The sequence below is a fragment of the Lactuca sativa genome, chromosome 4 (genome assembly GCF_002870075.4).
Source record: "Lactuca sativa cultivar Salinas chromosome 4, Lsat_Salinas_v11, whole genome shotgun sequence".
Classification (NCBI taxonomy): Eukaryota; Viridiplantae; Streptophyta; class Magnoliopsida; order Asterales; family Asteraceae; genus Lactuca; species Lactuca sativa.
Window position 1 is genome coordinate 31,894,485 of NC_056626.2, and position 288,358 is coordinate 32,182,842.

The 288,358-nt window shown below is 37.4% G+C and overlaps 1 protein-coding gene and 1 non-coding gene across 2 annotated transcripts; one reads left to right on the top strand and one right to left on the bottom strand.

Annotated features, from left to right (window-relative positions):
* Positions 1 to 61,894: 61,894 nt before the first annotated feature.
* On the top strand, positions 61,895 to 62,001 carry LOC111896531 (small nucleolar RNA R71). Its single transcript, XR_002851945.1, has one exon. It is a non-coding gene; the product is annotated as a small nucleolar RNA R71 (small nucleolar RNA).
* A 78,930-nt stretch (positions 62,002 to 140,931) lies between these two features.
* Positions 140,932 to 141,882, bottom strand: LOC111896512 (nudix hydrolase 1). The gene is made up of 2 exons (XM_023892496.3): positions 141,681 to 141,882; positions 140,932 to 141,400 (listed from the first exon to the last, which is right to left on the bottom strand). Exons 1-2 carry the CDS (start codon positions 141,808 to 141,810, stop codon positions 141,105 to 141,107), a joined length of 426 nt encoding a protein of 141 aa, XP_023748264.1. The 5' UTR covers positions 141,811 to 141,882; the 3' UTR covers positions 140,932 to 141,104.
* Between the last annotated feature and the right edge of the window lie 146,476 nt (positions 141,883 to 288,358).

A 288,358-nucleotide genomic window follows, 5' to 3' on the forward strand; every position in this document is an offset into this window, starting at 1 on the left:
AGGCTCACTACATAAGATGGGCTAATATGAAAACTTTTGTTCGGGACAGGTCTCACGACGTGAGACATAGAGGCTCATAACGTGAGCATTGATGCAGCCAAAGCCCATGATCTTTTAGGGTTTCCTTCATATTAAAAAACATATAAACTCATTCTAGGGTTTCATATCAACCTCCAAACCCTCATTCACCTCAGAAAACTCTAGCCCTCATCCCATGCTTGATTCTTGGACATTTTGAAGAAATTCTTGGTTTGAAGAAGAAGAGAAGAAGAAGATGAAAGTGATATTTTGAAGAGGCTTGCAAAGAATAATTATGATAATCACCTTACATTGTTTATAGACCCTTGTAAGGGTCAAAGCTTCCTCCTTTATTGTTATTTGTGGATAGATGTAAGTTTTGTCCCACTTTGCTCCTTGGTTGAGCAAGTTTGAATGAATGGAAATCATAAAGTTGGCAACTTTATGGATTATAAGGGCCTTAAGAGTGTTATTGAGTTCAAATCTAGTGAATGGTTGGGTTTCAGAACCTTACATTAAAGTTGGATGTTCTTTTCTTCAATTTTGATCCAAATGAGATCTAGACATATACTGGACATATATTTATTAAAAGCATCGACTTTCACATGTATTATGGAGTTATAGGACCTTTTGGAAAGTTAGAGTTCGAAGCAAAATGGATTAAGGACTTAAATGTTGAGTTTTTGGCTTCAGACTGTGCTCACAACGTGAGACATAGGGTCTCACGATGTGAGGATTGGATGATCTCGTTTCTGATGAGCTTCTTGGGGCTCACGACATGAGAAAAGGCTACTCACATCATGAGGTCAGTTCCGGTGACTTTCCTTGACTAAGTTGGCAAGATTCAGTCGGTATGAGTTGGAATTGGACTGAGTGAGCTCTCACGACATAACCAAGGGATGGTCACGAAGTGAAGTTGGATAGTTGACATTATGGGCTATTGACTTTGACTTTGACCTTTTACTTTTATCTTGGGTTAACTCTCGGTGAAATTCTATGTTCAAAAGGTAGACTTAGGATTTACCTTGTGTGGATTGGCAAGAGGTGTTAAGAACCCACCTTTTGGTAGGAGAGCTTTGGTTGGCATGGTTTTTAAGTGAGTGTTAGTCTGCTTTTTGATTCAGGTGAGTCTCCTCATTATACTCAGGGTTCAAAGGCACTAATTTTGAACCATTAGCTTATTTTATATAGGAAGACTAGGGGGTGGCCCTTGGTATTTGTATGAAAGACCTATAGGTGGCTCCCCACAAATTGTATCAAAGACCTGGGATTGGACCTTGGCAGATATATGTAGTATTCTAGTTGTCTTTTTTATATTTGCATGGAAGACTAGGAGGTGGCTCTTAGCACTTGTTGTAAGACCCATGGTTTTGGCCCCCGACCCGGCAAGGAAAGACCATGATACGACTCATGGCATAATGGAAAGACTATGGTTGACACATAACAATCTCTATTGTATGTATGGTATGTGGTATTTTGGGGAACTCACTAAGTTTTGTGCATACAATTTTATTTTTATGGTTTTAGGTACTTTCGGTATGAAAGGGAAGGGCCCAACGTGACTACATAACATCCCCCAAAGTTTTCCACATTGGCAGATTATGATCTTTACTATGATGTTTAAAAAATAAACTCACTTTAATCGATTTTAGAAAAACTTTTTGTATGGTTTATAGTTTTTAAAATGAAAATCATTACTATGAATTTTTAGGACGTTACATCCTTCTCCTCTTATCTCTTGTTCCATGTACTACATGCACTTGTATATTGTTCTCAGAAGGTGAAAGATAGGTATAACATGGTTTAAAAGAGAAAGTAAAATATTAAGAAGGAAATGACATGTCACATAATAGTATAAAGGTAAAAGTGATCTATAACACCAACCAATAGTACTAAAGATGAGAGACAATCATCAAACAATAACGACTCACCTCGATTCCTCTTCCACATCCACTCAGTCCACCCTAACAACGTATTTTAACTAGTAAATGTATACTTTTCTCGTAACAAAATAGTTAAACAGTGTACAACATACAAAAATTTGGTTATAATAATTAAAATAAAAATATTGTAACACTCATTTTCCTAATTGGATCAGACGAGGGCTCGTGGATTTAAAGATAAGGTTTTGGGGGAAAAACCATTCGCTACGACGTGGTGAAGAGTTAATGGTGACGTGGTCACATCACTAAATGAAGATCACGCCTTTTTGGTTGCCACGACGTGGCAAGAAGATAACCACGAGGTGGTAGCTTTTACAGCCCATGCCCAACATTTCTAGGGTTTCCCATATTTAAAGGATCTAACCGATCTTCTAGACCATTCTCTTCAGCCTCCACCCACATAAATCAAAAACCCTATCCCCATTTAAGTGTTGTTGATGTGTATGTGGTGTTCTTGAAGTTTTAACGCTTGAAATACATCTTGCAAGAAGAAAGTGGTATGCGTGTGGGTGGAAAGGGTGTATATACTTATGATCCTGCTTCTCCTACATCTTGTGGAGCTTTGGAAGGTATAAATGTGACATCCCCAAATTTAAGGTCATTTACAATTTTCATTTATGGTTATTTTAAAACAGAGTATTTCTTTTGATCCGGAATGGGTCCAAAACATATTATTTCAATGTGAGATAATATTAACATTAAACAATTGAGAAGAAACATTAGGCATTGATATCTTTTCAAAACTTGGGATGTCATAACTGATACAAACATAAGCATAAATAGATCTTACATTTATTTACACTAATGATCTATATCTTATTTAATCTCTTATTGCAATCTATTTTCGCATTATTACATGTGATACAACAAACTGAGTGTGTCTGGTTTGGAAACCTGGTGAGTAGTTAGAGTTTTCAACCCACAATATTATAATTAATATGTTTAATTATCAAATAATTAACCCAATTACCCATTCCCGTTTTATTATTTATTCTTCCTTAAGGATCTATCCTAAGGGTTATCATAGTCATTGTTGCTGACAATACTGTTATAGGGATTTCTCCGCAATACATTTCAGTATGTTTTGTTTCTATATTCATTCCTAAGGGTTTGTCCTAAGGAATAGGCATGGAGTCTATCGCTGTCAGTTTTAATCTAACAAGAACTAAGTCTATAGTTGTCAGGGTTTATCTGGTAGGCACTAAATCCATAGCTTCCGATATTTATCAAATAGACACTAAGTCCATAGCTTCTAATATTTATCTAATAAGCATGAAGTCCATAGTTGCCAATATTTATCTAATAGGAACTAAGTCCATAGTTGTCAGTGTTTAGGTACAAAATCCATCTCTACTAATGTTTCACGGGACGGTCATGAATAGTTTAGTGGTTGTCACCTTTACTTTGTTAGGTGATTATATCATTTGTACACTAGTACCAATCCTACATCATTGGCACACTAGTAACTTATCTACGGTCGTGGCATTCTATCATTGCACATATATTTCATTTTACTATGGCATCTATTACTACCCATCTTTACCCAATGTATTATATCTATAAAAATACATATATGGTATAAATTATATAACTTGTATTTATAACATTCCGTCTAGCACATATAGTCTTTGCACATAAGCACATATAACAATTTATCAATTAGATACTTCATATCTATATGTAAGATGAATGTAACTATATACTCACCTGACTTAGGTGGATGACTAGAGAATTCGGTAGCGCTCCTCCAAACTCCTCCACTTTTCTTCCAACGTGACCAAGTTACAAATGTCACTAAGTCTTACCTTAATATTCCTGGCTACTAAAGATAGTCTAGAATCCTCACTAATACTAATGTCTACATCAAGATCTATCAAGTAAGGAAAAACCAGTTAGGATCATATCTGAGGCATGATCTGTTTGGTATACAGAGTATATATTTGGAAACCCCACTATAAACACCTCACTAAATCTAGCCTAGACATCATCCCTAAAAGTAGATCAATCAGTATAATGACTTGGAATTACTGATAAATATTAATTACAGGTTCATAATAACGACTATGACAATAGTTAAAACATACATTTAAATAAAATAACTTTAGCTTAACTTATAGAGCACACTGATGAAAATTGGATATTAAACGGACATACCTTTGACTCAAGAGCTCGTAATCGCCGACTATCAAACACCATAGGGCTTCGTCGATTAAAACTTATGGAAACTTTTGACCAAAATCTAGAGAAATCGAGAGAGAAACAAAGGAATGGTGTGGGATTGAACTGCTATTTATAGGGGTATTTCGCATGCGTGCCATGCATATATAAGGTGCACGCCATGTATCTGGTCAGAAGATGGTGGCGTCTCACTTTCTGCATGGTGCAAGGTGTCACATTCTGGGCGGAGTGTCAGTGCGCGCGACACATCTTTCCGTTATGCGCGGGTGCACGCAAAGTATTTATGTTCCCTAGAAAGCTCATATCTTCTTCATACAAGCTCCGCTTTCGACGGGTTTTATATTCACATATAGCTATCGACCATATTTACAACTTTCATGTAGAGCCCATCATCTAATTGAGAAGCTTATACTTGCGTGGTGACCATTTCTAGACTCAATTTGGTGGAAAAAGTGTTAGCTCATGATTCCCTTGTTCCATGCACAAGTTTTGGTCATATTAAGGACTTAATGGACTTAGGGTTGTAGATCTTTCTAAGGGTGAGGTTCTAATGGGTAAAGTTGGAAATTTTATCCATTAATTCATTGAAAAGGACTAGATTTGAAGTTATGGGGTTAGATCTATAAGATCTCTTAATGAAGAAAATATCAAACTGCCAGTAACCACGGTGTGGCCAAGGAAGGAACAAGATGTGGTGGCATCCTACACCTTGATTGTTATGTCTTAACGTGCCCACAACATAGCCAAGAGGTCTTCACCTCGTGGTGACCGTTGACTGTGCTGACCACTGATGTTTATTGATCGTTAACCGTGGAATTTTGAGGAGTTTAAACTTCGGTCAAAATTTAAGGATTTGGGTTGTTTTCTGATATTCAGTCTTTGTTTAGCGTTGTTTGGTTTGCGGTGCTGATTAGTTCAAGGACTTGAGTGTGTTGCTGTGCTTCTCCAGTTCTTCGATTCATGTGAGTTTCTCACTATGTCACGTACGCCATTGTATATCCTTTGCATTGTAGGATAAATGTAATATTATAGTACAAGTATGGTAGTTGACTGGGATAACTCCTTGTTATGCATATGCACTTTAGGAAACTTGGTGTCATGCTATGTTAGACCAATAGGGTCTTGCCTGTTGATTGTATATTACTATTGGTTTGAGAAGTATAGGACATTTAGTGTGATGATATGCTAGACTGGTAAGGACTTTCCTGTGGACTTTATGATACTATTAGGTTTCATGGTTGGTTAGGGTAATGCTTGTAATGGTTGTAGGTGGTTAAGTTTGATAGCCTAAGAACTCTTGGTCTAAAGCGTTATTGCATTTTGGGTAGTTTGATTTATAGTTTGAGATTTAGGTTATTGTTAATTGTATACGTGATTGGTAGATATAGCTTTTAGAGCAGTGATGGGTGCAGTATTCTTTCAGACTGTAAGGTGAGTTTTCTCAATATATCCATCGGTCAAAGGAACCAATATCGGCCCATTACATATTACGTGAAATGTTAGTTGTCTCTGTGATGCTTGCATGAAAGACCATGATCTGGCCCTTGGCAATTATATGAAAGACCAGGATCTAGCTCCTGACAATTATATGAAAGACCATGATCTGGCCCTTGACAGTTGTATGAAAGACTAGGATCTGGCTCCTGACACCTGTATGTAAGATCTGGATTTGGCCATCGACACTGCAAAGAAAGACCATAGGGGTAGCCCATGACATTGGTATGTTTTGGTATGTAGTATTTAGGGGAAATCACTAAGCTTTGTGCTTACGGTTTCAGGTACTTCCGGTTCAAAAGGGAAACGCCTGCCGTGACTGCACAACGTCCCCCAAAGTTTTCAACATTGGCAATTAATGATATTACTCTAATGTTTAAATTATATATTCACTTTGATTGGTTTTGGAACAACTCGTTGTATGATTATTGTTTTACAAACGAAAATTTTACCTTAGATTTTCAGGACGCTATAGCTGACAAATCCATTTACCTAGCTTGGGCAGAGTATGATAATGTATAATTTTGTTTGGATTACATTACCTGAGTATTTATATATTAATTCATTGTTTCTAACATTTTTTATAGCGTTACATTCCAATCAATATACTACATGCTCATTGGTTTTTGGGTGCTATGGATTTGAAGACATCCCAAAAGATTATATATGATAGTCGTTAGAAGGGCGACTACTGTTTAGAAAATAAGGATTGGTTTATACTTTATAGATATGAGATTCCACATCCACAAACTACTAGTGGGAGTCAACTACTAGGGTACCGAACCAACTATTTCAATCTCACTCAAGAGCTTCAAAATGACCCTCAAAAAGGCCCCAGACCTACCATAACAGATTGGCAGCAACGGAAATTGTGGTGTATTTTTGTGTTGGTTCATAGAGGCGCTGATCACCGGGAAATCGATTTGTATAACCGGTCCATAGGCTACGGGTTATAGAAAACGACTATCGGAAATATTTTAGGGTACAAGGACCAAGATAATTTAGACATCATATTTGTAATATGACCTACACACATCCTTTATTTAGTTTATATATGTATTAGGTGTTTGTTCATTTTAGCTGCATTTTATATTTTATAAAACCAAAACGTATACATTTTATTAAATAAAAAATTATACATTATACTCATGAAGCATGTATTACAAATGTATTCCGGAACGATGTATTACATTATGAAAGCAACACTTACACGAAAAAAGAAAAAAAATCAAAATTATTCCGGAACCATGGTCCTGAATCGTACTCCGGAATTCCGGAGACCTTTCTGGAACAATGTCTTCTGGAGAATGTGATTATTTTACAAAAAAAAATGGTTATTTTTGCGAAAATGTATTTTATAAGGATTAGATTACTCAATTTCTCTTATATATATATATATATATATATATATATATATATATATATATATATATATATATATATATATATATATATATATATATATATATATATATATATATATTTGCCTATTATATAGTTTAAAACATAAACAACATTTTGGATGTATAAATATGTATTTTTATGTATTTAGAAGTATAAATGTGTATTCCTAATTTTTTTTAGAAGTATTAATATATTTTTTAGAAATATTACTATGTTTCTTTTTATATTATAAATGTGTATTTTTACGTATTTAGAATTATATCAATAAAAAAAAATATGTTTTTATGATAAACAAATATATTTATATTTCTAAAAATGTAAAAATATGCATTAATATTAATGTGTAAAACTACATATAAATTTAGAAATATGCATTTATAAATTTATGGGTTTTCTTTTACTATTTTTATTTCTCGGTAACTCCTAAAATAGGAGATAACAAGAATATAAAAAATATATATATAGTTTGCTTTTAACATATATAAAAATATATTATAGTAAAATCATTATTTAAAAAAATATATATTAAAGATTTTTATTTAAATATCCAATCGAACCAAAATATGTACGGAAGTTGTCTTTGACCCTTATAATCATCGGCTATTGTATCTCTTATGTAAATAGAAAAATCATAAGATATTCATAGATTTCTGTAATGATAGATTTATATACTTAAGTTTCTAACTACTTCATCAACTTTAAATTAATTGGAACTTTTCAAATATATAATTGGAAATCAATGAATTTTATAATTTGGATTACAGTCAAACATTCAACATTGTTGCAAGACCAAATAACCTTCTCTCTCTTAAAATTCTGCCGGTTGTCTCTCTTTCTCTCTCTAGATTTCTTTCTCAAGCAGTTGACATTGAAGAGCCGATCAAAAATAGTCATTGGCGTGCCTCTCACTTCTCCATTTCTGTTTCCTATCCTTTTTACACATCCAAACCTTCCCACCGCTTTCTCTATCTCCTCCATGCAAAACACACACATATGTGTATATATATACCCTCTTTGTTCTATAGAACTTATTTTCACCATCTTCGCCAAAACCCTAAGCAAGAAACTTTCAAAAAGACTCTCTCATGGCAACCCTTTCTTCTTTCAAAGCTACACGCCTATCATGGAAGCTCTTCTTCCTTGTTCTTTTCTTCACAATCCTCCTCGTTGGCCCAAGCTCTGCAACCAGCCGCGGGAAAACAATAATGCAACCGGAGCATCACCGGAAAAAGTATGATGTAGGTTCAAAGAATCCCAGCTTGCTTTTAAGTATGCTACCAAAAGGGAAACCTGTCCCTCCTTCTGGTCCTTCAAAACGGCACAACTCAGTGGTCAATTCTACACCAAATAATTGATCTTGTTCACATAATACTCATCTTTTGGTATTTTCTTCAAGTGTTTCATCTTCCTTTTTGTTTTTTGCTTGGAAAAGTTCCTGGAGTTTTGCTGATGAAGGGATCATAGGGTTAAGATTAAGAATCATGCTCATCCAGAGATCATCTAAGGATTCATTGGATGCATATACACACATATATATATTGATACTGTATAGGAAAAGATTTTTTTTGTTGAATTAGAAATAAAATTCGTTATCGAAACATGATTTGAAGGTTAGCTTGAGTATTTTGCAATGGATGTACATGTCAATTTATTGGTTTTCTGTATGTGTAATTTCCACATTAACATACATTGCAGATTGTATTAATTGCGCTACCCGACTCTCTAGTCTCTGATGCATCAATCTTTGTATTTAAAGTTTATAAGAAAGAGAATATATTGTTCTTGAGAAAAAGATATTTGACTCTCTATTACTGTATAATTGTTTTTGACTTTGTAGCTTTCATAAAAAGTTAGGCAACTTTGTTGTATTTTCCAGGAAATGGATGAATGCAAAGTGGAATTACGAACTGCTCCTATCCAATTAAAATACTAGTATTTTCGTTTTGGATCTTTAAAATAAAGGTTAATCACTAAAATAATAAAAATGATCGAGCTTCTATCACAAAATAATAATTTTTATATTTTGTTATGAAATAATCCTTTATTTAGCAAAATTACTTCACAAAGTGATTTCTTGTCGTCATATGATGTTGTCATATTGCAAAAAAAAAAATGTATATCAAGATTTATAAAGAAAACAAAAAAACAAAAGTAGAAATATTTATAAAAGTAATTTCGCTTATCTTGTGATAAAAATCTATCCATGATTAACCCTTCAATTAAAATGTCACTTTCTTTATAAAAACCTAATCCAAATTCAGTATTAGTGGTGATCGATCTATTGTACTATTATAGATAATGGTTTTCTAACAAAAAATTTATTTGCTTTAGGCCAGTTCAACAAAATATTTTAGTGTGAGACAAAAAATTAAAAACAAATTCTTAAAGACGTAAACAAACTTTCTTTATAAAGATAATTTAGAAAATTGCAAAAAAGATCTTGTGTCTTATTGATTTTCTATATACAGTTCGATGAGTTTTAAAGTTGTGGGTAAAATAATTACTCTGGCCTAGTTTTAATAAGTTTTAACTTTGTCAAATTTAAAATGACTATATTAGTATTAATATAATTATTTTAGTAATATTATTTTTTTAATGTTTTATTGTTAATAAAATAGAATAGATCTAGCCCAATCCCACCACTTTTTTTCTCTAGTGCCACAATCGGTACACTGTTATTTTAATTTTTTGTTTGGACATATCGTTGTCTTAATGGTTTTGTCACACTACATATTTATCGTGTCATTTATGAGAGTGGGTTAAGTTGCATGAAAAAGAATCGAAAGTGTTGAAAAGTGAGAAAAACAATTTACGAATCATATTGATGTCACATTGAATTTCATTCGTGACATTATAAAGAGACAGGGTCTCAATAGTGAAGAATGATACCAAGGTGAAACAGCAAACATGTTAACAAAGTTGTTGCCCACAATGAAGTTCAAGCTTTGCTTGGACTTGGTTAATGTTCGCAGAAGGTAGCCTCTTCAGGCTTAATGGCAGGAAATGAGAGGAAGTTCTTGTTTGAGGTGGAGTTCATAGTATGCTCAAATCAATGTAGATATTGTTAAATGTGACTTGAGCAGTTGGAGCATTCTCATGGAGCAATTGAGTTCAATGGAACACTAAGAACTAAATGAAGCACTTAGGGTTCATGGTGCATGTTACAAAGGAACAAATCATTTGAGAAGGAAATGGATCATCCGACAAAGGAATGAATCATCTAAAATGGGGTTTGGAGCAACTTGAAGCAACTTGGAGCAACATGGTCCAACTTGTTGCGCCGTGAGGATAGAATTTGCGCCATCATAAAGGATGTTGCACCATGATGATTGATCTTGCACAATTCTGAAGATGTTGGGCCAAGTGAAGGTGTTGTTTCACGTGAAGATGTTGTGAAAAGTGAAGTTGTTGGGTCAACATGGAGAAGTTGCACAATCAAGGAGAAGTTAGGCCACCTCTTGGGAGATGTTGCACCACCCTTGTTTTTTGGATGAGCCAATATCATTCATGTTGCGCCATCTTGGCTTCATGCTAAGCCATGATATCCCCGATGAGCTACGTATGCTATGAAGTCCTTTATGATGCTCATAAGTTGGTGGTGCTCATGGATTACACCATCTTGTGCCACCATGATGGATGTTGGACCATTAGTGTTAATGATGCGCCACTTGTACATCATGATGCTCCACTATGGTAAAAGGTGCTCCATCATGTGCATTGTTGATACACTTTTGTTGTATATCATGGAAGAATGTTCTAGAATATGATGCATGGCAGAATATGATTGGTTGTCATCTTTCATGGGCCTATGGGACAATGGTTTGGCCCATTAGGGTTTTAGGTCCGATCCCTCAAGATTAAGTAGGGATGTATGCTAATTCATTTGGTGTCTTGAACTCTAGAGTGTTAGGCGAATCTATGTGAAAATTGTACTTGTAACCATTGTTTGAGAACTCAGAAATAAAGAATACTCCCCTCCTGCCCGTGGACGTAGGTCACTTTAACCGAACTACGTAAATACCTTGTATTGTGTGCTTTTAGTTTTACTAATTATCATATGTACTTCCTAACATGTGTCTTAATGGTAAGATTGATTTTCTGCATAATTCCATTGATATGATTGAATCGAATAGGTGTATGACCCACAATTTTCGTCATCATTGGTCTAAAGCCTGTGGTCTCGGAAGGGAGTTTCTGAAACCGATTGCTAGTCCTTTGAAGGAACTTTAACATCTTACTTTTATGGGGGACATTCCAAATCATACTTATTTAGATACTCCTATCCCACCACTATTGTCCCTTCAAGAACCGGCAGTTGGATATCGATCACTGACATCCCGAAATAGCGAGAGTAGAGTTGAAGGGCCAAAAGTGTTAATTGGGAAAGAGTGACTCGGCGAGTCCATGGATGGACTCGGCGAGTAGAGTCGCGGCTTGACCGCGTGTTAAGTAGCCGACTCGGCGAGTCGATGAGTTGGACTCGGCGAGTAGGCGCTGGGTGGAGAAAACCCTAATTCTCGGGGTTGAGCCCTATATAAGGAACATTATGTTCCTTCCCCAGCCTCTTTATTTCCCTCTTGAGTTTCAGAAACCCTAAATCGCGAAGGAGCTCCATTGTTGAGTGGATTGGAGCATTTGGAGAAGTTTATTGAAGGAATTTGGTGGGAATTGAAGGCTTGGGGCAAGGGGCTTTGCTTGGAATCAACTTCATTGCAGTTGGGGGCGTCCATTGGAGGTAATATCCCGTTCTTGGTCTGATTGTATGTTGTTTCTTCAATTTGGGGGTTGTGGGATCTTGTCTAAGGGTGTGAATGGAAGTCTAAAGGGTAGATCTGAGGTTGCTACCTCAGATCTGGAAGGGAGGAGAATCAGAGAGCATGAAAGTCCCTATGTTGGAGTGTTTAGTGAAGCTTGCAAGTCCCAAACCCTAGTTATAAGTGATTAAGGCCTAGATCTCTTGGGATTCACGTAAAGTTTGCCACTTTACGTGATGGATGAGTTGTATAAGGCTAGATCTATGTTTTGGATCATTTGCATGGCCTATAATGCTTCTGAAAGGATTCAGATCGGTGGTACTCGGCGAGTCACATGGGTGAACTCGGCGAGTTGCTTGAAGATGAGCTGGGACTCGACGAGTTGGAAGAACAACTCGGCGAGTAGGTTGATGTTAGCCTTGGACTCGGCGAGTCTGTTCTTGGACTCGGCGAGTCTTGTCGAAGAGTTCCGATAATCTCAGGTCGAGTCGAGAATCGGTGAGTCAAGGGATGACTCGGGGAGTCGTGTGCGAGTGGACCCTGAGTTGGTGGGCTCGGCGAGTCTCGGGGTGACTCGGCGAGTTAGGTCGCGGATGGAGTGAAGTCTGAGTATGGGAACTCGACGAGTCATAGGGTTGACTCGGCGAGTAGGGTCAGTCAGGAGTTGACTTTGACCTTGTCTTTGTCCAAGGATTGACCAATGGTGTCCGGGGGCATTTTGGTAATTATTGTTTGTTGTTTTGAGTTCAGCGCATTGGTGGTTGATCAGTGGTGGAGATCGTATCAGTGATCAGAGTAGCTTGGATTATCTGTTCAGTCGGCAGCTTCGAGGTGAGTTATCCTCACTACATCAAAGGGGTCCAAGGCCGGCCCTTACCGGATTGAGATCCGGGTAGTTGTTTTTATGTTGCTGCTTTATTATGTTGCATCCTGTGAGTTAGGATGGTATATGCTAGAGACCTGATTGAGATCGTTATCCAGAGAGATAGGGAGATGCTATGTTAGTGACCTGTTAGGTCGGTATCCTGGTTAGGATAGTGGCATGTTATGTGATCTGTCGATCTGCTTGTTATCTGTGAATTGTTAGATGATTGTATGTATATGTGCACATGGAGGCTTGGACTGGAGTTGGGTTGAGGCGGGTCCTGCTGTGTGCAGTAGGCCAAGACACCCAGGGCGGACCGGTTGTCCCGTAGGCCCAGCGAGCGGTCCAGACAGACTGAAGGCCCGGTGCGGGCGGACCAGTCATACTGTAGGCTCAGAGAGTGGACCAGGTGGATTGAAGGCCCGGGAACGGGCGGACCAATCACACTGCAGACTCGATGTATGCGGATTGACTCAGAGGGTGGACCAGGTGGACTGTTGGCCGGTGCGGCGGACCAGCCACACAGTAGACCCGGAGAGCACGGCTGTTCTATGATCGGATATGTTATGGCATGTTATGCGTGTATGGTATTTGTGGTTGGTATTCTGGGGGTATCTCACTAAGCTTTCGGGCTTACAGTTGTGGTTTCATGTTTTTCAGGTTCTTCAGGAGATCGTGGCAAGGCGAAGGCGTGATCGTACCGCTCCTCGTAATTTTATGGTGTTATGATTCTGGGAATACGATAAATATTTTGAATTGAAAACCTTTTTGTAAAGAATTGTTGGAATTGAGATGTTTTTGAAAAATTTAAAATTTGTTGTGTTTTCGGTTGTTACAAGTTGGTATCAGAGCCTTGGTTTGAGTGAATTGGAGAAACACTCGCGTGACTCCAGTCTCAAATCGAGGAGAGTTTTCGAAAGAGTATTTAAAAATGGTTTTCAAAAAAATGAGTAAAGGAGGACGCGGAGGTACGATCAGCCGGAGCCAGTAAGTAACCCCAAAATACCATGCATGTTATTTGTTTTTGAGCTTTGATAGAACAGCATGCTAGTGTTAGGCTAGGGACCTTCAGGATTTCATGATATGTTGCCTGATTTGTGATGCCTGTAGCCTAGGGTCCCTTATGGGAGATTCTCAGTGTTTCTCTAGTGGTGAGGGATGATTATTGTTATGCTTGTTCTCTGGGGTGTTGTGGTAGTACTTCATACAAATGTGGGTAGGTGTGGAAGGTAGTATGGGCCCGTACTACTGAAAGCACAGGACCCATATGCGTATCAGGGAAACCATGATCTCTAGGGTGGGTTGAGAGAGAGTTGGATCCCGGGGGGGGGGGGGGGGGGTAGGAAGAGTCTGAGATTTTGTGTGGTGTTTCTTTTCAGTATGGAGATTCCGAGGCATGATGAGAGTGGATCCGGGTCAGGATCGGGAGCTGGAGAGAGGGTTCCAGGCGAATCGGTGCCGCCCGAGGTTGTCGGTCAGATGAGCACGAGCGAGTTGGACGCGAGGATTCGTGAGATCCTGCGTGAGGAGATTGCGGAGTTGTTCCGGGCTGAGTTGCCAGAGCTGTTTGGGTCGATCAAGACCGCCATGGTTGAGTATTTTGATGAGCGTTATGCGGCTCTCACCGAGAAGGCTACCGCGGCGGCTACAGCAGCCGTAGCAGCGGTAGGGGGAGGAGCTAGTCGGGGTTTTCAGTATCGGGACTTCGATAGGACGAAGCCTCCCACATTCGACGGAGTTCAGGACCCGATTGTTGCCATGAGGTGGTTGTCTGACGTGGAGGGATGTTTCTTCACGTGTTCATGCCCTGCTGATCATAGGGTGAGGTGTGCTCTGAATCTGTTGAGGCTCGGGGCGAAGGATTGGTGGAGATTGACCACGGGGTCATTTTCAGAGGCGCAGAGGGTTGCGGTTTCATGGGATCAGTTCAGAGAAATGTTCAGTACTCGTTATGTTCCGCAGGTTGAGAGGGAGAGATTGGCTCAGGAGTTCCTTGAGCTGAAGCAGGACTCGGAGTCGGTGACTGAGATCACCAGGATGTTCACTGAGAGGGCGATGTTTTGCCCAGAGTTCGCTTCAGAGCAGGCTCAGATGTCTCGGTATCTGAGCATGCTCAAGAGGGACATCAGGCAGTTTGTGTCTGCGCAGAGATGTGAGACCTTGTTGGAGTTGCAGGAGGCCGCTAGGCGGCGTGAGTTAGAGATTGAGTTGCAGATGCGTGAGTTGAGGCAGGCTCCGGTGCAGTCGCAGCCGGCGCCGAAACGGTCCAAGACCGTTGATGTTAGAGTGGGGGATTTGAGCAGCCCCACTTGTGGGAAGTGTGGGAAGGGTCACACCGGGGTTTGTAGGACCGGTGGTGCATGCCGCAAGTGCGGAAGGGATGGGCACTATGCGAGGGATTGTCGGCAGTCAGCGCCAGTTCGGGATTTGAGGATCTGCTATCATTGTCATCAGGTTGGACATTTGAGGGCCAATTGTCCACAGTTTGCTGCTGGATCGGTGCAGGCTCCAGCACTGGCCACTTTGAGGATCGCAGGTGGAGGTCAGGGTGGAGCGGAGCCCCCAAGGGCTCAGGGTCGTGCTTTTCAGCTTGTTGCAGAGGAGGTCAGGGCAGTGCCAGAGACAGCTGCGGGTATGTTTCCTTCTTGATGTCTTGTTATCTTGTGATTATTGTGGTGTATGTTCATGAGCCGATAATTGTTTGGATTTTCGTTGTGATATTCTTCATTTTGCGGGTTGTGGTTTGGGTTATGGATTTGTGTTTCGGGTTTTCGTCTTGGTATTCGTTGTTCTTGAGGTTTTGATATGATTATGGTTAGTGTTTTGGTGCTTTCATTGGCTATCGTTCGTATGGGTAGTTAGTGGAGATGCGGTATTGGGTTTATGTCAGGCAGCATCATCGTTCATGGAAGGGATAATTGGAGATCGGATTCTTCTTGAGCGGATTGATCAGTGAGGAGATGTGTTTTGCTAAGGGTTGTTTATGCTTGTGAAAGCGGCCCGTGTGTAAGTGGTCTCTTGGTGCAGGGTTGTTTGGGAAGGTCGTTGATGGCGGCTGGCGGTTGTTAGTCAGTGCTATAGTGGGGGAGAATTGGAGAATTCTCCGGGAGATCGATGAGTATTTGAGGGTGTTTAGCTGTTGGGTTTCAGCAGTGTTCTGTCAGCCTAGAGTATAGGCTGATAGGAGCGAGTGTCGGGCATGCGGGGCGGGATACAGACCTAGGGCATTGGTTGTGGAGGCCTGGAAGCAGGCCGGGATCGAGTATGTCGACAGAGTTAGAGTTCGGAACCCCTAGAGGGCTAGAACGGTATGCATGGGAGGAATTCTGGGGGGGATAGCATGGGTTGTTGATTGATAGTGAGCGGTCCGGATAGACTGGAGGCCGGAAGGCGTACCCGTCATACCGAAGGCTCGAAGAATGGTCCAGCCAAACTGAAGGCTCTGAGAACGGTCCAAATTGGCTGAAGGTTCTGAGAGAGTGGTCTAGATGGACTGAAGGCCTGATGAGGCGGTCCAGTCATGCTGAAGACTCTGCGGGTATTGTTGGATCAGTTTGAGATTGCTGATTGTGTATGTTGCAGTGTGATTGCATTGGAAGGTCTGGCCCCGGGTAGTGATTTTGATGAGTTGAGAGAATGCATGGGATTGAGAGCCCCTGCAATGAGAGCCAGAGTATGTGAATCGCGGTTACGCAAAAAGGGGTGGTGTCGCAGTGGGCAAGCACCGTGGCACGTGTTGAAGTAGCAATGTGGCCAAGTGGATTCCTTGGAAGGGGAAGAGAGAAAGTTGTGTAACTCCGAAGGGGAGTGCAAGTTCGCGAAAGTGAAAGCTGCATAGCAGAGTTATGATTAGAGTAATTCGAGTATGATTTTGGGCATCGTGCTCGCGGCAGTGAAGTAGGAGCTCATCCGGTTTGGGATGTCTGCTGAGGTTGCGGAAGGAATTCCACAAGTGTAGAGCCCAGAGGCTTGGTAAGGATGCGGGGGGAGAGTCCTGGACTCTCAATATGATTCTGTTCAGGGTATTGGTTATGTATTAGTGGTTCATCCTGGGGGATGTTTGAGGGTGTCATCAGTGTGTCGGGTTTTCCAAACCTGAGGATACTGGAGCTCGTTCAGCATGTGTAAGTGTTTGTAAGAGGAGGACTCGTGGGAGTGCTCTGAGATAGAGAATGGGTTTCCGTCGTCACGGAATGGACAGAGTGGGATTCGGATCAGGGATCCGATGGTTCATGGTTTTCTAGCCTTTATGAGTCGAGTGATGGTTGTGATTTGGAGTAGTGTTTCAGTATGGGTAATTCTCAGGGGTTAAGCGAAGATATTAGAGAGTGAATCCGGTGCCCTATTGGAGACGGTGGTCAGGACACCGTGAGGGAAGGAAAGTGTATTCGAGTTCGTTTGGGTATGCCTTGTGGGACCTGGTCTGGTTGAGGCCGGGTGGAGCATTGTGGGAGTATCCTTGGAGTTGAGCTGCTATAGGCTTCGAGGGCGAAGCCTAATATAAGTGGGGGAGAATTGTAACATCCCGAAATAGCGAGAGTAGAGTTGAAGGGCCAAAAGTGTTAATTGGGAAAGAGTGACTCGGCGAGTCCATGGATGGACTCGGCGAGTAGAGTCGCGGCTTGACCGCGTGTTAAGTAGCCGACTCGGCGAGTCGATGAGTTGGACTCGGCGAGTAGGCGCTGGGTGGAGAAAACCCTAATTCTCGGGGTTGAGCCCTATATAAGGAACATTATGTTCCTTCCCCAGCCTCTTTATTTCCCTCTTGAGTTTCAGAAACCCTAAATCGCGAAGGAGCTCCATTGTTGAGTGGATTGGAGCATTTGGAGAAGTTTATTGAAGGAATTTGGTGGGAATTGAAGGCTTGGGGCAAGGGGATTTGCTTGGAATCAACTTCATTGCAGTTGGGGGCGTCCATTGGAGGTAATATCCCGTTCTTGGTCTGATTGTATGTTGTTTCTTCAATTTGGGGGTTGTGGGATCTTGTCTAAGGGTGTGAATGGAAGTCTAAAGGGTAGATCTGAGGTTGCTACCTCAGATCTGGAAGGGAGGAGAATCAGAGAGCATGAAAGTCCCTGTGTTGGAGTGTTTAGTGAAGCTTGCAAGTCCCAAACCCTAGTTATAAGTGATTAAGGCCTAGATCTCTTGGGATTCACGTAAAGTTTGCCACTTTACGTGATGGATGAGTTGTATAAGGCTAGATCTATGTTTTGGATCATTTGCATGGCCTATAATGCTTCTGAAAGGATTCAGATCGGTGGTACTCGGCGAGTCACATGGGTGAACTCGGCGAGTTGCTTGAAGATGAGCTGGGACTCGACGAGTTGGAAGAACAACTCGGCGAGTAGGTTGATGTTAGCCTTGGACTCGGCGAGTCTGTTCTTGGACTCGGCGAGTCTTGTCGAAGAGTTTCGATAATCTCAGGTCGAGTCGAGAATCGGTGAGTCAAGGGATGACTCGGGGAGTCGTGTGCGAGTGGACCCTGAGTTGGTGGGCTCGGCGAGTCTCGGGGTGACTCGATGAGTTAGGTCGTGGATGGAGTGAAGTCTGAGTATGGGAACTCGACGAGTCATAGGGTTGACTCGTCGAGTAGGGTCAGTCAGGAGTTGACTTTGACCTTGTCTTTGTCCAAGGATTGACCAATGGTGTCCGGGGGCATTTTGGTAATTATTGTTTGTTGTTTTGAGTTCAGCGCATTGGTGGTTGATCAGTGGTGGAGATCGTATCAGTGATCAGAGTAGCTTGGATTATCTGTTCAGTCGGCAGCTTCGAGGTGAGTTATCCTCACTACATCAAAGGGGTCCAAGGCCGGCCCTTACCGGATTGAGATCCGGGTAGTTGTTTTTATGTTGCTGCTTTATCATGTTGCATCCTGTGAGTTAGGATGGTATATGCTAGAGACCTGATTGAGATCGTTATCCAGAGAGATAGGGAGATGCTATGTTAGTGACCTGTTAGGTCGGTATCCTGGTTAGGATAGTGGCATGTTATGTGATCTGTCGATCTGCTTGTTATCTGTGAATTGTTAGATGATTGTATGTATATGTGCACATGGAGGCTTGGACTGGAGTTGGGTTGAGGCGGGTCCTGCTGTGTGCAGTAGGCCAAGACACCCAGGGCGGACCGGTTGTCCCGTAGGCCCAGCGAGCGGTCAAGACAGACTGAAGGCCCGGTGCGGGCGGACTAGTCATACTGTAGGCTCAGAGAGTGGACCAGGTGGATTGAAGGCCCGGGAACGGGCGGACCAATCACACTGCAGACTCGATGTATGCGGATTGACTCAGAGGGTGGACCAGGTGGACTGTTGGCCGGTGCGGCGGACCAGCCACACAGTAGACCCGGAGAGCACGGCTGTTCTATGATCGGATATGTTATGGCATGTTATGCGTGTATGGTATTTGTGGTTGGTATTCTGGGGGTATCTCACTAAGCTTTCGGGCTTACAGTTGTGGTTTCATGTTTTTCAGGTTCTTCAGGAGATCGTGGCAAGGCGAAGGCGTGATCGTACCGCTCCTCGTAATTTTATGGTGTTATGATTCTGGGAATACGATAAATATTTTGAATTGAAAACCTTTTTGTAAAGAATTGTTGGAATTGAGATGTTTTTGAAAAATTTAAAATTTGTTGTGTTTTCGGTTGTTACAACTATGAATCACAATACGTTTGTGCATGTTAGAATTCTTAATAGACCATTTAATCCTTTTAGCTCGGATACTCATGACACTTTAGTGAAAAATTATACAAAATCTGTTAGTGTTGAAACATCACCAAAGAAAAGTAACTCTCCTCGGAAAGTATCTTCTCTAGTACTCACCGCTACCTCGGATGGAAAATTTCTTAAACAAACACATTTTCCGAAATCAAATGTGCCTAAGAGAGTAGTAAATAAGGGAAAGGATACTTAGAAAATTTTTGTAAGGAATCTTTCAAAAGGTTTAATTCTGAAGTTTGAATGGAAAGCTAAAGATAATGTCATTCAAAATGAATCACGGAAAACAGATCATCCAACACCTTTTTGGAAAACTATCGTTCTGAACAAAAATTTGTCCAAACCACCAAAAAGTGGAATATTATTGTTGGATGAATGAAAGGACTCGTACATTATACATCATTCCAAAAGAATCTCGGAAAGAGCAATATGAGATCCAAGATGTTCATAAATCCAAAGCAAAGTCTAAAGCCCATGCTAAAGTCCATCGTTCTAACTCGGAGCTTAAAAACTCCAAACCTTACTGATTTTATAGGCTTCTGGCGTTTCCGAACAAGATACAATATGATATATTGATAGTGCTTGTTCCATGCACATAAATGGGTAGAATAACTTTCTTCAAGATCTCTCTCCAAAATCTGGTTACGTTACGTATGACAACAACATAAAATCTCATATTCGAGGTTATGGCATCCTGACCAATGGCAATTTCTCTATCTCCATGTGGATTTTTTGGCTGATCTTAAGAACAATTTGATAGGTGTAGCCCAACTTAGTGACGCAAATCGGAGGGTTGAGTTTAGTAAGAATAATTGCTACATCATCACAAAAGATCGAAAAAATGTCTCATCCAATCAGATCAAAACAGAAATATGTATCTTATAGATATCAATATGATTGTCGGAAAACCTTATATGTGCTTTTTAACAAAGGATGTCCCTGATGTAAGTTGGTTATGGCATCATAGATTTGCTCATCTAAATTTATGATATATGAATGATCTGGTTTATGGAGAAATGATATGTGGTTTGCTACACCTCAAGTTTGATATTGACCACCTTTGTGCTGCATGTGAATGTGGGAAGCAATCCAAGAAAGGTCATCATGTTCTGATCGAAAAATCAATTTTCGAGCTTGAACTTCTTCATATCGATATGTGTGGTTGTGTCTGTTGTTGAAAGTTTACATCACAAGAAGTACATACTTGTGATTGTTGATGATTACACCAGATTTACACATGTTTTCTTCTTGAGGTTGAAATCGGAAACAACTTTCGAGCTCATCAATTTTATCAAAACAATCGAAGTTCTAACAATGCTACTTTTCTACATAGTTCACAATGATAATGGAACCAAGTTCACTAATGCCAAAACTGAAAAGTTCCTAATTGATAAAGGCATTGAAAAAAAACTTTTCTGCACCCTATACTCTACAAAAAGAAATGGTTTCGTTGGATGAAGAAACCAAACTCGCGTTGAAGTTGCGCTTTCGATGTTAAACTTTGCAAATCTACCTCTTTATCTTTGGGCTGAAGCAGTCTCCACGACCTACTTTACTCAAAATTGGAGCATCATCAACCGACAATTCAACAAGACACTGTATGAAGCAATGAATGGTTAGAAGCCTAGTATCCAATTCCTACTCATCTTTGGATGCAAATGCTTCATCTAGAACAACCGTGATCAACTCACCAAGTTTCAACCGAAGTGTGATGAAGCTATTTTTTTGGGATACTCAACCAAATCAAAAGCTTACATGGTTCTTAATCGTCAGACCCGTATAATTGAATACTGCTTTGATATAACCTTTGATGATAATTTTGTTTGGAACTCAGAACTAACTCATGTTACAATGCATATCTTGGAGTCCGATGCTCCACCTCCTGGGTCTCCGAATCTTCAGGTCATCTAAGAAGTTTATTTTGAAAGTTTGTGTGGACCTATAGAAAAAACTATTGAGTTGGAATCTCGATCAAGACCATATTCAATGCCAAGTCTGCCTGTTTCTCAAAGTATTTCAGGTCTAACACCAAATTTTCTTCCATTTTATTCTGAAGTATTCTCCTCTCGGGTTGAGGGGGAGAATGCCTCTACTTCCATGCTATAAGGGTAGGGAAGGAATCTAACCCTTGAATCAAATGTTGATGATTTTCAAGATGTAGCATATCAATTTGAAAAAATTGATCCTATTCCGATCATCAAGGACAATGATTGTAATTTCTTTGACTTTCCGAACGAAGATGATGCAAATATATCTAGTCCAGAAGTTCACGGGGGGATTATCCTCAAATTTAAACTATTCGGTGGGAGCAAAACAACACCATCATTGACATAAGATCATCTACAACACAAGAACTTCTGAGACTACATATCTGGATAAAGGATCATCCTCCCAATCAAGTTATTGAAAATCTAAACGCCATTTTTTAAACTCGCTCTGCCGCTAATATTCAAAATGAATGTCACTTCTCGGCATTCATATCAATGATCGAACAAAAATCTATCAAGGAAGTTTTATAACATTTCAATTAGATTACATCAATGCAACAATAGTTAGTTGAGTTCGACTGAAATCAAGTATTGAATCTTGTTGCTCCTCCTCAAGATCACCCAATTTTTGGAACTCGATGGGTTTTCCAAAACAAGATCAATCATGCAAGGGTGATTATCCGTAACAAAGCAAGATTAGTGGCCAAAAGTGTCTTCCTCAATAGTGAACATAACAATGAATTTTATCTTCAACAACCTTCTGGTTTTGTCAATCTTGCATATCCGAACTATTGCTACAAACTCCAGAAAGTTGTATATGGCCTGAAGCAAGATCCTCGCACCTGGTCTAAGACTCTTACTTGTTTTCTAAAGTGATCTGGTTTTCAGAGAGGAGTTGTTGATCCTACCCTGTTGTGATGATCAAATGGAAAACATCTCATGTTAGTTAAAATATACATCGATGAGATCATATTTGGATAAACTTATTTGACGATTCCAGATGAGCATGAATCATGAGTTAAGTTTGTTTCTCGGATTGCAAGTCAAACAAACAAATTGAGAAATATTTATGCACCAAGAGAAATACATTTTCGAACTTCTTAACAAATATTCAATGGATACTTGCTCCATAACAAAGGTTCCAATAGGTTTCGTACACAAGATCTTTTCCGACCCATTTGGTGAAGACATTGACCAGAAGAAGTATAGAGGAATGATCGGATCATCGCTATACCTCACTGCAAGCCACCCTAACATCTTGATCTCAACATGCCTATGTGCTAGATTCCAGGTTAATCCATAAATACGCCACATGTTGGAAGTTAGACAAATGTTCCTATATTTTAAAGGAACGAAGAGCCTTGGAATTTGGTACCCGACAAATGAAAGCTTTTTGTTGAAAGCTTACTCATATTTAAATTATGGTGGACTTCAACTTGATAAGAAGAGCACATTGTTGGATTAGGTGTCTAAGCCAATAACTAAATTGGTATGTACTTGAGTTAAAAGTAGAGTTCTTTTAGGTTTCCCTTAAACATAGTAATTGACATAACGACTTTTTGGAGAGAGAGGTTGATTTATTGGTTTACTATAAGATTATTATTAGCAATAAATAATTTATTAATGCATTATGAGGTTATTATATTAATTAGAAATAATATTATTTAATTAACAATTCATTAGAAACTGATTGGAAGTAATTTTGTGATTAATTGGATTAATTAAAAGTATAGGGACTAAAGGTCAAAATGTTAAAAATTTGAGCATTGAAGAATTCTAGAACCTTCCCATAAGGGGGGCCGATTTGAGGAGGTTCCTAGGGCTTCTTGGAAGCCTTAGGGATCAAGGAAAGGGATTAGGGTTATCCAAGGAAACCTGCCTTATCCTAGACTCATTACTCACCTATATAAACCCCTCATGGAATTCATATTTTCGGCACTCCTTCTCTAAGAGCGTTAGATTCAAAATTCCTTCCCTTCTTCTCTCCCCTCGAAAATCTTCAAGTGTTAGGGTTTAGGTACAAACCATTAGAGGCACGAGATTTATGGTGCTTTCTTTCTTAAGATTGTTGAAGAAGGAATTGTTGATTATTTACTACACTAATCAAAAGGTATGTAAACCCTAAAATCCTTTATGAATTTCGTAAATAGTAGAGTACTCCTAGGGTTTTTAATGTTCAATAGTTCGTTGCAAATCAACAGTGAAAATATAGATCCATTAGGTTGCATGTGAACTTAGGGTTATGATTTTTAGCCACATATTTTTTTGTAACTTATAAAAAACCTAACAGTGTTATCAGAGCCATTTTTTCAATTGATCTTGTTCAATGTTGAATAGATCTAAATTAGAGTTTACAAAAATTAAACCCTAAGAAGACATTTTTCAAAAATTACTAGGGTTCTTGAAACCGAAGCCTCCACCCTTAGGTTTTCGAAATTTTCTAGAGTTCTTGAAACCCTAGCCTCCTTAGTCATTTTTGAAAATTAGGGTAATCCTTTTAGGGTTTATCTAGTTTCTATAATTGTTATTTTAAAAGCCTTAAAATCTGAATAATTAAAACCTGATAAACTCACACCCTATTTTCGAAAATTAAAGGGATTTAGATTATAATTAAATTTGATGATTAATTGATTAATAGTAAATAATTATTTAACACACAAATGATTTAATTAGTTTAATTAATTATTTAATTAAAAGATAAAGATAAATCAGAACTTGTTAATATTAATTAATTGAAAAGAATAATTTAAATAATTAATATTTTAAGAAGTTTTAAAATAGACCATATATATATATATATATATATATATATATATAAAATATTAAAAGCTAACTACTATATGTATAAAAAAAGTCAGTCAAATAAATAGTAGCCCTCGTTCACTAAATCATGCTATAAAGAGGGTATACGGAAGCGGCCTATAAAATGGTCGTTAAATAGGTGTCCACTCTCACCCACCTCTCTCCTGTGTGGTGGAGGGTTGTTGGCCGAACGGTTTTGATAAGACATAACCTCATTACAAGTATAACGATATAAAGTAAGAAAACTATTTTAAAATCCTAATCTAATTACTTTAAGAAAAATGTGAAATAGCATGCTAATCTATAAAAACGCACATCGTTTTTTGATATGTCGTTAGTTGAGCGTGTGTGGTTAACTGACACACTAATAGGGCATTAAAGAGAAATGATATGCATCTACAAATTTATCATTGTTAATGGTGTGCGTGTGGTTAACCGGCATATTAATTGCAGATGATAAATGACATCAAGGGCGCCAAGCGTGTTACATGGTTATTCACAACTTATTTGTTGTCCTCGACATCCTAGTCACAAGTAGAAGAGCATAATCTGATATTAAACATGTGATTGATAAGATTCAATGAATCTCAAAAGATCTAGGAGTTACATAGTTCGAAATTGGTGAATAGCTTTTACCTACCTTCATAAATTCGCAAAAAGATTATGATATCCATCTTCTTAGTTGTGAATTTTTATCTTGGATTGTAGTCTTTAATATTAATTATGGGTTAAAATATTAAGGATTTATACCAACTAGCTAAAGTACTTCCTTCATCTTGATATCTACTCCAAGAGATGTTATGTCACTCAATCATCAACCAACAACAACTTCACTATATTGTTAATCCTCTCTAAAGAGAAGTTATCTTGTCCAAACTACATGGATTGGATAGGGAATCTAAAGATGAACCTTCGATAAGAGGGCAAAGAACATGTCCTTGAAAAAGCTCTTGTTGAGATTGATGAGTCAACTGCTACTCAAGAAGAGATTGTTGTCAATACGAAACACTATGACAACAAAACAACTATCACTTGCATCATGGTTGCAACCATGGTACTTGAGTTGGAAAACTTCTATGAGGACTGTTGGTTGTAGGAGATGGGCTTGGATCTTGACAAAAAGTTCCACAAGAGAGTACGTCAAGAAAATTACGAGGTCGTCAATGCGTTAATGGCCTACAACTTGAAGGATGGAGAATCTGTATGTAATCATGTGCAAAGAATGCAGATATATGTGGAGCTTCTTGAAAGGCTCAATGTGAACTTTGAAATGGAGTTGGTTATTGAAATAGTACTTAACTCTTTTCCATCTTGTTATGATCAGTTCATCTTGAATTATCATTTGAATGATACAGAGACCACATTGGTCCCACTCCACATCTTGTTGCAGATAACTGAATCAGGGAGAAAAAAAAGAATCAAGTCCCTTCTGCTATAATTTCTCCCGTCCATGCCATTGGGTAAAGCAAAGGAATGAAGAGGAAGGCTAAACCTCAATCGAACTGGAAGGGAAAGGCCCAAACTGGATCGTCTAGCAATGGGTCAAAGACAAAGCCCAGTTAAGATATTCATGTTGTTAGTGACCCCAAAGAGGATATTAGCTACTAATTTAATGATAAGGGAAATTGGAAAAGAAGTTTCCCTAAATACTTCCAAGACATCAAGAATGGAAAGATCAAGCCCTCATCGGTAGGTACATACATTATTCAAGTCAATAACTCACAACTTACTCATTCCTGGGTCCTTGATACAGGATGTGGATTTCACATTTGTTCTGATTTGTAGGGGCTAAAAGAAAGTGAGGAAGTAGATCATGGAAGAATAAACCTGATCATGGGAAATAGGCGATCTTCTTACGAAGATTGGAACTTATAGTCTTATGCTTAGTAGTGGTGTTTGGTTAGATTTAATTAGTTGTTGCAACTCGTCAGAAATGACACGGAACATTATTTCCTTTCCTGCATTGTTTACACAAGGATTTTGATATTATTTTAATGATATGAATGGTTTGATTTTAGATTATAAAAGTGGTGTATATATATTTGAAGCTTTACCTTGTAATGGTGTGTATTAAACTGTGCTTTCTGTTGATAACTTAGGGAATGGTGTATTAAATATTTATTCGTTTAATGGTATAGAAAAAGAATGCTTGTAGCATTATCGTCTTAGACACATTAACAATAAACGCATCACCCAAATCCAAAACGATAAAGTGTTGGAATCATTTGACTTAAGGTCAGATGATGAGTGCGACTCTTTTATTTTGGGTAAGATGACAAAATCACCTCTCACTGGGTGTTGTGAAAGAGGTAAAGGTTTGTTGGACCTCGTACACACAGATTTGTGTTGGCCACTTAGATCAACCACAAGGGATGACAATCGATTCTACATGACATTTACTAATGATTATAGCAGATATGAATATATCTCCTTAATCAAACATAAATTAGAAAATTTTGAAAAGTTCAAAGACTTTAAACACGAGGTTGAGAGTCAACTGGGCAGGAAGATAAAGAAACTTTGATAATATAGATGTGGAGAGTATCTTAGTATCGAGTTCCTCGACTATCTTAAATAAAGTGGAATATTTTGACAATTGAATCCTCCTAGTAAACCAGAACTGAATGGTGTGGCTGAGAGGCGTAATCGGACCTTGTTAGACATGGTTCGTTCCATGATGAGTCGAGCTTTAATTCCTATTTCTTTCTGGGGGTATGCCTTACAGACAACCACTCATATTCTTAATCTTATCCCTACTAAGAAGGTTACCAAAACACCTCACAAGATGTGGAAAGGGAAAGTTCCCTCGCTAGACCACATCAAGGTTTATGGTTGTGAATGTTTCACTAGATGAGAGACTCATGATACGCTAGAACCTGGTGAGAACATGGTGTTCGTAACTCGAAGAGGAGTCTTTCGTGAGCGAGATATCATATTCAAAGAGCACAGTGGGAGTGTTATTGATCAGGAAGAGATTATAAAATCAACCAATGAAGGAACTTTAGAAGACATTAGCTCTCAACCAAAGGATGAGACCCCTGTTGAGCCTATTTATAGTTGTCTACCTCTTTGCCGATTAGGTGGAGTTAGCATGTCACAACGTTTTATGCTTTCCATATAACGTATGATGGTGAAACGTTTATCAGTGATGGTATAATGGTAAATTTGGATAAGCTAGATAAACAGAAAGGGATGACGAGCTTGAGGCTGCCAGATGGAAAGAGTCAATGGACAACGAGATTCAGTCCATGTATAACAACCAATTTTGGAATTTGGTTGATCAAGAACCTGGTCTAAAGACAGTAGGTTGCAAATGGATCTTCAAGAAGAAGACCAACATGGATGGGAAAGTACATACGTTCAAAGCATGACTGGTTGCAAAGGTCTTTAATCAAACCTTTGGGGTTGACTATGATGATACCTTTCTGTCAGTGACTAAGATCAAGTCTATTTGGATAATGCTTGTGATATCTGCTTTTCATGATTCTGAAATATGGTAGATGGATGTCAAAACTGCTTTCCTTAATGGGAAGCTGGCTGAGGATGTTTACATGAGTCAGCCAAATGGTTTTCTACATGGAAAGTTTCCTAATAGAGTGTGTAACCTTGAGAAATCCATTTATGGTTTGAAACAAGGTTCTAGCAGCTGGAATCTTTGTTTTAATGAGAAAGTGAAAGAGTTTGGTTTCTCTAGGAGTGAGGATGATCCCTATGTGTATGTCAATGCTAGTGGGAGTATAGTAACTTTCCTAGTATTGTATGTTGATGACATATTCTTTATGGAAAACGAGATTCTGATATTGCAAGAAGTCAAATCTTGCCTTGTAAATTGTTTTGCCATGAAGGATCTAAGGGAAGCTACATATATGCTTGGGATAAGGATTCTGAGGGATAGAAAGAAAAGACTTATTGGTCTTAGTCATAGTACTTACTTTGATAAAGTACTAAAGTGATTTTGTAAGGAAAATTCCAAGAAATAGGAAGTGCCCATTAAGAGTAATGCCAAGTTATGTAAGATTCAAAGCCCTAGTACATATGAAGAGTTAGCTAACATCAGTCGAGTCCCATACACTTCGGTTGCAGGGCGGATCATGTATGTTATGACATGTACTTGCACTGATGTGTCTTACCCTTTAAGCATTGTTAGCCAATTTCCAAGCAATTTTGGTAGAGCTCATTGGACTATAGTAAAAACATACTTAAGTATTTGCGAAGTGTTGATACATGAAAAGTGACCATTTAGCAATCCGAGATAGAGCATGTCCAAAGTGAGGTTCTTCCGAAAGGAAGATATTTGCTAAGTGAAGTTTTGTCTCAGATGAATCTATTGTTACTTGTTATTATAAGTCTGTAATGTGCATTTAATGTTCCTAGTACTATTTTCTTCTTTAGTTATTGTTTGATAGTATAGTATATGGGACAAGATCAAGAGAAGCAATTGTGTCAGCCTGTTGATCTTCAGATGTCTCTTAGTCTATGAAATTTATCAAATTTGTCTTGTTGTCACTCCTTGTCTATTTAAGGAGTTGTAACCTTAGTATGTATGTGCGAGAAACATTCTCTTTCACATTAATACTAATAATCATTCAGTCAAATCATTCTCTCTATCATTCTTATTGTTCTTGAATCTCTTTACACTGTTCATATTACTTTTATTATATTTGAGCATTTTGTTGAACTTCTTAATTCTGTGACAAGACTGGTTTACCAAACTTGACTGGACCTCTAATATTAGCAACAAACATTGATCTTAAGTTAATTCAAGGTTTGAGTTTTCAAACCTTGTCCGAGCAGATCTTTTTTCTTTCACACGAAGGATGATGGATACAATTTTAGTCCTTGGAGGAAGTGATATGTTAAGAGTAACTGGGTATAGTGACGTCGGCTTCTAGATAGATCAAGAATGTTTTGTTCTCAGCTGGGCTAGATGTTTGCGTTAAATGGTGGATCAGTGAAATTGAAAAGTTCCAAGTAGGATACGGTGGCTGATTCTACTTTGTGAATCAAAGTACATCGCAAAAAGTGAAACATCAAAGTTGGAGGCTTGGTTGAAGAACTTCATTAAAGATCTCGGAGTAGTCCCAACCATGTAGGAGCCATTGGAACTTTACTGTAATAATGAAAGCACAGTTGCTTTGACCAAAGAATTGAAGGATCATTGTAGATCCAATGATATCGACATAAATTACTATTACATGATACACAAAGTTGAAGAAGGTCATCTTATAGTGAAGTGAGTATCCTCTAAAGATAATCTTACAGATCCTTTCACGAAGGCTCTGAGTAGTGTCAAACATAACCAACATGCTAGGAGCATAAGCTTGAGAGATGATATTAGTTTTACTAGTTAGTTGACATTTTTGAAACTTTTTGCAAAATAAATGCAATTGACTTTGGTGATTGAATAATACAGATTATTTATGATTATGGTTACTGCTTTTTTCAGTTAATTAATCTTGTGTTTCATATTGCATGTTTTACTTCAAAAATGATTTGATTATTTGAAACTCCACAGTCATTCATACTGTTGGAAGTAAGTAGTGATTCAAGACTTTCATGAATAGACTGTAGATTGTCTATGGAGATTAGACATTGAAATGGTTGCTACAATATTCATGATTACTTAGAAATATGAAGATTTTGAGTATTGGATAAACCTATGCTCATAGAATTACTTCAAGGATTTTATAACAAGTAATTTTGAGTCTATAACATCTTATTTTCTTTATATATATATATATATATATATATATATATATATATATATATATGTGTGTGTGTGTGTGTGTGTGTGGGTTGTAATTTACAAGTCCAATCTATATTAGTGTTACATAAACACATTGGTAACATGATGCTATAAAACTTAATGTCATGCATGATGTAGTGAGTAAAAGATACAAGCATATGAGTCAAAATTTATTCGTTCCTTTTTCCTTCATGGAAAAAGTGATATCTTTGGGCCCCTTGGTGATTTGGTGTTGACATTTTAGTGTTGGGCACAACCAAGACTAAATTGATGTGTTCAATTAGTAAGTTTTATGAGGTTGTCACAAATTGGGAAATCAAGAAACAAAATTTTAAACAAGAGATTGATTATAATCCATATCTCATGTCCATACGATATCTTGTAGAATGAAGGAATATTTGATCACTTATCTTAGGACCGACGTCTGATTAGATGAAAGACTATAGTTGCATTGGAAAAAACCACTTTGTTGTTAATTTAGAAGTTATACTTGAAATTGTAGTCGTAGACTTCCATGTGGGTGACTATTGGATTAGGTGTCTAAGCAAATAACTAAATTGGTTTGTGCTTGAATTAAAAGCAAAGTTCTTTTAGGTTTCCCTCAAACCTAGTAACTGTCATAACGACTTTTTGGAGAGAGAGGTTGATTTATTGGTTTACTATAAAATTAATAAATTTATAATAAATAATTTATTAATGTATCATAAGGTTAATATATTAATTAGAAATAACATTATTTAATTAATAATTAATCATAACTTAAAAGGAATTAATTTTGATAGTTATTGGATTAATTAAAATTATAGAGACACAAGGTGACAATGTTCAAAAGTTGAGCATTGAAGAATTTCAAAACCTTCCCATAAGGGGGACGCTTTTGGATGAGGTTCCTAGGGATACTTGGGAGCCTTGGGAAGCCTTAGGAGAGCAAGGAAAGGGATAAGGGTTATCCAAGAAAACCTACCTTATCCTAGACTCCTTACTCACCTATAAACCTTTCATGAGATTTATATTTTCGGCACTCTTTCTCTAATATCCTTAGAGCCAAAATTCCTTCCCTCTCCTTTCTCCTCTAAAGTCTTATGTTGCTAGGGTTTGGGAGAGCAACGAGATTTCTGGTGCTTGCTTTCTGAAGCTTGTTAAAGAAGGAATTGTTGATTATATACTACAATAATCAAAAGGTATATAAACCCTAAAACCCTTATGACTTTTGAAAATAGTAGAGCACTCATAGGGTTTTTGATGTTCATTTGTTTGTTGAAAATCAATAGTGAAAACATAGATCCATTAGGTTGCATGTGAACTTAGGGTTAAGTTTTTCCGCCACATATTTTTTTGTAACCTATAAAAAACCTAACACACATCCGATGGATGCCAATTTCTGGGTGGAAGAATGGTTAGCTAGACGTCCAAGAAGCAAGATTGTATAGCACTTTAATTAGCTAAAGCATAATACATTGATGCTGCAAGTTGCACCTTTCAAGTTTTGTGGATGAAATCTCAATTGTTGGACTATGGTTTCCAATTCCAGCAGATTCCGGTCTACTATGATTCTCAAAGTTCTATCACGATTTCTCATAATCCGATCCAACACTCCATGACCAAACACATCGATATTCGAAACCATTTCATTAAAGACCATGTTTTAAACGGTAACAGTGAGCTCATTTTTTCCATCTGATGATGAGATCGTTGATGTCTTTACCAAGGCATTGGATGAGACCAAATTCAATAGATTTCTGAACAAAATGGGAATGATGTTGCTTGATACTTAGTTTTTCCAAGAAGTTTTCACTCTTTGATGGCAACATCGGAAAGTCAAATAAGTTCGAGATAAATCTATTTTTGTCGGAAATATTTCATCCAAAGAATAAAGATCTTTATATGTCTTTTGTGTCTACCCTTTCATGTAGTTTTAAACTTTATTCTGGGTTTTACAAAATCAAATTCATTCGATATCACCATTGTAAGTGATGATTGAGAAACTCTTTATTGAGATCTGATATTTCACATTCAGATTCTACATGATAAATTCATCTCAGAATTCAAATCCAAAATGGTAATGTGATTTCATTTCATCTCTCTTTTCCAAGCGATAATCCTTTAGCTCTCGGAACTTCTCAAATCTTAATACCTCTAAGATTTTTCGTGTAACTTATGTTTCTGATATCTATTCAAGAAGTTGTGCCACTTCTTGGATGAAAATCAAACATTAGTGACAAATTTTTTGTTTCTCGGAAGCATCTTATGTCTGCTATATTTGGGAATTTTATTATGCCAACTTCATAAATGAATAAATTCCTTTTAAGGTTTTCATTAATTTCTGTTTAATGAAACGTCAAGAATTTTCCTCCAACAGATAGATGATTATCTCTTAGTTCTACTAAACATGCTTTGGCGTAATTTTCAATAAATGACTAAGTGTTTTATGAGTTTAATCAATACTTATATCTTTTTGAACAAAAAAATCCCATCTTTTTGGTCCAACTATCAGTTTAGGGGGTATTTTAGTACCAAAGATTTAATGCAACCCGTTTCAAATTCGGGTGTCGTTGGTTTTACGAGCTGACCCGAAACAAACCTAACTATATAAGGATTTTGAATTCAAACAGTTCCCTCTTCACAATTTTATATCTCTCTTAGCTTAGAACTTTTATATGTACTCTATGATCTTTATGTTCTTCATACATCCTCAACCATTCAACAATGGCATCCAAGACTACTAAGTCTCCTTCAAAGATAAGATCTTCAAAAGGATCGACATCAACTTCTTCCACTGAACCCATTCTGAAGGACAAAACACAAATTTTCACTCAAGATCCCAACGATTATGATAAGTATGTTTTTTTCATGGTTGATTTCATCTACCGTTATCCGATAACAGTTCCTTTAACCAATGTTCCAAACCCTAACTTATCACTCCGTTGTCTTTTCAAAGCCTTTTAATGAATCAAGATCGAAAACAATACCCTTGAATGTGTGCTCATTGAAGATAGGATCGTTCACGTGACTAAAGATGCCTTTCATAGAGCCACTAGAGTTTCCTCAAATACTTAGGGTTTTCGTGTTGTTGAACCTACTACAGAGGAGTTTTAGGAATTCTTAAACAAAATTGTGCTCAAAGGGGTTTAAAAATTGAAAATTTTCAAGAAACCAACTGTTCTGGGGATTTGGATGATATTGATGCACATCGTCATGAAGGGCTTGTGAGGAAAACATGGAGGATCAGAATCCATGAGCAAGTATTGGTTGTGTCTTGTGTATAACATCTATACTGGCTGGTTAAACGCAGTTGATCTACCAAAGATTATATGGCAGGATTTTTAGAAGTTTTTCATCTATCAAAAAGCTAACGAGATCTCAAGTTCGAGATTTTGGGCTCTCACATTGCAACAAATCTACTTTGACATAGGCGAGCCTATCCCACTGATGTCCAATCGAACTAAGGTATATTGTACTTTTCAAGTTATTAAATCTTATCGCTTACCAAACCTGTCTGAATTTAGTCTCACACGACATCCAGCTTAACACATGTTGGACACTCTCATTTCCAACTCTTCTCACAAATAAAAACATCTTGAGATTTCAGAGCTAGTTGACCCACTGGCTTCTACCCAAATCTCTGATGCTCAACCATCAGAATGAGAGAATCAAACCAAGAAAGGAAGTTGCATGAAGATGTTACTAAGAAACACATAGCCTCCCCTCCTGCTAAAGTGAAGACCGAAAAGAGAACCAAAGTTGGTGTATCCTCTCAGCAGGATTCATAGATCGGTTTCGGACCTGACTCTGGGTCTCAGCCAAACCCACTCGTCCACTCTTCCAACGTACACATCAGATTTTCAAAAAACAGTCACACGCTCACGGGGAGTCAACTCATAATCTACCCCATCATCTTAAAAGGATTTTGCAGGCATTGAACAAAGTTCCTCCCCTTAGAACGTACTCATGAGTAATATTTAAAATTATTTCTTCTTCACAATCACAGCCTATGGCCATTTGCCACAGATCCCATACTTTCCAAGCAATGGCCTATCCCCCCAAGCTCTGAAGCTACAACTGAATCGATACCCACCACAGGTAAAGGACGTTCGGGTGTTACTAATGAGTATTAGAATGAGATTATTGACAGGGATAAACTCAGGCGTCCTGATCTAATAAGAGACAAAATTGAGTATGTTAATCTCGGAATGCGACATCGAGCTCTCCGCAGCAAGATTAGAATGAAGTGTCCCATAGATTCCGACGTTGACGCTTTTCTACCTGCATCGGACATGCAAAAAATTGATGATATTCATGGTAACATGGATGATCCATAGGCCAATGATGCTTAGAAGAATCTGATTCGAGAAGTGCCCGAGCCAACATTAATTTTGAATAAGCCTCCTCGGGCATATAAAAAAGATACAATAGATGTTCCTATCACTAATCCGGTCTTGGATGCTCCTCCTCATCATGAGAATTATGATGTTGATGTTCAGATTGATTTTACAAACACTCAAGTCGATCCTTCAATTCTGCTTCCTTAAAGGTCAAAATTTTAATTTCTTCAAGCTTCTTCCTCCAAACCGTAGATTGCTCTCGATTTTCTGTCATCTTCAGAAGATATGGATGCATTGATTATCTGATGATTATGAGGAAAAATCATAAAGTACTAAATCCAGTTCATACACTTGTTCTTCCGATGAGAACATAGCAAACTCTTTTTCTCTGTTTGACATGCAAGAGAAAATTGACAAAGTTGATGCAAAACTAGAAAATGTCAATGCATAGGTCAGATCACTTGATTCAAAATTAGATTTGGTTCTCAAATCTCTTTCCAAAATCATGTCGGATGCTCCCTCACAACAAGATCGAGAGCAACAACTTGATCAACTTATCTCCCTTTGGTTGAAGCATACATTGGAAAAAGCCGAGAAAATATATAATGAAAATTCTAACCATCACATCTCCACCACCACCACCATGCTCAAAGTTCATGACAACATACTCGTGGTTGAAAACGAACTCATTAAAAAGACGCATGTCCGACATGAAAAACAAAATTCAGAGATTATAGAAAGACTCTCCAAATCACTCCTATCGATGAAGGCTCTCCAAATCAATAATGATAATGACTTACATGCTCCTTAGCCTACAATGCCAATTTGTGAGGTATTTATCACTCTAGCAGCCCAACATATCAATCAATCTAGAGATGGAGCTCCTGTCAAAGAAAAAGAAAAAGGAGTCTCATTTGTTCTGATTAGCCGAATGAAGTTGTCAAAAAATTATGAGGTCTGGCCATAGGATCAAATTAATCAAGCCATCACATAAATTCTTAGAATTGAAGGTCAAAAGGGTTGTCCAATCCCTTTGCCCAAAATCTCACTTCTCTATCCAGAAGGAATCTTACACGAATATCACATGGTTTTGTGTATGAGTTACAACCTTCATGCTTTAGACGGTGATCAACTTGACTTGCTCAGATCTCCCTATGCAACATTGTATGTCAAGTTCTCTCTTTTGCATCCAAATGATGACCAAGAGATTCTAATCCAAAATGAAAGAGAAAGACTACAAACCTTCTAAGCCACCAATGCTCGTCCTGAAAAAGAAGTTTGGTTCAAGAAAAGAATTAGACACATTAGTGGATGTGGACGAAAATCAATGAGAAAATTCGGACAAGACTGCCTTTTGTACAGATACTTTCACTTGGAATTCTCAAAAATAGATTACAATCGTGGATGCGGATTTTCCAAAAATCAACCCAAACAATATACTCATGATTGTCGTTCATCACAAAGACAATCAAGACAGTGACACGAGAATTGTAGCCTACTGTACCACATTGAACTTTTTGAAAGATTACATTGCTAAATTTGGTCGCTTAGATGTTGAATTTGTTTCCCTGTTCAAGACTGAGAAGCTCCTTGTTCCTATTGACACTAAATTCAGAGAAGGAAGAATTCTTTAGAGTTGGAAAAAAGCACTTGGTTCACACCAATGTGCTTCAAAAAATCATTTCCAAAACCGCCAATTGTGATGCTTTCGAAAAAATCAAGGAACCGTTGATAGAACAACTCAAGTGGTGGATCATAGTTAGAAAAAGGTTGCAAACTCCTTATATGTTTTCTTTTGGAGTTCAAGTGTAAAAGCTTAATTATTTCCAGATCATTATGGGAGATTTTTGGTTCAAAACAAAGGATACCTTGTCTATATGAAAGTCCAATCTGAGGTAATTTCAATTTCCGATGAGATAATAAAGTGAAGTTTTCCAAGATTGATATTTTTTATGAAGTTGTCTTGTTTCTAATGTAACAGAATGAAAAGTGTGAATGGACAAGTACTTTTTTTATATGTTAGTTATTTGATAGTATAATACAACCGACAAGATCAACTACAATGGTTGTGTCAGGCTGTTGATCTTCATTCCATAAGCTTTTTTTGAATTTTTCTTAAGTACCTCCTTTTGCTATATAAAGAGTGTCAACTTTAAACAAATGTAATAGTTGGAACTTCACTCTTATCAATCAATAAATATTCAGTAAATCATTTTGTTTAACATTCTTATTGTTCTTGTTCAATGTTCCTGATATGTGCATATTTAATTATATATATTTGCAATATCCTAATATTTTTAGCTACAATTATGCTCATTTTAGTACAAAAGGTACATAATTTGTTTAATTTCTATTTTGTAACAGTGAAGACATGCTCAGAATGAAAAGGAAGCAAATGCGGAGCTGGAAGCTAGAGTTTCGGACCAAATCAATTCAGGACAAAGGAATCAAGAATTCTGAAGCCTACGACATGGAGAACCCTAGCCATCTTAAGTAATCTCCACGCCGTGGAGCTTATTAGCCATGACATGGGAGGTGATTTTTGGCAATTATATAATGATCGATTAGTTCTCAGCCCCAACTTAGGCTGGAAGCTATTTACGCTTTTTGAAGACCAAAGGCAACCCTTGGAGACTTTGGAGGTCTGAATTTATTTTGGCTTGATTATTGAAGAGATCTAGAAGAAAACATCATTAAATATGTTAGTTTGCTAGTTCTAATCATGTCTAGTCTTATTTGTTTTGATTCTATGTGTTTTTTCTAGTATGATTATGGTCTAAACCCCTTCTTCTTTCATTAGTGATGAAGAACCCTTTGAACTATGAGTTGCTTTCAATCTTATGACTAATTATTATTGGTTTTACTAGTGTTGATAAATCAAAACCTTACATGTTTTATTTCTAGTCTTTAATTGTCTTGATATAAGTTTTGTGTAGTAGATGATCATTCTATTTTCATGGACTTTATTACCTAGTGATTTATGATCATTAAATTGCTAGAGCTAGGATTAGACAAATCTTGGATTACTTAATTAAAGTTAGTAACTTTAACTGTGTTAGAGAGCTTAATTGATCCATATTTATGCTTGGTTTCTTGACTTGATCATAGAGAAATAACTCTTAGATTGATTGTGCATAGCTAATTTTATCTTAAATGGAATGTTACAGGTGGAGCCCGGGATGCTACTGGAATGGAGAGACAAATTGGCTTGGTTACAGGAGAAAGACATTCATGTGTCATCGGTAATTGATTGGGAATGGATTAGGAAAGTAAAGATTGAAGAAAGAGTGACACCCTATCTTACCAAAGTGTTTGAACAAGGTGGAGTTAGACTAACATGCACAAGTTGGAGGAGATTGTTTCATATTCAAGAGTCGGTTTATAAGGAACTATGCATTGATTACTTGACTACAGCCAGGTTCAGAAAAAGAAATGAAGATGATGACACTAGGAATTTTACATTTTTACTTGGTGGTGCATGCGAGAGTGTAGTTTAGTGGAGCTTTCCTAGTGGTTCGACCTCTACAACCAATCTGATGCCATGAGTGAGGGATTTCCTATTTTCCTTGATCATTGCCACACACATTTTTCTCAAGGCATTGTAGATTCAAAGTGGTGAACCACCATAGAAAATGGAAGATATACCCCATGTTCTGCCTCTGAAGGGCGCATCCGTTCACCAATTCATCGATTCATCCACCGGTTGATCACATTCTCTATTAATCAAAAGAAGGAGGGGGGCGTATTCCTAGGCTCGATGTATTATTTTTATGGTGTATCATCACACCAAATACATTTTACAACTTACCTTATTGCATGGAAAATTTTCTTACAGGCTGAGCTGGGAAAAACGAGAAATGGATCCTATTTATGGCGTAATTTGGTGACCAAGTTGGTCTGTTATTATGTAATCTTTGATGCACCCGAGGAAAATTGTCTCACAGTTATACATAGCTGCCTATTGCAACCGCAATTATTCAAGACTGCATGCATTCTGATGGATTTGGGGGTGGAAACTACATGGTGCCCGATGATGATCCGGTTGAAGCACCACATGCATTCCGGAATGTAAGGCAAAGGTCAGAGGGTTAGAATACCATAAGAGAATAGCTACCTATGGATCCATATCATGTTATGACTAGGCAATATGATAATGATGTGGGCAGGGGACTAAATTATATGGGGTATATCTTCGAGGTAATTATGCATCATCTCGCGATCACACCTTCGGCTAAAGCACCTCCCCATTACATTTACATACCCTCTTTGGAGGAGCAATGGGTTGAGCATAGAGGTGGTATAGGAACTAGTGGAGTGGGAGGTGAAGATGATGATTAGGAGGAATGATTATCCTTGTTCTATTTTTATTTGGTTGGTGTTTTAAAACTATATATCGTTTTTTGTGTTTGATTTGTAGGATTTAAATAGTTTAGGATTTGCGTAATTTAATTTTTGTAATTGTTTTTCCTTTTTATTACTCGTTTTTTTTAGATCATGCAGAAGTTTTGTTGATGATAGAAAATGTTAGAAATTCCCAAGAACATGACTAGAAGAATAAGTACGGGGTGAGATTTGCGACATGAAGAGAGATTTTGAGCAAAAGATGTGCTTATTAAGTCATATTAACTGGAGGACATGATTTTACATCATAATAGAGGGGTATACCAACTTGGTATCACCTTTTCTAAGCATTTTTATAAATGAACAGAAGGCACTTTGTTTCTGAAGACATAGTAGCCACGACGTGGCCACTCCAGACCACGACGTGGCGAAGGCAGACTTCATCATCATCCTCTAGTACCAAATTAGGAGTCCGTTTTCATGGCGTGAATTATATTCATTTCGATTTTGAGTTGTTGTTTCATCACCAAATTAGGAGTCTGTTTTCATGTTGTGTCAAAGATCATTCTTGTAGCGGTCCAGAGTGTTTTCCAGCTATTTCATGAGATATCAGCCACACGACTTTTGATTTCAATCTTTCCACTTCTATCCCAGGGGAGTCTGTTCCATTTTTTCCCTCTTTACTTTTATGCGCATTAATTGTTTAAGCATGCAATAGGGATATTGCATGAATTAAGTGTGGGGTAGGGGGTCGAATATAGGAATGCAAGCATGCTGAAAAATAAAAGATAAAAAATAACTAGGATTAATTTTTTATAGAGACTTGAAACGATGGTCTAAAATTGAATCTACTTAAAAAATTGTTATATTGTTATGTTGGGACCTAGGTTTCTAGTTTTATGTGGGACGATCTGATGCGAGCTTCGATGTTTATTTGAGCCATCATATGTTCTAGTGTATTTGTGGCTTCCATGTTCTAGTGAAATCATGAGACAAAAACACAACCTTGCCCAGTTTGAGGGATGTAATTAGTTTTGCTTTGGGAAAACCTAGACCTTATAAAAAAATTTACAAGTGACTGATTTATCTCGTGGATCCTTTCTATCAACACAAAGTGAGTCAATTTTCCAAGTTTATATGTTAAATTTTCTCTATTGTTAAGTCTAGTTCTTATATAAAATTAAGTAAAAGTTCAAGAGTGGAGTCAAGCTGTGACCTTTGGAACTTGGCCAGTAAACCCTATAGGATATTTTATATAAGTCCACCTGCAGTACATTAATGCAGATTACACTGAGAAGAATGTCACTACACAGGTTTCATCTAAAGTCATGGGTTCCATTAGTGGTCTAAGGGATTCCGTGAACTGCAATGAATCTCTTAGAAAGCCACGAACTACAATATTAGTAATGTTGCAACTAAGTTAATGTTTAATTTATTTATTTGCTTATGTGTGGTAATTGGAGGTTGAAATATTGAGAAAAGATAAAAAAAAAAATGAAAATTTGAAAAAAAAAAGTAAAAAAAAGAGAAAAAGAGCTCCCAAAAATATAAAGTTGTAATAATAAAAAGTGTAGTTATATTTTTAGGATAATTATTTTATATAGTATTTTCTTTTAAAATTGAGTCACTTGGAATTTGACAATAATTTTTTATACGAAAGGGGGTAAATAAAAGGAATAGGAGGTAAGAATGCCAAAAATGAACGTTGTTCAAATTGAGTGGGAAGTGTTTATGAGGATTGTGAGTATATAGGATTGGGGAAGTTTTTAGAAATATTAGACACAAATATAGGCATTTTGGTCTTGTGTAATGGATGAGCTCAAAATGGATTGTATTATGCGATGTTGGAGGCTAGGGTTTTCATGTGATGGTATGATAATAATAAAATCACTTTTGCTTGGGGGCAAGCAAAAGTCAAGTGTGGGGTATTTTGATATGTGCAAATTGAATTATATATTTTGTGCAATATCTTAATACTTTTAGCTACAATTGTGCATACTTTAGGAGAAATTGTACTTAATTTGTTTAATTTCTTTTTTGTAGCAACTAAGATATGCTCGGGATGAAAAGAAAGCAAATACGGAGTCGTAAGCTAGAGTTTGGGACAAAGCTGATCGAAGCCGAAGGAATCAAGAATTTTGAAGCCCATCGCATGGAGAACCCTAGCCACGCCATGGAAAGTTGGTTTTTCGTGAACTAATTATGCCTTGGTGAACACGCTTATTAAGTCATCGCCATGCCTTGGAGCCTATTAGCCACGACATGGGAGGAGATATTTGGCAACTATATAATGATCTTTTTGGCTCTCAGCAGTAACTTATGTTGGAATCTATTGACGGTTTTTGATGACTAGATACAACCCTTGGAGACTTTCGAGCTCTGAATTTGTAACGCCTCGATTCCCAGGTATTGATTTCTGTTGTTATAAGATCTTTGTTGTTTCAAGTTCTACTCGACGAGTTAGTTACTCGACTCGTCGAGTAGCAATGGGTTGGTCCACATGTTTAAGTGTCTTACTCGCCGAGTCCATAGAGGGGATCGACGAGTAGGAGTTGGAGGATGAAACCCTAATTTTCGTGGTTTTGCACCCTATATAAGGGGTCATTGGCCTCCTTAGCCTCCCCTCTGCAGCCTCTTGTCATTCCAAACCCTAAATTCGTGTGTGTGTGTGCTTTCTTGGTGTGTTAAGCTTTGAAGAGGGATTTTGGTGGGAAAAGCTTAGGGAAAACAAGTGATTAGAAGCAAGGAATTCGTGGGGAAATCAGAGATCTACTTCCTTGGGCACCCTTTTTGAAGGTATTAAGCTGTTACCTTGGTTCATCTCTTTCTACATCTCTTTTGGAGGTTTTTAGAAAGCTACTCTTGTGTTTAAGCTAAGATCTGAAGTTGCAACTTCAGATCTGAATTCTATTTGGTCTCTAGGGCCATAAAGTTGGCAGCTTTGTCAAGTATAAACCTCCCCTCAAGTGTTAGACTTCATTGCAAGCTTAGTTTTGTCATTTTAAGGCTTTAAAGATTTTCATGCACGTAAAGTTTGCAACTTTACGTGATAAGCATGCCTTGGGAAGTTGGATCTACAATATGGACCCTTTGCATGGCTTAAAAAGCATCTGTATGGATGAAGGTATGAAGGGACTCGGCGAGTGGCATGGTCAACTCGGCGAGTCCGATGAGGATGGTCGTGGGATCGGCGAGTCGGATGAGTTACTCAGTGAGTCCAATGAAGATTGCCTTGGGTTCGGCGATTCAGCTTGGGTCTTCCCGATCCTTGGACATGTATGAACTCGGGGAGTTGCAAGGAAACTCGACAGGTTAGCTAGAGAGTTATCGACCGAAAACACTAGGAACGCGACGAGTCAATCAGGTGAATCAGTGAGTTGCAAGTTGTGCAGGGACTCGGCGAGTGGCTCTATGCATTCGACGAGTTAGGTCAACATGGACTATTGACCACGACCTTTGGCCCTAGCTATGACCTATGATTGACTATGTGAATTCTGGGGGTGTCTTGGGAATTTATGAGCTTTATGATGTGTTGTGTATAGGTGGTGGAGTTTGTGACGGTGATCCGAGAGTTGAGCTTTCTATTTTCAGTCGGCAGTTGCGAGGTGAGTTATCCTCACTATATCATTAGGGTCTAAGGTAACAAGGTCGGACCTTATGGATTGTATCTGGTTATGACTTGATATGTTTATTGATTACATCCTGGTAGTTGGGATGGTGATATGCTTATGCATAGTAAACCTGGTTAGGTTAGTGTCCTGATTATAGGATGATGTTATGCTAGTACCAGTAGGGTCTGTATCCCGATTTTTGGGATGCTGCTATGATTAGTGATCTGTTAGATTGATTTGATTGTTATACGATATGAGCTGGCGTGTGATATTATGTGCACATGTTTGTTTGATTAAGGGTTGGGTTGAGGCAGTCCTGCTTTGTGTTGTAGGCCAACATACCTGGCGAGCGGTCCGGATAGGTTGTAGGCCCTATGAGGCGGTCCAGTCATGTTGAAGGCTCGGGAGCAGTCCAGATAGGTTGTAGGCCCTGCGAGGCGGTCCAATCAGGCTGAAGGCTCAATATGCATGTTGTTCTGTATTTGTTATATGTTCTGGTTATTGGTATGGCGCTGGTATTTTGGGGTAGCTCACTAAGCTTTCTAGCTTACAGTTTCAGTTTGTTGTTTCAGGTACTTTTGGTGATCGAGGGAAGGCAAAGGCCTGATCGTACCACTCCTCCTGCTGCTATGTTTTATGATTGGAAACTGGGATACTCTGATGATTATTACTTGAAAACAAATTATGTAATGATTAAATGGTTTTTAAGTGTGTTGAAAAAGTTTTAATTTGGCATGAGTTTATGGGTGTTACAATTTGGTATCAGAGCCTTGGTTTGAGTGAATTGGAGGAACATTCGTGGGAATCCAGTCTCAAATCGAGGAAAGATTTTCAAAATGATTTTTTTAAATGGTTTTCAAAATAAGTAAAGGAGGATGCAGGGTGTATGATCAGCCAAATCCAGTAAGTAAACCCCAAAATACCATACAGTTATTTGATTATGCGATATGTTAGAACAACATGCAAGTACTAGGCTAGGGATTCTCAGGAATTGCATGATAAGAATTGTCTGATTATATGATGCCTGCTAGCCTAGGGTTTTCCTTATATAGGATTGACATCATTACTGTAGTTGCTTGTGTATGAATCAAGGCTACACATAATTAAGATCTTATAGCTCAAGAATATTCGATTTGGCCTTATGTTATGTTCTTAATGATTAGGGCTTAGGGTAGGATCCGATATTTGAATGTCTATAGGGCCCGACATTATGTATGGTTAGCATACACTAGTGTTGCAGGGTTTGGTGGAAGTCTCATGGATGAGTGAGGTCGAGCGACCACCATATACATGTATAGTGTCGGGATGTTGTGACGATAATTGAGACAAATATGGGTAGGTGTGGAAGTTAGTATGGACTCATACTACTGAAAGCACAAGACGCATACGCGTAGCAAGCAAGTCACAACCCTTAGGGTTTGGTTGGGAATTGGTTCCCAGTTATTTATGCTGATTGTCTGACATCTTCCTTTTATATTTTCAGTATCGTGGTTTCGAGGCGTTTTGTGTCGGGATCCGGATCGGGATCAGGAGGCCTTAGCAGCGTCTGAGGTTATTGGTCAGGAAAGACCAGTGTTGGCAGAGGATCGAGTCAGGGAGATCATCCGCGTGGAGGTGGTCGAGATTATCCGGGGTCAGGTTCCGGAGTTGTTTGGGTCTATCAAGACCGCTATGATGGAGTACTTCGATGAGAGATACGCAACCCTTGCAGAGACGGCTGCCGCTGCAGCCACATCGGCTGTATCAATGGCAGGGGGAGGAGTAGGAGCCACTTAAGGCTTCCACTACATGGACTTCGATAACACGAAGCCCCCTACTTTTGATGGGACTCAGGACCCCATCAAGGCTATGAGGTGGATTTCGGATGTGGAGGGGTGTTTCTTTACTTGCTCGTGTCCTACTGACCAGAAGGTCAGGTGCGCTGTGAACCTGCTTAGGTCCGGGGCCAAGGACTGGTGGAGATTGATGACCGGGTCGTACACTGATGATCAGAGAGCTACTGTTACTTGGGAGCAGTTCAGGGATATGTTCCACACCCGATACATTCCACGGGTTGAGTGGGAACGATTGTTACAGGAGTTTTTGAGTTTGAGACACGATGGGGAGTCGCTGTCGGAGATCACTTTCATGTTCACCAAAAGGGCAATGTTTTGCCCAGAGTTTTCTTCTGAGAAGGCTCAAATGACTCGTTATATGAGCATGCTCAAGACGGACATCCATCAGTTTGTTGCCACGCCGCGATGTGATACTCTTCTGGATCTACAGGAGGCCACTAGGCGGCGTTAGTTGGAGATTGAGATGCAATTGAAGGAGAAGCGTCAGGCCCCGACACAGTCTCAGCCGGCGTCGAAGTGGTCTAAGACCGCTGATTCTAGGACCGGGGGTCAGTAGAGTCGCACTTGTGGAAAGTGCGGCAAGAGTCATTCTGGAGTTTTCGAGCGGGTAGTGGGTGCCACAAGTGTGGCAAGGAGGGGCACTATGCTAGGGACTGTCGCCAGTCCGCCCCTGCATCAGATATGTGGATATGTTATCATTGTCATCAGGTTGGTCACGTGAAGACCAACTGTCCTCGGCTCGCGGCCAGACCGACGCAGGTTCCAGCGCCAACTACATTGAGGATTGGGGATGGGAGGCTAACTAAGGCGAAGGCTCCAAAAGCTCACGGATGTGCCTTCCATCTTACAGCCAAGGAGGCCAGGGCAGCACCGGATGTGGTTGCTGGTATGTTTTTATTCGTTATCTCATTTATTATAGATATGTGTTATGCTTATCTATTGTACCCATGTTTAGGTACCTTTTTAGTGAACTCTTTGCATGCATTTGTTTTTTTTGACTCGGGGGCGAGTCGATCTTTCGTATCTCATACATTTAGTAGGGAGTTCAGTGTGCCAGTAGGCGAGCTAGAGTGTCTGTTGCGAGTCTCTATCACCAACGAACACGGGGTTTCTGCTTCTTCGGTCTACCGAGGATGCGATTTGGAAGTCTTCAGAGTGTCCTTTCCGACAGATTTGATTTCGATTCCCATGGGGGAAGTATGTGTGGTTTCGGGGATGGAATGGCTTAGTTGATTTGATGCCATGATAGATTACGAGGGCCAGCGGATGGTAGTTTAAATCCCAAGTGGGGGAGAACTGATTGTATATGGCGAGGGCACTAGAGTGGGATCAGGGTTCTATTCAGCTGCCAGGGCTCGGCAGTATATTCAGCACGGGTGTGCGGGTTTTCTAGCGTATGCGGTGGATATGCGAGTCAGGGATCAGATTTCAGTTTCAGAGGCTCTAGTAGTCAAGGATTTTGTAGATGTGTTTCTGAAGGAGTTGCCAGGGATACCTCCAGAGAGGCAGGTCGAGTTTCGAATCAACCTGGTGCCTGGTGCGGCCCCTATCGCCAAGGCGTCGTACTGGTTGGCGCCACCCGAGATGCAGGAGTTGTCTTTACAGCTGCAGGAACTGCTGGGCAAGCAGTTCATTCGATCTAACAATTCTCCATGGGGAGCATTGATCCTCTTCTTCAGGAAGAAGGACGGTTCGCACCGGATGTGCATTGATTATAGGGAGCTGAACAAGTTGACGGTGAAGAACCGTTATCCACTCCCGAGGATAGATGACCTCTTTGATCAGTTACAGGGTGCATCTTGGTTCTCTAAGATAGATTTAAGGTCAGGGTATCATCAGGTCCGGTTCAGAAAGGAGGACGTGGAGAAGACCCCGTTTCAGACTCGTTATGGTCATTACGAGTTCGTGGTGATGCCATTTGGGTTCACCAACATGCCAACAGTATTTATGGACCTGATAAATTGGGTCTGCAGACCGATGCTTGATCACTCGGTCATAATATTTATTGATGATATCTTAGTATATTCCAAGACTCGAGATGAACACGAGGAGCACCTTAGGGAGTTGGTGGGAGTTATGAGACGAGAACGGTTGTATGCTAAGTTCTCGAAGTGTGAGTTTTGGTTGCGAGAGGTCCAATTCCTAGGGCATCTCGTTAACCAGGAGGGGATTTTGGTCGACTCGGCCAAGATTGAGGCAGTCATGCAATGGGAGGTGCTGAGATCTCCCTCGGATATCAAGAGTTTTCTGGGATTAACAGGGTAGTACCGGAGATTTATTCAGGATTTCTCCAAGATTGCAGTAACCCCCACTCGTCTAACGAGGACGGGGGTGGATTTCTGGTGTGGCCCTGAGCAGCAGAGGGCGTTTGAGACCCTCCGTCAGCGTTTGCACGAGGCTCCAGTTTTGACTCTCCCGGAGGGAGTTGAGGATTTTGTGGTGTTTTGTGATGCATCCATCACAGGCTTGGGGCGGTCCTCATTCAGACAGGACGGGTGATAGCCTACGCGTCATGACAGCTGAAGTCGCATAAGATGAGATATCCTACTCATGATTTAGAGCTGGGAGCGGTGGTTTGGCTCTCAAGATATGGAGACATTACCAATATGGGGTCCGTTGTACCATATATGCGGACCACAAGAGCTTAAGACATATCATGGATTAGCCGAACCTGAATATGAGGCCGCGCAAGTGGCTGGATGTAGTCAAAGACTACGATTGTGAGATCCTTTACCAACCCGTAAAGTGAATGTGGTGGTGGATGCTTTGAGCCGCAAGTCAGCTGGGTCTTCCACCCCAGAAATATGTATGAGGATGCCAATGGATTCTCTGCTTGTGAGTTTGATCAAGGATGCTCAGGTTGAGGGCATGCAACCTGAGAATTGGAAGTTGGAGAGGATCAGGGGTGAGAACACCCGTTTTGTGCAGGATAGTCAAGGGTTATTGACCCGATGCGGTCGGGTATGGGTTCCTATGTCTGGTGGGGTCAGGCAGTGATGTGCACGAAAGTACCCACTAATTTTAATATTTATAACCTAACAAACTTAAACTAACTATGCACTTATAGGCAGTGTACCTAGTCAGATTACAGTATAACTTGGGTATGTCGGGTGTCAATCACAGGGAACGGTGTTACTAATTAATGTACTTACTATTAAATTAACCTAATTATTAACAAGTTTAAAAGGGGGTTTTATCTGATTTTACAAGATCAGATGAACTTTACTCAAATCCAATCAATAAGTAAAAACACACTCTTGTTTAGTTCGAATCCACTTCATCCTTATGGCTAGCTAATTATTATGGATTATCAAGTTGGTTTTAATTGTATTAGTAATTTAGTTCTAACTTTACCAATAATTAATTAATTCATGTCAAACTATGTATGGTCACACACAATTGAACACAGAATCAATTATCAATATAAATATGCTATGTAAGATTTATTATCAAACGCAATTATAGTCACAATCCACATTCTCTAACATAGCTAAGTTTATTTACTCTAATTAATAACTAAGATAGGTCAATCCTAGCTCTAACAATTTAATGTTCACTAAATCATTAGGTAGACAAGTTCATGCAGTTAATGGTCAATAAGCTACACAGAACATGTAATCAAGCAAATAGAGAAACAACCACAAGCATGCTACGTAACTACAAATCAAACACAAGCAATTTACCAACTAAATAAATCCATAAAAATTAAGTTATTCATAAGTTAGAAGCTTCATCTAGCTAAACAAGAGTAGCTAGATTCAGCTGCTCATAATAGCAACTAACACACTAACACAAATCAAAGTGTAATAAAACATGTTCCTAGGTAACGAATAATTAAACTAAATTATGGACCTTCACTCTTTTGGTGTTGAAAACCTTTTTCCAGAACCTTTCTTCTGCTCAAAATCGCCTTCTGGAACTCCTTTCTTCAGCCAAAAAGTCCCTTCCTCATAATGATCAAGAATGCTTAAATATCCTCCAAAATCTCGCGCCACGTCGTGGCTATCCAGGCCACATCGTGGCCTCCAAGTTATCCTTATCGGGCAAGGATTCCTCCATAACGCGATCTTTATCTTCTAGAATTCTCATGCCACGTCGTGGGTTTAGTAATTTTCGTGGATTTATTCATCTCTTGTGTTCCAAGTCTCCCATGTTCTACATATTGTCACTTTTAGTCCCTCTCTTCGAAAATACTTTTAATTGACTGAAAATAACAATTTAAAGTCATAAGTACCATTATTCTAAACATATTATCAACTTATTAATAAAAATGTACTTAAATATTGCCTAGAAATAGGTATAAATTTGGCAATATCAAAATACCCCACACTTAGGCTTTGCTTGCCCTCAAGCAAATTTAAACTTAACCCTTGATTACTAACATCACATAGAACAATCCGACTCCAGCTCAGCCATTATGCCAAGACCTCAACGCATGCATTTGTGTCTAAAATTTTCCTAAAGTACCCCCATACTTTAAATACTCACAATCTTCATAAACAATCGCACACTTTTTCCGAACAATTCTCATTTTATGCAACCCTCCGAACCCATCCGCAAAAAAACCTCCTATCCTCAAGGTATTTTTAGTTGAGCAACCTAAGCATACATAATCTAGAATTACAATCTATGATACCACTATGGAGCTCTGTTGGAATTCTTCACTTCCTTGATAATTTGATCTTTGATTTCTTTGAATTCACCACCTTGTTGTTTGATTTTTGGTATCTTCAACTTTTTGAATTTCTTGGAATTTTGATCTTTTGATCTTCACTTTAATTGCTCCAAAATTCTTCAAACTTTTCTCGCAATTCTCTTTTTTTTTAATTATTACATGTACCTCACTTTTTTCACTCAAAACCTACATGCTTAAGCAAAGGCGCTCAACCTCAACCTTTATTGGTTATGGATAATAACTTTCCTGGATACATTTCAGGTTTAGGCTGCTAAACATATTGCATCCCTCAAACCAAGCGGGGTTATGTGTTTGTTCCATGATTTCACTAAAATAAGGGAGGCCACAAATGCACTATAACGTGTATTGGCTCAACTAAACATTTGAACTTTTATCGGATCATCCCACATAACACTAGCAACTACAGTTCAAATTATTATTACTAGATTCAATTATTAAAAATTTCAATTTTCAAATTTTAAATTTTTACTATCAAATTCTATCATTATCTAGCAATTTACTTTTTCTACCCCTACCCCACACTTATTTCATACAATGCCCTCATTGTATGCATAAAATAAATCAAAATTAAAGAAAAGGGAGAAAAAGGAACAGACTCCCCTGGGATAGCGGTGTAAGCATCTCTAAAAGTGTGGAAAATGTGCATCTTGAATATGGACCTCTCAAAAATAGAAAGTTGGTGTAGAACTGGATGAATATGTAAATAAACCACGAACATGACTCGAAACTTCAATTCTTCAAAGTGGGTGCTAGTAAGTAGAAAAATGTGGGAAAGGATAAACTGATACACGTCGTGCAAAGAGTACCACGTCGTGATATTAGATGAAAACACGAACAGAAGGCTGCTTTAATTCTTCAAATTGTATGAGAGCCACGACGTGGTGTAAGGAGCCCACGTCGTGGAAACTGAACATCAACAAGAATGCCTCATTGCTTTATTCATCCTAGCAGCTTGACCAGTGTCTAAATGGTTTAAGACTCTTCTATGTAAATATACTTCCCAACTGTAACCTCTCTCCTACTAACGTACCCCACACTTATCTTGAATTGTGGGTTCCAACTCACGACTTTAAGCTTCCTTGACTTGACTAGACAAACACGACTCTTGACTTAACCTTATATGCTCCTGAGAATTCCAATGTTAATCTGAAAAACGGAAAAACCCAAAAGAAATAAAAGAGTAACATCATAGTTCAACAAAGTCTTACATTACAAACCAAATTCAAACATAAAAGAACACTACTTAAAACAAAACAAAAGAAAATAAATAGAAAAGAAAATCAATCATCATCTCCTTGTCCCTGTGCTCCACTTGGTCCTGCCCCATCATTCTGCGGATGCCAAAGCTCCTCCCACGTAAGGATAATGTGGTGGCATAGAAGGTGGCCGGGTCACACCCAAATGTGAATAAATACCCTCAGTAAGCTGAGTATGATAAATAGCATGCCCCCGGAGATTATCCAAATAAGTTCCCACCCGACTCTGAAAAGGGTCGGTGGGCACTCCTTGTACATGCTGTGAAGCAACACGCTCTCTCTCCATCTCTCCTTTAGCTGGCACATTTCGACGCCGCGGTTTAGCTTGTGGTTGCTGCCCTGGATGCGCCTCCTCCTGCTCCTCATCTATCGGCGGTATAACAAAACTGTTGGGTTTTGAGCATTCTAACACTCCTAAGTGTACATGCAACCCTAAATACCTTGGATCTATGTTTTCTCTATTATACATGCAAATAAGAACATCCAAGGTATTATCCTAATCTAGCATACAAAACAATGACTATAGCGAGATAGAATACATACCTCTTTGGTGTAGAAAGTCTTCATGAAGCTTGAGTGCCTAGTGCCCCAAGTGTGACACCTCAAATGGTTCACACAACACCAAATACACATGGAATGACTTGAGAGAAAACCCACACTTCATGAAATCGGCTAGCCCTTCTAGTACCCTCACTAGTGCAGATTTTGCCAAGAATAATATCTTTATATAGTGTTACAATTAGGGAAAACCCTAATTGTCATGACTTTCCATTTCCTTGGATCCATGGGTTCAAATACACCATGGAGCATCCATGGAGCACCATATGGGTTTTGGCCCAACTAGATAATCCATGGAGCATTAGCCCACTATACAAGTATGGATGATTTACACAATCAACCCATATATTTAATTAGTCTTCTTTTGATCACTTAATTAATCCTAGATTAATTCTTGACCAATACTAATTAAATAATCTCATTATTCTTATTATTAATATACTAGAACTTATAATATATTAATAACCATAAGTGTCTTATTTCTCTCATTATAGTCTATCCAAGTGCATGATGCCATGCAACCCAAATGGACCATGCCGGGTCGGGTCAAGTCTTACCAATTATAGTTATGGACTTAGACATTAATCCAACAGTCTCCCACTTGGATAAGTCTAAAACTATTATTGCGTATGACTTCAGGAACCAACTGGCAATCGTAGCTCTCAAAAGCTTCTGTCGAACTCTGACCTTTGTAGATGAACTCTGACCTTTGTCAGTGACATGTCCATTAGATAAGGGATCATATATTCCTCCATTCTAGATATCATATGGACTGAGACATGGATTATAATCATTCTCTCTGTCCATTTGTTGTTTCCCGATTTCCGATTTATGACGACTGACTAATTGAACAAATCAAATCAGTCCTGGCCCGGCCGAGCACTTCCATTTGTCATCATCAAATCATCGAGGGGCCCACAGATATCGCTTTTATCCCGAAGGTAAAAGGAACGGATAAACTTCGACTCATATGGCTTGTTCTACTACTTGTTGAATCATACACAAAAGCACGTTTTATAGCACAGAGTTACCAAATGCGGTTTCGTGCAATCAATGTACTATCAACTCATAGTAACAACTCATATCTCTAGGTTTGAAGAATATAAGATATTATCGTCTCATGATCACTCGTGATAAAACCCATGAAGTGATTCCAATGAGCGCGGGTTGAATCCAATACTCAGAACTTATGAGCACTCATGATTGCTGTAGCCTTGTCCAACACCTTAGACCTCTACAACCCATCATGACAGTCTTAATTCATATCTACTTCCAACATATGACCGACTGTGGATGGTTTGAATAACTTAGTCATTCCGGAAGAATAACCCAGTTTATTCGGGAAGTCAAAACATGCAAAGTGAAACACAATAATAATAGAATCCAATATGGTATCAACCCTTTGAACATAAATAAAACACCTTTTATTTATCACCATATGATTACACATTATTCATTGTATACTGTTTCAGCTATCAACTTTATTCTTGAATTTAAAACAATAGTTGTCCCATGCTCCAAGCATGTACACTATGTTTTCTTAAACACTAGTCATGCCATACACCAAGTATGCATACTATGTTTGTCTATGATCTTTACTTTGTGAACTAGATCCATTGAACATAACTTCAATGATTCTCTTTTCACACTCCCAAATCCTTACCGCAAATGCAAGAATTCCAAATTCATGCCATTTACTGAAATCTGTTAGATTCTAAACTTATATGCATTGATCCTCTTGTAATGAGTATGCACAAAGTCATAAAGACTTGACAACAAACATTACAGAGCATTCCAAAAGAGATCAACTTCTTGGAAACATCCTTCTTGCATTAAGTTTCCTAATCTTAAACAGATTGAAAATTCTAACTTTGAAACATTTCCAGATTCCATTTTGACTATCACTTCTGAACAAGAGTTGCCTCCTTACAGACTATGTCAATATGGTCCTTCCAGAATTATCACTATACTTCCAATTGTCCTTGAGCAACCAATCTTTGGTAAACCTTAGATTGTCCTCGACAATTGTTTAATCCTTTTAGTCATATCCAGTTCTAAACCTTTTCCCTTCTTAATGCCCCAGGCATTTGGAAAATTTTAGGACGGATGAATATAGCACATGTAATCGATCCTATATCCGAAGCATATGGGACACGATTCATGATGTCTTACATAAAGACTAAACCAGTCTTTTGCTATAATATTTCCATTTCAATTTGCCAAGTTCTCATAATTCAGATTATGAAAAGGGATGCCGTAATCATAATCGAATTTTAGAACGCAAATAATGGACCCATATACAAAATTTCCTTATGTTGAGCCATTCCAACATGAAATTCATATATATCCTTGACTAAATGATAAAAACCTCACGATCTAAGCTTATAGATTTGAGATGAAGCATAATTTCCTCTCCCTTAATTATAGCAAAACAACTTTTTCCCAATTGAAACTTTTGTTTTCTATAATTAACATTGCTAACTTGCAATACTTATCATAATTATCATGCTCCCACTAACATGATGATTATTAGCATAACACTTATGCTCCCACTAGCTTTGACATGTACTCAGAAATCAGCTGGACTTCTAGAAATCAATACTTCATTGACTATCTTACCAATGTTCAGATTTCTGATACTAGATTGTTTTGATAAAACTATATCAAAATCATACACCTTCCCTTAGATAGCACACTTGTGTGTCTAAACAATTATGAAGAGGGATGCCGTAATCATAATGTTTAGACCTTTTTGCCACTTCTCACAAGTCCATGTTAGTGTGCCGGTTAACCACACGCGCTCCACTAACGACTTTGAGAATGCAAATATCACAATTGCTATCTAGCTAAAATCTACTTAGTGAAAGTGTTTCCTCACCATCATTTTCATGAATCGGAGAGAAACCTTATGACACTTAGATTTACTGGTGTATGTGTTCTTATCCATGTGAATTGTCAAAAACCATAGTCACAAGACAAGGATAATGACAAATCCAAACTCATATGGATTGAACTCAATCTTAACTTCTTGCCACCTGGCAGCTCAAGGGCCTGCCATTGCTTCCAAGTTGTTGTGCAACAAATTGAGAACTCTAAGAACTCATATGCAAAACCAACTTTAACTGGAATGGGCACAGGCTATGTCAACACGATAGGTTATAAACCTCAAGTCGTGTGCTAGTGAAGAACTTCAGGTTTTACTCTTGATTAGTTCTTGAGACTTTCAAGACCTTTAAGACTCCCACTGTCCTCTTGACCTATAAGACTCCCTTGTCAAATATCCAAGAGATAGTGCGGATTCTAATCAAGACAAACACTTCACACAATTGGCCTAAGTTGGTCTTTGTTTTATCCAAAACATCACAACTTACCAATTTCAAATGTACAAGAGCAGAAAACTTTTACTCTTACATTTGACAAGTGTTTTAAACCTTCTTTAAGACATGTCACTCAAGTTACAATCTTGGAGTATGACTCTAAGACTTGTATTGGAACGAAGTATGACTCATCTTCTTGATTTAACCACTTCAACAATTCAAGATCCCTCTTCTTAGTCATAAGAATGCACTAAGATTTCCTTAGATAACTAATTGTGCTATGGTTTCTTAATCATTAAGATGATCACAAAAGCTGATACTAAAGTACTCTCCCATCTTTTCAGATTTGAGAAACTTTTATCCTTCTGCCGAATTTGATTCTTTTTATTCGCTCTGCCATACATTGGAACCTTTTCCAATGTCTCAGAGTTACACTTAAGCTTGTAAGTATAATCATATTTACTGAGCTTTAGTAAACTATGACGAATAGTCTTATCAAACTTTTGTGGTGGACTTAATCAATTCACAAGAATGTGTACTCGATCCCTTAGTCCTTTACTTGACTCACACATCCATGTGAACAAGTAATTAGTCTTAATTTTCCAAAACTTGAAAGTTCTCATTCATCATGCTATACAACTTGCATGATTCCAAGTTCCGGTCCAATTGAAACTTGGGTGATGAGAATCTTTCCTTATTTGGTAAATTTTGACATTACCACAAATGAAAGAATCAATTTCATATTTCCACTCTTGCTCTTAACGGAATTATATAAGCAACAATTTTTCCTGAAATGGCATTGTAAGGATATTTTAAAATAAATAAAATCAAAAAATTCTCTTTTATTTTAAAACTTTGCGGAAAAAAACTTATCCTTACAATCCATATGAGAACTTGTTGTTATCTATTCCTAGGCAATATCTCATAACTCCTAAGAAGTAGCTCAAGAATCCGATTTTTCAAACTATGCGATAGAAATCCATCTACGCGATCAGATTTAGCATATTCTTTCTTTAAGTTTCTTCACTTTTTTTCCTTTGATTCTTAAAACATCGCCATGTGACCCAGTCACATCATGTATCAAGAATCTCAGAATAGAAACTTAACAGAGTTAGATAGTGGAATTTACCTGAAGTAGAGTCAAACTTATTGACTTTAACATCCTTAGGTAAATTTGGCAGCTTCGCAACCAATGCCCTTTCTTTGGCAATACAAACATATGGACCCTTTGATAATGGTACACAGGACTATCACAGACTTAGCTTTTCTCTTTACCATTTGGTCAACCGAGTTGACTATAGCCGATCCCTTTCCATTGGGAAGAGAATGCTTTACTGGATATCCAATGTCATCATTGTCAATGTCCATAAAGTTTTAGGAAGTTGATCTTAACAAATAGATAAGATCATTAAGGGTCTTGTCATAGTCTTTTTCATAGGTGTTCCAAAAGAACTCACTATGTGACTTAGAAAGTAGTTGAACCACCAACTTTCTCAAGACTTTGACACCCAACTCTCCCGGCTTGTCAATATGTGACTACATCTCCAAGATGTGACCACACCTAGACCTTGCCTTGCCTAATAGGGCCTGAGTGACCTTAAACTTTTCAAGAATTTGTGGGTTAGGGAGAATAATTTGAAGAGGTGAAGAAGTATGATATCCATGGGACACCATCTTCATTAGGAAACCTTGTTTCGAGAGATTTGGGAAGATCATAGGTGTGTAAACCAAACATCTTTTGGGAGATATTCAAGATAGTTGATTTAAAGTCCTTAATATGACACCCAATATGAAATATTAAGGCTAGGACCCAACAAACTATTTTATAACTTAGAAGAGGTATGCCGTAATCCAAGCTATAAAATATTTGAAGGTAGGTGAATGACGATTCACCAATTTCCACCAAGATAAACGAAATGTATAATTAGGTTTTAATTGGTTTTGAAACTCCTAGATCTTTGAGATTCATTGAACTTTTCAAAGGCATGTTTCAATCTCGAGTGTGCCCTTCAGGTTTTGTGACTGGGATGCCGAGGATCACAAAACAAGGTGTGAAGTAACCATGCAAATCACTTGGTACCCTTAATAAATTACCCCTCAATCGATGTGCCGGTTAACCACACACGCTCCATCGATACTATGATAAATATTAAGTCACCCTTTACCTACCTTGTTAAGTCCAAGTTAGTGTGCCGGTTAACCACACACGCTCCACTAACGACTTAGACAAAGTGTAAAGTGCAATTTCATGGATTAGCACCTTATTCACATTTTTCCTAAGTAACTAAGATTGGGTATTATTAAGAGTTTAGTTACTTAGTATTATCATTAATACTTTTAATGAAGGGAGAATTCTAGTCCTGTCAAACCCGTTCGGCTAACGACCCTCCACCAGTCAAGCAAGCGGTGGGTGAGAGTGGACACCCATTAAGTTGCCATTTTATAGGCAACAACCTTATACCCACCTTATAGACCGGCTTCGTGAATGAGGCGTACTAGCGGTAAGACTGACTTTACTCTTATACATATATATATTATTAACTTATAATATTATAAAGTATAAGGGTTGAATTTTAACTTTTAAAATTCTAAGGGCTAACTTGGAATTAAAGTATTCATAAGTGAAAACTTTACAAATTCCAAAACTTGAGGGCAAGTTTTGAAACTATTCAAAACTAATTAATTCCATAACTTATGTGTTTAAAGTAGTTTTAATCCAAAAACTCTTCAAGTTCCATAACTTGAGGACAAGTTATGGAAGACTTTAAACTAATAAAAGAATTAACTTTTCTTTATTTTATAACTTATGGATTTAATTATGGTTACATATTTTTCTTTAATGAAGTGACTCTTGAACTTCCATAACTTGAGGACAAGTTATGGAGTCATAAAAAGTTATTCAATGACACAAGACTCTTCATTTTGTAACCATTGCCAACTATTATGAGTTTTATGAGTCTTTAATGTGACTCTTCATGTAACTTGAGGACAAGTTACACAAACACATTTTATACTCAACTCTTAGATTAAAATGGATTGAAAACAACTATTTCACTCAACATTTCTATTAATCTAAGCAACTCATAAGCACAAGATAATTCAAATCAAACTTTTTCATGTAATTAGTCTAAACCTTAAACTAATACAAAACATGAATCTATTGACAATTATCTTTGAAAATGGATTAGCATGAACATTACCACATCAAAAACAAGTTTATAAGTTCAAAAACAACTTAGGGTAATGTTCCTAGTCCATTTCTAGCCAAAAAACTCGAAAATATGCTGTCTGGGGGTCCAACTCGTCGAGTGCATGAACAAACTCGGCGAGTTGGATCGAATTCATCATTTTTAAGGCATGGACTCGTCGAGTCTCCTGATGGACTCGCCGAGTCTGATGGCCAGACAGCACCAGATTCGTTTTTTCAGCTTCTATTGCAGGTATAACAAGAAAACAAGCCTAGGCTCTGATACCACTGTTGGGTTTTGAGCATTCTAACACTCCTAAGTGTACATGCAACCCTAAATACCTTGGATCTATGTTTTCTCTATTATACATGCAAATAAGAACATCCAAGGTATTATCCTAATCTAGCATACAAAACAATGACTATAGCGAGATAGAATACATACCTCTTTGGTGTAGAAAGTCTTCATGAAGCTTGAGTGCCTAGTGCCCCAAGTGTGACACCTCAAATGGTTCACACAACACCAAATACACATGGAATGACTTGAGAGAAAACCCACACTTCATGAAATCGGCTAGCCCTTCTAGTACCCTCACTAGTGCAGATTTTGCCAAGAATAATATCTTTATATAGTGTTACAATTAGGGAAAACCCTAATTGTCATGACTTTCCATTTCCTTGGATCCATGGGTTCAAATACACCATGGAGCATCCATGGAGCACCATATGGGTTTTGGCCCAACTAGATAATCCATGGAGCATTAGCCCACTATACAAGTATGGATGATTTACACAATCAACCCATATATTTAATTAGTCTTCTTTTGATCACTTAATTAATCCTAGATTAATTCTTGACCAATACTAATTAAATAATCTCATTATTCTTATTATTAATATACTAGAACTTATAATATATTAATAACCATAAGTGTCTTATTTCTCTCATTATAGTCTATCCAAGTGCATGATGCCATGCAACCCAAATGGACCATGCCGGGTCGGGTCAAGTCTTACCAATTATAGTTATGGACTTAGACATTAATCCAACAAAAACCACCCCCGACATTCACCACTGCCCGCATAACTCCCAAGACTTGAATGGTTAAATCAGTGTCTGGGAATCGAGTAAGATTCCTCACAAAGTCATGGGTCAAAATATGATATGACCTAGCAAGGCGAGTAACCAAATGTCCCCTCGTAATCGGACTCCCGGGCCTAGAATTAGCCGCTTTCTTCCCCATGAACCTCGCCAACATATACGGTAAATCACAGCAAACCCCAGGGGTAACAAGAGTCCACAGATAAAACAAATTTTGAATAGGGACTTTATCGCCATGATGCTTATGATTTATAGAAAAAGTGATAAGGCGATGTAGAAATCGGAAAACAGGATTCCGAATTTGTGACTCACTCGAGTCACGAGTATTCTACTCATGGTTGGAAATACTCCGCCAGAACTGGACATCCATAATATCGGGATTAAAATCCCGAACACATCCAAGTAGGAATGGTATGAAAAACGGAGATTGAGTCTCCACTTCGGTATAAAGTCCCATCCGCCAAGTGAATTCCCGAAGACTACATTCCCTATAAACACCACCCAAGCGGAACACAAGGGCCCAGTTGTAAGTAAAGTCAATGGTGCATTCCTCGAAGCATACGGTAGAGAAAAACTCCACTGATAACTCCCGGTACACGGGTTCTTGAATTGCAAACAAATTCCTCCACCCGTGACAAGTGAAAGAAAAATGATCCCCTTTGTATGTTTTCGTCCAATAGCGTTCTAATTCAGCAACCATTCCCACACCACCGAGCCATCCCCAATCGATAATCGGAGCTATCGCAAATTCCCTGTTGTACAACCATCCCAACCGATTTTCATGTGTAGTCAACAATGGTCGGGGAATGTTTTGTGGAAACTGATATAAAGGATGTATAGTCGCCACATCAATCGGATTTTCCTCCTGTGGAATAGCCCTTCGAGGTCCCATTTCTGCATATAAAATTAAACCAAAGCAGCAAACACCCAAAACATTAAAAAAAAATTAAAACTGTTTGCCAGAAATCACGACGTGGCCAAGCTCGCCACGTCGTGGACCGTAGTCGGGACATGAGTATAGATCGGTTACTTTATATGCGATTTCAACCAAAAACAATGCTTGGGGTTTGTTCCTATGGATATTCAAAGGACATGCAACCTAGAATCAACAACTAATTTCAACCAATTTCGTGAATCTCATTATTCACATAAACCCTAACCATGAAAATGTAAAATTGTAAGAAATAACTACAATTAATGGGTAGAATACATACCAAATGGAGTTAGACAACAAGAAATTCGAAGGATTTGGAATACAAATTAAGAAATCGGTTGTGGGGACCCTCTTGTTTCCGTTCATGAGGCAGCATGCAAATGGAGAATGGGGAATGTGCGGTCAAAGGGTTTTAAGAAATGGTCCCCCCCCCCCCCCCCCCCGTGACTTTTTAAAGGCCACGTCGTGGACTTTGAAAGATTATGAGTTGTTTTAAAAAAAAACAAAATTCATCTGATCCCGTAATTACTCTTTAACCACTACGTGGCTCTATCAGACCACGACGTGGCATATGTCTGATCGCAAAAATTGTGTAAAATCACACATTTTAACTAACTACTTTGCATTTTATTTATTAATTAAATCTCCCCATAGCTAATTCTTTACTAAGTATCAATTATTAGACGATGAGTTGATATCTTTCCTAATTAAAAACTTAAAAATTAAAAGAAAAGAAAATGCAAACCAAGCTCAGGTTGCCTCCCGAGAAGCACTTCTTTTTCTTGGAGTCTTGAGCTGGACTTCGTGCCTCTTACGTTGAATCCTCTGAAGAGTCCATCACCAACTGGACCTTTTGTTCCTTAAAACGCCTCTTGTAAGCTTGAACTCGTCTTTTGTACGCTTTCTTTGAATTCTCTTTTTTAGCTTTGACCTCTTCTTCAAGCTTGCGTTTAATCCCTTGAGTCTTGAATTTTTCTTCACTCTTCATCTCCATACCACTTGTCTCTTCCTTCACCATTTGCCTTGTCACCTTTGAATTAACCTCTTCTTCATCACTTGTTATCCCCTCATCTTCTTTGCTCACCCAAGAAGGTGGACTCTTGTAAGCTATGACTTCAACCAAATACAGAACAGATGCCCTCGGTTTTGTTCTTTTGACTTGATGAACTGTCTTGATCTCTTCTTCCATAAGCCTTTCTAGTTCTTCTAGTTCATTGTCTTCATTAATTGTGAACACCTCTTCTTGATCATGATCCTCTTGGAAGTCATCTTGCATTCCAAAAACCTCTTTTTCATCTCCAACCCTCAAAGTGAGCTTAGACTCATGAATATCAACAAGAGCTCCAGCAGTGTTAAGCAATGGACGACCTAGGATAATTGGGACATCGGGGTCTTCCTTCATATCCAACACTACAAAATCTATTGGAAAAACAAATTTTCCAATTTTCACCAAAATATCCTCCACGATGCCCCGGGGTTGTGTCACTGAACGGTTCGCCATGTGAATCGTCATTTTTGTAGCCTTCATCTTCTGAATTTCCAATTTTTGATAAAATGAAAAAGGCATCAAATTAATGCTAGCCCTAGAATCGGCTAAAGCATTAACCTTCATTTTATAACCAAACTCACACGGAAGAGTGAGGCGTCCAAGATCCCCCGTCTTCTCTGGTATCTATCCCAACACAGATTTTGAGCTTTGCTCACTTAGAATCACCTTAGAATTCTTCTTTAATTGGTTACGGTTGTCTATCAAGGCTTTCAGTAAACTTTGATACTCGGGAATTTTGGATAAGGATTCGACAAAGGGAATATTAATCAGGATTCCCTTCACATGTTTGACAAGCTCTATATGCTCCTTCTCCAGTAGATTAAGTGCAGCTCGGGATGGAAATGGAAAAGGCGGCTGATAAACCGGAACGGGCTCAGAAACTTTTTGTTCAGACAAGAGCCACGTCGTGGCCAGAGAAGTGCCACGTCGTGGCGAAGCTGTTTCAGCAACCCCTTCACTTTCGAACTTTGGCTTCTTTGGTTTTGGATCGGGCTGCTGTGGTTCTTCTTCCAATGCTTCCAGGAACTCAGAGATTGCTTCTTCTTCAGTATCGATGGTCATTACATGAGATTGGGTCTTCACTTTGGGATTCTTCGGGGACAACTTTTCATGAACCAGAGTGGCTAGTTGACCAAATTGTACTTCAAGGTTATGGATGGAGGCTTGTTGATTCTGTATTAAAGTTTGTTGTTCAATAATAGCAGAATCAGTGGCATCGTGTCTCTTTTCCGAAGCTTATATAAACTTCATCAATATGGTCTCTAGATCGGGTTTCTTCTCAGTTGGTGGCTGCTCCTTTTGATAGAAGCCTCGACCTGTCTGCCTATACTTCTCTTCTTTTTGCTTCTTATACTCTTCATATGGCAGCCACTCCTTCTTTGGTTTCCTCCAGTCCTCATCAAACTTATCCCCACTCGAGTAGCACACTTGAGCTTTTCTGTTCCCAAACTCATCTAAATTTCAGTCCTTGGTCAAGTGTGGACCACTACATCTCTCGCAACCCACTCTTATGGCATGAATTGACTGGTCCATTTGTGTCGTCCTTTAAACCAAATTATTCAGCATGGCCATTACAGCTACTATTTCTTTAGTTTAGGCCCCTCCACCGCCTTTGATTCCATCTTGCCTAGGGTTGTGGTATTCGCAAGAGTGCTTCGCGAATTCTTCAATCAGCTCCTTGACCTTCCTTGGATTCTTCTTTGTCAAAGGTCCTTGAGAGTCAAGGAGTTGTCTCGTTATAACGTTAACCCCATCATAGAAAATCGACATTTATTGTTGCACATTTAGATCATGTTGAGGGTAATTTCTGAGCAAGCCGTTGTACCGCTCCCATGCTTCGTATAATGACTCCCCCGGTTGTTGCTCAAAGTTGGCTATTGCCTTCTTGAGTTTAGCTATCTTGGATGGTGGGCAAAACTGATCCAGAAATTGCTCACGCATTTGAGCCCAAGTGGTGATTGTACCCGGTGGAAGTGATTTTAACCACTCTTTAGCAGCTCCCTTGAAAGTAATGGGAAGCATCCTAAGCAAGACGGTGTTTCTATTGACATTTGGGACATTGAAGTAATCCGCAATGTCATTGACTTCATCTAGATGCTTAAAAGCATCCTCATGATCTTTCCCAAAAAATGGGATATCCTTCAGTGCAGTCAAGATGTGCCCTTTCAGCTCGAACGTGGCAGTAGCAGGTATTGCGGGTTGGACTAAACCGAGACCCACATCGTCTTGGATCCGCTTCTTGTAAGCTCCCATGGACATCTCTTCAAGTGCTGCCATCTCGTTCCTTGGCTCGTTCTCGGGTTCACTCGTATGTTCTTCAAATTCGGGCTCGGTATCGTATTCGGATTCGATTTGGACGGGTATTTGATCCAAGTGCTCAAAATTGCTCTTGTGCTTTGAGGATGAACTTGAATCTCCTGTCTTCTTTCTCGACTTCCTTGAAAAAGCTGACTTAAATTCTTGTAAGGGCGTCTTGTTCTTGTGAATTGCAGACTCGGGATCTTCAAGTGGTGGCACCAAGGGTGTGTTTGAGCCTCTGGTCATGAACTCCTGCAGATAAACTCAATAAACAAGGGAAAACTGAACAAAAATAGAAAAACTAACTAACAACTAAAATAAAAATTAAACTTTGCTGAAAAATTAACTTTTTGTGGGTTTTACTCCACAAGAATGATCGATTAATTTAATGCAAATAAATAAGCTGAAAAACTAAGTCGTACCCGGCAACGGCGCCAAAAACTTGATGTGCACGAAAGTACCCACTAATTTTAATATTTATAACCTAACAAACTTAAACTAACTATGCACTTATAGGCAGTGTACCTAGTCAGATTACAGTATAGCTTGGGTAAGTCGGATGTCGATCACAGGGAACGGTGTTACTAATTAATCTACTTACTATTAAATTAACCTACTTATTAACAAGTTTAAAAGGGGGTTTTATTTGATTTTACAAAATCAGATGAACTTTACTCAAATCCAATCAATAAGTAAAAACACACTCTTGTTTAGTTCGAATCCACTTCATCCTTATGGCTAGCTAATTATTATGGATTATCAAGTTGGTTTTAATTGTATTAGTAATTTAGTTCTAATTTTACCAATAAGTAATTAATTCATGTCAAACTATGTATGGTCACACACAATTGAACACAGAATCAATTATCAATATAAATACGCTATGTAAGATTTATTATCAAACGCAATTATAGTCACAATCCACGTTCTCTAACACAGCTAAGTTTATTTACTCTAATTACTAACTAAGATTGGTCAATCCTAGCTCTAACAATTTGATGTTCACTAAATCATTAGGTAGACAAGTTCATGCAGTTAATGGTCACTAAGCTACACATAACATGTAATCAAGCAAATAGAGAAACAACCACAAGCATGCTAGGTAACTACAAATCAAACACAAGCAATTTACCAACTAAATAAATCCATAAAAATTAAGCTATTCATAAGTTAGAAGCTTCATCTAGCTAAACAAGAGTAGCTAGATTCAGCTGCTCATAATAGCAACTAACACACTAACACAAATCAAAGTGTAATAAAACATGTTCCTAGGTAACGAATAATTAAACTAAATTATGGACCTTCACTCTTTTGGTGTTGAAAACCTTTTTCCAGAACCTTTCTTCTGCTCAAAATCGCCTTCTGGAACTCCTTTCTTCAGCCAAAAAGTCTCTTCTTCGTAATGATCAAGAATGCTTAAATATCCTCCAAAATATCGCGCCACGTCGTGGCCTCCAAGTTATCCTTATCGGGCAAGGATTCCTCCATAACGCGATCTTTATCTTCTAGAATTCTCATGCCACGTCGTGGCTAGCCAGGCCACGTCGTGGGTTTAGTAATTTCCGTGGATTTATTCATCTCTTGTGTTCCAAGTCTCCCATGTTCTACATATTGTCACTTTTGGTCCTTCTCTTCGAAAATACTTTTAATTGACTGAAAATAACAATTTAAAATCATAAGTACCATTATTCTAAACATATTATCAACTTATTAATAAAAATGTACTTAAATATTGCCTAAAAATAGGTATAAATATGGCAATATCAGGCAGACAGTCATGGAGGAGGCTCATAAGTCTCATTTTTCTATCCACCCGGGGGCCACCATGATGTACAAAGACATGAGTTTGAGTTACTGGTGGCCATGTATGAAGCGAGAAATTGCTTGGTATGTCGAGAGGTGCTTGACCTATAGGATGGTCAAGGTCGAGCATCAGAGGCCACATGGTATGCTGCAGCCCCTAGAGATTCCCTTGTGGAAATGGGAACATATCACAATGGATTTCATTACCAAACTGCCAAGGACGGCGAAGGGGTTTGATGTTATATGGGTCATCGTAGATTGATTGACCAAGAGTGCCCATTTCTTGGCTATATGGGGGAGTTCTTCGGCCGAGAAGTTGTCCGACGTGTATGTTCGCGAGATCGTCGCTCGCCATGGGGTTCAAGTCTCCATTGTTTCCGACCGAGATGTTAGATTTACCTCCCGTTTCTAGCAGAGTTCCACGAGGAACTGGGCACATGGTTGCATTTTAGTACAACATTTCATCCGCAGACCGACGGTCAGAGCGAGCGGACCATCCAAACCCTCGAGGATATGTTGAGGGTGTGTGTCATTGACTTTGGTGGGAGCTAGGAATCCCACTTACCCCTTGCAGAGTTCTCCTACAAAAACAACTATCATTCCAGTATTGGCGCCCCGCCTTTTGAGCTATTGTATGGGCGGAAATGTTGCACCCCAGTTTGTTGGGGTGTGGTCGGACACAGGGTGATAGGACGGACAGAGGTATTTTTGCAGACTACCTAAAATATTCAGCAGATTAGGCAGCGATTGCAGACCGCCCAAAGTCGGCAGAAGAGTTATGCCAACAGACGTCGATCTGCGTTAGAGTTTCAGGTGGGTAATATGGTACTCTTGAAGGTATCACCCTGGAAGGGTGTGATCCGCTTCAGGAAGAGGGGGAAATTGGGTCCCCGTTACATTGGGCCGTTCAGGTTCATTGCCAGGGTCGGCAAGGTGGCATACAGGCTAGAGCTACCGGAGGAGCTTAGTCGGGTCCAAAGCACTTTCCACGTTTTCGCAGTTACGAAAGTGCATTATGGATCAGGAGGCGGTGGTATCATTGGATGATATTCAGGTCAATGAGCGCCTGAATTACGTAGAGAGGCCTGTGGCCATACTGGAGAGGAAGATGAAAGCTTTGTGGAACAAGGAGATACCTTTGGTGAAGGTGCAGTGGGAGCATCATAGGGGATCCGAGTGGACGTAGGAGCCGGAGGCTAAAATGCGGGAGCATTACCCGACGTTGTTTACCTCAGCGGACTTTGAGGACGAAGTCTAGTTCAAGTGGGGAGAATTGTAACGCCTCGATTCCCAGGTATTGGTTTCTGTTGTTATAAGATCGTTGTGGTTTCAAGGTCTACTCGACGATTTGGTTGCTCGACTCATCGAGTAGCAGCGGGTTGGTCCTTGTGTTTAAGTGACCTACTCGCCGAGTCCAAAGAGGGACTCGACGAGTAGGAGCTAGAGGATGAAACCCTAATTTCCAGGGTTTTGCACCCTATTTAAGGGGTCATTGGCCTCCTCGGCCTCCCCTCTGCAACCTCTTGTCATTCCAAACCCTAAATTCGTGTGTGTGTGTGTTCTTTCTTGGTGTGTTAAGCTTTGAAGAAGGATTTTTGTGGAAAAAGCTTGGGGAAAACAAGTGATTAGAAGCAAGGAATTCGTGGGGAAACTAGAGATCTACTTCCATGGGCACCCTTTTTGAAGGTATTAAGTTGTTACCTTGGCTCATGTCTTTCTAGATCTCTTTTGGAGGGTTTTTAGAAAGCTTTTCTTGTTTTTGAGCTAAGATCTAAAGTTGCAACTTCAGATTTGAACTCTCTTTTGGTATCTAGGGCCATAAAGTTGGCAGCTTTGTCAAGTATGAACCTCCCCACAAGTGTTAGACTTCATTGCAAAATTAGTTTTGTCATTTTCAGGCTTTAGAGCTTTGCATGCACGTAAAGTTTGCAACTTTACATGATAAGCATGCCTTGGGAAGTCGGATCTGCAATATGGAGCCTTTGCATGGTTTAAAAAGCATCTGTATGGATGAAGGTATGAAAGGACTCGGCAAATGGCATGGTCAACTTGGCAAATCCGATGAAGATGGTCGTGGGCTCGGCGAGTCGGATGAGTGACTCGGCGAGTCCGATGAAGATTGACTTGGGCTCGGCGAGTCAACAAGGGTCTTCCCGATCCTTGGACATGCATGAACTCGAGGAGTTGCAAGGAAACTCGACGGGTTAGCTAGAGAGTTATCGACCGCAAACACTAGGAACTCGACGAGTCGTTCAAGTTACTCGGTGAGTTGACAAGCTATGCAGGGACTCGGCGAGTGGTTGGATGCACTCGACGAGTCAGGTCAACATGGAATATTGACCTTGACCTTTGGCCCTGGCTATGACCTAGGATTGACTATGTGACTTCTGGGGGTGTCTTGGGAATTTATGAGCTTTGTGATGTGTTGGATATAGGTGGTGGAGTTTGTGGCGGTGATCCAGGAGCTGATCATTCGATTTTTAGTTGGTCGTTGCGAGGTGAGTTATCCTCACTATATCAATAGGGTCTAAGGCACCAAGGCCGGCTCTTATGGATTGTATCTGGTTATTACATGATATGTTTATTGATTACATCCTGGTAGTTGGGATGATGATATGCTTATGCTTAGCGACCTGGTTAGGTTAGTGTCATGGTTATAGGATGATGTTATGCTAGTGACCGGTAAGGTCTGTATCCCGATTTTTGGGATGTTGCTATGATTAGTGATCAGTTAGATCGATTAGACTGTTATACGATATGAGGTAGTGTATGATATAATGTGTACATGTTTGTTTGATTAGGGGTTGGGTTGAGGCGATCCTGCTTTGTGTTGTAGGTCAACATATCCGACGAGCGGTCCGGATAGGCTGTAGGCCCTGCAAGGCGGTCCAGTCATGTCGAAGGCTCGGTAGCGGTCCAGATAGGATGTAGGCCCTGCGAGGCGGTCCATTCAGGCTGAAGGCTCAGTATGCATGTTGTTCTGTATTTGTTATATGTTCTGGTTATTGGTATGGCGCTCGTATTTTGGGGTAGCTCACTAAGTTGTTGGGCTTACAGTTTCAGTTTGTTGTTTCAGGTACTTCTGGTGATCGAGGGAAGGCGAATGTCTGATCGTATTGCTCCTCCTACTACTATGTTTTATGATTGGAAACTGGGATACTCTGATGATTATTAATTGAAAACAAATTATGTAATGATTAAATGGTTTTTAAGTGTGTTGAAAAAGTTTTAATTTGGCATGATTTTATGGGTGTTACAGAATTCGTTTTGGCTTGATGATTGAAGAGATCTAGCAGAAAACATCATTAAATCTTTCGGTTTGCTCGTTCCGATCACGTCTAAACTTATTTGTTTTTATTATATGTGTTTTCTACTATGATTATGTGCTAAAACCCTTTTGCTTTTGTTGATGATGATGAACTCTTTCAACTATTATTTGATTTCAATCTTATGACTAATTATTGTTGGTTTTACTTGTGTTGATAAATCAAAACCTTACATGTTTTAGTTCTAATCTTTAATTGCCTTGATATAACTTTTGGGTAGTAGATGATCATTCTATTTGCATGAACTTGATTACTTAGTGATTTATGATCATTAAATTGCTAGAGCTAGGATTAGACAAATCTTAGAGTAGGTAATTAAAGTTAATAACTTTAACTATGTTACAGAGCATAATTGATCCGTATTTATGCTTGGTTGCTTGACTTGATCATAGAAAAGTAACTCTTAGATTTATCGTGCATAGCCAATTTGATCTTAATATCAATTTCGTGTTCACTTGTGTTTGATCATAACATTGTAAGTCATAAATGGGTAATAACTAGGAATTTGATCATTGATAACTAGTTAAATAATAATTTGGTAACCGACTATAGTAATTTAATAGAAATCAGCCATACAGAAAATGGGGAATTCGGGTCTAACGAAAGTACTCTTTAATATTGAAATCAAATCATTTTCTATTTTCTTCTTTGGTTTAATTTACTTACTCGCTACGTGTTTTGAGTTTCTAGACTTGCAAAACAACCCCCTTCCCCCCTTTATTTGGTTAATTTACGTAGATAACTTTAGTAGGTAATTTTAATTGTTACTTCAGTTCCCTATGTTCGATACCAGACGTATCTGAACTATCATATAATCGATTAGGTACACTGACTATCGTGTATTAGTTAGTCCATATGAGTTTGTTTTAAAACTAATACTTAAAATACACTTTAGTTCCAACTTTATTTTATTTTTATCCTGAACACTTTGTTGAGTTATCTTCAAGGCATGACAGATTTATCCAGACTTGATTGAAATTATTATTTGGAACCATTGCCGTTGTTTAACTCAAGATTTGAGTTTATAAACCTTGTCCGTGCGATCCTTGTTCTCACACTAGCCCAGTGACATCGTGTGTTGCTTCTCTGTTTGAAGTTGAAAGTTCAAATCTCGTCGTGGATATAAATGAAATCAATAGTTATGAGTAATTAGATTTGACGTTATTATAAAATGAGACGGTAATTATTTCCAATTAATCAAACATAAGATAATCTTTGCAGATGCTCTAAGATGATTAATAATAATAATATCTAAAGAAGCTATTAGATCGATAATTACATTTAACTAAAAATTACACAAAATAAAAACTTATGTTAGGTTGAGGAACAGTTTCTGGTATTAAAAAAATATTATGATAAAACATAAAAATAATAAAAAAATAACTTTAAAATTAAAATAATATGACACTCGTTAAAGTTAAAAATAAATCAAAGATAATATACAACTTATTTACGCACAACCTATATGTGAACGTTATATGTAATTACGTATTCCCCTAATATATATATATATATATATATATATATATATATATATATATATATATATATATATATATATATATATATATATATATATATATATATATATATATATATATATATATATATATATATATATATATATATATATATATAGGTTCAGGTTCATTTGAGACCATTCTAATTTTGTGAGACCGTGAGACCAAATCTAAAAATAATTTTAAAATGCAAAATAAATGGAAAAATCCAAAAATTCTTTTTTTTAAATATTATTTTCGGAACTTGAATTAAATAAAAGAAATAAAAAAAAATTAAAAAAAATCACGTTTCTTTTTTTGAAAAATACGTGAAATATTCTAAATAGAATATTAGACTGACATATTCTAAAAAATAATTTTAAAATGCAAAATAAATGGAAAAATCTAAAAATTCTTTTTTTAAATATTATTTTCGGAACTTGAGTTAACTAAAAAAATTTTAAAAAATTAAAAAAAATTCTATTTTTTTTGAAAAATACGTGAAAATATTCTAAATATAATATTACATTGTACATATTATAAAAATAATTTTAAAATGCAAAATAAATGGAAAAATCAAAAAATTCTTTTTTTAAATATTATTTTCGGAACTTGAATTAACTAAAAAAATAAAAATAAAAATAAAAAAATAAAAAAATGCGTCTCACGGTCTCACAAAATTAGACTGTTTCACATGAACTTTTATATATATATATATATATATATATATATATATATATATATATATATATATATATATATATATATATATATATATATATATATATATATATATATATATATATATATATATATATATATATATATACACACGAGAAACATTCATACATTGTGTTTGCAACAATGCGTTTTTACCTTAATTATGTGTGTGAAACAGTCATTGAATTCATTTATTTTATTTTATTTTTAATTTTAAACAAATTCAACAAATTAATAAATAATAGCATTGCCTTTTATCTTGTGTCGGTAATGATTAAAGAAATGTAAATGAGAACATAAACAAACCCCCATGTGATCATGTGAGAATGTTTTATAACAAGAAGAAACACACAATCTAAATCTACCTTGTATTTAGCAAAAAAATTTGCCATATTTCACATGTGAAATGGACAGTTTTAGCTCTCTCTCTCTCTCTCTCTCTCTTTTATATATATATATATATATATATATATATATATATATATATATATATATATATATATATATATATATATATATATATATATATATATATATATATATATATATATATATATATATATATATATATTCAAATAAAAACAATTATATAATTTAACACGAGAATAAATGTCGACCACATATTTATCTTGCAGCAAAATTTCCGTGCACCGGCACGGTACTGAGGATATTCATACGTACGAATGAATATATCAATATACTCGTTCATATATTAATATTATCTATTGCATCGTCCCTTAAGCGACAAATTTGTAAAATACGAGAATATATGTATTTATATATATATTCGTATATGAATATTAAGTTCCTCCGTCATGTCGTTACAAACGAAGGTTTTGGTGAAAAAAATATGCGGCACAAATTTGTTATCATATTTTCAATTACATAATTGTTCTCATTTGAACCTTTTATATATATATATATATATATATATATATATATATATATATATATATATATATATATATATATATATATATATATATATATATATATATATATATGGTTTGTAACCATACCTACCGAGTAGATTGTCTTTTTTTTTTCTTTTCCGAAAACTTTCTTAAGGGATGGGCTTTTCTTTTTTTAGAGTTTCGTTCTTTAGTCTATCAAGTATGGAAATCAACAAATAACGTACAACCTAGTTGGATTGATACATGGGGTTTTATACCCATGTGAGGTCGAGGTCCTAGTTTCGAACCTTGGGGAATACCTCTTTCAGTGTCGCATATGGGAAAATTTTCTCTGGAAATCCCTATGGTGGTTGCGTTTTCCCGTTTATATGGATCTCGAAGTTGGGATGCATGTTGAAATATTCCGTGTAGAATTCCGTTGAATCATTTTCCTTTTCCAAAAAAAAAAAAAAAGTAAGGAAATCATGCCAAATGCATGCTTCTTTTTCCATGTGACCAACACATTGTCTTTAGGATGGTGTTCATGTAACACTCGAGTTTCGATCGCATTTTCCCATTATTTAAGTGGTGATTTCAAAGTCTAAGGAAAGGTAGATGTATGAACCGAAACATTGAGATTAACTACTTAATTCGTTGAAAACTGAAAACTAGAATTTATCAGAAATGACGTATGGGTGCAGAGTGTCTAGGACCATGGGTTAAACATATTTTTAGTTTCTTGGGGGCTATTTAATGAACATTAAACCCTACTATTTGTCGTTCTCAGCATCCATCAACCCTTGAACAAAACTTGTGAAACCCCAACCTCCATTTTTTTATATTAAGCTCATCATCTCTCCTCTCATCCATTTTTGGTGTTTTTTGGTGGTTTTAAAGTGATATGTTCTTGAATGATTGGTCATTGGAGCTTTGCTACTAAAGATACTAGCCCTCATTCATCTTTTGGACCTTTGTAAATCATTAAAATTCAAGATTTCTTACCTTTTTCTTCTTTAGATCTAAGTGATATTAGTGATTTGGTCCATTTTAATGAAGTTTTGGTCTCTTTATGGATTCATCTTTGGAGTTTAGAAAAGTCCAAGGGCTTATAATGATGTTTTACTTTAGATCTGGTCTTTTGAGGGAGCTTTGAGTGCATGTTTATGCTCTCTTTTCTCCATGCATGAAGAATTATGTATTCATAACTTTTTGGAAACTACGGTTTTAGATCCTGTTTGATTAGGACATGCTAATAGATATAGTTGGAAACTTTATCCCTTTAGACATCCTTTAGATCCGGATCTCTGGAGGCCTTGACTTAATGAGCTAGGTCAGATAATAAATTGGAAACCTGTATGGATGCGACACGCCTTCTAGAGGAGTAGGGGGTCAATCAACTTTTCTGCAGTGCATCTAATTTGTGCTGAGACCTGACTATTTTTTCATTTTCTGAAGGTGTGGGACGCCCTGGCTAGACGTTGGGTTCCTCTAACTTTTAAGATTTTTACTTTTAACCTTTTGACAAAGTTTGGCTCTTAGTCAAAATTTAGGGTTGACTTATAAACTGAGGTTTGACCTCTATTTATTGATTAGGTGGTTCATGAGACCGAACTTGTGAGTTTACGTATGTAGTTGTGATTTGTGGATTTTTCGTGAGGTTATTTTTCTCACTGTATTATTGTTAAATGTGACTTGAGCATTTGGATCATGCTCATGGTGCATTTGGAGCAGTTAGATCACAATGGATCACATGGGGTTCATGGAGCATGCGTCAAACGGATCAAGTGACAAAGGAACGGATCTTCCAAAAGGTGGTTTGGAGAAACTTAGAGTGGCTTGGAGCAACTTGGAGTGGTTCATAGCAACTTTGATCACTTGGAGTAACTTGGAACAACATGGGGCAACATGTTGCGCCATGAAGTTGGATGTTGCGCCAAGCATAGAGTATATTGTGCCATGGGGTTATAGCTTGCGCCTTTCATGCTGGTGTTGAGCCAAGAGGAAAAGAGTTGCGCCAAAGGAATGGATGTTGTGCCATGAGGAAGTGAAGTTGTGCCAAGAGGTTGATGTTGCGCCATCAAGGAATGGAGTTGTTCCAAGGAGGGAAGTTGCGCCATCTTGAGGAGAAGTTGTGCCATCCCCATGAGATGTTGTGCCACGAAAGATTTCTTGCACCATCATGGACCATCTTGGTACATGATGCGCCATCTCGATTCCTTTGTCGTGCCATGTTGATTCACGTTTTCCTAAAAGATGATTATACTCAAGAAATACACTATGTTTTCCCACCATGATGGATGTTGGGCCATTAGTGTTCATGATGTTCCACCTGTGCATCATGATGCTCCACTATGATCATGGTGGTCCATCATGTATGTTGTTGATACTCATGAGTTGCATGACTTGGAAAATTGTTCCAGAAGATACTGCATGGCGGATTGTGATTGGTTGAAAACTTTCATGGGCCTGTGGGCCAATAGGCTTGGCCCATTAGAGTTTTAGGTCTAATCCTTCAAGTATAAATAGGGGTGCATGCTAGGTCATTTTGTATCTTGAATTATAGAGTGTTAGGTGAATCTTTTTGAAATTTGTACTTGTAACCTCTATTTGAGAGCTATGAAATAAAAATTAATCCCCTACCAATACGATGATTTGGCTATCGGAGCCGCACCAGGAACCAAATCAATCCTGAACCCAACCTGGCTCTTCGAACACATCCCATACAAATCCTCCGGATACACATCCGAGTAATCTTGCACAATCGGCACATCATCCACAGTCGCCTTACCCTTATCCCGGGTATCCATAACATATGCGACATATCCGGAGTAAATCTGTTGAATATAGCTTCTAGCCCTCGCTGCTGAACACAATAACGGAGCACTATGAGCTCTCTCTCCCTGAACCACTAACTCTCTCTACTTGGGATTCAAACTTGAACTAACTGCTGCTCACAATCGATCACTATCCCATTGGGGCTCAACCAATCCATACCCTCAATGACCTTGTTCCCACGCAAAGGAATGGGAACCAAGTCGACGAGCTACTGTTCGCTGAATAACTGAAGAGTAAAAATCTGATGAACTATCGCTGCCCCAATATCTATCATCTGCGATCTCAAAGTCTAAAGGACAATTCATCTCCCCTGGAGCTCCATCAAACTTCTTGTTAAGCGCAAGCGATACAAAGGATCGGGTAGCCCCAGAATAAAACAATACCAATGTAGAAATATCGTTCACAAGGAATGATCCTAAAATAAAACAAAAAAAATATAAGAAACAATTCAATATAAATAAAGAGATAAGGAGAAGATACATATCCATCACCACATTGGGAGCATCACCAGCCTCGTCAGCTATCAGCTGAAAAGCCCTGCTCTTCACCACAGGTGCATCTGCTCGGCCCTGGTGGCCGTTAATAATCCAAGGAGTTGCAACAGTGTGTGCTAACACCAGTCCTGCTGCAACCAAACTCGAACAATAGGCATTCTTGTTGCCCCTCTAATTGTAATGTTTACAAATTTGATCATATACCAGGGTGGTGGTGGTAGTAGCAGTTCAATCTCTGCTAATATGACTAGCCCGACCGCACTTGAAATAGCCAGAACAACCCACCCTACATGCCCCATTGTGCATCCTGTTTCACTTTCCACAGCAGCCCCGGCCCTACCAGCCCTTCCTTCTCGCATCAATAACCTTGCGCCTCTTGCCCGAACACCCATATACCTGAACCTGATCCGACTTCCTCTTCATCTCCATATCAAGATCAATCTCTCTCTCCTAGTTCTCGCTATAATATCCTCCAACGTCTTGCATCTGGATCGGCTCACAAACTGTCAAATGTCACTCCTTAATATCTCATGATACCTAGCCTTCTTCATCTCCTCATCCGCCACACACCGCGGAACCAAAAGTGCCCTCTCCCGAAACATCGTGGTGATCTCACCCATCGTCTCAGTAGTCTGGAGGAGATCCTGAAACTCCTGTGCCAACTGCTTCATCTCAATCACTGGTGAAAACTCAACCCTGAACCTAGTCACAAAATCATCCCATGTCATCCAATCAATAGCCTCATCACCAACTGCATTCCAGAACTCCTCCCACCATTCCTGTGTCATGTCCTTTAAAAGACAGGAAGCAAGTCTGACCTTTGCCTCCTCGGGGCCATTGCTGGTGTGGAAGGCGTTAGCAACATCCACTAACCACCTATTGCTCGCTACCAGGTCCTTCACCCTATGATATTCCAGAGCTCCACATGCCCAGAACTCCCTGAAGCTCAATGAACGCGCCCCAACCAAGGCCAGCATCTCAAAATGAAAGGCGGTCAACTACTCATCCAAAATATCTAGAATGCCCTACTTGAATGTACCAAAGATCACAGGTATCTGCACAAGAATGGAACGCGTAATCTTATACGAGATGAACTCCCTAGTCTGATCATCTAGCTCCCCTGCTCCAGTCCCTGAGCCCGAGCCCTCTCAGACACCAGAACTACCAACAGGTCTGCCTCGCAATGCCACCATACTGAAAATAGAGCATATAAACCATCAGAATAAGCATCAGAATATATCGAGGGATCACAATCTCTACAACCTTCCTAGTTTCATCGCAGCCTTCCTTGACTCGAGTACGGATCCTCTGCTTCTAGTAGTATGATCCCATACTACCTTCCATATCTATCCGTACTTTCCTCAAGAACTGCCTCAATTCCGCCAAGTCACCTTATATCCCTACAATCAACCGTCATCAAAATAAGGCCCCCAACACTAGATCTCATCCTAGGTTTTCATGGGGCAAACTCCACATCACTCTCCGCCATCAGCTGCAGAAGGAATTCCCACTAACTTCCTCTAACTAGCTCATGAATACAATTAAATATCATTAAAACTAGATAATTCTTCAAATGAAATGTCTCACACTATAATGGTTGGACTCAGACAAGAGTTGCGCAATAGAGTTAAAACCTAACCGTATAAAATTATTTAGTTCCCATAATATGTAACTTAGCGTATTCACTTACTAGTTAGCTGAAGGTAGTTAGAACTCCTAGAAAGCACAAAGCAAGTAGTTCGATCATCAAGTAATCAGAACCAAGCATCGCCTAATCAGGCCATCCTGTCACTAACTGATCAGTAGTAGGATGCAAGTCTACAAGCTCATACAATAGGCATAAAAGGCATCTCTCCTAGGATTCTATCATACAAAAATTAAGCAGATCTTTAGCCTTAACTAGCATGCGATTCGTAGATCAAATCATATCAGATACATGTATGGGTATTTTGGGAAAACGTACTTGAGCCCGGTCGATTGCATGCACAACACCCTTTCTTGTCTTAGAAAATTCCTTTCTTTAAAACATTTCTTTTTGAAAAACATTAGTAAATCCTCAGTTTGAGTTTAGACACACCCCGAGGGTACGTCCGAATCCCTCAAACCAACACTCTGATACCAACTTGTAAGGTTCCAAAAATAAGACCCGAAAGTTTTTCATTTTTAGATTAATAAAAACAACAACCCAAAACAATGTTATAAAACCAAGATTATCAAATGTATTAATACATAATCAATATTGGAGTAAATCACAAAGATGTTGAAACGAGTGGTGTGTGCTCTGCAATCATCCCGAGCACTTCCCTTTGGAACCATATGTACCTAAAACATAAACTAAAAACCGTAAGCACAAAGCTTAGTGAGTTCCCCAAAATACCACATACCATACAAAAATAAACACATAACAGGCCCCGCCCAATGAGTGTATCAGGGCCCCACCCACACTCGCATAACAGGCCTCGTCCACTGAGTATAATGGTCCCCGCCCAAACTCACATATCGGGCCCCGCCCACTGAGTATAACGGGCCCCGTCTAAACTAGCATAACGGGCCCCGCCTAACATACAAATCATATAACCACATACACATAAAAGAGTCACACATAATCTAGTATCCTAGCATTACTGATCATGAGTTAGCATTGGTGACTTACACCTGCTAAACACGGTGAGGAAACTCACCTCACACTGTCGAATCTTACAGAAAGAATCTCTTTCTGTTGGCCCGCTAAAATCCCCGCACTATCAATTGCAAAATAATCATCAATTCAATAAATGGATCCCAACTCACACAAACACTCTAAACTAGAATAAAGACCTTTTTACCCTTCCTTACGTTTGGCCCAAGGCCCAAGCCCAAATTTTTCGAAAAGCCCAAAATTCCAAAATAATCATTCCAAATCTCTTACATGGGCCTTTTCCAAGCGAACCCTAAACAAGCATCAGCCCAAAAACCTAATGGCCCAACAAGGCCCAAAACATCTAAATCCAAACATGGACCAAACCGAAAGCCCAAGCGTCCGAAGCCCAACCTGCTAAGTACGTTGGGCGTACTCAGCACGTGCGTGCAGTGTACTCGCTTTAGGGCTTGTACACTAAGCGTACCTGCTTGTACGCCCATATACTCCCCCATTTGGCTGACTTCATTTTTCAAGCTCTTAATCGATTAAGACCTGAATTTAAACTCATATCTGACTTCCTTAAGATGGTTTTTCACGTAAAGTTGCCAACTTTACGTGCATGCATGGCTTAATGAGGCTCCTAGAGCTCAAAAGATCTTAATAAATGACTCAATGCATGCATGAGACTATAAACACCTTAAAGTTTGAACCTTTAAGCTTAAGGAACCCTCTAAAAATCTAGATCTACAAGATTTAGCTTCTAAAGCGGTCTTAACTCATCAATACCAACGAAAAGGGACTAAAATGTCCATAAACAAGTCCAAAAGAATATCCATAAGAAAACTTGTCAAGATAAGATCTTTATACATCAAATGACTTGTAAAAGAAGTGATGATTCTAGATCTCTAATCTTCAAACTAAGCAATGAACCTTCAACCTTCTTTTATCCCTTCAAAATGAACAAATAAGCACCAACGTTTCTTATTAAGAACTCAAAGACACAAAATGATGGCTAGGGGTCGAAATTTAAGGTTTAGGAGGTATGGATGCCGGTAAAAGAGGCCAGTCCTAGGGACTTAAGGAGTTTATATAGGGTGTAACTGTCACACCCCCGGACCAGACGGCGGAAATGTCCGGAGGCGGGTGAATTCATTGTGCAGTATCATAGCAATTGAATATAAATGAAACAGAGCAATCCAAACATCATACATTGAGATAACAAACTTACATAGTTTACATATTGTATTTGTTCTTCGAGTTATACAAAAGATACATAATTAGAAAACTTCAAACTACAGCTAAATGGTCTTGCATCAGCGTCCCTTGTTAACTGCTTACTAGATCCTTGAGAATACAAGTCGTTTTGAAAAGCGTCAACTAAAAAGTTGGTGAGTTTATAAGCATTTTTGTATAAAATCGTTTACACTCGTTTAGAATCGTTCTTGTTGTAGTTTCAGAAAATCAGATATTTTCTATGAAATCATTTGAAGTCTTGTCTTGAAAATCATGGATATATGTGTGCATGTCGTTGATGGGTTTTGGTCCTAAGAACATCCTATGTGATCATACAAACCCTAATGCTTGGATCTAGGTTTCTCTATTATACATGCAAGTTATCCAAGGCTATAAACCCTAATTCTAGCATACAAGTAATCATATTAACATAAGAATGGGTTTAAGATATTACCTTGATTGTTATGTAGCAATAACAATCCCAAATCCTCCTTGTATTGACTTTAGAAAGCTTAGAGTCACAAATGTCACTCCTCTAATGGTTTACAAACACCAAGAGCAAGAGGATGAAGAGGATAGAGGAAGGAGGCTGCCGTAAAACGTGTGAAACCCTAGAAGGATGCTTAGCCACGTTTTTGGGTCATAAGGGATCTATATATATATATATATATATATATATATATATATATATATATATATATATATATATATATATATATATATATATATATATATGAGGCTATTAGGGTTATCTAACAAGGAAACCCTAAATTGGATGCTTAAGCCCTAAGCAACCCATAGATTCCTTTCCTTAAGGCCTTGGACGATTTCCTCATAGGTTTCCCCATAAAATTCGTCCACTCCATAATATAAGGCAATCCATGGCCCAAATTTCAATTATCTTATAATTACAATTCCATTCCCTTAAGTTTAATTAATCTCTTTTAGTCACAAAACTAATTACTAATTAATTATTGACTAATATTAATTAAACAATATGATTTCTCCTTTAATATATTATTCTCATAATATATTAATAAATCATATTTAATCCTTTCTCCCCATAATTCATCCTTTCAAGTTGCTTTGGTGAAGGCAACCCAAAAGGACCATGCACCATCGGGTCAAGTACATACCAAAATAGTTACGGACTTAGACACTAATCCAACAGTCTCCCACTTGGATAAGTCTAATAACTATTATGCGTATGACTTCAGATCCTGATCTGCAATCGTAGCTTTCCAAAGCCGTTGTCAACTCTGATCCTATCAGATATGCGTGTCCTTTAGATAAGGGATCATATATTCCTCCATTCTAGATATCGTAAGACATGATTTCAAATCATTCTCTTTGTACTATTTCTCAAATTCCGATTTATGATGACTGACTAATTGAACAAATCAAATTAGCCCTAGCCCGACCGAGCATTTACGTTTGTCATCATTAAGTCATCGAGGGGCCCAAAGATATCGCTTTTATCCTACTTTGTATAAAAGGAACGGATAAACTTTGATACAATTCTTGCTTGCACTCACTCACCGAATCACACACAACAATATGTTTTATGACACCAAGTTACTGGTGCGTTTACATATTATCAATGTGCAACCGATTCGCAAGATACAACTCACACATCTCGGTTTCAAGAATATAAGATGTTATCGTCTCACCAATCACTCGTGATACAATCCATGGAGTGATCCAAGTGAGCGTGGTTTTGATCCAATGCTCAAATTCATATTCATAAGCACTCACGAATGTTGCAGCAAACATTTGCTTATGTCTAATACTCTTTAGACAATCCACACACCAATTCATGACAGTCTTTATTCATATCTACTTCCAACATATAAACGACTGTGGCTTGTTCGAATAATTTGACTGTTCTTAACCAATTAAATTATTCAGGAAGTCAAAACATGCAAAGTGAAACACAAGAATAATACTAATCCCATATGGCCTCAACCTTTTATTTATCACCATATCGATTACACATTATTTGTTGTTTCGGGTAATCAACTTCTTACTTGAATTATTACACTTGTCCCATGCTCTTAGCATGCACACAATGTTTACATATGGTTTTTACTTTGTGAAATAGATCAAACTGAACACATTTCTAATCATTCTCATTTCAACACTCCTAATCCATTTCCATAAGTAAATGAATATCAAATTCTTGCCACTTATAGAATATATTAGATTCTAACATTTTATGCAATGATCTTTTCGTAATGTCACTGCACCAAAGTGACAAAGACTATTGCCAATGATATTACAAAATCCTCTATCGGAGATTGTTAGAATAAAATTCCTTGGATATGATGTCTCTCACTCAAAGAACATTCCTTTGAACATCCTTTTGCATAAAAGTTTCTAATCTAGACATAGATTTTCAATATTCAATTCCCAATATGGACACATTTCCATATTTTCCATATGACAACTCATTCTTAATAGAATCTTATCTATTCATAATAATGTCGATATGGTCCATCCAATAAGGAAACATTTCCATATTTTCCAATACTATACTTCCAACTACTCACAAGCGACCAATCCTCGGCGAACTTTGGATTGTCCTTTGATAGTTGTTTAATTATTTTAGTCAAAACCAATTCTTGTCCTTTTTCCCTCTAAATGTGCTAGAAATTTGGAAAATTTTAGAATGGTCATATATTATAGCATTTGCAATCGATCCAATACCCAAAGCGTATGGGACACGATGCAAAATGTCTTACATAAAGATTTGATACTTCATCAATCTTCTGCCATAATGTTTTATTTGCTATGTTCTCAAAATTCGAATTGTGAAGAGGAATGCCGTAATCATAATCGAAATTTTAAGAACACACTATGTTTCTTTGACTAAGTTATTAACATTCCACAACCTAAGCCTTTAGATTTGAAATGAAGCATAATATTCTCTCCCTTAATTATAGCAAAACAACTTTACAACCCTTACGACTTTGCAAGGTATAACTCTTGTTTTCTATAATTAATATTGCCAACTTGCAATACGTGCCTTAATAATCATACAATCATAACATTTATGCTCCCACTATCATGATGATTATTATAAACATAACACTTATGCTCCCACTAGCTTTGACATGTATTCAGAAACAGCTTAACTTTCAGAAAAACAATGCTTATTGAATTTCTTAAGTTCATGTTCCTAATACTTAGTGCTTTGATAATCTTTTATCAAGGCTTCTTGAACTTATACACCTTTGCCTTAGATAGTTCATATGTGTGTCTAAACAATTGCCAAACCTCACAATTCAAATTTTGGAAAGGGATACCGTAACCATAATCGAATTCGAGAATGCAATTTTACAATCACTATCTTCTTAAAATCTTTCTTAGTGAAAGTATTTCCTCACAATCATTTTCATTAAGGAGGAAATCTTATGACACTTAGATTTAAACGGTGTATTTGTTCCTATCCATGTGAATTTGTCAAAACCAAAGTTTACGACAAATTCAAACTCATATGGATTGAACTTTCTTAATCTCGATTTCTTGCCTTATGGTAGCACAGCTGCCCACCACGTCTTCCAAGTAGTTAAGCAGCTCACCCTTTCCTATCAATGTACCTTTCATTGATTAAGGTGCCTTGCCTTTTATGCGTTCAAAATGAGAACTCATAGAACTCACATGCATAATTAACTCAATTGGAACAGCACAGAAACAAAATAATGTCAACACGATAGGTTGTAAACCTCAACTCGGGTGCTAGTGATGATCGATAAGGTCTATTTTGATTTGTTCTTGAAACCTTTCAAGACCTTTAAGACTCCCACTGACTCCTTGACATATAAGATTCTCTTGTCAATAACCATTTCTTGACAAACAATTATTCAAGAGTTAGTGTAGCTTTTATCAAAACACTTCATAAATTGGTCCTAGTTGGTCTTTGTCTTATCCAAGACATCACAACTCTCCATATTTGATGAATGTTATAAACCTTCTTAATACTTGTCACTCAATGTCACAATCTTAACTCTAAGACGTGTTTTGGAACGAAGTATGATTGACTTCTTGATTTAACCATTTCTTCAATTCTTGAATCCTCTTCTTAGACATGCAATTGTACTAAGACTCTCTTAGATGATTAATTGAGATATGGTTCTTAATCATTAAGACATATCATAGAGCAAAAAAGGTACTCTCCCTTCTTCTTAGAATGGAAAAACTTTTATCTTTCTGCCTACTTGATTCCTTTTATTCGTTTTGCTATTGATTTAAACCTTTTTTTAATCAATTCAGAATTACACTAAATCTTATAAGTATAATCATATTTACTAAACCTCTAGTAAATCATGACGAATATCTTTGTTACTCTTATGGTGGACTTGATCAACACGCAACTTTGTGTATTCGATCTCCTAGTCCTTCACTTGACACTTTGTCAATGAATTAGTCTAATTTCCAAATATGAAATTTCTCATTCATCGTGCAACCAAGTTGCATGATTCCAAGTTTCTGTCCAATTGAAACTTGGGCGATGAGAAATTCTCCCTATTTGGTAAATTCTCGACATTTCCATAAACAACATAATTAAGAATCAAATCCATTATTGTTAATATTAGAAACCTTCAAACATCAATTTTCATGCATGCCATTGCAAGGATAAATAAATAATCAAAATTTATTTTATTGCGGAAAAAATTTGTCCTTACAATGCAATTCATTGAAAAACTATGTTAACACATCTTTCTTAGCAATCTTATTCTAACTCTAAGTAGTAGCTCAAGAATCTAATCTTCGAGAAAAGCGATCGAAATCCATTCCTTCACGGTTAGATTCTGCTCACTTCTTCCCTTAAGCTTCCTTTCTTTTCTTCGATCCTACAAAACATCAATTGTAATCTTATCACATTATGTATGGAGAATCTAGAATATAAGCTTAAAAGAGTTAGTTAATGGATTTTACCTATATTAGAGCCATATGTTCGACTCTCCCATCTCTTAGATCTCTTAGGTAAATGGGGCAGCTTCGTCTCCAATGCCTTTTTCTCTTGGCAATAAAAGCAAATTGACTCTTTTGGAACATGACATGGAACTACTTCAGACATTGCCTTTCTCTTATGATCAAACTTTTTGATCATAGCATGTCTTTCGTTGCCATTGTCTATATCCATAGAGGTCTTGAAGGCAGATTCACCAATCAACTTTGCTTTTTCTATTGCGCCAAACCATTGCTGATTCAGCAGCAATAAGCATATAGGTGAGATCTATAAGGGTCACATCGCGGTTCATCATATAGTACTCTCTTACGAACTCACTATATGAGTTAGGAAGTGACTGAAGAACCCAATCAACAGCCATTTCCTCACAGACAACGGATCCCAACATTCTTAACCTATCAATGTGTGACTTCATCCCTAGGACGTGTGCACACACCGACTTTCCTTCTTTATGTTTACTTGCGAAAAGGGCTTGAGTGAGTTTGAACTTTTCAAGCCTTCGAACTTGTAGGTTAGGGAGAACAATTGGAGGAGGTGGAGGAAGTGACACATGATTTCTTGTTCCTCGATCGAATCATGGAATACCATCTTCATGTGGAATGCTTGTTCCATGGGATTTGGGAAGACCATAGTTGTCGAACTTTGACATCTACAAAATGGGAGAAAACGAATTCAAGTTATTTGATTGATTGAGTCCTTAGTAAATCACCCAAATGAGATACTAAGGCTAGGACCCAACACAATATTCTACAACTCGGGAGAGGGATGCCGTAACCCAAATTGCAGAACATTTGAAGGTAAGTGAATGACGATTCACTAATTTCCACCATGAAAAACGAAAAAGAAATTTAAGTTTTAAATCTATGAAAACTCCTAGATCCTATGAGATTCATTGAATATTTCAATGGCATGTTTAAATCTCGATATGCCCCTATTGTTTGTGACTGGGATGCCGAGGATCACAAAGCGGGTGTGAATAACCATGCAAACTTACATGGTGCCCTCACATGTTACAGTCACCTATTCGATGTGCCGGTAAACCACACACGCTCCACCGAATTATGACAAACATTGAGTCACCCTTTGCTACCTTTGCTTAGAACCATTTAGTGTGCCAGTAAACCACACACGCTCCACTAACGTCTTCGCAAGGGCACAAAGTGTAATTTCATGGAATTGCATCAATTCACTTTTGCCTAAGTAACTAAGATTGGGAATTTGTAAAACATTTAGTTAATTTTGTAATTCATTATACTTATAATGGAAGGTTTCGTCCTATCCTACCCGTACGGCTAACGACCTTCCACTAGTCAAGAGTGCGGTGGGTAAGAGTGGATACCCATTCAACCGCCATTTTATAGGCAATTTCCTTAAACACCCCTTATAGACGAGCTTCGTGAATGAGGCCTACTAACGGTAAGACTGACCTTTACTCATACATATATATAATGTTAGACTTTTAATGTTATACATAGTATAGGGTGTATTTTACAATTTTTAAAATACTAGGTGGTCAAATTTAATAATCATACTTTTAATTTAATTAAATTGTAAACCAAAACTTTTATGGATTTATTAAACCTCTTTTAATTTTACACCTTAATTAATTAATAAAACCATAAGGGTGTGATTTGAACTTTTCAAAACAATACTAGGGTTTTAGAATTTAATATTCCTTAATTAAACTTTTAATCAACTTTTAAATTCCAAAACTTGAGGGCAAGTTTTGAAACATTTCAAAACATTAGGGTTTAGAATTTAAATATACATTAAAATTAAACTATTAATTAAAATTTAAATTCCAAAACTTGAGGGCAAGTTTTGAAACCTTTTTCAAAACAATAGGGTTTCAATTATTTAAATTTCAAAACAACAAAACTTTTGAGGTCAAATTTAAACTATAAAACCTAAGGGGAAAATATGAAACATTTCATAACACAAGGATCAAATAACAAATAATCTAAATTAGCATTTAATCACATAATTATCCATATTTGATTTATTTAATGATTTCTTGCAAAACAATTTATCAATTTAATCAAAAGAATTAATCAATTATCACATAAGGAAACAAATATTTTATTAATTGATAAATATCTTCAATTAGATCAAGAATATACTCATATATATCTAAAAATCGGATTTATATTGATCTAATATGATAAGGCAAGTATCCTCAAGCAAAAATAGCAAGAAATCCCGGTTTTCCCTCATTCTGACCAGCCGACTCGTCAAGTCAGGCATGGACTCGTCGAATCAGCATGAACTCGACGAGTTCATCTAGAACCTCGGCGAGTTCAGCAAGCAGAACCACAAAAAACGATTTTTTTCAACATACAAAGCATCAATACAATAGAAACCAATCTAGTCTCTGATACCACTGATGGGTTTTGGTCCTAAGAACATCCTATGTGCTCATACAAACCCTAATGCTTGGATCTAGGTTTCTCTATTGTACATGCAAGTTATCCAAGACTATAAACCCTAATTCTAGCATACAAGTAATCATATTAACATAAGAATGGGTTTAAGATATTACCTTGATTGTTATGTAGAAATAACAATCCCAAATCCTCCTTGTATTGACTTTAGACAGCTTAGAGTCACAAATGTCACTCCTCTAATGGTTCACAAACACCAAGAGCAAGAGGATGAAGAGGAGAGAGGAAGGAGGCTGCCCTAAAACGTGTGAAACCCTAGAAGGATGCTTAGCCACATTTTTGGGTCATAAGGGATCTATATATATATATATATATATATATATATATATATATATATATATATATATATATATATATATATATATATATATATATATATATATATATATATATATATAGGAGGCTATTAGGGTTATCTAACAAGGAAACCCTAAATTGGATGCTTAAGCCCTAAGCAACCCATAGATTCCTTTCCTTAAGGCCTTGGACGATTTCCTCATGGATTTCCCCATGGAATTCGTCCACTCCTTAATATAAGGCAATCCATGGCCCAAATTTCAATTATCTTATAATTACAATTCCATTCCCTTAAATTTAATTAATCTCTTTTAGTCACAAAACTAATTACCAATTAATTATTGACTAATATTAATTAAACAATATGATTTCTCCTTTAATATATTATTCTCATAATATATTAATAAATCATATTTAATCCTTTCTCTCCATAATTCATCCTATCAAGTTGCTTTGGCGAAGGTAACCCAAAAGGACCATGCACCATCGGGTCAAGTACATACCAAAATAGTTATGGACTTAGACACTAATCCAACAGTCATTACTTTTGTTCATCCTTATAAGGAGTGATTTTGAAAGGTAGTGTGATTTGTAAAAGTGAGCTGTGTCTGAGAATAGCTCTTTTGAATAGTGACAATCAACCGTCTTAAGAAAAATCCCTTATTTTCAAAAAGGAAACATGGTTGAAAATCATGTTCCTCTTATCGAGTAAAATTGAGCGTGTGCGTTCTAGTTTATCATTATCGAAATCGTAAAAGAATCGTTTTCCCCAGAAAATCCTATATTTTCTGCTACAAAATAATCGTAAGTTCTGGTTTATCGTTATCGAAATCGTAGAAAATCGTTTTCTCCAGAAAATCCTATATTTTCTGCTATAAAATATTTATAAGTTCTGGTTTATCGTTATCAAAATCGTAGAAAATCATTTTCTATAGAGTCCTACGCTTTTTAATTTGTAAAATAGCAGTATTACGACTCTATACTTGTTAGGAGATTTTACCCGATGAAGAAGGACAGTCAACACAACAAATGCGGACCATCACCTATCACGTGTAGGACAGTCAACACAAAGTGCCAAAATTTATTTATGAGGTTTTCCTTACATAAATTTCTAGTTAATAAAACATATTCTAGTGAGTCGTTATAACCATACTAATCATGAAGGAGTGCCTGTTTTGGCGTTTCTTAGGCGCCCTCGGTTTGGAAAAGACATTTGTCACCCTAGACTGGCCTGTCTAGCTATAGCGAACAACGAAGGTGTGGGGTGTCAACCCCATAGATATCTATACACAAATTCCCGCTCTCCCTCTAGAAGACGCTGGCTATAACTCCTTACAGGACTTAGACGTACACTAATATTTTTATATTTAGGTACTTTTGAGATTTGTCTGACTAGAATATTAACAACCTTTTGATCAATCGTTAGAGATCCATTATTTGTTAGATAAATAATGAAATTCGTACTCTTTGAATAGAAATATCGTTCTCGTTTCATATCGTTGATTGTGCTCGTTAACTGGGTGCTCGTGTTCGTTCCTTTTCGTTTATTGGAAAATGAGTCATTTTAGTCAAAAGAAAAAGTGTCAAGTTATAATTTGTATAAATTTATAACTGCCGATTATGACACGCATTTTCTGTTTTATGACATATATAACATTACTTATGTTCTTGGATGTGTTATGACAGCAGCTTATGACATGCAAAAGTTTCTGTCGTAAAGGTTCTATTTGTATATTTTCTTGACGCAAACTTTTATGTTGAATATTTATAAAATACTCCCTGATAGTTTGCAAAATAGTCACAAAGTTTCTATTTTCGAAAAATCACTAGAAATGGTGTCCACTTAGTAAGATCACTTTTATAATTTTTTATCTTTAGACATGGAAGCACAGATAAAGGGGTTAAGTTGGACACACTCAATAGTTGGGAGGCTCTTTTGCTCAAAGTATCCTCTGTTCTTTAGGAAATTTAGAAATCATTCGTTCATGAGTATATTTACTAAATAATAATTTAATAATATTTCACACACACATACAAACATACGTATATATGCAATCATTTAAGAATCTAGGCAAGATTTGACTTGTACTCTCCCCCAAAACATTAAAATATTGAAAAAGGTGGGGTATGAAGCTTACCTTAAGTTAGTTGAGAAGTTGTCTGGAGTAATGGAGTGAAGATCTCAAGCTTAAACTTTTGGCTGAGATGAGGAACTTCCCTGGGAGGGATGCTTTCCTAAAGGTGATCATCACATATTATTATGAATAAAATAATATGGATTCATCTTGAAATATTATAAAATGTTGGATGAGTGGAGGAATTTACCTTAAAATTTCCCAGGAAGAAGTTGAAAAATTTCCTTTCAACAAGATCCCCTGTTCTTGCTTGAAGATGAGTTTTTGAGAGAAAATGGGAAAAGTGAGAGAGGATGTGGAGTCTAAACTCCCTCACTTTCGTTGCTTTGGAGTATAAGGAAAAGGAAAGGAATCTTTGATGCATGTGGATCTGGTGGTCCATGCATGGATATTTGTTGGGTAAAGCATGGAGTACTGTGATTTTCATGGGAAATGAGGAATTTCATCAAATCACAAAGTCAATCCTTTTGTCATTTTCTTGATTTAGGATAAGGTTTTCCTAAATCCCGAACATTTATTTTTATGAAGAATATGCTTAAATTAATTAATTTTAGCATAAAATAGGGGTCTAAGGGGTTTAGGATAGGAAAAATACAAGTTTGGTGTATATGTTGCCGTCAAAATGCCTTAAAATGGTGAAAAAGTCCGAAAATAGTGAAAATCCGGAGTGGGGGTTGGTTCCTGCGAGGGTCCGAAATGGTTAGGAAGGGTTCCGGAGTCAGCTTTTAATTTACGGAGCATTTCTTAAAGTTTCCGGAGCCTCTTAGCAAAATCTGGAGTCAATATGCGAGGTTCCAAAGCTGCTGGGTGAGTTCCGAAGCTCTTCTCCTAATTCCGGAGTCCACAGGCGAGATCCGGAGTGACCTTCTCGGATCCAAAGTCACGTGCGCGCCAACAGTCCGGACCGAGGTGCGAAGCCGCCTACAACTTCCGAAGCAAGGCAAGGCGGGGCAAGAGGCTTCCAGAGCTGTGAGGTTTCAGAATGGGTGGTCCGGATGAGAGGCTTCCGAAGTGGTGAGTCCTCTTGGTTCCTTAGGAGGCATTCTGGACTAATAGGTTAGGACCAAGAGGAGTTCGGACCAAGAGGTTCAAGACCAAGATGAGTCCGGACCAATAGGTTACGGACCAAGAGGGTCCTTTTGGAGTTTCCTCTTCCGGTTTTGAGTTGTTTTCGACTGAGGAAGGTACTTAGGGAGATTTGAGAGAGATTTGAGCTCCGTAGAGAGATTTGGGAGAGATTTCACATGCTTGGAGAGATTTGGGAGAGATTCACTATTCTTAGAGAGATTTCGCATACTTAGAGAGATTTAGGAGAGATTCACTATTCTTGGAGAGATTTGGGAGAGATTCACTATTCTTGGAGAGATTTGGGAGAGATTCACTAATCTTGGAGAGATTTGGGAGAGATTCAGTATTCTTGGAGAGATTTCGCATACTTAGAGAGATTCTTGGAGAGATTTGGGAGAGATTCACTACTCTTGGAGAGATTTGGGAGAGATTCACTATTCTTGGAGAGATTTGGGAGAGATTCACTATACTTGGAGAGATTTAGGAGATATTCACTATACTTGGAGAGATTTGCATTCTAACATTATATAGCTCCTTAGGAACTCATATTGAACAGTTAGGTGTGTTAGCACAAGTCTCACAAGAGTCCTTGCTTACTTAAGGATGAAATTTCCTAGCCAAAAAGGCCAGTTGTGACAGTAACACCCTAACATTAGGGTTTCATTAAACCCTTGTATGCCCAGCTTAACCCTCATACGCCCAACATACGAGGCTCGACTCCGCGATTATACTTCCCCCTTAGTACGCTAAGTGTACCATGTGATACACCCCGCATACTAGCTTCTCAGCTAGTACACTAAGCGTATGGTACGCCCCACGTACTAACCCCAAGGACCAAATTGCAATATTTTAAATAAAAAGGGCTAAAAGGAAACATACCCAATTCAAGTGTTACAATTCTCCCCTACTTGAATCAGACTTCATCCTCGAAGTCCGCTGCACCAAATAACGCTAGATAGTGCTCACTCATCTCATCTTCCAGCTCCTAAGTCCACTCCGAACCCTTTCGGTGCTTCCATTACACCTTCACCAACTCTACAACCTTGTTCCTCAAGGTTTTTGTCTTCTGATTCAGAATCGCCACCGGTCTCTCAATATAATTCAGTCGATCATCCGCCTGAATATCCTCCAATGGTACCACTACGGAATCATCCACTAAGAACTTCCGTAGTTGAGGGACATGGAATGTGCTATGAATCTGGTTGAGCTCGTCTAGAAGATCTAAACGATAAGCAACCCGAACCACCCGGACCAAAACCCTAAAAGGATCGATATACGTAGGGCCCAACTTGCCCCACTTCCTGAACCGAAAGACACTTTTCCAAGGTGACGCCTTCAGGAGAACCATATCCCCCACCTGGAATTGTGAATCCGATCCACACCTGTCGGCATAACTCTTCTACAAACTCTGAGATGTCTGGAGCCTACTGTGAACCTACCGAATTAGCTCAATGGTCTTGAGTACCACCTCGGTACTCCCCATAACTCGCTAACCGACCTTGCCCCAACAAATAGGCGTCCTGCATTTCCTCCCATAGAGCATCTCAAAAGGAGGTCAATCGATGTTAATGTGATAACTGTTGTTATACAAAAATTTCATTAACGGAAGATACGTATCCTAACTCCCACCAAAATCCAAAACACACGCCTATAGCATATCCTCTAGGGTCTGAATAGGCTGCTCACTCTGACCATCGGTCTGTGGATGAAATGTTGCATTGAAATGGAGACGAGTGCCCAAATCGTCATGAAACCTCTTCCAAAACCTAGAATTAAACCAGACATCTTTGTCATAAACCATAGAAACCGGCACCCCATGTCGTCCCACAACCTCCCTAATATAGACCTCAGCTAGCTTCTCTGCAGAAATACTCTCCTAGATTGAGATGAAGTACACGCTATTGGTCAATCGATCCATGATGACTTAAATCGAATAAACCCTGCACGTAGTCTGAGGTAACTTCGTGATAAAATCCATGGTAATATCTTCCCATTTCCAAACGAGAATCTCCAACGGCTACAACTTGCCATGAGGTCATTGATGCACGGCCTTGACTTTCCTGCAAGTCAAGTACCACTCCACATACCAAGCCACATTTTCGTCGCCCCGGGATAAATGGAGAACCTGGACTTGTATGCCTCCTCCATTAGAACCTGAAATACAATGCCCCAATACGGAACCCAAACCCACCGATGCAGAGTCAAGAACCCACGACTATCATAATCGAAGGAAGCCACATGACCCACAATACGCTCACTTTTCTGGTGCTCTTCCTTCATAGGCCGGACCTGAGCCTCATGAATCCACTCCCAAGTGAAGTAATTACGGTCATCCTCAAACATAAGTCTCTGATCATAGTCGCGACCGCCTTACGGCTGAGAGCATTGGCCTTCCATGGGTGATAAAGGATCTCACAATCATAATCGTTTACCACATCCAACCACTAGCGCTGCCTTATATTCAGATTCAGATGATCAATAAAAATACCTTAGGCTCTTGTGATCCATGTAAATAGTACAACGGGTCCCATAGAGGTAATGCTGCCAAATCTTGAGGGTGAAAACCATAATCCCCAACTCCAAATCTTGTGTCGGATAATTCGCCTCATGAGGCTTTAGCTGCCTCGAAGCGTAAGCGATCACACAACCCCTCTACATCAATATCGCCCCCAATCATATGATTGACGCATCACAATAAACTACAAAATCCTCGACACCCTCCAACAGGGTCAGAATCGGAGTGCTGTCTCAAAGTCTCAAAAGTTGCCTTCTGTAACGCATGTGTTTCTGGGCTTGTCATTAATGTTGATATAATAGTCTAGGTTAACCTTTGTAACCAGTTTTGAAATAATAAAAGTGTATTATTTGAGTATTATGTGTTTTGTGCTTAACTGTGTGACTTAAATAAATTAAGGATAAAAATAAGCGTCAAAATAAAATGTTAGATAATCCCTATATCTATGAAGGACGTGGTAGTGGTCGTTACTAGGTTTCCGAATATATAAAGAATGTTGAAATCCGAGTTATAACGAAGAAGTTATGACCTGTAAAAGTTTCACAACAGAACCGGCACGACACGGAATGACGTAAAATACGAATTTAAGATAGAGCGATATCTAGCCTTAGTAATCTAAACGAAAGTCGTACAGTTCGTTAAACCAAGATCATGCATAAAAAGAACGCCCAGATCTGAATTCGTATGAGGAAGTTATGATTTTTCCGAAGTTTCGACTTAGCAGTATGCAGCCCGAATCCTCGATTTGAGATCGAGTGATTTGTAGCCGAAAAAATCTAAACGAGAATCGAATATCTCATTAATAGTAGTGAAACGATAAAAAGATAGGCAAAAACGGACGTCAGATGAAGAAGTTATGAATTTATAACGGAGTTTTCCTGTCCCAGCCTACTAAAAATAAGATAAAAGTAATATATTAAAAATAAAGTCAAAATTAGCCAACAGAGTCTAAACAAGAGTTGTAGAGCGTATTCTCACCTTCGCGTTGATATAAAGAACGTCGAAAACGGAGTTCGTATGCGAAAGTTATGAATTTCTGAAGTTCGGGGCGCGAAACCCCAAAACTGTCAGCCACCACGACGTGGCAGGAGCTCTGGAGTCTGTCAGACCCACTTGCAATGACGCATGCAGTGACGACCCAGCCACCATGGCGTGGTAAACCGTACCATGACGTGGAAAAGGCAAATTTTGCCCTATAAAAATATTTGAAGGGACAGCCGAGTTTGGTTGCTCAAATTCTCTCCTCTCACTCATAGTACCTCGCTTTACGTGCAAAGAAGTACCCCCAAGCCCCGGTATCATCCCGAGACCCGAAGCAAGTCCCGAAGCTAGAAGATCCCGTGAAGAAAAGAGTTTCCGAGCCGAAGCTCTACCCTTAAGAAGCCCGATGAGTGAAGTGAACCCAGTTTCACCGAAGAATACTACTCTTAGAGTCGTAGTGTTTTCCGATCATCTTTTGATCAGGTGAATGTGTAGTTACCTTCTTCTAACACATAGTTATGAAGTATTTTATACAAAATACGTGTTATGTTTATATTTTGTTGTTATATGTGTGAATGTATATTCACTTTCTTCTATCTCATAGATATGATTTATTCTCTATGAAATACGTGTTATGTGTATGTGTCTCATCTGTTGATTAGAATATGTATTGAATGAGAATGCTATACAGGTTTTAAACCATGTATAAAAATATATATTTTTATCTACTAAAATGTTGGGTAGAACATGGGTAGATAGTTGATGTGTGATAAACAGATGAGAGGCCTCGATCTTGTTGTTATTGATCTAGTTATTCAGTGGAGTATGGATAACGACCACGGACTCTTTCTAGACAGTCATGTGGAACACTAGCAGGCTCATAACCTGTAGGTGTTGTGAACGATGTGTTCACCGGTGTACTCTATCCCCCTTATGGTTGCCTTTAGGACATCTACTGTTGAGGAAACCCCTTTGCAGTAATGTTTGTCCCAATGAAAATCCTAGATTAGGTCCCTTGAGATAGATGTTTTAAGGACGTAAAGTGAGGATAACGGGAATGGGTAATCGGGTTATTGTTGGTTGGTGAAATTAAATATAATTATTTATTGTGGGTTGAAAACCCTATATGCTCACTAGGCTCCCAAGTATGACCCACTCAGTTTTCTTGTATTACAGGTAGTGGCGCGAGGGCATAAGATGGATTACTTGTCAAGTTATTTTTGGATTATATACATGTTTTATATAACTTTTGTAAGGTCTGTAATGTAATGTTTATGCTTTTGGTATGTTTATCAAAACATGACATTCCGAGTTTTGTTATACAATGAAAATAAATTTCTTTAAGAAATGCTTTGGTAAATCTTATTTTTATCATATTTCGTTTTGGGAACAAATTCGGCAACTCTTTTAATCAAAGGATTACTCTGAAATTGTTTTAAAAGCATAAATTAAACCGGTCTTTTTCTCGCCGTGATTTTGGGGATGTCACAATTGGTATCAGAGCATTACTTTAAGCGAATTGAACTAGGAATTTGTAGCATTTCTAGACTTAAACTTAGAATGCTAAGTGGAGATTGTGAGATGTGTGTTTGCTATATTATAGACATGAGCACTAGTATCTTTTAGGAAGCTGCCTAAAATGCTTTTTTGTGCTAAATGTTATATGTTGTCATATATGATATAATTTGTTCGCATCTATGGTCTATTGCCGATCGGATCTGGAAACCTTATGTGTGTAGGATTCTAAGCGTATGACGAAGGTATTAGAACTAGCATGTAAACGTTTCGGAGTGATAAGGATGTTTTAATTATCTATCATGGATGAGGATCTAATTTTACCTTAATCGGTGTGTAGATCAAAAATGGTAAGAACCAGGAGTGGCGTTGGAAACGCGGATGAAAACTGGAATCAACCACCAGTGATTGAGCAAATACCTATTGTAGCAGCAACACCAGAACCAATAACAATGGCTGGGGTGCAAGCCATGGTTCGGGCTATGTTAGCCGAACAAAGGGAAGAAATGCGACAAATGTTACATGAAAATAGGGACAAACCAATCATACCTATTGAGGAACCCGAACTGATTCCCGAACAATCGGAGGAAGGAAACAATAGTCGCATTATGAGTCAAGTTGGGACTCAAGGAGAACAAAGGAACGACCCGGAAAGGAGAAACAACAAGGATGGGCGAATGTACAAGAATTTCTTGGGTGCCAAGCCACGAAGTCTTTCTGGGAGCCCAAAGCCTATTGAGATTATGGATTGGATCTCCAAAATGGAGATGGTGTTTGAAAGTTGCGACTGTAGCAACAAGCAGAAGACTCTCTTTGCAGTTAGACAACTGAAGACTGGAGTCTTGAGTTGGTGGAAGTTATTGCCAGATACTATGCCACAAGAGAAGCGTTGAAAATGTCATGGGAGGAATTCTTGGAACAACTAAGGATGCATTACTGTTCAGAGATAGATCTGATTGATCTGAACAATGATTTCCAAAACTTAAAGAAGGGGAGAATGAGCGTAGACAACTATGCTATTGCATTCACTGAGAAAATGAAGTTATTTTCGTACCTAGTGCCAACGGAACTCTCCAAGATCGAGAGGTTCGCTAATGGACTGCCAGCCGACTTTGGCCCGACAGTCAAGATGGCAACCACTCTGAAAATAGTTGTTCGTGCAGCTAAGAATGTGGAGGCCCAACAGAAGGAAAAGGGTCTGGAAAGGATAAAGGTTGGTGAGAAAAGGAAGTTCGATGGACCTTCAGGGTCCAACAAGAAAAGTAAATTCTCGAAGTCTAGTTCGAGAGGAGGAGGAGGAGGCGAAGCAAAATGGTGCAACAAATGTAAGAAGAAGCATCACGGAAAATGTGACGTAATGGCCACATGCTTCAAATATGGAAAGCCAGGGCACTATGCCAATGAATGCACTCTCACCACGAAAGTTTTCTATGGTTGTGGTGAGGAGGGACACATGTCTAGGGACTGCTCGAACAAGAAGGAGGCAACAAGACCCAACATTCTGCCAAAGCCGAAGGCGAGAGCCTTCCAGATGACACTGGAAGCTACTAAAGATGAAGCTGATGTCGCTTCAGGTACCTTTCTCGTTAATGAATTGCCTGCCCAAAATTTATTTGATTCTGGAGCCAACTACTCCTTTATTTCTCATGAATTTGGTAGAAAACTAGCTTTGTCTGTCGATAGACTAGATAATGCTTTATTAGTCGAAATTGCTAGTGGCAAGTTTGTACCTGTTAGCCATTGTATGAAAAACATCTTAATTGATTTGAAGGGGAATAAGTTTCATGATAAATTATTGCCTATCGAACTTAACGGTTTTGACATCGTGCTTGGAATGGATTGGCTTAGCGCCAATGACGCCGAGATATTGTGCAAGAAGAAGATAGTCAAAGTAAACCCGCTTGGGAAAGAGTTGTTTATGGTGTATGGAGATAAACGCAAAGTAAATTCTGGAATCATTTCATTGATGAAAGCCAGAAAGTGTTTGGCCAAAGGATGCACATCGTATCTAGCATTCATGATCAATGGTAAGAAGGAGAAAAAGGAGATGCAGAGCATTCCTGTCGTGTGTGATTATCCAGAAGTATTTCCCGAAGATCTTCCCGGATTACCGTCTGATAGACAAGTGGAGTTTAGAATAGACTTGTTACTAGGGACGACGCCAATAGCAAAAGCACCTTATCGATTAGCACTGAAGGAGATGAAGGAGCTGATGATGCAACTTCAGGAGTTATTGGACAAAGGTTTCATAAGACCTAGTTCATCAGCCTGGGGAGCTCCGGTGTTATTCGTGAAGAAGAAATATGGAAGTATGAGAATGTGCATCGATTATAGAGAGCTGTACAAGGCAACAATAAAGAATAGATATCAGTTGCCGAGGATTGATGACTTGTTCGATTAACTACAAGGTTCGAGCTATTTCTCGAAGATCGATCTTAGGTTAGGATATCATCAGCTGAAAGTAAGAGAACAGGATATAGAGAAGACTGCATTCAGAACACGATATGGACACTGCGAGTTTTTGGTTATGTCGGTTGGACTAACCAATGCTCCAGCAACATTCATGGATTTAATGAACAAGGTTTGTAATCCATTCCTAGATAAATCTGTGATAGTGCTCATAGATGACATTCTGATTTATTCGAAAAGCCAAGAGGAGCATGGCAGACACTTGCGAGAAGTGTTGGAAGTCTTGAAGAAGGAGAAGTTGTATGCAAAGTTCTCCAAATGTGATTTTTAGATTCGAGAAGTCCAATTCTTGGGTCACATGGTCAACCAAGAAGGGATAATGGTTGACCCAGCAAAGATTGAAGCTATAATGAAGTGGGAACAAATGAAAAGTCCCACGGAGATCTGAAGCTTTTTGGGATTAGCCAGATATTACCGAAGGTTTATCCAAGGCTTTTCTTCGATCGCTACTCCATTAACAGCTTTGACCCACAAAGGAGCTACTTATGCTTAGAGTGATAAGCATAAAGAAGCATTCGAGAAGCTAAAGAAGAAACTATGCGAGGCACTGATACTTTCTCTACCCGATGGAGTTGAAGACTTCGTTGTTTATAGCGACGCGTCAGGTGTTGGGTTGGGTTGTGTTTTGACCCAAAGGGAAAAGGTGATCGCCTATGCGTCTCGACAGTTGAAAGAGCATGAAAAGAACTACCCGACTCATGACTTGGAGTTGGCGGTGGTAGTTTTCGCTCTAAAGATATGTAGGCATTACCTCTATGGCATGAAGTGCAAACTTTTCACTGATCAAAAGAGTCTCCAATATCTCTTTAATCAGAAAGAATTGAATATGAGGCAACGAAGCTGGCTAGAATTACTTAAAGACTACGACTGTGAGATACTTTACCACCCCAGTAAAGCAAATGTTGTTGTTGATGCTCTCAATCGGAAAGTCAATCTTGAAAGGAAGAGGCCAAGAGCGTTGAGAATTGAAGTTGTCTCGACCATTGTGGAAAGTATAAAGAAAGCTCAAGAGGAAGCTTCTGAGAAGAATGACCGAAAGGAAGAACGTTTGGGCAAAACGTTGGTGTTCGGTGTAAACAGTCATGGACTGAAGGTGTTCCAAGATCGGATTTGGATACCTAAGACAAGAGGAGTCAAAGATCTTCTTATGGAATAAGCTCACAAAACCATCTACTTGATTCATCCTGGTAGCACTAAAATGTATAGGGACCTGAAACCCTACTACTGGTGACCGACGATGAAGCTTGATATTGCAAAGTATGTGGCCGAGTGTGTGACTTGTGCGAGAGTCAAGACACAACATCAGAAACCATACGGGAGTTTAGAACCTTTACCTGTGCCTATGGGTAAATGGGAAGACATTGCTATGGATTTTGTCACTAAACGACCTAGAACAAATAATGGTCATGACATGATTTGGGTGGTCATTGATCGATTCACTAAGAGTGCGCATTTCATAGAAGCCAATGAGAAATGGTCTATGGATAAGCTTGTGAATTCTTACGTGAAGGAAATTGTGAGGCTTCACGGTGTTCCGTTAACGATTGTGTCAGATCGTGACAGCCGTTTCACCTCACGATTTTGGAAAAGTCTAAAAGAGGAATTGGGTACCAAGTTGTGTTTAAGTACAGCTTACCATCCATAAACTGATGGTCAGAGTGAACGAACAATACAAACACTTGAAAATATGCTGAGAGCATGTACCCTGGAATTCCAAGGTAATTGAGGTGAACATTTACCTTTGGTAGAATTTTCCTACAATAATAGTTTCCACTTGAGCATAAAGATGGCACCTTATCAAGCTTTGTATGGACAGAAGTGTCGTACGCCGTCTTGTTGGCTTGAGGCTGGAGAAAAGCAGTTTATGGGACCAGAGATAGTCCATCAAACTGCTGAAAAGTTGAAAATAATTAGGGAGAGAATGTTAGCAGCTCAGGATCGTCAAAAGAGCTATGCTGACAACAAGCGAAGACCGATGACTTTTGAAGTTGGAGATTCGGTTTTGCTTAAAGTGTCGCCGTGGAAGGGACTTATAAGATTTGGAAAAAGGGGAAAGTTAATTCCAAGGTTTATTGGACCGTTTAAAGTTCTTCAGACTATTGGGAACGGAGCTTACAAGCTCGAATTACACGAAGAACTGAATGGAATTCATAACACTTTCCATGTGTGTTACTTGAGGAAATTCACAGGAGAAGTTCCCGACATGATTCCACTTTCGGAGTTGAGAATCGATGAGAATAAAAGGTTGATTCAAGAACCAGAGGCAATCATTGACCGAAATACTAAGAAGTTGCGACGCAAGATGGTCGAGTTAGTGCTTGTCCGATGGAAACACGTGAATGGGCCAAATCTCACGTGGGAGACGGAGAGTGACATGATGAGTCGCTACCCACATTTGTTTGCTGATGTGTGATTCCGAGGACGGAATCATTCTAAGGTCGAGATAATTGTAACGCCTATGCTTCTAGGCTTCTCGTTAATGTTGATATAATGGTCTAGGTTAACCTTTCTAACCCGTTTTGAAATAATAAAAGTGTATTATTTGAGTATTATGTGTTTTGTGCTTAACTGTGTGACTTAAATAAATGAAGGATAAAAATAAGCGTCAAAATAAAATGTTAGATAATCCCTATATCTATGAAGGACGTGGTAGTGGTCGTGACTAGGTTTCCGAATATATAAAGAATGCCGAAATCCGAGTTATAACGAAGAAGTTATGACCTGTCAAAGTTTTGCGACAGAACCGGCACGATACGGAATGACGTAAAATATGAATTTAAGATAGAGCAATATCTAGCCTTAGTAATCTAAATGAAAGTCGTACAGTTCATTAAACCAAGAGCATGCATAAAAAGAACGCCCATATCTGAATTCGTATGAGGAAGTTACGATTTTTCCGAAGTTTCGACTTAGCAGTACGCAGCCCGAATCCTCGATTTGAGATCGAGTGATTTTTAGCCAAAACAATCTAAACGAGAATCGAAGATCTTGTTAATAGTAGTGAAACGATAAAAAGATAGGCGAAAACGGACGTCATATGAAAAAGTTATGAATTTATAACGGAGTTTTCCCATCTCGGCCTACTAAAAAAAATATAAAAGTAATATATTTATAATATATTAAAAATAAAGTCACAATTAGCCAACAGAGTCTAAACAAGAGTCGTAGAGCGTATTCTCACCTTCGCGTCGATATAAAGAACGTCGAAAACGGAGATAGTATGCGAAAGTTATGAATTTCTGAACTTCGGGGCGCGAAACCCCAAAATTGTCAGCCACCAGGACGTGGTAAAAGTACCACGACCTGGTAGGAGCTCTGGAGTCTGTCAGACCCACGTGCAATGATGCATGCAGTGATGATCCAGCCACCACGGGTGGTAAACCGTACCACGACGTGGCAAATGCAAATTTTGCCCTATAAAAAGATTTGAAGGGCCAACCGAGTTTGGTTGCTCAAATTCTCTCCTCTCACTCATATTACCTCGATTTACGTGCAAAGAAGTACCCCCGAAGCCCCGGTATCATCCCGAGACCCGAAGCAAGTCCTAAAGCTCGAAGATCCCGCGAAGAAAATAGTTTCCGAGCCGATGCTCTGCCCGTAAGAAGCCCGGTGAGTGAAGTGAACCCAGTTTCACCGAAGAATACTACTCTTAGAGCCGTAGTGTTGTCCGATCATCTTTTGATCAGGTGAGTGTGTAATTACCTTCTTTTAACGCATAATTATGAAGTATTTTATACAAAATACGTGTCATGTGTATATTTTGTTGTTATATGTGTGAATGTATATTCACTTTCTTCTATCTCATAGACATGATTTATTCTCTATGAAATATGTGTTATGTGTATGTGTCTCATCTGTTGATTGGAATATGTATTGAATGAAAATGCTATATAGGTTTTAAACTATGTATAAAAATATATATTTTTATCTACTAATATGTTGGGTAGAACATGGGTAGATAGTTGATGTGTGATAAACAGATGAGAGGCCTCGATGTTGTTGCTGTTGATCTAGTTATTCAACGGAGTATGGATAACGACCACATACTCTTTCTAGACAGTCCTGAGGAACGCTAGCAGGCTCATAAACTGTAGGTGTTGTGAACGATGTGTTCACCGGTGTACTCTATCCCCTCATGGTTGCCTTTAGGACATCTTCTGTTGAGGAGACCCCTTTGCAATAATGTCCGTCCCGATGAAAATCCTAGATTAGGTCCCTTGAGATAGATGTTGTTTTAGGGACGTAAAGTGAGGATAACGGGAATTGGTAATCGGGTTATTGTTGGTTGGTGAAATTAAATATAATTATTTATTGCGGGTTGAAAATCCTATATGCTCACCAGGCTCCCAAGCCTGACCCACTCAGTTTATTTGTATTACAGGTAGTGGCTCGAGGGCATAAGATGGATGACTTGTCAAATTATTTTTGGATTATAGACCTGTTGTTTTATATAACTTTTGTAAGGTCTGTACTATAATGTTTATGCTTTTGGTCTGTTTATCGGAACATGACATCTTGAGTTTTGTTATACAATGAAAATACATTTCTTTAAGAAATCCTTTGGTAAATCTTATTTTTTATCATATATCGTTTTGGGAACAAATTCCGCAACTCTTTTAATCAAAGGATTACTCTGAAATTGTTTTAAAAGCATAAATTAAACCGGTCTTTTCTGGCCGTGATTTTGGAGATGTCGCACCTGCTTCTCTGGCCCCCAACAAAATGTAACCATATTCTTTGTCAGTTGTGTCAAAGGAGCATCTATCTTGGAGAAATCCTGGATAAATATTCGATAATAACCCACCAAACCAAGAAAACTCCGAATCGTAGATGGAGACCTCGGAACCTCCCATTGCATAATGGCTTTGAGTTTGGCCGGATTGACCAAAATACCATTCTGGTTAACAAGGTGCCCCAGAAACTGCACCTCGCGCAACCAGAACTAACACTTGGAGAACCTTGCAAAAAGTCTTTCCCTCCTCAAAGTCTCCATCACTTCCCTCAAGTGCTCCTCGTGCTGCTCCTGATTCTTGGAATAAACCAAGATATCATCAATAAATACAATCACAGACCGATCCATCATTGGTGTGCACACGCGGTTCATGAGATCCATGAACGTGGTTGGAGCATTGGTGAGCCCAAAAAGCATCACCACAAACTCGTAATGGCCATAACGAGTCTGGAGAGTTGTCTTCTACGCATCCTCATCCCTAACCCTCATTTGATGATAACCTGATTGCAAATCAATCTTATAGAACCAAGATGCACCATTAAGCTGGTCAAACATATCATCAATCCTCGGAGTGGATAACGGTTCTTCACCGTTATCATATTCATCTCTCGGTAGTTAATACACATACGATGAGACCCATCCTTCTTCTTCACAAACAAGATCAGTGCTCCCTAAGGTGAACTACTCGGTCAAATGAATCCCATTGTCTAACAACTCTTGCAGCTGTGTAGAGAACTCCTGCATCTCGGGAGGAGCCAACCTATATGGTGCTTTGGCTATCAGAGCCACACCAGGAACCAAATCAATCCTGAACTTAACCTGCCTCTCTGGAGGCACCCTAGGAAAATCCTCCGGAAACACATCTGGGTAATCCCGCACAATTGGCACATCATCCACGGTCTCCTTACCCTTATCCCGGGTATCCATTGTTGGATTAGGTGTCTAAGCCCATAACTATTTTGGTATGTACTTGACCCGATTGTGAGCATGGTCCTTTTGAGTTGCCTTCACAATAGCAACTGATAGGATGAACTAAGGAGAAAGAGGATTAATTATGATTTATTAATATATTATATGAATAATATATTAAAAGAGAAATCATATTTTTTAATTATTATTAGTTAAGAGTTAATAAGAATTAATTTTGTGGCGAAAAGAGATTAATTAAATAAAGGGTATTGATTGTGTAATTATAAGATAGTTGCATAAATGGGTTAATGGACTCCATAGAAGTTGGAGTGGACAAAATCTATGGGGAAACCCATAAGAATTCGTCCAAGGCCTCTAAGGAGGGAGTCCATATGCTGCTTAGGGCCTAAGCAGTCAAATTAGGGTTTCCTAGTTGAAAACCCTAATAGCCTACCTATATAAGGAACCCCTATGGCCCCAAAAACGTGGTGAAGTGATCTCTAAGGGTTCTTTGACGTTTTTGGTGTTCCTCCTCCTTCTCCTAAGTCATCTTGTTGCTCATGGTGTTTGTGACTCCATTAGAGGTGCAACATTTGAGGCACTAGGCTTTCAAGAGTCAAGATCAAGAGGAATTGAGATTGTTATTGCTACATAACAATCAAGGTAAGATCCAAACCCTTTTTTTATAATAATATCGATTACAATATGCTAGATCTAGGGTTTTTGATATTTGGATGATTATTCCATGTTCATTAGACAAATTAGATCCAAAGCTTTAGGGTTTGCATGTACACCATAAGATGATGGAGTGTTCAAAATACATCAGTGGTATCAGAGACTAGGCTGTTTGTTTGATGTATTTGATGCTTTAAATAATCGTTCAAGTTGAAAATCGCAAAAAACTGCATTCTGGAGTCTGAACTCGCCGAGTTCATAGGTGAACTCGCCGAGTTCACTAGGAACTCAACGAGTTTGTAGTTCTGATTGATGATTTTGTGGGATTTTGACCTGTTTTGGCTATGGATAATTACCATAAACGTTTTTGATTGATAAAATCCGATTTTTATTAATTTGGGGTGATTATCCTTACCAAAATAGAATATTATTGTCAAATTAATTAGATAATCATTGCCTTATGTGATAAACTTGATTTATTTGAACTATTTGATGGATTATCTTGTAAGAAATTGAATTAGGTCATATTTAGATAATCACCCAATTATTTGATTAATTGAATTATTTGTAATTTGATCTGGATAATTTTGAAAAGTTTCAAAACTTTTCCTCAAGTTTTTGAATTTAAATTTTGATTAAAAGGTTTAATTTTAAAATTTTTAAATTCTAAAACCCTAGTTTTTTTTTTTTAAAAGTTCAAATTACACCCTCATGGTTTTATTAAATTAATTAAGTGTATAATTACAAGAGAGTTAATAAATCCATATTGATATGGTTTATATTTAATTAAATTAAAAGTATAATTTATTAAATTAGACCACCTAGTATTTAAAAAGTGTAAAATACACTCTTATACTATATATAAAATTAAAAGTCTAATATTATATATGTATGAGTAAAGAGTCAGTCTTACCGTTAGTAGGCCTCATTCACGAAGTTGGTCTATAAGGGGTGTTTAAGGAAGCAGCCTATAAAATGACCGCCATTGGGTATCCACTCTTACCCACCTCCCTCTTGACTAGTGGAGGGTCGTTAGTCAAACGGGTAGGATAGGACGCAACCTTCCATTATAAGTATATTGAAGTACGAAGTAACTAAACACTTTTGTAAATGCCCAAATCTTAGTTACTTTAGGAAAAATGTGGAGTTGGTGCTATTCCATGAAATTACACTTTGTACCCTTGCTAAGACGTTAGTGGAGCGTGTGTGGTTAACCGACACACTAATTGGGCTCTAAGCAAAAGTGGCAAAGGGTGACTCGATGTTTGTCATAGATCGATGGAGCATGTGTGGTTCACCGGCACGTCGATTAGGTGACTGTAACATTGGGGGCACCATGTATATTTACATGGTTATCCACAACTTGTTTGTGATCCTCGGCATCCCAATCACAAATGAAGGGCACACTCGTGATTTAAACATTCCATTGAAAAGCTCAATTAATCTCAAAAGATCTAGAAGTTTCAATTCATTTAAAACTTAATCTTCAATTTTCATTTTTCATGGTGAAAATTGGTAAATCGTCATTTACCTACCTTCAATTGTTCTTCAATTTGGATTACGGAATCCCTCTTCCAAATTGTAGAATATTGTGTTGGGTCCTAGCCTTAATATCTCATTTGGGTATTTTATTTAGGACTCAATCAACTAACTTTAATTTTCTCCCGTTTTGTAGATGTCAAAGTCTGACAACTATGGTCTTCCTGAATTCGTTGGAAAAAGTTTTCCACTTGAAGCTGAGGTTCCACGATTGGATTGTGGAAATGGAAATCATTCTTCACTTCCTCCACCTCCTCCAATAATTCTCCCTGACCCACGTGTTCGAAGACCTGAAAAGTTCAAGGTCACTCAAGCCCTATTGGCGAAAAGACATGAAGATGGAAAGTCGGTATGCACTCCTGTCTTGTATATGAAGTTGCATATTGATAGATTGGGAATGTCGATGTCTCAAGGAAGTTGGATGTTGACTTGGTTCTTCAGTCACTTCCCGAATCATATAGTAAGTTCATTGGAGAGTACTATATGATGGACGACGACGTGAGCCTTATTGATTTGACTTATTTGCTTATTGCTGCTAAATCAGCGATGATTTGGCGCACTAGTCGAGCAAATTTATCTGGTAAAGCAATGTCCCTTCCTTCTATGGGAAATGGCAACACTGGAAGTCCAGAAAAGTTTTCACTACGCAAGAGAAAGGTTGAGTCTGAGATAGTCCCGTGTACCATTCCAAAAGAATCCATATGTTTCTATTGCCAAAAGATGGGGCATTGGTTACGAAGCTACCCTGACTAACTGAGAGATATAAGAGATGTATGACTCTGCTTCAGGTAAAATTCACTATCTAAATCTAGTAAGTTTTCTATTTTTGATTCTTAATACATGATGTGATAAGATTACATTTTGATTTTGTTGTAGGATCAAAGAAAAGAGAGGAAGCTTAAATGAATAAGTGAGTTGAGTTTGATCGCGAAGAAATGGATTTCGATTGCATGATTCGATGATTGGATTTTAAGCTGCTACTTAGAGTTATCATAGATTGCTTAGGAATATTTAATAGCATATTTTTCATTTGAATTTGCATTGTAAGGACAAGTTTTTCCGCACCTTTTTATAAATAAAATAATTTTTGAGTTTTGTCTTATTTATATATTCTTGCAATGTTATTTATGAAAATTGATGCTTGTGTGTTTCTATTGTAAGCAACATTAAGTGGATGTGATTCTTAGTTATGGTAGTGTCATAATTTTTCTAAGTAAGGAAAGATTCCCATCGCCTAAGTCTCATATGGATAGAAGCTTGGAATCATATGATTTGAATCATGTGATGTATGGAAATCTTGGTACTTGGGAGATTAAGACTAATTCCTTGATCACACAAGTATATGACTTAAGTGAAGGACTAAAGGACTAGAACACAATGTTTTACACTAGTCAAGTCCACCATAAATAACAATAAGACTATTCGTCATGATTTACTAAAAGTCTAGTAAATATGGTTATTCTTACAATATTAAGTATAATTCTGAATTATTGAAAGGTTTCAATAATAGCAGAACAAATAAGAAGAATCAATTAGGCAGAAAGATAAAAGTTTCTCCAATCTAAAAAGATGGGAGAGTACTTTAGTATCATGTTTTATGATCGTCTTGTTGATTGTGAAACCATATCACAATTGATCTTCTAGGTAAACCTTAGTACACTGGTATGGCTAAGAAGAGGAATCAAAAATTGTTGAAATGGTTAAATCAATAAGTTAATCATACTTCGTTCCAAAATCAAGTCTTAGAGTCATACTCCAAGATTGTGACTTGAGTGACACATCCTAAGAAGTTTTAACACTCTCATCAAATGTAGAGTAGAAAATTGTTTTTCTTACTCTTGCAAGTTTGAAATTGGTAAGTTGTGATGTCTTGCATAAGACAAAGACCGACTAAGACCAATTGTGTGTAGTAGTTTGTCTTGATAAGAATCTGCACTAACTCTTGAATATTTGTTTGTCATGAAATGTTTCTTGACAAGAGAATCTTATATGTCAAGAGGTCAGTGGGAGTCTAAATGATCCTGAAAAAGATTCAAGAACTAATCAAGAGTAAACATATTATTAAACACTAGCACACGACTTGAGGTCTGTAACCTATCGTATTGAAAAAATTTTATTCCTATGCCATTCCAGTAAAGTTACTTATGCATATGATTTCTACGAGTTCTCAATTGACTACATAAGGGCAAGCACCTTGTTCAATTAAAGTACGTTGACTAGTATAGGTGAGCTGCTAAATAACTTGAAAGCAATGGTGGGACCCTTGGTGGCAAGAAATTAAGAGTGAACAAGTTCTATCCATAAAAGTTTGAATTTGACACAAACATTATCTTATGATATTGGCTATGACAAATTCACATGGATAAGAGCACATACACCATAAAATCTAAGTGTCATAAGGTTTCTCTCCTTCATTAAAATAATTTTGAGGAAACGCTTTCACTAGGAAGATTTTAAGGAGTTAGCGATTGTGTAAATTGCATTCTCAAATTTGATTATGATTGCGGCATCCCTCTTCATAGTTCGAATTGTGAGATTTGGCAATTAGTTTGAAAATTCAAGACTTATTTCTATGAGTGCTGAAATTGTTTAGACACGCATATAAGCTTTCTAAGGAAAGGTGTGTGAGGTTGAGAAGCTTAGATAAAGACTTATCGAAGCATATCGTATTAGAAATATGAACTTTGGAAGTCAATAAGTATTGATTTCTAGAAGTCCAAATGTTTTCTGAATACGTGTCAGAGCTAGTGGGAGCATAAATGTTATGCTGGTATGGATATAATTATCATGTTAGTGGGATCATGATTATTATTTTAAGTATTGCAAGTTAGCAATATTAATAATAGAAAACAAAGTTTCAATTTGAAAAAGTTGAATAGTTGTTTTTATATAATTAAGGGAGAGAATATTATACTTCGTTTTGAAGTCTAAAAGCTTGGATCGAGAAATTTTAATCAAATTTAGTCAAAAGACATATATAGACGTTATGTTGAAAAGATTCAACTTAAAAGGATTCTATATATGGCAATATCATAGAAAGGAACTGGTAAAGTATTATGTTTTTCATTATGAATCGTGTCCCATACGCTTCGGGTATAGGATCGATTGCATATGTTGTAATATTCGACCGTTCTAAAATTTTCCAAATGCTTAGGGCATTAAGAAGGAAAAGGGAATAGAACCGGATTTGACTAAAATAATTAAACACCTGTCAAGTACAATCTAAGGTTCGCCAAGGATTGGTCACTTGTGGGTAGTTGGAAGTATAGTAACGAATGGACCATAATGGCATTATTATGATTAGATATGATTCTATTAATAATGAGTTGTCATATGGAAAATATGGAAATGTTTCCATATTGGGAGTTACATATCGAGAATCTATGTCTAGATTAGAAACTTTTATGCAAGAAGGATGTTCAAAGGAATGTACTTTGAATGTGAGACTTCACATCTATGGAATTGTCTTGTAACAATCGCCAATAGAGAACTTTGAAATTTCATTGGCAAAGTCTTGGTGACTTTTGTGCAATAAGATTACAAAAGGATATTTGCATAAAATGTTAGAATCTAACATATTCTAGTAGTGGCGAGAATTTTATGTTCTTACACTAATGGTAAGAGTTAGGGATTGTGAAATGAGCATCATTGGAAATGTTTTCAATTGATCTACTTCAAAAAGTATGGACCATAGGTAAATAGAGTGTGCATGCTTGGTGCATAGGACAACTGCTGTTATGATTCAAGTAATAAGTGGATTATCCGAAACATTATACAATGAATAATGTCTAATAAATATGGTGACTAAATAAAAGGAGTTTTATTTATACTCAAAAGTTTGGGGCCATATTGGATTCGATTATTATTGTGTTTCACTTTGAATGTTTTGACTTCCCGAATAATAAGATTATTCAAACCATCCACAGTCGCTCATACTTTGGGAGTAGGTATGAAAGAAGATTGTCATGAATTGGTTTGTAGATTGTCTAAAGTGTATTAGACATAGCAAAGGTTTGCTGCAACGTTCATGAGTGCTTATGAATATGATTTGAGCATTGGATTAAACCCAGGCTCACTTGAATCACTTCATGGATTTTATCACGGGTGATTAGTGAGACGATAATATCCTATATTCTTGAAATCAAGACGTGTGAGTTGTATTCTGCAAGTTAGTTACACAATGATAGTATGTAAACGCACCAATAACTTGGTGTTATAAAACATCCTGTTGTGTGATTTGATGAGTAGGTACAAGCGAGCATTGAGTCAAAGTTTATCCATTCCTTTTACCCAAAGTGGGTTAAAAGCGATATATGTGGGCCACTCGATGATTCAATGATGACACCCTAAGTGCTTGGCCAAGCCGAGACTGAGTTGATGTGTTCAATTGTAGTCTGTTGTCAGTCGTCATAAATCGGAAATCGGGAAACAACACATGAACAGAGAGTATGATTAAAGTCCATGTCTCAGTTCATACGATATCTAGAATGGAGGAATATATGATCGCTTATCTAAAGGACACGTTTCTGATAAGATCAGAGTCCGAAAACGGCTTTTGAAAGCTACAATTGATGATCAAGTTCCGAAGTCATATGCAATATAGTTATTAAACTTATCCAAGTGGGGGACTGTTTGACTAGGTGTCTAACCCCATAACTATTTTGGTATGTACTTGACCCGATTGTGAGCATGGTCCTTTTGGGTTGCCTTCACCAAAGCAACTGATATGATGAACTAAGGAGAAAGATAATTAATTATGATTTGTTAATATATTATATGAATGATATATTAAAAGAGAAATCATATTATTTAATTAATATTAGTCAAGAATTAATAAGAATTAATTTCATGGCTAAAAAGATTAATTAAATAAAGGGGACTGATTGTGAAATTATAAGATAGTTGCATAAATGGGTTAATGGACTCCATAGAAGTTGGAGTGGACGAAATCTATGGGGAAACCCATAAGAATTCGTCCAAGGCCTCTAAGCAGGGAGTCCATAGGCTGCTTAGGGTCTAAGCAGTCAAATTATGGTTTCCTAGTTGAAAACCCTAATAGCCTACCTATATAAGGAGGGAGTCCATATGCTGCTTAGGGCCTAAGCAGTCAAATTAGGGTTTCCTAGTTGAAAACCCTAATAGCCTACTTATATAAGGAACCCATAAGGACCCAAAAACGTGGTGAGGTAATCTCTAAGGGTTCTTGGACGTTTTGGGTGTTCCTCCTCCTTCTCCTAAGTCATCTTGTTGCTCATGGTGTTTGTGACTCCATTAGAGGTGCAACATTTAAGGCACTAGGCTTTCAAAAGTCAAGATCAAGAGGAATTGAGATTGTTATTGCTACATAACAATCAAGGTAAGATCCAAACCCTTTTATTATAATAATATCGATTACTATATGCTAGATCTAGGGTTTTTGAGCTTTGGATGATTATTGCATGTTCATTAGACAAACTAGATCCAAAGCTTTAGGGTTTGCATGTACACCATAAGATGATGTAGTGCTCAATACTCATCATCCATAACATAGGTGACATATCGGGAACAACCCTGTTGAATATAGTGTCTGGCCCTCGTTGTTGACAATAATAACGGACCACTCTAAGCTCTCTCTCCCTAAACCACTGACTCTCCCCCACTTAGGGTTCGAACCTGAACTAACTACTGCTCACAATCGATCAGCGCCCCATTAAGGCTCAACCAATCCATACCTACAATAACCTTGTTCCCATGCAAAGGAATGGGAACCAAGTCGACCAGATATTGCTCACTGAATAACTAAAGAGTACAACCCTGATGAACTCTCACAGACCGAACAGATCTATCATCTACGATCTCGACATCTAAAGGACAATCAAGCTCCCCCGGAGCTCCAGCAAACCTCTTGCTAAGCGCAACCGATACAAATGAACGGGTAGCCTCCGAATCAAACAATACCAAAGCAGAAATATCGTTCACAAGGAACGATCCTAAAATAAAACACATAAATATAAGCAACAGTTCAATATAAATAAAGAGAGAAGGAGAAGATACATATCGGTCACAACACCGCGAGCTGAACGAGCCTTCTCGGCTGTCAGTTAAAAAGCCGTGCTCTTTACCACAAGTGCATCTACCTGGCTCTAGCGACCGTTAGTAATTCGAATAGTTGTAGGAGCAGGTGCTGACACCGGTCCTTCTGTAGCCAAACTCGGACAATGGGTCTTCTTGTGGCCTCTATGATTGCAATGGAAGCAATCCCTGTTAATATGACCAGTTCGGCCACACTTGAGGCAGACATAACCACCCACCTTGCACGCCCCATCGTCTATCCTGTGGCACTTGACACAATGGCCCCTGCTCTGCTGGCCCCTCCCTATCGTATCAACAACCTTGGGCCTCTTGCCCGAACCCCCAGATACCTGAACCTCATACGACTTCCTCTTCTTCTCCATCTCAACATTAATCTCTCTCTCCCTAGCCCTCGCTATCATATCCTCCTGTTAAAACATAAAAGTGACCCTCTTAAACTTAAAAGAGATTTAAAGCTGTCATCAGGAATCGCAGTCAAGATCTGCATCGCAGTCATGTACCGCAACCACTGACATCATCATTAGCACTTAACAGATAGGACTTTTAACAGATAGGACTTTTGTAATCTTCGAGACTCTATAAATAGAGTTCTCATTTTCAGAATAAATACACATCTCTCTCACGCATCTTGAATCATATAGCTCATCTTACTCAAATATAATCTTAACTATTTGAAATCTCTCTTCGGAGCAAGTCTTTCTAGACTTCATCACTAATTTTGATCTCACTCACTAACTTGGAATGGCTGCAATTCTCGTTAAGTATCAACTTATGTGTATACTTGATATAATAGTTGTTTTCGTTTATATTTCCTTATATTTCCGCATCTAAATTTCTAATTTTCTAACTCTAACTCATTATTATTATTGAGCTTTAATGATCCTTTGAGTTAAACTTTATTCCACATTATTACTTGTTCTAACGTTTTTTCAAGTGTGACTCAAGTTTTTCTATCAACAATTGGTATCAGAGCCAAAGTGGTTGCCTATTGAAGAAATAACTCTGATTTCTTTAAAAAGCCTTCTATACCACTAAAGCTCACTTATTTAAAAAAAAACAAAAAAAAAACAAAATCTTTTCAAAACAAGGAAATATGGCACAAGCAGTATCTCTCAATGTTTCCAACAGTGTTGGTGGTTCGAACAGAGCTCTGATACTTGTGGCAAACGAATATCATCACTGGCCATAAAGAATGGAAACCTATTTAAAAAGACTTGGAAGAGATGTATAGAGATCTGTGGAAGAAGGACCGCATGTCCCCGTTCTCACACCAGTTCAAACCAACGGTGCCACAGTTAGAATTGGAGACGGTCAACCAACCATGAATCGTCCCACGAATGATGATCTTGATAAAATAGAAAATGATGTGATTGCCTTTTATGAGATATCATGTGGAGTTGCTCCTGATAACTTCGATATCATCATAAATTGCAAGTCATCTAAAGAGATCTGGGATGTTCTCAAAAACTTGTATAAGGGAACTGAACAAGCTCAAGATAAGAAGCTTACAACCGCACTCAATGAATTCAACAATTTCAAAGCACATGTTGGTGAAAGTTTGGAAGACTCCTTTAAAAGTTTCAATTTGATTGTCATGAAACTATCAAATGCAGGCACCATTCGAAGCAACCATGACACAAATATTCAGTTTCTCAATGATTTGGGCAGACATTGGACTACTACTAAGATGATAGTCCAAGGAGATAGAAAAATTCACTCCTTGTCTCTGTATAAGCTCTATGGTGAATTGCAAGCTCAAGAATCAACCGTACTCAAAGACTATGCTGACTTCGGAGGACCTCTTGCCCTCGTAGCATAAGCACCACATACTCAATCTTACTCTCCCTCATATGACAACCCTCCGCAGTCATACGAAGTTGACTCAGAGTATGGTGATGAAGAAGAGTTCCAGAATGCAATTGCTCTTGTAAGTCAACAGTTTAACAGGCTGCCACCTCCATCGTTCCGCAAGAGTCAGCAGTTCGCTAAGACTCCCTTTAACCGCAATTTCAATTTTCAAAACAATCAATCTCGATTTCCAAACAAATCCCACCCGTCTCCACAACCTCAGAACACTCAACCCAAAAAGGCACTACAACCTATCAAAAATGACTCTCGTACCTCAAATGAAGACAAATCTGATGTTATAATCTATCAGAAGTGTAACAAGGAGAATCATTTTGCCAAGGATTGCAAAGCCAATGTAGTGAAAGACCGAGCATTCTACCTTAGATAGGATCAATAAATGGAGGAAAAGGAGAAAGCTAGAGCATATGTAGCCCAAATCAAGAGATACCATCAAGTATGGTCATCCGGAGATGAAGATGAGAATAACAACATCAAGGGAAAATGCAAGATCTACATGATGGCAACTTCGGATGAGGATGGATCAACCAAAATGGAAAAGAATTACGGCTACATGGCTAAAGATGGAACTCTAAGAATCGTTGAGCATGTAAAACTCATGATCCAAACTCTTAATTATAGCATGCATGATTGTCAACCATTCATAGACAACTTAAACGACACATGTGTTGTTATCCTTTCAGACTATAACAAAGCTCTAGATGAGAAAAATATTTCGTCCCAAGAGATGTTTCACGTGAGAGGACAACTAGATAACAAAAGACTCAAAGTAGCTATGTTAGAGAAGGACTTATTGTTAGAGAAAGATGCAAGGATGTTGAGTGAAACACAGTTAGAGATAGCTTTGAATCAAAGAGATTTAGCTCATAGTGAAATTGTATATTTAAATCTTTTAATAGAAAAACTCTTTAATTAAAGTGAAGCTATTAAGAACCTTGTGAATAATGGAACCATAGATAACACTTATAATTGGGGTTGTTCTAGTGGGTATAATATCGCAAAAGACTCATCACCTCGGTTTAACAAGCACCATCCTTATGTCCCTCTGGACTGAGAGTTCCATTACCCTGTCAATGATAAAACCTTCCCTGAGGACATCAAAGCGTACTTTTGTAGCCTTCATGATCTAAGCAATAATTGTGTCATTGAGAAAATTCTTCCTGAATCCTCAGATCACACCAGTGATCACAAACCTGTCATAGGCACAATTAATCCCAACTCTCAGGTGTCATCTGTTTGTGATGAAGAAATTCTTGTGGAAGACCCAGTAGATTTCATAAAATTTCCTTCACTGCCTTTGGATCATAGTCTTGCCAACTGCATTCCTACACCGCAGTCTGACAAATTTCCCCTCATAAAGTGTCCCACAACTCAATCTTACTATGCGGTAGTCCAATCATCCTTACCGCAGTTCCCAGTCAAAAGCTCAGTAACCCTTCGGCCAATTTATCACGAACCGCTCATAGAAAACTTCGAATACGGTCAATATACCCAGAATCCTAAACCATCCAGCTCGAATGAGTCAAGTCCTCGTTTTCAAAAACAATCTAAGGATTCAAAGAAACTGTAATTGAATCTCACTGACTGCGGTACACCAAAAACTTTAGCAAAAATGGCTTTCAAAAGGGAACTCCAGTTCTGTAACAAAAGGAAGAAAAGTTTTTCGAAAAGACAAGTCGATGTTTCAAATTCCAAGAGTCCAGAAAAACCAGTTTTTTCAAACTATCTTTCTAAAATCTTGACTGTCAGAAAATCAAACAAAAAGGAATGTACAGTTCCTCAAACTTTTTCAAAGAAATTTGACAAAACTCAAAAAGCTAGTAAAGTCTTTTTGAAGCAATGGTTTTTATCATCTATTCCTCAAAAAACCCAAAATGGAAAGGAATCTTGCCTACACCAACCCACCTCAAATCACGTCAATCTCTTGCAATGACACATCCTAGGAAACAGTCATGTGCACACACTGTAACAAGGCACTCTAACTCAAAAAGAAAATGCATAAATGCTAGATCTCATCATCAGACTGGTCCCAAACATAATCCCACATCTTTCGGACCACTGACTGCAAACAATTTTAGGACAAGTGCTAAAAGATGCTCATCTGATTTTCATCAAAAAGGGTTTTCTTGATCCTAACCTTGTATTTTTCAAAAGACTTCCATTGTTCAAAGAACCTATACTTGTCAAAACTCACATACTTTTCAGAAACCTTGTATCTATCATATACCTCATAACTTTTCAAAATCTCACAACACTCCAAAAACATACAAGTAACCAGGTCTAGGACTTAAAGTTGACACTAAATCTATCCCTGCAACCTCGACTTATACATCCATAAAAAATTCATCTGTAGCCCTAGGCTCCAAACTTGTTTGGATGCGCAAACTAATCGTGTAATTCTTAGGCATTGTGCAAGGAGGAACAAGAAAAGGAATGGTTAATTGATAGTGTCTGCTCCTTACACATGACCGGAAGGTTAAAATACCTTCGGGACTTCAGGCCAATCAGCAATGGTGGAAATGTCACCTTCGGTAACAATGCAAATGGGATAATCCGAGGTTATGGTGTCCTTACTACGGGAAACTTATCTATTCAAAGGTTGCTTATGTGGAAGGCCTTAAACACAATCTCATCAGTGGAGGCCAACTATATAAAGCAGGCCACATGGTTGAATTTAACAATGAATACTGCTACATAATGACAAGTGATAGAAGCACCTGTTTAATCAAATCCAAATCCAAAGGGACCATGTACCCTTTGGATGTCTCTCTGATCATTGGAAAACAGCAGTTGTGCTTTCTCTCAAAAGCAGTAACCGAAGTCAGCTGGCTATGGCACCGCAAACTAGCTCATCTTAATTTCAGATATATCAACAATCCGGTCACCGGAGAACTTGTCTGAGGTCTCCCAATTCTCAAATTCTGCAATCATACACTCTATCTTGCCTGCGAATGTGGCAAAAAACTCAAAGCAAGTCATCCAATGGTGATTGATTCTTCAATCACCATTGATAGAAGCACCTGTTTAATCAAATCCAAATCCAAAGGGACCATGTACCCTTTGGGTGTCTCTCTGATCATTGGAAAACAGCAGTTGTGCTTTCTCTCAAAAGCAGTAACCGAAGTCAGCTGGCTATGGCACCGCAAACTAGCTCATCTTAATTTCAGATATATCAACAATCCGGTCACCGGAGAACTTGTCTGAGGTCTCCTAATTCTCAAATTCTGCAATCATACACTCTATCTTGCCTGCGAATGTGGCAAACAACTCAAAGCAAGTCATCCAATGGTGATTGATTCTTCAATCTCTGAACCTCTAGAGCTCTTACACATTGATCTTTGTGGTCCACCTACCGTAGCCAGTCTCCATCACAAGAAGTACATACTAGTTATAGTAGATGACTTCACTCGCTTCACATGGGTCTTCTTCTTGAGACTAAAGTCCGAAACACCTCAGGTTCTAATCAATTTCATCAATAAGATTGAACTACAGGTCAAGTTACCTGTTCACCGCATCCGAAGTGATAATGGAACCGAATTCACCAATCATCTCTTAAACAGTTTCTTGATTTCAAAGGGGATTAGCCACAATTTCTCAGCTCCTTACACACCGCAACAGAATGGAGTTGTAGAGAGAAGAAATCGAACTCTGGTTGAAGCAGCCAGATCTATGCTTAATTTTGCCAACCTTCCTCTCTAATTCTAGGCCAAAATAGTGGCCACGACATGTTTTGTTCAAAACCAAAGCATAATATGCAAGCGTCTCAACAAAACTCCATATGAGCGTCTTAACAACCGCAAACCAAATGTACAGTTCTTTCACATCTTCGGGTGTAGATGCTTTGTGATCAACGACAAGGATCACTTAAACAAGTTTGCACCAAAGTCTGATGAAGGAATTTTTCTTGGCTACTCAACAAATAAAGTAGCATATAAGGTACTCATAAGACGTACAAGACTAATAGTTGAAAGCTTCGATGTCAAATTTGATGACTATATCCGCAACACTGCTCCATCTAATGAAACTAAAGCCATCATGGAAAGTGATATTCCATCCTCTTTGGGTCCTCTAAATATAGTTGAAGTCAACTACGATAATCTCTTTGACTCCATTGAGTCTGCTCAACTATCCGAAGTTCTTGTGTCACCTGAATCTCAACAACAACATGCCGAAGTATCTGGTCCTACTCAATCTGATGAAGCTTCACTCAATACTTCCACACTGCCAACTAAAGGAGAAAATTCCACTCCGAATCAAGAGACAACCATTGAAGTTCCAATACTTGAGGAAGTAGCTCCGGTCTCACCCCGCAGAGGATCACTACCTTCGAATGTATCCTCGGACTCAGATAATGGCAACATAGAGATAATTGACACACGAACGGATTCAAGGATTGCTCCACTACCTCCAATTCAGGGGAAACCTTCTCACGTCTAGCGGGAACTCCCATCCGCAATCCAGGGGGAACCTCTCTCAACTGTCCAAGAGAGTACAAATCCAACTCCCTTAACTCAAGATAATTTTGCAGGCTGTTCTCAAGTCCAGGGGGAACTGCAGTCCCCAACCGAAGTATCCTCTGACATGGAAGACATTCCCTCAACCACAACCGCCGACCATTTGCAACCTCGTCTTCATGTATGGACAAAGGATCACCCACCTAGTCAAATCATCGGCAACCCATTCGCAGGTATACAAACTCGATCTTCAAAGGAATTATCTAATCACTATCACTATGCAGCGTTCATGTCATCTATTGAGCCTCGAACTATCAACGAAGCCCTATTTGAACCTAATTGGATATCCGCAATGCAAGAAGAACTAGAAGAATTCAGAAGAAACAATGTTTGGCAACTCGTTCCGAAGCCAAAGGGTCACACTGTTGTTGGTACAAGATGGGTCTACAAGAACAAATTGGATGAATCAGGTGAAGTCGTTAGAAACAAAGCGAGATTAGTCACCAAGGGGTATAGTCAACTTGAAGGTATTGACTATGATGAAACATACACCCCTATAGCACGAATGGAAGTCATCCGCATCTTCTTAGCATACGCAGCTCACAAGAACATTAAACTACATCAAATGGATGTGAAGAGTGCTTTTCTCAATGGTGAATTGAAAGAGGAGGTTTATCTTCAGCAACCTCCTGGCTTCGAAAGTCATGAATTTCCAGATCATTGTTATAAGCTTGAGAAAGTGATCTATGGTCTAAAGCAAGCTCCAAGAGCATGGTATGAGACTCTCTTAGAATTTATTGTCTCGTCCGGACACAAAAGAGCAGTGATTGATCCCACTTTATTTAGAAAAGCAAACGGTAATCACCTTATTCTCGTACAAATTTATGTGGATGATATCATCTTCGGATCTGTAGTGGTGATGATTATGATGGCATGTGCGGAATTAGAAAGATCTAGTGATTCATTATGTAAAATCAAGAACACAAGGAGTAAATAAATCTTTGTAAGCTCTTATTAGATCTAGAAAGAATATATAAATGGGTTTGTACACAATTTCTCTCTCTAGTCTAGCACTCCAAATGGATTCACTTACCTAATGGGAGTCACTCACTTCCTATTTATAGGAAAGACTCAACCCATTTACACATACAAAGAGGAAAGCCTAAAACATTACATCCAAGCATGAATTTGCACCCTAACATTCTCCCCCTCAAAGTTAGGATTGGATGTCCGACTTTAATCTCCAACGAGCTAGCGCGATTAAGACCAAACTCCCCCTCGAAGTAACACCGGTCTTCAAATCCGCAAATGAATATTCGACAAACCCGAGAAGCTTCGAATACCCATCACTCTCCCCCTTTTTATAATCAGAAAATGATTATAAAACCCACTAAGGATGAGAAGCGCCCGAGGAATAGTCTTCACAAGACTCCCCTTTGATGTGTACCAAAAATGAATCACCAAAAATCTTGCACGGAAAAACAATCACGAAAAAGCCACAAAAAATTTCCAATTTATGAAAATTTTTGACTTTTTGGGTGAAAGTTGCAAGATTTTTCAAAATCCGGGTAGAAATTGTCGCTTTCTGAAACTTGCAGGGACCCATTGCGCCAACAACAGCCAAATATGCGAAATTCTCCCCCATTTGCAAAACTGGGTTCATTCGCACAAACTGTAGGGACCAGAAATGAATATTCTCAATTTCTTAGCTTTTTACTCCAAATTCGAAGTTGGGTATTTTCTGCCAACTTTTCGAAACTGTAGATGCTCACTTCGAAAATTTTGTATTCTCATCAAGTTTTGCTCCAATTCGAAACTGGACCAATTTTGCCACTTCTTCGAAATTACAGGGACCAATTGCGAAACATTTGAGTTTCTTCTTCCCATTTCGTGTTACCAGTGACGAAGACTTCAACGAGTAACGTACGAAGATTTTTTTTTCTTTACGTACGAAGTTTTTTTTTTCTTTCCGTACGAAACCATCAACACCCTTCGTTAATCCATACCCTTCGTATGAAATTTTGTTATCGCTTCATTAACAATAACCATCAAAAGCTTCGTTAGCCAATCATCAATTCCCAAATCGAGTTCAATTCCAAGCACATGGACCCTTCGCTTTTTCCAAATCACCTTTGCAAAAAACATCAAGTATCAATTAGGCATCCAAAGCCTTCGACTGTCAAAGTCATTCTCTTTCAAAACCATCTGTTCGTCAATCGACCCCAAGTGAGTAACTTCCAAAATTTACATGGTGACTCCAAAATCAAATCCTCAAAATCAAGGCTTCATTTTTAGATTTCAAACCAAGTCAATTACCATCTATGATTCATCTTCGAAGCATTAAACAGCTACAATTCATTGATTTGAAAGCAAAGCAACATTCGTACAAAATCCTTTCTACCCTTCGTACAATCAGGTATTTTGTTTTCGTGACAAAAGGTTTTAATTTCGAATTTACAGTTTGCGAATATCAATCCTTCGCTTTTTATCAACCGACCCTCAATACCGATTCCTTCAAAATCAAACTTCACTTCCTTTCAACAAAAATATTACACCCATATACACATTTGTTCGACATCACCAACTTTGACCCCAATGTTGTTTCCAAATTCAGCAATCGAATTTGATTTCAAATCCGTCGAACACACAAATGAGCATAGTGAATTTCAAAGAATATGGACTCATTGATTTGGGCTTAAAAATGATGACCAGTAAATGATTAGATTTCGAATTATTGGGTTCAATTTGTGAAACAATGATGAACAGTATCAAAAAGAGAACTGTTGGGCTAATTAAAAGATTGTATGATTGGTGATGAAAATTTTGAAGTAATATCATAAATGGATTTTGAAATATAAAAAAATTGGAAGAATATGATTTTTTTTTTAATTGATTAGCACCATTGCAATAATGGCAATTAATCCCCGTATCACCTTTTAAAATATTTTCTATGTTCTCCATTTCGCTCTTCGAATCCTTCTTTACTTCTTTTAGCTTTTCATCCACTCTGTTTTTGTTTTCAAAATTACCCTTCGAATCCGATGACTTGTTCTTTGTATTAAAAGGTTTCTTAAAAAATTTCTTTACTCGATTGTTTGAGTAAAATGCAACAGCCTCATCTTCAGAATTCATCAGAAAACCTTCTTCTTCATCAGACTTTATTTTCATTCTCTCTTTCTGAACCCTTCGAAATGAGTGCCAATGGTCCACCAAGACTTGCCATTGTTTCCTCAGCTATTTCATTAACCTCATTTTCATGAGATTTCAACTGATTGTACAAGTCATTTAATGTCGAAGTGTCAAAACTTTGCTGATTTTTCACCATCATACTTACACTTCTCCATTCCTTTCGAAGTCCCATAACAAAAATCAAGTTGAACTCCATTGATGACCTTATGATACCATAACGATTACAACGGTAGATTAACTCGTTGAATTGATCATAGTAAACTTCAATGGATTCAGATTCCTTCTGTTTGAAATCCTTGAGTTCCACTAGACATTGTTTCACAGATGTGATCTTTGTCTTTTCACTGCCTTGAAATTTGTCTTTGAGATTGTTCCAGATTTCTTTAGCTGTTGTACATGTCCTAACATAATTGTACACAACAGGAGGCAAAGCACCTCTTAATTCCCTCATGCATTTCTTCTCTAGTTGTTTTAAATGATTAGATTGATTTTCAACCTCTGAACTGCTTGAAGATGCACCGATTGACTGAACTGTTGCAGGTGGATTTATTTCTCCTGAAATGCAATTCCATAAATCCTCATCCAGTCCGTTCAAGTACTCTTGCATACGATCTGCCCACTGATCGTAATATTCTGGAATTAGCATCGGAATCTTTGTGGATGATCCAAGTAAATGAGAAAATGATGTCATTGAGTTAAGATTGAATGACGCCATTGTTGTACGGAATAAAACTTCAACAATAATATGAAAACTTTGAGAATTTGAAATCAAATTGTGTATTTCAGATTAGAATCACGCTACAAACAATCGATTCACAAAAATATTCGCAGAATCAGATCCTAGATCTAGATCAAGAAGAATTTTCACATATAAAAGAACGGAAACTTTTTGAATCAAACAATAGATTCAAAAATCTTTTTGAACGTATGAAAATCAGATCACAGAAAGGATTCCTGCTCTGATACCAATTGTAGTGGTGATGATTATGATGGCATGTGCGGAATTAGAAAGATCTAGTGATTCATTATGTAAAATCAAGAACACAAGGAGTAAATAAATCTTTGTAAGCTCTTATTAGATCTAGAAAGAATATACAAATGGGTTTGTATACAATTTCTCTCTCTAGTCTAGCACTCCAAATGGATTCACTTACCTAATGGGAGTCACTCACTTCCTATTTATAGGAAAGACTCAACTCATTTACACATACAAAGAGGAAAGCCTAAAACATTACATCCAAGCATGACTTTGCACCCTAACAGGATCTACAGATCAGGGGACGGTGGATGAATTTGCAAAGCTCATGACCAACAAATTTCAATTGAGCATGAATAGAGAGATTAATTTCTTTCTAGGTCTTCAAATAAAACAAGTTCCACAAGGAATATTCATCCATCAGGAGAAATACACCTCTGAACTGTTGAAGAAATACTCAGTGGACAACTATTCCACAACAAAGGTCCCAATGGCCTTCGGATATAAGATCTCTGCTGATCCTACTGGCGAATCCATAGATCACAAAACTTATCGAGGAATGATTGGTTCATTGATGTACCTCACTACAATCCGACCACACATAGTCTTCGCCACAGGCGTATGTGCAAGATACCAAGCTGATCTGAAAGTGTCTCACCTGACCGCAATTAAACAAATTCTCATATACTTAAAAGGCAGCAAAGCCCTCGGTCTATGGTACCCCATAGGAAACGACTTCAATATTCAAGCATTTACTGATGCTGATCATGCTGGATGTAGATTAGATCGAAAGAGCACTTCAGGTGGATGTCAATTTCTGGGTGGAAGGCTCGTCAGCTGGTCATCAAGGAAACAAAGTTGTGTCTCTTTATCTACCGCAAAAGCTGAATATGTGGCTGCAGCCAATTGCTGTTCACAAGTCATGTGGATGAAAACACAACATATGGACTACAGATACAGGATGCTGCGGATACCAATTTACTGTGATTCAGAGAGTGCAATAGTGATTTCTCACAATCCTATTCATCACTCTAAGACGAAGCATATTGAACTAAGATATGACTTCATCAAAGACCACATTCTCAAAGGTAATATTGAACTAATTTTTGTAAACACTCATGAAGAGATTGTTGACGTATTCTCAAAAGTACTTGACTCTACAAAACTCAACAGTTTCTTACAAATGTTAGGAATGATGAATTCGGACCTGCAATTCTTTTTGAATTGTTAGGTACCGCAGACCTTCTATGGTCCCCATTGCGGTCCTACTCAAATATAAGTATCATACATTGTTTTGATATATATTTTTATATACCGCAACCATATATCATACCTATATTTTGAGGTCCTTATTTTTTTTGTTTATGACCTTGCTCTAGTGTGCCTCTCAGCTTTTTCTATCGCAATCATCTATTCGTCTACCGTAGTGATGAATCCATCCGCAATGATTTCTTACATTGCAATAAATTGCTAATCTTCAGTCCAAATGCATAAACATTTATTAATTCTTTTGTCACGATATGTGCTATTTAATGATCCTTCATTAAATAAGAAAAACATTCTCCAAAAACATTCGTTACACACAAATGTTACAGTTTCTTTCTCACATAAACCTTTTGTCAGACCTATTTTGGGTTTGAAGCCAAAATAAATCCGTTTCCAATAAAAGAAATCTTTTAGAAATCTTTTTACTAAACTGACTTATCCCTCTTTACCCAATATGTCACATCCGTTACATTTTCCACCTTTATTCAACGATTTTTCACCCCCTCACCACACGTTTATCGAACATGGGAAACAAGGTCTGACATTTCATTAAATGCCATTTCAAAAAGTTAAAAAATTTATTAAAAAAAATTGTTCATTAGTATTTTGTGTGGCTAATAATGATCGTTTTTACCATAAGAACTCAAGGGTTTTTATCCTTAATTAGGGTAAAAACAATTTTTTTTAAGATCCACCACTATATAAACGTTTTTATCCTCCCCAAGATAGCTTTACGCTATCTGATCCCTTAAAGACGAACAACTTCATCCTCTTCCCTCTTGCACTTCAAGGTTTCTACAAGTTCTTCAAGTTTTTTTTTCAAAAAATGGTGAAATAAGGAATCTCAAAGAAACAATCAAAAGCATCAGCCTCTGCTCAACCGATTGGTTCCGATTCTGCTACATGGAACCAATCGCCTTCAATTGCATCTAGAAATTTTAGGGCAATTTTCGATGATCATTCTTCTTACAATGACTCAATTCGTCTCATGATCAAGTTCATCCTCAATCATCCACTCTTTGGACGATTTAACGCATTCACTGATGTGGTTCCCATCTCCACATTGTTCAAATGTGCATTTTCAACATATCGTCCTCTCAATAATTTGCAAGAAGTTCATCTAAACTTGGTGGATGATTCTTTGGTCATGTTGACCAAAGACAAGTTTCTTACTGCGATCAATCTCCTGGTGCATCCCACGACCAAGTTCTTTTCACCAAGTGTCACAAACATCACCTCCACTCTGTATCAAATGGGATACCAGAAGAAGATCAAGGGTATTGGAGAGTTCAAGAAGAACCATCTTCCTACGATATGGCAGTTTGTGTGCCATTTTGTGATCCGCAGTTTATCAGGAAGGACCAGAGGCACTGATAACATGGGCCTCAAATTACTTGAGCTAGTATGGAGCATCTTCACGGGTCATGATGTAGACTACGGTCAAATCCTATGGGATGATTTTCTCTAGTACATCCCTAAGGAAACTCCAAAGGACAATCCAACAAAGCTTACTTTTGCAAGGTTTTGGGCACTCTGCATCTCAAATCTTCATCAAGACGCCAACCTCAGTATGTGTAACGACACCAACTGTAACAACGTAAATTTCAAAACAATTTTTCACTTTTAAAATTTATAATTTCTTTCATAAACATTCTCATATCTCATTGTAACACATATCAAATCCATAAAAACATATCCCAAGATCAAATGTATGAAATGGCCAAGACCATCCGCAATGCTCAAACTGCTCAACATAATGCAAGTCCATCCAAGCCTCCTCCAACGCATGATTTTCAAGAGGATGGTACTGCGATCGAGGTTAGTTCTACACCCACATTTGGTTTTGATGATATTGATATCCATGAAGTCAACCAACCAAAGCCCTCGGATGATCCCATGATGATTTTTGACAAGGATGAATCATGTGGCTCCCATCACTCAACTTCTAAGCCCCAGGAGAAAAAGAAGAAAAAGAAGTTAGCCGTCTCTAGAAAAGAATTCTTGTCTCTACAAAACAAAGTGGATCAGATTCTAGCTGCGGTGAAATCTTCTCAACCGCAATCTGAGGACTTGCCTGGCTCGCAGTCTCTCATCGACCGCATCAAAAGACTTGACCGTAGAACACATCTCTCTTAAAGTGGAAATGGGCATCCAAGCCCTGGATAACAATCGCAAGGCTGATCAGCAACATTTCATCACCACCACCGATAAACTTATCTCTGAGGTATCCTCCATAATCTTCAATCCATTGTTTCGGATCAATCTGCTCAGTCCCGGAAACTTGTTAAAGAAACGCACAATGCGTATGAATCTGCCATTTCAGTCTTACAGTCAACCATCAACAACCTCCGCAGATCATTATCCTCCAACTCCCACGGTCAAGAAATTCTCAACCTCACCAAGGACATCCACAAATTACTCTTCGACCCCACAATTCCCAACAATCAACAGCTTGCGGACGTCCTAAAAGCTCAGTTTAACAATGTCTGAGACAAAATCGACGGTCTTAAGCAATGGCTTGAGGAAGCACCTGGGGGTCCTTCCTCAAGAGGGGGAAGTGAAGACCGAAACTTGGATCAAATCTCTCATCAACATTCTCATCCGCACTCTCCCATCATTCATGAAAAAGTTCCTACTTCACAATCCTCACCACAACCCTCTCCTCAGAAAAGTCCAATCCATTCTCCTCATCCGTCTCCAATTCAAGATGATCAACATCTTTCTTCACAACATCTGGAGACTCCCCCTCATCTACAAAACATAGCCCCAAAAATGTCTTCTGAGAACTCCTACAACTCTCCCAAAACCAAACAAAAGAAAGCTGACTAGAGAACGGCCAAATTTGCTGAATTAATTTGGAGAGATCACAGATTCGACATTACTCTGGGTGAATCCCTTGTCAATTCATGGGTTAACCCCATCCGAAGACTTATGGATGATGACTACAAACCCTACCTCACCTTTGTAGAACCGCCCACAGACGGTTATTGGGACATTCCCATCTCCCCCAATGCAAAGTTCTTTACTATGTTTGAATCATTTGACAATAACCTACCTGATGATCGAAGGTTGCCTCTAGAGTTTGAAAGGCTTAACAAATTTCATGCCAAGCATGGATCTGCAATCGAGAAGATCTGGTCCAACGATAGACCCACCGCAGTCAAAAACTACAAGCCCAAAAAATTCATGAAGGCATAATTCATCCAATATACCCCTCACCAGAAGAAACTCAGACTACATCCAAACCCAACCTGATTTCCCTTGCATGAACCCGGAAGAAATCTTCCTGTTTGCAAAGTTATTTCAGAGCAAGTCTGAAAAACACCCAAAGATGAAGATTGTGTATGAAAGGGCATGTACCTTTCTGAAAGAGACTGTTTGTGACTTTGCAAGAATTGATGCAAAGATCCACCCGACACTTGCTCAGAAGTTCAACCTTCCTCCTCTTGAACCAACTCCGGTCCTGACTAAAGGGGTTCAAGAAAGATCTCTTGGAGTAACTAACTTCCCATATCATGGAGTCATTTTCAAACGCTTAAATGATGAAACAAAATACTTCATCCCGATGACTGCCATGAACCGCATGACCCGGAAGCAATTGGAGATCACTCAGACTGCAGTCAACAAATCAAAATACACAACTGCTGAAGTAAAGTTTGAAATCTTAAGGAGAATTGTGTGGCCTAAGGAAGTCAGGAAGTTCTGGTGGATTCTCATCAAGTTCCTCAAGCTCAACACATGAAAGAAAAGTTAAAGAGGTCACTTAGGGGGGAAATTGTTGAAACATAAAAGTGACCCTCTTCAACTTAAAAGAAATATGAAGTTGTCATCAAGAACCGCAGTCAAGCTCCGCACCGCAGTCATGTACCGCAACCACTAACATCATCATCAGCACTTGGTCTTAGTCTTTTATCTATTTTTCTAGAAGTGCTCTTTTTTATCCAATGTGCCCTGCATGGCAACTTTTAACAGATAGGACTTTTGTAATCTTTGAGACTCTATAAATAGAGTTCTTATTTTCAGAATAAATACACAGCTCTCTCATGCATCTTGAATCATATAGCTTATCTTACTCCCTTCTTACTCCAATATAATCTTAAGTATTTGAAATCTCTCTTCGAAGCAAGTCTTTCTAGACTTCATCACTAATTTTGATCTCACTCACTAACTTGGATTTCCTGCAATTCTCGTTAAGTATCAACTTATGTATATACTTGATATAATACTTGTTGTCGTTTATATTTCCGCATCTAACTTTCTAACTTTCTAACTTTCTAATTCTAACTCATTATTATTTTTGAGCTTTAATGATCCTTTGAGTTAAACTTTATTCTGCATTATTACTTGTTCTAACGTTTGTTCAAGTGTGACTCAAGTTTTTCTCTCAACACCTCCAGCGTCTTGCAGCTGGATCAGCTCACAAACTATCGAATGTCACTACTTAACATCTCTTGATACCTAGCCTTCTTCATCTCCTCATCCGCCACATACTGCGGAACTAAAAGTGCCCTCTCCCGAAACATCGTGGTGATCTCAGCCACCGTCTCAGTAGTCTGGCGAAGATCCTGAAACTCTCGCACCAACTATTGCACCTCAATCACTGGTGCAAACTCAGCCCTGAACCTGGTCACAAAATAATCCCTGGTCATCAAATCAATAGCCTCATCACCAACTGCACGCCCAACCTCCTCGCATCAATCTCGTGCCCTGTCCTTCAGAAGACAGGAAGCAAGTGTGGTCTTTGCCCCCTTTACTTCGACGGGGCTCTATTCTTTTCTCCATTTCTTCTTCATGAGAGGATTTATTGTGTTTGACTATTTTTGGAGCACTTTTCTCAACCTTAGCAAGACATGGAAAAATGTTCTCCATGAACGATGCGTTTCTTGACTCCATTATTATGCCTTTATTAATTTTTGGTATTTTTAGTCATGCACAAGAAACCGATAAGCACTACTTCTTTGTGCATATCCAATAAATATGAATTCAACCGTCTTGGGTCCTATGTTGACCACCTTGGGTGCATGTACCATGACCTTTGCAAGACACCCCACAGTCGAAGGTATTTGTATGATAGTTTTATACCCGACCATAACTCGTATGGTAATTTATTCGATTTCTTCCATAGTAATTAGTTAAAAGGTAGTTAGCTGAAAGTAAAGCTCCCCCCCCCCCATACACACACACACACTCACACACATTTAGGGTGGCAATTCACAACTTAACAACAAGGCATTCATCATTTCCTTTAACATATGGTTTTTCCTCTCCACGATACCAATTTGTTGTGGTGAATAAGGTGCAGCAAGCTCATGTATTGTACGACGATTTGCACAAAATTCCTCAAATGGTGATACATATTCACTTCCATGATCACTTCTTAGTAGTTTAATTTTCTTGTTAATTTCATTCTTATCCTCACTTGTATACACTTTAAACTTCTTTATGGCCTCATCTTTACTTTTATGTAAATAGACATAACATAATTTAGTGCAATCATCAATAAAAGTGATAAAGTGCTTATTTACACCCTTAGATGGAATCAACTTCATGTCATGGACAAGTGTGTGAACTAATCCAAGTGGTTCAGTTGTCCTTTGAATGGACTTGAAAGATTTTCGTGTTAATTTCGATTCAACATAAGTGTTGCATTTGTACTTTGAGTCAATGCGAAAATGTGGTATGTGGTCATTAAACGTCGAAGATTATCAAAAATTGACATGTCCTAATCTAGCATGCCAAATATTTGATGATGCAAGCAAGTAAGTAGAAGAGTTATTCATTTCATTATCATTTTTATTTGGCTTAAGAGCGATTATAGATAACTTGAACATATCCCTATCAACATATGCCTTACCCACATACACATCATTTTTTGTTAACACAAATTTATCTGACTCAAACACCAAGAGAAAAATATGTGTGTTCAATAACTAAACCGACACACGTTTCTTACGAATTTCGAGTACATACAACACTTCATTTAACGTCATCTCTCTTCCTAGCGTTATCTTCCACACAATCTTCCCAACACGTTGGATATTAGAAGTTGTCGAGTTTCCCATGAACAACTTATCACCATTATTCACAACCTTGATGTTTCTAAACCATTCTCTATTCGAGCAAACATGACGGGTAGCTCTCGTATCAACTTGCTATTCCATTAGATTAGACTCCACAAGGTTAACTTCAAAAATAGCCAATGCAAGATCGATGTCAGACACATCTTTGGTTATCTTCTCCATAATGTTTGCCTCTTTTTCCTTCTTTGGAAGCTTGCAATTAGTAGCTCGATGACTTGGTCTGTCATAATTATGGTAGTTTCCTTGAAACTTCTTCTTGAAAGTTCCAAAGCTCAGTGCTTTAACTGTGGTAGCACTGATCATTTTGCAAAAGAATGCAAGCAAAGAACCCAAAGCTCGGACGAATACTGGAAGCAGAAGTACAACAAGTTGGTTGAAAAGCTGAAAGCAGAGAACTTGGAACATAAAGTTCTTGTCGCTGAAGAAGAAAAATGGAAGACTAATGAGGAGTCATCAGATGATGAAGTTAAATGTCTGATGGCTAAGACAGAAGATGCTGATGAATGTGAAGTCAGCACAAGTTCGTTTGATGCTGATATGTCTGATGTAGTTGAAAATTCCAGGAAGCACAACACTGATTCTCCTTCAATGTATCAAGTTCAAAATTTTGTTTCCTATTCAATGAATGAAAAAATAAAAATGTTTGAGTATTTGGGTGTTCTTAACTTTAAGAAGAATCAAACAATAAGGGATTTGCAAAATCAAATTGATCTTCTTAAAACTGAATTATCCCTGAAAAATAACATTATTGATACTACTCAGGAAAATCTAAGAGTCACTAGTTTATCAAACTCCTCTCTGTCTATTGAAATTGATAATGTTAAAGATCTCTTGAACAAAGAAAAAACCGTACTACAAATTTGGGCTAAATCTCACAAAAATGCTAATTATATTATTTCTGCTCAAATACCTCATTCATGTGAGAAAATTCTTCGGGGAAATTTTGCTGAAGCTGAAAAGGTTTTTAAATCTCAAGAAAAAGAATCTGAATTTTATTCCATGAATGAGTTGAAAGATAGTTTCAAAAACAAGTTTATCAGTAACACTTTTATTAATCAGAGTCTAATTAATGAATACTGTGTTACTAATTCTAATGGTGTTACTGAATGTGATATTGAAATTACCGGAACTGATCCTACCTCTTACCCTGCACATCTTGTGAGACCAACTCCTCTCACTGAAAATATTATTGCCTTTCCTATCTCAAATGGAGTGTTTCATGCTGTTCATGAACAACTTAAGCATTACCCTAATTGTGGTGCTTCCGTGAATAAGTCCAAATCTAATACTGATGTCAGCTCATCATCCATCACTGATCATAATCCATCTGACACTGAATTCAGTTGTGATTCAATGTCAAACAAAAGGACTCAAATTTCACTTGGTGGATCTTACAAATCCAAATGTGTTAAATCTAGACATCTGCTCACCAAGAAAAACTTTGGTACTAGAGTTTGTTACAGATGTGGTGATACCTCTCACAAGATCAGTGAATGCACGTTTGATAAAACATCTTTAAGAGCTGACAACATCAAAGTTAGAAATGAAAAATGGACTCTTAAATCAAATTCTTTGAACTGTCTTCCTAAAGAGTGTTATAATTTATTGTCGAATAACTTTGTGAATGACCCATTTTACAATGGGTCCGTGTGTTCTAACTAGTTTCTCAGCACTGCAGGGTCAAGAGCATCTTTGGTACTTAGATAGTGGTTGCTCAAGACATATGACAGGATCCAAGTCTCTCCTGGAAGACTATGTCAAGAAAAGTGGTCCTACAGTTACATACAGAGACAATGGAAAGGGGTTTACTAAAGGTTATGGGAACATCAAGTGCAACAATGTGGTGTTTCAGAATGTTTCATATGTAAAGGGGCTCAAACACAACCTTATCTCAATCAGCCAATTGTGTGACGCTGATTATGAAGTTCATTTTACAAAGAAGGAGGGAAGAGTCATCAACACTGACAAGAACATTGCACTCTCAGCAAGCAGAAAAGATGATATATATGTTCTCGACATGTTCTCAAGTGACAAGGCACTGATGCAATGTTTTTTTACCAAATCTCAAACCAATCTCAGCTGGATTTGGCACAAAAGGTTCTCACATTTGAACTTTAAGAATTTGTCTAAAATATCCAATCAAGATCTGGTTAGAGGTCTCCTAAAATTTAGTTTTGTCAAAGATAAGGTGTGCTCAGCGTGTGAACAAGGAAAGCAAACCAAGTCATCTTTCAAACCCAAGTCATGTTCTAGCATATCCGTTCCTCTTCATTTACTTCACATGGACTTGTTTAGACCTATTCCTGTTCGTTCCCTAGGAGGAAACAAGTATACTCTGGTGGTTGTGGATGAGTTTACTCGATTTACATGGGTGGTTTTCTTGAAGAAGAAAGGTCATGCTGCACAGGAAATTATCTCCCTGATTCGTCAAAACGAGACACTGACTGGTCTCAAAGTTAAGCAGCTAAGGGGTGATCATGGCACTGAGTTCCGGAATTCAACTCTTGAAGACTTTTGTGATTTTAAAGGCATTGGGTAGAACTTTTCAGCTCCTCGCACACCTCAACAAAACGGAGTTGCTGAACGAAGAAATCGAACACTTATTGAGGCAGGAAGAACCTTGATGATACATGCTGGTCTCCCTATGTCATTTTGGGCTGAAGCTGTTAATACAGCATGTTATACTCAGAATCGCTCTCTAATTCACAAGGTTCACAAGAAGACACCATATGAGATGCTGAAAGGTCGAAATCCAGACATATCCTTCTTTCACGTGTTTGGATGTGTTTGCTATATTCTCAATTAGCGCGATCCCATATCAAAATTTGAGCCTAAGGCTGACAAAGGTATTTTTGTTGGATATTCATCTATTTCAAAGGCTTTTCGTGTTTTTCATGTGAACAGGCAGTGCATGAGGAATCCATTCATGTAAAGTTTGATGAAGAATCATACACTGATGAAAAAGTAGTTTATTCCTCTTCTATCTTTCAAGAGCTTCTCTCTTGCCCATATGATGAAGTTTCTCATACTGAAGAAGAAGCTATTATTCCTGATCCTATCGCTTCAGACCCAAGTTCTATAAATCAAGGTACTGCGGTCAGCTCGACAACTCATTTGTCCGATGCTGATGAAACCCTTGAAGCTGAAGATTCTCTTGCAACTGATGTTCCTTTCAGTAATAACACTTCAGTGTCAAATCCATTGGAATCAGCTCCTGAACATCGAGATCACCCTGTTGATAAAATTATTGGGAATCTTCATGATGGTGTCCGAACCAGATCTCGTGTATCTAATAATTTTGCATGTATGTTAATTTCGTTTCAATGATCTTACCTGACAAGATACACTCAGCTCTTCAAGACGCTGACTGGATTAAAGCCATGCAAGACGAGCTGAATGAGTTCGAAAGGCACAAGGTTTGGACTCTTGTTCCCAGACCATCAGGAAAGACCATCACCGGAACACGCTAGGTATATCGCAACAAGGTTGATAAAGATGGTATTATTACTCGCAACAAAGCAAGACTTGTTGCTCAGGGGTTCACTCAAATTGAATCTATTGACTACGAGGAGACTTTTGCTCCAGTTGCACGCATTGAAGCAATCAGACTGTTTCTCGCATATGCCTCATACATGAACTTCATTGTCTACCAGATGGATGTCAAAACAGCATTTCTTCATGGTGTGTTAGAAGAAGAAGTATTTCTCAAACAGTCCCCAGGCTTTGAAGACAAAGAGCACCCTGACTATGTGTACAGACTAGATAAAGCTGTATATGGACTGAAGCAAGCTCCCAGGGCCTGGTATGAGACACTAACATCATATCTTCTTGAAAATGGCTACAGAAGAGGAGCAATTGATAATACACTCTTCATCAAAAACAAAGGCTCAGACATGATTCTTGTTCAAATCTATGTCGATGATATCATCTTTGGCTCTCTAAATGAGAAGCTGAGCAAGGAATTCGCTGAGATCATGTCACAAAGGTTCGAGATGAGCATGATGGGGAAGATGACCTTTTTCTTAGGTCTTGAGGTTCAGCAACAAAAATCAGGTATCTCAATTTGTCAAAGTAAATATATTGTTGACATGCTTGTTAAGTACTCTCTCAGCGACTGCAAACCAGCTTCTACTCCGGTGTCCAAGACTGATAAGCTACACGCTGATTCCACCGGCATTGATGTTAATCACTCTCTTTATCGAGGAATGATTGGATCTCTTCTCTACCTCACTGCAAGTCGCCCTGATATCATGTTTGGAACCATTCTCTGTGCTAGATTCCAAGCTAATCCCAAGGAGTCTCATCTCATTGCAGTTAAACGCATCTTTCGATACTTAAAGGGCACTCAGAACTTGGCATTGTGGTACCCTCGTGACTCAGCACTTGAACTCTTTGGATACACTGATTCTGACTATGCAGGATGCAACTTAGACAAGAAGAGCACGTCAGGTGGATGTCATTTCCATGGAAATCGACTAATCAGCTGGTCTAGCAAGAAGCAAACCTCAATAGCTATCTCCACTGTAGAAGCTGAGTATATTGCAGCTGGGAGATGTTGTGCCCAACTCTTATGGATTTAGAATCAGCTTCTAGACTATGGGCTTAAATTCACAAAGACTCCTATATACTGTGATAACACCAGTGCCATTCAGATCACACAGAATCCTGTTCAGCATTCAAAGACAAAGCATATCGAGATCAGACATCACTTCATTAGATACAATGTTGAGAAGGGCAAGGTTGTTCTTGAACATGTCAAGACTTCAGATCAACTAGCTGATATTTTCACCAAGGCCCTTGATACTCAAACTACTGCTCACATTATTGGAGAACTTGGAATGATCACTCTGGATTAAAAAATGTTTTACTAATGTTTGCTATTGTCTTATAAACTAATGTATTTTTTTGCTGATGATGATGTGCTGATGATGTTTACCATGCTGAGTACATTGTATGATCTCTTATCTCTATCTCTTCTACAAATCTTCTAAACTAAAGTTGAATGATGCATTGTATTAAACCATATACTGATAACAACTTGAAACTCTTTGCCGATGGTTAGACAAAACACCAAGATCTATCACACACAACTATCCTTTCTTACCAATCTTACACTGATTTTGTGATTTAGTGTGACAAAACACATGCTGATGAGAGTCTAACAGTCTTTTCCGATGGTTAGACCAAAACACCAAGGTCTATCACACGCAACTATCCCTTCTTACCAATCTTACACTGATTCTGTGATTCAGTGTGACAAAACACATGCTGATGAGAGTCTAACAGTCTTTGCCGATGGTTAGACCAAAACACCAAGGTCTATCACACGCAACAATCCTCTCTTCACCTTCTTCTCACTCAGTGTCTAATGATTCAGTAAGAAGCACCACTCACTGATAAAGACTTAACACTCTGTGTCGATGGTTAGATAATTAAACCAATATCTATCACACGCACCAACCACCTTGCTAACCTTAAACAAGCAAGTTGTACCTTGAATTGACGACATACTATTTTTCAGCATGTAACTTTTAGTGACACTAATCTCAGCGCTTCCGCAGACAATGATTTTCGTTTCATCTTCGATACAATGGCTCTTTTTACCCAACGACTATTTTTTGATTTGACAGTTTGTTAAGATACGCAGTTATTTTCGAAAAAGATAATCATTACCTTTTTAAAACCGTTTAATCCCATATTTAAACTTTTTCCCCACCTCTCTCTCAAGCCTTCCTCCCATAATTCAAACTTCCTTCTCTCTCTTCAAAACCCTAGAATCCAAACTCTCTTCAATGGTGGCATCACTGTTCACTTTCTCTTCCACTTCAAGAAGAGTCATCCCAGCTCCAAACTCTCCTCCTCTTCCCATATACATCAAAGCCACAAATGTCGTTTTCAACCCTGATATACCAGATGTTCATTGTGGTCTTGGACTTGATGATTTTGTCAATTTTCTAGTATCCTGCCGACTTCGATACGCTATCAGTGAGGTTCCATCAGAGTTCTTTCCCGAACAAGTATGTGAGTTCTACTACACCGCAACGATTAATAATGAAAACAACATCATCTCAGGCACTATTGGGCGTGGCCGTCGCTCAGTTTTCATCACCGCTGATCTTCTCAGTGCTGCACTCAGGTTACCAATTTTTGAACCATTCTCTGAGCTTCCAACTATTGAACGTTGTCGATGCCTTTTCGATCAACTAGGCTATGATCACTCCAAGGCTGGTGCTCGACCAGCTCTCATTCTGCGTCAATGTATGACTCCAGGATGGAAGTTCTTCACCGGGGCACTTTGCAAATGTGTGGGTCACAAATCTCGTAGTGGTGATCAACTGAGTGACTTTGAGCAACAAGTTGTATGTTCCCTTCTTCTCAACAAACGTCTTGATTATGGGGCCTTCTTCTTTGATCAGCTTGTCCAACTTCTTCGTGCCAATGTACGAGCTGATCATGTTCCATTTCCATGCTGGATTGCTCTTGTCCTGGATAAATTTTTCGCTGAAGCCTACTACTCCCACTCTGGAAACCCCATCCAATGCCCACGCATGTCAGTACGAATGTATCAGGATGATCCACTGGCAAATGACATCGGCATCTCTGATTGGATGCGAGAATGGATCGCGAATCCATATACTGATCCTTCACTAAACGCTAACACTGAAGAAGGAGTTGCTGATATCAACGACACTAATGCTGAAATACAAGCTAATCCTAGTCAAGAAGGTGGTCATATCTCTCCTCAACTTTCTCACCATACCATTTCTGTCACTGAAAGGATTCGTTCAGCTCATGGGGAGCCATCTGCTCAGGGGGAGCAACCATCACAAGGGAAGCCACCATCTCAGGGGGGGGCAACCTTCTCAGGGGGAGCAGCATCGATCACAAGAAATTCTAGGTAGTTAGCTTATTCATATCCCGGCCTCAGCGTTTAATGAGCTTCTTACACTGACTCGAGACATGAGTCAGCGTCTTCTACGTATTGAGGCTGATGTCAACCAACTGAAGGGAGTTCTTCTGTCAACTCCTTCCCCTGGCCCAAATGATGATGATGATCAAAAAGGGGGAGAAACTGATTCTGTTGAGCATGGATCTAAAGAGAACATTTTAAACCAGACCGAGCCACCACAGCCTGTGCACGACTCTGAGAGACTAACAGAAACTGAAAAGCTTACTGAAGATAGTGAGCATGATGATGAACATGAACATGATGATGAGTGTCAGATGCTAGACATGAACTTCATTGATCCCACTGTGCCAGTTCAAGGTGAAGACTCAGATGTAGTTAGCGAGGATCTTCATCCTTTATCTCGAAAGCGCAAGACAACAGATACTGAATTATCTGATTCACATGCTGATACTTCTCTTCCCAGCAAGAAATCTAAGTCCATTGTCAGCATATCCAATTTGGCAGCTGAATGGAACATGTCTCCTGATCAAGTTAAGCAAATCCTTGATGAAGCCAATAAAGCTCAGCTTCTAAAGAATATTGCTCAAGCTGATGAATCCCTCATTCATCACAAACTTCAGGCCAAAGGATCCTTTGAAGCTCATATGCAAAGGTTTTTAGAATATCAGTCCAAATCTAAATCTTCACAGCCTCCTCCCAGTAGCAGTAAGTCAAGGACTGATAATGTTCTTGACAGGATTGATCTCAAGAGGTTTCAAGATGTTCTTAAACGAAGAGTGAGCAATGATAAGATCCTCAAAGTTAAAGCCTCAAAACCTCATAACGAGAAAATTCTTACTTTGCTGATCACTCGTCAAGGTCCTCAACATCCGTACATTGAAGTTGTCAAGAGAGACGAGCTGATCAGATATGGACTCTCTGAATGGATGGAATTGCTCGAGTTGGCATCCAAGAAAACTTTAGCTTTTTCTTCAGAATTAACTTGTGCTCTTCATTTACTGATTAAGAAAGTTCAGCGTCTTGATCTCGTTCCTAAAGAGCATTCTCAGCAGCAAGGTTCAAGTTCCTCAATTCCAAGAAACAGAAGAACCAGATTTCAGGTTGATGGTGAAGATGTGTTGGTTCTAAATTTTGGTGCTGAAGAATTAAACAACTCTCTTCCCATTGGTGTTGAGCCGGTTCAACATCAGTTCATTTCTGTTCCTGAACATGGAATGTTTTATCTTGACAAAAACAGAAAAATGTGTTTTCAGCGAACTGCAGAGATTCCAAGGGCTCCAACAACTCATCTTGTTGGCTTAAGAAAAATGTGCATGAGTTATCAATATCTTTCTGGAGAATTTCATATTCTAATTGCTATGGAATTACTGAATAGAAGACAGGAGCTATTGGATAGTCCTTACTGACCAGTAAAAGTAGAAGCTGAAGCTGAGTATGAAGAATTTTTGTCCAGAGGTGTTCTAGTCTAGCTGGTTTTGAACATCATCATATTGGGGGAGATTGTAAGGTCAAACCTTGTAATATGATGATGTTTGAAACTGGTCACTCAGCGTCAGCGCATGACTCAGCGTCAGTATCAGCGTCAGCGTAACAGTTGTTCAGTGTATAGCTTAATATTCAGCATTTTGTAACAGATTTAGTACTTATCTAATTTCCATAGTTATCGTCTATTAGTTAGCTGGTATATCCCTGATTTGTAGGGATAGCCTAGAATAGTTGTATATATTCGTTTGTACCGGTTTGTGATAGGTACGCCTTTCACAAACCCTAATAGCCGCTTTGTGCATACGGTAATCTCTTGGTGAGATTATCATTCTTAGTGAAAGTTTTCTTTGTGAATCTTTATTGTTCTTATTTACAGTCATTATTTGATAAGTTGTTTGATCTTTGGGTCGTTCAAGTACCATTAGGCTTTAGTTGTTGGGAGCTTTCACCAGTCATACTACACATATAAACCAACAGTTTTAGTTAAACCAAAGTAAAACAATTAAACATTAGTACACAGTCATAACAAGTAAAACTGTTAAATGAGTGAATTTGTCTAGAAAAAAATTTGATTATGAAAAACCGTTAAACACTTGGTCTTAAAATCTGTTTTAGAACATTATTTCTGAAAAAAGAAGCAAAATAGGAATGATATTACTGGAAATTGAAATAACACATAAATCAGAAGTTGTTTTAATAAACTGTTTCTAAAAACAAAATCAAAACTGTGAAGGAAGAAAAATAAATTCTCATATTTTTATAACTGTAATATAAGGCATCAGTTTATTTTTTTTCTTTCAGTTGTTCGTATTGTATGAACGAATATGTTTTAAGACTGTTAGGAGAGTATCACCCAAAACTACACAAAAGAACAAACATAAAGAAAATTGGATGAGGGATGTGTTAAACATAGATTCGATAAAACAAATTTGTCCTATATGTGTGGTTGTTTCCCAGTACACAACAGCAGTAAATGACACTTCTAGGTCACCCGGACCCTCACTTGGATCGGAAAATACCTTGGTTGCATAAAGAGGTGGAAGAAGAAGAAGAATTTGATTAAGAAGAAGAGATGAATTTCGTTTCATTCGGTATGTCTCGGTGAGTCACATAGGTATTGTATTTATACCGTACAATGTAACTGATATGATTAATACGAAATCGTAACTCTCATAATTAAATAAGACAATTAATCAAGAAATCAAAACCAAAATATATGATTAATGGCTCTTAAATGTGCATTTGTTGTGTCTCATTCAATCACATATGTGATGTATTTATACTACACAATGTAACTGGTGTGATTAATACGAAATCATAACTGTCATAATTAAATAAGACAATTAATCAAGAAATCAAAACTGAAATATATGATTAATGGATCTTAAACGCATGCTCGCACACAAATTCAGCGAATCGAAGCCAAACTGGCTCACATTTGCATCCTGCGCGCGTGCGAGAGGGAGAGGGAGAGGGAGAGGGGGAGGGGGAGGGGAGAGAGAGAGAGAGAGAGAGAGAGAGAGAGAGAGTTAATCAAGAAATCAAAACCGAAATATATGATTATGATTAATGGATCTTAAACGCGTGCTCGCACACAAATTCAGTGAATCGAAGCCTAACCGGCTCACATTTGCATCCCCCTGTGTACGCGAGAGAAAATGAGAGAAAGCATTGGTTCTATAAGTCTTACAAAGGTAGCTAGTCTTTGTAGTTATACATTAATTTTCTTTTCATACTCCAACCAATGTAAGATGTGTTAAAAAGTTATTCGACTCATTTATTATTCTCTTCCAATCATTTACTTTGATAAGTAATTTTTCATTCATTTTTAATCCGTTTTGGATATGTGATATATCAAACGAAGATATCACAGAGGAAAACACGAATATATAATCATTCGTTTGTTTTGATTACATTTGGAGTCCGAAATTCATGCTAAAAATAGTGAAAAACCCAAATTTGAAAGTTAGTAAAACTAATTTTCCAACAAGTATATATGTTTATTAAATTAGAATGTAAATGTTAGGAAATATATCTTTATAAATATTTATTTAATTGAAGTAAAAAGATATTAAAAATATATATTTATCAATATTTAATTAGTTGAAATAAAGAAAATGTTATAATTAATATTTGTAGTAAAAAAAACAGATTTAAGGACCTAAACCGAGACCATTTATGCACGGAGTAGACAAGTTAAGGCAAGTGAATCAAAGACTCGTTTTCCGATTGAGACCTGATTTTATGCACTTTAATTGAAATGTTTAATTAATTATATTTATGAAATTATATAAATTAATTGTATAAGGGCTAAAGAAGATACGATCTTCATTCTTCAGTGCATTCTTCCTCTTGCAATTAATATATTTTGGTTATTTATATTGGACTGTGAAATTTTATAATATATAGGGTGGTCTCCTCTTTTTTTAGGTCGAGAGTTCAAGTCCGGTCGTGGACATAGATTGAATTAAATGTTAGTTTAAGAGTAGATTATATATTTATATTTGCGAGTTATATATATATATATATATATATATATATATATATATATATATATATATATATATATATATATATATATATATATATATATATATATATGAAAAGGTTATTTGGAAAACAAAAAACCCTAAAAATCATAAAAATGCATAAAAAATACTTATAGATCACAAGATTTTTTTTTGAATTTTTTTATAAAAAATCGCAGCTTTCTATACAAATTCGCTGAAAAAAGTTTGAAATTTTTTTTTATATATTAAAAAAAATTGATATTTTAATTTTTTTTTTCAGCGAATTTGTATAGAAAGCTGCGATTTTTTATAAAAAAAATTCAAAAAAAAATTTTGTGATCTCTAAGTATTTTTTTTATGCATTTTTATGATTTTTTGGGTTTTTCTTAAGGTTTTTTGTTTTCCATAAAACCTATATATATATATATATATATATATATATATATATATATATATATATATATATATATATATATATATATATATATATATATATATATATATATATATATATATATATATATATATAGTTGTCATGGAGAAAATAAGAAAAGTATGTTAATAATAAAAATTGAAACATTTTTTAAGATTTAAATCGGGTCATTAACCCTATTTAGGGATGGCAAATCGGACAGTTGTGGCGCGTATTTGTCTGACACGACGCAACAACGTTTTATATAACACGAACACGACACGGCACGATGTCGTGTTTTTTTTAAATAAATGAAAATGAACCAATTAAAAAGTGACAAATACAACACGACAAACATAAAATAAAACAAAAATAAGTTTATTTAATTAGTACTTAATCACATATAACACAACAAAATGGCAAACACGACAAACAATTGTTAAATCGTGTCAATTCCATATCGAATTTTGAACACGAACACGACATAAGCTCGAATTTGAATTTCAATTTCGCCCCAATTTTATTCCGTATCATGTATTTTTGTCGTGTCGTTCGTGTCATCATCATTTTTAATTTAAATTATTAATTCTTGGATTTTGTAGCTCTACTTGATATGCTCATATTAGTTGCATTGTTTTTTTTTTTATAATACAAATTTGTCTTATTGAATTCTAAAATTACTAGAAGTTTTATTTTTAAAGTTTGAATTGTTCATACTTTTAAATATTTTTAGATTTTACATCTTTATAAATAATCAAAGATCGAGCATATGACTACTTAGCTCTTAGCATTGTTATTTGTTGGAGGCAAATCGAGTCCATCTATTTTACACTTTTACTCTAACTGGATCCTGAATGCTCCTAAGAGTCTAAGACCCAAACTAGACCCATCAGAATTTGGGCCTTTTTCCACGTCTATAATATATTTGCTTAAGGACTAAAAGTGATTAAATGATAAATAAAAATAAAAATAAGAGAAAGCGACAAAGCTAGTCAAATTATCTAATTAATTTTATTTAATACCCTAATATTTGTAATTAACTTAAAATAGTCAATAAAATTGTAGACCATCAAAGATGCTTACTAGTTTGGGGAAAGGTCTACGATTTGGGACTTTTACGATGAAACCGTAGGTGATTTAATCACCTACAATATGCTCTTAAAAAAAAACTATTGTTTGTTGTGCCTATGAACATGAAAAACAAAATCATAGGTGAGTGATGTCATCTACTGTTTTTTCAGAAAACCTACTGTTTCATTCTTGACATTTAATTTTTTTTCAATCAAACAACGAAATCAACCCAAATAACATACCATATAATCAAACTATATCAATATACAAGCTTGAAACAAAATAAAATTATTGTGCAAACCGTAGATGTGGTATGCCATCTACGGTGTACAAACTACTAATGCACAATTTGTGCATTATCAACTTGTACATCATAGGTGGCATACGACAGACACTTACGGTTTTCATATATATTTTTTTTCGTTTTTTGCAAAAAAATATATACTCACACTATTAGATTTCATAGTAAACGATATAAAGAAAATAATAATAATAATAATAATAATAATAATAATAATAATAATAATACAAATGAGTATGAGAAAATACCCAGTTCGGACCCATAATTGAAAGTGCTTCTTTAGCTTCAAACACTCAAAGTGTTATTCAAATTAAGATCACCAATTAGCAAATTGAGATCAATCAGAGTGTTATTCAAAATCAATTACACAAGCAACAAGCTTTATCATTATGCTAAAAAGTTGCATACATCAATTGAGATAACTAAACTCCTTCATCATTTTGATTCGGTAGGGAAGGGATTGAAGCCATCATCCAGCATTTTTCTGAGTGGTCCAAACATCGGTTCAGGGAGATTCTTCAGATCATGCCAAACCCAACCTTCACACTTATCAGGCTCGAGGTTTTGAGGTGCTTTCTCAGGATCTGAAAGATGTGCACGCATGAAAACAGCAACAAGATGCACTTTATCAGAAAGAACGAAACTGTTGGCTGTTAAAAACTCTATGTTCTTGATCTCTAGTCCTGTTTCCTCCTTCACCTCTCTTGCTGCACATTCCTCAAAGCTTTCACCTGTGATTCCATTTGAACCAAATCACTATATGTTTATCAATTGATTTATCGGCGTTGGATCCAGCGACTTTCTCCGATTATTGTTACGATTTGAGGGGGAAAAGTTATCAGAAGTTCAGAAAAGGTTATATGGAATATATCCTCATAATGATTCAAAATCAAAGGTTGATTTCCATTTCGTTTTCGAAACAAAGGTTAAATGAGGATATAGCAAAACAGGGGGTAACAGTGATGAGCATTAGGGTAAAACGTGATTAGGGGTTAAAGGAGGAGAACTGACCGAACTCAAGGTGGCCTCCGGGGAGGGCATAGGTGTAGGCACCAATAGAAGAGGAGCGGCGACGCCCGAAAAGTATCTGATCATTCTTCAATATAAACACGGCAACGCCAATTTCCGGCGCCGGCGACATCGTTCCGTTCTCTAAAGGTCCAACTATTTTGACTCACAAAGGGAATTTTATGAATACCAAATGGCACACTCATTTTGAATATCTTGACCACGACAAAATTAATACTTTAAAATGTACTATTTTCAAGTTCTTATCAATTATCAAGATCTGTAATATTGATTCAGATATAAAAACTAAGATGGTGTTTGGATAAATATATTTTTAGCTTATTAGCTTATTGTGGTGAGAATAAATAGTTTAAAAAGTATTTGGATTATCTTATTATGGTGGAAATAAGCAATAAACAATAAGCATTTTTAAGTGTTTGGCAAACAAAACAGCTTATATGAGTAAAATGACCAAAAAAAATTTCCTTTTATATGTTAACATATTTATCTTATTAAAACAATTTTTTTTTAAATAATAATAATAATTTTCTTATTCATAAGAACTAAAAAAAACAATTATCATGCAAAGGATTTATGACAGTTTCTAAAGAAAAAAAAAAAGCAATCAATGGTTGCAGGGAAAGAACAAAAACAAAATCGTGTGTTTGCATCACCAATAAAAAAAATGGCATACCTGATTGCAGGGGGCGATAGCAGCAGGAAAAAAAAAAAGCAAACAACATACTCATTGCAGGGGGCAATAGCAGCAGGAAAAAAAAAAGCAAATAACATGCCTGATTGACGATGGCTTCCAGGGACGATGGCCAAGGGAGAAAAGGAATAGCGATCGGCAGTCATTTTTTCCCTATCCAAACACCCCTATATATTTTATTTCTATTTTAAAACCTTGAATTATAAAACTTTTATAAATTTTTAAATAACAAATCCATTAATTTTGTTTAAAATACGTTAATGGAGAGTTAGATGTTAACTATACAGTATTGCAGTCAAAATTTAAATAGCGGTCACATGCTGCTATTTAAGATCATGGTTACCGCCGTGGTATAACGGTTTTTTAATATTACGTATAATTTATACTTTTTATATTATATTTATATAAAATTTATATATTTGAGTATTAATATTAGAAGTATATGTAAAATTAATATCATCAAACCCAAAAAGTCATATAAAAACATATCATAATATTCTATTATAGTAATATGGAAACTAGACAATGTCAAAGTGTCAAATAGAGTTTAATTGCATTGCACACGTTCAATATTATATTAGTAAGTCGTGGTTGATTTAAATAGTTAAGTCCCAAGTCGTAGCCTCATGGGTCGATTTACAAAAAGCATTGATGAAGTCCAACCATAGCAGCTCAAGTCTTCGTGAGTACATAAAGAGATGAGAAAGAGAGTTGCTGGTAGACGTAGTTGCTTTGAATGCTTTTAATTATGTTAGTTATTCGGACTTTATAAAATGAAAGTCTAGTGAGATCGTTAAAACTAGTTTTTCATTGACAAGGTAACCAAATGACCCAAAATGTGAACGAAAATTGAATAGCTTCCGTAGCGCTGCTATAGTGGTTATTGAAATAGCGGTAAATAACACCGCTAATAGCGGTACCGCGAAATGAAAACGCTAAATTGAAAATAGCGGTTCTTGACCTCCGCCAAATGCTATAGCGCCACTATAGCACCGCAATAACACGATTGATAGCTTAGGATGTTAATAGTCTTGCTTTTGTGGGATGGTGGATGGTAGAACCACTACTTCATATAAATACTAGTAAACAGTGCGGTAATATAATTCACTTCTCAAAATTTTATAATGTAGTGTAATTTGTTTTTTATGTGTAAACATTTTGATTGGACAATGACATTACATAAAAAACATGTTAATATGTGTCGTATCATCATAATTCAAATATGATTGCTATATTGAATTTTTGTCTACTATCATCGATTTAACACTTACGTATTACATTGTAAAACCAATCAAAATTGTGTACTCATCTGGTTATAATTACCTATCAAGACAATGCTATTAAATCTTTTCTAATTTTTTTTTTGAAACAGAAAATATTATAAAAGACCCCCGCCAACAAGTAGTTGAACGAGGGCACAACACACAGGAAAACAATTACAATAAAGAAAATAAGGAAGCATTCCATTCTTCCTAATTACAAATGTCATTTTTACCCCTACACTTGATCCATAAATACATCAGAGACTTGATATTTTCAACCAGTTGTGATGGTGTATTTGACATCGTCTGAAATATTCGATCATTCTTCACTTTCCATAGGATCCATAATATTCCATAACAGATAACAATGAACCACTTTCTTTTCTTTGGACTTCTATTAGAGTTGGCAATGAGTCGACATGGGTTGGGTTTGGGTTATGTTTTTTCGTCACTTCAGTTTTTTCGTGGCTTTATGAGGGAAACAAGTGGTGGGCAACCTGTCCTTTTAGTCCCCTTTACTTGTTTTAACCAGTTTTGGGGACACATAGAAAAAAACTTGGGGCCCACCCCTCTCTTTCTCTCTCTCAATTGAATAATTGTTATCCAGAAACCAATCACCACCCATATTTTCCTTTTCTCACCACCAATATCTTCTACCAACCATTATTACATTTTATTCAAGATCAGAAGAGGAAAATCACACCCAGATCTAGAACAAAATCAAGAAAAAAGAAGCTAATACGTGTGAGGAATAGAGCATCGAAGGTGACTTCCATGGACAAAATGGCAGACTGCCACTATCTTCTTCTCCAGATTGAAGATAATCTTAGTCCTTCAATAACCAAAAGATTACAAGAGCATAAGAAGGACCTCAGTAGCCCCCTTCGAGATGCTAGGGTATCCTGACTAATATTCCAAATGAAAAATTATGATAAAAACTAACCTCTTCGACCGACTATAAGAGAACTTCTAAGAAACTTAAATAACTAAATTACAAAAATTTCCCTTGAACAAGTTATGAATGGATTCTCTTGGGACGAATTCTCTTTTCTACCAATCCTTTCCTAAGTATACTTCATCTGTGGCTTAGCAGATTAATGGACTACTCTACACGTAGAAACTTCAACTAGAACTTTACATAGCAGGGAAACCAGGATTTAGTTGTATCATTATAAACAAAAATGAAATCGATTCAAAGTATAGGGATAGGGTTAGGCTGATTTCACAGAGCTTACCAAGAGCTGGAGTACGATGGCGCTGGCAGAGGAGAAGGGATGAAGGAAAGCGACACTGGTGGAAGGCTTTTATTGAGGTGGTGTCACCGGAGGAGGATTAGCGCTAGGCTTCACGAGAGGAATGTCATACTAATTTCAATATAAAACAAGCGAAGGACTGTGGCTTCGAGTTTGACTGAACTTATGGATCGTCGGAGGTGGTGATGGCAGATAGATCCTTGTGTTTGTGTAGAAAGATGGAGAATAAACAGCCAATCAAAAGGGAAGAATGTTGAGGAATCGTGAATCGGAGGTGCAAATACAAAGGAGGCGAGAGTAAGTGGGAAAAACTTAAACCTAGAATTTTTGTGGGGGGGAAGCTGGAGTAAATCTGGGTTTGTTCATCTAGGACTAATTTACAGGAAGAAGAAGATGGGTCGTTATATATATATATATATATATATATATATATATATATATATATATATATATATATATATATATATATATATATAGAGAGAGAGAGAGAGAGAGAGAGAGAGAGAGAGAGGGAGGGAGAGAGATGTTGTGGGACCTTTTAATTTTTTTTAATTTATTAAAATATAAAAATAAATAAGTTGGCATAAGGGGTAACCGGGTTACCCCTTTGTTTTCTAAAAAAGGACATATGGACCCGACAAAACCAAATTTGTTCCCTTAAAAATCCACTTAAAAAGTTATGTGACTAAAAGAGTAAACCCTAAAAACTTCATAGGGCGTATGTGTCATTTTCCCTTGTTTTTTTGTGTAAACATTTTGATTGGACAATGACATTACATAAAAAAACATGTTAATATGCGTGTATCATCATAATTCAAATATGATTGCTATATTGAATTTTTGTGTACTATCATCGATTTAACACTTGCGTATTACATTGTAAAATCAATCAAAATTTTGTACTCATCTGGTTATAATTTCCTATTAAGACAATGCTATTAAATCTTTTGCAACTTTTTTTGGGAAATGGAAAATATTATAAAAGACCCCTGCCAACAAGTAGTTGAACGAGGGCACACTACACAGGAAAACAATTACAATTAAGAAAATAAGGAAGCATTCCATTCCTCCTAGTTACAAATGTCATTTTTACCCCTACACTTAATCCATAAATACATCAGAGATTTGACATTTTCAACCACCTGTGATGATGTATTTGACTTCGTCTGAAATATTCAATCATTCCTCACTTTCCATAGGATCCATAATAGTCCATAACAGACAACAATGAATCGCTTTCTTTTCTTTGGACTTCTATTAGAGTTGGCAATGGGTCGACCTGGGTTGGGTTTGGGTTCAACCCATTTATTAATTGGGTTGAAAATATCAACCCAATCCAACCTGTTTATTTAAATGGGTTGATATTTCCAACCCAGCTCAACCTTATAGATAAATAGGTTGATATTTCCAACCCAGTTCAACCTTATAGATAAATGGGTTGCCACCCGGTTGGCCCATTTATGTAGTTCTCGATCCAACCTAATAAATAAATGAGTTAAACTTGGGTTACTTATTTAAAATCAAAAAATTAAATACATTAACTAAAGTGTATACTACATAAATCAGTTTCATACATAAATAAAATTTCAAAGTATAACAAAAGCACAATCACAGTTTACAAATTTGAATAAATTGATCAAATAACATAAAAAATATTTAGTTTTAAAAGGATTTTGGAGAGTGTCTATTATTTTTGAGGATAAGAAAAAAGATGGGAATTAAGATTATATTTTTGTAAAACACAAATAATAATACAACATTTTAATTTATAAATTAATACTTCGATTAATACGTGATAATATTCAAATAAATATTAAATTAAGTATATATTAAAGTTAAATGGATTGGTGGATTGAAAACGGGTTGATAATTTTTACCTAACCCAACCTATTAAATTAAATGGGTTAGATGGGTTGACCCATTTAACTTAAATGGGTTGAAAATCTCAACCCAACCAACTAATTTTGGGTTTGGTTTGAGTTGGGTCGATTTTTGGCAGCTCTAACTTCTACCCCAATTGGATGCAAATTCAATGATATCATTGACGTTGTGAGCTTCCATGTTAGTTACCCCACCCAATAATGCTCTAACTTCGACAGGTAATCTCTAGGTTTAATAACTAAATTATGAATTCTAGAAATGACCCTGACCCATAGCAACCAGGCCTCAGAGTTGATGCGCCACCACCATTTTACCATAAGAGCAATGTTTAAGGCTTTTATAGATACCACTCCCAGCCCTCCAAGATCTTGAGGTGTGATTACTTTCTCCCATTCAACCCCATCGATTTTATTTTATTCGTAGTTTCCACCCCATAAAAATTTCCTTCGGATCTTCTCAAGTGTTTCAATTAAACCACTAGGAGCGTTGAAAAGTGACAAATAGTATGTTGGAAGGTTTCCATGTACCGACTTGATTAATGTTAGACAACCACCAAACGAAAGTGATTTTGATTTCCAACAAGAAATCTTAGCTTGAAATTTGTTGATGATTGGTTTCCAATTTTTTATGGGCTTCATGTTTGCACCAACGGTAACCCCGTGTATGTGAAAGGAAGAGGACCCACTTCGATTTGGAAGCCATGATGCCAAACACCTTTGACTTAAAGAAATTCACTTTTAGTCCTGATGCAATGTGGAAACACTTTAAAATACGATCAAGATTTTTAAGATTAGATTTGCACCATTCACTAACAAAAAGTGCGACGTTCGCAAAGAAAAGGTGTGAGATTAATGGACCGTTTCCCGGGGTTTGTACACCTTTGAAATTTCCTTTTTCTCCAATTGATTTCAATGCCACATGAAGCCCTTCCATTATGATTTTGAATAGAAACGGTGAGACTGGATCACCTTGTCTAACTCCTTTTGTGATATTGAATTCTTTGGTGGGGGAACCATTGAGAATAATAGATGCACAGGAAGAAGATAAGCACCCACGAATCCATGATCTCCATTTGTTTCCAAGCCCTATTTGCAAAAGTATCGAGTCAAGATATTCCCAATTCACATAATGAAATGCTTTATCGAAATCTACTTGGAATAGAAGTATCTTCTTTTTTATGCTTTTAGCCCAAGCACACACCTCGTTAATAATTAATGGTTCGTCTAGAATATTTCGCCCCTCCACATATGTCAATTGAACTTCACTAATGACACTTCCGATGACATATTTGATTCAACTATCTGACAAATTTCATAACATCAGTGTGAATCATGTCCCAATACTTTTTAAGAAACTTGAACGTGAATCCATCTGGTCCTGGAGCCTTGTCTCCACGACAAGCCCATACAACAACTTTAACTTCATTGAGAGAAATAGGAGCTACAATTCTGATAACATCCATCATCGAGATAGACTTGAAGTATGGGTTTACTAACTTAGGCCTTAAAATCCACCGTTCCTTGAATTTTTGTTGGAAGAAACTGAAAGCTTCATCCTTAATCTCTTTAACATCTGATGACCACGTGCCATTTATCATAAATCTCGATATTCGATTCTTCCTGTTATTACTATTTATAAAGCCATGAAAAAATCATGTGTTTTTGTCGCCATCAACTATCCACTTTACTCGTGTTTTGTTTTCAATCTAAAACAGCAAGTTTATCTAACTCAAGTACCCTTTGTATCCTTTTGCTCCGTGTTTGTGAGTCAATGTCAGAGAGCGTGTGAGATTCTGCAATCTTTCCAAGACTAGCGATCATGGCTTTTAAATTAACTAAGTCTTCAATTTTTTTTTTGTGTTCAGATCTTCTCCAATTGCTTATCTCCTCCTTCAAATACTTGAGTTTGGCTTCAAGGTATACATCATCTGTTCCATATCCTTTGAATTTAGTCCATGCGTTTTGCACAATCTAATCAAGTCCATCCACCAAGAGACAAAAGTTGTAGAACATGAAAGAAGGAGGGTCGGAATCTTTAAAAGCATATGAAAAAGTGATAGGGAAATTATCAGATAAATCTCTGGGATGTATTGTAGCAGAGAGCGAGGAGAATATAGAAAGAAAATTCGGACATGCTACACGACTCATGTAAGTGTATCGCTCACCCTCCCCCCCATCTTGAAATCTTGAACTCCAGCCTTGTGAATGAAACAATTAAAGGAAAAGGCACTAAAGGGGAAAAATTGTGAGTTGAATCTCTCATCTCTATGCCTAACTACATTAAAATCTCCAAAGATCAACCAGTTACCTCCCTTTGCTTGTTTAATTCTAAGTAGTTCCCGCGGCAATGCTTTCAAATCAGATGGGCTTGTGGACCATATATGTCAGCAAATATAGTCTTCCTAGGGACACCTGACCATGTACCAATAACTATGAGAAAAGATTTATTCTTTATTACCTTTGTCTTCTGAAATAATTTGGTGTCCCATATTGAAATCAAACCACCAGACCTCCCATTTGAATCTACTCCATCGAAATCCAAATCAGTAGACTCCCAACATTTTTTAACATTTATTCTCGAGAAATCATAATGTTGGGTTTCTTGTAGCCCAAGAAAATTGATTTTGTGTTGTATCTTCAGTTTCCTAACCCAAGTGACTTTGACATCCTCCCCAGTCCCTCGTACATTTAGGGAGAGACAATTCATTGGCACCGATTTTGGGCACCAGCTTCACCAACGACATCAGCAAGAATGATATTGTTGACATCGATTTGGAATCCAATCTCGACCCCAACTTCCACAATTTTAGCAATTTCATTCGACTTAGAGTTGTTGACATTGTTATTACAATTAACAAGTGGATTTATGATACAATGATTGTTATTCAGATCAGCATTAGGTGGAATATTATTATCAATGGGAGCATCGCTTATTATTATTATCAGTTGGGTTTCTTGTTGCCCTAGAAGATTGATTTTGTATTGTATCTTCAGTTTCCTAACCCAAGTGACTTTGACATCCTCCCCAACCCTCGTACATTTAGGGAGAGACAATTCATTGGAAATGATTTTGGGCACCAACTTCACCAACGACATAGGCAAGAATGCTATTGTTGACATCGATTTGGAATCCAATCTCGACCCCAACTTCCACCATTTTAGCAATTTCATTCGACCTAGAGTTGTCGACATTTTCAATATATATATATATATATATATATATATATATATATATATATATATATATATATATATATATATATATATATATATATATATATATACACTTTAGACACTTTAGGTTTTTGCCACACTTCTTTAACCATTGTGACATTTTTGGTCCCTAAAGTAAAAACTTTACATGTTAGCAATTAGTACACTTTAGACAATTTAGGTTTTTGGCACACTTTTTTAGCCATTTTGACATTTTTGGTCCCTACAGTAAAAACTTTTACATTTTAGCAATAGTATGTTTTTGTGCCTTTAGGATTTTGCCACAAATCTTTAGTGACTTTGACACTTTTTGTCCTTGCAGTCAAAACTTTTATATTTTTCCATAAAAACACAAAAAACCTTTTTTAGACTTTTGCCACCATATTTTCCAAACTTTGGCAACTTTCACACTATTGCCACACTATTTTTTGATTTTCTCCACCAGTGTCCCGTCTTTTGGTTGTTGTATACTTTTGGCATCTAAATTTATGGGTTGTCGACTTTCTGCCCTATTTGTGGCCATTTACACTTTCAACACATATCTTTTATAGTTTGCCAAGTTTTCCCATATTACCTCAAAAGTGACGTAGCGGCGAGTTGCTTTCTAGTTACAATTAACAAGTGGATTTTATGATTCAGTGATTGCTATTCAGATCAACATTAGGTGGAATATTATTATCTGTGCGAGCATCGCTTATGATTAAGGGTGTAAGGAATTGATGAATTGGCTGGGATCGAAAGAAGAATGGCTGATCACAAGATTCATATAGTACACTGTACACACTTTCATTTTTTTATTTGTGGTCCAGATTGGGTAGTATTTTGTTGAGCTAAAGTTTTTATTTGTGGTCCAGATTGGGTAGTATTTTGTTGAGCTAAAATGAAAGTAGGATAATGGGTATTGGGAAATGGCCCAAAATAGCCAAATGGGATTAAATTACTTAATGGCCCAAAGTGATTAGAAGTGTTAGGTCCAGTTGGTACAGGCCAGGAATCGGATTTGGATTAATTCCATGATTAATATCCACCTCGTTTTGTGAAGGAATAATTGGCATACATGATACATACCACAGTATCAATATTATGGATTTCAAGCGTCCGCAAGTTAATGGGAAACAACATGTCCGGTTTAATTGTAGTAATTGTGTCCTCGATTTCCACATTCACCGACAATGTCGATTCTGAGAAACTGTTGATTGACTCTTCATCGACATCCAAACCCGATTCCTCGACGATGAGATTCTTGCTTGAATAACTCATGCCATCTGGTGACATCTTGCTCATCGGCGGAGATTCCAGTCTGATCTCCCCCTCCTCAATGTCACTGTTTTGATTCTCCTCCCAGGTGTCCGACATGGCGTCTTCATAATCTTTACATATTCACTTCTAATTCCTTCTCATCTACCACATCTTTAAATCGAACAAAAGCAAAATTCAGCCTTTGGTAATCTTTTCTTCCACCCAGGTAGACATCTAACATTATTCCATGATTCACAAAGAGTTTCCATAATTCCGATTTTATCGTACCTCCTTGAAAACCTGCGATGTAGACATCGGTTATCTTGTGTCTGTCCTTATTCTTAGTCGTCGGTGTTCTACGTGGCACCTCCGTCCACTCCCTAGTCCCTACTATTTGGGAGCATTTTCTATTACATTAAGAACAATGCTATTAATACTAATGATATTAAGGAGAATGCTATTATCAATGATATTTAGTACAAAGCTTTATCGATGCTATTAATAACAATTATAGTATTTAGTAAAATGTGATTATCAGTCCTATTAATAACAATGACATTACTACAATGTTATTAGCAACATCGATATTAATTGACAATTGATGTTAAGACCGATGCTAGTAAGTACAATGTTGTTAACAAAAAATGTTATTAACATCACTATGAAGTGAAGAACACACAAATAATAGTTATACACTTGCGTTTAAGTCAACTTCATATGGTATTGCATTAAATGCTATCAATAACATCATGTTATAGAAAGTACAAGTATCAAATTTTGTATCTCATTAACTTCTAAAAGTGTGATACAAAGTACCAATTTTCTAAATCTATAACATGTTTATAATATACTATAAAAAAACTTTCACAACTTCTCCACACTATTATCCACAAAATGTCAAAAACTCTTTTTTTTTTTTTCAAAACACTCTATACATAAAAGTCTTCCTATCAATAAAACATGTTCATCAAAAGCCTGCCTATCTACAACACCTTCCCATTTACAAAACCTACCATCTTTTTTACTTTCACGTCTTCTTCACATATAATCTATACTTCACCTTGTACAGTTACTTTACTCTTCACCTATGTTTCACTTACACATCTGCTTCACTCTTCATATTTTTTCCCCTAGCACCTTTGTTTCACCCCTATTCAACCTTTCATTTCTTGATCAGCTGTATGATCAATAACAATCATTGCATTGTCACCATCTAAATCCATCTTAGGTCCTACATCATTATCCATTTTATCTGAAAACTTTATACCCATAATGTTTCAAATACAATAATCCTATCCCATTATGAATACCTTGATTTAAGAAATATCTAAAACAATTACTATATATTGTAGGTCTTAGCCCCTTAGATAATAGCTTGTTGGGAACATGGTAATAAAATGTTATGGATGTATTCCTTTACAATTTCATTAATAAATAAAGAAAAGTCACCATAGTACATATTTATGAAATCTGCATAAATATATATAATGCCCGCAGATTCAAGCAAGAAATTTAAGATATAATGGATAATCTTAGCTAAAGATGTAGTAGTCATAATGACTATCTCGGTGATATATTGAACGTCTAAATTTGACTTCATATGAGCAAATTATGATTTTTTGAAGTTTCAGCGTAGCAAAGTGGACACGGCAATTAAAATCCAAATCAGATGAGTATTAGACAAAACAATTTAAAAGAGTCGAGAACGGATGTCATACGAAAGAGTTATGATTTTTATACCGACTTTAACAGTCTAACACTGTTAAAAATTGAACTTCAAAAATAAATTTAGAATTAGCCGACAGAGTCTAAATGAAAGTTGTAGTACTCATCGATAGATACGAGTGGATATAAGAACGTCGATAACGGAGCTCATATGAGAAAGATGCGATTTTTTGAAAAAAAATAAAAAAAAAATTGTGTGCGCTTCTAGAAACAACGACATGGACCACCCATAATTTGACACGTGACAGCAGGGTAGAGAATTGACGTCGCTGAAGCATGTGGCGCACCTGGAAAAAATTTCTATAAATAGTATCCTTCAGCCTCATTCTTCCCCACACATTCTCCAAACACTCTCTCAACTTCTTAGGGTGTTTAAAGTGGGATTTCCAAACAATATACTTTGTATACCAGACGAAGCCTACCTCCGATATGATCTTACCTTCTTTTTTCTTACTTGACAGATCTTGATGTAGACATTAATCTAAACTATCATTAGTCAAGAGGAATGTTTGAATAAGACTTAGTGGTATTTACACCTAGATCATATTAAAGGAAAACCAAGGTGTAAAGCGAAGCATTGCCCAAATTTCTGAGTCATCTACTTTTATCAAGGGAGTGTATAGTTACTTTCAGCTTACACACACACACACACACACACACACACACATATATATATATATATATATATATATATATATATATATATATAAAGTATCTATTAAATGCTATACATGCTTATTGTTTGTGTTCTTGATCTATGGGATATATATGCAATAATATGATATGATTTTACTTGAATAAATTACTTTATCATATTTAAATTTGCATTGGGTAGTGAAGGGTTTTGGGAAAATAAAATAACGGTAAGAGGCTATGCATTGTACTATTTGTACTACCGAGACCAGTCATCTAAGGGAGTATAGATTACGACCACTTACTATTCTAGATAGTTTGGTGGAACATTAGCAGGTTCACCACATGTATGTGTTAATGATCATACTTTTCAGGGAAAAAGGAAAGTAGTTCATTCGGGTAGTCTATCCCCCTTAGGGTTGCCTTATTGACACATATTTCTATGGATTCCCCGATGTAGTATTGTTGGCTAACAGAGATCCTTTAGGATAGGTCCAGTGAAATCATCATCGTAGGATTAGAGAGTGAGAATAATGGGAATGAGTAATCGACGTATTTGCTTATTGTGAAAAATATATTATAGTATTGTGGGTTGAAAACCCTATGTGCTCACCAGGCTCCCAAGCATGACCTACTCAGTTTCTTTGTATCACAGGTAATGGTACAAAAGTACATTGATAGTAATGTTTGTATCTTATTAGAGATTCGAGGAGGTGTATGTCATAGTATAATATTTTTGTTGTAAGGCCTATAACATTTAGTTTATGCTTATGTTTTTCATATTAGTTACGACATCCCAATTTTTAAAATATCAATGAAAAATTTTCTTTGAAAATGCTTTAATCATATTTTGAGACAATTTTCGCATAAACGCATTCTTTTAAATAATACTCTGAATTAAATGAGCATAATCAAACATTATTTTCGGACCGTAAAATTGGGGATGTCACAATACAAGTGTCGATTTGGTCGTCTGTTTTTCTTATGAGTTTTGGAAGGAAGATACCTAAGTGGTGTGTGTCCACCGTCGATGACGTATTAGTAGGGTCCATCGACGAACTAGAAACCCTTACGAAAGTACTTTCTTCCAAAATTAGTTTTTTTCAAAAGAAACATTTTTTAACTAAATAGAAACATACCTTAACCGATGTTTTGTAAGGTTGATCGAAGCTTATCATCGTGCTTAACTTGGTTCCTGCTCAATAAATGATCTTCTCCTTCTATGACTACATTGAAACACAAGACAGACTTCAAGGTATTCTTTGAAAGGAACTAATACACATATGATTGCCACCAATTAAAAAAATATTTTTAATAGATAAAACTAGTCATAACCGGTAAAAATGATCAATCGTGGACAAAAAAAGTTGTTCACGGACTATTATATACAAAATAAAACTCAAAAACTCTAACATAATTATGGAAAAGAATGTAATTTTTCAAAATTCTTTACATTAATAACTTTTTGTACAAAAAAGTAAAGTAAAGCATTAAAATACAAATAATTTGTAATGTATAATTTAATGAAAGAGTTGAATAAAGTGGAATATATAGCTGACATTGAATGAATTAAACTCAACTATAGTGTGGGATGTCACCTTAGAATTCAATGACTATTGAACTCTTCATGAGATAAAAGAAACTTTTTAGACAAAAGTGCAAAAAATGGTCCCTATGGTTTTGGTCAGAAAATGTTTTTTGGTGCATCAGTGATCCAATTTTAGATATTTTGTGTGATTTTGGTCTCTATCAACTTAAAAAGACTATTATGTCCCTTATATTTGTTTTTTCAAATTTTTTATATTTATACCAGTTTATAACCCGTGGGAACCACGGTTACAAACTTAATTAAACTTTAATACTAAAAACTTAAAATTATTAATCACTTATGTTAAATAAATTATTAATTAAGAGATTTTTTAGTTATATAAAGTTATAATCATTGCTTTAAATAAATATGTAAAATTATATCACTTTATAATTTGTGTTAATTTTATTTAATTTCCATTGTAATGTTATTAATTTAATGTAATTAGAGTGAAAAATTTAAAATTTGAAATGGAGATTCAATAGGTTAGCAAGTGACATGCATTAATTAGGAGACATAATAGAGTGTGACACATGGCAAAAGAAAAATAAAATATGCATTAATTACGAGGCCTAATATGATGACACATGTCAAAAGGAGAATAAAACTATTCTTTTATTAGAATAGAGATTAATATTTTTAATTAATTAAAAATAAAAAAGGGCCCACCCTCTTTCTCTCTGTCTGCTACCACTCAAATCATCTTCATTCTATCTCTTTTAAACACACATATATATAAACACACATATATATAAACACATATTATCAAGAACATATACACACAATATCAAGAACAACACCACCTCCATCTCTGTCGCCTATCACCGTTCACCGCCACCACCACCACCATCCGACCATTCTCCTTCTTAAATTTGAAACTTAGATCTCGTCGGAGCCATACCTTTTCCCTCCCATCGCCAACTAAGACAAAACTTTGATCATATATCATTAATCATCGCTTTTCATCTCGTTCATTACTGTAGAATCAGACCATACTCATCCCTGCTTCTTAAAGTCCCCACTATTACCATATATAAATCCTCAATAAGTCAAAGCCATGTCTGAACCCACCGATGATATGTAACGGGAATCACATAGAGATCGTAAAATTTTTACAAATACCGAACCTTCATGATTTGTGGATCTTTGACGTATATATAGAAAGAAACACACAAAAAGTGTTTGTAGCTTGAATCTTCTCTAACTTAATTGGGGATTTTTGTGGTGACAGTTTTTAGATCTGATTTGCAAATTTTTGCTTCGTATTGTCCATGGCGCAACTTGATGAAACGATTGAAACCCAAATACCTGGTTCACGACATATTTTTCATTTTAAGTTGGGTATGGACCAAAATCACAACCAACTATAGGAACCAAAATGATGCACCGCCAAACCTTTTTCGATCAAACCACATATTTTTGACAACCACAGAGACCATTTTTGCATTTTTGTCAACTTTTTATCTTAATTCTTATATAGATGCCATAAATGATTGTTAGGTATTATATAAAATGATTGATAATTAAATATGTTTCATTAAATTTTACATGTTTAATGTATGTTTTATAGGAAAACAAGGCGCATACCCGTGCATTGCGAAGAAATCAACTATATAGTTGAAATATTTACAAATATATGTTTTTTTAAATATAATAATGACTTTGTTGTTAAATATATATAATAATTCTTATATTAAATTTGATATAATAACATTAAGGTCGACATCTATCAAAATAATATAATCTCAATCATTTCAATGTCATATACACACATGTTACTCATGAATAAAATTAAATATAATATATGGTTAAATGTTATATATAGTTTTTGTTGTGATTAATGATTTTTTAAAATGTTAGTTGCTTAACATTTGAATTTCTATTATTATAATTATTTAAAACATCAAACATTGTTTTTGTTTTTAAATGTAATAATATAATTTTTATATAATATTACTTTTAAGTTTATTGATGTAAGTTATTTTTAAGCTAATTATTTGGAAACACTTAATAATTATAAAAACAGTTTTAAAAATATTTTTAGTTAATTTGGGATTATAATTTGAGATTTATGTTTTATAGGAAAACTAGGTGCATACCTGTGCGTTGCAAAGACAACAACTATATAGTTGAAATATTTACAAATATATGCTTTTTTAAATATAATAATGACGTTGTTATTAACTTTGATATAATAATTCTTATATTAAGTTGATATAAAACAATGATTATTTTGAATTATTAGATAAGGTCCACATCTATCAAAATAATATAATCTCAATCGTCTCAATGTCATATACTCACATGTTACTCATGAATAAAATTAAATATAATATATGATTTAATATTATTTCTAGTTTTTGTTGTGATTAATGATTTTTTAAAATGTTAGTTGCTTAACATTTGAATTTTTATCATTGTAATTATTTAAAACATCTAATATTGTTTTTGTTTGAAATGTAATAATATATTTTTTTATATAATATTACTTTTAAGTTTTTTTTATGTAAGTTATTTATTTGGAAACTCTTAATGATTATAAAAACAATTTTAGGAATATTTTTAGTTAATTTGGGATTACAACATAAGTTCTGCATTAATATGACAATTTTTAACTTTTGGCTATTTACAAAATAGTCTTTGGACTTTCTTTAAGTTTAATTGACATTTCAGTTTAAGTTAACCTTTTAACGTTATACTTAAATTAACAATTCAAGTACTTCATACAAACTATTTAAAAGTTGTAACTTTAAAATGACAATTATTTACATAAAAAACATATCCAAACTAATTTTATAAGTAGAAGTAAAATATGGTATTTTAATATTGAAAGTTAGTTAATTTATGATTACAATTTAGGTGTTGTACTTATTTAAAAATATTAACCAAATTTATAATTATTATTACAAAGAAATTGAAAAGTCATGGGAGTTTCAAATGAATGTGGTGAAAGGAAAATATATCTTTTATAAGATAGTATAGAAAAGAGAAAGACTAGCTTAATTTATTAATTATTTTGCAATAAATAGCCAAAAAAAATTCAGAAATGCCCATATAACAATTGGCTCTTCATGGGCCGTGATTTCAACCTAATGAACTACGATTTCGTATTTGTCCAATTCTCATTTTTTGAAAACTTTGAATCCACATTTCTTCTTCTGATTGACCCGATTTTTTTATTATGTTATTTGTACCAAGGGCTTTTCGTTGATGCATATATTATCGATATTTAAACATCAGGAAGTCATCCTTTAAAAGCTCCAAAGTAGGCCTCTTTGGCTGTTGGGCCAAGACTTGTAATTTATACTTATTTTTTCTCACTTCCTGAAAACTATTTTGCTAACTTCAAACATCCATAACTTTCTTTTATAAATACGGATTTAGTCAATTCTCTTATCCATTTATTCTTTTTCATGTCGTCTATAACTTTCATTTAGAAAGCTAGTACTTATAGGCTTTAGATCTCGAGTTATAAAGCTCAAAAGTAGGATACTTAGTGATTTCTCGAATGGTTCTAAAAATCACCATTTGTCATATAAGCTTCAAGGCACCCTCTCTATTCATTCCAAAACACTCATATATTATTAATAAAAGCTCATGGAACTTAATCTTACGTTCTTTTTTGCATTGAAGCTCTTCAACTCATTCAATATGTAAATCTAGAAAAAGAAAAATGAGTTTAAGAGCTTAAATTCAAAAGATATAAATGGATTAAGTTATATAAAGTTGTTATTAATAATGTATGCTTGGTTTGAAATGAATGGAAATGTTTGGTTGAAGCTTATGTGAATCATGGTGAGTTTTTGAAAAGTTCAAAAATCACTAAGTAGTCTACTTTGGAGGATTATAACTCTAGATATAGAGGCTACATGCAATATCTTTCTAAATGAGATGTGTAGTGGACATGATAAAGAACACATAGATAAAAGAATCCACTAAATAAGATTTGATATGAAAAAGTTATTTGTATTTGAAGTTAGGAAAAAAAGTTTTTATTAACTAAGAAAAAGTAGAAATTTTGTAAAAGTTACTTATTCTATTCTTTGTATTTAAATTGGCCACGACATGTTGGGAGCTGTTTTAGGTAGCATAATTATCAAATAGCTCTGTGTATATATGAGACAATAGCAACATTATCGATGTAGATAAAAGTTACTTATTCTATTCTTTGTATTTAAAATTCTCATAATACATAGCATATTTCATTGAAGATGTTATTCTTCATTTTATTTGGTCTCCATATATGGTACTTTTACTCACTACTAAATTTTAATTTTTATATTTATTATCTTAAACAATAAAAATTTATAAAATGAGGATGTGTTTTTTCCCTGCAAAATCTAATGTCTTTTTTTACCTAAGTAGTGTATTTTAAAAAGATATTTACCAAAATAGTGTGGTTTTAAAACTTTTTACTCTTTAGGTTAGATTTTATATCAAATCAAAATTAGAAGGTAAAATAAAAAAAATGAATTATCAGGGTGATTACGTTTTCGTTTTGTTCATAATAGGGTAACCTTTTTTTTACACATTTAGGTAATGAATTTGTTGGAAGTGTTCATATTAGGGTAACCTCGTGCCGTCGCCGGTCTCCATAATATTTAACCCAACTCCCTCCAATTCCGTATTGTGTCCAACTGTTTACTGTTTACCTGGTGGAGACATGGGTCACAAACTCTCACTATTCCCTCCAATCATCACGTCGAGACTCACCACATGTCATCGTGTCCTTCGTCGTCGTTTGGTACCGTAAAAATCCTCCTTCCACACTTGATTTCCACATCTCCACTACATCATCATCACTGTCTGCAGCTCATTCAAGCCTTTTGGGTTTCGTTCAGTGTAGGAACAAGATGACTAGGGCCGGCTCAATACATGGGCGAGTTGGGCCATAGCCCAAGGCAGCAAAAAAAAAGAGGGCATAAATTTGATCTAGTAATTAATATATGGTATATACAATTTGGCCCAAAGTTTAGTTCAAGAAATGGTTAGATAGGGATTCACAGGCGTCTGCAAGAAACAAATCGTCATCTTGAGTGTGGGCGTGACGCGAAGCATCTTGAGAAGCCAATCGACATCTAAAAAAACACAATCAATGAGGGGAACCTTTAATCGATTGACGAACTGATCCTTCTCATTGAAATTTGTACTTCTCTCTTAAACCTAGTGGCTACTGCATCAAATTTCTTTATTTCTCATTCTAATTAAAGATTTCTCTATTTCGATTCTTTACTTCTCGTTCTATACTTTGCAGAATAGCAGTCCTGGCATTATGCTTTCTGAGGCATAGCCTTACTAAAAATGTAAAGAATTTCTGAAGCATCTTTCTTAATTTGTTTTCTTTTCACATTCTTGCCCTTGCTTGCCCCTGAAACACTAATTTTTCTACTTCTCATTCCAATTTGTGACTAATTTTGGAGGTTTTTTTTACTCTGATTTCTGAAGCACAAGCCACGAAAATAAAATTTAAAGAAGCTTGAGGCTTTCGATTTTAAATTGGGTCAGGTGAGTTGGATTTCTGAATTCTGACCTCTCATATTTTTTTATCCCATTCTAATTTCTTATTTGTTTTCAATGTTTATGTTTGTTTGTTTCACGAGTTGGACTGTTTGTTGGTTGTTAGAGGACGATTACAGTAGAAAGAGTGAAAATCGATTTCTTTTCTGTTGTTTTAGGTTTGATTTTGACTTTTTATGGTAGCTTCAGATTAAATTTCTAGTCTTGTAGAGTTTCTTTCTAAGCTTTTGTGTTCTGTTTATGAGATTTGAATCAAGAGACATAATTTTCTATTGAACTTATGCTTATTTTGATTATATGGACTTCTAGATGCAGCAAAAGACATAAATTTATTCCATTATTGTTGTTAGATTAGTAGTTTTTTTTATAATATCATGCATATTTTTGATTCTATTATTAATTTTCCATATCTTTTTGACTTTTTAACGTGGAAACAAAAACAAATTTTGTTGAGGTTATGGTTGCTTCAGTGAAAAGAAGTTGTTCAATATAGAAGTTTTTGAAATTGTATCCACAAAGTACCATGACTTAAGAAAGAAAGAATGGATTAGTAACTTTAAGCACCCGAAGTGATTTTTTTATAAAAATATTGATTATTATAAAGTAAAAGATGTTTTCGCTTCAAAAAATATACAAAGGCATCGTTTTAAGTGATTTTTGTTGATTTTTGTCTATATTAATTTTTTTTTTATTATAAAAATTTTAGTATTTGTGATTTAATAATTTTTTTATATAAATGTTATTTCTATCGTACAACACATATAAAAGGACATAAATTTCTTTTCTCTCTCCGGGGAGTAAAATTCAATGGACCGCCCTGAAGATTACTGACATCATGGATGATATAGCGGAGAGATATCGTTTCATTGCTACGACGACGATCTCCACGTCCTATTTAGTCTTCTCAACGATGTTCTTCAACGCGAAGTTGGCTCAAATATCATGGAAATAGTCTCTCTCTCTGGTTTTGTTTGTAAGCATGTTCATAATTTCAACAATTTAAAAGATGATGTCTATGATTCAGATATATTCAGATATATTTTTCGTGTTAATGGGTTTATTTATTATTTATCTTGTGGAGAAATTGTAATGTACTCTCTGATATATCGTTCAAATGCAAGAGATGATGATCATGGTTTTAATCATCTGCTTCAATCAACAACACGTTCATTTAAAAGAACTATGTTTCCATTATGCAAAGGGAAAATGACTTAAAAGCCCAACGAAGTTTCCAAACCGTTCAAAAAACCCCAATCATGTTTTGTCTGTTCAAAAAAACCCAACAAACTTAACATTTTGTCTAAAAAGCCCAACTAAGTTACACTTTCCTGAAAGTCAAATAAGAGAAACAGATGACGTGACTTATTACCGTATCGATAAAATGACTTGTTAGACCAACGAAGTTTCCAAAACATTTAAAAAACTCCAATCATGTTTTGACTGTTCAAAAAAAAACCCAATAAACTTAAACAAAACAAAATTGGAATTTTCTGAAGGGTTTGGAACTTTGTTGGACTTTTTAGACAAAAGGTTAAGTTCATTGGGTTTTTTTGAACAGACAAAACATGATTGGGGTTTTTTGAATGGTTTGGAAACTTCCTTGGGCTTTTAAGTCATTTTCCCTTATGCAAAATAATCTGATGGACGTGCATAAATCAGTTAATTTGTATGAACATATGCTTAATCTGTTATTGTGGTAGGGTTTATTCTTTCAGTTCATATTCGGGTGTAAAACTTCATTTTTCTAGAATTTCAGCATATTAAAAGAAAAACACTATCACATAACAAACATTTGATGATTCTACTATATGTAAATCTACTGAATGCATTTGTAATCTCTTTAATTATTTTCTTAGTTTATGGATACTAAACTTAAACAACGACTAAATTTATATAATCCTAAGAAGTAGTGGTTATGCAGTAGATCAACTAACACAGTAAATTAGCAATTTCTTTTTAGGCTTCTCGGTGTGGTATGCGGTTTGGAACCGCGGTTACGCTACGTGGGACAGGAACACCGCCCCTAGGGTGCGGTTTGGGGCGGTCGAGACCACACTACGGCCTTTGAAGACCGCGTTTCCTGATTGGCTATTCCTTTTTCTTTTGACTGTTCAAAGATTCGTTCAATTTAACTTTTTTTTTTAACCTTTTATCCATCTATATATACATATGTTATCACTTTTACATTTACACAACCTTTAAACACATATAAATACAATCATTTTATCCAATTTTCTTTGAAAAAATGTCTTCTTCCAAAAGACCTAGCAAAGAAAAAACACCAGTCAGAAACACCAACAACCCAATACCTTCATTTGATCAACCGATTTTCTCACCTCCGTATTACCACTATGGCGGTATGTTTCCTTATTTTCCACAACGACCAGGGCAACCACATCCACAAACACCACCACTACCACAACCCGACCCGGATTTTAATCCATTTGATTTTTTGTCCCAACCCGAGTTTGTTCAACAAACACAAACACAACCAGAAACAGTTGTTTCTGATTCTGAACCGGAATTCGTTACAAAAACTCAGCCCACTCGAGCAGCGACTAAAAGAAAAGAGAAGGCGGAGGCTAGATTTTGGGAACCTTTGGAAGCGTTAGTGTTGGCACAATCTTGGATCGATATTTCAGAAGATGCGACGGTTGGAAAAGACCAAAAGCATAACCGCTTTTGGATTCGCGTTTTACACAGGTTCCATAAAGGAATGAACCGTGGAGAATATCGTTCAAAACATCAAGTGTACTCCAAATGGGGGAAGATGAACAAGGAAGTCATGTTGTTTAATGACTTCTGGAACAACATGAAACGTCAATGGAAAAGTGGAGAAAGCGATGAAGTCATTTTGAAGAAAGCGTTGAAAGTGTATCAAAAAGAAAATCTGAAGGCTTTCAAATTTCTTGAAGTTTGGAATTTTTTGAAAGATAACAGGAAATGGTTGAGTAGCAAAACATCTGACCAACAAATCGACAGTGGGTCAAAACGCAGCTGAACATCTGAGTCCGACCACACTACATCAGATGCTCGTGTTCAATTTGATTTGAACGAAGATGAACCTGTTCCAGTTTCACCACCTTCCCGACCATTGGGAAGAGACAAATCAAAAAGTAAAGGCAAAGGCAAAGCGTCAGATTCAGATGATTTGAAAGAAATGGGAACCGACATGAAGGATATAAAAGAGAGAATGGACAAGATTTTGAAAATTGCTTCCGAAAGAGAGCTTCGGAAACAAAGGGAGAGCGACATGCAAATACTAGCAATGGACACCTCGAATATGACCGGGGCCGAACTTGAAGTGGTTTTGGCGATGAAGGAGGAAGTGAAAAACCGTTACATGAATCATGGCTAATTTCTAGTTTTTTTTTTCAAGTTTTTAATGGTTTCTTGTGTGTTTTTTTTTAAGTTGTTGGTTTTTTGTTTCTACTTTGTTTTTCTATTTTTTTTTTTTTAAATTAAGTAATGTATGGTATTCGTATTTTTAATTAATGAAATATTATGTTTTTAAAATTATGTTTTTTTTATTAAAAAATAAGTTTTATTAAATTAAAATAGTTAACAAAAAAAACAAAAAAAAAAGGAAAAAAAAAAATTAAAACTGTGGCACCACACCCTTAGTGTGGCAAGAAACCACACTTAAGTGGTAAAAAGTGACATGGCGCTTACGTGGCGAGGGAGAGAGTGCGGTTTCGGTGGCACCACTCCCTCCAGACTTAGTAACAATTTAACCTATTTTTCAACCTAAATGTGTGCCAAGATTGTTAGTTCCTATTTTTATATTCTCTTTTTCACAATATTATCTAAACAAATTTGACACTTGGTAACTCACTGCACATGCTACACAAATTAACCGATCGTACTCTACAATATAAACACATAAGAATTGAAGAATTGATGTAAGTTGTTCAAGTAATTTGTTTATGTTTATACTTTATACCAAATTTTATCATATTATCAACTAACAATAATCTGAGCTTCACTTTGTTGATTTATCGAATTCCAATTTTACCCGAATCCACAAACCCAACACACCCTCAGATACTTTGATTAACCTTTCAAGGTGATAAAAGATGTTTGTCTTCTAGCAAAGTGAATGGTTATTGGTCTTCACTTAAAAGGAGGTTGATGACTCTCAAGTCTCTTACCAAATGAAATAAGTTAAAAGTTTTCAAATTTATTTCAACCACCTAGATGTTCCCGTGGTTGAGTACAATCGCCTGAAAGAGGTAAAATTAACACAAATATACTCTTGACTTTAATACAATCAAGCGAAAATTAATAGACCTTGTATGCTCTGAATAAGAAGAGTTTCTATGTTTGGGATGGTTTTAAACTTTTAATTAAGCTTGACCTATGTCAGGTTTGTTCTATTGTTCCATATTTAAATGCGGGTGCTTTTAAAGCTATTAAAACATTTTAATTAGTAATTGAGATTTAATGTGAGTACCAAAAGGGATTTAGGGAATGTTTCTTTTTGACTTAATGAGCTTAATGAGTTACTTAATCTGGACCAAATGACTTAGTGGGTTAGGCCAAGAAACCTATTTTTGACCTAATTCAGACATAATGACTTATGTTATGGTTTTGACATTTTTGAGATGTGACAGGAATCAGGTAGATATTCTGAGACTCTTGATGAAGTCACAAAATATCTTGGCATGGGAAAATACAACGAATGGGATGAAGCAAAAAAAGTGAGTTTCTAGCAAAAGAGCTAAAAGGGAAAGATGCCTCTTATTCGACATAGTATAGAGGTAACATCACATACACATACTCAATCACTTTTTATTAAAATGAAGTTTGCAAAACATTTATAACATTTCAATTCTATTTTCATCAGGTTTCTTCTGATATTCAAGAAGTCATGAACATTTCCATATCGAGTTAGGAAGCGATTCATTAATTAGGTGCATAAGTGATTTCCATGGCCAAGAGACTTTTTCAATTATATTCATGTTTCATAAAAAAAATTCTTATTTTCTCATTAACATCTTTAAACTTTTGCAATTATTTAATGATTTCTTGAGTTGAATGGCAAGAGACTTTCTTGTTGTTGAGCTTCTACAAAAAGACGATTCCCTTGCTGTTGCTTGTGAACAAGGCAAACCATGCATTGATGGAATGTACGCTTACACTTTCCGAGTTTCACTTCCTTTAAAATTTCTAATTTGGGTACATAAAAATCACTATATTTTGACCATTTCTAGGTTTAACCACTATATTTGATTTCGGTGAATGAAAGGCACCTAATTTTGACAAACAAAATCCACTAGACCACTTGGACCCCCTATTTCCTATTTAGGAGGTGTTAAAACTAACATAACTTGTCATTTACCTACATGACATCATCTCCTATGTACCCTAAATAATTTATTATTTACAAAAGTAAGATTATACATAATAAAAGCTCATCAAACCCAACTTAAGATTTTAACAAAAAAATTCGAGTTACTTATGAAGAAAATTATAATTCATTAAAAATCATGAAATGCCTAGAACAATCGTGCCATTAATCTTACTCTGTGCTGGCTTATGAGGTACAATCTATGCTCGTATTCTGGATTAATGCGAGGAAGCGGAAGGGTGAACCCCTCGGATGGGTTGAATGGTGTAGTGATCCTGTTTCTTGAATGTTACTCTAGATTGTAGTCAATACTCTGTTCAGCCTGTTTTGTTTTGTTTTTCATCTTGTTTCCTTCCAAAATTTATACCTCCTAGCCTCTGGCTAGTTTTCTTTTAATGTCAGCTTGCCATTCAAAAAAAATTATAAATAAAAATGGGGTATATTAAAAAATTTTCATTTATGGCATGAAACAAAAACACCCCTCCTTACAAAAATATAACAAAATTGAAAGTATTCATGTTCATTCCGGAACGTTCCAAAGGAGTGAACCATTCCATTCCTTCAACTCCGATTCCGATTTTGAAACCAAACTCTACCCTAGATCTTTTCAGGGCACACTTCCATCAACCGAACAAGGATAAATGTAGCAGGTGAAATTCAGGTTGCTGGTAATCATAGTTCGACAACTCGAAGTCTACCCAACCACCGTCCTCACCACCACCCTCCGCCCTAAAAAACCACCACGTGACCACAACTGGCATAACCTAATTTCCAAATAAGATGAAAAAGCCACAACTAGCTCCACTGTATTTGAAAACCCTGAATTCCTAACTTACTTCCAAGAAGCCACCCCATAAGCCGAACATTCCATGCATCTTCGCGTTGAGACCCACCCGATTCGTCCTAAGGGGTTTGTGAAATGGGACACAAAAAGAATTAAAATCCGCATAACAAGAATGGCCTTTTCGTAATATATGGTAACTCTAAATTTCGCAAAACCTTTTGCAAATTATCTATTGTTTGCAAAATTGAAGGTTTTGGTGCATTATATATACCATGTAGTCTATTGAGATGAAATCTCAATCTCCCCAAAAGTTGCATTTACCAGATAGAGTAATTGAATTAGATTAAAAACTTCCCAAATTCGTTAATCGTTATAGGTTGCAAGAAACAATAACATTGTATGTTGTTAAACAATAACATTGTATGTTGTTAAACAATAACATTGTATGTTGTCAAGCGTGTTACTAGTTTTTGAAATTGATTGGGTGCTTCTATCAATCAATCGTGTAGTTTTTTTTCTTGCTAGAGTGACTCCAAAGTGTCTGTGAAACCTAACGACATGCGCTTTTAACTATGTTCATCAAGATAAACATATCAATTTCTTGAGTACAACCCTGCATATTGGTGCCTCGAAAGAGCATGTTGAGGTCTTTAAATCAAGGGTTGATCATAGAGATGGAATGTAACATTCGGATTTACAGGTATGTTATCTTAATTATTTATTTTTGAGAATCATTGATCTAATCGACGAGTTGGTGCTATAACTCATCGAGTAGAAGCGGGAGTGGCCACGTGAGTTTAATGAATTACTCGACGGGTCCAAGAGTAGACTCGCCGAGTAGGCGCTGTAAGTGGAAACCCTAGATCCCCGGGTTTGGGGCCTATTTAAAGGCACTTATAGCCTCATTTGCGGCCACACCTCCCATAGAAGAAACCCTAATCTCCCCTAGAGCTTGTGAGAGAGTCTTGAGCCTTATTTGAGAATTTTGAGTGCATTTTGGTGAAGGAAAGGAAGATTTCAAGCTAGGATTGAGAAGAGGCTGATAGATCTACTGCATATTCGTCCAAGGGCTTCTATTGGAGGTATCAAGTTCGAACCTTTCCCTTTATTTGTGTAGATCTATCATTTTGAAATTAGGGCTTCTTTTCCTTTCATTTTGGGACTTTGGGGATTTGGGGTTCATGAGGAGGCTTGAACTCTAGATTTGGACCTTAGGAGGTCTTTATCACCCAAAGGTTCCTACTTTATTCAGTCTTGTTGGTATTTATGAGTGAAAAACCCATTTAGTTCATGTTCTTGGCATTTCATGCCCAAAATGCTAAGCATGGACGTAAAGTTTATGACTTTACGTGGTAAATGAGCCCTTAGAGTATGGATCTGGAGTTCAAGGAAGTTTTCCACCTTACATTCGTCTGAATGCAAGAAGAGTCTTAACAGACTCGCCGAGTGATGATCTGACTCGACGAGTAGCTTAGGGTTTTTCCCAATGAGTTAAATCATGTGATAGCTCGATGAGTTAGGGATTAACTCGACGAGCTAGGTCTTCCTGAGTTCACTGAGAAGCGATGGGACTCAACGAGTCTCACGGGTGCACTCGGCGAGTCTGGTCAGAGTTGGACCGTTGACTGGAGTTGACTTCCGTTGACTTTTAGGGTTGGTCAGCATTTTGATAACTGCACCATTGGAGGGGTAAAATGGTCTTTTTCCCTTCTGGGAGATTATAGGAAGGGATTAGTCTAGCCTATGAGAATCGTTGTTAATTATAGATAAATTACTTTATGTGATTAGAGGTAAAGGCTAGATTGGGAATATCGAGCATGAGAGTTTACTAGACATCATACGAGGTGAGTCTTCTCGCTATACATTACCTAGAGTGGTATCTATGTATAGACCGTAGGGTCTTGTGTGCTATTTGTATGTATGAGATTATGTGCATTTTGATATATGTATGTTATGTGTTGTATAGACCGGACCGGAGGGTCCAACGATATAGATCGGACCGAAGGGTCCAATGATACAGACCGGACCGAAGGTTCTAACGAGCTATGATCGGACTAAAGGGTCCAACGAGCTACGGGACTGGAGGGTCCCCCTGAGACACATCGACCGGAGGGTCGTACTATAGCCTTGAGTGGCGTATGTGTTGTATGTGGTATTTTAGGGAACTCACTAATCATTTATGATTACCGTGTATGTGATATGTGTTTCAGGTACCAGTGAGGATCGCGGGAAGGCGCCGGCATGAGTCGTACACACCGAGGGATTTTATGTGTTGAGATCTTTGGATTTGTTTTATTCGGATAATATGTGAAACATTGGATTTTTGGAATTTCCTTATGAATGAAATTATGTGTTTAAAAACGAAAAAGTGTTTTGAAAATTTACGTTGTTACAAGTTGGTATCAGAGCCTTGGTTTGAGGGATTCGGATGCACCTTCGTGTGTATCTGAACTCAAACTGAGGATTTGAGAAATTTTTTCACAATAAAACAATTTTTCTAAAAGAGTAAAAGGGTTATAATCAAGCATAATAGAGGAGTGTGTACGATCAGCCAGCGCTCGAACGGTGATTTCACAAGATACCCTTACATTATGTGTTATGAGATATGATATGATATGTTATGCATACTAGAGTAGGCTAGGTATTCATATTAGGACTAGAGTTGCCTGATTTATGATGCCTTAGCCTAGGAGATTACTGCTACTATGATATACTTGAGAGTGAGTAGGTAGCAGCGAGGAGCTTATGAGAGGTCTGTCGGAGAGTAGCTTATGCATAGTGAGATTAGAGTACTTGTGATCTGGGATCCTAGGAGGAGGACTTGGGGTGAATACTGATGCGGTATGGACGGTAGTATAGGGCCCGTACTACTGAAGACACCGGATCAGTAAGCAATCCAAGTAAGAATCCTTAGGGTACTAAGGAACAAGTAGGTTTGTGTTATCGAGTGCAAGTATACTCGAGCGAGTCTCTGATATTTTTATGTTGTATTTCAGAGACATCATGGTTGGGACACGCCACAGAACAGAGACAAGCGGCGTGAGTGACGAGGAGCTTCGTCAGATAATTCACGATGAGGTGGCTGCGGCTATCCGCGCAGGGATACTGGAGATGTTTGGGTCTATCAAGACCACCCTGATTGAGATGTTTGACGATAAATACACAGCGGTTACTGAGGCTGTGGCTGCTGCAGCTACTGTGGCTGTGGCTGCTGCAAGACCTCAATGGGGTGACTCGTTGCTATACCGGGAGTTTAGCAACACGAAGCCACCAGAGTTTGATGGGACGCAGGATCCGATTGCTGCGATAAGATGGATTTCTGATATCGAGGGATGCTTCTACACCTGCTCGTGTCCGGAGCATCTGAGGGTTCGACTTGCACTGAACCAGCTTCGCTTGAGAGCGAAGGACTGGTGGAAGTTTATGATGGCATACTTCACTACTATAGAGCTTACCGCGGTGACTTGGGAGAGGTTCACCGTGATGTTTCGAGATGAGTATGTTCCCCCTGTGGAGAGGGAACGTCTAGCCCAGGAGTTTTTGTCCCTCAAGTAGGGAACTGATTCTGTGACGGTGATTACGAGGATGTTTCATGAGAGGGCGTTGTTTTGCCCTGAGCACGTGTCTACTGAGCAGACACGTATGAGTCGGTACTTGAGCATACTGAGGATGGATATTCGTGAGTTCGTGGCGAGCTCGTCATACCAGACATTTGTTGAGCTCCAGGAAAATGCCCGGAAGAGGGAGATTGAGCTGGAGACTCAGGTCAGGGAGGAGGCCGAGTCTCAGAGGAGGGACAGGAGACCGGTGCAGGCTCACTCGACAGCCAAGCGGTCAAAGCCCGCTGATTCGAGATCTGGGGGTCCGAAGGGCCGCACTTGTGGGAAGTGCGGCAAGAATCATGAGGGGTGTGCAGAGCTGGGGTATGTTACAAGTGTGGGAAGGAGGGTCATTTTGCGATGGATTGTCCCAATCGATTCTCGGTTTGCTTTCATCGCAACCAGACCGGCCATCGGAAGGCCGAGTGCCCACAGCTGCTGCAGGGTTCAGCGCATGGATCTGCACCTACTGCCAGAGCTACCTAGACCCGACCAGTGAAGGCCGAGGCACCAACGGCTCATGTGAGAGCCTTCTAGTTGACAGCGGAGGAGGTGTGCGCAGCTCCCGATGTTGTGGCTGGTATGTACTCTTTAATCTATTTATTTTGAGTTTGAGATATTGTGCTTATATTATGATATGCGTAGGTACTTTTCGTGTGATTTCTGTACCTGCTTTGGTATTATTTGACTCGGGTGCGAGTCGATCTTTTGTGTCGTTAGCCTTTAGTCAACACATCAGTATCCGTCGAGAGGCGTTGAGTCGACCTCTACGAGTTTCCATAGCTGACGAGCGAGCAGTGTATGCCACTGATGTGATTCGAGGATGTGTACTCGATATCTTCGGTGTTGAGTTCCCGGTTGATCTGGTCCCGATTGCGATGGGGGATGTCTGTGTCATCATGGGCATGGACTGGTTGAGCAGATTCAGAGCGGTTATCGACTGTGAGCGACAGCTGGTGACCATACAAGACCCTAGTGGGGGATTTCTTACGGTGTACAACGAGGGTACCCGTTCTGGATCAACGTTCTGTTCGGCTGCTAGAGCGAGGAAGAGTCTGCAGCAGGGCTGTAGTGGGTTTGTGGGCTATGTGAGGACACATGAGTGGCCGTGAAGAGGCCGAGTTCGGTTGAGGATGTACCGATAGTGCGAGAGTTCCCGGATGTTTCCCCGAGGAATTTCTGGGTGTGCCTCCCGAGAGGCAAGTGGAGTTTCGCATTGATTTAGTTCCGGGAGCGGCGCCTATTGCCAAGGCACCTTATCACCCTGCGCCTCCAGAGATGCAGGAGTTATCCTTACAGCTGCAGGAACTGCTAGGGAAGGGATTTATTCAACCGAGTAGCTCGTCATAGGGAGCGCTGATCCTTTTTGTCAAGAAAAAGGATGGTTCACACCGGATGTGCATTGATTACCCGAAATTGAACAAGTTGACGGTCAAGAACCGTTACCCCTTACCGAGGATCGATGATATGTTCGATCACTTGCAGGGAGAATCTTGGTTCTCCAAGATTGATTTGAGGTCTGGATATCATCAGATGAGAGTGCGAGATGAGGATATCCAGAAGACGGCGTTCAGGACTCGTTACGGGCATTACGAGTTCGTGGTGATGCCTTTTGGGCTCACCAATGCACCGACAGCGTTCATGGATCTCATGAACAGGGTGTGCATGCCGATGTTGGATCGTTCAGTGATCGTGTTCATCGATGATATATTGGTGTATTCTAGATCCAGAGAGCAGCATGAGGAGCATTTGAGGGAGATCCCTCGGAGTTTTGTGATCGGAGTGGCTTTACGCCAAATTCTCCAAGTGTGATTTCTGGTTACGAGAGGTCCAGTTGTTGGGGCATCTCGTCAACCAGAATGGGATATTGGTCGATCCGGCCAAGATAGGGGCTGTGATGAGATGGGAGGTGTCGAGATCCCCCATCGAGATAAGGAGTTTTCTGGGGCTGGCCGGCTATTATCGAAGATTTATCAAGGAGTTCTCTAAGATTTCCGTTCCTCTCACCAGGTTGACCCGGAAGGGCGTGACTTTTAGTTGGGATCCTGAGCAGCAAACCTCATTCAAGACACTTCGCCAGAGATTATGCGAAGCCCCGGTGTTAGCCCTTCCGGAAGGGATGGAGGATTTTTTGGTGTATTATGACGCATTGATATCGGGATTGGGTGCGGTGGTTATGCAGAGATGGTACGTGATAGCATACGTTTCGAGGCAACTGAAGCCTCATGAGACGAGGTATCCCACCCACGATTTGGAATTGGGGGCTGTGGTGTTCGCCCTCAAGATTTGGCGCCATTATTTGTATGGGGTTCAGTGTACCATATACACGGACCACAAGAATTTGAAATATTTGATGGACCAGCCCAACCTGAATATGCGCCAGAGGAGATGGTTGGATGTGGTAAAGGATTATGATTATGAGATCCTGTACCACCTGGGTAAGGCTAACGTTGTAGCTGATGCCCTAAACCGTAGGGCGGAGAGTGCCCCGATGCGAGACGTCTGTATGAGGTTGACGGTGATGACTTCGGTGTTGGACACCATTTGAGAGGCCCAGGCAGAGGCTGTGAGACTGGAGAACTGCAAGAGAGAGCAGGTGATCAAGCAGATACCTAAGTTCGTTATCGATAGCCAAGAACTTATAACCTTTCAAGGTCGCATTTGGGTGCCATTTTTGGGCGGGGCACATACCATTATGATGGAGGAGGCGCACAGGTCGAGGTTCTCGATCCATCCCGGGGCCACTAAGATGTATTTGGACCTGAAGAGAGACTATTGGTGGCCCTGTATGAAGAAGGATGTTGCGTGGTTTGTTGAGAGGTGCTTGACCTGTCACGGGGTTAAGGCCGAGCACCAGCGTCCGCATGGAAAGTTGCAGCCACTTGAGGTTCCCCAGTGGAAGTGGGAACAGATTTCCATAGATTTTATCACCAAATTGTCGAGGACCGCTAGGAGTGTCGATGCAATTTGGGTGATCGTTGACCGGTTGACGAAGAGCGCTCACTTCCTTGCTATCAGCGAGAGCTCTTCCGCAGAGAGACTGGCAGAGATGTATGTGAGAGAGGTGGTATCGCGGCATGGAGTACCGATCTCGATTGTGTCAGATCGAGATGTACGTTTCACTTCCATATTCTGGAAGAAATTCCATGAGGAGTTGGGTACGAGGTTGCATTTCCGCACCACTTACCACCCATAGACAGACGGACAGAGTGAGCGGACAATTCAGACGCTCGAGTACATGCTCCGAGCATGTGTGTTGGACTTCGGAGGAAGTTGGGACACATACTTACCTTTGGCTGAGTTTTCCTATAACAACAGCCACCATTCGAGTATTGGTATGCCTCCTTTCAAATTGTTGTATGGGAGGAGGTATCAGACTCCCATCTGCTGGGGAGAGGTAGGACAACGAGTGATGGGTGGCACAGAGATAGTGGTTCAGACGACTGAGCAGATACAGCTGGTCAGGCAGCGATTCCTGACAGCCCAGAATCGCCAGAAGAGTTATGCGGACAGACGGCGATCCGAGCTCGAGTTACAGGTTGGAGATTTCGTACTCCTGAAGGTATCTCCTTGGAAAGGAGTGATCCGGTTCAAACAGAGGGGCAAGCTGGGGCCCCGATACATTGGTCCATTCAGGGTGATCGCGAGGGTGGGTAAGGTAGCTTACCGTCTGGAGCTACCCGAGGAGTTGAGTCAGTTCCATGATACCTTCCATGTATCTTAATTGAGGAAGTGTATAATCGATAAGATGGTAATAGTTTCGTTCGAGGATATTTAGGTGGATGCGAGCCTGAATTATGTTGAGAGGCCGATTGTGATCTTGGATCGGAAGATCAAGGTTCTGAGGAAAAAGGAAGTGCCCTTGGTTCAGGTCCAGTGGCAACACCGAAAGGGATCCGATCTGACTTAGGAGCCGGAGTCAGAGATGCATGAACAACATCTTGAGTTATTTGCGGAGCGAGACTTCGAGGGCGAAGTCAGATTCTAGTGGGGGAGAATTGTAACATCCGGATTTCCAGGTATGTTATTTTAATTATTAAGTTTTTGAGAATCATTGATCTACTCGACGATTTGGTGCTAAGTCACAGACTCGCCGAGTGATGAGCCGACTCGGCGAGTAGCTTAGGGTTTGCCCCAATGAGTTGAATCATGCGATAGCTCGACGAGTTAGGCATTAAATCGAGGAGCTGGGTCTTCCTAAGTTCATTGAGAATCGATGGGACTCGACGAGTCGCACGGGTGCACTCGGCGAGTCTGGTCAGAGTTGGACCGTTAACTGGAGTTGACTTCCGTTGACTTCTAGGGTTGGTCAGCATTTGGATAACTGCACCATTAGAGGGGTACAATGGTCTTTTTCCCTTCTGGGAGATTATAGGAAGGGATTAGTCTAGCCTATGAGAATCGTTGTTAATTATAGATAAATTACTTTATGTGATTATAGGCGGAGGCTAGATTGGGAATATCGAGCACGAGAGTTTACTAGACATCATACAAGGTGAGTCTTCTTGCTATACATTACCTAGAGTGGTAGTTATGTGTAGACCGGAGGGTCTTGTTTGCTATTTGTATGTATGAGATTACGTGCGTTTTGATATATGTATGTTATGTGTTGTATAGACCGGACCGGAGGGTCCAACGATACAGACCAGACCATAGGGTCCAACAAGCTATGACCAGACTAGAGGGTCCAACGAGCTACGGGACTGGAGGGTCCCGCTGAGACACATCAACCAGAGGGTCGTACTATAGCCTCGAGTGGCATATATGTTGTATGTGGTATTTTGGGGAACTCACTAAACATTTATGCTTACCGTGTATGTGATATGTGTTTCAGGTACCAACGAGGATCGCGGGAAGGCGCCGGCATGAGTCGTACACACCAAGGGATTTTCTGTGTTGAGATCTTGGGATTTGTTTTATACGGATAATATGTGAAACATTGGATTTTTGGAATTTCCTTATGAATGAAATTATGTGTTTAAAAATGAAAAATTGTTTTGAAAATTTACGTTGTTACGAATGTTTGTAGTTCAAGGTTCAAAATGCGGTGATAAGATGGAAAACAATTTGGAGTAAAATGGAGGACGAAGAAGAGATGATTATGCCTCTCCATTATCACACCTAGTCTACCTAGAGCAACAATGTGTTGATAAGGGTTCTAGAGGGTGTTTGGCTTAACTTTTTAAATGACTTTTGACTTTATCTTTTAGAAAAAGTCTCAAAAGATGTTTGGCAAAGGAAAAAGGACTTTTGTAAATGATTTTTCCCATAGAGTAATTTGAGTCTTTTTGAAAAGTCACGATTACCTGACTTTTTCCAACTTTTCACCAGCTAAAAATATTAAATTACCAATATACCCTTCATCTACCCTAAACATGTCCTTTTTTGTCTTTTACAAAAAGTCCTTTTACAAAAAGGACTTTTGTTCCACAAAAGCTAAGCCAAACACCCCCCTAGACACAAACCAATTTAAGAGATTTCTACTAACATTAAGATGGAGGTTCCATAAAGATGCATCTTAGTGTGTTTGACGACCCGATCAGGAACTGATGGAAGAACAAGTTGTTGTGGTACATTTGTGTTCTCTTCCAAAAAAAAGTACACATGTTTTGCATATTCCTTGATGTATGGTAGATATACCATTGTTGTATTATAATGAATGAACACCTGCATTATTGGATGAAAGGTTTTAGTAGTTTTTATATGAACAACAATAATGACTTATATGTCGTAGAGGGTCAATATGATAATCATTTTAAGGGCCAAAGTGGGAGAAGTTCAAAATCTTCCAATTCGGGATCTAAAAAAAGTCCAAACCTGTAGGCCCATGTTATTATTGCTAGATCTTGGAAACTTGAACCAAATTAAAGAAAAATACACAAAAGGAGGGATTATCATCTTTAGGGTTGCTATTTTTCAAGATGAAGACACATTTTCGACTACTATCGGTAAAGTGATGATCAACATTGTTGGGTGTTGAATATATGAGCTTCCTATCATATGACACTTGTTTGGGATATTTCCGCATCACTTGATGAAAAGAACCAAATGGTTTGTAGCCTACTGGTATCATGTATTGGTGGAAAGGTGTCTCTAAGCGAAATGTTGAGAGTTCAAGTCCCGTTGAAGACAGAATAAGTAGTTTAGAAGTAATGTAAAGGGTGTGTATGTTTGTCATTCTAAAAACAATTAATAAAAAAAAGAGTAAATTCAATCATTTGACAAACAAATCCATTTGCATAATGAAAACTCGTTTTATTATTAAGATATGTTAGAGCTCTAAGTCACAATAGAATTGGATAATTTTAATTTTAGTGGAGTTTGGTTGATTTGGGTTGCTTCTTTGGACATTTTCTTTGAGTTTTATATTTGTGGGTGATGGTCAAGGGTAATTGAGACTAATGTCGAAACTTGATTCAAATAAAAAAACTTGTGCTCGAAACTCAACATTTAACTTCAAGCTTGGGCTCAAGCCCGATAAAGTAATCGACAGTTTCGAGCTCAACTTGACTTGAATCGATTAGTTATTAAGAAAATAAAATCACATTAAATTGCAATAGAAATAAGATTAAGCCCGCAAGCTCAACTTGATTATGTAAATTTGAATCAAAAATAAAAGGTAAAATTGTAAATTTGTCTAAGCTCGGTTAAGCTCACAAGCATCACAAGTCAAGTATTTTAATACTCGGGGTTGACTTGATAATATAGTATAGTAGCTTGAGCTCATCTCGAGCCGAATTGATTTCAAGTATTTTCCGAGTTTGTCTCGAGTATCTCATTAGTTGGCTCGACTCGATTACAACCTAGCCCCATGCCGAAACTCAAGAAGAAAAGATATATATTCGGTTTCATTGTGGTAGCTCTTGCCTCTTGGTTTATTGTTATCGAGAATATATTTTGCTTACATTCTTGGCTGACTAGTTTTTCTAGTCCCATTTATGTTTATGTTTTCGTTGTTAGTGTGTTCACTCGGGACATGAACGTACCTTTGGTTTAAATCTCTAATTTCACGAGTTTCTCAAGCTATAGGAAAACTCACTTGGATGCAGCTTTTTTGAGTGCTGCTCGACTCAAGTGGCATAAGGCACCCTCCACCTATGGTCTTGACGTGATAGCACTGTCCTTTGAAGATTTGGAGGGTATGTCGATATCATAACTATAAGTATACATGCATTTCCCTTATCAATTTATTTGTCGTCTAATAAGATGAAGTAGGCCAAAAAGCGAATCAAACGATTCTGTCCTTTCTTTTACATCTAATAACGCAATAATGTATGCTTTAAGGACAAAAAATCATGCATTGATACTTAAGAGAGCGAATATATATTCCAAACAGAATGTTATTCAAGCATTTTCCATAAGTAATACATTATTGTGTTATATTAGATGTATGCTTTGGAGGGTATGTCGACGCCATAACCATAAGTATATATGCATTTCCCATATTGATTTATTTGTCGTCTAATAAGATGAAAAAGGCCAAAAAGTAAATCAAATGATTCTGTCCTTTCTTTTACATGTAATGACGCAATAATGTATGCTTTAAGGACAAAAAAAACATGCATTAATGATACTTAAAGATAGCGAATATATTCCAAATAGAATTTTAATCAATCATTTTCCAATAATTTAAAACAAAATACTATCATGTTAACAACGTGGCATGTTTACTAATGCAAAAAAGCTACACTACGAATTGTTAACTTATCATGTGAACTGATAAGTATTTCAATATTAAGAGTGAACGTTATAAGTATTTCAATATTAGGAGTGAAAGTTGTATTTATAAGGAAACGTAAATAAAACTATAAATATTAAAACTATATAGGGTTAATATTAGCAAATAAGATCTTATCTAATTAGTTAAATGTATAGGTTAAATATCAAGCCTTATCTATATCTTATAATAAGCTAAAATTAAAGTCCAAACAAAAAGAGCCTAATAAATTAGAGAAAATGATAAAAATAACCATTTACATTAATTGCATTACAAAAATAGCAAAAAAAAATCGAAATTACAAAAATGGCCACCCATTTCGCAGATGAGAAGGTCTCATCTGCGAAATGGGCTTCTCATCTGCGAAAGTACAAGTACCTAAAGCACAGTTGTGCTTTAGGTACTTGTACTTTCACAGATGAGAAGCCCCATCTGCGAAATTACTTCTCATCTGCGAAATGCCCTCTATTTTGACTATAAAAACGTTTTTTTTTTCTTCATTTTTCACCCTTCTCTACACAAAAACTCTCTCTAACTTTGGGCTTCTCTCGGAATTTTGGCTAGTTTTTGTATAGCAACGTGATTTTTGTACAAAAGAGTTCCTAAACAAATAACAACCAAAATGATATTTTTTCTACAAAAGTTTTTATATAGTAACGTGATTTCGTAGTCAAACCAATTCATTTCATAGTTAAACTTAAAAAAAAAAAATACAAAAAAATACACCATTTCGCAGATAGACTGAGAGGATTTCGTAGATGGACCTATTCCATCTGCGAAATTAACCCTATTTATACAGAAAAAATATTAAAAAAAAAAAAAAATTCTCATCTGCGAAAGTACAAGTACCTAAAGCATAAGTGTGCTTTAGGTACTTGTACTTTCGCAGATGAGAAGCCCATTTCGCAGATGAGACCTTTTCATCTGCGAAATGGGTGGCCATTTTTGTAATTTCGATTTTTTTGGCTATTTTTGTAATGCAATTAGTGTAAATGATTATTTTTGTCATTTTCTCAATAAATTATTATGTTAATATCCCCGCAAACTCACAATGTGGTAGAAACAAACATTAAGAGTTTGCCTTAGAAGAAACGAAAATGAAAAATGATATGTGCCTTAGCAAACACTCATATCCGCAAACGACCAAACAATTTACATTCAAGTAGCCATACCAAACAATCTGTAACAACACAAAACAATCATTATGCAAAATCATATCAAACTGTAATTCTAAAGCCAAAACAATACCAAACAAAAGCTATCACTAGCACCATAAATAGTGAAGTTATCTAGAGATAACCTAGCTAATGGGTTGAATATAGACTAAAATATGCTGACACTAATAAACAATAAATAACTATTTCATAGATCCTTATTTTATTTTATTTTAATTTTTTCATTTCCATTTCCTTTGGGTTTTGTATTCTTAAGAATTGTATTAAAACGAATATTATTCAGGACATTCTCATCATATATTTGTTAATTTGATTAAAAACTTCTCTATAATAAATATATGTAGTATTTATTCGATTCTAATCTATCGAGTATCATTAAACAGTCACACCCTATTACATTTTTATTCTTTTGCGTCAGTGAGGTATAAGCATTTTATCATATGCTGACAGCTCTGATTTATGATAACAATGAAAGGACAAAGAATTACAAGCATTTTATCATATGTTGGCAGTTCTCATTTCATCATAGATCGTCCATTACACTTCAATACTCAACTAAAATTCAATGGATGAATTTGGAGTTTTCAACACCTTCAATATTCCACCCCACTTTAACTTTTTGTGTGATGTCTTCCATATATTTCTTTTCCAAAAGAAACCAACTTATTAATATATACTAGACAACCATAAGAGCATGGATGAATCTGAAAATTGTAGCTTTAATTTATTTGTATACGAATATTCGATAAAAATAGTTGTAATATTTTAAAAATGTAAAATTACATAAAATGATTTTTTTCCATTGATTTAAAAAAAGGGTAATGAATTCAGTTTGCAAAATTATAAAATAGTTTTTTTTAACACTACTTGAAATAGCTTTTAGATTTAAAGTTTTTTGTTTTAGTTAAAAGCTAGAAGCTTCAAATGCCGAACATAAATTTATTTATGTTTTTGAATTTTTTTTTCATGTTAAAAGCTAAAAGTTAGAGGATCTAAAAATATATATGTCCAGCCAAACATCAGACACTTATTTTAGTTTCAAATAACACTGATAATTTGAATTTTAGCCTCACTTATTCTCCTATTGGTTCACAAAATTTCCAATTGCTTCATGAGGTTCTTAAAATTGTTCATTTGCCATTCGAACTCCACCCACTCTAAAAATCCTCTTGAAACCCATCTTTCTGAAGCCAATAATTGAAAATTCTAAAAATGAAATAGCCTTCAAAAAAAATCACCTTGAATGATCATAAAAGGATATATGTTGCTCATTGTAGAACCTCATTATTAGCCATTGTATACAGACAATCACAAATAGGAATATCGACCAAATCTTAAGCCAGGATGAAATTATTAAAGATATTGGCACTAATTTATCAATAAACAGTACCAAATCTTTCTGAAACTTCACAAACTTTATTAAAGTTACCAAAAATAATAACTGACACTTTATACGCCTCAACTAAAAGTTGTAATCTCTGCTTAAGAGCACAGTTTGATTGAAGTTGTTAGGGAATCTACACATTCGTTAATGTACAAGCAAAACATATTTAACATACATCAAGAGGTAGTTTTCTCTATGGTAGAAAAAGAAGCATAATTTGATTACATAATTTTTTAAGATATAATTGAAAATAACATGACATAATTAATTGAAATATATGAAAAAGATAAATTTGTTTACACCATAATGGAATCAGATTTGAAAATCTATTGGTAGGGATGAAGTGTTTGAGATATCATTTGTTCTTTTAAGGAAGATACCATTCCTGTAAATATGCCGAGTGATGTTGAATCAATGTGTTTTCTTGCAACATTTTATTGCTTCCTCAATGCTTACCACCTTGTTCTTAGTGGTGTCCAGCCTATTTTTTTGTCTTTAATTTTTTATTATTTAAATTTTGTTATTTAACTAGGTATGAGACCCGTGTATTATATGATTTTATTAAAAATAAAAATTTAATATCAATAATTAAATATTAAATATTTTATAAAATAATATTTTTGCATAACATAATATAATCTTTAGGAACATTTATAAAAGAAATCAAATATTTTTTTAAAACATTTACGAGACTTCATTATCAAATTAATAGAATGATTATCTTTCATTATAAACTCATTAGAATTTTATTTTAAAAAAATGGAAATTATCAAAAAATGACAAGTGAAAAATAATAATTCTAAAACTCCAACAAAATTACATGTGACAAAACTCTTGAGAATTTGACAAGTGGCAAAAAAACCTACATTTAATAGAGATAATTATTGTATTTGATTTAAATTATTATACTATCTAATAAATATAATGTTTGAATTAATATGTATTGCAACAAGTATATTATGATGGAATAGAATGAACAAGTAAATATAGAAAACTATTATACAACATAGTGGAAACTTTGAGCTTATGTGTAACACCCGGGTGATGAAGTCAATCATATCAAACTTATGGGCAGAAAAGGAAAATATCACAATGTAAAAGTAGGGATGTCAAAAAGTCCTGTGGGACTCCGTTACCGTGGGGTCCCCGTCCCATTTGGGGGATTTTTTTAAAAGAATCGGGGGCGGGGCAAGGTTAACCCCCGTTTTAATTTCGGGGGCGGGGGCGGGGGTAGGCAATCTCGTCCCGAAACCTCCATGAGGACCCTGTTAATAAATTACACAAATATTTACATATATTAATTATATAAATATAATAAATAATAACATGATTTTGAGTTTCTAAAATTTATCAAAAACATGTTTTCAAGTTGTTAGTATAATGTTTTTAAGATGACATAACTTTTTTTAATATGTAAAATTATGCTATAAATAATCATTTGTTACCATAAAAATAAATTTTTTTAGCCTAAATAACAACTTCTTTTAACCTAAAAAAAAGACAGCCCAAAATCAATCGGAGGCGGGGGGACGGGGGCGGGGGTAGGAAGGCTAAACATTTCGGGGACGGAGGCAGGGACGGGGGAACGGGAAAATTTTGGGGGCGGGTGTGGAGGATGCACTCCCAATCCCGTTTATCCCCGTTAACATCCCTATGTAAAAGTGTTTAGGTAATAAAAATAGGTACAATTTTAAAGATTATGGGTTTGACATCAAGATTTTGAGGTAATTTAGCTTTTAGCTTTGTAAAAAACTCAAATTTATGAAAAATATTTTGTTATTGTGTATGATCTTTAAGCTATTAATAAATAAAAACCTTCTAAGCAAGCATTAGTGTTTGGGAATTTTTAAATTTAGTTTTTTTTTTTATAATTTTATACTTTTAATAGCTTCGAGGTAGCTTGACGAACACGTCTATATAAATAAAACTATAATTTACAACATACCAGCTAATTTATTAAACACGCATATATATATATATATATATATATATATATATATATATATATATATATATATATATATATATATATATATATATTTGAACCAATGAAAATAAATGATTAAGCAGCACATATTTGAATCAATGAAAACATAACAACACATCACTTTAGGGTAACTACATAAATAACTTACACAATACATTACTTGTGAATAAAAAAATGGACATGTGTCATTTGATTATTGCTTCCAGCAAATGTTGTCGTAGTTATTCGTTTTTCATAGACTCATTTCTCTCTCTCTCTCTCTCTCTCTCTCTCTATATATATATATATATATATATATATATATATATATATATATATATATATATATATATATATATAGAGAGAGAGAGAGAGAGAGAGAGCTAGGTTCAAATGTGGATTAACATCTATTGTACGGATGTGTAGACAATGCTATTCTATGATAATGACAAAGAAAATATGTTGTTTGATAATATAAATACATTTAATCTTACATAACTATTGTTATTATCACACATTCTCACTAATTAAATCGTCTATAAGATTATTATAAACTTTTTATTATTATTTTCATTCTGTCAGAATGTTGTTAGGATGTTTGTTGAGTCGTATTCTGTAAAAATGAAAATGAGTGAAAAACGATGTTTGAAAACAAAAATGAATAAGAATTATTGAGAATTGATTAAAATGACGATATTTATGTGAGGTTGAACGTATTCGCATTAATAAACAACTTATTTTCTTAGTGATCATGAGGGGCTTAAAGGGAGGGCAAAGTGGACAGCTGTACAGTGCTTAATTGTTTTCATTATATATTTTTATTTAAAAATACAAAATTATAATAAAGATAAGGGCTTTTTTTTTTCTTGTTTGTCTTGAGCCTTTAAGAATATTTCATTTTTCAGGACCGATCCTGTTAGTGATTCTCATAGAATAGCACTATCCACATGTCTGTACAATAGTTGTCTATCCACATTATAATCTAGCCCTATATATATATATATATATATATATATATATATATATATAGAGAGAGAGAGAGAGAGAGGTGGGTTCAATTGAGAAAATAAAAAAGGTTGAGAATAGGGTAATCATTCTCAGCCACTTATTTATCTAAGCATAAAAAGACACGGTGGCAAACTTGTAAATATGTTAATAACCTTCAATGTTAAATACGTAACTATAGAGAATTCGATAACAGTTCGTTCATCCTCAAAATTTCTCCTCCAACCTTTAACAATCATCCAAATTTCTTCAACTAAACCATCATCAATGTCATCCAGTGTTAATCAATCATCAATATTCGTAGATGGGAGGTTCGTCGTTCAAGACAAATTCGCAACCCAAATTCATCAATTTCATCGATTTGTTAAAGTTTGCAACTGGAATTTCCCAGATTCACAAACGAAATCAGTTGGAATCGGAATTTCTTTGCTGTTCATGAAATTGGAATCGGAGTTCTTGACTCGCAGTAACTGTCGACATTGAAGGACTCAGAATCGATACTCACAGGTTCCCAATCAGATTTTCAGAAATCAAACTCAAAATGAGAAATCGATCAGACATTGGTGTCGCATCTGAAGTTGAAATCGGAAATATATGATGATTTGGAATTGATAACTTGATGGTTTTAACATTTTTAAAATAGTTAACTTGTATGCACTCCAACTGTTTGATGAAATGTCTAAACTAAATTACCACGTTATATTCATATATGAATATGTTTTCTCACTTGAATCAGTATATGATTATTAAAACAAAAAAAACGAATATGCAAGTCTGTATGTTATTCATATGTGAATAACATATAAAAATTATATATATTTGTAAAAACACATTGTAATATTCATATGTGAATATACTGTGTACTATTCATAAGTGAATATATTATCTAATATTCACAAGTGAATATACTATGTATTATTCACATGTGATATACCAGGTAATACTATGTAATATTCAGATATGAAAATATTATCTAATATTCATAAGTGAATATACCATATAATATTCACAAGTGAATATACTATGTAATATTCACGAGTGAATGAATTGTCTAATATTTAAATATGAATATACTATGTTTAGTATATGCAATATTCATATATGAATGATACTTAAAATGTAAAAAAAAAATTAATCATAGTTTTTATTCATAAGTGAATAACGAATGTACTGTAGAAAAAACTTGATTCATTTTTATTCACTTATGAATAACGATAGCTGAAAATATAAAAAACATAAATTTTTTATTTTATTTTAAAACTATATCAATATGGATGTCTATTTGTAGAGAATAAAAAATCATGAATTTTGGTATTTAAAATAATTTTTCGATAAAAATAGCTTCTTAAAAATTAAAAAAAAAACGAAAAAGACTATGTTTTTGTATATATTAAAGTAATGATTAACATAGTTTAAGGAAATATGTTTTGTTGGAAAACACATGTCTATTATTTTCCCATTTCCGCTGGTATGACGGAAGCTTTTGCGGCAAAAATAAATGAGTGGCTGAGAATGATTCCCCCATTCTCAATCTTTTTTTTTTCTCAATTGAACTCTCCCATATATATATATATATATATATATATATATATATATATATATATATATATATATATATATATATATATATATATATATATATATATATATATATATATATATATATATATATATATATATATATATATATAAAATCGATTGTTGGACCAATTTCTTTTGGGCTGGCGGAGAATAGAGATGTATGCTGTAGGACTGTTATCGGGCCAGGTAAGTTGTAGCACATGCCCACCCAAAACAAATCGCACAAATTTTAGCCAATTTAACAATGCATATCATTATATATATTGTATAGAAGCACAAAAGAACCACATTTTTTAAATACTGTATCTTATCTTGGAACCAGTTTAGAGGATACCGTATTCAAGAAATCTAGACCGGAACCAGTTTGGGAGTTTCTAGCTTTTAGTATTTAATAAAATGTTCTAGTTTGAACAAAAAGTCATGTTTGGCAGTACGAGCGTTTAACTTTTAGTTTTAACAAAACGCTCCGATTCTAAAAGTTACTTCATGTAGCGTTTAACAAAATGCTCCTGAGCTTTTAAAATCAATTTTCATAATTACCCTTAAAAATATATTTATATGTTTATTTATTTTTAATCAATTGTCATTTTATGTAATTTTATATGTTTCAAAAGCTTCCAGCTATTTTTGCCAAACATTCATATAACAAATAAAAGTTACAGCTTCCCGCTACCAGCTCCCCGCTAATCGCTACGCGCTTCTAGCTAACAAATACTTTTACGAAACACGGCCAAGGTTTTTATATGATTTTTCGAATAAACCATTGAAAATTCAAAACATTAAAAATAAATGAAGTTATGAATATAGGTGCACAAACGCTATAAAGCCGCCAGAAACTCCAAAATACCAAATTTATTCCTCTAGCTTTTTTCTAGTTGGATAGTGATTGCTACCACATCACAAAAAGCACTCTCCAATCACATAATAGCGACTATTTACAAAGTATTGTATTCTCGATTTGTTTATTTCGCCAATTTCCACTGAGCAACTCACAAGCTTCTGTCAACGCCAAATCAAACGATTGCACAAATGGTGATGTCGTCAACATTGTTGAACATAATCGACACTGTTTGACTTGCTTCAATTTGTGTGACATGAAGACCTCGGGGTGAGATTTTGGACCAAACTGTATTTGGGACAGGACCGGTTTGAGGCTTACCGGGTTCGGGTCCGGTTCTGGGTCCAGGTCCAGTTCTTCCGGTTCTTGTACCCGTTGGACCGATATAACTTTAGGTGTATACGGTTCAACTTGTTATAATGAATATGATTTTAGGTTTGATACGGTTCAACTTGTTATAATGAATATGATTTTAGGTGTATACGGTTCAACTTGTTATACCATTTGTTTGAACATTGTATCAAATTAATTAATAATATTATCTATAATATTATAACTTGCAAAACTAATTTTTCAGATAAAAACAACTAACATATAAATCAAGTTCACCAACAAAATTAACAATCTTAACACAAACATGCAAAAGTAATAACCATAACACCAAAAATCATAGTTTAAACTTTAAAATCCATTCAACTAAAAAACTATCATAATCTAATCTTCCATTGACATTTTTCTCATATTATGTCATCTAAATCTAACATTTTTAAAGCTTATGTAATGTCTACATAAACTCAAAATGATAATGTTATTAGTATTTAATAAGTAATAATTTTATCAAACTAGAATAAAGATTATAAAACTGCAAAGTACATAAAATCATTCATCTTGTTGTAGGCACCCAAATACTTATCATATGTTATCTTCATATCCTTTACCATTTTGAGAAACATTAGTTTGGTTGACCAATTTCTTAGATGTGCATCTTGAATTTTACCAAAGGTTTTGATGTAGCCAAAACAATCTATGTTTTTGTCTTCAATTTTTGTTGGGATGTCAAGTCTACCAAGCAAATTATGTCATTTGTTTGCAAATAAAACGTAAAATAATGGTAAAAAGGGGTATCGATCATCAGGGAAATGGTTGTATTCAATTACCAATGCAATCTAATAGAACTAGTGTAAACAAATAAACTAACTACAATTAAACTAAAAGGGGGGGGGGGGGGGGCTTGTGATTGCTTGAAAACTAAAACATTTGAATAACTAAAAAATTTGCAATTAAGCAAGATGGTGAGATGCTCAAATATTAGAGAGATTGGTTGACCAAAACAATTCAACACAATGAACATTTGTGTGTTTATCATTAGGATTCAATATGAAGCTTATCATTCATCCCAAATTGGTTATAGCAATCATGAAGCATGATATCCCAAGATTCCTCATAGGTAGTATGGAGGTTGGGGAAGCCCACAACACACCTTCTTAATCAAAAACAAGGATTCAATTGAAGCAATTGAACCCAAGGAGTTGATTAGCCTTAAAAATGAAGGAATCCTCAATTCCTAGATGATGTTAATGCTTACACATCCATAAAGGAGTAATGATTCATAAGCTAATGATGATTTCTACCATCATAAAGCCCTTGTTTTAAGTAAATTGAATGATTCAATGCTAAACCAAAGAAATAAACCAACAATTGCTCATTTAAGTACCAAGATCATGATCAAAGTATTAAACAAGCATAAGAAATATGAACTAGAATAATAAACATAAGATAAATGACAATTAAGCATGAATCCTTAAAAACGTACAAATATCCAAGGGTTTTAGCCAAAGTTAACCAAAATAGAGAAACTAGCTACTCATGGCAACAAAATAACAATCACAAAAGTGTTTTTGCATCAAGAATCTGCCAATTACTTACAAAGATGAGAAGAATGAGTATCAAGCTCCAAAAATTGCCTCTAGTGGTCTCCAATGGTGGAAAATCGAAGTATCAACTGCTAGACCAAACCCCCTAAGTAAATGGTGAGAAAAATGACCAAAATGCACAAAAGTGTGCAGTTGCGCGGGTACCCTCGCAAGTGTTGCGCGACTGAGACTCCACCCTCACAAATATTGTTGGAATGTTATTGGCTCATTTTTCTCCACTACACACCCCACTAGCCAAGATTCCCTTGGTCCCCTCCATGCCTCACATGATTCAAATTTGGCCAATCATCTTCAAGCTTTAAATATGGATAGTCCAAGCCCAAAATAAGAATCGATGACCCATCTTCACAAGCCCACTTCATCCAAGTCTTCAACTTTTTAAGCCCAAATCTCATTTGATGGATTCGTAAAGCCTAATAATGCATCGAAAAGCCCACCTAGCAAACTCCTGTCAAATCGCAACCGCAACGAGCTCCAAAACTCTGCAAAATAGAAAGTACACGACACAATCCATGATAAAGAAAATAAAGAATATACAATGCAATACCAATAAAAAGACCTAGAAAAACTAAAATAAACTAATAAAAAGAAGGAAATAAAATAAACTATCAATTTTTCAAAGAATGCCACCATATCCGTTACCATTTGAAGTTAGAATTTTCTGGTACTCTACTTAGATCCCTTTATTATAATTTATCTGTCGAAGATACATAAAATTTAGAATTATAGTCTAAAAAATAGCCAAAAATTGTTAATTTAGACATCCTAACTTTGAAAGATTGTAATTCATTGAATATAACACCAAAAAATGACAAAATTATACCTAAAACCATGTACAAACTCTAAATTACACGTTGGAAAAAAATGCATACCAATCCAAGTTAAAACGAATGAGATATGTTTGTTTAAAGATTTTCACAAAATGCAAAAGTTTAAAATTATAGCTGAAAAGCTGAAATATTTTAACTTTGATATTCCAGTTTTGAAGGATTGTAATTCATTGAATATAACACCAAAACGATAAAATTATAGTCTAAAATTATGTACAAACTCTAAGTTACACGTTGAAAAAAACCGCATGTCAATCTGACTTAAGATGAACGAGATATGTTTGTTTAATGATTTTTACAAATACAAAAGTTTAAAATTATAACTGAAAAGCTGAATGTTTTTAGCTTTAATATTCAAACTTTGAAGAATTATAATTCATTAAATATAACACAAAAATGATAAAATTATAATATAAAATCATATACAAACTGTAAATTGCACATTGAAAAAAAATCATATGTCAATCCGACTTAAAATGAATATGTTTGTCTAAAGAATTTTTTTTTAAATAATCCGGTTCAAAACTTGTTTTTACCTAGAACCGGCCGGACTGAACTGGTCTTGATCAATTCCTAGAACCAAGAACCAACCTAGAGATCCAAAAAAGGGTCCAGGTCTAAGTCCGGTCCGGTCCGGTCCACCAGTCTTCAGAAGACCAAGAGAGAATGGACAGATTCAAAAGATGTGGCAAGTTTTTTAATCTACAGGAAACTCAGCATTGAAAAGTCATGTGGGGACTTCTCTCAAAGGACTTCAACAAGTTGACGTTCTAAATAAATCTAATATTGGCTCAAACGACATGATACCCCACCCATAATTCCACATAAACCCTGAAAACGAAGCTTCAACTGTATTATAATTTGGTAAGTTGTACTAGGTATATATGAGATACAATATAACTGAAGGATGATGCTAAAAGATACCATTTTAGACTTTCAAAATTATCAATATTGTATATCCTTGACATTTTATTTTTTGAACGCTTCCCATTCATACATTAGTGCTATGGCTCAATGGTTCGACTCACAAAGTTGGATAACCATAAACGAGCAACTTTTGAATTGTTAGGATATCACATCCGGTTCAAAATTATTTTGAATTTTATATGACGTAATTTCATATTTAAATTAGATTTTTTTTTAATTTAATTTAATAATACATCAAATAACATTGTGCTTGTTGCCTGAGTTAAATTAAGACTAACCCTAACTTTAGTCAATGCATTTTTTCTTCACAAATGACATTTAATACATTATAAATTTAGTCGTGTAAGCTAGACATAATATTATTACAGAAATCATGTTAAATTTAGGATGAATTTTGTAACACTCGGTTTAGATTTGCTTCGTTGCTCAGGGTTGCGGCCGAATCATCAGTTGTCATAGGGTTTAGGGCCTTGGGAAAGGAAGGATTTTGCCCAATTCAGATGTGGGTTTCATAATATAAGTGATCCAAGAGTTCGGTTGTGTCTTCGGAGGTCAAGGGTATAATTATAATCGGGTATCTCGATCTTTTATGGATTTTGGGTCTTTTCGGGGGGTTTTAAGGCCTGGGTGTGTTGTTACGAGTGTAGGCTTCTCGCCACCTTTTCATGGATATAAGGTTTGTCAGAAACGGACCTAGGATGAGGGAGTTATGGTATTTTGAAGTTTTTTCCAGATTTGGCCCCTAATGGAAATATTTGGCAAATCAGTCCCATGCATGCAAGGATTGTTGGATAAGGTGTCTAAGTCCATAACAATAATTGGTATGTACTAGAACCGATAATATCATCGTCTATTTAGGTTTCATTTCATCGGAACAATTTGACAGGATGGACTTTTGAGAAGAGGTTATTTATGATTTATTAATATATTATAAGTTCTAATATATTAATGTGAAATCATATTATTTGATAAGTATTGATCAATAATTAATTTGGAATTAATTCAGTGATCAAAAGAGACTAATTAAATATATGGGGACTGATTAGTAAATCAATGATTCATATAGTGTGGGCCAATGGTTATTTAAGATAGGCTAAACCAATAAGTTAGTCCATGGAGGTTTAACCTGTGACATCCCCAAAATCACGGCCAGAAAAGACCGATTTAATTTATGCTTTTAAAATAATTTTCAGAGTAATCTTTTGATTAAAAGAGTTGCGGAATTTGTCCCCAAAACAATACATGATAAAATAAGGTTTATCAAAGCATTTCTTAAAGAAATATATTTTCATTATATATCAAAACTCGGGATGTCATGTTCCAATACAGACACAAAAACATAAACAATAAAACATAGACCTTACATAGTTATATACAACTACTGGTCTATAAACAAAAACATCTTCACAAGTTCTCCAACTTATGCCCTCTTGCCATTACCTGTAATACAAAGATACTGAGTGGGTCGGGCTTGGGAGCCTGGTGAGCATATATGGTTTTCAACCCACAATAAATAGTTATATTTAATTTCACCAACCAATAATAACCCGATTACCCATTCCCGTTATCCTCACTTTACGTCTCTGCGAGAACAACTATTACAAGGGACCTAATCTAGGATTTTCATCGGGACGGACACTACTACAAAGGGGTTTCCTCAGCAATGAATGTCCTAAGGCAACCAACACCCAAGTTCACTACACCTACAGGTTATGAGCCTGCCAGTGTTCCACTAAACTGTCTAGAAAAGTCCGTGGTCGTCATCCATATTTTGCTGGACGACTAGATCACAATCACATCGAGGCCTCTCGTCATTTTTGTTTCATCACACATCACTATCTACCTATGTTCTACCCAACATATTTGTAGATAAAATATACTTTTTTATATACAGCTTAAAACCTGTATATAACGTATTCATTCAATACTCATACCACATAACAAATAGTATATAATCACATAGCACATATTTCATAGAGTATAATTCATATATGTGTATAATCAGAAAGAAACTACACACTTACTCATATCATATATCTAATACATTCATCAATACTTGTATTAGAATCATGTATATGAAAGGGACTATACACTCACTTGATAAGATGATTATCGGACAACACTACGACTCTAAAAGGAGTAACTCTTCGATGAATCCGGGATATCTTCACACACCGGGCTTCTCGCAGGCAGAGCTTCGGCTTAGAAACTCTTTTCTTCTCGGGATCTTCGGAGCTTCGGGACTTTCTTCGGGTGTCAGGACGATACCAGGGCTTCGGGGGTATAACTTACACGTAAATCGAGGGAATAAGGAGTGAGAGGAGAAAAATTGAGCAACCAATTTGGTTGGACTCAACTTCTATTTATAGGGAGCTGAATTTCTATGCTCACGTCGTAAGCCACAAGTGCTCACGTCGTGAGCTCGATATGTCATGGCGTTCGTCATCAGGCCACTTGCCTTGGAAGACGTCCATCACCTGCTCACGTTGTGAGCTCTGACACAGGGGTTGAAGTTCGTGCCCCGAACTTCAGAAATTCTTATCTTTCGCATACGAGCTCCGTTTTCGACGTTCTTTATATCCACGCATAGTGAGATTATTCTCTACAACTCTTGTTTAGACTCTGTCGGCTAATTTTGAATTTAACTTTTATTATATTATTTTTAGTAGCACGGGACAGGAAAACTCCGTTAGAAATTCATAACCCCTTCATATGACGTCTGTTTTCGTCTGTCTTTTTACCGTTGGACTACTATCGACGAGAACTTCAATTCTTGTTTAGATTGTTTCGAGTAAAACTCACTCGATTTCAAATTCGAACTTTGGGCTGCATACCGCTAAGTCGAAACTTAGAAAAATCATAACTTCCTCATACGAAGTCAGATTTAGATGTTCTTCTTATGCACGCTCTCGGTTTAACGTATTCTACGACTTTTGTTTAGATCACTAAGGCTAAATATCGCCCTAATGTAAATTCACTATTTAGGTCACACAATGTCGTACCGGTTCTGTTGCGAAACTTCGATAGGTCATAACTTCTTCGTTATAACTCGGATTTCGGCATTCTTTATATATTCGGAATCCTTGTCACGACCACTACGTCTTCATGTATCGATATGGGTTTTATCTAACATTTTATTAATACACTTATTCTTGTTCTTATTTCATTTAAGTCACACAATTATGCACAAAACACATAATACTCAAATAATACATTCTTATTATTTCAAAATGAGTTATAAAGGTTAACCTAAACTATTATATCAACATTAATGCCTAGCCTAGAAACACAGGTGTTACAATTCTCTCCACCTTAGGATGATTCCGTCCCCGGAATCACACATCAACAAACAAATGCGGATAACGACTCATCATGTCACTCTCCGTTTCCCAGGTGAGATTTGTCCCATTCGCATGTTTCCATCGGACAAGTACTAATTCGACCATCTTGCGTCGTAGCTTCTTAGTCTTACGGTCAACGATTGCCTCTGGTTCTTCAATTAGCCTCTTGTTTTCATTAATCCTTAATTCAGAATTTGGAATTATGTCGGGAACTTCTCCCGTGAACTTCCTCAAATAACACACATGGAAAGTGTTACGAATACCATTCAGTTCCTCGGATAATTCGAGATTGTAAGCTTGGTTCCCAATCCTCTGAAGAACCTTAAACGGTCCAATAAACCTTGAACTTAACTTTCCCTCTTTTCCAAATCATATAAGTCCCTTCCACGACGAGACTTTAAGCAAAACCGAATCTCCAACTTCAAAAGTCATCGGTCTTTGCTTATTGTTAGCATAACTCTTTTGACGATCCTGAGCCGCTAACATTCTTTCCCTAATACCTTTCAACTTTTCGGCAGTCTGATGGACTATCTCAGGTCCCATAAACTGCTTTCCCCCAGCCTTAAGCCAACATGATGGCGTACGACACTTCTGTCCGTACAAAGATTGATAAGGTGCCATCTTTATGCTCGAGTGGAAACTATTATTGTAGGAAAATTCTACCAAAGGTAAATGTTCATCCCAATTACCTTGGAATTCCATGGTACATTCTCTCAGCATATCTTCAAGTGTTTGTATCGTTCGTTCGCTCTGACCATCAGTCTGTGGATGGTAAGCTGTACTCAAACACAACTTGGTACCCAATTCCTCTTGTAGACTTCTCCAAAATCACAAGGTGAAACGACTGTCACGATCTGACACAATCGTTAACATAACATTGTGAAGCCTCACAATTTCCTTCTCGTAAGAATTCACAAGCTTATCCATAGACCATTTCTCATTGGCTTCTATGAAATGCGCACTCTTAGTGAAGCGATCAACGACCACCCAAATCATGTCGTGACCATTCTTTGTTCTGGGTAGTTTAGTGACAAAATCCATAGAAAGGTCTTCCCATTTACCCATAGGCACCGGTAAAGGTTCTAAACTCCCGTATGGTTTCTGATGTTGTGCCTTGACCCGCGCACATGTCACACACTCCGCCACGTAGTTTGCAATATCAAGCTTCATCGTCAGCCACCAGTAATATGGTTTCAGGTCCCTATACATTTTAGTGCTTCCAGGATGAATTGAGTACATGGTTTTGTGAGCTTCTTCCATCAGAAGATCTCTTATTCCTCCTAACTTAGGTTCCCAAATACAATCTTGGAATACCTTCGGTCCATGACCGTTTGTACCAAACACCAACGTTTTTCCGAAACATTCTGCCTTTCGGTCATTATTTTCAGAAGATTCCTCTTGAGTTTTCTTTATACTTTCTACAATGGTCGAGACAACTTCTATTCTCAACGCTCTTGGACTTTTTCTTTCAAGATTGACTTTCCGACTGAGAGCATCATCGACAACATTTGCTTTATCGGGATGGTAAAGTATCTCACAGTCGTAGTCCTTAAGTAGTTCTAGCCAGCATCGCTGCCTCATATTCAATTCTTTTTGAATAAAGAGATACTAGAGACTCTTATGATCAGTTAAAAGTTTGCACTTCGTACCATAGCGGTAATGCCTCCATATCTTTAGAGCGAAAACTACCGCTGCTAGCTCCAAATCATGAGTGGGGTAGTTCTTTTCATGCTCCTTCAGCTGTCGAGATGCATATGCTATCACCTTTTCTCTTTGGGTCAAAACACAACCCAACCCAACCCCATATGCATCGCTATGGACAACGAAGTCTTCAACTCCATTAGGTAAAGAAAGAATCGGTGCTTCACATAGCTTCTTCTTTAGCAACTCGAATGCTTCTTTATGCTTAGCACTCCAAGCATAAGTAGCTCCTTTGTGGGTCAAAGTTGTTAGTGGAGTAGCGATTGAAGAAAAGCCTTGGATAAACCTTCGGTAATATCCGGCTAATCCCAGAAAACTTCGGATCTCCGTGGGACTTTTCGATTTTTCCCACTTCATCACAAATTCACTCTTCGCTGGATCAACCATTATCCCTTCGTAATTGACCACGTGACCCAAAAATTAGACTTCTCGAATCCAAAAATCACATTTGGAGAACTTTACATACAACTTCTCCTTCTTCAAGACTTCTAACAATTCTCGCAAGTGTATGCCATGCTCCTTTTGGATTTTCGAGTAAATCAGAATGTCATCTATGAACGTTATCACAGATTTATCAAGGAACGGTTTACAAACCCTGTTCATTAAATCCATGAATGCTGTTGGAGCATTGGTTAGTCCAAACGACATAACTAAAAACTCATAGTGTCCATATCGTGTTCTGAATGCAGTCTTTTTGATATCCTGCTCTCTCACCTTCAGCTGATGATATCCTGACCTTAGGGCGACCTTTGAAAAATAACTTGAACCTTGTAGTTGATTGAACAAGTCATTAATCCTCGGCAACATATATCTATTCTTTATTGTTGCCTTGTTCAGCTCTCTATAATCGATGCACATTCTCATACTTCCATCTTTATTCTTCACGAATAACACCGGAGCTCCCCAGGGTGATGAACTAGGTCTAATGAAACCGTTTTCCAACAACTCCTAAAGTTGCATCATCAGCTCCTTCATCTCCGTTGGTGCTAATCGGCAAGGTGCTTTTGCTATTGGTGTCATCCCTGGTAACAAGTCTATTCTGAACTCCACTTGTCTATCAGGCGGTGATCCGGGAAGATCTTCGGGAAATACTTCCGGATAATCACACACGACAGGAATGATCTGCATCTCCTTTTTCTCCTTCTTAGCATCGATCACGAATGCCAAATATGATGTACATCCTTTGGCAAAACACTTTCTGGCTTTCATTAGAGAAATGATTCCAGAATTTTCTCTGCGTTTGTCTCCATACACCATAAATGACTTTTTCCTTGGCGGGTTTACTTTTATTATCTTCTTTTTGCATAATATCTCGACATCATTGGCGCTAAGCCAATCCATTTCCAGCACGATGTCGAAACCATTTAGTTCAATAGGCAATAAATCCTCGTGGAACTTATTCGCATTCAAATCAATGAAGATGTTTTTCATGTGATGGCTAACAGGTATAAAATTGTCACTAGCAACCTCGACTATTAAAGCATTATCTAGTCTAACGACAGGCAAAGCTAGTTTTCTACCAAATTCATGCGAAATAAAGGAGTAGTTGGCTCCAGAATCAAATAAAATTTGGGCAGGCAATTTGTTTACGATAAAGGTACCTGAAGCGACATCAACTTCATCTTTCACAGCCTCAAGTGTCATCTGAAAGGCCCTCGCCTTCGGCTTTGGCGAAATATTGGGTTTTGCTGCCTCTTTCTTTTTAGGGCAGTCTTTCAAAATGTGCCCCTCTTCGCTACATCCAAAGCACATCCTCTTGTTGGACAGACACTCATTGGCATAATGCCCAGTTTTTCCACATTTATAGCAGGTCACGTCCTCACTACATTTCCTAGAGTGCTTTTTCTTGTACTTTTCACACCATTTCAATTCGCCTCCAAACTTCTTCGAATTAGACTTCAAAGATTTGTTTTTCTTGCTTGAACCCGAAGTTCCTTCAAACTTTCTCTTATCACCAACTTCAGCCTTGTTGGCGGTTCTTCCCATGATCATGTCCTCAAAAGACTTGGCAGCCTAGATAGCTGCCTCTAGAGTATGTGCCTGACGTACTAGCACCACGTACTCCCATGGGAGTCCTTTTGCGTACCGGTCAACTTTTGTCAGCTCATCTAGGACGATGCGCAAAGAAAACTCCATTTGTCTGTAAAGGCATTGGTGTAATCATCAACTGACATGCTGCCTTTAGTCAATGTCAGAAACTTGTTCTCCAACTCTAGTAGATTTTGGGCCGAGCAGAACTTGCGCTTGAATTGTACCAAGAACTTTGCCCAAGTTAGTTGCAGTGGCTCATTAGGGCTTCAGGTCTTCCTTAGAGTGTTCCACCAACGAACAGCGCCACCTCTGAACTGACGTACTGCGAACGTGGTCTGCAACTTGCCTCTGCAACCACACGTCATGTAGGCTAGCTCCATTTCTGAGATCCAATCTATAAATTTGATCGGATCCTCTTTTCCAGTGAAGGTCGATGGTTTGCAAGTCATAAAGTCTTTGTACTTGCATCCAACTCCATCAATTCCTCCCTCTGGGTTGTTTTGTCTAACTAACGGTGGGTTGGCTTGACCAACAGTCCCGCTGAACTTACCTCCTTCCGAATGCCCTTCATTTAACTCGGGTTGTTCAATTGGTATTGAAAGTTCTTCACGATTCTGCCGAAGCAGACGTCTCGTTTCTTCCATCTGACGATCCAACATTGTGTGAATCATCAGTTGTACACCAGCCATTGTTATTGGCTCAGGGGATGCTACTACAACAACCACTCACTCAATCACAGGTGGTTGATTCCTGTCTTCGTTCACGTTTCCAACTCCACTTCTGGTTCATACCATTTTTGATCTACACACCGAATAAGGTGAATTTAGATCCTCAATCACGATAGATAATTAAATCATCCTTATCACTTCGAAACATTACATGCTAGTTGTAATACTGTAATCATACACTTAGAATCCTAAACACATGAGGTTTCTAGATCTGGTTAGCAACAAACCATAGATCCAAACAAATAATATCATATATGGCAAACATATAACATTTAGCACATAAAAGCATTTTAGGCAACTTTCCTAAAATAAACTAGTGCTCGTGTCTAAAATATGATAGACACTCATCTCACAATTTTCACTTAGCATTCTAAGTTTAAGTCTAGAAATCCTACAAATTCCTAGTTCGCTTAAACTAATGCTCTGATACCAACTGTGACATCCCCAAAATCACGACCAAAAAAGACCGATTTACTTTATGCTTTTAAAATAATTTTCAGAGTAATCCTTTGATTAAAAGAGTTGCGGAATTTGTCCCCAAAACAATACATGATAAAATAAGGTTTATCAAAGCATTTCTTAAAGAAATGTATTTTCATTATATATCAAAACTCGGGATGTCATGTTCCGATACAGACACAAAAGCATAAACAATAAAACATAGACCTTACACAACTATATACAACTACTGGTCTATAAACAAAAACAACTTCACAAGTTCTCCAAATTATGCCCTCGCACCACTACCTGTAATACAAAGAAACTGAGCGGGTCAGGCTTGGGAGCCTGGTGAGTATATAGGGTTTTCAACCCACAATAAATAGTTATATTTAATTTAACTAACCAATAATAACCCGATTACCCATTCCCGTTATCCTCACTTTACGGACCTGTGACGATAAATATTCCAAGGGACCTAATTTAGGATTTTCATCGGGACGGACACTATTGCAAAGGGGTTTACTTAGCAATGAATGTCTTAAGGCAACCAAGAGGGGGATAGAATACTGTAAATGAACACCCAAGTTCACTACACCTATAGGTTATAAGCCTGCTAGCGTTCCACTAAACTGTCTAGAAAAGTGGTCGTCATCCATATTCTGTTGGACGACTAGATCACAATCACATCGAGGCCTCTCGTCATTTTTATTTCATTACACATCACTATCTACCTATGTTCTACCCAACATATTTGTAGATAAAATATACTTGTTTATATACAGCTTAAAACCTGTATAACGTATCCATTCAATACTCATATCACATAACAAATAGTGTATAATCACATAGCACGTATTTCATAGAGTATATTTCATATATGTGTATTATCAGAAAGCGACTACACACTTACTCATATCATATATCTAATATTTTCATCAATACTTGTAATAAATATGTGTATATGAAAGGGACTATGCACTCACTTGATAAGATGATTATCGGACAACACTACGACTCTAAAAGGAGTAACTCTTCGATGAATCCGGGATATCTTCATACACCGGGCTTCCCACAGGCAGAACTTCAGCTCAGAAACTCTTTTCTTCTTGGGATCTTCGAAGCTTTGGGACTTGCCTCTGGTGTCGGGATGATAGTGGGGCTTTGGGGGTATAACTTACACATAAATCGAGGGAATAAGAAGTAAGTGGAGAGAAATTGAGCAACCAATTCGGCTGGACTTGAATTCTATTTATAGGGAGCTGAATTTCTATGCTCACGTCATGAGCTCGATATGTCATGGCGTTCGTCATCAGGCCACTTGCCCTGGAACACGTCCATCACCTGCTCACGTCGTGAGCTCTAACACAGGGGTTGAATTTCGTACCCTGAACTTCAGAAATTCATACCTTTTGCATACAATCTCTATTTTCGACGTACTTTATATCCGCGCGCAGGTGAGATTATTCTCTACAATTATCGTTTAGACTCTGTCGGCTAATTTTGAGTTTAACTTTTATTATATTATTTTTAGTAGCACGGGACAGGAAAACTCCGTTAGAAATTCATAACCCCTTCATATGACGTCTGTTTTCGTCTGTCTTTTTACCGTTGGACTACTATCGACGAGATCTTCAATTCTTGTTTAGATTGTTTCGAGTAAAACTCACTCGATTTCAAATTCGAACTTTGGGCTGCATACCGCTAAGTCGAAACTTAGAAAAATCATAACTTCCTCATACGAAGTCAGATTTAGATGTTCTTCTTATGCTGGTTCTCGGTTTAACGTATTCTATGACTTTCTTTTAGATCACTAAGGCTAAATATCGCCCTAATGTAAATTCACTATTTACATCACGCAATGTCGTACCGGTTCTGTTGCGAAACTTCGACAGGTCATAACTTCTTCGTTATAAGTCGGATTTCGGCATTCTTTATATATTCGGAATCCTTGTCACGACGACTACGTCTTCATGTATCGATATGGGTTTTATCTAACATTTTATTATTACGCTTATTCTTGTTCTTAATTCATTTAAGTCACACAATTATGCATAAAACACATAATACTCAAATAATACATTCTTATTATTTGAAAATGAGTTACAAAGGTTAACCTAGACTATTACATCAACATTAATGCCTAGCCCAGAAACACGAGCGTTACATAACGCATGGAGCCTAAGTAATGTGAAAGGTTATGTCGATTAGGGTTTACATAGATGTAACGCTAGACTTGCCACACTATAAAAGGAGTCCTTTAGCTCCTAAAATCAGTCTAAGTTGTTCTAAGAGATCATAAGAGCCGATTTTTGTACAAGTCACTCTCTCTCAAGTCCTCCATTGTTGGTGGTGTTTTGTGAAGCATTTGAGGTATCACATTTTAGGTGCTAGGATCTTAAAGGTCCAAGTTAACAAGCTACAACAAGAGGTAAGTCATCTAACTAATTTTGTTGTTCAAGTTCCCATGCTTTGTATGCTAGTTAGAATAAATGCTTTGGAAAATCAAATTACATGTATAATTAGAGAAAACTTTGATCCAAAGCATCTAGGGTTGCATGTGCACCATAGGGTTGTTAGAGTGCTCAAAACCCTTCAATGGTATTAGAGACTAGGATTGTTTTTTGTTATACTTGATGCTTATTAATTTTCCAACTTGAAAAAATCGATTTTCTGGCTTCTGACTGGTGAACTCGCCAAGTCCACTGGCTTACTCGATGAGTCCACTCAGTACTAGACCAACTCGACGAGTTAGGTTCATGCACTCGTCGAGTTGATGCTTTTGGGTGCTGGATTTCGAGTTTTTGGATAGAATTGGATTAGGATCATTACCACAAATTGTTTTTTAAAACATGAAATCTGTTTTCTTGATATGGTAGTGATCATGCTTGTCACACCCCAAAACTGAGAACGGCGGAAACGTTCTGGGGCGGAGGACGTCATGTATGCATCACAACAAATGTAAAGTAGTAAACAAGCAACAACATCATCCATTGCATTAATAGTATAATTTTAGTTACAAGTGTTTTCTTTCATAGTACAAGACATGATGATAACTTATCAAAATAAAAGACGAGTCTTGACTGCTCCGTCTTCTCTAAACCTTGTATCGACACCTGTCTATTTGTAACCTGAGAATACAAGTTATTTTGAAAGAGTAGATCAGCATTTAAGCTGGTGAGTTCATAAGTATTTAATATCATTGCTTTGATTAGTTGATATGAAAGACTGGTAAATGAATGATGAAACATTTAGTATAAGTATGAAAAGCTCTAGAAAATCCCATATTTCCTACTAGTATAAAAGTAGTCTTCTACCAAGACTCGAATGTTTTGAAAGTAGTCTTTTACCTAGACCTGACTGTTTTGAAAGTACGCATCTCTTGAAAATGTGATGGTTTTTCCCTGTTTAACTATTATTAGTAGTCCCTTAAGTATACCTGAAATGGTATCAACCTAGAACATCCGTAGACTGTTCATTTACCTCTGTTGCTAACAGCCGGGTTTAGGAATAGTTAGTCCCTTATGTATACCCACGATGGTATCAACCTAGAACATCCGTAGATTGTTCATTTACCTCTGTAGCTAACAGTGGTTGTCGGAATGGTTAGTCCCTCAAAGTATGATGTGGTACTAGGAGATAAAGTCCCAGTCTATCTCGTCGATGATGTGATTGAATCACAAGGTAAAGATAGAAAGGCGAACAATATAACCGTATCTAGGCATATAACATGTAATAGAAATTTGCCATATAATGTCTATGTAAAAGTATTCATGTATAAGTATTCATGTAATAGTATTCCTTCATATAACATGTAGTAGTAATTTTCCATATAATGTCTATGTAAAAGTATTCATGTATAAGTATTCATGTAAGAGTATTCCTTCATATAACATGTAGTCTGGACTCATGAATGAACTGACTCTGGTGTAATTTCTTGTAGTAGGGAAAATGTTTTGTTTACTCTAAACTATTCCTATAATAGTTTACTAAAATGTAATTGATGAGTGACCAAGTAGGTTTATACACCATTGCTATCTACGAGTATCGGAACTAAATTAACTGATGGAACATTTATGACCATATATGTATACATGATATATAACTAATATTTAAACGACTTTCGGACGAATGCCCAATATCCCACCAGACCACATCTCAAGGCGGGAAAAGGAAATAGGGTGGATAGCCTTCCTAAGTCTTTTAAACATTTCTTATATAACTATACATATAGAGGCATGCAATTTATAATATAAAAGCATAAAGAAGTTTTGTAAAACCGTTGAAAAGTCTAATAAAGAATTTGTGACTTGATGTCAGTTTATAAGATGATTGAAAGTATTTTGTTTGATAAGACAGTTTAAGTACACGGAAAACCATTGTTTGAAAACACCTTTGTAACCGATTTTTGAAAGGAAGCTTACAGTATGTGAGATAGTTTGATAACGAGCTTTAATCATGTAAAAACGTTTAAGCAAGTCATTCGAAGTAATATGTTTAGTGAAACTGTTAAACTTGTAGTAAATCCATTTGTATACTAGTTATAAATCACATAAGATTGATTTATTAACAAGAAGTATCCCAAAATATTGATGTTTTTCGTGCCAAAATAATCGTATGTTTGTAGTATGATAGGTGGGCACATATACATACAGTATAAGCAGTGTGTTTGATTTATATATAAATAACAACACTTTTCATTTCAAAAGATATGATGTTATCGTGATACATTTTGCATATGAAAGTTTCTTTATAATAATTATAAATCACATGCGATTCCGTTGATAAAAAGTATAAAACGAAACTTTATATAACATACGATAATCATCGTGTGTTTTACTTGTATTCCCCCCCTTAAAAGCATATAAAAATATTTATAAAACATTTAAAAGTGTGGATTATAGGGGTATGAACTCACCTGAAAGTTTGAAGATAGCGAGATGGAAAACCGGGCAGAGTTTCGTCTCGGGAAACGGATTTTTCTCGGGATTCTCGGGAATCTCGGGAGTAGAATCGACCCTCGGGACTTGAGCAAAAAGGCCAGAGCTTCGGGTTTGAACGGGCACGGAAAACGAGGCAAGACCGCGAGAGAAATGAGAGAATTGAGCAAATTTTTCGGAAAGCCTCGCATCCTATTTATAGGAAGGCTGAACCGCCTCGGTATGTATATCCCCGCGAAGGTTTGAACAAAAAGGCCAGAGCTTCGGGTTTGAACGGGCACGGAAAACGAGGCTGAACCGCCTCGGTATTTATATATAAATAACAACACTTTTCATATCTCCTTCATACGAACTCCGTTTTCGACGTTCTTTATATCCCCGCGAAGGTGAGACTATGATCTACAACTTTCGTTTAGATTCCGTTGGCAAATTATGAAATAATTTTTATTATTTATTTATTAAAATGACGTGATTAAGAAATTTCTTTAAAAGTTCATAACATCTTTATTTGACGTCGGTTTTTGCTAGACTTTTTACCGCTGAAATACCATTGACGAGACCTTCAATTCTCGTTTAGGTCATTTCGGCCAAAAGTCGCTCGATCTCCGATTCGAGTTTTACGTAACTTCGTATTGTCGTTTTTCTGACGGAAAAACTTAGAATGGTCATAACTCCTTCGTTATAACTCGGATTTTAGTGTTCTTTATATGCTTGGAAACCTTGATACGATTCCTTCTACTTTATTTAACCCAAATAAGATTTTAGGAAAGTTAAATTTTGACCTAAATTTGACTTGCGTCCCAACATATCGTCTTGAAATATCGGGTTGTCACAATGCTCATACAATTAAAAGATAATTTTCAAAATTTCAAGATTTGTATTAGTTTATATGATTAGGCTAATTTCTTTTGATTGTTATGAATTATCTTGTATTATGAGTTTAACTAGATCATGGATGAATTATTTGATTATTTTTTTAATTAAAATATTGATCTAAATGCTTTAATGAACTCCATAACTTGTTCTCAAGTTATGGAAAACGAAAAGTCTTTTCTTTAAAAGTCATTAAACTCATAAGTTATCGAAATGAAAAGTTTTGAAGAGTTTCAAAACTTACCTTCAAGTTTTGGAATTTCTAAAGTCCCACTTATGAATACTTTAATTCCAAACCCTAAGATTTTAAAAGTTTAAAATTCAACCCTTATACTATTAATATTAAAAGTTTAATTATATATATATATATATATATATATATATATATATATATATATGTATGTATAAGACAAAGTCAGTCTTACCGTTAGTATGCCTCATTCACGAAGCCAGTCTATAGGGGGGGTATAAGGTTACTGCCTATAAAATGGTGGTTTAATGAGTGTCCACTCTCACCTACCGCTTCCTTGAGTGGTGGAGGGTAATTAGCTGAACGGGTAGGATAGGACATTAATTCACGTTAAAAGTATAATGGTAATTATAAAGTAACTAAACTTTTATTAAATTCCTAATCTTAGTTACTTTAGGAAAAATGTGAAATTAATGCAAATCCATTAAATTGCACTTTGCACCTTGCCAAGTCGTTAGCGGAGCGTATGTGGTTAACCGACACACTAACATGGACTAGTAAGGGTGGCAAAGGGTAGCTTGATGTTTGTCATAGATCAATGGAGCTTGTGTGGTTAACCGACACATTAATTAGGTGATAATTGACTTCAAGTGTACAAAGTAAATTTGCATGATTATTCACACCTTGTTTGTGATCCTCAGTATCCCAATCACAAACTTGAAGGGTATAATAGAGATTTAAACATGCCATTGAAAAGTTCAATGAATCTCAAAATAATCTAGGAATTTCAATCCAATTAATACTTAATAATCAGTTTTGTTTTTCATGGTGGAAATTGGTAAATCGTCATTTACCTACCTTTAAATGTTTTGCAAATTGGATTACGACACCCATCTTCCAAACTGTAAAATGTTTTGTTGGGTCCTAGCCTTAATATTTCATTTTGGGTGTTATATTAAGGATTATTATCAAATCTAAACTTTGTCTTTCTATTTAAACTGTCTTCCAACACTGTTTCTTGCTCAAACCCTACTGGCTCCTTCTCTCTCATGAACTTATGTGGGGGAGTCATCTTTGATGGTACTAACTTCAACGATTGGATTAGGAACATCAGGATGGTCACTCATTATGAGGACAAGGAATATGTCCTCGATAAGGAGATTAAGGAAATTGATAAGTCTTCTGCTACTCCTAAGGAGACCGTTGAGTTTAGGACTCATGAGAAGGATGCCACCAAGGTGTCTTGTATCATGTTGGCCACTATGACAATTGAGCTCCAAAAGTCCTATGATGAATTCTACCCTTTTGAGATGCACCGAGACCTGATGGAATGATACCTTCAGAGTGCTCGTCAAGAGAGGTATGAAATCATCGCCTCCATGATAACAACAATGATGAAGGATGGAGAACCCATCATGGGCCACTTGCAGAAAATGCAAAGGTTTGTGGACTGCTTGCTAAAGTTGAATGTGAACTTTGATGAAGAGTTGGCCATAGATATCATTCTACACTCTTCGCCTCCCTGTTGTGATCAATTCCATATGACCTATCATATGAATAAGGAGGAGGTCACTCTTCGCAAATTTCAAGGACTTTTGAGGGTTGCTGAAAGTAGTCTCAAAGGTAAAAATGTTGTTCCTACTCCAACAACTACTGGCCCTGTTCTAGAAATTGGACAAGGGAAGGGGAAGAAGACGAAGGCTCCTTCCAAGAACCACGAGGGAATATCTCTTGATGGATCCTCTTTAAGTGGAACCAAAGGTTGTTCTGCTATTTCCTCTTCCATTCCTAAGGAAGTAGAGTGTTTCTATTGTCATGAAAAAGGGCACTGGAAGCGAAGCTGCCCTAAGTAATTGCAAGATGTTAAGGATGGGAAGGTTAAACCCACCCATGTAGCTATTTATACTATTCTATCTAAAAGTCATCACATGCTAGTTCTTGGGTCCTTGATACAGGTTGTGGATTTCACATTTGTTCTGATGTGCAGGGCCTAAAAAGAAGTAAGGATGTGGAGCACGGGAAGATAAACTTGATCATGGGGAATAGGAAAGTTTCACCTGTCACCAAGATTGGAGTTTACTCTTTATTCCTTAGTAATGGGTTAGAAATAGATTTGAATAATTGTTGCTACTCGTCTAATATGGCGAGAAATATTATTCCCTTTCATGGTTTGTACAAAAAAGGCTTTAGTTTTTCATTTGATAATGAAATTGGTGCTATTAATGCTTTTTATAATGGTGTATTTTATTTTAAAGCATTACCTTGTAATGGTGTATATGAAACTGTGATGGTTGTAGATAACTTAGGAAATATTGTGTTGCACATTAATTCTTCCAATAGCTTGGATAAAGCATGCTTGTGGCATTGTCACTTGGAAATGTCAACAAGAAGCGCATATGCCAACTCCAAAAGGCTGGAGTCTTGGAGTCATTCGACTTAAAGTCGGATGACACTTGCAAATCTTGTTTGCTTAGAAAAATGACCAAGTCACCCTTCACTGGTACTTGTGAAAGGGGTGAGGGACTGTTGGATTTCATACTAACTGATGTGTGTGGACCCTTCAGAACCGCCACAAGGGATGCCAACCGCTTTTATGTGACTTTTACTGATGATTATAGTAGATATGGCTATATCTATTTAATCAAGCACAAGTAAGAAACCTTTGAAATGTTCAAAGAGTTTAAGCAAGAAGTGGAGAATCAGCTGATCAGGAAGATAAAGATGCTCCGATTCGATCGGGGTGGTGAGTATCTTAGTATCGAGTTCCTTGACTATCTTAAGGAGTGTGGAATTGTTTCAGAATTGACGCTACCTAGGACACCACAACTTAATGGTGTAGAAGAGAGGTGCAATCAAACCTTGTTGGACATGGTTCGTTCCATGATGAGTCGAGCTTCATTACCTGTCCCATTCTGGGGGTATGCCTTCGAGACTGCTGCCCATATCCTTAATCTAGTCCCAACTAAGAAGGTTGCCAAAACACCTCAAGAGATGTGGACAAGGAAAGTTCATTCGTTAGCACACATCAAAGTTTGGGGTTGCAAGGCTTTCGTGAGGCGTGAGACTCACAATAAGCTCGAACCTTGCAGTAAGCATTGTATTTTCATCAGCTACTCGCAAAAGTCCTTTGGATATCTCTTCTACAGACTGAGTGACAATGTTGTCTTCGTTGCGAGGAGAGGAGTCTTTCGTGAGAGAGAGCTCATATTCCAAGGGGATAGTGGGAGGCATATTGACCTTAAAGAGTCAAGTGGTGAAGGAACCTCTAACAATAGCAATCAACCTGAGGAGGAAACTCCTATTGATGCGATTGACGAGTCCGTACCTTTAAGGCATTCCAGTAGAGTTAGTGTTCCACCTGTGTTATATGGTCTCCGTACAACATCTGAGGGTGATACATTTATTAGTGATATCACACTGATAAATTTGGATGAAACTCACAATTAAAAGGAAGCCATGGCAGGCCCCGAATGTGCTTAATGGAAAGAGACGGTGGATAGCGAGATTTAGTCCATGTATGACAACCAAGTTTGGAACTTGGTTGACAATGTATCGGGACGTAAGACAGTCAGGTGCAAATGGGTCTTCAAGAAGAAGACTGACATGGATGGGATAGTACACACATATAAGGCGCAATTGGTTGCGAAGAGCTTTACTCAAATTCCGAGAGTTGACTATGATGAGACCTTCTTGCTAGTGGTGAAGATTAAGTCTATTAGGGTTATGCTATCCATAGTTGCATTTCATGATTATGAAATATGGCAAATGGATGTCAAAACCGCTTTCCTTAATGGAAAGTTGGATAAGGATGTTTACATGAGTCCGCAAGAGGCTTTTGTCAATGCAAATTATCCTAATAGAGTGTGCAAGCTTGAGAAATCCGTTTATAGATTGAAACAAGCATCTCACAGATGGAATCTTTTTTTCAATGAGAAAGTCAAAGAGTTTAGTTTTTCAATTCGAAAAGCGAGGATGAGTCATGTGTGTATGTCAAGGCTAGTGGGAGTACATTTAGCTTTCTAGTGTTGTATGTGGATGAAATAATTCTCATAGGAAATGACATCCCAACCTTGCAGGAGGTTAAGTCCTGGCTTGGGAAGTGTTTTGCTATGAAGGAACCCGGAGAAGCTGCCTATATTCTGGGGATAAGGATATTGAGAGATAGGAGTAAAAGACTAATTGGACTTAGTCAAAGTACCTACTTGGATAAGGTGTTGAAAAGGTTCAACATGATGGATTCCAAGAAAGGTGAGTTACCCATCCAAGGCAATACCAAACTCAGTAAAATTCAGAGTCTAAGTACAGAGGCTGAGATAGCTAAGACGCGTCGAGTATCATATGCTTCCACAGTTGGTTCGATCATGTATGCTATGACTTGTACTCGCCCTGATGTGGCCTTTGCTTTGAGCATGGTCAACAGATATCAAGGGAATCTTGGTAAAGCTCATTAGACTGCAGTTAAGAACATTCTTAAGTACCTACGAAGGACTAAGAAATGGGTCCTTACCCTTGGTGGGAGATGACTTGAGAGTAACGGGGTATAGTGACGCCAGCTTTTAGACCGACAGAAATAATTTTCGCTCTCAGTGGGGCTGGGTATTTACCCTGAATGGAGGAGCAATAACTTGGAAAAGTTCCAAGCATGAGACTATAGTTGATTCAACGTGCGAATCAGAGTACATAGCAACAAGCGAAGCGACGAAGGAGGCAATAGGGCTAAAGAACTTCATCGGAGACCTTGGAGTTGTACCATCTATAAAGGAGCCTATGGAGACTTTCTGTGACAGCGAGAGTGCGGTTGCCTTAGGCAAGGAACCAATGGATCATGGCAGATCCATACACATCGACAAAAAAATATCACTTCATAAGACATCGAATAAAAGAAGGACTCCTCGTAGCAAAGAGGGTATCGTCAGAGGAGAACCCTACAGATCCCTTCACGAAGGGACTATGACATCCCCAATTTCACGGCCAGAAAAGACCGATTTGTTTATGCTTTGTTTTATAAAATCAGAGTAATCTTTTAAAGAAAACGGTTGCGGAATTTGTTCCCAAAACAAGATATGATAATAACTTATCAAAACATTTCTCAAAGAGAATGTATTTTCATTTAATAATAAAACCTCGGGATGTCATGTTCCGATACAGACATATAAGCATAAACAGAACTTACATTCAATTACACTAATGATTTATATCTCCTTTAAATCTCTCTGTGAAATATGTCTTCGTATTGATACCTGTGATATAAAGAAAACTGAGTGGGTCAGGCTTGGGAGCCTGGTGAACATATAGGGTTTTCATCCCACAATATTATATCATATATTTATAAATATAGAACATTCAAACTTGTACAATTTCACCATATAAAGGCAACTCTTATCCCACCCCATCGATCCTCACAACGACACGATCTAAACTCTCGTATCTAAAATTTACCTCTTTACCTGATCCCTATTCACGGATCTAAAACTATCCTCTTCACCCGATCCATACTCACGGATCTAAAACTAACCTTTTAACCTGATCCATACTCACGGATCTAAAACTAACCTTTTCCCCTGATCCATACTCACAGATCTAAAACTACCTGATCTATATTCACGGATCTAAAATTAACCTCCTGATCTGATCCATACTCCCGGATCAATAATTGTACCCATTCCATACTCCCGGAATAGGGACAACTAACTATACCTTAATCCTGATCTGATCCATACTCCCGGATCTATAATTGTGCCCAATCCATACTCCCGGACTAGGGACAATTAACTTAATCTTAATCCATATATGATCCATACTCCCGGATCTATAACTGTGCCCAATCCATACTCCCGGACTAGGGACAATTAACTTAGTCTTAATCCATACTTTCGGACTAATAGAAAGTTTATCTTTTTACCTGATCCATACTCACGGATCTAAAACTACCCTCTTGGTCTAATCCATACTAACAGATCTTAAACTAACCTCTTGATCTGATCCATACTTACGGATCTCATCTACCCAAGTCCTACCCAACATATTTGTAGATATAAATTACATATACAGTTTAACTCATTAAAACCTATATAGTTCATCCATTCCACCAATATCTCAAATAAAAAAACAATATATAAACACATAACACGCATTTCATAACAAATACTTAATATTTATGTGTTAGAAGAAAGTGACCACACGCTCACACATATAAACATCTTTATATTGTACACACCACATATTTCATAGCAAATACTTAATATTTATGTGTTTCAAAGAAAGTAACTACACACTCACACATATAAACATCTTTATATTATACACATAACACATATTTCATAGCAATTACTTAATATTTATGTGTTTCGAAGAAAGTAACTACACACTCACTTGATTAGAAGATGATCGGACAACACTACGGCTTGTAGAAGTAGTATTCTTCGGCAGATCTGGAAGATCTTCACAAAAACCAGACTCCTCGCGGGCAGAGCTTCGGCTCGGGAATTGCACTTCTCGGGATCTTCGGGGCCTCGGGACTTGCTTCGGGGCTCGGGAATGATACCGGGGCTTCGGGGTATAAGTTGCACGCAAAACGAGATAAAAACGCGAGAGGAAGGAAGAATGGAGCAATAGAACTCGGCTGCCCTCGACTTCCTTTTATAGGGGGCTGGAAACCAGAATTACGTTGGGCGTAATTCTAAATTACGCTGGGCATAATTCTAAATTACGCTGGGCGTAATGGGGATAAGAACGCTGACTCCCCCCGCCATTTCGGATAATATCGAATTTATATTTAAATTAAATACTTTAATTATTTAATAAACTTCAAAAATTCATATCTTCCTCATACGAGCTCCGTTTTCGACGTTCTTTATATCCCCGCGTAGGTAAGACTACGCTCTACAACTTTCATTTAGACTTTGTCGGCTAATTTTGATATTATTTTTATTATTTATTTTTAGTAGGTCGGGACAGGATAACTCCGTTATAAATTCATAACTTCTTCATCCGACGTCCGTTTTCGCCTATCTTTTTATCGTTTTACTACAATTAATGAGATCTTCGATTCTCATTTAGATTGTTTCGGCTAAAAACCGCTCGGTCTCAAATCGAGTATTCGGGCTGCATACCGCTAAGTCGAAACATCGAAAAATCATAACTTCCTCATACAAAGTCAAATTTGGGCGTTCTTTTTATGCACGCTCATGGTTTAACGAAATCTACGACTTTCTTTTAGATCGCTAAGGCTAAATACCACTCAAACGTAAATTCACTCTTTACTTCATTCAGTGTCGTGTCGGTTCTGTCGCGAAACTTCGGCATGTCATAACTTCTTCGTTATAACTCGGATTTTGGTGTTCTTTATATGTACGGAATCCTTGTAACATATAATATAACTTAGTTAAGATTATTACTTCAAAATAATATTCCATCAAAAAGTCATTTTTGACGCTTAACGTCTCTAATTGACTAGCCCGGATTTACGGGCGTTACAACTGAGTAAGGTTAAGCACTTACAGCATGCGAGGCGCATCGGGCTAAAGGACGATATTAGTTTTAATTATTAGATAGATGTTTAGAAACTTGTAATAGTTAAATTGTAATTTCCATTTGATGACTAAATTAAAAGGTGTTTTATTTATAAGTAAAGTTAATGTCTTGTGTTAATTATTTATTATTGCTTCATTTTGCATGGTTTGACTTCTAGAATAATTATATTATTCAAACTGTCCACAGTCGATCATACTTTGGAAGTAGGTATTGAGGCAAGGCTATCATGAATTTGGCTTGTAGATTGTCTAAGTTATTTGGACATAACAAAAGTTTGCTACAACATTCATGAGCGCTCATAAGGTCTGAGTATTGGATTAACCCCACGCTCACTGGAATCACTTCATGGAATTTATCACGAGTGATTGTGAGACGATAATATCATATAGTCTTCAAACCAAGATATATGAGTTGTTGACTATGAGCTGGTTGTACATTGATAGTGCGAAACCGTATTAGTAACTTGATGTTATAAAACACACTATTGTGTATGATTTAACAAGTAGTTAGTACAAACATATATTGTCAAAGTTTATCTATTCCTTTTAGTCCTTGGAGGATTAAAAGTGATATCTTGGGCCCCTCGCTGATTTCGTTTTGACTTATGTGCCGGGGCCGATCAGAACTCAATTGATGTGTTCGATTAAGTTCTATGTCAAACAAATCAGAAATAGGGAAACATATGCTGGACAATAAGATTGACTATGTTGCATGTATTTGTCTGGCTGATACCTTGAGAACAGAGGATTCTATGATCCCTTATCCAAATGGCATGTGAGAGTTCGACATAGGCTTTAAGACCTAAGATTGCTAGTCGGTTCCTGAAGTAGTACTTGCAGCTATAGCTATTAGACTTATCCAAGTGGGAGACTGTTGGATAAGGTGTCTAAGTCCATAACTATAGTTGGTATGTACTTGAACCGAAAATAGCATGGTCCATTTGGGTTGCATTTCGTCGGAACAATTTGACAGGATGGACTTTTGAGCAGAGGTTATTTTATGTTTATTAATATATTATAAGTTCTAATATATTAATGTGAAATCATATTATTTGATTAGTATTGATCAATAATTAATTTGGAATTAGTTCAGTGATCAAAAGAGACTAATCAAATACCCGGGGACTGATTAGTAAATCAACGATTCTTATAGTGTGGGCCAATGGTTATTTAGGATAGGCTAAACCAATAAGTTAGTCCATGGATAGTCCATGGAGGTTTAACCTATGGAGCCTAAGTAATGTGAAAGGTTATGTCCATTAGGGTTTACATGGATTTAACGCTAGACTTTGCCACACTATAAAAGGAGTCCCTTAGCTCCGAAAATCGTCCTAAGTTGTTCTAAGATATCATAAGAGCCGATTTTTGTACAAGTCACTCTCTCTCAAGTCCTCCATTGTTGGTGGTGTTTTGTGAAGCATTTGAGGCATCATATTTGGGGTGCTAGGATCTTAAAGGTCCAAGTTAACAAGCTACAACAAGAGGTAAGTCATCTAACTAGTTTTGTTGTTCAAGTTCCCATGCTTTGTATGCTAGTTATAATAAATGCTTTGGAAAATCAAATTACTTGTATAATTAGAGAAAAATTAGATCCAAAGCATCTAGGGTTTCATGTGCACCATAAGGTTGTTAGAGTGCTCAAAACCCTTTAAGGATGCAGGTGCGTGTTTGGCTGGGTATGCCCAATGTATAAGGTCATCTAGTCGCAAGTGGTTTGTGAGTACGTCGGGTGTACTAAGGGGTACGTGGGGGCGTACTCCCTTTAGAGAAAAACCCTAATTTCGGGTTCCTACCCTATATAAGCAACATTATACCACCCCCTTGGTCATTTTAAGTCAGCCACCACCCTTCTGACGTTCATGCAACCCTAGAGTGCTTTGGGTGAATCTTGGAGCTTGAAAGAAGATTCTTGGTCGTTTGTCCAAGAGAAGAAGAAGGTGAAAGACTCAACCTCTAGAGAAGAGCTTAGAGATCCAGTGTTAGCATCCCCATTTCGAGACTTTAGAGGTATAAAGTCTCTATCATGGATATTCATTGGGAGCATGGGGACGTAAAAAGGGGGATCCTATCAACTTGTTCCGACCTGAATTCAAATGGGAGACACTCGTTCGGATGACTGTCGGTAATGATGTGCTTGATGCTAAAGCAGCTTATTCTCGCTAAGACTCTTGTCGAATGCAATATTCTTTCTGGAGAACCTATATGAAAGGTTAATCCGAATGAGTAAAAAGAAACCTTCATAGTCCTTGAAGTTGTTAGAGTTCGGACATATTGACTTGTGTAGTAATAGAAGCGATCTTCTTTACAGGCGCCTACCACCCCTAATTGACTAAAGAGAAGGGAGCAGCCCTAGTACATCTACTTTAGGTTGGTTTTTTTTTCCATTTTAGTTTCTTTTTCTTGATCTTGGTAAGCTAGGGTTTTTTAGGAGCTCAATCTAGTAGATATGGACATTTTAAGGGTCCTCATTCATAAAGGTGCAAGATTTGTGGATTTTTTTGAGTTCAAGCATGAGTTAAGACCATCCATTAAGCTCTTTTGAGCTCTAGAGTCCCATTAATCAATGTAAACTAGTAAAGTTGCCAACTTTACTTGAAAATTCATCCATAATAATCAGACTGGAGATTTAGAGCAAGAGCTGAAGTGATTAAGTGTTTATTCATGAAGTTTGCAGTCCAGGGGAGTACGATGGGGGTACCCTCCTGGTACGCTGCACGTACTAGCCTCAAAGGGTGTATTCTTGGCGTACCAGATGAGTACGTATGCATACCCGGCCTGGTTGTCTCATCTTTTTTTGTTGACTTTTTGGGCTTTGGACCTTGGACCAGAAGTCGACTAGGGTTGACCATTCACTATTTCAAGACTTTTTGGATATTGGTCCTTCTCAGTGTAAGTCCCTAATCTGCCTGTGTATCAATCAGATCCGTTTAATGGTGCGGAATCCCAATCAAACGGATGATGCCAGATCACAATAAAAGAGAAGGAAAAGAAGAATATGTTGAATCTTGAATGTATTGATGATATGAATTAAGTTCCTTACACAAGATTCACACACAATAACACACACTAAAGTTCCTCTCTGGCCGTACACTCCTTAGGGTTCGTTAGTCAGTTCCTCACACCCTAACACCTATATTTATACTTGGGAGTATGGGCTAACTGAACTTGGGCCGTAAATGGGTTTACGGCTGTAAACCTGTTTACGGCCGTAAACACCAAATTGTTTACGGTCCAAGACACAAAAAAATATATTTTTCTAGAAAAGTAAAGTATAAACCATATTTTTTGACCCAACAATCTCCCTCTTGGTTTATAACTTTCTTTTCTTAATTGACCCACAAGCTCCCCCTAAAAAGTAGTTGGCTTTTCTTGTTAATCTTCAATGGGAGCTTTGGCTTCAACTTTAATCTTCGATGACTTCATAGCTTCAAGATGAACTTGATGAATCTTCAATAAATGACTTCATCTTGAGCAGTTGGGAATTTCTTCAGAATTTGACATTGAACGCACGTTGGGTGAGGAGGCTTGACGTACTGATTCTTGAAAAATAGCGCTTTCAGCTTGAGAGTCTTCAGAGAGAACATCAGAGAGAACTAAATCTTCTGGATCACTTTAGCATGTTTAAGATAACAGCAGACTGATTGAGGAGGCTTCAATGCAATCCATCACATAATCTTCAATTTCTGCTTCACCTTGCTTCTGGGGTTGAAAGATTGAATGTTGAAAGAATAATCTTCATTTCTTGCTCCTTCGAATGAGAATTCTTCGATGCTCGGACGAAGCTTTTGCTCATAAATCTTCAACACAAACTCCATGAGTTTCATCTTCACCTGAAATCACTTTTCAAGACAAAACAAAACTAAAAGAAAACTTAGCACACAAATTAAAACATAAACAAAAATATTTTTGGATTTTTTTGATTTTTCTGAACAAGAAATAAAACAGAAATAACACTATTTTTGGATTTTTAATTTTTTTCTGATTTTTCTTTGATTTTTTTTTATTTTCATTTTTTTTAATTTTTAATTCTCCCCTAATATTTAAATTAAAAGAAACTATTACAGATTTAACAAAAATAAAAATGATATCTAACTTTAAGAGTGATTTGGGATCAAAGTTGTTAGACAACCTTTATCCACTTGTTGGTACCTTTCATATTCACATCTTTGTCTGGTCGATCGTCGGTATTGTTGTCCACTTAAACACGAAAAATTGTGACTGATTTAGGACATACTATTTGTTACAAGACAAGGTGAACTCAAGTTCCTAGATATTATATCTGATCCTAAGTTCCTAGATACTATATCTTAAGGACCATTCAGCTGACGACGACTAGGGATATTGTTGTCCACCTAAATTGAGCAGCGAGATCTATAAACAATCTGTATGTGTTCAATTTTAAGTGTACTAGAACGTGTTTCCCGCTTCCTGATATGCCCCAGCCATCAAGAACTTCCAGAGTACTCTTTACACCGGGTGAGCAGACAACCATTCAGAGAGAGGATAGATTCAGAATTCTATTACTTATTGTTTCAGATGGATTGAGAAGTAGAAGGTTGCATATGCTATGTACCAGGTCGGATTAGAAGTCACGCAAAGGAGACAGCATATGGCTAATAGATGAGAGGAATTTCATATATATAGCCTGAAAAGAAATAGAGTTGCATATGTTGTGTATCAGGTCGGATTGGAAGTCACGCAAAGGAGACAACATATGACTAACATACGGAAAGAAAGAAAATGATATTCTACAGACCTAATTTATCGGAATTTACCAGTCGCCCCATCCAACCGGAATTAAGGACAGAATCCGCACATCGAGGAAAAGTTAAACCACGGTTCCAAGTACGGGTTCAATTAATGTGATGAGTAGATTCCCATATATATCTCCCTGATCAACCTATCCGAGCATCGTATTGTCAGGCTGAACGGGTCTAACTAGGTCAAGATTTGTCAAGTCTATAAATTTCCTAAGTTCAACTCTGCCTAGTCAAGTCCATTTAAAATTTTTCGTGCCTACCGACGCATCAAACCAGAGCATAGACCCTTCAACTTTGGGTACGTTACGGAGACTCAGGTTGCCTGTTATCACTTGATAATATCACTTCCCAAAACATCTCCCTAAAGCACATTTCATAACCAACATTTTTTTTCATTTTTTTTATTTTCTAATGTTTTTGGATTTTTTAAAATTTTAAAATTTTTGTTTTGTTTTTATTTCTACCCCTAAATTTGTGCATAGGAGAGAAACGGAAGTAAATGCGCAAATTTACACTATCCTAAAACAAAAATTAGTCTTTAAAGCGAATCAGCTTAAGAAAAACTCAGGAGTATAGAGAAGAAAATGCAAACCGTAATTCACCGATTGAATCTGCATCCAGAAGGTCTGAGAACAACACACATAATCTCAGAACAGATCCAAAAATTCTTCATGTCGTTAAGCACAAACCCCATGTGATCCCTTCTTTTCTTCCCTTCTTTCCTTTTTCGCAAAGGACACATACTCTCGAACAAAGTTCTAAATGTTGTACAGTTGAGAGATGCCTCCTATCATGTGCCTGGAACAGCCACTACCAACAAAACGAAGTCTGATGATATGCCTCCATAGCTGCTCCGACATAGAGCGGGATTAGTTGGTCTTTGGAACCCAGTCTAATTTGAAACTGGGTCGACCTTTGTCATCAACTCACGATACTCTCTCCCATGACATATCCTGCTTATCACAAACAGAAGATGTAGAAACGTTAGAAGCATTAGGAGATTGAGCCTTCGAAACCCATTTGTAGTTGGGTTTAACCTATTTGTTTTTCGATCTGATGGGTGGCTCAGTGCTTGCTTTTGATCTTGATGTCGGCCGTTGAGATGACTTTGACTTTGGCTTTACGGGAGCATCTCTAGGATTGGGCTTGTTGGCTGACATTTCCTTCTTGCCCTTGTGGGATTGATTCTTAGCCTTCTGCGCATTCCAGTCACCATTTTCTAAACGTGACCTGGAAGGGTTTCTTTGGAAGTATTTCCCACTTGGTGTGTTTTTCCATCCTTGTGCGTTGTAGGGAACGTAAGCGCGATTTGGACAGTTTCGGGCAATGTGTCCAAGTGTTGCACAGTGAAAACAAGTCTTTTTCTTCACTGTGAAGTTATTTCTTCCTGCCCCTGGTGGCGTATCCTTGCCTTGTCTCTTACTTTTCCTACACGCACAGTTGCAACAGGCACTCTGTTTAGCTTGAAATGGTGGCCTGTATTTACCAACGGCAGGTTGATTAGAAGCAACAAATTTAGAGTTCAAGGGGTCGTCGGTTTGTTCAGAAGAACTCTCCTTGTTCTCATCTTCTGCTACTTTACCTGCACATGTAACAGAAGCATCAGTATTTTCAACATTAATAACTCCTCCTGACACAAATCCAGCTTGTTTGCCATATCGAAGATGTGGCTCCCTGTCAGTTTCGTCCTGTGTCATAGGTATGGATGTGTAGTTATGATTATAAGGAGGAGGTACACTATCATACCCTAGACCCTTGTTTAGATTTTCTTTGAATTTTAATTGGGTTTCATATAAGGACTCGACTGTCTGACTTGACGCATTATAATTTTTGAAACTGACATCAGTTTTTCCACACTTAATTTTTAAAGCGTCAAGTTCTTCAGTTACAGCAGCAAGTTGTCTCTTAACATAATCATAATTTTCACACTTGTTGCTATACTTTTCCTGAAGTTTCCTAAAGTCCTTGGTTTTTGCTTCTAACTCAGCCTTCAGGGGTTTCTGTCGTTTCCTCAGTTGATATCCTTCATATCTCAGGTCCTTAACTTCTCTTTTAAATAAATCAATTTGTTCCCGAAGAATCGTAGCTTCACAAGCTGGAGTACATGTAACTTCAGTGACCGGAATGTTTTCAGAACTCATTGTTTCTCTACACTTCAAAGCATCAAGTTCTTGAATTCCATCAGCAAGACTAAGATAATTGAGATCTTTTGTCTTTTTGATGATAGCCACGTTCATATCCCAAGATTTCGGAAGTGAATTTAGCAGCTTTTTGTTTATCTCGGACTTTGTCAAGAAGATCCCGACTATATTCATCTCAGTAGTGAGTGTAGTAAATCGCTGCAACTGAGTTTCGAGGGTTTCTCCAGGGATATAATCAAAAATGTTGAAATTTTGTCATAACATATCCTGACGACTCTCTTTCATGTTTTCAACTCCCTCGTAGACCTTAAAATCAATTAAAAAACACAACTAGAAGCTAAAATAAAACTTAAAAGTCAAATTAAAAAAAAAAATCCAACTCAAAAGTCAAACATGAAAAAGCCAACCTTGAAAAAGTCAAACTTGAAAGTCAAACCGAAAAGTCAAAGTTTAAAGTCAAAGGTCAAACTTAAAAGTCAAACCGAAAAGTTAAATTTGAAAATTTAAAAATTAAATGAAAAAGTCAAAGTTTAAAGTCAAAGGTCAAACCTGAAAGTCAAAGTCAAAATTTGAAATAAAAAGTCAAAATAAAAACAATTTTTTTTATTATTTTATTATTTTATTATTATTATTATTATTTTATTTTATTTTATTTTTTATTATTTTTTTATAAGACAAAAGTCAAAAATTAAAACTAAAATAAATAAAATAAAATAAAATAAAATAAAATAAAAACTAAAAATTTTGGGTTGAAAAAGGGATTTAAAAATAAAAAGAAATTGATATTTTTGGGCTGTTTTTGTCAAATTTCGAAACTTGGAAGCGAGAAAGAGATGTTAAGTCTAAAAATTCGAAGGTAAGAAACAAGGTGTTGGATGGTTGAGTTGGTTAAACGCGTTGAGATTATGAACTTGAGGTCGTGGGTTTGATTCCTGGCCCTGCAAAGTCGCTCCCTCTTTTTTTTTTTTTATTTGAAGCTGCGATGCGAGCTGCTGCTTAGCCGGCCACTGAGCCGAGCCGCAAATTCCGAGCCGTGATCCGAGTTGAGCTGAGGCCGCAAACCTCCGGCGACCGTGAACAATTTCCGGCCATTAACTCTTTCCAGCAGTAAGCTCCAGCCGTGAACTCCGAAACCCTAGCCGCCGGCCGTAAACTCCGATCAAAAACACCGATTTTTCGACTTTGAAGCTCCAAAACTCGATCAAAAACCCTTTTTTATGGAAAACACGAAGAACAAACCCCCCTTATTTTTGCGAGATCTATCCAAAAACGCAAAAATATTTCGAAAATAAGATCAAATAATGCCCCAAATCTGACAAAATTGACTGATACAACTTGACTCTGATACCAATTGTAAGTCCCTAATCTGCCTGTGTATCAATCCGATCCGCTTGATGGTGCGGAATCCCAATCAAATGGATGATGCCAGATCACAATAAAAGAGAAGGAGAAGAAGAATATGTTGAATCTTGAGTGTATTGTTGATATGAATTAAGTTCCTTACACAAGATTCACACACAATAACACACACTAAAGTTCCTCTCTGGCCGTACACTCCTTAGGGTTCGTCAGTCAGTTCCTCACACCCTAACACCCATATTTATACTTGGGAGTATGGGCTAATTGAACTTGGGCCGTAAACACCAAATTGTTTACGGTCCAAGACACAAAAAAAATATTTTTCTAGAAAAGTAAAGTATAAACCATATTTTTTGACCCAACACTCGGGATAGGTCCATGATGGATTTGGGCCTTATTGGGACTTGTGGTGTCATTTCGAGTTTGGGCTATTATTTAGGTTTGTATTGTTTGAGGTTTATTTTGGCTAGCTATGATTACATGTTTTGGTTCAAAAAAGTAAATGGGTTTAAGGAAAGGTCCATGTAAGGGTTGGGCGCAATTTGGAAAATTGGGCCATTAGTGGGCTTCTATGGATCTTGTGTGTAGAGTCCAAGAGATTGCGTTATTGGGCTTAGCATTTCGGTCCATTTGTATTCTCGGTCTGGGCCTGTCCAGCCATGTTTTGTTTTAGGGTTTAGTATATATATAATGCGTGCATGCATTATATTAATTATGCTTCTTGTTTTATTTTGATAGATCTTAGATTGTAACCCTAACATACCTTTACAGTAGTAATTCACGTTGCATTCTTCTAAGGTGGAGCATATTAATCATTTGACACTCGTTTGATTCATCTTGGTGTTTATCATTATCTATTACTTATTATTTTTTTCATTGATATCTGATTGAATCTATCGATCATAGAGAATATTATTATCATCAATTGGTATCAGAGCAGGAGACTGTGTAATATATACGCATCTCTTCTGTTGGAAGAAAAATTTTAGGGCTTCCGCTTTTATCGAATCTGTAGGAGCCTTCATCTCTCCATTAACGCTGTTTCTTGCTTTTGATAAAACCCTAATTCAATCTTTACAAGTCTGATTCTTAGCAGATATCTGAAAAAGGTCATCACGTCTCTCGACGATTCACAAACCAATCCGATCAATATCTCCAATAACATTGGATCCACAACTAGAATCCCAATTCTATACACTCAAGATTATGATGTTTGGACGCATCACTTTGAAGACTACATCGTTGGTTCTGAAGGCAACAATTATCTTATCTGGGAAGCAATAACATTGTGTCCCTTTGTTCATTCTGGAACAAATAGAACCATACAGACTCAAAAGGAGTACAACAAACTCTTAACTGACGCGGAGAAGATTCCTCAAGACGAGAAAGAAAAGTTTTTATGTAATGTTAAAGCCATGAGAATGATTAGATTTGCTTTGTAGTCCGATAGTTTTCGTCTGGTAAGCCCATGCACTACATCAAAAGAGATATGGGATAGACTCAAAGAGCTGTATTCCACTGATGAGGACCTGGAACATTCTATCCAAACTCTATTGCTCTCCGAGTTCGATGCTTTCCAAAAAAAGCCAGATGGAAAACTTATTCAGGCATTCGATCGTTTCAACCATCTTTTGAGCAAGATGATCAAGCACGGTATTGGTAGAGAAGTGATCGAACAGAAGGTCACATTTCAGAATGGTTTAAGACCTGAATGGATGGCTGTGGCATCAACTGTGAAGGCTCACGAACAGCTTAAAATTTATGCTTCAACTGTGAAGTCTCATGAAAGTGTTGTGACAAGGGAAGCGAAAGTGGTGTCTAATATGGGATCCTTGGCCCTTCTCTCTAAGGCGAATAGTGTGGCAGAAGATGAAGAAGAGTCAGAAATGTCAGAATGTGATCTGACAAGGGAAGAATATGCAATGATGGTTTCCAACCCAAAGAGGTTTGCTCGCAAAAAGTTCCCTGTTGCTAAGAACCGAAACTGGCAGGGAAGCTACAGCTTGGAAAAAGTGAAAGAGGAGATCAAAAACAATCCTCAGAAAGAAGAAGAGAAAAAGGAGAGAAAACTAGTAGGGGACTCCGGATACGATTGCAACTTCTGCCATAGCAAAAACCACTTTGCCAAAGATTGCATGTTAAGAAAGCTATCAGAGAAGAAGGAGGGTGAAGATGATGAAGCATACCATATGCGCAAGATGGAGGAGATAAAGAAGAAGAAAGCCACTAACAATTCTATGAATCCTTTGATTGTTCAGGATAATGTTGTTGATGATGAGTTCGGTGGTGTGGAGGTTTGGTCTACAGACTCTGAAGATGATGAGGTACGTAAACCCACGCATGCCAGGGCTTTTGTGGTGAAAGAAGATAGTGCTGAGTTCGCTGGGAGATGCTTGATGGTGACAACTTGAGTGTCACAAATGAGGGGTTACGCAACCGAAGGCGAGTGTGATGAGGTGAATTAGAAGGAAGATAAGTGTTTTTCCGCCAAACCTGTGAGCGAAAGGATCAACGACTGCGATCAGTTGATCAAGAAGGTACAATCCATTCTCGAATCACTTAAAATAGCTGTAACAAACTATGAAAAGGAATTAAATGAATTTAAATTTAAAATTTCTAGTTTGAGTGGAAGTTTAATGCAAACACACCTCACAAATGCTAACTTAACCGATCAATTTAGCAGGGTGACATCCAAGAGTGAGGAGCAAAGGATGTGTATCGAGAAGACGGAGTTAGATTTCGTTAGAACGAAAGATGAGTTAATTTATTTATAGCGTGACAATTTGAAGTTTTTAAAACAAAGGAATATTTTTTGCTTAATTGCTAAACGTCTTTAGACTAATATTACTCAGTTACATTTGAATTGTGACATTGGCAAAAAGGTTCACAAAATGATTTTTCCGTTTCTTGAATTTAAGGAGGATGAAGTTGATTTAGATTGCTATAATTGTGAATCTATTCTATCATCACATTTGGTTTCAGATGCTTATAGGATTGGTCTGGACAAAATTTAGTCCTTTATTAAGTCCAAAGACCATAAGGACATGCTTAGGAATTTATTGGATGAAAATGACAAATTGAAAATAAAGACCGAAACCATGCAGAAATTTGACTTAATGAGTACCAAACTAAGTTCAGAAAATAAGATGAGTGTGGAAAATGCTTCTGAATTTGAGGAGGAGAGTGATATAAGTGAAATTTTAGAATGTGATGAGCTCGATTGCTCTGAATTCCTCAAAAGCGAACCCAAACCGGCAAAACCTCTCATATCTGAAAACTCCATGCATTCGCTCGTATGTCGAAGGACAAGTCCAAATTCCTTAAAGAAAAGGCAGTGGTATACAACAAGGTGAAAATTGTACCGAATCAAGTATATGCCACCACTGGAGTTACCAAGAAGCAAACAGTTGAGCTAACTTCTTTGGTAGATGAAGACAATGCTGATGGGTGTGATAATTTTTTCTAGTCAGCTCCCATTGACAATGCAGACGAAACGGTAGGTCTGTCAGAGCAAACCTCACGGAGAGCCAAGGGCATATATGTGGCTGAACCTGTCAACAAGCCTTCAAGATTTGATAAGCCAAGTACAAGCGGTACTAAAGAAATTCAAGGCAAAATGGAAAAGGAATCAAGAGAATCATCTCAAAGCGAAGCTCATAAAGATGAACCAAAACCAAAGGAAAAAAATTCACAAATATCAAAAACAAATTGCTGAGCAAACATGTCAAAGGAATAGAAGATACCAGAAGAATCTCAAAGAGAGAAAGCAATTTTGGAATTCTCAAAATGCTAATCACATTCACAAGGTATCAAATCCACAGACGAAAGTAAGCCCTTAGATAAACAAAGGTCCATGTATTCACTGTCAGTCTTGCAGCTAAACAAACCGGAGAAACAGTTTCGGTGCAGATTCAAGCAGTCATAAGAACCGAAAGACCAGCTTCAGTCCTAAAGTCCATCATCAACCAAAGCCGAACCTAATCAAGGATATCAAAGAAAAGGGAAAGCTAGTCTCGCACCCTGAAGTTCATACCAAGAAGACATTAGCTAACCCTAGGAATCAAAAGACAAGTTGAAATGAGAATCAAAACAAAAATAAACAGTCAGCTTCAAATAAGCCAAAACAAGAAAACAATAAAATCAAGGGTTTTTCCATCAAAAGAAAAGATGAAACCACTTTAATAAAAAGAACATATTTGGTTGATCTTTCTGTTGCAATTCCCAGTCCTGTAAAAGGCTCACGAGGACCCAAGAAACTTTGCGTTCCTAAATCTGCTTAATTTTTGCAGGCTATAAGTGACGAACAGTTTGACGACGAATGGTATATTGACAGTGCCTACTCACGTCACATGACAGGAAGGAGGGAAAAGCTAAGGGAGTTCCGGTCCCTTAAGGATGGTGGATGTGTCAAATACGGGAGTAATTATTATGGAACAATTAAAGGCTATGGAATGATCACAAACGATGAATTCTCAATCCTGAAGGTAGCATATGTAGAGGGATTACAACAAAATCTCATCAGCGTCTCTCAACTAGTCATGGGAACTGGCTTGAAAGTTTCGTTCGATGATGAAGGTTCTGAGATTGTTGAAAAGAAGACGAAGAATGTCCTATAAAATCCAAGTGAAAAGGAGAGATGTATCCTCTAAATCTTAACCCAATTCAAGGAAATCCAGTTGTATATCTTTTAATGAAAGCACACTATGATGAAAGTTGGCTGTGGCACCGAAGGCTCTCACATCTCAACTTTAAGGACATCAACATGTTGATTTTCGGTGATCATGTACGAGGACTTCCCCTTCTCAAATTTGATAAGGAACACTTGTGCATTGCATGCGAGATGGGAAAGCAAAGCCGAAAGAGTCATCCCACTCGTATTAACACAAAGATCATCGAACAACTTGAGCTTCTACACATCGACTTGTGTGGTTCTTCAGCAATCGAAAGCATCGGTGGTAATAAGTACATTTTAGTAATTGTCGATGACTTTTCACATTTCACTTGGATTTTCTTTCTTAAACAGAAAGCAGAGGCGACTCCTAATCTCAAAGCATTTATAAAGCAAGCGGAATTTCAACTGCAAAAGGTGGTTAGAAATATCCGAAGTGACAACGGGTTGGAATTTAAAAATCAAGAGTTCGAAGAATTTCTTGTTGATAAGGGAGTGTCTGACAACTTCTCAGCTCCCTACACTCCACAACAGAATGACATAGTTGAAAGGCAAAACCACTCTTTGTGTGAAGCAGCCCGAACCATGCTCAGCTTCGCCTCCTTACCCTTGTACTTCTGGGCTGATGCAATAGCTGTTGCCTGCTATACCCAGAACCGATCCTTCCTCAACAAGCGATTTTAAATAACTTCGTACGAAATCTTGAATATTCACAAGCTGAATGTCAAGTTCTTCCATGTGTTTGGTTTAAGGTGATTTATTTTCAACTCCAAAGAGAGCCGAAACAAGTTCGATGTAAAGGCGGATGAAAGGATTTTTCTTGGTTACTCGCTAACTTCAAAAGCATATAGGGTTCTGAATAAGCGTTCAAAGAAAATTGAAGAAATCTATTACGTCACCTTTGATGATGATTACGTGAAGAAACTTCAATCAAGTAAAGGACCAACAAAGGAAATCTTTCCAGCATCAGGACAAGTCTCGGTCCCAATTGCTAATCTATTTGAAGAATACATGTTGCTCTTTGATGAACCAAAGAGAGCAATTAATTCTAAGACAAAGGCAACTGACAACAAGATCGACAACTTGAAGAAAATTATCGATGAAGCAGCAAAAGAGATGGAAAGCGAACATCAATGACCAACTGAACAGCCAGGTCCAACTGAACCCCCAAAAGAAAGTTCTATATTCCAGGGGGAGGGTTCATCCTCATCAAATAACCCTGATTCGTTATTCCAAGAGCAAAATCCATCACTAGCAACGACCCACGACATTCCATTCGAGAGGGAGCATTCTGATCCTAATGTTGAAAGTCTCATCATTCGAGGGGGGAGAATCATAATACAAATGATAATTCGGATACTCAATCAGAATTGGAAGAGGAAATAAATGCCGAATTGGATCCTGTTTATGATCCAAACTACCCTCCTCTCACAAAATGGACAAGTGATCATCCAAAAACTCATGTAATCGGTGAATCATTTGAGGGAGTTCTTACTCGGTCTCAAATAAAGGCGAAACAAACTGCTCTATTCTCTCCAGTAGAATTTTGCAAGTTTAATTCGTTTGTCTCTAAAATAGTACCGAAAACGCTTAATATTGCACTCGATCACTCAGACTGGGTACAGGAAATGCAAGACGAACTGCATGAGTTTGAACGAAATCGAGTTTGGAGATTAATACCCACACCAAAGGATGGATCTGTAGTTGGTTGTAAATGGGATTTTAGAAACAAAATGGATAAAGAAAGGAATGTGATTCGTAATAAAGCAAGGTTGGTTGTGAAGGGATATTGTCAGGAAGAAGGTATAGACTATGAAGAAACCTTCGCTCCTGTAGCAAGGTTAAATCAGTGCGAATCTTTCTGGCATATGTTGCACACAAAAACTTTGAAGTGTTTCAAATGGATGTCAAGTGTGCCTTCCTGAATGGAGAAATAGAAGAGACTGTACATGTTGAGCAACCACCAGGTTTCATGAACGAAAGATATCCTGATCACTGTTATATTCTGGATAAAGCCATCTATGGGTTGAAGCAAGCTCTTAGAGCCTGGTATGAAACGCTTACGCGATTTCTAAAAATGTCCAAGTTTAAACAAGGTTTGGTTGACCCAACCTTCTTTTGAAAGAAAGAGGGTGACCACTTATTGGTCGTCTAAATTTACGTCGATGACATCATCTTCAGTTCTACGAATCCTATCCTAACAGCTGAATTCAGGAAGTTGATGGAGACTAAGTTTGAGATGAGTTCAGTGGGTCCAATTCACTTTTTCCTTGGCTTGAGTATTATATAGGGACCCGAAGGCATATTTATCAATCAGGAGGCTTACACGAAGACCTTACTAGCTAAGTTTGGCATGATGGGAGATTCCAAAGTGAAGGTTCCTATGGCATTTGGAACGAAGTTAACATAATATTTAGAGAAACCGGCTGTTGATATGACTCTCTATCGGCAAATGATAAGGTCTCTAATGTATCTAACAGCTAGTAGACCAGACATTATGTTTTCTGTTTGTTACCGTGCCAGGTTCCAAGCTAATCCACGCGAACCTCATATGGTGGCTATTAAGAACACCTTTAGATATTTGAAGCGAACCTCTTCTCTCGGTCTGTTGTATCCTGCTAAATCAGGATTTTTCGTTCAAGCATTCTCTGATGCTGATCTTGGAGGATGCGGTTTGGACCGAATGAGCACTACAGGAGGATGTCAAATGATAGGGTCTCTAATGTATCTAACAGCTAGTAGACCAGACATTATGTTTTTTGTTTGTTACTATGCTAGGTTCCAAGCTAATCCACGTGAACCTCATATGGTGGCTATTAAGAACATCTTTAGATATTTGAAGCGAACCTCTTCTCTCGGTCTGTTGTATCCTGCTAAATCAGGATTTTTCGTTCAAGCATTCTCTGATGCTGATCTTGGAGGATGCGATTTGGACCGAAAGAGCACTACAGGAGGATGTCAATTCCTAGACGGTTAACTAGTCAGTTGGCAGTCTAAGAAACAAAAATACGTTTTATTCTCTACAACCGAAGCTAAGTATATTGCTGCAGCATCTTGCACTTCCCAGGTCACTTGGATCCAAAGCCAATTAAGAGATTATGTTCTAAATATGAAGAAGATTCCTCTTTATTGCGACTCTGAAAGCACCATCAGGATCTGTCATAATCCAGTGCAACATTCCAAGACAAAACAGATAGCACTGAGATATCACTTCATCAAGGATCACGTAGAAGATAGGAATGTTGAAATTCACTTCGTTCAGTCCTCTGATCAATTGGCTGACATCTTCACTAAGGCCTTACCTGAAGCATCGTTTAATAAAATACTATAAGGCTTAGGAATGATCGAAGCTGAGTCAGTTCCAAAATCACACTCATTTCATTAAGAATAACTTTTGTTGGGTTGAAGATTTGTTTGAAGATTTCGTCATTGGGCTCGGCTGTTAGTCCATTTATTTTGTGCTCCGGTTTTGGGCCTGTCCAACCGTCAGCTTGTGAGGTTACTATATAAGAATATGCTTGCATGCATATTAGGTTAATGATTTAGAGATTATTACGATAGTATCACATATTTCTTTATCGTTCTTGTAAACTCCAACCCTCTACAGTTGATGTTCTTAATCGAGCTCTTCTGAGGGTTATTTTATAATCATTCGACCCGTTTGATTCATCCTTGAGTTGTTCTTTGTTTTGCGTTCATTCTTGCTGTTTAATATTTATTTACCTGTTTAAGATCTAATCGATCTTCCAGATTAAGTTTTAATCTCATCAATTGGTATCAGAGTAGGAGGCTGTGTAATCGATACACTTCTTTTCTGTGAAATGGTTTCAATTAGGGTTTTTCTGCAATTACTGATATTTAATGAGCCGTCATCTCATTATTGACGTATCTTGATATTTATTGTTTTGCTCTAATCTGATTTATTACAAGTCTGATCTTTAAACAGGTTATTCGATCATTATGGACGAGACGCAATCGAATCCCATCAATATTTCCAACAACATTGGTTCAACCACGAAGATTCCCATCCTATATACCCATGATTATGAAGTTTGGGCGCATCACTTCGAAGACTATGTTATAGGATCTGAGGATAATGGATACCTCATATGGGAAGCAATTATCAATGGACCATTTTCTCACTCTGCAACGTCGAGGATTATCAAAACTCAAAAGGAGTACAATGATCTACTGAAGGATATTAAAGATATTTCGCAAGATGAAAAGGATAAATTCCAGTGCAATATCAAGGCGTTAAGATTGATCAGATTCGCCCTTCAGTCCGACACTTTCAGGTTGGTAAGCTCATGCACGACGGCAAAGGAAGTTTGGGATAGACTTTGTGAACTGTACTCTACAGACGAGGATCTTGAACATTCTATCCAAACCTTGCTCTTATATGAGTTTGGAGAATTCAGGCAAGGAGCCGAAGAAACTGTGACCCAGACGTTCGATCGCTTCAATCATCTTCTCAGCAAGATGATCAAACATGACATCGAAAGGAAGCTTATCAAGCAGAAGGTTACGTTCTTAAATGGTCTAAGGTCAGAGTGGAGAGCAGTGGTGTCAACAGTTAAAGCCCATGAGCAGTTTAAATCATATTCTTTGGCGAAACTGGTGGGTATTCTCAAGTCTCAGGAGAAGATTGTGCTGCAGGAAAAGAATGTTGTCTCAAGCCTAGGTTCGCTGGCCCTCCTATCAAAAAGTAAAGCTGTGATGGAGGATGAAGACCTCAACTTGGAGGAGTATGACCTCACGTCTGAGGATTATGCTATGATGGTGTCTAACCCCAAGAGGTTCATTAAGAAGAAATTCCCCAGCAACAAAAACAGAAACTGGCAGGGGAGTTATAGTTTAGAAAAGGTTAACAATGAGCCGAAGGTTGAAGAGTCCAAGAAGGAAACGAAGGCATATGGTGATTCTGGAGTAAGTTGCTACTACTGTGGAGGAAAAAACCACTATGCTAAGGATGGTGTCCTCAAAAAGATGGGTGAAAAGGATGAGGAAACTTTGCTGCAGAAAAAGCTTGATGAGATAAGGAAGAAGAAATCTACCGCTAACCCTTCCATGAATGCTCTAATTGTGCAGGGTTCGGTTGCTGATGACGAGTTCGGTGGAGTAGAAGTTTGGTCAACCGACTCAGAAGACGATGAAGTGAGGAAGCCTTCCCATGGAAAGGCTTATGTGGCAAAAGAGGAGAGCAGTGGAGGACGGTGCTTTATGGTGTCCGATGTATCTCAGATGAGGGGATACAACACTGATGGTGGAAGCAATGAACGAAAGGAGCAACAGGATATGTGCTTTACAGCCAAACTGCTCAGCGTGCAGTTCAACGAACTCGACGAACTGATCAAGAAGGTACAATCGGTTTTTGTTTTATTTAAAGTACCACAAAGCTCATATGAAAAAGAACTAAAAAATGTTAATTCACGAATCTCTCATTTAGATAGTAGTTTAACTCAAACTCGAGTCACCAATTCTAACCTAACTGATCAATTAAGCAGGGCGTCTTCGAAGAGTGAGGAGCGGCGCATGTGGATCGAGTTGAAGGAGTCTGAATTAGTTAAAATAAAAGACGAAAACATTTATTTACAAAGAGACAATTTAAAGTTGTTAAAACAGCGGAATGTTTTTTGTTTAATTGCAAAACGTCTTTACAGTAATATTACTCAGCTTCACTTGGACTGTGAAATAGGCCAAAAGATTCATCGCATGATTTTGCCCTTCCTTGAGTTTAAGGAGGATGAAATTGATGCCTAAGCTTATAATTGTGAGAGTGTGATATCATCTGATGACGTCAATCCGACCTATATGTATGGACTGGACAAAATAGAATCTTTCATTAAATCCAAGGACCATAAGGACATGCTTAAAAACCTTTTGGATGAAAATGATAGACTTAAACTGAGAACCGAAACCATACACAAATTTGACTCTTTAAACGCCAACTTGAGCTCAGAAAACAAAATTGATGTTGAAAATGCATCTGAGCTTAATGAGGATGACAACATGAGTGAAATTTCTGTAGAGGACACGGTTGACTGCTCAGAATTTGTAAAAAGCGAACTTGAAAACCACAAGAATCTAATTTCTGAAAATTCAGTGGAGTTCGCTCGATTGTCCCAACAAAAGTCCCCGACCTTAGCAGAAAAAGCGGTTGTATATCAAAAGGTCAGGACCACTCCAAATCAAGTGTACAAGGTCACTGGAGTAACCGAACATCAGATTGCTGAACTCACAACTATTGTAAACGAAGACAATGCTGATGGCTGCGATGAGTTCTTCTGGTCCGCTCCAATCGATAATGCAGATGAAACGGTAGGCTTATCAGAGAGGACCTCATGGATAAGTAAAGGTAGATACATACCAGAACCCTTGAATAAGCCAGATAATTTTGATGTGCCAAGTACCAGTGGTACGAAAGATATTCCTCAAGAAAATGGAAGTTCGGCAAAAGAAGACATTCCCTCTAGTTCCTCAGTTCAAAGTGAAACTCCCACAGTTCAAAGTAAACCAGCTAAGGCGAAACCGAAAATGAAAGCCAATATCCATCATCAACCGAAGCAGATGAGGAATCAGAAACGTGAAAGGAACTAGAGATACAGGAAGAATCTATCTGAAAGGAAACAATTCTGGCAATCCCAGAATGCATATTTCTCACATCAAGACAAGAATCTAAAAGTTGAGAATAATCCTGTTAAAAAGCACGAGAGCCACAACAACCGAAAGCCAAGGTTCGGTTCGGAAGAGAATACCAACCAAAAGCAAAGGTTCGGTTCTGAGGATGACTCCAACCGAAAGCATATGTTCGGTTCAGAGAACTACTCCAACCGAAAGCAAAGGATCGGTTCTGAAGTCAAAAGAAATCAAAACTCTAAGGTCAGTCGCATCAATGATCAAAAGCAAAAGGGTCACCTAGAGTCTCCAGCCAAGAAGTCATCTCAATCTAAGCCCACTCCTTCTCACTCATCTAATTCTTCTAATTCTTCCAAGTCATCTCCATCTCACTCAAAAGCTCATTCCGTTCGTTCTCAAAAATCTCATTTGTCAGCTGAACAAAAAGGCAAACAGAAGATTAATGCATCCAATCCAGAGTCTAAACCGAACAAACCTAATCCTAATAAAATAAAAGTCTTTACCATCAAAAAGAAAGATGAAACAACACTTATAAAACGAACATATCTTGTTGACATCTCTCTTACTATTCCTGTTCCTATGAAAAGCTCACGTGGACCCAAGAAACTTTGGGTTCCTAAATCTGCTTAATTTTTGCAGGTTATAAGTGACGAGCAGTTCGACGAAGAATGGTACATCGATAGTGGCTGCTCGCGTCACATGACAGGGAGGAAAGAAGAGCTCAGGGAATACAGGTCTCTTTCAAATGGTGGCAACGTCAAGTTTGGAAACAACTCTTTCGGCACCATAAAGGGATACGGAATGATATCTAATGGTAATTTTACTATAAGGAAGGTGGCATATGTGGAAGGACTACAACACAACCTCATCAGTGTATCTCAGCTTGTTGGAGGTACAGGTCTCAAAGTCTCATTCGACGATGAAGGTTCTGAAATTATTGAGAAGAAGACGAAGAAAGTAATTCTCAAATCTGAACGTAAGGGTGAAATGTTTCCTCTAAACCTCAAACCCATCAAAGGAAACCCAGCTATATGCTTGTTATCAAAAGCACAATCTGACGAAAGCTGGTTATGGCACCGAAGACTCTCTCATCTCAACTTTAAAGATATCAACAAACTTGTCACTGGAGGTCATGCTCGAGGCCTTCCATTGCTCAAGTTCGACAAAGATCACTTGTGTGCCGCATGCGAAATGGGGAAGCAGAGTCGTCAAAGTCATCCATCTATAATTAACACAAAAGTTGTTGAACCACTCGAATTACTTCATATTGATTTGTGTGGTCCATCATCTATCGAAAGCATCGGTGGTAGCAAGTATATTCTTGTTATTATTGATGACTTTTCACGATTTACATGGGTGTTCTTTCTAAAGCTCAAATCTGAAGCGACTCATAAGCTGAAAGTGTTCATCAAGCAGATTGAAGTACAGCTCAAGAAGGTTGTTCGCAACATCAGAAGCAACAATGGTCTGGAATTCAAGAACAGGGAATTTGAAGAATTTCTAGCAGAAAAGGGAATAAGTCACAACTTCTCAGCTCCCTACACACCTCAACAGAACGGAATTGTCGAAAGATGAAACCGATCTTTGTGTGAAGCTTCCCGAACTATGCTAAGTTTTGCTTCCTTACCTCTTTACTTTTGGGATGATGCAATTTCTGCTGCTTGTTTTACACAGAACAGGTCCTATCTCAACAAGCGATTCACGCTCACACCTTATGAGATTCTCAACAACAGGAAGCCCAATGTGAAATTCTTCCATGTGTTCGGCTCACGGTGTTTCATCTTTAACTCTAAAGAACACCGCAACAAGTTCGATGTCAAAGCTGATGAGGGAATCTTTCTGGGCTACTCTCTCACTTCCAAAGCATACAGAGTCCTAAACAAGCGTTCGAGAAAAATCGAAGAGACCTATTACGTGACTTTTGACGATAGCTATGTCAAAAAGCTACAGGCCAAAGAAGACATCGCTGGGTAAATCTTTCCTCAAACTGGCCAGGTTACAGTCTCGATCGCTAATCTATTCGAGAAGTTTGTGGAGCTATTTGACGAACCAGACAAAGCTACTCTCTCAGAAGCAGGCGCGGCAGACAACAAGGTAGACCATATGAAGCAAATTGTCGAAGAAGCTGCCAGGAGAATGAACAAAGGAGGATCGAATTCTGATGAACCTCCATCCAACGATGCTTCAGTCGAGGGGGAGCCAAGCTCACATGTTGAGGGGGAGCCAAGCTCTACAACTGCTACCGAAAGTCCAACTCCAACCGAAAGTGCTTCACCAACCGATGGTGCATCAACGCCTGAATACCAAGCACCACAAGAAACCTCTGGACCACAAGTTTCTCCAAACATTCCAGAACGCTCATCTATCGAGGGGGAGCAAGCTGATATGACGCTCGACTATGAAAGCCAATCCGAGCCAGAAGAAATGATCAACACTGAACTGGACCCCACCTTTGATCCAAACTACCCTCCTCTTACCAAATGGACCAGAGATCATCCTATCTCTCAAGTGGTTGGTGATGTCTTTGAAAAGGTTCTGACCCGATCACAACTGAAGGCAAAACAGACATCCTTATTTTCTAAAGTTGAGTTTTGTATGTTTAACTCATTCGTATCAAAAGTTGAACCGAAGATAGTTAACACTGCTCTCGATCACTCCGATTGGGTTCAAGCAATGCAAGATGAACTGAACGAATTTGAAAGGAACAAAGTCTGGTGCCTCATTCCAGCTCCTCCAGATGCCTCGGTTGTTGGTCTCAAATGGGTCTTTAGGAATAAAATGGACAAGGAAGGGAATGTTATAAGGAACAAAGCTCGTCTGGTAGTAAAGGGATATTGTCAGGAGGAAGGGATTGATTATGAAGAGACTTTAGCTCCTGTAGCTAGGCTGGAATCTGTAAGAATATTTCTTGCTTACGCTGCCCACAAAAACTTTGAAGTTTTCCAAATGGACGTCAAGTGTGCATTTCTTAATGGAGAACTCGAAGAAACCGTGTATGTGGGGCAACCTCCTGGGTTCGTAAACGAAAAATATCCAAATCATTGCTACATTCTGGATAAAGCTGTGTATGGCCTCAAACAAGCTCCGAGAGCCTGGTATGAAACGCTAACTAAATTCTTAAAGATGTCTAAATTCAAACAAGGTTCGGTTGACCCAACCTTCTTTCGCAAAAAGGAAGGTAACCACCTTATGATAGTTCAAATTTATGTCGATGACATCATCTTTGGCTCAACGAATCCCAGCCTAACAGCTGAATTCAGAAAGCTGATGGAGACTAAATTTGAAATGAGCTCAATGGGTCATATTAACTTTTTCCTTGGTTTAAATATTAGACAGGGACCCGAAGGCATCTTTATCAATCAGGAAGCTTACACGAAAACTCTCCTAGAAAAGTTTGGTATGATGGGAGACTCCAAAGTCAAAGTCCCAATGGCATTCGACACCAAGCTAACTCCATCTCTAGACAAACCGGCTGCTGATATCACGCTCTATCGTTAAATGATAGGCTCATTAATGTATCTTACAGGCCTGACATCATGTTTTCTGTGTGTTACTATGCTAGATTTCAGGCAAACCCATGCAAACCTCACATGCTTGCAGTGAAGAACATTTTACGTTATCTCAAGCGAACTGCCTCCTTAGGTCTATGGTATCCTTCCAACTCAGGCTTCTTCGTTCAAGCCTATTCAGATGCTGACCTTGGAGGATGTGGACTCGACAGAAAAAGCACCACTGGCGGCTGTCAATTCCTTGACGGGAAGTTGGTTAGTTGGCAATCTAAGAAACAAACGTGCGTGTCGTTGTCTACTGCCGAAGCGGAATACATAGCCGCTGCATCATGTACCTCCCAAGTGATTTGGATCCAGAGTCAACTTCGAGACTATGGACTCAATATGAAGAAGATCCCACTATATTGTGACTCTGAAAGTGCAATTAGGATCTGTCATAACCCAGTGCAACACTCTAAAACCAAATACATAGCACTGAGGTATCACTTCATCAAAGATCATGTGGAAGATGGAAACGTCGAAGTAAACTTTGTAAGAACCACTGATCAACTGGCTGATGTCTTTACCAAAGCTCTTCCTGAAGCATCATTCAACAGAATTTTACAAGGGCTAGGTATGATGGAATCAGAGTCAGTACCTCAAACTACCTCTCAACCTCAAACATAAGAAGCGAAATTGACCGAACGTTCAGGTTCGGTTAAATCATCTGACTCGCTCATCACCACAAAGGTAGTTTTCTTGGTTGTATATTTCTTGTACAAAGTTGTTTATCTTATTGTTAATAGTATTTTCTGATTGCATGTCTAAATTCCTTGGTTTTCTAAAATTTTCCAAAACCGAAACCTACTGAAGGTTCGGGTTCGGTTTTTCAAAATTTTCTTGAACCGAAACCAACCGAATGCTCGGGTTTGGTTTTTCAAAATTTTCTTGAACCGAAACCAACCGAACGCTCGGGTTCGGTTTTTCAAAATTATCTTGAATCGAAACCAACCGAACGCTCGGGTTCGGTTTTTCAAAATTTTCTTGAACCGAAGCCAACTGAACGCTCGGGTTCGGTTACCAAATTTTTCCAAAGTTTTTTTCTTTCTAAGTGTTATTCTTTTCTTTCTTGCTTAATTTTTTTTTTATTTTCTTTTATATCTCAAAAACTCCAAAAATATTTTCTTCTTTTTAGTGTTCGTTCGTTTATGGGGATATAATTGTTGGATTACTTAAGAGTCCCTAGAAGCATGCTGCTGTATGTGTCCCAAGCGTCATAAGATTCTGAATAATAGCCTTAATGACTTGGTATAAACAAACCTTGTCTTCCCAATTAGGCTATCACATTTATTCTAATCGTGAGCTACCTCACTCTCTTCTCACATGAGATAAGAGTTTTTCTGCTTGGTCCTTATTTTCGCAGCAGAGGTACTTTAATTTCTTACACCATCTCCATTACTTTTCTCCATTACATTCGTTTCATCAACGTAACCCTTGAGACTCTCAGAACTTACCACTGAGGTTTATGGTTACACAACAACTGTGTTTATGATCTCAGTTTCATGCCACTGCGAGCTGAGTGGAACCCAAAACTCAACACCAAATCTGAATTGACGGTGAACAATAAATTTGCTCAAGTTTTCACCAAAGAATTGACGGATGTATCTTACTGAAATCTCAAATTTTTATTTTTGAGTGATTCCTATGAAATTGTTAAACACCATAACATTTCTTCCCTTGGGATCCAGTTTTTAATTTTTTTTTTCTGAGATTTTATATTTTCCAAGCCAATTTAAAATTAATTCCTACCTACTTGTTCAACAGACTACACCGGTCTCACAAGTACTTTGTTCACTTTCTTTCTTATTTCAAGATTAGAATTGCTGAATCAAAGCGAAACCCACCCTTACTTAGCCTAATTAAAAGAAGCCTTTCAACATTTATTAATAAACGTTTGATCGTCATTCAACGGGAATCCACATTAACACTTTGAGGTCTCTCTTGATCTTGAAGGAAGAGATTCGTGCCCGGGATCATTTGTTTCATGTCATTGTTGACATCACAGTCATTCCTAAAAAGAGTTGCTTTATTTCTTTTCTTTTTACACTCTTTGCACGAAAATCTTTGATTTTCCAAAATTCCGTTACTAATAATTACAGGCTATATTATTGCTTTGGTGGGTAATTATCAAGCTGTGGTCAAAAATCATCCACGTGGGTATTTAATTCAAAAGATGCCATTTAAAAGATAAGATAAAGGGTTGCTGACTCAGGCGGGAGATCAAAGGATTAAAATTCAAACGGCAGTTAAAAAGGGGAAGCGTGTGAATTTGAAACGCCCATTCTTTTACTGACATCATGGATGCATGTGCGAATTTCAAGCGACACCTCTCTGGCCCTTAAAGGCGCGTGAGGATTTGAAACAGTATGCTCTGAAACGGCGCTTGCTGGGCGGCGTGATCCTAGGAATCTGACACTCTCTCTCCTACGTGATCATCGCATGCCTTAACTGTCACGCATCTGTCATTCCGGAAACCCTTTCGTATTTCCATAGAAGATTTGAAACAATTTTTCTCTCTCCTATTCACCCACTATAAAAGGCAGTCTATACTCCCATTAACGTTTTTACTGCATCCGGAATTTCCAAGAGAGCAAAAACTCCCAAAAGCTTCACTGTTCATCTTCTTCTACTACCTTCAACAATGGCAGAATCATCCTCAGTCCATGCTACCTCACACATCCTTCCCATACGTCCTCACCAATGCTTGGTGATCGACTTAAACCCTCTGGCGTACGACTCTTATATGTCGCCGATCATCGAGTGCCTGAAGTACTCACAAATCGCTCCAGCTCTCTCTAGGATTGAGTCTGTGCCCATGGAGATTCTCTCGCAGGTGTATGCGACTGCATATTACGACAAAGCAGTCGAGCGGGTGTTCTTCGAGGTTGCTGATCACAAGACCTCCATTTCTCGACAAAGATTCTGCACATTGCTAGGGTTGGCTGCTGATCCTACAAGAATCAATCCGGAGACGATTCCGATTGGGCATCTGTACAACATGTTCTATAATATGGGGTACACGGAGGTGCTCACCTCCGTCGCAAAGTTTAAGAAATCCTGCTTGCCGCCACAGTGGAACGGCATGTTTACAGTCCTCTTCAAGGGCTTATCTGAACGGAGCTCAGGATCCGATGGTTCAAGTCGACTGTTCCTGTCGATTATGTATGGCATTTACAACGGCGTAACTCTGGACTTTGGGTTGGTCCTCTGGCAACAGCTCATCCAGAGCCTTTCTTCTTCATCACGACATTCTGAGGTGTCGTATGCCCGGTTCTGGATTCTCATTAAAAAATGGGCGATGGACAAATTCGATATTCCCACTACTGCAGGTGCATCGATGTCTTCGATCGGTACTTTTCATACCACAAAGATCATCGTCTCTGATGCATCCAAGTTCTCGTTCATTGGCTCTATTTCGGAGACAATGTACGGCGATGTTCCTTCTGACAGCAGAATCATCCGGACCGTTAAGGAATTCAAGGCGTCTGGACCTAGGCATCTTTCTCAGGAAATGCTGAAGTCATTTCACGATGCTGACAAACCTGTTAAGGGCAAAAAGGCGGAAAAAGGGAAGCAAGTGACCAAAGCTCCTAAAGGTCCTTCAAAGTGACGATGAGGACGATGCTCCAGTAACAAAGAAGTATCTAAAGGAGCTAAATGAGAAGGTTGACTTACTTCTTGCGTCATCCACCAACACTCAGTCCTCTCTCTCTGAAGCCGCTCTTCAGAAGATTGTTGACGCCTTCTCCAGGGCTCAGCATGATTCTGTTGCTTCAGCCACAGCCACCATTGACGCCTCGACAAAAGCCTGTGAGGCAGTGACCGCAAAAGTCGATAACCTATTCAATGACGCCTCTTCCCTGTTGAAGTCCTTTCAGGAGAGCGCTGATTCTACCAAGACAACGTTGGAACCAATCGTTCAGCAATTGGCCACGTTCGTCTCAACGGAGTTACAGTCATTCGCTAACCTTCACCAATCCATCAGCGATGACAACTCAGCCCTTCGTGCCTCCATTGACGAACGCCTCGCTAAGCTTCAAGAGGATCTCACAGCTGAAAATTCGTTAATGGACATTCTGGCAAGCAAAACCACCGCCCTAAAGGTCAAGAGCTCTCAACTTTCAAACTCTCAGCAACAGATTGAAGCTCTTCGATCCGAACGGGAGGTTATAAAATCTTGTGTTTCGGATGTACACGCTGCACTATCTAACATCCTGGAAGCACACGATCCGATTCTCAATCATTCGGTGAGGCGAACCCTTGCTGAAAAACTTGCTCCGACCCTGGACCTTCTCAGCAAAATTGAAGGCTTACCTAGTTTCGTGTCCGATCCGAAACAAGGGGGAGAAGTGAAGTCCGGATCGAAACCACCTCCTTCCTCCAAAGCTACTCACACAACCGAACCACCTCCGACTGGTCAAGCTTCGGGTTCGGGTGTGAAGGATAAAGGAAAGAACATAGCTGAGGAAGAAGATGAAGATGACAAGGAAACCATTGCTGACTTGCTTAAACGCAAAAACAGTCGCAATGTGGAAGACGACAATGTTCGTGTGGCGCGAGAGGCTGAAGAAGCCGAACGCAAGAAGAAAGAAGCCCACGATCTCCTTGAGAGCAGGAAGACTCTCTTCCCTGCCTGGACTCGGGAGAGAATGATAAAGGAGGCCATAGATACTCCTAGCATCCTATGGCTCGAGCCGGTGATCTCCTTCGACTGCTATAATTCGGTCGATTCACAGTTCGACATGCCGTTGACTCGAAAGGCGTTTATCTTCCACGCCTTCTCCAACATTTTTGAAGTCCCTCATCCGAACCCTAAGGTCGATAGGGAGCTTATCGAGTTCTATCTGAAGGCCGCTCAACCACAATATCAAACATGGAGCGCTCAGAAGATCGTAAACGTTCGGGTCTTAAAGCCTTATACCGAAGGGAGATTCATCAACGTTCGGTTCAGGGTGATAAGAGGGTCTGCTAGAACCGAACATCTTATATCTTTGGCAGATCTACCGAACCTAAATCCTCATGATTGGATTGTTTTGCATAACATCCTTTTGACGAATGAAGCAGAATATGGTCCAATTCTAGACCATCTCAAAAGGATGTTAGTCTGTTACATCATGGAGGTAGCCCTAATGGATCAGGAGGTAGCAACAGTCTTCAAGAAGAAACCGAAGATAGCTCCTGTGGGATCGGCCAGTGATCTCAATCAAATGAAGATGGGCAAGATCGACCCGAGACGCAATTCGGTCATGTTCACTAGAGTAGAAGGACAGAAATGTCTCTTTGCTTTAGCTGACAAAAATCTTTACACCACTGCTTGTCTAGAGCACGTGCTATCGATCATCCGAAGGTGTAAAGAGAATGCAGCAGACGATGTCAAGTACTTCAACGACATGATCCAATGGTACATCAGATTCAGGCAGACAATACTTGCTCTGATCTCTCATCTGTTTCAGACCGTGAAGAAGAAGGTACCCGCTGCCGCTGCTGGCCCAAGTAACAAGTGAAGATCTCGCTCCAATTGATGCAAAGGGGGAGATTGTTGGGTTGAAGATTTGTTTGAAGATTGCGTCATTGGGCTCGGCTGTTAGTCCATTTATTTTGTGCTCTGGTTTTGGGCCTGTCCAACCATGAGCTTGTGAGGTTACTATATAAGAATATGCTTGCATGCATATTAGGTTAATGATTTAGAGATTATTACAATAGTATCACAAATTTCTTTATCGTTCTTGTAAACTCCAACCCTCTACAGTTGATGTTCTTAATCGAGCTCTTCTGAGGGTTATTTTATAATCATTCGACCCGTTTGATTCATCCTTGAGTTGTTCTTTGTTTTGCGTTCAATTTTGCTGTTTAATATTTATTTACCTGTTTAAGATCTAATCGATCTTCCAGATTAAGTTTTAATCTCATCAACTTTCACTTTCGCTCTTTTAAAATTCTTTAACAACCGAAATGAACCGAAGGCTCGGTCTATTTGGCCTCTTATACTTTTTCAAGGCGAGCGATTGTTTCATCTTATGGTTTGGAACTTCCATATCCTTTGTATACTATGTATATCTTTTGCTTACTCTACTTTATGTTTTCAGAAAATTTGTAAAATCCATAAATATTTTCTTTTTATACTTCAGTATCACAGATGCACTTTCGTGATGGAGATTGGGGCAGGTATAACACTCTTTATCTATGTACTAGCTAAGTGTCCCTAGAAGCATGATGCTGCATGTCGACCGAAGCCTCCAAGACTGTAAGTGAAGCCTTACTGATTCAATATATACAAATTGTTTCTTCCTAATTAGGCTGATAAAATCATTCAAGTAATGAGCTAGCTTACTCTTCTCACATTGAGTTAAGAGTTATCTACTTGGTCCATTTTAATAGTAGAGGTACTTTCGGTTCTTTAACCACTTACTCTTATTTCTCCATCTCATTTCGGCTCATATACGTAACCCTTAAGACTCTCAGCATTTACCACTAACGTTTATGGTTACACAACATCTGTGTTGATGATCTTAGTTTCGTTTCACCACGTGCTATGTGAGACCCAAAATCCAATGCCTTAAACGAATTGACGGTGAGCATTCCAAAGTTCTAGTTTTTCACCCATGAGTTAACGAAACCACTTTGATGGTCTGTACCTTGAAATCTTTTTTATTTTTGTGAGATCTTTATGAATTGTCTAACACCAATATTTTTCTTCCCAAAAGATCCATTTTTTTAGATCTCAACATCATCTAACCAAGTCACTGAATATATTATCAAACCTACTTGTTTAATAGGCCACATTGGTCTTACAAGTACTTCATCCAACTTTCGGTCTTATGTCAAGTACTGATGTTCGGTTGAAGCAAAGCCACCCCTTATAGCCTCAATTTGAAAAGATGCCTTTCAATGTTTCTTAATAAACATTTAATCGTATTTCAACGGGAAACCACACAGACACTTCTAAGTCTCTCTTGACTTTGAAGGAAACGATTTGTGCCCAGGATCCACTTTTTTTGTGTCTAAATAGACATCACTTAAATCCCAAAAATAATTTGCTTTATTTCTTTTCTATTGGCACACTCTTGCACAATGATCTTTATGATTTTCTCAATTCTTGTTCATGGTACTAATGCCAAATTTTCAGTTTTGAAGCTTCGGTTGTAAATGCAATGGTGGTACAATATATTGAGGCGTGAACATTGTTAGCCTTACATGAAGCGAAAGAGTTGGTCACAGTTTACAAAAGAATTTGAAACGTTTTCGAAGTTGGAAAGGCGGTAACAAGATAAGATTTCAAACCGAGTCATTGGATAAGAATTGCAAAGGGCGCGTGAATTTGAAATGGTTCCTAACATCATGCCTGATGATGTCTTCCTTGGGAAACACAGCTATCAAATCGCGCTTTTACAGGCGCCGATTCAAAAGATCGTATCGTCATTACTCAAGATTCTTTCTCTCTCCTAGGAATGGTATATAAGGTTCTCTCACACTCCTTATACTTCTTTACCACTTCCAAAATCTCTCAAGAACACGCAGGCGAATTTCTACTGTTCATCTTCTTCATTCCTGCAACAATAGCTGAATCTTCATCTGTTCATGAACAAATTGCCTCATCCACTCTGTTAACCATCAAACCCAACCAAAACTTAATTATCGATCTGTATCCTTTTTTATATGATTCCTATATGCTCCAAGTGGTTGAATGCCTCAAATATTCACCACTTGTGATCGCTATGACCCAAGTGGAATCAGTTCCCATGTCTTTGCTCTCACAAGTCTATACAACAGCTTCTTGTGACAAGAGTAAAGAAAACATTTTCTTTGAAATCTTCAACCACAAAACTTCTCTGTCTAGAGTTCGATTTTGCTCCCTGCTAAAGCTGGCTTCTGATGATTCCCTGGTCAATCCTGACTCCATCTCTACAACTCAGTTGTTCACAATGTTCTACGATATGGGTTATATTTATCTTCTTACCGCGGTAACTAAGTTTAAGAAATCTTGCCTCCTACCACAGTGGAATGGGTTATTTACCCTTCTATTCAAGGCCTTTGCTGAAAGGCTTGCTGGGTCAGGTGGGGCCAGCAAAGCTCTCATGACCTTACTCTATGGGATTTATTATGGCATCAACTTGGACTATGGGTTGATTTTATGGTCGCAATTGGTACAAACCCTTAAATCCTCTTCAAGACACTCTGAAATCTCGTGTGGCAGGTTTTGGAACCTTATTACTCACCGGGGCATTAAGAAGTTTAATGTCCCTATCATGGCTGATGCACTCAGATTGTCAATCAACACCTTTCACACAACCAAGATCATTGTCTCCGATCCAACTAAATTCGCGTTTGTTGGTTCCATTCCTGAATCGATGTATCGGTGTAATTCTGCCAAAAGCAAGGTTATCATGGAATACATAAAGCTTCCTTCTTCAGGACCGAGACAATTAACTCCTGAGAAGCAAAGTGCGCTGGATACAATTGATAAACCAGCAAAACGTGGGAAGAAGTCTGATCCAAAGAAGCAGGAGAAAAAGGGTCAATCTTCCAAAGCTTCTATGCCCAAAAATCATAAGGCCGAATAAGCAGCCCCCTCTGCTCCAAAGAAGCGCAAGGTGAAGAAGATGTCAAGGAAACCGAAGGGAGCTTCACCTAGTGATTCAGATTTAGTTCCTTCTGATCACGATCAAGACAAATCAGGCGAAGGTGAAGATGTAAACCTTGAAGGATCATCAAGAGGAAACACGCCTCTACGTTCTCCATATCCTGAGGTACAAGTTAATGTCTCCATTCCAACTCCTCCTCCTTCTCCATATCATACTTCGGTCCCTATATCTATTGCACCACTTCCACCACCTACGACTTCTCAACCTATCTCTACTGCACCTCTCCCTCCACCAATCTTCACTCAAACAACTTCCACAACAACCACCACACCCGAACCTACGGTTCGTGTCAACGTATCGGATACGGGGGTACCTACCTCAAAAACCAAAACACCTATTATTTCCAAACCCATTTCCCCATCTCGTTCCTCAGACTCTTTCGAAGTTCTTGGTGGAGAGGAACTTGAATTCAAATCTTATTACTACAGCCCTTACCGAGTTTAGAGTGAGGATGATGATGATGCTCCTCTTACAAAGCAATACTTAAGAGATCTCAATGAAAAACTTGATAAGTTGCTCACTTCATCTTCCTCTTCCTCTACATCTGCTTACTCGGATACTACAGTTCGAGTCCTTATAGAAACAACCCTTAAACAACATGAGGAGTCTATCTAGAAGGCAACTCAGGCTGTGGATGCCTCCACCTTGTCTTGTAACAAAGCCTCATAAGGCGTAGCCAAGTTCATTTCCGATGCCAAACTTCTTTTGGAATCTCTTAAAGAAGCTAAAGAGTCCAATGTCAATAAGGTTAACACTGCCATTGAATCTCTTTCCAAATTTCTTCAAGCTGAGCAAGAGAAATTTGACTTGGTAAGAACTAGTCTTCAAGCTGATCAAACCTCACTTTTGTCATCAATTACCACTCGCCTCGACAAACTTCAAGCTGATCTTGCTATGGAGAACAAAATTATGGATGAACTTACTCACAAAACCACTTTGCTTGAAGTTCAGTCTATTCAGGTCTATCAGGTGAATAAAGAGATTGACTCTCTAAAGACGGAGTAAGCAATTATCAAACGCTCAGTTTGTGACGTCTTCGCCATTCTTTCCAACCTGGTCAATGCTCATGATTCGGTTATAACTCTCTCGATTCGAAACCACCTTACTAAGAAGTTACTTCCTGCTCTTGAAATCTTAAGCAAAATTGAAGGTGTTACGGAGCCGGTTGTTACTCCGCAACAAGGGGGATAAGATTTTCAAAACCCTCCCAAACAAACTTCTACAGTTCTAAATGTCACCAATAAACCAAAGGATAATGAAGCTTCGGGTCTTAGTGTGAAGGACAAAGCGAAGGGTATCATGGGTCAGAGTGATGATGAAGAAGAAGCCGAAGAAGAAAGGTAGAAAAGAGAAAAAGATGCTCATGACACTTTAGTTTGTAGACAAGCTCTCTTTCCATTATGGTCATTGTAGACACTAATAAAGGAAGCAATTGAGTCTCCTAGCACTCATTGGCTTGAACCAATCGTTTTTTTGACTATGAGAATACAAGGGACTCTCAGTTTGACATGCCTATCACCCGAAGGGCCTTTGTATTTCATTTTTTCGATTCAAATGTCAACGTTCCTTCTCCTGATCTGAAGGTTGATCGAGAATTAATCAATTACTATCTTGAATTGTCTCCACCTCAATACCTAACGTGGAGTGCTCAAAAGATTACTTCAGTTAAGGTGTTGAAACTGACTCCTACTGGTTCATTTTTAAATGTTAAATTCAAAGTAACTAGAGGATCAAACAATTCAGTCCACATGATCTCATTGGCTGATCTACCGAATCTGAATCCACTTGATTGGATCATTCTCAACAACATTTTGTTGACTGAGCAGCAGCAGTATGAGCCGATTATTTCACACATCAAGAGAATGTTAGCCTCTTACATCATGGAGGTTGCAAAGATTGATCAAGAGATTGCAAGTGTTTTGAGGAAGAAGCCAACTGTCAAACCGATTAGGAAGACTGATGATGCGAACAGAATGTAAATGGGTAAGATTGATTCGAAGTATAACATCGTCATGTTCACCAGAGGCGAAGGTCAAAGATTTGTGTTCACTCTCGATGATAAACACATGCTATCAACTACATGTTTGGAGCATATTATTGATATCATACACAAGTGCATGCCGAATAGTGAAAGTGATAAGAGGAACTTTACTGATATGCTTCGTTGGTACATTTCCTTTCTCCAAACTCTACTTGCCATCATACCAATGTTATTCAAAACAGTGAAGAAAAGCACTCTTGCTAAACCAATTTGATCTCTCTCCCCAATTGACGCAAATGGGGAGATTGTAGAGTCCAAGAGATTGTGTCATTGGGCTTAGCATTTCGGTCCATTTGTATTCTCGGTCTGGGCCTGTCCAACTGTGTTTTGTTTTAGGGTTTAGTATATATATAGTGCATGCATGCATTATATTAATTACGCCTTTTGTTTTATTTTGATAGATCTTAAATTGTAACCCTAGCACACCTCTACAGTAGCAATTCACGTTGAATTCTTCTGAGGTGTAGCGTATTAATCACTCGACACTCGTTTGATTCATCTTGGTGTTTATCATTATCTATTACTTATTATTGTTTTATTGATATCTAATTGAATTTATCGATCATAGAGAATATTATTATCATCATTGTGGTTTTGGGCTTGTTTGGTTTAGGCTTCGGCCTTAGTTGTGAGTCTGGATGAGCTAGGGGTAAAATGGTCATTTTTCCCGAAGTTTGGATTATAGACCATAGTTTGGAACCCAATTTCTAATTGGGTGATATTTTGGTATTGATAGCTTAGGAAGTCGTTAGGGCAGCAGCTAAGGATTTCTTTCAGTGAGCTTCTACATTTGAGGTGAGTCACCCTTCGTAGATACTGTGGGTCGAAGGCACCAAGGCCAGCCCACTATTATTGATATAACTTAATGATTGTCTTTGTGATAATTATTAAGGCAGTATGTATTGTTTGATGTTTATGTGAGATATGCATGATTTTATATGGTTGTGGTAGGGGTGAGATAGACCCTGTAATCGGTTGGAATAAGGCCGAAGGGTAGGTCGGGCCCCCAAATATGCCTGTCAAGGGTAGGTCGAGCACCCAGATATGCCCGGTAGGGTAGATCTGGCACCCAAATATGTCTGACAGTATGTTTGCATTATATGTGGTATTTTTGGGGAACTCACAAAGCTTCGTGCTTACAATTTGTGGTTTTGGTTTCAGATACTTCCAGTTCGGAAGCGAAGGGCCCGAATTGATCGTAGCGCACACACCAATGTTTTCCGCAATATGTGATTTTGGGATTCAACTCTGATAATTGTGTTACTTAGAAATGTTTTCAAATGTTTGGATCATGTTATATCTATGTTTGATTATAAGAAAAATGAAATTTTTATCCTTGATTTTTGGGATGTTACAATTTGGTATCAGAGGCTTGGTTTGAGGGATTCAGGCATACTCTCGGGTGTGCCTGAACTCAAACTGAGGGTTTGGTGAATTTTTTATAAAATAAACATTTAATTAAAAAGAAATTTCTAATCAAGAAAGGGTATGATGCGTGCAATCAGCTGATCTTAAGTAAGTGGTTCCCAGAATACCAATACATGTTTATTATGATATATGATATGATTATGAGAATTACATGCTAGATTAGGGCTAAGGATCTGGTCAGTATTATATAATAGGAAAGATGCCTTTTATGTGCCTGATTGTATGAGCTTTAGAATTGCATGCTAGTATGGTTCTTGTTAAATGAATAGAATGTCATGATTAGTATATGCTGGTTAGATTTTTTGTTGCCTGAATGCTGCTTGCTTTGTGTTTTGTGACGCTCTTATCAATGTGAGTTAGCTATTAAGTGAATATGTTTAGTCACATGTGGCATAGGTTGGATAATCTCAAAGTGATGGACTTGGCTATATTACGCAACTTTTGTTTGAGTCCAACCATTCTAGGATTGAGTCATTTACTCGAAGGATTATCTGATCTCTATTGTATGTGACTATATTCGTAAGGTAGCTAGTTGACATTAATGGGAATCCTTCAGCAACTAAGGGCAGGGTGAGGTCGGTAACCTCGGAGAACCTAGGATATGCACTAGTGGGTTTAGTGGGTTCTGATGCATTGGTCTAAGAAGGTGACTTAGAGGATTCAGGATGATTGATGCGGAAAGTATTGATAGGTGTGGAAGGTAGTATTGGGACCCGTACTACTGAAAGCACATGATCCATACTTGAATCAGGGAGAGTCTTGGAGAATCTAAGAATCCTATGGAAGGAGGATTCTTGGGCATGTTTTGATCTTTGGTATGTTGTATTTTAGTTGGAGATGATCACTCAAGGAGGTAGTTATGGTTTTGGTTCGGGTTCTAGTTCAGGTTCTGGCTCAGGTGCAGGTGCTTAGTCGATTAGTGAGCGAATGCGAGAGTTCATTTCATCGGAGATTACCTGCGGTATTTTGGGATTGGAGGTGAGTGGTGCACTATGTCTTCAGAAGGGCCAACCACATGATTGGATTGCCGCTAAGGTTTCGCAAGATCTACGTGAGGAGTTACCCGACATCATTGGGTGTGTCACTGATAGAGTGGTCGCCAGGTTCGAGAGGCGGGCCTAAGTTATTCAGCTGGTTGATGGGGAGGCCGGGGTAACCTGGGAGTAGGAGATTGGTTCAAATAGGCAGATGGGAAAGTGGAAGTGGACTTCCGGTAGGGCTCGACGATCGGAGCAGTTGGATATTGCCATAGCTGGTGTCAGAGACCCGAGGGGTCGTGGTAGTTACACGAAGGATGAAGGTGCACAGTAGGTCTTAGTGCGACAGGTGTGGACAGAAGGGTGATCTCTGCCAAGAATGCAGATTGGGGGTAGAGTTGTGCCATCATTGTCATCAGCCTGGTCATATCTGGTTGATTGTCCCTGCTTGGTTATTGGGGTAGCACAAGTTCCATCGTGGGTACTTCAATAGAAAGAGGGAGTCAGGGTTTCTTCAGGTGAAATTGCGGGCATATTACCTTTTGCTTCCTTTCGGTCCTTATCAATATTTATGTTGTTTGGATCTTGCATCGGTTTGGGTAAAGAGTTATCTATGGTTTAATTATTGGTTTATGTTTGGGTTATATTTTTAAAGAATCATTATATGCCAATTGCATGCCATTAACCTTTAGTGGTTCAGTAAGGGGGTTGTATATTGTGAAACGGGTTTCAATGTGTTCGGTTGTTATTCTGGTTCTTGGTCGTGATCGGTTCTGGGGTATTGTGTGGAAGGTCGTTGGTCAGCTTCATCAGGGTAGTTCTCTGGTATCGTCGGGGTATCGTGGTTTCATTATCTGTTCGGGGATGATCGACAGTTGCCTATGGGAGGACTTTTGGGTTCAAGCACTATCGTTTCTAGGAAAGGAGCCATAGTAGGAAGATAGAAATATATGTGGCATGAGTTGTTTGTTCATTGGATGTGTCAAGGTAATTTTATTTTCGCATGGGTTATGTTCAGTTAGAGTTCAGTGGTTCTGTGAGAATGGAAGCTCGGGTGAAGATTCGTCAGTCAGGGTAAGGGTTATGAATCCTAGTTTCCAGCATGGGAGCTCAAAGATTTGGTATAGTATCATGAATTGGAGTATCAGACCGATTAAGATTTCAAGAGTACACTTCATGATTTCAGAGGTTGGATAATCATAGGGTTGTAATGGATCACTAACATTGGTAAGCCAGGTTGTCAGCGGATCGATCATTAGAGGGTAAGAAGGATTGGGAATCCTTCAATTCTCGTGTGCTGTAAGAGCTTAGTCGAATCAAAGTGGGGGAGAATAGTTCAGCTATCCAGGATCAGAAGAAGGTATGAAACTAGGATGAGTTTCGCATCCCCATCGGGGAGGAAGGTGTCCCAAGTGGCTGTTTGGATTGCATATTGTGTGAGTTAGGAGTTTGGGGAACTTCCCAACATTGGGTTCACATTTCCTTGGTGTTAGTTAACTAGATTTAGGAGGGGAACCAAGGGTGGGGTTCCAGTCATGATCCGAGTTTGGCTTAGGTGTTTGGTCGAGTGCATGCTTGAATTTGGAGGAGTTCGAATTGAGAGGTTAGCGACAAGGCTTGGGTAGCGGTGGTGGCAAAGTGGGAGTGTTGTAAGATTGCGGGGTGGCCCGAAGCATTCACTAGTTAGCAGTTAGAATGGAAGTGTTGTAAGACTGCGGGGTGGCCCGTAGTGTTCACTAGTGATCACTTAGTGTGGTAAGTGTTGTAAGATTGCGGGGTGGCCCGTAGCATTCACCGCTCCCTGTGCGGCGGTGAGATTGTGGCAAATCTGCAATTTGCTCACGAGTTTCTTCAGATGGTTTAGGCCAGGGCGGGTCTGTTCGTAAGACTATGGGAGGGCCATAACATGTTTGGACTCAGCATTTGGAGGTCACGGGAGACCGGGTATGAGATAGGACTACAGTGTTGGATTAATGTCTAAGTCCATAACTATAATTGGTGAGACTTGACCCGGCCCGGCATGGTCCATTTGGGTTGCATGACATCATGCATTTGGATAGACTATAATGAGAGAAATAACACTTAAGGTTGATTAATATATTATAAGTTCTAATATATGAATAAGATTATTTAATTAGTATTGATCAAGAATTAATCTAGGATTAATTAAGTGATCAAAAGAAGACTAATTAAATATATGGGTTGATTGTGTAAATCGTCCATTCTTATATATGTGGGCTTGTGATCCAAGATTCCTTATGTTGGACTAAGTTCATGGGGTGACCCATGGATACTCCATGGAGGTTAAAATCCATGGAGCATAAGGAATTGGTAAAGTTATGAGTTACATGGTGTAACCCTAATAGCTACCATATAAAAGAATCCCATGGCTCAAGAAATCGGTCATTATGTGTGAGAATGAAGGGCTAGCCGATTTTATGAAGTGTGGATTTCTCTCTAAACTCTTCCAAGTGCATTTGGTGCTGTGTGAACCATTTGAGGTGTCACTCTTGGGGCACTAGGCACTCAAGCTTCATGAAGACATTCTACATCAAAGAGGTATGTAATTCTAACTTGATATATTCATATGATTCAATGTTATTATGCTAGTTAGGATGAATACCTTGGAAAGTTCATATTTGCATGTATAACAGAAAACATAGATCCAAGGTATTTAGGGTTGCATGTAAACTTAGGAAGTGTTAGAATGCTCAAAACCCAACATACAGTTGGTCCTGTAGCGTTAAGTTTAGCATCGGGTTAGTGTCGTGATGGTTCGAGTATTGCTTGTCGGTTAAAGTTTTCTGTCAGAAGTTATGGGGCGACTGTGAGGGTGTTCTTTAGCAGATGGGAGGCAGCGTGATGCTTCGGGTCGAAGAAGTGATTTCAGGATTCATGTAGGTGAAGTCGCTTGTTGATCAAAAGTGCTAAGCCACATGAAGTTGGATTAAATAATCTCATAGAAAATGATTTGACCCTTTTGTGCAACTCTTGTTTGAGTCTAACCGTTGTAGGGTTAAATCTTCTACTCGAAGGATTATCTGATCCTTCTGTCAAGTATAAGTGTTCTGCAGATGGTTATGGTTAGTGGCTTTGTTTTCGTAGGTTGCGTCAAGATAATCAGAGTTGGAAGTATTATGGTTGGTCAGACCATTAGATATTTCAGGTCTCGGAAAAGTAGATGTGGTTTTGCAGGAGCTTAGGGTTTGTTTCTCCAGGATGGAATTTTGGCTTGGGTTTCAGTTGTCTTGGGAAGGTTGTCTTATGTGCAAAATCTTCGGTTGTGTTCCTCAGAATGTTGTTTAGATATGGGTGTTAGTAAGGAGCGATTTCGAGGACAAAATAATTTACGTGGGGGAGTGTTTTAACACTCGTTTTTGGATTTGCTTTGTCACTTAGGGCTGCGACCTAATCATCAGTTCTCATAGGGCTTAGGGCCTTGGGAAAGGAAGGATTTGGCCCAATTCGGATGAAGGTGTCATAATATAAGTGATTCAAGTATTCGGTTGTGTCTTCGGAGGCCAAGGGTATAATCCTAATTAGGTATCTCGATCTTTTATGGATTTTGGGTTTTGTTCAGGAGGTTTTAAGGTCTGGGTGTGTTGTTAGGAGTGTAGGGCTTCTCGCCACCCTTTCTTTGATATAAGGTTCGTCGGGAGCGAACCTAGAATGAAGGAGTTATGGTACTTTGAAGTTTTTGGTAGATTTGGCCCCTAATGGAAATATTTGGCAGATCAGTCCCATGCACACAAGGATACAGGTGCGTGTTTGACTGGGTACGCCCAACGTATAAGGTCATCTAGTCGCAGGTGGTTTGTGAGTATGTCGGATGTACTAAGGGGTACGCGGGGCATACTCCCTTTAGAGTAAAACCCTAATTTCGGGGTTCCTACGCTATATAAGCAACATTATACCACCCTTTGGTCATTTTTAGTCAGTCACCACCCCTTTTGACGTTCATGGGACCCTAGAGTGCTTTGGGTGAAGCTTGGAGCTTGAAAGAAGATTCTTGGTGGTTTGTGCAAGAGAAGAAGAAGGTGAAAGACTCAACCTTTGGAGAAGATCCTAGAGATCTAGTGTTAGCATCTCCTTTTCAAGCCTTTAGAGGCATAAAGTCTCTATCTTGGCTATTCATTGTATAGATCTACTTTGGGTTGGTTTTTGGACATTTTTGTCTCTTTTTCTTGGTCTTGGTGAGCTAGGGTTGTTTTAGGAGCTGAATCTAATAGATCTGGATATTTTAAGGGTCCCTCATTCATAAAGGTGCAAGATTTGTGGAGTTTTTTAGTTTAATCATGAGTTAAGACCATCCATTAAGCTCTTTTGAGATCTAGAGTCCCATTAATCCATGCAAACTAGTAAAGCTGCCAACTTTAATTGAAAAGTCATCCACATGAATCAAACTGGAGAGTTGGAGCAAGGGTTGAAGTGATTAAGTGTTTATTCTAGAAGTTTGGAGTCCAGGGGAGTACGCTAGGCGTACCCACCTGGTACGCTACGCGTACTACACCCAAAGGGTGTACGCTTGGCATACCAGATGAGTACGTAGGGCATACTTGGCCAGGTTGACTCATCTTGTTTGTTGACTTTTTGGGCCTTGGACCTTGGACCAAGAGTCGACTTAGGGTTGACCATTCAGTATTTTAGGCCTTTTTGGATATTGTTGCTTCTCGGGATAGGTCCATGATGGATTTGGGCCTAATTGGGGTAATTGGACCTTATTGGGCCTTGTGGTGTCATTTTGAGTTTGGGATATCAATTGGGCTTGTATTGTTTGAGGTTTAGTTGGGCTAGCTATGATTATGTGTTTTGGTTCAGAAAAAATAAACGGGCTTTAGGGAAAGGCCCATGTAAGGGTTGGGCCCAATTTGGAAAATTTGGCCATTAATGGGCTTCTATGGATCTTGTGGTTTTGGGGTTGTTTGGTTTGGGCTTTGGCCTTAGTTGTGAGTCTGGATGAGTTAGGGGTAAACTGGTCATTTTACCCCATGTTTGGATTATGGACCAAAGTTTGGAACCCAATTGCTAATTGGGTGATATTTTGGTAATGATAGCTTGGGAAGTCGCCAGGGAAGCAACTAAGGATTTCTTTTAGTGTGCTTCTACATTCGAGGTGAGTCTCCCTTCGTAGAATCCGTGGGTCAAAGGCACAAAGGCCGGCCCACTAATATTGATATAGGTTAATTATTGTCTTTCTGTTAATTATTAAGGCGGTATGTATTGTTTGTTGTTTATTTGAGATATGCATGATTTTATATGGTCGTGGTAGGGGGTGTGATAGACCCCGTAATCGGTTGGAATAAGACCGAATGGTAGGTCGGGCACCTAGATATGCCTGACAAGGGTAGGTCTGGCACCCAGATATGCATGAAAAGGGTAGGTCGGGCATCTAGATATGCCTAACAAGGGTAGGTCGAGCACCCAGATATGCTCGGCAGGGTAGGTCTGGCACCCAGATATGCCTGGCCGTATGTTTGCGTTATATGTGGTATTTGGGGAACTCTAAGCTTCGTGTTTATAGTTTGTGGTTTTGGTTTCTGGTAGTTCCAGTTCGGAAGCAAAGGGGCCAACTTGATCGCAGCGCATATACCCGTGTTTTCCGCAATAAGTGATTTTGGGATTCAACTCTCATAATTGTGTTACTTAGAAATGTTTTAAATGTTTGGATCAAGTTAAATCTATGTTTGATTATAATAAAAATGAAATTATTATCCTTGATTATTGGGATGTTACATATTAATGGGTTGAGAAAAGTAAGGTAAGCTAGTTATTATAATTTTTGCCTAAAAACATATGTAACACCATAAAATAATGGAAAACATTCAAGGGCCATTTCATAGTAGAACCCTTGAATGTTGAGTCTAAAACCTTGCATAGACATGGCTATTTCAGATGCATGAGAATGAGAATGATCTCCACTATTTCCATATATTGACCAATATATTCCTTGTAGTCGGTGGTTCCATCATATAATTTCATGATAATCATTTGAAAACGTTTCAACACCTCCGTGTCGCAAACCGGCATAACAAATCTTAAGATCTGATGTCTTATACAAATACTTTCGGTATAGATAGAACCACTTCGGGAACACTTGAGTGATGGGTTTTGAGAAATACAACAATCCTATGGTGCACATGCAAAACCCTAAAGCTTTGGATCTAGGTTTCTCTATTGTACATGCAAATTAACCAAAGCTTATGAACCCTAATTCTAGCATATCAAAAACGAAATCAATGAAATCAAAAACTAAATAATTTCAGATGATTACCTTTAGATTGTTGAAAGAATCTTCAAACTTTGAGAGCCTAGCATCACAAATGTAATACCTCTAATCGATCACAAACACCAAGGCAACAAGGATGATCTTGGAGACAGAGGATGGTGGCTTAAAATCGGCTCTAAGTACTCTAGGGTTCTTCTGGTAGCCGATTTTGGATGCTCTAGGGTTCCTTATATAGCCGAGTTGATAGGGTTTCAGTCAAAACCCTAATTGGATAGCTTTGGCGTTAAGCAACCCCAAGAGCCTTCTGGAATAAGGCCTTGGACGATTTCAAGGTGGGATTTCACCCTAATTTCGTCCACCCCTATAATCCATAAGATCCACAACCCAAATTTCAATTATCTTATAATTGCAATTGCAGTCCCCTAAGTTTATATTTTTTATCACAAAATTAATTTCCTAATTAATTCTTAACCAGTATTAATTAACTAATATGATTTCTCTTTTAATATATTATTCTTATAATATATTAATAAACCATAATAACCTCTTTCTCCATAAATTATCTAGTTAAGTTGCTTTGGTGAAGGCAACCCAAAAGGACCATGCTACAACCGGGTCAAGTACATACCAAATATTGTTATGGACTTAGACACTAATCCAACAGTCTCCCACTTGGATAAGTCTAATAACTGTAAACACAAGTACAACTTCAAAATTCGATTAGCAATCGTAACTCTCAAAATCCGCTGTCGAACTCAAACACGTCCATCAGATAAGGGACCGTATAGTCCTCCGTTCTCAAGATATCGTGCGGACAAATACATGGAACATAGTCGTACTTACTGTCCAGTAATTTGTTTCTCGATCTATGATTTGTCTGACATAGAACTTTATTGAACACATCAGTTCATTCCTGACCGGGCTCGACATATAAGTCAAACCAAATCATCGAGGGGCTCATATATCGCTTTTACCCTCTTAGGATGAATGGAACAAATAAACTTCGACTTATATGCATTTACTATTCACTCATCAAATGATAAACAACAATGCGTTTTATAACTTCAAGTTACTGATGCGTTTACGCATTATCAATGCATAACCAAATCGCAAACAATGAACCATATATTTAGGTTTAAAGACTATATGATATTATCGTCTCACAATCACTCGTGATTAGTTCCATGCAGTGATTCAAGTGAGCGTGGGTTTAATGAAATACTCAAATCTTATTCATAAGTATGAGTGACTGTGGACTGTTCATGAATTGGCTTGTTGATTGTCTAATACAATTTAGACAATCAACAAGCCAATTCATGATAGTCTTCTTTCATACCTACTTCCAAAGTATGAGTGACTGTGGACTGTTCAAATAATCTTATTATTCAGGAAGTCAAAACATGCAAAGTGAAACAATAGGTAAATAATTAACACGACACAGTAACTTTACTTATAAATAATACTCCTTTCTTTAATCATCAAATGTTAATTACAATTTATCTATTACGTGTTTCTAAACTATCTAATCTAAAATAATATCGTCCTTTAGCCCAATGCTCCTAGCATGCTGCAAGTGCTTAACCCTACTCAATCCCTTCGTAAGAGGATCTGCTGGGTTATCCTCTGACGATACCCTCTTCACTACAAGGAGTCCCTCATTAACCCGATGTCTGATAAAGTGATATTTCCTGTCGATATGCCTGGATCTGCCATGATCCCTTCATTCCTTAGTTAATGAAACCGCACCTTCGTTGTCACAGAAAATTCCCATAGGCTCCTTTATGGCTAGCACAACTCCAAGGTCTCCGATGAAATTCTTCAACCATATTGCCTCCTTTGACGCTTCGCTCGCTGCTATGTACTCTAATTCGCACGTTGAATCAGCTACGGTTTCCTGCTTGGAACTTTTCCAAGTAACTGCTCCTCCATTTAGGGTAGAGACCCAACCTGACTGAGATCAATAATTATCTCGGTCTGTCTGAAAACTAGCGTCACTATACCCTCGCACCCTTAAGTCATCACTCCCACCGAGGATAAGAAACCATTCCTTGGTCCTCCGAAGGTACTTAAGAATATTCTTTACTGCGGTCCAATGTGCTCTGTTAGGGTTCCCTTGATTTCTGCTGACCATGCTCAAAGCGAAGGCCATATTAGGGCGAGTAAAAGTCATAAGATACATGATTGAGCCAACTACGGAAGCGTAAGGTACTCGACTCATCTCTGCTATCTCGGCTTCAGTACTCGGGCTTTGAGTCTTACTCAACTTGGCATTGCTTTGGATCGGTAACTCCCCCTTTATGGAATTTTCCATACTAAAACATTTCAGTACCTTTTCCAAGTAAGTATTTTTACTAAGTCCTATTATCGTTTTCCTCCTGTTTCTCACTATCCTTATTCCTAGAATATAGGTAGCCTCTCCGAGGTCCTTCACAGCAAAGCACTTCCTAAGCCAGCACTTAACCTCCTGTAGGGTTGGGATGTCGTTTCCTATGAGCAGTATGTCATCTACCTACAATACGAGGAAGCTAACTATACTCCCACTAGCTTTGACATATACACAGGACTCATCCTCGCTTCGCAGAAAGCCAAACTCTTTGACTTTCTCATCGAAACAAAGATTCCATCTGCGAGATGCTTGTTTCAATCCATTAATGAATTTCTCAAGCTTACACACTCTATTAGGGTGGTTAGCATCAACAAAACTCTCTGGCTGACTCATGTAAACATCTTCAACCAACTTCCCATTAAGGAAAGTGGTTTTGATGTCCATCTGACATATTTCATAATCATTAAACGCAGCTATGGCAAGCATAACCCTTATAGACTTTATCTTTGCAACTGGCGATAAGGTCTCATCATAGTTAACTCCAAGAGTTTGAGCAATCATGTCTTATAAGTGTGTACTTTCCCACCCATGTCGGTCTTCTTCTCTGAATCTCACTGCCCATAGCCTCTTTCCATTTTCTAGACTTTGGGCCTGCCATGGCTTCCTTGTAGATGTTAGGTTCATCCAAATTTCCTAGTGTACTATCACTAATAAACATATCACCTTCAGTAGTAATATGAAAACCATAAAACTGCGGTGGAACACTAACTCTACTGGAATGTCTAAGAGGTAGGGACTCATCAACAAGTTCAACATGAGTTTCCTCCTCGGGTTGAGCGCCAGTGTTAGAGATTCCTTCATTGTTTGACTCTTGAAGCTCTTCAAGTTCAATGTGCCTCCCACTGTCTCCTAGGATTATGATTTCCCACTCTTGAAAAACCCCACTCCTCGCAACAAAGACAACATTGTCACTCGTTCTATAGAAGAGATATCCAAAGGACTTCTGCGGATAGCCGATGAAAATACACCGCTCACTACGAGGTTCGAGCTTGTCGTGATTCTCTTGTCTTACAAAAGCCTCACAACCCCAAACCTTGATATGTGCCAACGAGGGAGCTTTCCTTGTCCACATCTCGTGAGATGTTTTGGCAACCTTCTTTGTAAGGACTAGATTAAGGATATGGGCGGCAGTCTCTAAGGCATACCCCCATAATGAGATAGGTAACGAAGCATGACTCGTCTTGGAATGAACCATGTCTAACAAGGTTTGATTCTCCACTTTCTGCTTAAACTCTTTGAACTTTTCAAAGGTTTTTGACTTGTTCTTGATTAAGTGAATATACCTATATCTGTTATAATCATCGGTAAAAGTCACATAGAAGCGGATTGCATCCCTTGTGGTGGATCTAAAGGGCCCACATGTGTATGAGATCCAATAAACCCTCACCCCTTTCACAAGTGCTAATGAAGGGTGACTTGGTCATCTTTCCAAGTAAACAAGACTCACACACGTCATCGTCCCTAAGGTCGAATGACTCCAATACTCCATCCTTTTGGAGTTGGGCTATGCATTTCTTATTGACATGTCCAAGACGACAATTCCACAAGCTTGCCTTATCCAAATCATTGGAAGAATCGATATACAATACATCATTTCCTAAGTTATCTACAACCATAACAGTTTCATATATTCCATTACAAGGAAATGCTTCAAAATAGAAAACACCATTGAATAAAGCATTAGTAGAACCCTTTTCATTATCAAACGAAAATCTAAAACCTTGTTTATATAAACCATGAAAAGAAATGATGTTTCTTGCCATTTCTAGCGAATAGCAACGATTGTTCAAATCTAGTCCTAACCCACTACTAAGCACTATAGATTAAACTCCAGTATTGGTGACAGGCGACGCTCTTTTGTTCCCCATGATCAAGTTTATCTTCTCATGCTCCACATCTCTATTTCTTCTTAGGCCACGCAAATCAGAACAAATGTGAAAACCACATCCTGTACTGAGAAACCAAGAAATAGCATGCGATGAGTAATTAGATTGAATAGTATAAGTACTTGCAAATGACGGCTTGATCTTTCCATCCTTGATGTCTTGCAAGTACTTCGGGCAGCTTTGTTTCCAATGCTGCATCTCATGGCAGTAGTATCACTCTCCATCCTTCGGGTTGGAGGAGGGTGCAGCGGGACCAACCTTGGTTCCATTAGAAGAGGTGCCATCTTGGGACTTTCGCTTATGGTGGCTCTTGGAAGGAGCCTTCCTCTTCTTACCCTTCCCCTACCTAATAGCCAAGATGAGGGCAACAGTAGGAGTTGATGCAATAGATTTGTCCAAGAGGTTGCTCTCAGCAGTCCTCAGCAGGCCTTGAAGCTTGCTCAAAGAGACCTCCTCCTTGTTCATGTGGTAGGTCATGTGGAACTGGTTGTAACAAGGATGTAAGGAGTGAAGAATGATATCAATCACCATCTCTTCATCGAAGTTAACATTTAACTTCAGCAGGCGGTCAACATATCTCTGCATTTTCTATAGATGGGTTGTGACAGACTCTCCGTCCTTCATCTTGGTAGTGATCATCGAAGTATTGATCTCGTACCTCTCCTGCCGGGCACTTTGGTGGTAGTTGTCTAGTAAATCTTGATGCATCTCATTGGGATAGTAGTCCTCGTAGGACTTCTTGAGTTCGATTGTCATTGTCATGCGCATGATGCAATGGTCTTTCGTAGCATCGCGCTCATGAGCCTCAAAGGCAGCAATCTCCTTGGGAGTAGCAGTGTTGACATTTACTTCTTTAAGTTCCATATCGAGGACATACTCCTTGTCCTTGTAGCGGGTAACCATTCGAATGTTACATATCTAATCATTGAAATTGGACCCATCAAAAATCACCCTCCCACACAAATTCATGAGTGAGAATGAGCCGAAAGAGTTCGAGCCAGAAGCGTTGTTGTTGTTTGAGGTAGACATCTTAAAAAGAAGAGAGACAATGTTTGATTAGATAAGAATTCCCAATTAAGCACCCAAATGAGAAATTATGGCTAGGACCCAACAATATTATTCACAATTTACAAGAGGGATGTCCTAATCTAAATCGCAAATAATTTGAAGGTAAGTGAATGACGATCCACTAATTTCCACCATGAAAAACAAAAAAAAAATTAAGTTTTAAATGTATTGAAACTCCTAGATCTTTTGAGATTCCTTTAACTTTTCAATGGCTTGTTTAAATCTCAATATTCCCTTCAAGTTTGTGACTAGGATACCGAGGATCACAAACAAGGTGTGAATAACCATGCAAATGTACTTGGTTCTCTCAATGTTACAGTCACCTAATCAATATGTCGGTTAACCACAAACGCTCCATTGATCTATGACAAATATCGAGTCACCCTTTGCCATCTTTGCAAGAACCAAATTAGTGTGCCGATTAACCACATACACTCCACTAACGTCTTGGCAAGGGTACAAAGTGTAGTTTCATACAATAGCATCATTTTCACATTTTTCCTAAAGTAACTAAGATTGAGAATTTATAAAAAAAAACATTTAGTTAATTTATAAATTCATTATACTTATTAATGAGGAATTAGTTTCCCTATCCTACCCGTTCGGCTAACGACCCTCCACCAATCAAGGAAGTGGTGTGTGAGCGTGGACACCCATTAAACTGTCATTTTTTAGGCAACAACCTTATACCCTCCCCCCTATAGATCGACTTTGTGAATGGGGCCTGCTAACGGTAAGACTAGCATTTATCTTATACATATATAAAATCATTATTCTTATAATATTATAATAGTATAAGGGTTGAATTTTTTAAGCTTCTAAAATTCTAGGGTTTAGAATTCAAATATTTTAAAATAAAAATTTTAATCAAAAATTTAAATTCAAAAACTTGAGCATAGGTTTTGAAACTTTCAAAACTATCTAGATCAAAATTCAAATAATATAATTAAACAATTAATTGGTGATTATCTATTTTTTGACCTAATCCAATTCGATGCAAGATAATTCAATCAAATAATTCAAATAATCAAGGTTTATGATATAAGGAAATAATTATCTAATTAACTGCTAAATATCTTTTATTTTGACAAGGACAATCACATTATATTGATAAAAATTGGATTATATCAATCAAAACCATTTTTGGTAATTATCCCAAGTCAAAATAAGCCAAAATCCCAAAAATCCCTCTATCTGAGACTCCGACTCGCTGAGTTGATATGACTCGTTGAGTTCATCAGGTGACTCGACGAGTTTGTCAGGCAGAAGGCAGAATTTTCGATTTTAAGCAATGAAAAAACACTCAATGCATCAAATACAATAGAAACCAAGCGAGACTCTGATACCACTGATGGATTTTGAGCAATACAACAATCCTATGGTGCACATGCAAAACCCTAAAGCTTTGGATCTAGGTTTCTGTATTGTACATGCAAATTATCCAAATCTTATAAACCCTAATTCTAGCATATCAAAAACGAAATTAATAACTAAATAAGTTCAGATGATCACGTTTAGATTGTAGCAAGAATCTTCAAGCTTTGAGAGCCTATCATCACAAATGTAATACCTCTAATCGATCACAAACACCAAGGCAACAAAGATGATCTTGGAGAGAGAGGATGGTGGCTCAAAATTGGCTGTAAGGACTCTAGGGTTCTTCTGGTAGCCGATTTTGGATGTCCTAGGGTTCCTTATATAGCTGAGTTGCTAGGATTTCAGTCAAAACACTAATTCGATAGCTTAGGCCTTAAGCAGCCCCAAGAGCCTTCGGGAATAAGGCCTTGGACAATTTCAAGGTGGGATTCCACCCTAATTTCGTCCACCCCTATAATCCATAATATCCACAACCCAAAATTCAATTATCTTATAATTGCAATTCCAGTCCCCTAAGTTTAATTAATATCTTTTGATCACAAAATTAATTTCCTAATTAATTCTTGACCAATATTTATTAACTAATATGATTTCTCTTTTAATATATTATTCTTATAATATATTAATAAACCTTAATAACCTCTTTCTCCATAAATTATCCAGTAGAGTTGCTTTGGTGAAGACAACCCAAAAGGACCATGCTACAACCGGGTCAAGTACATACCAAATACAGTTATGGACTTAGACACTAATCCAACATTGAGATCATTTATGTTTGTTGTTTGAGTTTTTCCCCATAACTAGGTTGATACATGAATATTGATTAGATTTAAAAGTATTACTAAAAATATTGTTTCGTAGTAAGTTATCATCATCTCAATTTTGTGAAGGTATCTCAAAATTGCTCCAAGATCCTGAGAAGTTCAAATTTCAATAATTGGAGCCTCAACAGGGATGAAATCTCCTTAGTGATTTTAAGAAGATCCACTAGTTCCAAAATTCAAGATGTAACATCCCGATTTTCAACCCAAATTTTTTATTTTTATTTATTAAAATATATCAAAGTATAATTACATTATGCAGAAACATGTTGTGAATGCGCATGTGTACATTCAAACCTTGGCCTTTTCATGAATCAATGAAGTACCTAAAAACATTTAAATTGAACTGAATAAGCACAGAGCTTAGTGGGTTCCCCAAGATACCATATACCACAATACATATATTGGGCCCCGCTCAATAAGCATATAAATGAGCCCCGCTCAATGAGCTTATAAAAGGGCCATGCCTAAACGGACATAATGGGCCTTGACCAATATACCTAACGGGCCTCGACCAATGACGGGCCTCGCCTGACGTACATGATCATATTACACATATAGAGACTACACTTTTAGGCTCTACTAATAAAGGCACATAAAGACTATACTTTGTATTCCACCACTAACTTCGAGTGCACTAACATTAAGCGCCGAGGAACTATATTAGTGACTTTAATCTACTAGCTCTTATAGGCTAACACACATAGATATTAATTGTAATTCATAGTATAATAAGGTGACTCACCTGGACAGTTATTCAGAGGACTACCAGTTATTTGGACGATTCCATTGGCGATCCAACTGGCAGGTAATGTGACTAACTAGTATTAACCTACAATACTATAACTTATTAATCTATATGAAGATTTGGTAATGCAAGTTTGATCTTTCCCTAATCCCCATGACTACCGAGAGTTCTATCAAATAAGGATTAACCAGGCAGAACAGTTAGGAGATAAGACCATTTCAGTATATAGCCTTTTTGAAATCCAACAACCAAGCCAACGTGACCATTTTAGACACCTCTCTTGTAAGTAGATCAACCGGTAATATAACTGGAAATACTGATAAATCTTATTTATAGATTCATAATAATTTCTATGACTATAAATATAAGTTACACTTGAATTAAGATAAGTGCAACTTAACTTACAGAGATTTTCTAGCGTAAATCGAGATTTTTATGGCATAATTTCGATACTGAGCAATTCTATTTCTCCGGCCCTCAAATTCATCATAGCCTTGCTAATTCCTTTTAATAACTAGAAAAACTTGATCTTATAACCTCAGATTACTTCAGAGAGAAAGAGGGATAGGTGTGAGGATGAATGGGAGCTTGAAATGGAATTTATAGACAAAAATCTTGCAGTCCATACCGTGATATTTACTAGGTGCACCACAACTTTTGGTAAGTGGGTTGGGTGGTGCCACTTGCTACCACGTGTCACCTGATGGATGGTCCGCGTCGCCAACTTCTAGAATCATGCACCTCCTAAAATGCAGATTTTGTATATACCATAACTTTTTCATATGGGCTCCATTTTCCATGTTTTTAATATCCATTTTCCATTTAATTTATTATTTTAGAAGGTTTAGACTGCTAAAATCCGTTTAAAAATCATATATCTTTTATACGAAATTCGTTCTCGACTGCCTTTATATCGACGGATCTTCAACTCTCGTTTAGATTGTTTTGTGTAACAATCGAACGACCTTAATTTCAGTTTATGTGTAGTACACTGTTGTGCTGAAACTTCTAAAAATTATAACTTCCTCATATAAAGTTGAATTTAGGCGTTCTTTATATAGATGCTCTCGGTTTTACGACTACTATGACTTTTTTTTAGATCAATAAGGCTAATAAGCAATCTATCATTGATTTGTATTTCACGACACACTTTGTCGGTATAGGGTTGAACGTAATTCTTCGTATAATCATAACTTCTCCATATGAAGTCAGATTCGAGAGTTCTATATATCTACGGAAATCGTATTGATGTTTCCTACATGTTCATGATGATTAATTTGGCTAAAAATTGATATATTTATGCTTTAGATGTTATAAACAACGATTTATATTACATCCAACTGAATGGTGAAAAAGGGTGTTACAACTCTCCCCCACTCACAAGGATTTTGTCCCCGCAATCATGCTCCTAGCGCTCCAAAATGTTATTTTTTCCGAGTTATCGAGATCAAATTGTGATATTGTAGACGTTTCCGCATCGACATTTCTCATAGAACTTCATTTTCTACCTTAGACATACTCCTAAACTCCTCGTGAAGTTTTCCAAAATTGGGAGCTCGTCGTCCTGGGCATCCAAATTTATATTTTACGAAGAATGATCACCTTCATACATGGAATATTGATTCAATCAACTTGTTATGATGTGATTAACTATGGAATTTTATTTATGACATCCTAACGTAATCCACTTTCCTGAATATGCTTTTAAAAAGGCTTATGACATATCCTTAAAACATACAAATCTATGTTGCTAGTGGTTTCCCTACCTAGGTCAGGTTTTTCAACACCCTGAAACTCAGCCAAAACTACTATAACGAGTTTACTAGTTTAAAAACTCTGGAACCAATGCTCCTGTACTGGTGGCAGACTTATTATAAGGCTTTCTTATCTTTCAATCTAATTAGATTTTAATGGATACTAGGTCACCAATAGCCTTCTTGCAAGCCTCTAACTACTTACTTGTATGAAGGTACAACTATCGCTCGAGTAATTTGTTTCTATACATGTTCATGACATGTAGTAATACTAGCCAACTACTAGGGTTTTGATGCTTGATCATAACAAATTTATGTATCCTATAAACCAACGAGGTATCTTCACAACTGAATCTTTGATGCTCTCTATTAGAGACCTACGGAACATACTAAATTCCTTGTTTAGCAGCTCCTATGCTGCCAAGATAACTCTCATATCATTGAGGGTACAAACATATCGGGTTCTCTTGGCTATCTAAGCCACACCTGGGAATTCGGTCACTTCCTAAATCATATCAGATAATTGGGAAGAAAGACCAACCTTTCCTTTAGAAGCAAGAATCTCATAGCCTTTGGGTAATCTTAGCAGAAGACTTCCTTCTTCTTTTACCCCAAACAACTAAACCTAAACAAACAACCTCTATCTATTTGTGTTGCACGCTCATGGTCCTCGACGTAGAGACCAAAATTCGAACTTCTCTTCGTACTTTTGTCTGGTTCGGTTCTCCCCCACTTAGATTTGACCCATCTGTCTCTACTTGTCACACTATATGTCACTACTTGTCATTGATCAAATCCCAAACTAGCTTTGTCTATGCTAATCTGTAGCTTTCGTGACTTTGAAGAAACTCGTGTTTGTCTTATCCAATGACCTTCGATGTTCCTATTATAGTATTACTACTTGTGCCCAATGCAAGTGATCTTCAAATAGCATGACCAAAATAGGTTAAGATTGTGATATGTGCAATGTTGTCTTGACATGTACTAACTTAATGCTAGAAACAAAATAAAGTTAACATTCCATGTTTATGATAACTTCACTGTCATATATTTATTACATAGGGTTTTAGGTAAAGTCTAAAAGCACTATTAATCTCTCTGATGCGATCACATTCTTGCTGGAGGTTCTCCTCACTCCAAAGAACAACTAACTATGACCTATGGTGCTTCCCTAGCTTCCATTTCCGTGAGTTGAAAGAATCGCCCTTTGGCCCTTGGAGCTTCAACTCTGCCTAGTTGTCTATCGGTTATCCTTAAAGTTATAGGTGTTGGAGCTTGAAGTGCATGTGTTGGATTTAGAAGATGACAATTGGCTTTGATGTGACCTATCTAGTTACAGTGGAAATAGATACGCACTCCCCATGCTTCCTGCTTATAATCTCGGTTGTAATGTCCCTTGCTACAATTGAAGCATATCAAAGCACAACAAGCCAATCCATGAGGTTTTTCACACCTGTTACAAAGAGGATATCTCTGTCCCCCAAAACTTGATTCATCGTGCCTAAATTTCTTGGTTGTTGGCTGAGATGAAGCTTGGGTTTGCCTATTTTCCTTTCGTTGATTTTCCAACTCAATTTCTCTTCTTTTGGCATGCTCTTGCATATCTGCCAGGGTCTGGTATTGAATCTTTGATACAAACTCCATGGTCTTAGTCATGAGCATACTCAAGTATCTAGACTTATGTACTTGTTCTGACGAGGCATACATTGGGAAAAACAGGACCCTTTCGATGAACATTTTGATAAACTCAGTTACTGATTCAATGGTTTGTTTGAGTGACATATATTCTTGAGTGAGTCACTCCCTTTCTACTGGTGGAATATATTATGCCTTGAATTCTCAACAAATTGCTCCCAAGTTACCGCATTTTTCTCAGCCAGTGAATAGTTCTTAGTAACGAAGTTCCACCAATCCTTTGCTCCTAGACGTAGAATATTTTTTGCATATCTGAAATTCAGGTTTGCCGGACAAGCATAATTGTACACGCATCCTTCCACATCCGAGATCTATCTCATTGCAACAATTAGATCCCTAACACCATCAAAATCGGTTGGTTTGGTGTTTTTGAACTCTTGATAGGGCATTTCCTTTTCTCCAGACAAGTTTGTAGTAACAACAATAGCAGTGGCTGTGGTAGCAATAGTACTGGAAATGGAAACGTACTGCTCATCAAACAGGTTTATCAATATAGTGTTAATAGTTCCGAACATTTCTATAATCATCACTCTTAAAGTTGTTGATACTGTCGCCTCTATCCAATCGCGTATATCAGTTTTGCTTGGTCCTGACCCTTCAGATCTAGAACCCAACCCACTTGATCTTATGATCATTACCATGCTGAAGACATAATGCGAATAGGTTAATATGAATCGAACTAACTATAAAATTATGTTAGAATCCTCTCCAGTTCCTTAGTAACTTTGTGGCTTTTCTTGATTCCTGTATGGATCCTGTGCTTCCGGTAGTATGGGCCTATACTACTTTCCATACCTATCCATAATAGATCCAAGAATTGCTCCTAGGTTTCCAAGTTACTATATGTCACACCTCGCTAAAGTGGAAACACGATACACATCAGTACAAAGGGTCTCACAGAAAAAGTTAAAAGACAATACCAACCATAGTATTAAAAGCTTTACAATTTACAATAAGTTTGAAAAACTTTCAAAAAGTAATTACAACGTATAAAAAGAATCACACATGCGAATGCTCCTACAAGTGATATGTCTATATGTGCCACCTACTCGATGATTCCTGAAAAAGCATGTAAAACAAGCGTCAACTATAAAAATAGTTGGTGAGTTCATAGGTTTACAAAAATAGTGGTTTCATGAATCGTAATCAAAATTTTGATAGAAGTTTCCATAAATAAAAGTACATTGCTAATATAAGTAAATAGGTTTGCATAAACAAAGTTCGTTGTCATCATGAGAAATAAAGTATGTTGCCAAAATGAGATGCAAAGTTCATATTCTCATGCGAAAGAAAGTTTGTTGCTAAAGTGAATAAACATGTTTCGTTAGTAAAATGAGTATACAAAGCTTCGTTGCTAAAATGTGTAAACAAGTTTCATTGCTATAATGAGTAAATAAGTTTGTATGTATGTAATAATCTTTGTATGTGCGTAAAATTCAACAGTGAGTTCACAACCAAGCCTAAGACTGATGCCCTGTCAAGATCTATGCTTATCGTTCCATAAATGAACATGGTAAAATGCACTAAATCAATCGGGCGAGTGAGGAGTTCTCAATTCCTAATAGCGTTATTCAGAATGGCCATTGGCTCAAAGAGTTAATGGTTGGAGTAAATTGTAGGGGTGTCAATTTATAACACGACACGACAAAAATACACGACACGAAACGAAATTGGGACGAAATCAAAATTCGAATTCGTTTTCGTGTCGTGTTCGTGTCAAATATAAAAAACACGATGTCGTGTCGTGTCGTGTTCGTTTACAAATCCACACGAAATTGACACGATTAAGCATGTGTTTGTCGTGTTTGTCGTGTTTTTCGTTTTTATCGTGTTATATATGATTAAATTTGAATTAAATAAAATAATAGTTATGTAATATTATCTTTGTCGTGTCGTGTCATGTTGTCGTTTTTTAATTGGTTCGTTTTCGTCTTAGTGAAAAAAAACACGACATCGTGTCGTGTCGTGTTCGTGTTACAAAAAACATTGTCGTGTCGTGTCGTGTCAGACAAAAGCACGACACGATGACACGATTTGACAGGCCTAGTAAATTGTAAGGGAAGTAAGATGATAATACCTCATGTTTCAAGTTGCATACAAATATATAGCATAATATCACAAAATATAGCAATGAAGTTTGATACAATTCAATATAGATACATCAAACATAAATAGTTAGGACATTCTTTTCCACCCAAAACATTTAAAAACCAAAAATAGGGTGAGGCATGAATACTCACAATGATGCGTGAAGGTATTTGTGATGCCTTGAGCTAACTTCTCTCACGTCCTACTACTGATTCCCGACGATAAGGTTACACACTAGTAAGTCTGTAATCGAAAATCTAACACTAGTATACTTACCACTATAATAAAATGATACCAATATTGTGTCAAAATTAGGTTTTGTACAAGTTACAAACATTTTTTTATAAATTCAAATTTCCATGGATTAATTTGTTAAATAACAAATTTAAGTGAAAAATCTCATTTTTGGCAACGTCAATTGAAGTGTAACTATAACATTTTGAAAGGTGTTTCAATTGATTAAATATTAAAAACTAAATCAAATCGGTTATAAAATTTACCAAACTTTGTGTTTCAATTTTAACTGAAGTCAAAGACCTTACAATAAATTTTATGGAATTTTTGATTTGTCTAACCATTTTTCATCATTTTAATTTCTTGACTAATCACAAAATCATGGAAAAATAGTAAATGATCATGAAAACTTTTTAGACTTTGTGTGTAACTATTTCCAAGTATCCCTAAACTGGGAAAATTATTAAATGTAACTTTCAATTAATACAACTTGGCTTTTGTAATTTGATTGTGTTTTACATGAAGAAATTCTAATTAAATAGAAAATAGTAATTAAAAATCACACAACTTTTTATTTGTGTTCTAGGTGCAGTCAAAGACTTCTAGAAAATGTTTCATGAATTTTAGATATGTATAGCTATTTCTCCCATGTTTAACCACTTGAATTCTCAAAAATTCATGGAATAATAGCAAACAGTTAATACAAATTATCAATATTTTCAAACAACTGTTATACAATGTATATAAGTTGGGAAAAATATCTAAAATCATTTTTATATAGCAGAGTATAGTTTTCATGATTTATGTGTATTAAATGAGGGAAACATAGAATAAACAGTACACGAATTTGATAATTCTTTAAAGCTTTTGTAAAATTGTTATTTGGCATCTGAAAACTTGGAAAAATATCAAAATTGGTTTTGGAATAAATTAACTTATTTTTTATGATTTTTGTGTATTTATTCTAATAAAGATGCAAATAAATATCATATAGTTTAGAAAATTTCCCAAAATTTTTACTTGTGTTTAAAATGTAGTACAAGATGTTGTAATGATTTCATGTGATTTTTAGAAAATTTTAACCTTTTTTTTCTTTATTTATTCTCATAAATAAGCATTAATTCATGAAAAATTAATAAAACAGTAAGAACAATTCACCAAGCTTTTTATTTACGATTAATATGTAATCTATGATATTCTGATGAAGTGTAACAATTTTTGGGTAAGTGTAGATATGTTTCATCAATTTAATCTTGTAAACATTCATTAAATCAAGAAAAATAAAAAATTTTCATGAAAAAATATGTAATTTTTTGCATGTAGTCTTTGTGCTCTCCTTAATATTTGAAAATTATGAAATATGGATTTGGACATTCATAACTATATTTTACTATTTACTACTCTTCAAAAAGAAAAAATTAAAATCAACAGAAAACTGTCATAGAAATTTATGCAACTTCATTGAACGTCTTTACTCATAGTTTGGGTAATGTCAGAAATTTCCCTGAATTTATTGACCGAAAAAGTATTTTATGTGAATTATTTCTCTGTTTTATTGGAAAAATTACAATAATTCGATAAAAATGAGTTATTTTTAAAAACTTTCCAGATCATTTTATTTTATTGATTGGGTACTAGGAAAAATCGAATTTGAGAGAAAAGAAGTTTTAGAATTTATTTGTGAATAAATATTTACCGACATATTTGAAAGCTTTTTAACAACATACTTTTATCTTTAGGCATTTAAGCTTGAAGATCATCACATGCATGTTGGTTGGAAGACCATTAATGAGTTTGCAATGTTCAAAAGTCATTTTTGAAAGAAAACTTAGGGTGCATGTGATGATTTTCGGCCAAAACTTCTAGAAAATGCATTTCCTTGATTTTGACTTAGGTTTAGATCATGGAACTTCACCATTTGCAGCATGCATGTTGTTTTTAGGTGAAATCCTACCACCATCATCATCACAATCATGGTTAAGGTATACGGTTCAAAAAAATTCATAGAATGGAGTAGACTTAGAAAGAAAGGCATGAAATGGTGTAACTTTGAAAGAGGAAGAAGGGGTTTTCAATTTTTACCTTAAGAATACACTTGAGGAGTATGCTTTTTAGTGTTGAAGGAGTGTTCTGTCTGAAATATTGTGATTGTGGATGATGAATCCAAAAAGAGAGAGATTTAGAGAGTTTGAGTGGAGAGAAAGGAAAAAGAGAGAGAATGATGAATGAGGAAGAGTGTGGGGAAGGGTGTTATGATTAGTGGTTTTTAGGAAGAGGAAATGGGCTTTCTTGGGAGAGAAGGGCCGAAATTTTGGGAATGATACCCTCCCTCTCTCATATTTTTATAAACTTTATGATATTATATATATTTTTCTTCTATTCTTATAATAACCTTTCCTATGGAAATTTTAGTGTGTTGAATTTTGCCTAGAATTTAAGGTTTATGCCAAGGTTTTAAAAATTTTAATTTTTCCTATTTATAACCAAGTTTTAATTAACTTGAACAAATTTTTATAAGCTCATAATAAATCTTATGGAGTCTTGGGCAATAAAGTTATAAATTTTGGGTTTTAGGGATTTTTTAGGTTTTGTGGTTTTGGTTAGATATTTAGCCACATATTGAAGTGAAATTAAAAGATTTTTAAATTTATATTAGGGTTTAATACCCTTTTACAACTATAAGAAATGTATATAGTTTGTTCTAATTAAGGTATTGGCATTTCTATGTAATGGTTCCAAGATTCAAGTGAAATTGAAGAACCAAGTATACTAGTCCTAGTTTCAACTTTGAATCAAGTTCCTATGAGACTCTGACCTAATTTCTACTTTTAGGTTAATTAAGTGCAGGATGTGTCTACATGAATATGCAAGGATTCTCGAGCCAAGGATTGACCTAAATTTGGATAGTTGTTACAGTTAAAGGTGTTATAGAATTCATGTATCAACGTGAAATCTATGTACACTATCCCTTATTTCTAATTATTTTCATGTTTCAAGTAGGTTATGACTTAGCCTCTAGTTACTAAATCTAGCATATGTTGTGCCTATACATGCCATTAAGTTTATTGAAATCTAAAACTGTCTTGAATTTTGACTGTTGTCATGGTCTCCGCCAGTTGAAAGAATTTCGTCTCGAAATTCAATTCGTGAAGAATTCAATTAGAGCTTAGTCAGATACAAGAACATAGTTGGAGAGTTGGTGACCCGAAGAACCTTACGATCATATTGGATTAATTCCTCAAGGGAGAGTCAAACCCTTTAGCTATAATCAGGTTAGTGTTTCCCTAATTCGAGGTCTGCCGTCTACATTTTGGGGAATTAGAATAATGGAAATCATGATCTAACCATAGAAACCTAGTCGAAAAAGATTATCTAGTTAGATATTATCTAACTTAACAGAGAATTATAAGTTTTTTTGAAGCACCAACTTCATTGAGTGCTAAGTTTGCATTGATTCTTAAGTCGCATTTTAAATCAGCACTAAGTGTAAATTTGTCGCTTAATAAAGAAGAGATTAGGGACAATTTGCTCGCTTTCGGGTGGGCTATTAAGTTTGGAAAATGTATATTCCAAAATAAGAAGGGGCAGCACGAATGAAAGAGAAGCAATCGAGGGTAAGTTCCCAAAGATACGTACTAAGGGTAGCTGACAAAGTTTTGGTACTTCTCAAGTGTAAAGACTATTTAAGTGTCGTCTACAAAATAAATTACAAAATAGCCAAGGATTTCCAAACTTATATTAACTACTACCGTTACTCTCGCTACAATAGTATAATATTTGAATATATATATATATATATATATATATATATATATATATATATATATATATATATATATATGTATATATATATATAGAGAGAGAGAGAACGAGAGAGAGAGAGAGAGTCATTGTTGCAAATGGAAGCGAAATTTTTTTATGATAAATTAAATCACATTGTGTAGATATCATTTTGAGTGTTTAGAAATGATAAGTAATTTCATTGTTATCATAATATGTAATAATTCCAAGAGGATGAAGATACATGTGTGACGATCAAACGAAGTAGTAAAATAACAAAGATATTAATTAAGGTTAAAGGTTTAAGTCATAAATAAGAGAATTTATACATAAATATTTAGATTACTCTTATGAAAAATTGTCAAATTGTTTAAATCAATATAAATACAAGTTTACGAGGAGTCAAGGAATTTTTGAAAACAAGTTTGAGAGTTTAGGAACTCATTGGAGATTGCACAGTAGAATGCTATTTTAAGAAATGTGTAAAAATAACGACCATTGAAAATAGTGCATTCTTAATTTAGTGATCCTATAAAAACAATCGTTTGAAGGATAAATAAGCGTAACATTTAAAACTTTTTATGTTTTTAAAGAAAAGAAGAAGCATAAGAAAAGGTATTTTTCACATATATTTTTTGGATTTAGAAAAATGATAAGAACAGGGGTAGTCAACTTGCGTATTAATTGTAAGGAAAATACAATGAAAATTGCATTTGAAATCAAATTTCTAAATTTAGAACAAAAGAACAATGAAAATAAGGATTACTTGTTTACGCTAAGTTTCATAATAAAAATATATTGTATATGATAAAAGGCGTAATTGTTTATATAAAAGTTGACCAAGTCAAAATTATGCCTCATGACTATACACGTATTAATCGCTCAGATTCACATGGGTAGACTTGTAGTCTGTATGCGTATGAATATGATGTTAGAATAGTGTCTAAGGTCGTAACTATATTTGGCAAGTATTTGACCCGGTTGTGCATGGTCCTTTTGGGTTGCCTTCACCATAGCAACTTGACAATATGATTTATAATGAGAGAAGAAATATTATTAATATATTATGAGAATAATATAAGGAATAATAATATTGTTATTTGATTAATATAAGTCAAAAATTAATTAGGAATTAATTTGGTGACTTAAAGAGATTAATTAAATAAAGGGGCGTAAACTGTCAATTGTATGATAGTTGTATTTTGGGCTGTGATTCCTTATGAATAAGAGGGTGGAGGATTTTAGGGTTTGGAAGAGCCTAGAAATCGTCCAAGGCTTATCAATAAGGATATTGGATTGCTTAGGGCCTAAGTTATCCAATTAGGGTTTTAAGGGTGAAACCCTAAGAAGCTCACTAGTATAAATACACCCATAGGGTTGAGGAAATTGGCATCCTTGGTATTGGAGTAACCCTGGCTGATTTCTCACCCTTCTCTCTCTCTCTTTCTCTCTCTCTATTATCATCCTCTTGCTAGTTGGTGTTTGTAAGCCATTAGAGGAGTGGCAATTGTGACTCTAAGCTCCAAGGACAAGAAGATTCAAGCAAGCAATTCAAGGTAATCCATCAGATCTGATTTCATGTGTTATAATTTGAATGTTTTCATTAGATCTATCAATCAAAGTCTTGGATACATTGCATGTTCAATTAGAGAAACCTAGATCCAAGCATTAGGGTTTGTATGTACACATAGGAATGTTCTTATGGTTCAAACCCAGCAGTGGTATCAGAGACTTGATTGGTTTCTATTGAATTGATGCATTGGTTGCTTCATTGTTGATTGCAAAAATCATTTTTTGTTCTTCTGCCTGATGAACTCGGTGAGTACCACAGTGTACTGGGCGAGTAGGCCTCAACTCGGCGAGTCCATTGTGGTACTCGGCGAGTTCGAGCGTCAGAAGGAGCTAGTTTCGGGATTTCTTGCTGTTTTTCTTATGGAAACTTGCCTTAATCTTCATGGGTCAATAAAAATCCGGTTTTAAACATATATGTGAGTATATCCTTGACCTAACAAAAGATATTTACCAATTAATTGAATAATAATTTCCTTATATGATATTAATTGATTGTTTTAATTAAATTGGTGAATTGTTTTGCAAGAAACATTTAAATAAATCAAATATAGATAATTATGAGATTAAATGGTTAATTTAAATTATTTGTTATTTGATCCCTTATGTTTTTAAAAGTTTAAAACTTGTTCTCTAGTTTTGAAATTTATGTTTTGTGATTAAAAGTTTAATTTAGACAATTTAAATTTCAAACCCTAGAATTTTACTTGTTTAAAATTCAACCCTATACTAATATAATATTACAAGACTAATATATATATATATATATATATATATATATATATATATATATATATATATATATATAATTAAAATGCTAGTCTTACCGTTAGTAGGTCTCATTCACAAAGTCGGTCTATAAGGTGGGTATAAGGTTGCGGCCTATAAAATGGCGCTTAATGGGTGTACACTCACACCCACCGCTTGCTTGATCGGTGGAGGTTCGTTAGCCGAACGGGTAGGATAGGGAAACCCTATCTCCTCATTGAAAGTATAATATTAAAATACAAAGTAACTACATGTTTTTTCAAATTCCCAATCCTAGTTACTTTAGGAAAAGTGAATTGATGCAATCCATGAAATTGCACTTTGTACCCTTGCTAAGAAGTTAGTGGAGCGTGTGTGGTTTACCGGCACACTAATTGGTTCTAAGCAAAGGTTGCAAAGGGTGATTCATTGTTTGTCATAGTTCGGTGGAGCGTGTGTGGTTTACCGACACATTGAATAGGTGATTGTAACAATGAAGGCACCATGCAGATTTGCATGGTTATTCACACCCACTTTTGATCCTCAACATCCCAGTTACAAACGAGAGGGGCATATCGAGATTTAAACATGTCATTGAAAAGTTCAATGAATCTCATCGAAACCTAGGAATTCTCAATACATTTAGAACTTAAGGTTATGTTTCATGGTGGAGAATTAGTGAATCTTCATTCACTTACCTTCAAATTATTGGCATGTTGGATTACGACATCCCTTTTCTAATGTGTAAATAATGTTGTTGGATCCTAACCCTAATTTTTCATATTGGGTGATAATTAGGGATTCAATTCTAATCAAACTTTTTCCTTTCTATTTGTAGATGTCGAACACGAACAACGCTGCTGCAAGCTCATTCACGCTAATGAGCCTTTGCCAAAAGGTGACTTTCGATGGAACGGAATTTAGCGAATGGATAAGATACATTCGCACGATTGCTCGCTACAAGGACAAGGAGTATGTACTTGACGAGAAGCTCGAGAAGATCAATCTAGAAATCGCTACTCCGGCTGAAATGACTGCTTTCGAGACTCATGAACGTGATGCAACAAAGGTTCATTGCATCATGATAGCCACAATGAACGCCGAATTCCAAAAGTCCTATGAGGACATGTATCCGTACGAGATGCACCAAGACTTATTGGAGAGATACCATCAAAACGCGAGGCGGGAACGTTACGAGATCTTCACTAACATGATCACCACTAAAATGGGACATGGAGATTCTCTAACCGTACACTTGCAAAAGATGCAAAGGTATGTCGATTGTCTTCGCAAGTTGAATGTCGACTTTGGGGAAGATTTGGCTATCGACATGGTACTTCATTCCTTGCCTCCGTGCTACAACCAATTTAGGATGACCTACCACATGAACAAGGAAGAGGTCACCCTAAGTAAACTCCAAGGTCTCCTAAGGGTTGCTGAGAGCAACCTCAAGGACAAGTCTGTTGCACCAACTCCCAATCCACCCGCTGCTCCTGTTTTGGCTATTGGGCAGAGAAGGGGCAAGAAGAGGAAGGCTCTGTCTAAGAGCCACCGCAAGGGAAAGTCCCGAGATGGTTCCTCTTCTAGTGGGACCAAGGTTGATCCTGCTAAACCCAACCCTAACCCGAAGGAGGCAGAGTGCCACCATTGCCACAAAATAAGGCATTGGAAGAGAAGCTGCCCGGAATATCTGCAAGCCATCAAGGATGGAAAGATCAAGCCGTTTTTCGCAGGTATTTACACAATTAAATCTAATGATTCATCTCATGCTATTTCTTGGGTTCTTGATACCGGGTGTGGTTACCACATTTGTATAGAAGTGCAGGGACTAAGAAGAAATAGAGATGTGTAGCATGGAAGAATAAATCTAATCATGGGGAACAGAAGATCGTCGCCTGTGACCAAGATTGGAGTGTATTCTTTAGTGCTTAGTAGTGGATTAAGTTTAGATTTGAATAATTGTTGCTACTCGCCAGATATGGCAAGAAACATCATTTCATTTCATGGTTTGTTTAGACAAGGATTTAGATTTTTGCTTAATAATGAGAATGGTTCAATTTATGCTTATCTAAATGGTGTCTTATATTTTGAAGCAATACAGTGTAATGGAATTTATGAAACTGTTATGATTGTAGATTACCTAGGAAATGATGTTTTATGCATGGATTCTTCCAATAATATGGATAAAGCATGTTTGTGGCATTGTCGTCTTGGACATGTCAACAAGAAGCGCATAGCCCAACTCCAAAAGGATGGAGTGTTGGAGTTATTCGACCTTAGGGAAGATGACACGTGTGAGTCTTGTTTGCTTGGAAAGATGACCAAGTCACCCTTCATTGGTACTTGTGAAAGGGGTGAGGGTTTGTTGGATCTCATACATACCGATGTATGTGGACCCTTTAGATCCGCCACAAAGGATGCAAACCGCTTCTATGTGACTTTCACCGATGATTATAGTAGATATGGGTATGTTTACTTAATCAAGCAAAAGTAAGAAACGTTTGAAAAGTTCAAAGAATTCAAACATGAAGTGGAGAATCAATTGAGCAGGAAAATCAAGATGCTTCGATCCGATCGAGGAGGAGAGTACCTAAGTCTTGAATTCCACGACTATCTCAAAGAATGCGGAATAGTTTCGCAATTGACGCCACCTAGGACACCGCAGTTGAATGGTGTGGCAGAAAGGCATAATCGAACCTTGTTGGACATGGTTCGTTCTATGATGAGTCGTGCTTCACTACCTATCTCATTCTGGGGGTATGCCTTAGAGACTGACGCCCATATCCTTAACCGAGTCCCTACAAAGAAGGTTGCCAAAACACCTCACGAGATGTGGACAGGGAAAGCTCCCTCGTTGGCACATATCAATGTTTGGGGTTGCGAGGCTTTCGTAAGACGAGATACTCACGACAAGCTCGAACCTCGTAGTGAGCGATGTATTTTCATCGGCTACCCTTAGAAATCCTTTGGATATCTCTTATATAGACCGAATGACAATGTTGTCTTCGTTGCGAGAAGAGGGGTTTTCGGAGAGCGAGAACTTATAAGCCAAGGAGACAGTGGGAGGTAGATCGAGTTTGAAGAGATTCAAGAATCGAGTGATGAAGGAACCTCTACCGCTGGCGCTCAACCCGGGGAGGAAACTCCAGTTGAACCAATTGATGAGTCCTTACCTCTTAGACATTCCGAAAGAGTTAGAGTTCAACCCTAGTTTATGGTTTCCATATTACTACCGAAGGGGACACGTATATTAGTGATGGTACACTAATAAATTTAGATGAACCTAATAGCTATAAGGAAGCCATGGCAGGCCAGAAGTCTGCAAAATGGAAAGAGGCAATGGACAACGAGATTCAATCCATGTATGACAACCATGTTTGGAATTCGGTTGATAACGTGCCCAGACGTAAGACCGTTGGGTGCAAATGGATCTTCAAGAAGAAGACCGACGTAGATGGAAATGTACACACATATAAGGTGCGATTGGTTGCGAAGGTCTTTACTCAAACTCCCGGAGTTGACTATGATGAGACCTTCTCACCAGTTGCGAAAATAAAGTCTATTAGGGTGATGTTAGCCATTGCTGCATTTCATGATTATGAGATATGGCAGATGGATGTCAAGACCGCTTTCCTCAATGGGAAGTTGGCTGAGGATGTTTACATGGATCAACCAGAGGGTTTTTTCGATACGAAGCATCCCAATAGAGTGTGCAAGCTTGAGAAGTCCATTTATGGGCTTAAGCAAGCGTCTCGCAGATGGAATCTTTGCTTCGATGAGAAAGTCAACGAGTTTGGATTTGTACGAAGTGAAGATGAATCATGTGTATATGTCAAAGCTAGTGGGAGTATAGTTAGCTTCCTCATTTTGTATGTCGATGACATACTACTCATAGGAAACGACGTCCCGACACTGCAGTAGGTTAAGTCCTGGCTCGGGAAGTGCTTCGCTATGAAGGACCTCGGAGAGGCTTCCTATATTTTGGGAATAAGGATAGTGAGAGAACGAAGTAAGAGACTAATAGGACTTAGTCAGAACACTTACTTAGATAAAGTACCAAAAAGTTTTAGTATGCAAAATTCAAAGAAGGGAGAATTACCAATACAAAGTAATGCCAAGTTGAGTAAGACTCAAAGTCCAAGTACCGAAGCCGAGATAGCAGAAATGAGCCGAGTACCATACGCTTCCGCAGTTGGCTCAATCATGTATGCTATGACTTGTACTCGCCCTGATGTGGCCTTTGCTTTGAGCATGGTCAGTAGATATCAAGGGAACCCTGGCAGAGCCCATTGGATTGCGGTCAAGAATATACTTAATTACCTTCGGAGGACGAATGAATGGTTTTTAGTCCTCGGGGGGAGTGATGACTTAAAGGTTCGAGGGTATAGTGACGCCAGCTTTCAGACAGACAGGGACAACTACCGTTCGCAGCCAGGATGGGTCTTTACCCTTAATGGAGGAGCAGTAACTTGGAAAAGTTCCAAACAGGAAACCATAGCTGATTCAACGTGAAAATCAAAGTACATTGCAGCGAGCAAAGCGTCGAAGGAGGCAGTATGGTTGAAGAACTTCATTGGTGACCTTGGAGTTGTACTTGCCATAAAGGAGCCTATGGAAATTTTCTGTGATAATGAAGGGGCGGTTGCCTTGACCAAGGAACCGAGAGATCATGGTAGATCTCGTCATATCGACAGAAAATATCACTTTATTAGACATCGAGTAGAAGAAGGACAACTCGTGGTTAAGAGGATATCATCAGAAGATAACCCAGAAGATCCGCTTACGAAGGGACTGAGTAGGGTTAAGCATTTGCAGCATGCTAGAGTATTGGGCTGAAGGATGATATTAGTTTAGATAAGATAGTTTTAGAAACTTGTAATAGATAAATGTGATTGACATTTAATGATTAAATAAAGGAGTATTATTTATGAGTAAAGTTACTGTCATATGTTAATTTTTTAACTATTGTTTCACTTTGCATGTTTTGACTTCCTGAATAAGTGAGTTATTAAGAATAATCGAATTATTCAATTGGTCCACAATCGTTCATATGTTGGAAGTAGATATGAAAGAAGATTGTCATGAATTGGTGTGTAGATTGTCTACATATATATATATATATATATATATATATATATATTGTAAGTGATCGCAAGATGATAATATCATATGGTCTTAAAACCTAGATATATGGTTTGTTATTTGTTAATTGGTTGTACATTGATGATGCGAAACCGCATCAGTAAATTGAGGTTATAAAACGCATTGTTGTGTATAATTGGTTGGTGAATAAGTAATGCATATAAGTCGAAGTTTATCTATTACTTTTATCCTAAGAAGGTAAAAGCGATATCTCGGCCACTCGATGATTTGATTTGACTTATGTGCCGGGCCCGGTCAGAACTAAATTGATGTGTTCAATTAAGTTCTATATCAAATAAATCTAAGATCGAGAAACTAAACGCTAGACAATGATTATGTCTGCATGATGTCTGAACAGAGGACTATACGATCCCTTATCTAAAGGACAGGACTGAAAGGATCAGAGTTTCACAGCGTCTTTGAGAGCTACGATTGTGAATCGGACTGTGCTTGTATATATATTTACTAGACTTATCCAAGTGGGAGACTGTTGGACTAGTGTCTAAGGCTGTAACTATATTTGGCAAGTATTTGACCCTGTTGTGCATGGTCCTTTTGGGTTGCCTTCACTATAGCAACTTGATAGGATGATTTATAATGAGAGAAGAAATATTATTAATATATTATGAGAATAATAATATTGTTATTTGATTAATATAATTCATAAATTAATTAGGAATTAATTTGGTGACCTAAAGAGATTAATTAAATAAAAGGGCATAAACTGTCAATTGTATGATAGTTGTATTTTGGGCTGTGATTCCTTATGAATAAGAGGGTGGACGATTTTAGGGTTTGGAAGAGCCTAGAAATCGTCCAAGGCTTATCAATAAGGATATTGGATTTCTTAGGGCCTAAGTTATCCAATTAGGGTTTTAAGGGTGAAACCCTAGGAAGCTCACTAGTATAAATACACCCATAGGGTTGAGGAAATTGGCATCCTTGGTATTGGAGTAACCCTGGCCGATTTCTCACCCTTCTCTCTCTCTATCTCTATTATCATCCTCTTGCTAGTTGGTGTTTGTAAGCCATTAGAGGACTGACAATTGTGACTCTAAGCTCCAAGGACAAGAAGATTCAAGCAAGCAATTCAAGGTAATCCATCAGATCTGTTTTCATGTGTTATAATTTGAATGTTTTCATTAGATCTATCAATCAAAGTCTTGGATACATTGCATGTTCAATTAGAGAAACCTAGATCCAAGCATTAGGGTTTGTATGTGCACATAGGAATGTTCTTATGGTTCAAACCCATCATATGATACTAATGGAAGCAAAATAGACGAAGACAAAGTTAGACCATGTATTATGTTATTATTATGGGTGTGCAAGATCTCAAATCAGATAGAGAGAAATAAATAAAGTGTTGGGGAAAGAAAAAATAAGTCAGTAGCAGCAAGGGTTGCTATTGTTAAAATTTTAAGGACAATATATATAAGTAGATTTAAAACTTAGGTTGAGATATATTACAAACTTCAATCCTTGTTTATGTCCGTTATTACATAGACATACATAGGTTTTAAAGTGTTTGCTAAGGTTTGCTAAAAATTCATGAGTTATCTATTAAGTTAAACTCCATTTAGGAAAAGTAGAAGCACTACAACTAGTAACTGAAAATCTGACAGTTTTGACCTTTTTGACTGGAGTCCAACAATGGTTAAAACGGATATGGTAAAGACTCAATATATTTAGAAGAGTAATTATATATTGTTGAAAGTGCGTCACTGGAAATTTATAAGTGAACACTAAGTTTTGCAATGCTTTAAATCTTAGAAACTTTGCAGATTATAAAACTAATTTGAAATAAAATAAACAAATGAGGTATGTTGGAAATGTAGGAATTAGAGATGTCCTATAAACATGTTTGAAGTAGAAAGTTGCAGAAATATCATATTGTATTTCAAAAAAACACATTTAAGAAAAGTACAATGCCTAAATGAGAAAGTGGTCAAGAAGAGTCAGAACAAACGTGATTTGAAAGGCCCAATGAAGCTTTTACCCATGTCATGAACATCGATGTCATATATTTTAGTTTTTTAGAATAGAGTGTAAACACTTTTATAAAAGAGAATGTTTTTAAGTTTTTCGAAAACGTGCCAAAATGGTAAGCAAGGTTTAAAATGGTCTATATGCCCTTGAAAGCACATCTATCTACTGAAATGGATTTGAAATGAAATTGAAACAGCAAGGTTAAAACCAACATTGGTTAGATTGAGTTTTGAAGAAAAGTACTAAGTTAAATTAATGCGAGTATAAGGCGAGTACCGATGACTTTTCCCCAAAATAAAGGACAAGAAAAATTGTTTGTAAATCGTTTTATGGTGTAGATACAGTTTTGCGGCCTTTTTTATAGAGGTCAAAGGTTAAGTTATAGGTTTGGCACATGGCATATAGCATAAGAGGGTATAATCCTTGATAACGATAGGAATGATAGTAATGCTAAGGACTCAAACAAATGTATGAAAACGAAAAGGGTTGGAGGAGGATTTGAAATTATAGGAAGGATTCATAAGTAGTATGATGTTTGATCGGGCATGAAAATGTAAGGTTGAAGTTTAGGCATGAAACATTTTAGCAATTTTGAAGTGTAAAATTATGGTATACTTGGGATGATTATTAGTGTATCTGGGAGTCTCGAGCTAAGACTTGTAAATTTTTCCATAAGGGGGGATGGTTTGTGCTTGAATTCGGATATGCGAAGTAAAGAGGGTAGGGTAAGAAACACCTCAAGAAACGCTTTTGGGTCAAAGAGATATCATATGTTAAGTTTTAAGGTCAAGGTGGAAACAACCTAAAGCTAAATTCATAGCGTAGCAGAGAAGCCTCACGTATCATTTGCAATGGGTTAAACCTTTGTGTCTCCTCGTGAGTCGGATTGGGAATGCTCTCCAATTGTATCCATGTGACTACATGTGGCGACTAATCTACCTTCTAACACGATGCTCCAATCGTCATCCATGTAGGTATCGGAACGCTTTTCCTAGTTGTAACTCTAGTACATAGACAATGAAGAGGTATTAAGGTATATTTGGTATTGGTTTCGACTTTAGATTATTACAAGTGGCTATCTAGATACTAACCGTACGTCTAGAGTCAATAGCTATCGAGGAATACTTATTCTCAGTACTAAGTGGATTGCTCCTAGAGTGGCTAGTGATATAACTGATGGGTTTTCAACATGAAATACAATCCTATGTGTGCATGCAACCCTAATAAGATCAATGTCTCCTCTAATTGAACGTACAATATGAACAACATCATGTAAACCCTAGATCTATGATAAATAATCGAAATTCACATAATAAAGAGTTATGATACATACCTTTATTTGTTATGTAGTAATAACTATCCAATAACCTTGAAGATCTTCAAGCTTGAGAGCAAGTGTAACACCTCTAATGAATCACAAACACACTTAGCAAGAGGATGAGATATGAGAGGGAGGAGGAAGCTTCAATTTCGGCTATATCTCTCTAGGGTTTGTAGTGGCCGAAAATTAACAAGGTTATGGGTCTCTATATAGTGAGGCGACTAAGAGCCAAAGCTAGGGTTAGAAGTAGGAAACCCTAATTGCTTTGCTTAAGGACCTAGCAAACGGTAAGCCTTCCATCCATAAACCGTTAGAAAAAAATTATAGGGCTTTTCTAGAAGACTTTTTCCAAGCCTCTTTAGGAGGTTTCTAAAGCTTCTTTCCTCAACTATCAATAAATTGCGAAACAACCCTTGCACTTTTAATTAATTCAATTGATCTCAAAATTAATTCTAGTTAATTTCTGATTAATTATTAATTAAACAATATGACTTTTAATTAACATATTATTTCCCTAATACATTAATAAATCATCCATCTTAATTTATTAATTAAATAATAAATTCTTCCTTTTCCTCAATAAGTTATCATGTCTAGTTGCTAGTATGAAGACAACCCGAAAGGACTATGTTACTATCAATTCAAGTATATACCAATTATAGTTATTAGCTTAGACACCTAATCCAACAGTCTCCCACTTGGATAAGTCTAATAGCTATAGTTGTCAATATAACTTCAAATATTGATTAGCAAATTCTAGCTCTCAAAGCCGTTGTCGAAATCTAGCCTAGTCATATATGAATCCTAAGATAAGTGATCATAAAATCCTCCGTTCTACAAGATATCATGTGGAAAAATGACATGGAACTGAGTCAATCTCATTGTCCAATACTTGGTTTTCTGATTTTCGAATTTGTAATGACAAAGAACTATAATTGAACATATCAATTTAGTCCTGACCATGCCCGACACATAAGTCAACACCAAATCATCGAGGGGCCCAAGATATCACTTTTTCCTATTAGGGAAAAAAGGAACATATAAACTTTAACTTATATGCTTGTACTATTTACTCATCAATCACGCACAACAATTCGTTTTATAATATTAAGTTACTTATGCGTTTACATATCATCAATGCACAACCAACTTGTAAATAACAACTCATATCTCCGTTTAAAGATCATAAGATATTATTGTCTCAAAATTACTCGTGATAAATTCCATGAAGTAATTCTCTGAGCATAGGTTAATCCAATACTTAAATTCTCTATTTCAAAAGTACTCACGAATACTGCAGTAAACCTTTGCTATGTATAAACACTTAGACAATCTATAGTCTAATTCATGACAATCTTGATTCACTACTTACTTTCAAAATTATGATTGATTGTGGATGTTTAAAATAATCTAATTATTAGGGAAGTAAAACATTCAAAATGAAACACAATAATAAACAATTGACAAAAGATAGTAAACAATACTCATAAATAAATCTCCATTATTTATTCATCAACTGTCAATTACATTTATTCTATTACAAGTTTCTAAATATCTATCTAACTACTAAAACTAATATCATCCTTCAGACCAATGCTCCTTGTATGCTGAACGTGTTTAACCCTACTCAGACCCATTGTGAGGGGATCCGTAGGATTCTCTTCTGATGATACCCTCTTCATGACGAGGTATTCTTCTTCTACTCTATGTTTGATAAAGTGGTATTTTTTGTCGATATGTATTGATCTACCATGATCTCTTGTTTCCTTGGTTAAGGCAACAGCTCATTCATTATCATAGAAAATCTTCGTTGGCTCTTTTATGGATGGCACAACTCCAAGGTATCGGATGAAGTTCTTCAACCATATAGCCTCCTTCGATGCTTCGCTTGCATCTATGTACTCTGATTCATAGCTAGAATCTGCCACAATTTTCTGTTTTGAACTTTTCCAAGTTACTAATCCTCCATTAAGGGTAGACACCCAGCCAGACTGAGAACAAAATTTGTCTTTGTCTGTCTGAAATTTGGCGTCACTCTACCCAGTTACTCTCAATTCATCACTGCCACCAAGCACAAGGACCCAGTCCTTAGTTCTTCGCAAATACTTAAGAATATTCTTGAATGCTATCCAATGAGCTTTACCCGAATTTCCTTGATATCGACTAACCATGCTCAAAGAAAAAGCCACATCAAGGTGAGTACATGTCATAGCATACATGATCGATCCAACAACGGAAGCATATGAAACTTGACTCATTTATGCTATCTTAGCATCAATACTCGGACTCCGAGTCTTACTCAGTTTGGTATTTCTCTGGATAGGCAACTCTCCTTTCTTGGAATTCTCCATGCTAAAACGTTTCAACACTTTATCCAAATATATACATTGACTAAGTCCAATTAGTCTTTTACTCCTATTTCTCAAAATCCTTCTCCCTAGGATATAAGAAGCCTCTCCCAGATCCTTCATAGTGAAACATTTTCCAAACCAAGACTTAACTTCATGCAAAGCTGGAATGTCATTTCCTATAAGGAGTATATCATCAACATACAACACCAGGAAGGTCACTGTATTCCCACTATGTTTGACATATACACAAGATTCATCCTCACTTCTAAAGAATCCAAACTCTTTAACTTTCTCATCAAAGCAAAGATTCCATCTGCAAGAAGCTTGTTTCTATCCACATATTGATTTCTCAGGCTTACACAATTTATTGGGGGTAATTAGCATCCATAAGACCCTCTGGCTGATTCATGTAAACATCCTCAGCCGGCTTCCCATTAATGAAAGTGGTTTTGACATCCATCTGCCAAATATCATAGTGATGATAGACAACTATAGCTAACATTAACCAAATAGATTTAATCTTAGCTACTGGTGAGAAGGTCTCAATCATAGTCAACCCCTAGGGTTTGAGTAAAGCCCTTCACAATCAGTCGAGCCTTGAAAGTGTTCACCTTTCCATCCATGTCGGTATTCTTCTTGAATATCCATTTGTACCCAACTATCTTACGACCTGGTACATTGTGAACCAAATTCCAAACTTAGTTTTCATACATGGACTTGATCTCGTTGTCCATTGCTTCTTTCTACTTAGTAGACTCAGGATCTGCCATTACTTCCTTGGAGTTAGAAGGTTCATCCAAATTCACTATTGTACTATTACTGATAAACGTATCACCATTTGTAGTAATATGGAAACCATAAAACTCAAGTGGCATTCTAACTCTACTGAAATGTCTAAGAGGTAACGACTCGTCAATTCGTCCAACTAGAATTTCTTCCTCAGGTTGAGCCATAACAGGTTCAGAGGTTCCTTCATCGTTTGACTCTTGAATTTCTTCAAGATCAATTGTACTCCAGTGTCCTATTTGGTTATGAGCTCTCTCTCGCGAAAGACTCCCCTTCGTGCTACGAAGACCACGTTTTTACTAGGTTTGTAAAATAAATATCCAAAAGACTTTTGTGGGTAGCCGATGAAAGTAAATTTCTCACTTCGAGGTCAAGCTTTTCGTGATTCTTTCATCTAATGAAATCTTCATAACCCCAAACCTTGATATGTGCCAACGAAGGAACCTTCCATGTCCACATATCATGAGGTGATTTGGCAACCTTCTTTGTTGGGACAAGATTAAGAATGGGGGGGAGGGGCAGTCTCTAAGGCATAACCCTAGAATGAGATTAGAAGTGAATCTCGACTCATCATGGAACTAATCATGTCCAGCAGGGTTTGATTACGCCTCTCAGAAACAACATTAAGTTATGGTGTCCTAGGAGGTGTCAATTGTGAAACTATTCCACATTTCTTGAGTTAGTCGTGGAACTCGATACTAAGATACTCACCACCTCTATCAGATCTGAGCATGTTGATCTACCTGCCCAATTGATTCTTGAATTCTTGTTTGAACTCTTTGAACTTTTCAAAGGTTTCTGACTTATGCTTGATTAAGTTGATATAGCCATATCTGCTATAATCATCAGTGAAACTCACATAGAATTGATTTGCATCCCTTGTAGTGGATCTGAAGGGACCACACACATATGTGTGTATGAGATCCAATAATCCTTCACCTATTTCACAAGAACCAGTGAAAGAAGATTTAGTCATCTTTCCAAGTAAACAAGACTCACATGTATCTTCTAACCTTAAGTCAAATGATTCTAATATTCCATCCTTTTGGAGTTAGGCAATGCGGTTCTTGTTGACATGTCCAAGACAAAAATGCCAAAATCATGCTTTGTCTAAACCATTAGATGAATTAATTTGAAGAACACTATTACCTAAATTTTCTACAACCATCACAGTTTCATACACACCATCACAAGGTAATGCTTCAAAATAAAATACACCATTTTTATGAACATAAATAGATCCATTCTCATTATCAAAATAGTATTTAAATCCTTGTCTATATAAAGCATGAAATGAAATGATGTTTCTAGTCACCTCTGATGAGTAACAACAATTTTTCAAATCTAAACAAAACCCACTACTAAGAACTAAAGAATAAACACCAATCTAGGTAACAGGTGACGATCTCTAATTGCCCATAACTAGGTTCATTCTCCCATGCTCCGCATCCTCACTTCTTTTTAGCCCCTAAAAACCAGAACAAATGTGAAAACCACATCATGTATCATGAGAATATGAAGAGTTTTTAGATAGGATAGTGTAAATACCTGTCGAGGTTGGCTTCACCTTACCCTCCTTTATGTCTTGCAAGTATTTGTGGCAGCTTCGTTTCTAATACCTTTTCTGATGGCAATAAAAGCAAGTAGCCTCATTAGGATCAAAGGGGGGGGGGGGGGTAGCTTCAGAATTGGTCTTTCCTTTGGATCCATTACTTGAGGACCCAGTTTGAGACTTTCCCTTCCAATTCTGGTTAGGAGTTCGCAACAGGTTCTGAAGTTGAGCCAATGTGGTCTATTGGTTGTTCAAATGATAAGTCATGATGAACTGATCATAATAACTAGGCAATGAGTGTAAGACTATATCAATAGTCAATTCCACATCAAAGTTCACATTGAGCTTCATCAGGCGTTCCATATTTCTTTACATTCTTTGCTAGTGGCTACTGAGAAACTCTCCATTTTTCATTTTGCTGGTGATGAGGAACTTTACTACTTTAAACTTTTCCTGACGAGCTCATTAGCGGTACTTTTCCGCCAAGTCCTTATTCATCTCGTATGGCCCAGGACTCATAGTAGCCACCATGATGCATGCCAGCTTGGTAGTATCATTGTAGTGTCTCTTATACTCAGCTTGTTCTTCAGGAGTAGCTTTAGTTTCATCAATCTCAAGGAGTTCCTTTTCGATCACATACTCTTTTTCCTCGAAGCGTAGAGCCATCTTGATGTTTTGCCTCCAATAATTGTAATTGGTACCATCAAAGGTAAAATTCGAGCGGATGTTCAAGAGTGAGAAGTTGTTGGAAGAGGAGCCAGAAGCATCATTGGGAGTTGACATCTTAAAAAGAAGGACATATTTTAGTTAGATAAAAATATTCCTCAATATAACACCCAAATGAAATATTAAGGTTAGGGTCCAACTAGATATTTTCACAACATAGAAAAGGGATGTCGTAATCTGTTTGGGAATTAAATATGAATGTAGGTAAATGACGATTTACCAATTTCACCATGAAAACGAAATTTTAAACGAATTAGGTTTTAAATGAAATTCCTAGATCTTTTCAGATTCCTTAAACTATTCAATGACATGTTTAATCTCGATTATGCTCTTCCATTTGTGACTGGG

What these genes read in the sequence shown, in the direction of transcription:
- LOC111896512 (XM_023892496.3), bottom strand. Translation starts at nt 141,810, where the DNA reads ATGTCGCCGGCGCCGGAAATTGGCGTTGCCGTGTTTATATTGAAGAAT. An exon ending in CGGAGGCCACCTTGAGTTCG is followed by an intron (nt 141,401 to 141,680) that starts GTCAGTTCTCCT and finishes ATGGAATCACAG; the next exon opens with GTGAAAGCTTTGAGGAATGT.